At 41.9% G+C, this 213,293-nt stretch overlaps 1 protein-coding gene across 6 annotated transcripts; it reads left to right on the top strand.

The window, feature by feature from the left end:
- The first annotated feature begins 14,271 nt into the window (after positions 1-14,271).
- Positions 14,272-174,823, top strand: Srbd1 (S1 RNA binding domain 1). Of its 6 annotated transcripts, XM_011246728.1 has the most exons (22): positions 14,272-14,367; positions 17,049-17,128; positions 20,239-20,419; positions 22,953-23,324; positions 29,208-29,374; positions 31,655-31,772; positions 33,239-33,377; positions 38,742-38,838; positions 39,439-39,574; positions 44,192-44,295; positions 50,154-50,261; positions 56,488-56,645; positions 60,193-60,283; positions 60,869-60,976; positions 101,721-101,812; positions 108,320-108,402; positions 155,535-155,641; positions 157,881-158,057; positions 159,015-159,167; positions 161,941-161,982; positions 170,979-171,163; positions 174,005-174,823. In XM_011246728.1, the coding sequence occupies exons 2-22, from the start codon at positions 17,049-17,051 to the stop codon at positions 174,292-174,294; spliced, it is 2,988 nt and encodes a 995-aa protein (XP_011245030.1). In that variant the 5' UTR covers positions 14,272-14,367; the 3' UTR covers positions 174,295-174,823. The 6 variants fall into 6 exon arrangements, 5 of the variants coding, with proteins under 5 accessions (XP_011245030.1, XP_017173217.1, XP_011245032.1 ...); NM_030133.3 differs by lacking the exon at positions 161,941-161,982 and having other exon boundaries at positions 14,313-14,367; XR_385394.3 differs by lacking the exons at positions 155,535-155,641; positions 157,881-158,057; positions 159,015-159,167; positions 161,941-161,982.
- The last annotated feature ends 38,470 nt before the right edge of the window (positions 174,824-213,293 follow it).

Genomic DNA, 213,293 nt, shown 5'->3' with positions numbered 1-213,293 from the left:
CTGAGCCCCCCTCTTTCCCCTCCCACTAGTTCCTTAGCCTGCTCAGTCGCTGTGCTGCCCACTCCTTCCTCAGACCGCCCATTGTGCTCACGGGACTGCCTTCCATTCTTCATATCCTGGGCGCTGGGTTGTTGACTCTACCTGACCAAACTGTCCCTCCCCGGAACTCTTTCTTCCTGGTTTCCATGACATCTGAGCTCTCCCTGTTTTTCTCCTTCCCAACCTCTCCATGGCTTCTCCTCTTCCGTTTCTTTTGTTTTTCTCCTTTGGCCTTTCTCTTAACTGCATCCTTATTCAGCAGGCATAATGCTGAACGCTGCGATGCTGGAGCACAAGACCATAAGGTACTGTGAGTTTGAAGGAAGAAGGGACGGACAGCATGCCCTGGCCTCTGGTGACAAGGAAAGGCCCTCGGTTAAAGTGGAGGTAGAAAACGAACCTGGACAAGAGGCTGGAAGAGTTTCTGGTGGACAGATTTCACACGAACCTCATGAGACTTGAAAATGAGTGTTAACTCAGCGTGGTAAAACTACAAAGGGGCTTATGAGAGATCTTATGAGAGATGATAAACAGAGTATGGGTGGCATGAAATAGGAAAGCTGGCAGGGTAACTACAGGGAGAAGGGAATTAGGAAAGCGACAGATACACAAGCAGAGTGTAGTGAATGCCACAGGGATAGGAAGGTGCCGTGACAGACCTATTGCTGCGCGTTTTAATAAAAAAAGTCAGTTTTTTCTTTTAAAATTTTTGTTACATTTATTTAATATATGTTGGAGTCAGACGATAGCACTCAGTAGCCAGTTCTTTTCTTCTTCCATGTGGGTCTCTAACTGTTGGGGTCAGGATCCAGGACAAGTGTCTTTACCTACTGCTCATCCTGAAAAGTAGGTTAATTTAAGGGGGGGATGGGTAATCCAATGAGCTGGCTAGGTGTTTGTTTGTTTGTTTTTGATTCGAGTTAGAACCATCAAGGAAGAGTAGAATGACCAGTAAGGGAACGCAGCTGTTGAGAATACCTAGTGGTTCTGTGGAGAGCTAGCAGCACCCATGTCTAGATGAATGAGCCTCATAGACTTGTAAACGCTTGAGGCTTCTCTCTGACCAGGTTTGCCTCCGTTATCTAAGCAGCTATCCGCCCTGTACTCAGTACCTGCCTGGGATCTGTGCCTCTGAGAACATCTTGCTGTCCTATGGGCGAGAACTGATGCAGTATTGGCTTTGAACTTTCCACTGCATCCCGGCCTGTGCGCGCTGAAATTGAAGAAAGTGAACTGCACATCTGGATTCCTCTCTCCACCTCTGGATGGTGTGGGCCAGCCCCCTTGTAGGCCTGCTACTACAGTAGACTGAATCCCTACTCATGAGAAAACCTCTTCCCTAAGGGAGCTGCTTTGTCCAGACATTTGGTCCCAGCAAAGTAACTAATATAGAGTTAACTCCCCATTCATAAGGGATTATCCAGGTGAGAGAAACTTGGTTCAATACTGCTATGTAGAAGTGGTACCTAGGAGGGTGGTCAGAATTAAATAAAACATCAGCATGGATCCCCCTATTGAATGGTGGTATGTTAAACATTTTTCTTTCCTCTTTTACTTGAGTATGTGCATGTAGATATGTGCAAAAAGTTAAGGCTAACGTCGGGTACTTTTTTCCTACCTCAATATATTTTGTCTTTAGAAGAGACCAGAGGACACGGGGACTCACATTCACTCACACACACACACACACACACACACACACACACACACACACACGCTCGCAGGTTTTCTGTCTCTTGTCTGGTGAGGTCCCGTATCCCCTCAAACCTTGACTCAGCCAACAAGAAGGCAATGCTTCCACAGCCTGTGATGTTCTGTGATGCCACACCACTGGCCAGCAAGCTCCCTGAATCAGGGACTGTGTGCCACTTTCCTTGGTATATCACTGGGGTCTTCAGCACACAGTAGGCTCCCATAAACACTGGATAAGACGAAAGGATGAAAAGAAAGTGTCCTCAGTGTGTGCTTGGTCGATGTCGCCCACAGGGACTCCTCAGCACTGTCACCTAGTTAATCCAATGACTGGCTTGAAGTGTCTGTCCCTCCAGCACATATCCAGTTTGGATGCTCAGGGACTATGCTCTGGGGATCCTGAGTAAAACTACACGTCTCTTCATGGGCTTCAGTATAGTCAAGCGTAGACTGTACAGAATGACAACAGTGTGGAATTATGGGTAGGAACAGTACATGGCACAAGTAATTCCCAGGAAATGCCCTCCCTAGGGAACATTTTGTTCTTAATCCCTTTGTCACCAGCTGACAGCAGCCTCTTCCCCTGGGATGACTCATGGAACACAAAGGGATTTTCCTTGGGCCCAGAATCACAATAAGAAGAGCCACACGCCCAGGTCTGGGTGAGCCCACACTCCGCGTGTCCCCGCAAGAACACTGAAGGCTGCAGGGGAAAAAGTCAAGGAACCTGTATAATAGTGGGGATTAAAACAAGGGAACTGTCATGGCTTGCTAACTGTCCTGTGTCACTGAGGCTAAACACCCATACACACAGAGCAAAGGAGTGAAAGGTGTAATTAAAATAGTATATCAAATTGATCGGTTTTAAAATATTGGACAAGCCTTGTCTTCACAGAACTAAACTCTACAACTCCACTTGGTAAAAAGATATTATTAATTTTTATATATTTCTGTATCTAATTTACCACTATTTTATGGATTTTTTTTGCATCAATATTTTTCCATCAACGCTCCTGAATGGTTATGGGTATAGTTTTGCTGATTGGTCAGTGCTTTACCTACTGTGGTTTTCAAACGTAAGCATTTAGTGGTTGAAAGGTTTGGCGGGCGGCTGCTTTAGTTATATGTTTCATTTGGTTCTAATATATTTTTAAAATATCCCTTGACATATTTTCTCTGATCAATGGATGATTTACAAATGAGAGAGAGAGAGAGGCAGACAGACAGATAGACAGACAGAGACAGAGACAGATAGGGACAGAGAGACAGAGAGAGAGAGAGATCCAAGTTTGGAGGGAGAGAGTCCCAGATATATTTCTGTTATTGATCAGTATGGTAATATAATATATTTTATATATTTTAAATATAAGTTGAGGATTACTTTATAATCCAGGATAGAGTTTGGTTTGTTAATGGTTCCAAGGACACTTGAAAACACTGCAGACTGAGCTGGTAGAATGGCTCAGTTGGTAAGGGTGCCTGTGCCAGACCTGATGGCCAGAATTTGATCCTGGGAACCAACATGGTGGAAGGGGAGGACTGACCCCATATGAGGGAAGAGGAGATCTGACCCCACATGAGGGGAGGGGAGGACTAACCCTAAATGAGAGAAGGGGAGGACTGACCGCACATGAGGGAAGGGGAGGACTGGCTCGCACATGAGGGAAGGGGAGGACTGACCCTACATGAGGGAAGGGGAGGACTGACCCTACATGAGGGAAGGGGAGGACTGACTGCACATGGTGGAAGGGGAAGACTGGCCCCACATGGTGGAAGGGGAGGACTGACTCCCACAGTTTTATATTATTTCAGGTATTCTGTCAGAGCGACGGGAAGTTTGTGGATACAATGCCGGGACCCTCACTGTGAGCTTTTGGGTCTCCATCAGAAGAAGACCACATGCGGCAGACTGATGCTGTCTGATGAATCTGCTCAGGCAACTCGTGCAGCTGGAAAATCTGCGAAAGGCAGGAAGGAATCTGGGGACAAAAAAATTAATGCCTGTTGCACAAGCATCATGCACTAGATTCCCACGTTAAATAAAGAAGAAAAATCTCACTTGAACCCATAAGGACGTCCTAGAATGGTGGTTCTCAGCCTGTGGGGTGCAACCCCTTGAGGCAGAATAAACGTTTCACAAGACTCACATATCAGATATTCCACATAACCGATATTTACATTACAATTTATAACAACAGAAAAATTATAGCTATAAAGTAACAACAAAATAATTTCATGGTCACTGCAACATAAGGAACTGTTTTAAAAGGCCATAGCATTAAGAGGGTTGAGAACAACTGTCCTAGAACAAGTAGTAATAGAATACGTGTGAACAAAGGCCAAGGGGGGGACATCACACCCATAATCACACAGTTGGAGAGCAATGGAAGCAGGGTTGAGGTCATCTCTTTGACTCAATGGACAGGTTTTCTACATTAGGAGTTGCTACCTTCTGTAGGAATCCAGAAAAGTCTTTAGAACAGTGTCAAAGAATGGATGAGAAACATTGGTTTATGCTTCGGCTGCTCTTTGCCTGTGGACAGTAGATGCACATCAGAAGCCCTGGATTGCGACAGCCAGTCTCAGAGGGATGATGTGGGTCAGGACAGTCGAGGAAGCGATGCCCCTCTGAGGGTCTCAGAGCCACCCTTCATGGGGCTCACTGACAGCTTTTGCTGCTTGGTCCCTCTGGGACTACTGGTCACTCCTAAGAAAGAGGGAATTAACCTTTCTAAAGGGTGGGGCTTGTTACTGCCCAGGTTTGGTGACTGGCATGGGTATGAGCCAAAGCTACCTAGGCAAAGGGTCTTGCTTTTGACTCTGTCTAGCCTACATGCCCTAGGCCCCAGCCCACACTCTCTGGTCCACAAAACAAGAGGATCCTAGGAAAGCCATATCCATTCTGTTTATACTGGGCCAGGAAGTCTTAGGTGTACATTAAGTGGGAAGAAAGCCAGAGTCCCCCTCCCTCCAGCCCTTCCAAAAAAAACCTTTCAAAGAGCAGCAGATTAGCTTTTTATTTATTTTTATTTTTTATTTTATTTTATTTTTAAGATTTATTTATGAGTACACTGTCACTTTCTTCAAACACCCAAGGAGAGGACATCAGAGCCCATTACAGATGGTTGTGAACCATCATGGGGCTGCGGGGAATTGAATTCAGGACCTCTGGAAGAGCAGTTAGTACCACTTACCCATCTCTCCAGCCCAGCAGAGAGAATATCACAGGACCATAGTGTTTAAATCCCCCAAGTTTCCTGAGAATCATCACCCATTTCTCTTATATCCCACAGTTTGGGGAAATGGTGCTTTTTCCTAACCAACTCCTATCTTCTTCAGGCAGTAATTGTCCTTTACCTAGAAAGGAAACTATCCAACTATCCAATTTTCGGATCAAGCAAACTGGTACTTGTTCCTTGAGTTAATGAACAAGGTTGAGAAGAGGAAATGAAAAGGCTCGGATTGGGAAAGGGTTCCGAGTCTGCCTGTGAAGGCCGGCTCCCTCTTCGGCTCCCTCTTCAGCACTTCGCTTGCTCTGATTAGCTTGGAGGCTAATCAAGGCTCCTCTGGTTGCCCCCCACACTCATGTGCTCACCTACAGCTCAAGTTCATGATGCTGTTTCTCTTAGAACAGGGATAGGAGCCAAGTTCCAAGTCCCTGTCTGAGCAGTCACCAGCTGTGTGAGCTGAGTGAACCACTTAAGGTCTCCGAGTGCCAGTGTTTTCATCCAACCAGAGAGCAAACCTTCATTGCCACCTACTTACACGGCAGCGCCCAGCCACAGAGGCTGCTGAAGGCACTGAGGACTCTAAAGACCGGTGCAGACGTAAACAACAGCTCTGTGAAAAAAAAGTCATCCCTCCAAGATGACACAGCTGTCATCCCATTGTCCAGAACTCAACACTGGGCAGAGATCCTAAATGTCAGTTGTTTGTAGTTTAATGTAGAGAGATCGTTAGTTACATTTCAAGTGAAAGCTCATCTGTCATCTACTCCGAAATGCAGGTAAAGTGTCCTAAAACTTCATTCCAAACAGGTGGAAAAAAAAATCCCTTCATATATCCTGAAGGAGCCTTTCACTCCCCCACGGGCTTCTTCTCGCCCCCACCCTCAACCCCCAGTGACCCTGCCGAGCGCCACGAAGTTTCTTTCAGGGCTCATCTGTGAATTCTCCCTCAGGATGCCCCTTTCACGGGGGTCAGTTATGACTGCTAGACAATGACTCTGAAATGAGGCTCTGAATATTCTTCCTCTAGCATTTGCCTGCTAGGTCACACAGCAGGTCTGCCCTTCAGAGTCTACAAGTCTCTTGTACACAAACTGGAACCCTCATCCCAGACAAGACACCTCAAGTGCACACCTCACCATCTTTATTACCTTTCTATTGCTGTGATAAGATATCATGGTCCCAGAACAGTAGCTGAGAGCTTGGATCTTTTTCCATAAGCACCAGGCAGAGAGGGCCAACTGGAAATGGTGAGAGTTTTTGAAACCTCAAAGCTGGGCCCCCAGAGACACACTTCCTCCAACAAGGCCACGCCTCCTAATCCTTCCCAAACAGTTCTGCCACCAGAAACCATTCTCATTCAAACCAGCACAACCAAACAACAGGGTTTCCAATTCCAGTGCCCACCTGATGATCTTTGGGACACATTGAAGTTTGTTAAGGTCCCTTCAAGTGTCTGTGTGTTAGTCTTCTGTTGCTGTGAAATAAATTCCTCAAACCTATGGGGCTTAAACCTGTCAGCGTATATCATATAGTTCCCAAACTCAGAAACCCAGGAATGGCTTAACTGGGTGGCTCTGCTCTGTGTCATAAATCTGGTGAGGTCCCAAAAGTTAGTGGATGGTGCCTAACCCCAATTCATCACTTTCATCAAAATAGCATTGCCAACACCAACAAACCCAGAACCTTCCAGATTCAACTTGACTTGTCAGATTAGCATCAAATGTAATTGGTAGAAAACTACTTAAGAACCAACGTATAGGTGGGTGTGGTAGCCGATATCCATAACCCCAATGCTCATGACTATGACGGGAGAGTTACCATGAGTTTGAGGCCATCCTGGGCTACATAGTAAGTTCCTAGTTAGCCTGAGCTACAGAATGAAGTCCCATCTCAAAACAAAACAACAATAACAACAAACAAACAAACAAAAAGATAAATGTTCCTTATTTTAATTAAATCAATTTATTTATTTTAAAGACAGGGTTTCGCTGTGTAGCCCCGGCTGTCCTGGAACTCATTCTGTCGACCAGGCTGGCCTAGAACTCAGAGATATATACCTACACCTGCCTCCCAAGGGCTAGAATTAAAGGCATGTGGCACCACTGTCTGGTGCAAGCTCCTCATTTTAAAGAGGGGAGAGGGAGGAGATGGAGGGGGAGAGGGGACGTGGTGGGGGAAAAAAGGAGGGGGAGAAAGGGAGGGGGAGGGAGAAGGAGGGGGAGGGGGAGAACAGCCTAAGGTAAGTAAGTGTTGTCCGCAATGGACCCTTGTCATAGCTTGTTCTCCTCTGCTGCTAAGAGAGAAGATGAAGGCATGGGCAGTGAGCACTCATCCCTGCAGCCCTCTGACACCTGCCCCCACCTAGTGGTGACAACATTTTCTGGCAAACCTCTTCTGATTCTTCTTTAAATTTATTTTTGTTTTATGTGTTTGAGTGTTTTGCATATATCACACGCGTGCCTGGTACCCAAAGAAGCCAGATGAGAGTGTCAGGTTCCTTGGAACTGGGGTTACAGATGGTTGTGAGCTGCCCTGTGGGTGCTGGGAGTCAAACCTGGGTCCTCTGGAAGAGCAGCAAGTGCTCATAACTGCTGAACCATCTCTCTAGTCCCTGTTCTGATTCTTCTAATCACACATTTTTTAATTAGAAAAAAAAAAGCAGTGATGTCCAGTGGTCTTCAGCCTTCCTAATGCTGCGACCCTTTAATACATTCCTCAGGTTGTGATAACCCCAACCATAAAATTATTTTTATTGCCACTTTGTAACTGTAATTTTGCTACTGCTATGAATTGTAATGTAAATCTCTGTGTTTTTCAGTGGTCTTAGCCCCGTAAAAGGGTTGTTCAACCCCAAAGGCGTCATGACCCACAGGTTGAGAAATGCTGTAAACCTTGTGTATGGGATTTGTCTGTGTTTTGTATAAGCTACACGGATGAAAATATTTCCCTCTTTTCTTCTTCCTGATTCCATGAACAAAATTTCCAACTGTGATTTCTATCACTCCAGGCATTTGCTTTAGAGCTATGGTCAACTGTGATTTCTATCACCCCAGGCATTTGCTTTAGAGCTGTGGTTTGTATCTGTTTAGACTCTGAATCAGAATCACCTATAAACTGTGTAGCTATTATTTTGGTCTTTTTTTTTTTTCCCTGTCAAACTTGAGTCCGTCTTCCTGATCTTAGATTCTTCCATTTGCAGATCTTTATCCTTAAAGGAAAGAAAAGCTAACTAAGGATTATTGTGCTTTTACCCCCACGTGCAGTTGCATCTACTGTCTTTACCAAAAGGCTTCCTATTTCAGCCTTCACTCCCGCCCTTTAACCTTGACTGACTACACAGGCATCCTATCCCAGCCTTTGCTCCCTCCCTTTAACTTTGACTGATTACACAGGCATCCTATCCCAGCCTTTATTCCCGCCCTTTAACTTTAACTGATTACACAGGCATCCTATCCCAGCCTTTGCTCCCTCCCTTTAACTTTGACTGATTAAACAGGCATCCTATCCCAGCCTTTACTCCCGCCCTTTAACTTTGACTGATTACACAGGCTTCCTATCCCAGCCTTTGCTCCCTCCCTTTAACTTTGACTACCCTCGTGCTCTGCTGGGAATAGTCCTCAACTAGAAAAGGATAAAATGTCTTCAGCAATAATATGGAACATGCTCAAAATATATTGTTGACACAAGTATGGTCTGGAACCACAATATTGGAAGAAAAGAATATACAGCATATTTCATTAATTACAGTATGCACATATTTTCACAATCTTTATGTTTCTGATATCAGAAGTATTGTATAATATACAGCACCTCATAATTTATTTGGTAGGGCTTTAAAAGAGAAATTTCCTTTGTGGAAATATGGTCATGGTACATACTGCAGTAAATGGAATTGTGGGCTTAATAGATATGTACTGCTGGAAACTATACATAGCATTTTCTCTGGAAAGAATCTCAAGGACAAAGATAGATCGGAGACTACAAGTACGTATAAGAATATAGATAAGGAACTCCAGAGCCGACAGAATTTCTATTGCACGTTCTTTTATATCTTGCACTTCAAATTAAGCTAGCCATACTAATAAATACAACATTTTAATAATAGACTCTAATTTATAAAGGACAACTGGACACAAGTCTTTGGACCCCACTGCTTTGCTAAGATTTGTTCAGGTTTCCACTCATTCTTTTTCGAGACAGGGTTTCTCTGTGCAGCCCTGGCTGTCCTGGAACTCACTTTGTAGACCAGGCTGGCCTCGAACTCAGAAATCCGCCTGCCTCTGCCTCCCGAGTGCTGCGATTAAAGGCGTGCGCCACCACGCCCAGCTTGTTTCCACTCATTCTTAATGAAGGCCAGTCAACACAGGAAGGCTAGGACTGTGCCAACATGTATAATGTCCTTCATCCAAAGTCCAGTATGGCAGCTGGTCAGAGACTAACTCCAACTGACCTCATCCTCCCCCAAACACCACTGTGGTAGTTTGAATATACTCAGCTTAAGGGAAGTGGCACTATTAGGAGGTGTGGCCTTGTTGGATAAGATGGTCTTGCTGGAGGGAGTGAGTTGATGTGTGGGCAGGCTTGGAGGCTCCTATGCTCAGGCTCCGCCCACTATGGAAAAGACCCTCCTCCTGGGTGCCTGCAGATAACAGTCTCCTACTGGCTGCCTTAAGTCAAGATGTAGAACTTTTGGCTCCTCCTGCACCATGTCTGCCTGGATGCTACCATGCTTCCCTCCATGATGATAATGGACTGAACCTCTGAAATTGTAAGCCAGGCCCAGTTAAGTGTTTTCCTTTAGCGTGGTCATCGTGTCTCTTCACAGCAGTGAAACCCTAAGACAACCAGTCTCCTGAGAATGCTAACCAGATCCTTTCTCAGTACAGTTGAGCTCGACAACTTTGTCCCACTGCCTTCTTTACCCTGAAGTTGTGCCACAAGGCAAGGAATAGTAATCCGTTGTTCTGCTTCGATTAGATTCCTGTTTCCAGAAGAGCCCTTAAGCATCATCCAGGGAGAGGGTGTGAGGAAGAACACAACCCCGAACTGGTGTCAACTTGCTAGCATGTCACGCTATCATGATTGCTCAAACGTGATGAGGTGACCACAGGCAGTGACCAGAAGACTCAGCCATGTCACTGAGACACCACTGCTGATCCATGCCTGTTGATGGTATTTATACAAGCAAATAGCCATCCCCAAAGCCATTTTGAAGGTTATGTGCACACATAGGTCGTATTAAAGTGGGAAAAAGTTAATCTCAGTAAACCTGAGAAGTAAGTATAGTTGAGGTCGGGCCTCAAGCAGTAAAACCAGTGACTACAGGGGAGGGGAGGGATTCACAAGGCCATGGTTTTCCAATTCAATAGAGATGGAATCCAAGTCAATGGTGGTTGGGTGTGAGTGAGGGTAGCATCCAGGGCAATTTGCATCAATTCCTGTTGGCTTTTTTGGTTCACTCTTATTAGCTGGCCAGGGCAAACTAAATCGAACTTTAAGGCTCAAGAGTAACACGAACAACCTCTTTGGTTTATTCAGCTGCAGTATAGACAAAATTTCTAGACTTGGAACAGGCCTAATTTCACATAAAGTTACTCTTTAACTTGATTGGTAATTTAGGACTGGGAATGTGATGTTGGTCACACATGCATGATGGGGCCTTAGGTTCAGTCCTTAGCACTGAAAATGAAACAAGAGGTTGCTATCTTAACATGTAACAAGTCCCAGGTTCCTATAGCTAGCTTCAACATTAAAGCATAGGAATTTGTCCCAATCTACAGAAAATGGAGCTTTCTGTAGGGGGATGGTCTGGTGTTCTTTGTATTCAAATGCTAAATTCTGTACCCCAAGATCTGACTGCTTCGAGTCAAGCAAATCTTCATGCATACCAGCTTTTGTTGTGTTAAGCGTATTTAATAAAGATGCCTGCAGCCTGGATGGGCAGAAGAGAGGGGCCAGAGCAAAGGTTCCATGAAAGGAAGAGGAGAGGAGGAGAAAAAAGAAGTTGCCATGGGGTAGGCGATCGATGGTGAGTGCATGGCCTGTTGGAGCAGGAGTGGCCCATGCAGAAGCTGCCAAGTGATATCTCAGGATCACTGACAGGGAAGTAGGGAAAATAGCACAGAGGGTTGAGATCTGCCCAGCTCTAATGCTTGAAGGTTTATTATAAATACAAAGGTTTTTGTGTCTTTTATTTGGGAACTATATGTTCTAAGTAGTATGTTAACCACAGAGCAATATTAACCACAACAGTTTTCTTGTTTAAATACTAGACTATAAATACTGCTCCTACCTTTGCTTGCTCTTTCATTTCAATCTGTACAGTATATCACTTGAAGCAGTCTTCCATTATTATGATTTATAGTGGTCTTGTCTCTCCAGAGAAACAGAGCCGATATGATTGACACACAGAGAAGCTATGATATGACTGATACATAGGCAGGTAGATAGGCAGGCAGGGCCTATCTATCATAGGCATTGGTTCACACAATTATGGAGGCTGTCCTGCACCAGTCCATCTACAATCTAGACAACTGGGGAAGCTGAAAGCGTGGCTCACTCTAAATACAAAGGCCCCAGCATTTAACCTGAGAAACTGGAGAACAAGAGGTTCTAAGCCCCAGAATTCCAAGGGTAGATTCTCCGGAGTCCAGCATCTGAGGGCAGGATAAAAGGGCTGTTCCAGCTACAGAGCTCAGAGTATCCCCTTCCCTTCACCTTTTTGTTCTGTTCAGGCCCTCAAACAACTGGACAACACTCAGCCACATCATATGGAGATCCCCCTTCGTCTAATACGTTCAAATGTCAGTGTCCTTGGGACAGGCACAGATCGATAAAGCCTTTCCATCCGGTGGGTGACGGTTAACTCAGTCAGGTTGATAATCTAAAACCAATCATCATTCTAAGTGATTGACACTAAGGACAAAGTTGTTGGCTTACATTTTTAAAAGAATAGTAGGTTTTAAAAGAGGCCCTGTCTTCTGCGTGTCAGGAGCTTCACACATGACATGAACTGCAACCCAGAATTGGAGGGCACACCTGTGATCCAGACCTTGAGGCTGGAAGACACAAGTTTCTGACCTGGATCTTGGCATGGAGATCTTGAGGCATAGTGGCCATGAAAAGCTTAGGCCCAGGCAAGGTAGTACACGTCTTTAATCCTAGGAGACTAAGACAAGGAGAGCTCTGAGTTCAAGGTCAGCCTGGGACAGAGGAGAGCTCTGAGTTCAAGGTCAGCCTGGGACAGAGCAGGTTCCAGATCCAGGTATGGTGGCACACACCGTCATCTGGGCTACACTTTCTGCTGGAGGTGTAGAAGGACATTGGAAGAAGGAAAACCTCTTTGACTACTTGAGTACTTGTCAGCACAGCTGCTGGAATCTACTTCTACCGAAGACGAGCTCAAACAACTAGCCGTGTGGTGCTGAGCAACCACTAGATTCTTGGACTTCCCATCCATAGTGGCCCATTGTGGTTTAGTTGGACTACAGACTGCAAGTCATCACAATAAAATTCCTTAATATATAGAGGCATTCTATAAGTTCTGTCCCTCTAGCGAACCCTGAATAACACAGATCTTTTTGTGTGTATGTATGGGTGGACATATGTGTAGGTCAGAGGACAACTTTAAGAAGTTGGTTTTCTCTTCCCACCATGTGGAGTCTAGCATTCAGACTTAGTGACAAGCGCTTTGACTCACAGAGCTGTCTTGTTGGCCAATTCGTGGGCTCTGATCTGTGAAATTATGTCAGAGGGAATCTTATATAGCCCAGGTTGGCCTCCAACTCACTATTTAGATAAGGATGTACCTCTATCCCCCAAGCTGGGATTATAGGATCTGTTCTGCTTGATAGATGAAATTCTAATCTAGACTCACAAGTCTTGTTTCTCTAGTTTAAAACCTTATTCTTATGTTGTTTCTGTGAGTTTCGTGGGGCTGATAAAAATGATAGCAAGGAAAGAGATAAGTAATTTTTAATTTCCTCTGGGAACTGATTTAGAGATGTAAATGGAAAGAATTTCTGGAGAATGATTTATAGATTTAAAAACTGGAATGATTGGGGGAAGGGGGAAGGTAGGATTCAGGTTATCACAGCGGGTTTAAGATTTGACTTTTCCAAACTCAGAAAGCAGCATGGGAGTTTTCTGCGGTTTGGGGTATCCAATTTGATTTTCTATTCACTATGAGCTGACTGTGCAACAGCTTAGGCATTTGATGTGACCAAAAGAGACAAAACAAAAAGTAAACAAAAACCTGTCTCCTTGTGGACAAGGGTTATTTAAGCCTAATTTAATCAAAAGGTAGAGGCTATTTTTGGGTCAGAAGACAACTTTCTGGGAGTTGGTTCTCTTTACACGGGCTCCCGGGGTCCAACCTGGTTTATCATCTTGACAAGTATGAGTGCTTTATCAGCTCTGAACAAGGAAAACCCAGCACTGCATGTAAAGGAAACTGTGCCTAGGCTCGTTTACCAGGATTGTGCTCACTGCACTTTTCGGGACTCTGAATATGAGATGGGGCAAGGTTTCTGATTCTCCGGGAGAGCTGCATTTTCTCGAGTTAATGACCCAGTGACTATTATTTTCAGTGTTCTGGGTATCTTAACAGTTGGAGATGGGACCCAGGGAAACCCGGTTCAAAGGCAAAAAGCAATTTGCATAAATCTTCTTGGAAGTATCTAAGAGGCCTCGGCTTCCAAATGGATCTGCTTGGCAGTCTATCAAACTGCCTGAGACTGGAGGAAGAGGCTGATGACTCTAGCTAATGTCTCTCGTTAAGTAAGGTTCCCATGGGATGAATAAGGACTTAGCCAAGGCGGAAAACTTCAGACACTTTCACAGCGTGGTAGGGTGGAGGGAGAAAGAAAAAGAAAAGGGACGAGCTAGGTTTTGTGGCCTAAAAATACAACGCAGCGGGGGCAACGTGGCGAACTCAGACTGAGCTGGGCTACAGAGTAAGTCTTTTTCAAAAAACAAAACAACAAAAAACAATCCAAAACACAAAATGAAAGGATGGGTGAAAAGGGTGTAAAGTAGTCCAAGAGAGGTCTGTCAGAAAAGTGGAAATATAGAGGCGGACGCATATTTGCCAAATCTCTGCCCCTCCCCTAGGGTAGCGACAAACACAAATTCCCTGTGGACCAGAGGAGCAGTCTCTCTCCTCGCCGCCCCGCCCCCGCCCCCGCCCCCGCCCCCGCCCCCGCCCCGCCCCCGCCCCGCCCCCGCCCCTGGACCGCACCGGCTCAAGCCCCGCCTCGCCCTGGCCCCTGTCCTACCCCGCCCCGCCCCGCCCCGGTAGTGTGGCTCCAGTAAAGTAAGGCGGGACTTCCGGCGTTTGAAAAACTTCCGGCGGGAACCGGAAGATTCCTCAGCAGAACTCTCTTCTCCAGATTCGCCAAGCCCGAAGGTGAGCTTTGTGTCCACCGTAGCGGCAATGCTTCCGGGCCGGCCGTTTTCGCTTTTCGGCCGCGGTATTTATGAGTGCTCGTGTGGGAAAGAATTTTTTTTAAATGAAGATTTTCTGTCTTTTAGCACCAGCGGTCTGTCACACAGTCTACACTGTACATTCTCAGCACTGTCACCATAGCGCGTCCTCTGAACCGGCTGGTAGCGCGCATGGCAGGCGTGAGAAAGCCAGGGCCACTTTGTTTGTTTGTTTGTTTGTTTGTTTTCACCCCGAAGAATCGGAGCTGAGGGAGGAATCGCTGTCAGTCGTGGCGCGCCGGGATCACGCGCCTTCCTCAGAGGTGCCCTGGGCACAGAGGAGGCGACCGAGCCATGGAGGGAAAGGATGACTGAGAACTCTGAGCAACTTTCCTCAGTCTTCCTTCCCACGTGGCAGCTTGACGTTCTCCTGTGCCCAGGGAGGCGCAGGGCGGCGCAGGACGAGCCTTGGTACCCGTGGCTCTCAGTTGTAGGACTTTGCCTCACACCTCTATCGTTGGAGCAAACCGTTCCATCCCATGGAGTCTCAAGATTCTCATTCATAAAAACACAGCAGGGTTCTCTCGTAGCGAAGGCTAGCTGCTGTCCTCCTGCTAGATGGCTTGTTGTTCTTTGTTTTGTTTTATCTCTTGAGGGTCTGTGGACATGTGAAGCATCTTTTTTAAAATCCCCTCAGGGAAACATTTAGATGCCTTAAGAGTTGTCTCTTTTTTTCTCCAAGAACAGTGGCTCTCCACTGTGGGTTGAACAATAATCCTTTCACTGGGGTCGAATATCAGATACCCTACATATCAGATATTTACGATTCACAGCAGTAGCAAAATTACAGTTATGAAGCAGCAGCGAAAATAATTATGTGGTTGGGGTCATCACAACGTGAGGAATTGTTTTAAAGAGACTCAGCATTAGGAAGGTTGAGAACTACTACCCTAGAAGTTTAAATGCTGTTTCCCCCTTTTAAATATTGGTGCGCACCAGTATTTTTGTGGGTTGGGTGCATCTTAACATGTGGGCTAGGTCACCTAGAAAGATCCTTTTGTGACAGAGTATACCCAACCCCAGATCCCTCAACCTTGGTCCTAAAAATTTTAGCACTCACTTTTCTTGTCCACGTGTCCTTTCTTTTCATTCATTTTTTGTTCTGTTTGTCTGTCTGTCCTTTCTTCCTTCCTAACTTTAAAAAAAAATGGAGACTGAAGGATAAATTGACTTGATCTCAAATGCTTGGGACTTACTTAATAACATGTTAATGTTTTCACTGTGGGTTTTGAGTCATGGCTAGGGACAGTTGCATGTTCTACTCTTGTTCAATGCACTGAAGACAACCCGCCTTTGCTTTCTGTAGAACTTTCCAACTGGCTTTTTTGTAGTTTAAATCTTTCTTAGAACATGGGTTTGCTCCCAAGGAAGGCCTGTGGTTAAATCACTTCAGAGGAGCAGCTAGTTGTCTCTCTTCCGTTTACAGAGTGAAGGCAAGTTTTCCCCTGACCTGGTTTGAATTAGCACTGTGTCAAACACCAACTTCTTATTTATTTACTTAATTATCTATACATAGGATCTTACTATGTAGACCGACCTGGCTGGAACTCTTAGAGATCCTCCTGCCTCTGCCTCCCTAATGCTAGGGTTAAAGAAAGGTGTGCCACATTTCCTATTCAGCCCTTTTTTTTTACATTTTATTTTTATAATGGCAAACTGTTCATATGAAGTCATATTTTCCTGTTCTCATAACCTGTCCTGTCCTGTCTGCTGCTAAGAGACTGTTCTGCTGGCCTTTTGTTTCCTTCTCCACACAGTCTCCCTCAGTTTTGCACTCACAGGACAGAGATACTGGGACATCAGGCTCCTCTTTGTGACAACTGCTTAAGTATTTCTGTGAAGTATTACCTCCTTTTATAAGTGTGTTAGAGCCAAGGTTTACAATATTCCTCTGGTCCAGAGACTTGTTCTGAACATGCTAGTCTAATGCATTTTTTATTGTTTTGACATTCTCTAGGTAATAAATGTTATCAGTTTAGTAGACTTACTTTTTTGTTATATTATGTGATTCCTCTTGTCATTTGTCTTATATTTTTTAACTGCTGAGCCTTTGACTATGGTAAATATTTTTAGTGGCATAGTGGCTAATCATTGATATTGCGAGAGGATGTCTGCTTTGCTTTAGGAGTATAGATTATTCCTAAGTCACTAAGTTGATTGGCATTTGATTGACTCCTAACTTTGTGAAGACACTTTAATGTTATGAAAAGATGTGGAAGAGAGAAAATTTCTTATATTTGAGAAATAGTACAACAGATATCTTTATAATCTGTTGACTGGCAGGATCACTATAAAATAATACTTGCAGAATACTCCATCCTTTAATTCTAAAGCAGACTTATTGCCCTGGAAGGGCTTGTCTTTTTCAAGAGATGGTCTCAGCGTCATAAGGTATTTGCACATTGGAAGGCCACTGGGTTCTCTTCTGACCAGCAGGTTATATCCTGTGGGGAGCCAGTGTTTGGGCTTGTGAATGAGCCATATATTTTTCTCCCCTCTATGGCATTTCTGACAGCAGAGCTTTGGAGTATTAGTTTTAAATGGACGAAATGATAAACCTACTCATGTCATGCGGACTCTGATTTGTGTTCCGTTTTTCCCCAGATGCCCTCATTGCGCAAAAGAGTGAAAATACAGGCCGAGAATGCAGAACCCAAAGATGAATGCTCTTTCTTCTCTGAGTTGTAAGCATATTAGTGTAATATGTTGTTGGGGGAATGGTGACTATTTTAAGAGTAATGTGGTCTGTCCCGTAGACACTTAAGTCATTTGGGTCGAAGACATGTGTGTTCTTGTCCTTGCTCTATGTAACAACTCTCTGTTATAATTGTGCCATGATCCAAGAGAGAGAAAGCAGCTATCAGGTTATGTAATGTTTACCCTGTACAGGTGAAAGAGGGCAAGCTGTTGTTTACACTGCTTTGGAGCAGAGCTCTTTCTTTTTTATGATATTTTTCATGTGCATTGGTGTTTTGTCTGAATATCTGTGTAAGTGTGTTGGATCCTGAGGAACTTGAGTTACAGATGGTTGTGAGCTGTCATGTGGGTGCTGGGAATTGAACCCAGGTCCCGGAAGAGCAGCTAGTGTTCTTAACTGCTGAGCTATCTCTACAGCCCCTAGTTGTAGCTCCTAACCCATTTAGCATTGCTACTGTGTATAGGGTCACCTTTTGTTTTGGGAGCTGCCTGATGCTTTATAGGACATTTAGTGGCATCTGTGGCCTCTACTAAATGTGGCAACAGTTCTTGATATGACAACCAAAAATGTCTTTAGATAATGCCAAATGTCTCAGAGGCTCAAAATCATCCTCTGCTATAGAATACCATATTACATATGCCTCTGACATTTACTGAGAAAACAAGTGATTAATGTTAGGCCATAATAGTAATATAAGATAAAATGAAAGCAGGTCAGGGGTTAGGGAGCATACTGTATGGCCGTGGTAGAGGGGCATTTTGGAAAGAACAGTCATGGTGTTCTTTGGATATACCAAGAGATCCATTTGAGATTTGCTAGTTGCTGTAGTTTGGATAGTTGTCCCGAAAAGATTATTACTAGGGTAGTTATTTGGAGGTGGTGGGATGTTACAGAGTTGGGGGCTAGTCTAAAGCTCTTAGGTCACTGCAGGCAAGCTCTTCCAAGAGAATTGTAGCGCCTTGGCCTGTCTTCTCTTTGTTCCTGCCTCAAGATGTGAATGTGTTTCAGTATAGATTCCTGCCTTTGCCACCTTCTTACTGTCTTCATCAGAGGCTCAAGCCAATGGGGCTACCTGATTTTGGAACTGAACCTCTAAGATAAATAAGCCATTTAATAAGTTAAATTATGTCAGTTTATGTCAGTGTAGTGACACAAAGCTCACAAATAAGAACTTAGATTAGGTTACAAATAAGAAAGCAGCAAACACACAGACCCTGAGGCAGCAGTGAATTGTGTCTGGGGAGTAGCAAGAACAGCATGGCCAGATTGTGACAGGAAATAAGACTGTAATTGGTGGGATCTTAGACTCTATGAGGAAGCGTTAGGACTTCATTAGAAGTGAGTTGGGAAGCCACTGGAGTGCTGTGGACAGCGACCTGATCTGACCTGATCTGGCTTATATTTGTAAAGCATCTTTATGGGTTCTTGGTGTGTAACAGACTCAAGTGTGAGGGTGAAGCAGGGAGGTTGGTGTAGGGGTGAGAACGGTGAGAACTAGTCCCGTTTGGATAGACTCTTGAAGGTAGAATGGAAAGGACGTGGTGGTTACGGGCTTTCTGTAGACCAGAGGAATAGACAGGAGCATTAGAACCAAGAGGTCTGTTTTGTTGTTGGCAAGTTGGTGGTGATTGCTAGACATCTAGCTGAACACAGATCTGCAAGGGGAAAGAACATCTGCAGATGTAAAATTGAGACTTAGAGGATAAGGCATAAACTAGAGAGTCCTGAGGACTAAGACTCTGGAGATGTCAACATTTCGAGGTTGGGGAGAGAGGAGAGGGTCAAAAGGACTGAAGAGAGGCATAAGGAAGGTGTGCTTTGTAGGACGATTGCCAGGCACTCCTGCGCTCTTCTGGGAAGGGGGGGATGAGTGTTGATAGCTGCCTTGAGCCACTTCCTGTGTGACAAGTGATTTTGACAAAAATCCTTGTTCAATTGATAAAGGAGGAGACCCTAAGTTTCTCTGTCTTCCCCTTGCCTTTTCCTTTTTCCTCCTCCCCTTCTTTCTTCCTTCTTCCTTCTTCCTCTTTTTCTTTCCCTCTTCTCCCCTTTCCTTTATTCTCTTTCTTCCCCCTTCCTCCTCTGTGCATGTGCTTATGTGTGCGTGCGTGCATGCTTGTCCGTATGTAGAGTAGGGGTAAACATAGTCAGAACTTGTAATCCTCCTGCCCTCAGACTCCCAAGTACTCCATGGAATATCCGGTAGAACACAGGTTTTAGGTTATGGTTCCCTTTGGATCCACTGTTTTAGTGATTTTTGATTGATTTTGTTTTGCTTAGTCTCAGGCTGCTTACGAGCTCTGAGAAGAACTTTTTGATGGTGTCAGTGGTTTGTCCCGCCATCATTATGTTTTCCTGGAACATAATTTAGCTGAGAAGTCATCCAGTCTGGTTCTTGCCTGTCAGCAGAACTGAGAGCTCAGACAGCTTCACTGACTCAGCTCAGGTCCTTTTCCCACGTACTGACCTCCTTAGGGGAGAGAAAGAGAGACCCAGATGGCCTGGAGGGCTGCGCTTCCTCTGCTCTTGAAGTAAGTTCGCTTCTTGGTCAGAAAGGCAGTGTAGGTTTTCAGTCTATTCTGGTGCATAGGTCTATGTGAAAGGAAAAGGAGGTCAATAAAATAGTTGAGGGTCTTGGTGCTGGCTTGGTTTTTATGCAGTGTGGGGTGTTTAAAAAACTCTTTCTCAGTCCTTTCATTGGTTTGAATAACTTAGTACATTTGAAATGGATTTGGTTGGCATTTAGGAACGTAAATGCTTTTTACTGTTAAGATCGAAAGGCTCACAGTGGTGTGACGTGACCCAGTAAGTTACTTAAGATGATGATGGATTTTCTGTGTTCTGACAGTATGTATTATGCTCGTCAGGTCAGAGAAGGAGAGTAGACCTGTGAAGAGTGTGTTGTAGGAAGAAGGTACTTCTCTGGGTTCCCGATCACCTGTTCAATTCTTAGCACTAATTGTTTATATTCTGTGGTCATATCACTCCTTTTTATATTGCACATTTCCAGCTATCATTTATGAAGCATGTTTTTGTTTTTACCTTTGTCGTCTGGTTTCATTTCTCCTGGAAGTTCTTCTGTCGATCCACTTCTAGGTCATCTGGCTCTGAAGAAGATAACAAGGAAGACAGCATTTGGGAACCTCAGAAGAAAGTTCCCAGAAATCGTAGACAGCCTGCTTCCAAGGGATCCAAACGGAAGCAGGGGCCCAGGGCGAAGAAGAGCTCCCAACAGGTGGATGACGAATCAAAAGATGTGGCTGTTAAGGAGGAGTTGGTAGGTGGTGTTGCTCTCTAGATGTGGGGAACACCCAGTGTTTTTCACATGGGAGGGACGGTTTCTTTCTCCTTACACTGAGTGGGACAGAACATGTAAATGACACAAACTTCAGGGCACTGGTATCTCTGGTCACAGTCTCAGGAATACTTGACTACTGCAGCAACTGTTTCTTCAGCCACTTCTGTTCTCTTCTCTAAGGAGGTGGGCTAAGTGTGGAAGTGGTGGTTTGGATGGTGGTGTCAGCAAATATCTGAGTGTATTGTTATCCAAGCAGCACACTCAGTATTTCCCCCTGAAGATCTCACGGGATGGGTACGGCCACTGGGAGTGCTGTAGTTAACATCCTGATTTTAGAGATAGGAAAGCTGAGGCAGGGAGTGTTAAGTGACTCTCCTGGAACACAGATAGTGAGTGGTGGGACTGGGCTTCTAAGTCAGCAGTTCAAAAGCCATTATACCTCTCGGGGTACTTTTATGCTTGCCAGAGTGATGTGTCTACACAGAGTGCTGGTTTAATAATGAATCCTTAGAAACAAGCACCACTTGAAGCTTGGAGCAGCACTTTTCTTCTTGGAGGGGCAGCACTTTTCTTCTTGGAGGCTGAAGTAGGAAATTAAATAGTTAGAAACTTGCTTGATGAGTATGGGCTGAGAATAGGAATTAGACAGATCAATGTGGGCTTATTGATTGCCTCCTGTGGTCTTGGCTATGGTCATCACAGTGACACTTGCAGGTTGTAATGGTGTGGAGTAAGATAGTCTGCAGCAGTCATCTCCCAGCAGGCTCTCTGGTTCCTGCGGCTGAAACATTCAGAGTCTATTTGTTGATTTTTCCTTTGCCTTATTATAGGTAGAAGAAGGCTGATCATGCTTGGTCTTTTGTGCATTCCTTTTCTTTCTCTTAGACAGCTTCCTTTAAGATGGACACATTCTTTAGTTATGCCAGTTCATTTGATTAGGTTGTGAATTGTAGACCTTGCCATTGTATCTTCCTGTCTCTGCTTGGATCCATCATGTTTTGAACAGGTGTACTGCTCAGAGGGTGTTACTGTGTGTTTCATGTACACACGTGGCAGCTGGCATTGGGCTAGAAGAGTCCTTACTGTGGCTCTCAGTGTTCATCCTCAGTCATTCTGGAGAAATCCCTGAGAGAAGTTTAATTTTGACTGAGACATTGTTGGGAGCTGTGTTTGTGCCGCCTGTGTCACTTGAGGGATGGACAAGCCAGCCTGTGACTGCAAACTTCTCAAGGGCAGCTCTTTGCATTGTTGCCACTATCTTGAATGCCAAGATGACCATCAGGTAAAGTGACATTGACAGAGCAGAGATTGCTTCCTGGGTACCTGTGTCGGCTCCTGAGCAGCTTCCTCTCAAAGAAAAGGATGCCATGGTGCCATACACCTGTTATCCTAGCACTTGGGAAGCTGAGGCAGGAGAATTGCTCTGAGTTCAAAGTTAGTCTGGGCTCCACAGTGAGTTCTAGGAAGCTAGGGCTATAGCATGAGACCCTATCTCAAAAAGCGGAACAAAAGAAAGCCTCATGCATTTGGCTGCTGTTGCTCTGTGTCCAGTCCTCTGCCTCCTGTCTGAGCAGGGAGGAGTATAGTCTTCTGAATTTCACAAGCATGTAGATGCGTTTCTTCTCCCTCTGATTGGTTGGTGTGGTTTTTATTATATTTGTTTACCAATTTCTGAGTTTATTTATATTTTTAAGTCAGGTCTCATGTAGCACAGGCTGGCTGTGTAACTGAGGGTAAGCTTGGCTTTCCAGCCCACTCGCCTCCACCTTCCAGGTTCTGGGATTACAGGCGTGAGTTACCATGCCTGGTCTTCATGAGGCGTGGGATCAGACCAGGATTTTGCATCTGCTCCGGCAAGCACACTCTCTGGCTTGTGCTGCATCTCCAGCGGTGGCTGCAGCTTACTCTTGGTTTTCTGGCACATGTAGATACATCATTTACTTTGTTTTGTGAAATTAAACTTTATTTATAAGTTGTCCACATGCAGTTGTAAGAAACACCAGGAGGGACTCTAGGTACTCTTTATCTAGTTTTCTCCAGTGGTAAGATTGGAGTGTCTCATGTAAGTATAATGACCAGGATATTACCATTGGTAAAATCCTCTGTTCACTTAGAGTGCTCTGGCTTTCCATGTGTTATGTGTGTGTTTGTATTTAGCACTGTGCAGTTTTATTACCCGTGTGGGTTTGTGTAACCTTCACAAGGACCTCTTACATTGCCCTGGCACATCTACATCATCATGCTCCTTTACCCACTCATCTCCGACCCCCCGACCCCCCTCCCCCGGCCCGACCCTCCCCCCCCCCCAAGCTCCCTGTGTGCCTTGGATGGTTATGTAAATGTGCTCCTATAGTGTGTAACTTTGGGATGGGGCTGTCTCAACTTAACGTGGTTCCTTTGAGATTCATTTAAGTTGTTGCATGTGTTGATAATTTGTTCTTTTTCACTTCAGAGCAGCATACCAGGGCTTCTAATTTTGAAATTCTCATGCTTTCTCTTTGTGGCTTTATAGAACAGCCCGGTGGCTATTGTTGATGCAGATTTGGAAGAGAAAAGCCACAAGTTGCAGACGACAAAGACTCTTAAAACTGCAGCAAAAAAGCAAAAAAAACCAGTTCCGAGGGCCAAAAAAAGGTTGAAAGTTGATGAGGAAACCAGCCAGGCCAGCCCCTTGGAGGGTGGAGGCAGTAATGTGGAGACCCCCTCAACAAGCGCCTGTGGAAATGTGTGCAAGAAGGAGGAGAGCGAGGACAGCTTCACGTTTGGGCAGTCCCCGGTAAAGAGGATCAGGACTGAGTCATGTCCTCAGGGGAGGCCGGCCAGGGTTCCCGACGGTGTCAGCGACATTAAAGAGGAGGTAGAAATGAACTGGGACGTAGTACAGGTGAGTACAGCCTCGTGTCACCTGTGTGCTTTGAGTCCTGGAGTGTCGAGTTCACTGTGCTCACCAGGGGGCGTGCTGGCAGTTTGGAATTTTCCGTTTGCCAGTGATTTCTGGAATCAAGCTTTGACATCTGTTTCTTTTCTTGGCTATACTATTTGTAGTTTGGCTTATCATCATCAGCTCTTTTCTGCTGGTGTGAGCTGTCCCATCAGTTAAGAAAGGTGGTTGTTTCTGTATATCACAGTGTAGATATTTCACACCAACAGATGGGGCCCTTAAAGGCTCACTGCTACATTTTAATTTTGAGTGCGGATTGTTTTCTCCATACATGATTAGGTCATTGGCTATTCGTGCATCAAGTATATTAGGAATAAGACCCAGGAATGTTTCGAAGACAAATTCTTTAAGAATTATAACTTGATCTCTCCCAGCTTTCCATTCCTGTCCCTCTGCCTACCCACCTTTATAGCTGCATGGGGTGTGACAGAGGAGACTAGCAGGCTGGAGACTAGCAGGCTGGAGACTAGCAGGCTGGCCATGAGCATCGAGCCTTAACTTCGTGTGCTCCAACACATTCTGGGCCATTTCAGGCTACACCCGGGTGACTTTCTGACCTACCTGTCCTCTCCTTTGCTATAAATTGCTGCTGTAGAGCCCAGGACTTCTGGGGGTTCTAAGACTGGGACTCTGTGATATCTTTGTTGTTCAGAGGGCCTTGTTTTAGGCCGTGCTGCTTTTTCTGTTACCTAGAGCTTGTCACCAGTAGTTTTTGAGTTGTTATGTTTCTTCTCTTTGGCACGCTAAAGAATCTAGAATGCTGTCTTATAGCGCTCTCTTGTTTGTTTTTTATTTTGTTTTTTTTTTTTAAGCAGAGAGTCATTGAGAAACAGTTTAAATTGTAGTGAGAGTTCTAGAATTTTGGTTTCTTTAAAAAACATAGAGCTACCAGGTGTGGGGATGTAGGGCTGCTTCCTACTCTCTGCAACAGCTGACTGATTTGCCTCATGCTCTAGCCAAGGCGTGATTTTTGCTAGCTGTAGATAGTTTCTGCAATCATGTGACATTTGGAATTCTGGGAACTTTTCAGAGAGTATATAAATGATAGAGCCCTGATAAGTGAAGTTGGGGTCGGTTGGTCTAGGGTGGTTGGTTGTGATTTGTTAGTAGCCATGCTCAAAGAAGAAACAAAAGGAAAGAAAATAGATACAGGGATCTCTTTCTCTCTCTCTCCCTCTCTCCCTCTCTCTCTGCCCCTCTGTACTTCTTTCTCTCTCATCACTAGTGATAGGAGGTGAGAAAAAGGATGATAAAAAGAACCCACACGGTTCAAAGACCAGTCACAGTAAACAGCTATCTGTCTTCCTTTGCTTCATTCCTTCAGGTCTAGGAGGCGCTGCTTTCACAGATCAGGCAGGCCACAGACCGCCCACACTCTTCAGATTCTCTTTAACCTTCACCCTTGGCTCAGAGCTCCAGGGTGGGCATGCGTCAGCTCCCTTGCCTTGCCCTTTATTAGTGCTGCGACACTAAGGTGGCTCCACCTCTGGCTGCTGGCTGTATACAGGAGGAATAGAGGAGTTTCAAAGTTTGAAACCCTCTGAGCTTCCAGACATCATCCGTTTTTCATAGTGCAGGGCTGCCTTCTCTGGGCATTTTGCTTTATGCTTTGTCCCCTACTCTTTGTCATGGACAAAAAGAGGAATATAGCCCAACCCTAGAATTTTTCTCCAGATTACAAGGGATACAAGGGAAAAAAAAACCTTTCTTTTTAAAAATAATGTTACATTTGTTTAGTAGAGTGTGTGTGTGTGTGTGTGTGTGTGTGTGTGTGTGTGTATGAGGGCAGGGGGAGGGGAGTTCTGTGAGAGTCGTGTGAGTCAGCTACCTAAAACAGTGTCCTTCAGGGTTGAGCTTTTGATGAGATCATGTGTCTTTAAGGTAGTATGGCAAGAGACAGCTGTGAAGAATGTAAAGTTATGAATCTTGGTGAAGACTGGGCTCAGAGTTGTTTGTTTACAGGTCTGTAAATGCTGAAAGGTAATAATCTTTGCCGTTTATTTATGAACTAGGCTCCAGATCACACGTTAGTATTTATATTTATTATTATGGCACATTTGAAGAAGTAACTGGGTAATATAAAAAATTAGTTATAGTCAGCAAAGTAGACAGAAGCATTCTTGTTTTCATAATAGGAGCATAATAGGATCCTATAGGCTGGCTCCTTCCCATGGCCCTGCTAGCCCCTGCCTTGGTCTTCTGGTCTTCTGTTGAGGTTAGCTTTTCAGGGGTCTCATCATCTGTGTGAAGAGGGCAAACTGCAACTGCATAGCCTATGCTTGTTTACACTTTACCATGAACATAGTTTGTGTGTAATTCCTGACCAGCAGCTGAGGATGCTCTTCAGCGGAAGCAATGTATCCATTTTCATCTGTCTCCCAGACTGTGAATTTATGGTTGCTATGGGAAGTTTGTCTTGGTTAAAGCCCCTGATGTCCCACGTAAGTTTGTTAGTAAAAACTGAAAAGCAAGCAGCACAGTCAGTTGGGATTAAACCGTGCTGAAGTTGTGATTGCTGTGATATGGTTTCTTATTTTAAGGGTGAGCCTGGGCAGGTGCAGTGGCTTTGTGGGTCTAAGTAACCTTTCCTAAATTAGGGAGAAAAGCAAGCAGAGCCTTTTTGTTAGCTCTTCCCCTTTGTTTCGAGAGACAGTAAGAGACGACGTAGGTGAAACAGCTAAGCCCAGGAAGGCAGAAGTCGGAACGAAGTGGAAAGGGAGCCAGTGTCTGAGCTGGCAGCCTCACTGCCGCTCTGCACTAAGTGTAGATGTAGCCTGTTTGCTCTGGGAGACATGAACTAGATTAAAATGTTTTTAATTTATTTTTTAGTTATTATAACCTAGTTGGTAGAGTTGTTAGAGGCTTTAAGCCATCAGCAAACTTTGATGTGTTACAGATATATGTGCAATTGCCCAGGATGTTCAGAAGTGTAACTAGACAGCTTCTGGGCTGTGAACAACAGCATCCCCTTCATACCTCTTTCAGTCCTCCCTTTCCTCTTCTCTCACCTCTTTTCTGATTTCTGGCAGTGTATATTGTCCCCACTTATGTCTTTACATAAGCATTTTACGTGACATAGTGACATAATCAATTCTTTGGGCCAGGTGGTAGACAGAGTCAGCAACTTTTCAGAAAGGAGCTGCTTAGGTGGCTGGCTTGGGGTTGATTCTGACAGAACAGAAAATTCTCTTCAATTTATTAGCGAGTCATTGAACTTGAGGTTAGCTCTTTTAAAAGTGCAGATGTTGCTGGGTGATTAAAGCGGCAGTGGATTTGCTGATGCCCAGATGTTTTCTTTCTCACTGAGCAGAGGGGAGTTTCCCCTCTAAGAGATCACTGGGACACTGGGGACAAGAAGGCGTCTTTCTGGATGTTTCTAACAGCTAGAGGGCAGTGTGCAGACACTCTGTCCTGCCTGTGTTCAGGAGAGAGGAGACAGTTTAAGTACTTTGTACTTTTGCCTGATAAATCTTTTGCTTTGCTTAGAAATTGCATTTTTGAAGAGGTAATACGGCTAGTGGGACTTGGGGCAGTGTACTTCTTGAGCTCAAGTGTTCGTGTGTAGAAAATGAGAATATTAGTTTCTATCTCACATAATTTTTTTTAAAAGATTTATTTATTTATTATATGTAAGTACACTGTAGCTGTCTTCAGACACACCAGAAGAGGGCGTCAGATCTTGTTACGGATGGTTGTGAGCCACCATGTGGTTGCTGGGACTTGAACACTGGACCTTTGGAAGAGCAGTCGGGTACTCTTACCCACTGAGCCATCTCACCAGCCCTATCTCACATAATTTAAATGAGTCAATGCTAAATCATAAATCACAAAGCAGTAGTTCTCTACAAAGTAAAAGTCAACATTAAAATTGTTATGGCATTTCTCCCTAGGGCCCCTCCCTCCCTCTCTGTGCAGTTCTTTCTTTCTTTCCCTTAGTAAATGCATGTCTGCTTTACTGAAGTCAATGAATTCCCTTAAGTAAAGGGAACACTGTAGAGTAAAGACTGAGTCTCCCGCTCTGCCTTTCCATGTTCTCTAGGGTTGCTCGCTGCTGTTCTGCTGGGTTTGCCCCGTTTCTCTAAGACAGGATAGGCAGGTGTTAGATGTTAGGTGGGGCCTGATAGAGTGCATTCTCATCAGGGCTGTAGCTGCTGCTTATGCTGCTGCTCTGAGGATGTAGACTGAACTGCTGGTGTAACCCACAGAGCTCATGCACTCTCGAGGTGCAGCGTGTACCAGTTGATGCAGCAGCAGCACTGGAGCAGCGGGAGGTCAGATTTTGACTGACTTCTTTCCCAGTTAGCTTTCTGGAAAGAGAGTTGGTATTTATTTATTGATTGATTATCTGTGCTGCCGAGACTTACACCCAGGGCCTTGTGTATACTCAGCAGACACTTTACCTCTGAGCTGCTCCTCATCCCTGGGACCTGTAAAACATGTCCTGATTATCACTGCGCTAGCATGACCTAAGCTTCAGAGAGTACGTGAGGAAGTCCAGATTAGCAAGGAAAGATGCATAGACTGGGGCAGTATGCCTAGGGGTTTGGGTTTTGTTTCTTTGTTTGTTTTTTGTTTTTTTCAAGACAGGGTTTCTTTATGTAGCCCTGGCTGTCCTGGAACTCACTCTTGTAGACCAGGCTGGCCTCGAACTCAGAAATCCGCCTGCCTCTGCCTCCCAAGTGCTGGATTTAAAGGTGTGCGCCATCACGCCTGGCTTGCCTAGGGTTTTGGAAAAAGACATAGAAAGAAAGGAAAAGTTATGCTTTCAGAACTGGAAAAATGCTTAGCAGGGAAGGTCTGCAAGTTAGTCCATCAGGGTCGGGGCTTTCAAGAGGGGTAAGTATGTTGTCTTACTAAGGAGATCATTATTCCTCCATCTCTTCCCATGTTTTCAGGTGTTCCAGCTTTCCTAGGGATTTGGGGGGCAGATTCCTGCCAGATGATTGACAGGGCCAGTTGAGTTAGCTTCCCTCAGAAGAAGAACAGTAACAGAAGTATGGTCTAATCTTTGGAGCAGATGAAAATATCCTATCTCCCAGGGCCAGAGGTATTCTGTTCTTTTAGCCAGGAGGCCTAAGGAGGGAAAGTTGTATGCCAGGTAAATGGAAGGTGGCTCCAATACCAGCCCTCAATTGCTTCCAATACTGCTAACTTTTATTTATGACTAACAGAGTTTGGATTCCAGGTGTCATGGCATATTAGCGATGGTTTTGACCAATTAAATTACATGATCTAGTATACATTTTGAAAGGAATATTCATAGTGCTCCTTATGGAAATAGGAATAGATGAGATTGGAGCATCTGCAAGGAGGATAGCTAAAGGCCTCAGTGGTGTAGGCTAGAACGAGGCTTGCTGTGGGGATGGGAGAATGGAAGAGAGTAAAGACATATTTTGTAATTGGAGTAGATCAGACTTGAGAATTGGAGGTGGATGGCTTTTTTAGTTTGAGTTACTATTTGAATAGGTAATGCATGAGGAGAGTGGAGGATGAGTTTGACAGGAACCTCACTTTACAAATGCAGGGTTGAGATAACCATTAGTTGTCTGGGAGACTGTCCTAAATAATTGTCTGTGGGTCTGGTGGTAATGTGGAGAAGAGCCAAGCCTGGAGAGAGTTTAGCCATTTACTGCATCTGTTGTTTTGAAACAATTCTATCTGATATTTTGGCCCAATTTTCTTAATCAGTTGATGATGATAATTTTCGATAGGATATTATTTCATAGCCCAGGCTGGCTTCAGACTCATGGTAGTCCTCCTGTTTCAGCCTTCAAAGTGTTGGGATTATAGGCATCAGTATTTTGAATCATGTATCTTTCTTTGCAGGTTTTATCTGAGAGAACTAATATTGAACCTTGGGTTTGTGCCAACATCATACGCCTCTTTAATGATGACAACACAATCCCCTTCATTGTACGCTATCGAAAAGAGCTCATTAATAACCTTGATGCTGATTTCTTAAGAGAAGTTCGTCAAACCCTAGATGAGCTACGGTAAGAAACCTGAGCGGGGATGGATGTCATGTAGGAAACAAGCTGTGGGCTCTTGACATGAAACAAAGACACGAATGAGTGGCTGTTTGCATAGTTCTGGTGCTTTGTGTCTTTTCATTGCTGTCATCTGAGTGCCGTCCTCTTCTGCCAGAGAGAGTCAGGTCTGTCTGCTATATTAGGGTATGGCCTCCTTCTGCTACATGCTTAACTTGACCATGTATCTATAGGTCTTGACCATCTTTTTTTTTTTTTTTTTTTCATTGAAATAGTTAGATATAATGGCAGAATCAGGACTGCCAACAGTAAACTAAAAATGTTGGTCTAAGTCTTCCACAGCTTGCATAAGCTTGTATAACATTGTCCTCTTGCTGCTCAATAGTCCCCAGATGGAGAGTTCATGCCAGTATAGATAGTCTTCAACATACAGTGGAGTGACTTAGTTTTGCACCTTCATGATAGTCAAGTCCACAAGCATTTAAACTCTACTTTGAATATTTTGAGGTTTTGTTTTGGTTTTTGTTTGTTTTTTGTTATTTTGAGACAGGGTTTCTCTGTGTAGCCCTGGCTGTCCTGGAACTCACTTTGTAGACCAGGCTGGCCTCGAACTCAGAAATCTGCCTGCCTCTGCCTCCCGAGTGCTGGGATTAAAGGTGTGTGCCACCACTGCCCTGTGAATATTTTTGAGTTTTATTTTTTGAATATTTTGAGTTTTTATTTTATTATGAGTTTGAGTTTTATGGGCAAGCAGGATGCTATACGACTCTTATACTGCTCCTGGTCAGCCATGTGATCATGAAGGAAATGATACCATACTGTACTCTCGGTGATTTTAGCTTGGTTTCTTCTCTTATTGCTGTGATAAATGATCCAACAAAAGCAACTTAAGGGAGAAAGAACTTACTTTGCTTTCAATTCCAGGTTATTGCCCATTATTGTAGGGAAATCAAAGCAGCAGAGACTTGAAGTAGAGAGCCTTGGATTAATGTATACATACTCCTCCTTAATACATGTATGAATGTATACATAATCCTCCTTCATGTTACCTGTATCAGTGCCATTGCTGGGCAGATTTTGTAAATAAGAACAGGTGATGAGATAAGATGGCACGGATGACACAGACAGCAGGATTGCACACTCATAAGGAAAAATAATTGTTGAAAGCTAGAACTGCTGTGCCCGCCTGCCCCTCCTCTTGCCCAGCTGTGCACTGACTCATCTGCATTGATTCCTAGAATCATGTGTTCTCTATGGAACCCTAGATCTTTGTCAAGAGAGAATAGTATTCAGAAGCCAGTCCCGTGTGCTGAGTGGGCTTATCCTGAGCCGCCTTGCTGCAGAGTCAGTGAGTGCAGTAGAGGTCAGATGCTTCCTGGTGGGCAATCTTGGATATCAGTGCTCAGGATGGAAGGTAAAAGATGAGCTGGGTGCCTTGGGCTAGAGAGTAAGAGGGACAAGTCAAAAGCTCTCACCACTTAGTTTGAAAGGGTTACTTCTGGCCAAGCCCGTGATAATTTGGGCATTAAAATATGTCACAGTGGTGGATTATAACCACTAAGCAAAAATAAGAAACCAAAGTCTATGGTGATAGGAGTAAATCAGTGCATACGTCGGAAGCTTATTGAGGAATGAGCATCTTAAAGGCTCCCTCCACAAAACACGCGCTAGTTACAAGGGAGGAAGTGCTGATGTCAGAAACCAGTGTCACTTCCTCAAGTGGTGATACTGTTCTCTCAGTAACAGGCTGCCCCGGAATCATTTGCCTCTCAGTGAGGTGCAGTAAGAAGAGCAGTGTCACTAGCTTGAGATCCCCACCAGTAGGCCCCAGGTTTAACTGTAAGGAAACATTTCCTGGGAGGCCAGACTTGAAGACATGACAAAGTAACTGGTAGGAAGCCTTTCAAAGTACTGAGACTTTGAAAATCTAGGAACACCTGGAGCATTGCTTCAGCCAGAGAGACTGCATCTGACAGCTACCCATCTTCTGGAGAGAATCCACAGAGGTTGTTGCCAGCACTGTTAATCAGGTCTGTGAGGGAGAAGACAGTGATAGATCAGCGTTAACTACTTGATCCTGATGGCTTTATTGTAGTTTATAGATTATTCTTTCTTGGAAATCCATACTAATGTTTTTGGGGTGAATTTACTGTCAAATGAGTCAAAAATAAAACAGTTTAGAGTTCCCTTTTCTTTTCCCTGCAATGTTTTTGTAAGTGTGAGCTAGCCTTGAGAAGAAATGTTGGACATAGAGACTGTATATATTATGTAAGTTTTTAATTTCAGGGATGTTGCCAAGAAGGTTCATAGTAGAATCCAGAAAATTAAGAAGGAGGGGAAAATGTCGGAGTGCTTGCTGCAAGCCTTGTTGAACTGTAAAACGTTCGAGGAACTAGAGCATGTGGTAAGGAACTGCATCTCTCAGTGGGATGCCTGAGTGCTTATGATTTGCGGTCTCTTTTTATCACTGAGGAAGACTAAGATGGAAAAAGCTAAGCCACTAGCCACTGTTAATTAATTCCCTGGTGATTTTATCTTTTAATCAATACATATTTCCTGGATGCCTTTTTGTGTGTGCTAGGAACTTGGGTTTGCACATATGGGCATTGTAGTCAATAGTCCTTGCCCCCTAGGAATTTCCAGTTAAGGAAGGAAGAAGAGTAGATTATTCAAGTGTGAAGTGCAGGGGAGATGGCAGAACTGGAGACCTACACATGAATGTCTTCAGCCTGTAACTAAAACAGTTGGCACTCTGGTTATTTGTTGGTTTGACGTCTTTGTACTCCACCAGCAATAGGTAGAAAACATGTCTGTATTGAGTAGGTGCATACTTTTAAAATTACCCTCCCCTAAATAATATAACCTAAGAAGCGTTCACATGCCACTTCCATTGTCTTTATTGTAAGTGATCTAGAGATGATTTGTTTATAGGAAGCAGTGCATGGGTTGTATGGAAGCACCAGTCTATTTTCTATAAGGGACTTGGTATTCACAGAAGCCAGCAGCCCCTTATGGATTCTTTGATAGGCTTATGTTAGAAGCTATGAGACTGGGAGAATTCACTTTAGGAGGGGATTATGGACTAGCAGGTCAGTATGACCACTGGGAAACAGCAACTTTTGAAATAAAAGTCAGAATCTGGAGTACATGTTGAAAAAAATCATCAGAGAACTCTGAGGAGACTCTGGAGCTGACATAAGTGGATCAGGAGGAAGGAGGTTGTGACTGAGGTGATGAATAGCAGTTGTAGCAGGGGGTTTGGGCAAGATCCGGACTGAAAATCATTATCATTAGGGAAGTGCTGTGGACCTTCAACATAATACTTCAGCAGGCTATGTGGGAAGAGAAGCCAGCAGGCCAGCAGGTGGAAGAGTTGAGGAGGGAGGGGGGGAGGAAGAGGGAGAGGGAGAAGGAAAGAGAAGAGGAGTAGGAAGAGCAAGAGGGAGAAGGAGAAGGAGAGAGAAGAAGAAGAAGAAGAAGAAGAAAAAGAAGAAGAAGAAGAAGAAGAAGAAGAAGAAGAAGAAGAAGAAGAAGAAGAAGAAGAAGAAGAAGAAGAAGAAGAGAAGTATTGTATGAAACAACTTTGACTTTAACGGGGGCTTGCTTGTTTGAGGACCTTGGAGTTGAGATGATGAGTTTTAGAGATGAGTAAATGCCAGTGGAGAATGAACTGAGCACATAGAAAATGGTGAAGATAAAGCCGTAACACAAAGCACCCCTGTAGTCTGATAGAGTTCATCTCTGAGGGGACAGGACAATCCAGAGAAAGATGCTTATGGTATTTTCAGTATGTCCTAGTCCTGTGTCCCTGTTTTGATTTTGACTTTGCAAAACAGACTCCTGTGATATATTCTCTGCCTTTTTTCCTAGTCTGCTCCATATAAAATGGGGAGCAAGGGCACGAAAGCCCAGAGAGCAAAACAGTTGGGGCTAGAAGGAGCAGCGTGGACCCTGCTGGAGAACCCGGGGCAGCTCAACCTGCTGTCTTACATCAAGCCTGATGTTAAAGGTACTGGCTTCCAGAAGAGGGCAGCCTGCTGCTGCTCTGCTTTTAGATGCACATGCCTCCACTCATTACCTACACTCAGCCTGTCTTCACCAGTGGTTGTACAAATGTCTGTCAACAGCAGATGAAGAACAGATGACTCGAACAAACAGGTCCTGGCCAATCTCCTGCTTCCGGTGACTTCCCCAATCTCTGCTGTTTCTCTTTCTTCATTTACACATGTCTCTTAAGACCTGTGTTCACAACATGTACTTCCCAGTTCCTACTTGGGCTTTCTTAATGCCATCTTCAGTAAATAGAAGGTCTCAGGGTGTTTTTATTAACTTATTAATCTTTTAAGATAATTGATGTTTTTACTTTTAAATGAAATCCCTCTATACCCCAAGGTTATAAAAATTCTTCTATTATCTTTCAAAGCTTTTATTTTATTTCTGCCTTTTAAAAACCCTATAACTTAGATTTTCTCTTCAAAAAGAATCTCAATACTTCTGGCATACACAAAGAACAAATTGGCTTCTGCTCTTAACACTTTTTCCTATGTAATAAGGGGGCTTTTTCTAAAATTTGCTCCCAAATGTATTCTGTCCTTTGTGTGAGAGAGAATGAGACAGGGCACAGGAGAAAGGTTTAAAAGATTATTATTCTCTGGAGCCTTACTCTTTAGCCTGGACTTGAACTTGCAGTTTTCTTGCCTCATCTTTAAGCTTATTTCTCAAAAAACCATTGATTCTTTTATGTTTTAGTAACTGTATATATTAATATAGACATTGTCTAGATATACAAGCATTATTTAATGAATTTTAATGAATTTAATGAAGTTTAATGAATTTTGTAGTCAGACAACATTGACCTGAAGTCAAATTAATATGACTGTCATTTCACACAGCTGCCTTTTCTTCTTTGGTGGTAAGAGCACCTGTGTTACTCTCTTAACAAATCCCAGTATGCTGTGTAACGGGCTGTAGTCCTCATCTGCACATTAGATGCCCTGGCTTTGTAGCCCATCCAGCTATAGGTCAGCTCCAACTTAAACCCGTGTTTCTCCATCCCTGTTGGATTTTTTTGACTTTCTGTTGATTCTGCAAACTGGGAGATGTACTTATCAACAGCGGTCAGTCTGTGATAACAAAATCCATGCTGTGTATTTAACTATGGAGAAATATGGTGCACTAGACATATTCTAGCCAGTTGAATTTGTGTTTTTAAAAAATGAGTATTCATATCTGTAAACTGCAAACTATCTGTTCACAGACATACATTTTAATATGTTTGGGAAAGGACAGTAATGTAAAGAGTTATTTGAAGTTAGAGATGGATTGAAATGAATACAATCCATATTTGCTTAGTTTTTAATACTTATTTATAGTTATATGTTCAGTGATTTAGAGCATTTAAGTTTTTATTTTGATTGTTATACTATGGTCTATTCAGTTGCAGCCTTACAAAGTTCATTTATCTTCTTTCTTGGCAGTGTTCTGGGGACTGGACCCAGAGTCCTTCCTGTGCATGCATTTCCTTCAGCAGATCTGTATTGCTTTTGCAGAAAGCATTTCATATTTTAATGACAGATGAGCCTTAGTAGCCTTGAGATTCACTGCTGGGGCTGGGGACTGTGTGTGTCTGCTGTGGAGACTAGCTGCAGGGAGGTGTGCTGCCTGTTGTTCCTTATGGCTGAGTCTTTGGCTTCCATTTCCTGTCTTCTTTGGTACAGTGGTCTCCTTGGTTCCTAGGTATACTACATTCCTCCTACACAGGTCTCGATGCTTGTATCTCCTAAAAAGGTCTTTCCTCTGACAAGCTCATCCAGATACCCTGTGATTATATCTACCCCATGTCCCCTCACTCCTCTGACAGGCTTATCCATATATCCTGTGATTATATCTACCCCATGTCCCCTCACTCCTCTGGGAACCCTCAACATGGCTCTCCTAAAACCCACTGTCTTAGTCAGGGTTTCTATTCCTGCACAAACATTATGACCAAGAAGCAAGTTGGGGAGGAAAGGGTTTATTCAGCTTACACTTCCATGCTGCTGTTCATCACCAAAGGAAGTCAGGACTGGAACTCAAGCAGGTCAGGAAGCAGGAGCCATGGAGGGATGTTCCTTACTAGCTTTCCTCCTCTGGCTTGCTCAGCCTGCTCTCTTATAGAATCCAAGACAGCCAGCCCAGAGATGGTCCCACCCACAAGGGGCCTTTTCCCCTTGATCACTAATTGAGAAAATGCCTTACAGTTGTATCTCATGGAGGAATTTCCTCAACTGAAGCTCCTTTCTCTGTGGTAACTACAGCTGTGTCAAGTTGACACAAAACTAGCCAGTACACCCACCATCATTCCTCATGTCTCCTTTGGGTGTTGTTTTTTGTTATTATTTTTGTTTTGTGTGTGTGTGTCTCACTGTGTCCATTACTGCTGCCTGCTGGAATACTGACTGGCCTTCTTGTCTTGAGCTTGTGTGGGTAACTACAGTTGCAGGGAATTCATGAGTGCAGTGGCCATGACTTGTCCCCCACACAGCATTTCACAGAACTCCTCTTTGACTTCTCTCTCTCTCATGCTCTTTCCACACCTTTCTCTGTTCTCTGAAGTCTGTGGATAGATAATGCAGGGCCTACTCACTCTCAGCACTTGTATTAGCTATGCGTCTCTACGAGCTTTAGCCCACTGCAAAAGATACTTCTCTAGAGGGCCATGGTTGAAAGCAGCACTGGTCTACGGTGTAAACATAAATCCTGACCATCCCCCTTCTGATGGTCACATGTGGTGACACAGGATACATGGTGGTTGACAGCAGGCTTTGACACTTCAGGTCATGTGACTAACACAGACCCAGCAGGTTTTTATGGTTCCTACAGACACAGCAGGACTTAGTCTGGACTTCACTCACTTGTTGATTCTCATCACAAATACAGAGAATTATGGTGAATTCCAGTTAACTGTGTACTGTGTGTCAGGACTTTTCTGAACAAAAGCAACTTCTAGGAGAAAGAGTTTATTTTAGCATACAGTTCCAGAGGCGTGGGAGTCCATCCTGACAGAGAGGTGTGGCAGGAGCAGGCATGGCCTCAGCAGCAGCCAGCCCTAAGTGTGAAGCACAGAGCAGACTGACTGTAGGGTGAGGCTTTGAACTCCCAGCACTTGTCCCAGTGGGTGGCCTTTCAGCAAGGCACTCACTGGGCACCAAGCATTCAAATGCCTGAGCCTATGGGGGGCATTTCTCTTCTGACTACCACATGCTGCTTTTAAAACTTTGAGATGTTTCTTCTTTCTCATTTCCCTTCACTTTTTGTGCTTTACACATACACGTGATCACTTTGAATTCTATTACTGTGGGAGTTTTCTAAAGAAGTATTTTCATCATTCCCATCATTCTTCCTAGAAATATTTTAGAAACCAGACACATATATATATATTTTTCTTCAGTAGAAGACATTTCTTGCTCACTACACACTAAGAATTTGACCGGAATGAAAACCTATTCTGTACCAGGGATGGGCTTTGCCTGGGGCCTGGGCATCCCCGTACTGAGGAGGGAGGGCCTGAGGGCTCTGTGCTGTGAGGAGGCCTACGTCCCGAGAGAGTATAAAGAGACATTGGAGTGTCAGTGTCCCTCGACAGGCACAGCTGTTACTGCAGAGCATTTCCAGCTCTGTCACTATGGAGATCTTATTATCGGCTTCTCTGCTTTGGTTTTCCTTCTCTCTTGATTTTACAGAAGTACTTACTTTGCAGGCTGTAGTAAGCCTGAAAGAGCAACTAGGAGTGGAGCTTTTTCAGACATGTGGACATCTTCTGGTTGTTCTGGCTAGAGCACGCAGCCATGCACTATGAGAAAAGGCTACCCAAGTGACTGGTCATTTCTTCCTCCTGCTGAGACCCACTACCACAAGGAGAGGCAACTCAGGCAGTGACTCTCCCAAGCAGAGGTTTTAAAAAGCTTTGTCACAATCATCTGTGATGCTCCTGTCATCAAAGCATCTGCATTTTGACCAAGGGCAGCCCTTAGACGAGTGTAATTTTAATTATAAACATTCACTGAGTGTATAAGACTTTCAAATGGTGTTCTCCAGTGTGCTGAGGGTTTCCAAAGTCCCTTTGTTGTAGCAAACTTGTACTTTTTGTTCACCGCTTTCAGTAATGGTTTTCATTGTAAGCCACTTTTACTACTGAGTTCTGAGCCTGCTGTTGTAATGTCTCCTGCGATGATGCTCTGAGGTGCTTGGGGCGCCAGGTGTTAGTGCAGAGTGAATAGTTTTCTTAGCTCGTGACCCATCTAGTAGCTCATGGATACATACTGTAGATATTTTAAATCTTTAACATATGCAGGTTTCTATTTGTAAAAGTAGTTTGTCACTGAAAGTTTTCTCAGAGAAATTCTTTTAAAATGTAAATAGAATTTCTATTGATTTCAATCCCTATTTCTTTAAAATAGAGTACTGTTTCAGTAGTTACCAGAAGTTATTATAACACACCAAGTATTTATAGCTTTATTTATTATGCCCAAAGAAGTCTGTTGCACTGTTCTCGCTGGTTTTGTACCTTTTACTCATGGAAACTGTGTTCATGTAAAGATATACATATGACACTCAGAGATTCTGTAGTTAAAGCCTTGATGTAAATCAGCAAAAGCAGAATGCAGATAGAACACTGCAGATGAGAGAAATGAAAGAGCACCAGGCAGGTGCGCTCTGTGAGCGCATGAGACGATAGATACCACGGCCGTGCTGGGGCAGAGTCAGGGCTGCAAACTGCCAGTGGGGAGTGCTTTACATTTTACAGATTTATATAAAGAGGATAGAAAAAGCTTTCTATTTCATGTACCGTCTGTAGATGGTTTCATCAAGATGAATGTCTAGTGTTACCTTTGAGATTTTATGGGTCACTGAGAACGTGGTAATGTCTCATGCTCAAATAGCAATATTAATGAAATCACTTGAAAGGGCAAAATTTTATGTTCCATAAAATTACATATCTTGGGAAATGATTGATTCAGACTTGGTTCTTACAGCATTTAATCTTTGTAACCACATCTGGGAGATAAAGATTACTCCATATTTATGGGAAACTGAGACAGGGAAGGCAAATAACCTGTTCTAGGTCCCAGGATTGTTAAGTGGTGGGGCCAAGAGTTGACCAGATGAGCCCAAAGCTGCATTTCACCATTTCCTGGCCTGTTAGGAAAGGGCAGCAGCATTGCTTCTGGACATCATTTCTATGGACATGGAAGCAAGTCACTCCCATGATGCCTTTCTCTCCTAAGTCTGTTAATGTAAGAATTTATGAACTGGAATTTAGTTTAATATGTTTAATTATAGGCCTTACAGTCAATCTCACATCTGCTTCTGGTCCCCCTCTACCCTTCTAAAGGCCTTTCTGAGCTCAACGATATCGAAACAGGAGTACAACATATTTTAGCAGACATGATTGCTAAAGACAAAGATACGCTTGACTTTATTCGGGGCTTGTAAGTAACTTTTCTTTTAGCTTTCTTCTTTGTGGGACTTATGCTATTAAGTGTTGTTAGTGCTAAACCAGTGTTTATTTAAAATTTGGTTTTCAGGCTTTTTTTTTTTTTTGTAGTACAATTCTTTGATCAAACAACTGAACCCTAATATTTAAAATAGTTAAAGATGTTTTAGTTGGATTCTAAGCAGGGTGCCTGGAGCTCTGCCTTCTTGACCTGCTTAGAGAAGGGTGACCGGATGATTGGTCTGATTACCATCTATCATTTCAGCCTCCTGTGAGGGTAGATACTACCTGATCTCAGCTGTTTTGGATGGTTTATGTTGATATATAAATTGATCTTCAGAGTATACGCTAGTATGGTTGCTTGTTTTGAGACAGGATTTCTCTGTGTAGTCCTAGAAGCCCTGGAACGTACCGTGTAGATCATGCTGTCCCAAACTCAAAAGTTTCCCTGTGCTGAGATTAAAGGTGATGGGCATCATTAGCCAAATTTGGTAATAGCTTAAGTTATTTTTATCCTTTTTATATAAATTTGTAAAATGTAAAGCACTCGTAAATAAATGCTTGTTTCTTTTTTAATATTTGTGTATTTGACCAGGTGTAAACATAGATACATTTGTATCCAGTCATCTCTTGCAAAAGTATCCTCAAAAAAAGTAAATGAGAAGGAAGTTGATAAGTTTCAGCTTTACCAGAATTTCTCCTGCAACATAAGGACCATCCACCATCACCAGGTAAGAAGGCCCTGCATGCTGACAGTGACAGTGGTGACACTTTAGTAAGAACCTAAGCCAGTTGACTAGTCTGTATAAAATTTGTAAAATGTTGTCATAGTTCCCTGATTTCCCAAATGGAGAACTGAAGTCCCAGAAGAGTTACTGACACTTAAAAATTTAACAGAGCTGACAGTGTGATAGCCCACATGACTTGCTTTTGGCTGATGACATGTTAGACCCTGCTTCCATTGCGCTTAGGTGTGAACACAGACCGTTCCCAAGACAACAGTAGTCCATTTTAGAGTAGAGTAGGTATGGTCTCATTTGGTTTTATGAACCATAGCCATTGTATGTCAGCCTTCTAATTTCCTCTTTCAGGTTATCTACCTAAGTATATATTTACGTCTTTTACTAAATGTTTTCATAGGCTGTGCACTGTGCAGCATGAGATTTAACTAGCCCAGAAGCAGGAGAGGTGTTACAAATGACTGTCACAAAGCTCTGGCTTTCTGTTTGCAAAGTAGTTGTCATAACCAGTTTTCATTATTTCTTTACATGGCTATGAGCCATGGGTTAGTGTCTTTTATTCCAGCCTTAACAACACTAATATTTCATGTGAAGCAGGTCTGATAGAAACAGGCTCCCATAGATTTTATTCTGCTTCAGAGTCATAACTCATTTTCTTTTAAAAACTTCTTTTGTAGTAAAATGTTCACAGTACAAAATGTACATTGTTTACCACATGCATGATATATAGTGATTCACAGTTGTGCACCTGCTATCCCCAAAATATCCCAAAATATGAATACTGTTTTTTTTTCTCTTTTTTTTTATTTTTGTTGTTTTTGTTTGTTGCTCTTTTTTTTTTTTTCTTTTTTGTCTTTGGGTTCTCCTTCTCTTCCCTTCCCTTTTCTTTTTCTTCTTCTTTTTCTTTTTCTTTTTCTTTTCTTTTCTTTCTTTCTTCCTTTTTTTTTTTTTTTTTTGAGGAAATTTGATGCCAGTCAAATTCTGTGTTCTATGAATGCTAATGATGTCCCGTGTTGTTTCATTTATTCTTTCTATTGGTTTTATGGTTCTTTTGGGTAGTTTGGCAAGGTAGTGGTTTGGATTAGGAGACAGCAAGTGTTCTCCCAACATGAAAGTCCTCACTAATCATTTTAAAATGTATTTTTCTCTATCTACATTTTACAGCTGTGAAGAGAGCCTAATGAAACTTGTTAGAATTCTTTACCTTTTGTGTAATAATTACTAAAATGCAACTTTAAAAAAATATGGTTACATAAACATGAAACTTACCCACTTCTCATTGTAATATGACATGAAGAGTCTTCATTCATTCCACAAATACCTCTTGAGTATTTATGATGTGTTCGGTTTGATGTATTGAGATGACATAGCCACTGCCCTTGAAGATTTGAAATAATTCACTATTTTTTAAAAGACTTTAAATTTTTATTTTTATGTGTATAAATGTTTTGTTGGTGTGAAGGTTTGTATATGCTTGGCCCAGGGAGTGGCACTGTTGGAAGGTGTAGCCTTGTTGGAGTAGGTGTGGCCTTGTTGGAGTAGGTGTGGCTTTAAGACCCTCATCCTAGCTGCCTGAAGGCCCATAGTCTCATAGCAGCCTTCAAATGAAGATGTAGAGCTCTCAGCTCCCTCCTGTACCAAGCCTGCCATGCTCTCACCTTGATGATAATGGACTGAACCTCTGAACCTGTAAGCCAGCCCCAATTAAATGTTGTCCTTTATAAGACTTGCCTTGGTCATGGTGTCTGATCACAGCAGCAAAACCCTAACTAAGACAGTCTGCACATATGTATATGCACCACTTGCCTTGCCTGGTGCCCACAGAGGCCAGAGGAAGGCACAAGATTCTTTGCAACTAGAGTTTGATGGTTATGAGCCTCCATGTCGGTGCTGGGACCCAAACTCTGGTCTTCTGTAAGAGCTATAAGTGATTTCTAGGCCCCTCCCCTACCACATTTCCTTATTATGTCTAAAGTTGCTTATGGTAATTCTTTGTGCACTAGATTTGTCATAGGTGATGAAATAGATAATTTCAGTAAATTTTAAAAGTTTAGGCACAAGGGAGCTGTATTTACCTAGTTATACACTACAAATATAAGATACTAAAACAGTAATTTGTAATACTATCCGCAGTTGAGGGTTGAGGGTGTAGTTCTGGTAAGGGGTTGTAGTGAGTATAGGAGGCCCTCGCTTTCAGTCCTCAGTAACACACACACACACACAGAGGGTATAAAATTAGATGACAAGATCATTTCTGCAAAATGAATTTTAGTAAATTTATATAGTCAATGGAACATTTTTTAGATATACTGTGTATGTGTCTATGTCTGTCTGTCTGTCTGTCTGTCTGTATTTCTCTCTGTGAGAGAGAGAGAGAGAGAGAGAGAGAGAGAGAGAGAGAGAGAGAAAGAGAGAGAGAGAGAGAATTTAAATAGTATTTTATGTTACACATGTCATATCTGAGTACTTGAATTTAAGAAAAATGGAGTGATTGGATTTAAACTTGTGATTGATCCAGGCTTCTCAAGCCTGACAAAATAGAGTGGTTTAGAATGTTTCTTTGAAAATTACTCCTGTGTTTTAAGAGCTTTTTAGGTTTGTGTGTGCCAGAGGGGTACTGCTGGGTAGCAGATAGCTTTCTAGCCATCAAGCAAACACATGAGAATGCATGGACACATTCCCTAAAACCCACTGATACACTGGATTATGTCAATTGACTAAAAGAGCTCATGATCACCTCATCTAGTGTGTGGTAGTGTGTAGGATTATGGGTCTTCCACCTGCCTCAGCTAGAGCTGGCTCAGGGGTTCTCGGGCCTTCAACAAGGCTGGGGCTGTCTGGTTCTCAGGCTCTTGGGTGACCAAGAGCCACTGGAAGCTGAGCTGAGAATGAAGTTGGGGCCCACAGGCTGAATCTAGCCTGGGGCTGGGAGGAAAATGGAAGGAGCCTCAGCTAGTCCCGTGGGGGAGTCCTTGGCTTGTCAGTGGTAGTGGGCTTGAGCTTGGCTTGGTTATGGTTGGGAGCACAGAGAGGCCTTCTAAGGGAGACTAGATGGCATAGACAAAGGCCTTCTCTGTGGCTTCCCATGGTGGATCCAGATGAAAGGAGGCAGTCCATGGTTTTAAGGCATTTATTGTCATGGTGGAAAGTGAATCAGTAAAATCATACCCCACTTCTCAGGGTGAGTCTGAAATTAAATACATTTTATAGGCATAAATGCCTGGGAAGGAAAGCTTATTGACTAAGCCTTCCAGGCCTCTAGGTACCTTATTAAAATGGAGATCTGTCTTGAGCCTACCTGACCACAGGTCACATCCTCTACATGTGGAGGGGCTTGGGGTGTTGCCCTTAGATAAATCTATTGGGGGTGTGGCTAGTGACAGGGGCTGGTGCCTGGAAACAGGCAAAGCATCTACCATCCCTTCAGGGTCTTCTGGTCTTTGAACCTTAGCTCAACTGGGGACCAATCTACCTTTCATGGTCCCACAGTAGTGAACTCTGCTTTTCGTCTTCTATGTAACTGTGTGAGCATATGAACCTCAGTAGATAGATGGACTTTGTGACAAGAGGCTCTGGGGAAGCACCGCTGGTCACTGTTGTCTGCCAGGTTCTCTGATCCACCTCCCCTTGGCTTTGTTCTTTTGCAGATTAGTCCTTAGTGAGGTCCTGACTCTACCCCTCAGCCTTTGCACCCTTTCAGAAGACCTCACTTGCACCCTTGTTCTTGTCTGTTGGCCCACTGATCCACTTCCTATGCTGTTTTCAGTCTTTTTTCCTTGCTGTTACTCTCTGTAGTAATATTATCTACTGTATCCTACTACATAGCTCTAGCTTCAGTTTTTGCCTCAAGCTCTGATTTCTCGTGTATGAAAGAAGTACCTTCAGCTCTGAGTTGTTGAGTGTTTTGTTCAGGAAGGGCTGCTAGTGTTATAAGATGTTTCTGAGTCTAGTGAGGTGATCATGAGCTCTTTTAGTCAATTGACATAGTTCAGTGTATCAATGGATTTTAGAGAGTGTGTGCATGCATTCTCGTGTGTTTGCTTGATGATGGCAGTAGACTCCCTTGGAGCTAGAGTCAGAGGCAGCTGTGAGCTGCCTGACATGGGTGTTGGGAACCCAACTCTAGACCTAAAAGAGTAGCAAATGCTCTTAACCCCTGAGCCGTCTCTCTAGCTTCTCATCTTAGTTTTTAAAAATAAGGCCTCTCACAGAACATGAAGCTGATGGATTTGGCTAGGCTGGCTGACCAGTAAGCTCTAGGATGCTGCCAGTCTTTGCTGCCCTGGTGCTGTCATTACAGGCACAAGCCTCCATCCCCTGCCTCTATGTAGGTGTGGGGGGTCCTAACTTAGGTTCTCACGCTCCTGTGGTACTGTGGTAAACACTTTTCTAACTGACCATTTCCCCAGCCCCGTTAGAATTTTCTTTGTGAGAAAGACGTGTAACTTGAAGAAAGTATAAACAAATTGTTTTTAATACATTCCTTTGTAAATAATAAAACAATCCTGTTCTTGGCTAGAGAGGTGCTTGATTTGTTTCATAAATATGAACTCCTTAAGTTTATCATTGCTTTATTGACTATCGGTCTTTGTCATATGTTTCTGTCAGATTCTGGCCATTAACCGAGGAGAGAATTTGAAGATCCTGACCGTCAAAGTCAACATTTCTGATGGAGTAAAGAACGAATTCTGTCGATGGTGTATACAGAACAGGTCTGCTTATTGGCTGTCCATAAAATTTGCTTTCTAAAATACCAACTAATGTATAAGATATATTATGTTAAAAAGCCAGTGACAATATTATTTTCTTTTTACATTAGAAACTTAAGTATGGGGTAGAGAAATTGCGCAGTCATTGATGGCACTTGTCTGAGTTTGATCCCTAGTAGGAGATTACCAACTCCCAAAAGTTACATTTTACTGTCTAATAAGTTAATATTTAAAAAAATTAGTATGCTTCAGACATAGACTTAAATAGAAAATGTCTGTGAAGGGGATAAGAGATTATTAATGATGACTGTCTGTGAGGAGAGGGCATTTACTTCAGTGTAGTCATGTGCTTTATAAACTGGCTATTGACAAATCATGTATATGGTTGTGGTTTTATGATTATTATGGATTTGAAAAATCCTTTTGCTTTTTAAGCACAAAGCTAAAGGAGCAGGAAGAGAGAAGGTAACTGCAAGAAAAGAAAAAGAACTCCCGAGAGAGTTCACAGTTGAATGGTGACGTAGAAGTTTAAGCAAACCCTAGTGGGCTTTTCAGGAAGTCTGAAAGCCTGGACCCCAGCTCCAAAAGGCTTTATGCTTTCTGTATAATTATTATTTTTATTTTTAACTAATATTTTATTTGATGATAATTTTATAGAATTTATTTTGATTATATCCACCCATTATTATCTTCCTTTAGTTTCCCCTAGTGTTCCCTACTCCATTTCCTTCCCAATTCCATTACTTCCTTTTTCTGTTATTGTTATTAGTAACCCTCTGAGCCAAATTTGTGCTTCTTATATGAACATGGGTGTGGGACCATTCACTGGTGTATGGACAGCCTACCAGCGACATCCTTAAAGGAGAGTGACTACCTCCCCCTTACAACATCAACCTCCAGTAGCTTCGCCAAGGTTGGGGACCATCCTCCTTTCATGCTAGGGTTGTGGCTGGCTAGATTCTGTGCAGTGATCACAGCGATGAGAGCTGATGTGCATCAACCATGGCATGTCTAGAAGTCAGCATCTCCCAGTTCCCCGGCTCCCAGCTTTACTCCTCTCTGCCCGCTTTGCTGCGATCTTCCCTGATCCTTGAGTGGGGGTGAGAAGTCAACAGAGTTGATTCACCTGTAGCTGAGCGCTCGTAGCCACTGCAACAAAGTTTTTCTGACAAAAGTTAGGAGCAACACCTGAGTGAAAGGCAGTTTAGAAGGCAGTTTAACATCATAGCTGTTTAATGTAACAGTATTAGGCTCTTCTCCGAAGTTTGTGGCCACCTTAGTCTTAGATTTTTGATGCAGACATGAAAGATTTTGCTGTGTTGTGTTTTCCTTTTTATTTGGTGCTAGAAATCTTTTTATTTACCGTTTTGATTTCTTGTATTTTGATTTCAGCTATTCAGTAATATGTTGTTTAGTCTTTAGGAGTCTGTATCCTTTCTGCAGTTTCTATTGCTGTTGATAGGTAACTTGATTTGATTGTGGTCAGGTGGAATACGGTTACTTCGGTTTTCCTGTGTTAGAGAATTGGCTTTGCTCTGCTTAGCAGGGCCAGTTTTGGATCATATCTACTGCAGTAGAGAGTTATTTAGACAGAATCAAGTATGGAGGCAAGAGATGATGGTAGTTTAGACTCAGGAGCTAATGGTGGGAAGTTGTAAGTACAATTGAACACTCTGCAGGGGCAGAATTTAGACAATATCTGATTAAATGACTGATAGATTGGCTGGGCCAAAGAGTTGACACATTTGTATGACTTGAACAAGCTAGAAGATGACACTCTTTACTGTCACAAAATAAAAATGTTGCATACTATATAATTATGGTATGAATGGGTTAACTGAAATCTTGTTATTAAGTTAATTACACTAGCAAGGATTGACTGTGTATTAAAAGTGATATGTAGGTCTAGCCCAGCAGTGGAACAGTCCCTCAGTTGGACATGTGTTTCTTGTTCACAAAGATAGGGATGAAGAGGACCCTGAGCTTGTCAGACACTGTGAGAGTCCAGTAATCCAAGTTTCTGTGTTCTTTAAATAAGAACATGTGTGAGGGAATGCTTTTAGCGCATCCAACTCATGACTTGGATTGTTTGGCAGCAGGTCCATTTTGAATTTGCAGTGTTGTGGAGTTGAATTCTAGTGTCTGAACTGTATTGCTGTTTTTCATATAGAAACAAGTTTAAGGGAAACTGTCTCCTGTAGCCAGTTGTGTAAGTGTAGAGCCATGAAGGCTAGCTGAAGAGAGCTTGCCATTGTCTTACCTAGGAGAAGTAAGAAAAACATATTTCTTTGCCAGAGTGAAGGCTATTTCTCTATACAATGGCTCAACAAAGAATTTTCTTGTCAAAAATATGCAGTTTGGGGCATGGGTCTTTTCAGTTATTGCCAGTCTTTCCTGCCTCGACCTTACAGTATTAAAAGTTTGTTTGTCTGTTTAAGATTTTATTTATTTATTATATGTAAGTACACTGTAGTTGTCTTCAGATGCACCAGAAGAGGGCATCAGATCTCATTATAGATGGTTGTGAGCCACCATGTGGTTGCTGGGATTTGAACTCAGGACCTCTGGAAGAACAGTCAGTGCTCTTAACTGCTGAGCCATCTCTCCAGTCCCCAGTATTTGAAGTTTTATGATTCCTGTTTTCATTATATACTTTATTGAATGAATCTCTTATAGGGAGTATTTTGTGTTGTGAAATTTGGGGTTAGTGAAGACATAAAGGTTTTTCAGAGGTATGTACCTGTTGTGTCACAAGAAGTTACATTGAAATGCATCCTATAATCAAGCATATTGCATTGTCTAAGGATGCCATAAGGGATATGACTGAGTTCCCCGAGCGATTTCAGAACCTTACTTTGCTAAGTGCTGTAACTAGGTCCCAGGAAGACAGTAAAGGGGCAGAATTGTTGCAGAAGGAGTTAAAAGGAGTTTGTACAGTGCTTGGAATATGCATAGCTGTTCTCTGCAGGACTGAGCCTGGTGAGCTGAGCACGTGTAAACAATGTGATGCGTATCTATAATATAAACACACCCACAGTTTCTTCACAGGGAGAAGAGCACAGTGCTCTAAGCTACCGGAGCATCTTATGGCTTAAAAGTTACGCCAGGGGGTGCAGTTTTAAGAGGACAGATAATAATTTCTAGCTTTTTTGAAAACAGTGGTGAAACTTTGGAGCTTAAAGGGAAACCATTCTAGTAGACATCAGACATTGGATGTATACTTTAAAAAGACACCACTCCATTAGACTTTTTGTGTCTAAGCACTGTTTTCCTGGCTTATGGTTGTCTTATGACCAGAACTATGTTCTTCCAATCAGCCAGCCTCCATTGTGTGACATATGAGACCCTTCATGAGCTGGGCACTGCCATATTTTTAGTCTTGTCTTTCTGAATTGATGTTGCCACTTGGATGCCCCAGCATTATGAACCTGTGTGTATATAGCTAAAGCAGCTGCGTGGCTCAGATCTTGCTGCTAGCTCGTACACTGCACTGCTCTCATCCATGCTTTGGGTGGTTTATGTGTTCATCTTTTTAGATTTCAGGGGTTTTGGGTTTTGGTTTTGGTTTATATTGAACATGTGTTTATTTTATTTTGAGACAGGATCCCATGTAGTCCAGGGGCCTCACTGTAACTGAGACTGCCCTTGAGCTAATCTTCTTGCCTCAAAGCTCACTTGTGTTGAGATAGCAAGTCTATACCACCAGGCCTCGATAAAACATTTGTCTCCTTGAAAGCAGTATGCTGCACTTGGTATCACAGTGACCAAAACATTCAGCAGGAACAACTGAAGAGAGGAGTGGCTTATTGTCAATCCATCAGGACAGAACCATTTCATATGATGGCCAGGGAGCAGTAGCTAGTCTCATAGCCTCAGACAAGGATGTGGTGAGAGTAGGCAAGGAGCATGGGAAGGTGCAAAGGTCCTGAGTCTACCACGTGACCCCTTTCTCCAGCCAGGCCCCATTTCCCAAAGGTCCCACACCCTGCAAAGTAGTGTGCAAAGTGGGGAAGCAAAAGTGCTTGATGTCTAAGTGTATTGGGAGCCTTCTAGGTTTAATAACATGGGACTTGCGTGTCTGATTCTAGCCCACTTCCTTCTCACCTCTCCTGAAGGGAGGACTGTAGGGAGTGAAGGAGAGTTGGGTGGAAAGAAGGATGTTGCATATGTCTTGTTTGAACTGGAAACCAAACCTATCTATTGCTGACCTAACACCCTTCGGGAGGGATTCGGTTATTTGCCTTTATGTGATCTTTAATGTGTGTCTGCTGAGGTTCATGTGCATCCTAGGTTGTGGAGAGGCGCTCATCTCAGGAGCATCAGCTTTATTAAAAACCGTCCATGCTTTGTTAATGGAAGAAGGCTTTGAAAGGCAAGGGCACACATGCTGGGTGTGAATGGAAACCTGGAGCCTCTGGGCTGGGGCTGTTCCTGATAGCTCATCTTGTCTTTTTTCTTTTTCCTTTCCCCCCTCCCCTCCCCTCCCCTCCCCTCCCCTCCTCTCCTCTCCCCTTCCCTCCTCTCCCCTCCCCTATCTTCTCCAGTATCTAGCTGGTTCTGTTCAGCTTGCTTACATGCTGCTGGGCAGGCAGTGTGGCCCAGGCAGGAGGTCAGTTTCCAAAACGGCGCCAAGACGCTGGAGATGCTCTTCCTTGCTTGTAGAATGGGTTAACTTTGGTTTTATGGCTTAAAGCTAAAGTAACTAAGACTTTTTGAAAGTATTTCAGCAGGATCTGCTGCAGTTTTGTTTTACCTTGTTTATTTTTAAATCTTGTCAAACATTTGGATAGCACTCTCCACTGTCCCTCTCATCTGAGGGTATATGGGGTGGGGGCGAAGAGGTACATAACATAACATAAGCCCCACTGTTGGTGACATGAACATCCTGACCAATGCTTCTCAGCATAACTGTAAAAGGGGAGTGTGTGAGGGTAAAGTTAGGAGCTCCAACGTGGCTGAGAACAGAGGGAGAACATAACTGAAGTACATTGGGTTTTTGTCATGTAAGATTTAAGTCAAAGTTTACTACCAAGAAAAGGAGATGCTAGAAACAGGATTTGACAGGTTCTCCTCTATACAGTCTCTGTTGACGCTTCATAGACAGACGAGATAAGGAGATGGGAAAAGCTGTCACAGACATAGGACACTGTAGACTGGGGTCCAGGAACAACAAAAATTAATGTTTCACAGTCTTAGAGGTATGGAAGTAGAAGATCAAGGAGCACACAGTTAAGTCCTGCATGTCACTCTGTCATGCCACAGAGAGTATAGGGAGACAGCAGGCTCTACTGTATGACTTTCTCTAGTGTGGATGCTCTCCAAAGCCCTTCTATAGATGCCTCACTCTAGCTAGAGCCTGGGGCTTGCACATGTGGACTTGGGGAAGGCGGTGCTGTTAAGGATGTTTTGCTATCTTTGGGATGTCTTAGATGTTTAGCCTTTACTAGTAACACTGTGGTGAGGACAGTCACAGCAAATGTAGTTTGTGTACTGAATTCTAGGTCCTGTAGTGAGTGTGAGGCGGGGAGAGGGGGAGAGGGAAAGGGAGGGAGAGGGAGGGAGAAATGGAGAGAGAGAGGGAGGGAGGGAGAAGGAGGGAAGGAGAGAGAGAGGAAGGGGGAGAGAGACAGAGACCCTGTTTCAAAAAATCAAAACAAAAACCCATAAACAAAATGACAATCTCCTCCTCAAAATCTCCCCTCCACATGTCACATAATCCCTTTCAGACACCAAGCCTCAGGACAGCCCCTCCTTCCAGATAATGTTATAAAGGCTCTACCTGCTCTTCAGCTCCCCTCTTCCAGATGTCCTTTCCTGCTCTCTGTCCCTTCAGTGTTGTCCTGAGTTTTTCCTTCTTGTAGGTGGAGGCCACGTGGCTTTGCACGGCCAGAGTTGATGAAGATCTTACATAATTCACTGGATGACTCCTTTAAGCGCCTCATTGTTCCTCTCCTCTGTAGAGAGTTCAGGTATGGATCTTGTTTAATTTTGTGTGCTGTTTAGCATTATGTACGGTCTTCAAAGAGTACGGAGTAAATGCTTGTTAATTTGAACCAAGCCAAAGAAGTTGACCTTCAAACCAGGTCTTCAGTATGAGCCTTGGTTTTAATCTGTAGATTTAGTCTCACGCATAGGTCAGTATTCTTCTTAATTGTGATACACCTTAGTCCTGAATGCTTAGTGTTTACACCGCTTCCACTTCTACATTGTTGATGTTTCAGTTTGACAATCAAGCCAAACATGATTTTATTGATTAGAGATCTGACTTGGAAAAACAAACTGAGAAGTTAATGGAGAGGTTACTTGGAAGCATTTTCTGGAGGTAATAGAGCCAAAGAAAGCATAGGGAGCTTGGAGAGTAAGGAACAGGGTGATCTTAGTGCTCTGAGGAGAGAGAGCAGTTATGTGTGTTCTTCTCCCAGGGGGAATTTCTGGATGAGCAACAGCAAGCACAGATGAGGAGGTGATTGCAAGAACCATACCAGCAGGCTCCAAGGAGTTCTGTGAGGTGCAGACATGCTTAGGCAAAGAGAATGAAAGAGTCACACAGCAGCAGACTCTCTCTCTCTCTGTTCTCTACTGTTGTCTTGGTTGTTAAGTTGCAGCGACCAGCATGGTGTCACATAGTCGGTCCTTCGTGTGTACGGTGGGCTAGCACATGCTCATCCTCACTCTTCCAGGTTGCCTGAGAGTGGTGCGGCTGCACCCATCTGGTCAGCTCGCTAGGACTTCTAGCTGACTGGGACTTTTCTATTCCTGCCTTGTACCTTTGACCTTTGAGTTCCAAGTAGGAGTGAACATTATAAAGATGAGGTGCTTCATTGCTCCATTTCTGCTGTTCCATGCCACACTGTCTGGTTTCATCCTTTGTGGCCTAGATGGCCCCTACAGATACTGTTCTGTTTGGAAATCTGTGTCGCCCGTGTGATCTGATGTCTCTTGGTTTCTGTGCTGTGGCATAAACTTGAGGGCTTTGTTCTTTCATTTGTTCATTTACTTGTGTGTGTGTGCAGGTATCTGTGTATGTGTCTCTGTGTGTGAGTGTATATACATGTACATACATGGTGCAGGTGCTTGTGTGCAGAGGCAGGAAGAGGGCAGTAGGTGCCCTCTATCCTCTGTACCTGCGTCTTGTGTCTGAGCTAGGCTGGATGCCAGCAAGTCTTACACTTGTCTACGCCCTGCATGGAGCTGGGGTGACAGGCATTATCAGGATACTCATCTTGTTATGTGGGTGCTAGGATCCAAACTTTAGTTGCCATGATTATGCAACTAACATGATTAGCAAGTGAACTCTTGGGGCTTATTCATTCTGTTTTGAAGGGGAAAATAATCTTATGTAAAATTTCAATGTGGTACTTCTTTTTCTTTCCTTGATTTCTTCATGTTGCATTCAGCATCCAGTGGTATTTTGATATTTTGTTTTATAGCATGTGGAATGATTTCATTGCTACTAAGCTGTGTGGTGTGAGATTCTGTAGGACACAGTCCTTTTTTCATTTGCATTGTGGGTAAGCAAGAACATGTTCTTTTTTAAAATTGTCCAAGGTAAAACAGCATAGCTCATTTCTGTTCATAGTCTGCAGGCATTGCCCAGAGCTGGGGTTCCTTAGAAATGCTTATCTGAGCGGTAGTGAAGAGGGCAGTCAAAGATTGCTTTACCAGTATTTTGAAGAAAAATATTTTGTTTCTTTATTTCTGAAGAAATTTATCATAAGGATAGAAAAAATTGATTTCTAGTGTTTTTGTTTGTTCGCTTTGTTTTTATTGATACTTCGAATCTGGGCTCAGCTATAGTCACAGGAGCCTGCCGTCAGCGGACATTTTCCATGGGTGCTGAGGCTCTGAGCTCAGTCGCTCCTTTACCTGGTGAGCCATCTCACTGCCCCAAGTGACCTTTTAAAGTCCCATTGCATCATTTCACAGTAGTCTACTTAAAACCGTTCCTGTGAGTCTTGAGGCTATTTAGAAGAGCTTGATGACTAGGTGGATGGGCTTCATCTGTCTCCTCAGTGTCCGTGTCATTTCTTTTTCTCTTAGCCTATGAAATCACTTTCTTTTTCTCTGGACACTGTGAGCCTTCTGTATTAGTAAGGGTTCTCTAGAGTCACAGAACTTATGGGTAGTCTCTATATAGAAAGGGAGTTTGTTAATGACTTACAGTCTATAGTCCAACTCCCCAAAAATGGTCAGCAGCAGCGGTGAATGAAAGTCCAACAAGGATCTAGTAATTGCTCAGGCCCAAAGGCAAGCAGATGAAGAAGAGGGAACCTTCCTTCTTCCAATGTCCTTATGTAGGTCTCCAGCAGAAGGTGTGGCCCAGATTAAAGGTGTGTGCCACCATGTCTGGATCTGGGACTTGCTTTGTCCCAGTTGACCTTGAACTCAGAGATCTCCTTGCCTAAATCTCCTGGGATTCATAGCCACTATGCCTCAAGATCTCCATGCTGAGATCCAGGCCAGAAAGTTGTATCTCCCTGCCTCAAGTTCTGGATCACGGGTGAGCCTTCCAATTCTGAATTGTAGTTCATTCCAGATATAGTCAAGTTGACAACCAGGAATAGCCACTACAATCCGCCCCTTGTCAACTTGATATAAATAATACCTTATGTCCACATGAAACAATAACAAAGTCATGAATATGCCTGACATGATATAAATGTTCTTCATACAATCGCATATGCATTTGTAAATTTACAATGGGGCAATGTCCCTTAGGAACATTCTTTTAGTATCTCAACTTAAATACCAATTGATGTTAAAAAGAAATTGGAAGAAAGACAAATGTGTTCTTAACAAAATAAGACAGAAACATTCATATTACTTTATAATCTTCATTTCTGCAACTGGTCACATGGCCTTAGCTGGTATTTATAAATACCTTCCTCTACTACCCATTCTGTATTTCCTCCACCCTCTGGAAACACCTCAGCAGGTCTTGGCTCTTCTCTTGGAGGAGTGTTGCATAGCTTCATTCCTGATGGGTCTGTGTCCTTTGTCAGCCTGCTTTGATTAGGCTGTTGTAGTTTCCCATTGACTTTAATCACAGGACTAAGAGACGTCCTAAGGGATCTCCTGCACTCCACACATCATCCTTCCTTACCTCCATTGTGAAGAGGTAATCCAATTTCTCCATGGTAATCTGGATCTATCACCCCTCCTAACGCTTTGATTCCTTTTCTTGGCCTGTTGGTTTAAGTGTATTAGAAGCCCAAAATGACTGGGGGAAGTCTGAGCTTCCAGTTCAATGGAATTTTGTTGTGGCTCCTGGTAGGAGCACTTCCCCCTCTGGAACCAGCAAAAATTTCCCTAGAGGGTCACTAGGAGTGATAGTGAGTGGAACTATTCCCTTCTCCACCCCTTGATTCCTGGACCCATGGATCCTGGCTATGGGAGAAACTGTACCATATATCGGACGTTGATTCAAAGCATATACTGCCTTCTGAAGAACTCTGCCCCAGCCCTCTACACTGCTGCCACCTAATTGGCACTGTAACTGCATCTTCAAAAGGCCATTCCATCTTTCTATCAGACCAGCTGCTTCAGGATGATGGGGAACATCATAATACCCATGGATTCCATGATAGTGGGCCCACTGTTGCACTTTTCTGGTTGTTAAATGAGTTTCTTATCACAATACTGTGAAACAATACTGTGTGGACTACCATGACGATAGATAAGGCATCCTGTGAGTCCATGGATGGTGGTTTTGGCAGAAGCGTTATGTGCAGGAAAGGCAAATCCATAACCAGAATAAATATCTACTCTAGTAAGAACAAAACGCTGTCCTTTCCATGGAGGAAGTGGTCCATTGTAGTCGACCTGCCACCAGGTTGCTGGCTGGCCACCTTGAGAAATGGTGACATATCTGGGGCTCAGTGTTGGTCTCTGTTGTTGGCAGATCTGGCATTCAGCAGCAGCTGTATCCAGGTCAGCCATGGTGAGTGGAAGTTCATGTTGCTGAGCCCAAGCATAACCTCCATCTCGGCCACCGTGGCCACTTTGTTCATGTGCCCATTGACCAATGACAGGGATGGCTGGGGGAAAGAGGCTGACTATCCACAGAACGGGTCATCTTATCCACTTGATTTTTGAACTCCTCCTCAGCTGAAGTCACCTTCTGGTGAGCATTTACATGGGACACAAATATCTTAACATCCTTTGCCCATTTGGAGAGATCTGTTCACATACTTCTTTCCCAGATGTCTTTCTTCCTTCAAGAGGGAAAAATATCAGGGCACAGTCACAATCAAAATAACAATCAAACTCTAACCGTTTAATGTCTGGGATCCACTCAATGATCTTCTGGGCTCCTCCAAGGGTTTGGGTCACTTCTCTAGCTCTGCCCTTTGTAGCACACACCTTGTCTTCTAGGCTCCAGCTGCCTGTACTCTGTGCTGCTGCTGTTCTTGGTGGTTATCTAATGGTATTGGCATCTCTAAAACACTGCTGTCTTATGCTACAACTAGGCTTCACCAATAGCCTCTCATAGGCTTTCTTCATGGTGCCAAACCTCAACTTCTTTGCATGAATCCTTTAGTCCTGGACCATCAATTGTACCTGAGGCTGCACCTTCACTAATGGCCTTCCATGGCCTTTCACAGTGCCCAGCCTCAGTTGCTCTTCATGACCCCTTCATGCCTTTAAAACCAGTACCACCTGGGTGGCTCTTATACATTACCAAGTATAGCTGCAACATGAGGTACAACCTTGGCTATCTCTGGAGCACCCTACTACTGGTACCAACTTCTGAATTAGTCAGGGTTCTCTAGAGTCACAGAACATATGGGTAGGTAGTCGCTATATAGTGTGAGAGTTTGTTGATGACTTACAGTCTGTAGTTCAAGTCCCCAATAGCAGCAACTATGAATGGAAGTCCAACTATGAACAGAATGGAAGGATCTAGTAGTTGCTTAGTCCCACAAGGCAAGCAGGCAAAGAAGAGGGAATCTTCCTTCTTCCAATGTCCTTATGTAGGTCTCCAGCAGAAGGTGTGGCCCAGATTAAAGGTATGTGCCACCACTCCTGGGACACCTATGCCACTCTCCTTATGTGCAGTGTCTCATCCAGGTTATCTGTCTAATGTCCCCACCTCTGTTGTATGTCCATTACATTTCCTGTCTCATTCACCTGAGCCACTCCTTGTGTAGGTTCCTCCTGAGTTAGCCCTTGTCATTGCTATAGTCTGCTCTGTCTGTCATTCTGTACCTTCCATCATGGTGGTCTTCTGGGAAGGGTGTGGTCTTTCAGTTTTGTGTCTCTTAAAACAATCTTGATAAGTCTACCAACCAATGACTTCACAATAAATGAAGTTCAAAATAAAGGTTTAAAAACACTTGTAATGATATTACAAGTAACTTGTTTTGGAGAAGTCAGAGAATTGCAATGAAATGTTAGAGAAGATGAATAGACAGTAGCATGTGCATCTTCACACGTATCTAGTTAACCCTTCCCAGACATAAAACATATTTTGAATTACTTTGTTTTAAGTTTTCTTATGGCCAATGGCATTTGTTTCTTATTTGGTCTAATAGGAAAGAAATACTTCTTATGACATAATTCTTTTGAATTTCAAGAGATGATACATTTCTTCAAGGTTCCAGCTATCTTTAAGCTCATTATTGACTTATATTTTTATTCTACAAGGTTTTAAAAGTACACTCATAACAGTGTCTGGATAAAACAGAGACATGGTTATATGAGGCCTGATTCTGTACCAACTCTTAGGAACTATGGCGTTGCCAAATGACAGGGGGTAGGGGATGTGGAGTGGAACGCAGACAAAGACATTGAGATTACTGAACTAAATAACACTGGAAGAGGCTGCTGTGCTGCCATGCCTTGTCATTCTTGTTTGTGGTTTATATTTGTAATCATCTGCTAGGCTTTAATTTGACTTGCAAATCTTCAAGGCTCTTTCTCGTGATTGTACATATTTAACTTAAAATTTGTATCTGATGGAGCAGTTGTAGAAGACAGGTATGAAGATGTAGACAGTTTGCTTTGGAATTGTTTGTGGTGTTATATTTCTGTGGTGAGCAGAAGTAGACCCAGTGTGACTCAGGGTCAGGATGTTTCATCCCTGAAGATTGACTACACAAAATACCTTCTGTTCTTTTTTCTGAGAAGAGAATTTGGATGAATGAAAATCTTAAGTACTTTTTGTGTTGTCCCCCTTCCCCTCTATTTCTAAAGAGCCAAACTGACATCAGATGCAGAGAAGCAATCAGTAATGATGTTTGGACAGAACCTCCGCCAGCTCCTTTTAACAAGTCCTGTGCCAGGCCGCACCCTGATGGGAGTAGATCCTGGCTACAAACATGGATGCAAACTAGCCATCATTTCTCCTACTAGTAAGTTCTTCAACTTTTCATATGAGAGCTTTTTGGTTGATCCTAAATTCCACTTCATAGATATTGTTGTTTAGAAATTGTTTTCTCACGGGGCTGTGGGGATGAGAGGGCTTCCTGTATGTCTGGTCAGAACTCTCATCATGTCTCTGATCCCCTCTCTCCATTAGCTAGTGTTAGTGTCAGGCTGAACTCCTGGTCTCCTCTTTCCTTCTCTTCTGTTTTTCTCCTCTCTCCTCTCCCTCTCCCGCTCCCCTTCGCTTCCTTTCTTTCTTGACACAGTTTCTTGTAGTCAGGCTACCTTTGGTGCTCTTGGTGGCTGAGAACCCTGAACTCAGGATTTCTTCTGTCTCTCCTGAAATTTGGCTCTGTAGGCCTGTGTTAGCGCATCTGTGTACGTAGTGCCTAGCTCTTCAAGCCCAGGCAAGTATTCTCCAGTTGCGCTCTATAGAACCCCTGGTGCTGAGACTTGAACTCATAGCTCTTATCAACTTCAACTCTTTATGGTGCATTCTGATTTTATATACATTTTAAGTATCAGATATTTTGTAGCTGTGAATATTCAGTTAGTGTAGTTTTCCTGTCCCATGTAGTTAGCCTTCCTGTGACTCCTTTCCATACTTCTGTGTTCTCAGTTGAGAAATCTTCATGTCTGAAAAGTTCCATGCTACTACTTTTTTCTTCGTTTTTGAGACAGGGTCTCTCTGTGTAGCCCCAGCTACCCTGGAACTGACTCTGTAGACCAGGCTGGCCTGAACTCACAGAGATCCGCTACCTCTGCCTCCCGAGGGCTGTGAGTTAGTTGACAAAATGTTGTCTCAGTTTTTATCTGAAAAAGCTGCTCTTGTGTTCATTTTTGAAGATTATTTTCATGGGTAGATTGGTTAATTGGTAGTTACTTAAAGATATTGTCCCATTGGTTTTAGTTTTATTGTTTTGGCTGATAACTTTTTTTTTCTTCCTCTGTAATTCGTCTAGAGACTTATAGGTGTTCCTTCTGGTGCCAAATTTTCTGTTTGTTTCAAAGTTTTTATGTGATATGTTTAACACTGTGAATGTGTCGGCATGAATTCCATTTCAGAAGGCCATTATGTTAATATATTTCTCATTCTCCTTTCTTCTTTTTCAGTGTTTTACTTTATTTTCTACTGATTAGTAATTCTCCAGTCTTCTCTAAGCTGTTATTAAATCTGTCTGTTTGAGTCTCTTTATGTAATTTTTTATGGTTTGATATGTAGTTATACATGATAATGCTCTTTGATATGTAGTTATACATGATAATGCTCTGGTAAGCATCTTCACTTTATTTTGTCATCTTTGCTATCTCTTTGCTTTGCTTCTCTGAGGACATCTGTTTTCTGTCCCTTGGCTGGGTTTTCATCTCTGGAGTGCTGTCTCCCCACTCACGCTGTCCTGCGCTGGCCTGTGCTGCCCTCCTTCGTATTGACTCAGGGTTGGTACATGTGCTGTTGAATCCAGACTATGTTTTCTCTTCCATCTGAAATCAATTCTTGCCATTTCATTCATGTGGTTTTATGATTCTGATGTATATTAACCTCATAGGTTATATAATATTCTTTTTTTTTAAAAAAATCTCATTTTCATATATCGTGTTCTGTTTTGTGGGTATATTATGGTAGACTTTTACTTTCTGCCATAAGGAAAAAAAAATGTGTCTACAGTTTGCCCATCATCCTTTTGTTTTGCTTAGGTTATGTTTCTAGTATTTGAGAAGGTGAGTTGGGTCGGGACAGGCTTCTCACTGTGTAAAGCTTACTTTGTCTTATGTTTGGTGGTTATTAGAGATGTCAGCTGGAGCTGGCCGATGGTTTTTGGCGTTGGCTGTCTGCTGCCTTCTCCTGTGTGACCTGGGTCCTTTGCTTCCTCTGTCCTTGCCTTGCTCACTTAGACCTGATTCTTGCTCTTTCTTTGCACTCTTACAGTTTGTCTTCTTTTGCTTCAGGAGTCCCTGAGGGTCAGTTTTTCAGTCCAGAAGGTCACTGGGCAGCCTGTAGCCTGGTGGGCTCCAGTGTTAGCTCCTCAGATTGACTCTTGTGCTCCCCGGTATGGGAACTCTTCCCTTGGGCCATCAGCTCTGCCCTGCCCCTCAGATGCTTCCTACAGAAGTCTTTGTGCTGTGCTGTGCCCTTCCCAGCCGCTTGGTATTTGCTTTTGGAGGACTTTTTGTTACCTTTGTCACAGGTACAGCGCGGTTTTTGCTTTTTGTTTTCCTAGTTGTCATTTATGCTATTAATGTTTCCCACATGGGAAGGATCAGCAGTAGCAGGATTTTTCCTGTACCCACTGAGACGCTTGTCCCTTCCTGTGTCCCTTACTGTGCCACTGTGATGATTATAGTATTTGGATTTTCCTTACTGTTTTATTTCTTTAAACAAGGCTTTACTCTGTAGCCTAGGCTACCCTTAAGCTCACTATCCTACTGTAGCTTTCTGAATGTTGGGATTCTGTGCCCTGCTACGAGTTTTGTTTAGAGAATGTCTGATTGCATATATTTTAAAGGTAACTTCAACTTGACCTTGGTACCTTCTTCTGTACATGCTGGTATGTTGTATCCCTAGTTATGTAGCTTCTTTATTTCTAGTATATTTGTATTTTCCTTTCCTTAATACTACTGAAAGCATTTTTTCTTATAAATAGTTTATTTGAAACTTAATTGATCCTTTCTGTTGTAGTTTTTCCTCCTCTTTTTTTTCCTTAGTTAGTTTTGAAGGGCTGCTGGCAGAGAACTTGAGGCAGTCTCCCCAGAGTGTCTGCTCAGTCCTGGATCACATCACTTATTTCTTACCCCTTTCTTTCTGGAGGTTATCCCGTGACTCTTACTAATTTCCTATCATCTTTACATATTTCATTCATTTCTCTTCATTGAGGGATCACCCTGAAACTTCTATTTCAGTTAGAAAATTTATTTAAAAATAAAGTACTTTATGTAAAATATAATGCCAAGATAGAAAAAGCCTGAAGTTCTTAAATATATAGCTCAAAGAAATAGAATAAACAAATTCATATATCAGCAACTGAAAAGAACTAGAATATCATGGCCGAGCCAGGTCTATTCAGCAGGTAGCCAGGCAGTGTGAGCTGTGGCTGCTGCCCATGATGAGGCTGGCTTTCTGAAAGCCTTTTCTCCTGAAGGCGCCACAGCATAATGTCCACCTAGTAATGGTCTCGTGTTGGAAAGTGGAGCTCTTTTACTTTGAATCCTTAGGAAGAGCCTGATCTAGTGACTGTGCATGCATCAGACTTTAGTATCCTATTTTACATTTAGCTCGTGTGCGTGTATGCATGTACACTTGTTCATGGAGGGCAGAGGAGAGCTTGAGGAGGTCATTTGTATTCTACTGTGTGGGTGTCAGGTGTCAGGACCCACCTGAGGGTGGCAGGTGTGGGACAAGCACAGTGACTTCCTGAGGCAGCTCACAGACCCTGAGCTTGCATTTTAAAAGATAAGCCAGTTACATTTTCTGTTGCAACTTGTTTAATGGAAACAGTAGTGAGTTCTGGTCTGCAAATGTCTTTTCCGCCCTTTAAGGTCAGATCCTTCACACGGATGTGGTTTACTTGCACTGTGGACAAGGCTTCCGAGAGGCCGAGAAGATCAAGAGGCTTTTGCTGCATTTCAAGTAAGAAAATCAGTAGCCTGTTGAGTAGTTAGTGGCTCGGCTAATCACAGGTGCTTTGGAAGCTCCTAATTTGGAGTGTGGGATTATGGGAAACACCCGGGGAGAAAGAAAGCCCCTGTGCACAGTGCTGGGGGAATGCTGGGAACGTACACGGAGACTGTGGTGGGATACTTTTCCTCTCTCCGCCTCCTGTCAAGTGGAGGAGATGCTGTGGTACTGGGAGATCCTTCCTACCCCCTCCCCTCCCTTCCATTCTCTCCTGAAGAAGGGATATTGCAGTCGTTATTTAGTTGTGTTTATTATAGTTTGGAATAAGCCCGAGGTTACTCCTTTATTTTGACTCTTTGTAGATGAGAAGAAAGCTGCCTGACTGTCCTTAAGATGACAGTAAACTGTTGCTCTGTGCTCTCCCCTCTCCCTTACCAAATGCAGAGTGCTGTGTAGTCTAGAGCAGAGGAGAGGTTGTGTGGATACAGACGAGAGGAAGAGCTGTGTCTAGCACTTGTGCATTCTGTGTGCTTTCTCTGGTTGACTTCAGAGTGTGCCCGAGACTCATCCAGGTTCTCATTCTGTTTTCCCTTGAAGCTGCAGAACAGTGGTGATCGGAAATGGAACTGCCTGCCGGGAAACTGAAGCCTACTTTGCTGACCTGATAATGAAAAATTACTTTGCACCACTGGATGTCGTTTACTGGTAAGGACAGAAGGAAGACTTGTTTCTTGAAGTGTATAGGAGTTTCTCAGGCTCCTTTTGGGATGAGTTTTCCTTTCCTTTTTGAAAATATATGTCTTGTGTGCCTCCCTAACTGCCTCTGGCTATTAACAATAATGTTGCAGATTGAACCTGAGAATTATTTAAAAAATTGCTGTTGGAAGTGATGGTATATACCTGTAATCCTCGCACTGGGGAGGTGGTTGCAGGAGAATATCTACAAGTTGAGGGCAGCATGAGCTTACACAGTAAGACCCTGCCTCAAAAATATAAAAATAAAAGTAGTTAAAACATTTTGAGTTTGATCTAAATGTGCTCATGGAGAGCATGTCTTCAATGAGCTTTAGGTATTATATAATATAAGGAAAAATGAACCATGATGGTATAAAAATCTGGAATTATTAAACTTGATGGAATAAAAATGACTGGTCTCTAAACAGCTATACTTAAGATAAGTCCTGTAAAAGCCATTTCGTGTTTGTAGTATTTGAGCTGTGAGTTACTAGAAGTGAGAAGGCACATGGATTTGTAGTTTTGTGTTCCAGAGACACTGTAGAAATGTACAGTTCCATTGTACTGTAGAGTGGCTGTGCCTGACATACAGTAGTGTGTCGTTCACTGTTCATTTTCCATTCCCTCTTGAGAATATCAGGAAACTGTTGTGTACAGGTTGTAGTCTATCCCTGTAGCTGAGCAGCCGTTCAGGCTCTTGTTCTAATGCAACTGTCACAGCGCATTAGCCCCGTATGCTTGTCTGTTTGCTCAGAGCTATTTGCTAGCACTTTACCATGGACTTGTGAAGTCTCTAAGTGTTGCAGAGATCTAATCAGAACTTACAGTGACTGCACTAGGAAAATCAGTCTTTGATTTCGTTTGCTGTCACTGGTCAGTTTAATGTGGGACCTTCCATTTGTCTCCATGCTTTCTCTGTCTGTCATTCTATGTGCTTTCTCTTATGTATTTTCAGAATCTTGCCAATCTGCTTTTAAATCTTTTCAAACCGTCCTAGTGAAGCCTCTAGTACATTCCTCGTCCGTCTGGAGTGCTTTTTATCACGATTTGCTGCTTAAGTTAGGATGCTCTGTGACTTACAGCACACCTTCCACTTATATCACAGCCATTCACCTTCTTTCTAGTGTCTCTACTCCTACCCTTGAAACACTTTGTAATCTCAGAAACTTCTCCATACTCTGGGGGAAAAAACCATCCAGGCTTTCAAATCATAACTATAAAGGAGAGAAAATTTTAAGCTGGATCCAAGAGGCAGAGTTTAACTGGGATTTAGTCAGTCACTTACATTTAAAGTTGAAAGTGCAACTGAAAATGTAAGAGTTACATGTGCTCTTTTAGGAGTTACATCTGCTGAGCCATCTGTTCGGCCTCTCCACTTTATCTTTTGAGTCCAAGTCTCACCTAAACTTGGAGCTAGACACTGGATAGATTAGCTCGCTAGCAACTCACTGGGGTTTTCCTGTTTCCATCCAACCTTGCACAGGGTTGCTGCCTTTGCAGCTGTGTATGGCTTTTACATTAATGCTAGGAGTCTGCACACAGAGCCCCATGTTCAGCAACAAGTACCTTATCTACTGTAGCCTGCTATGAATTCATTCATACTTATTAACATTAAGCATTAAACTGGTTTTGATCACATAAATCTTTTCAGCTATTGACTAGACTTACAGTAGGTTGAAATACCTCTTTTATAAAATGCTTGGAACCAGACATATTTAATATTTTAGATTTTTTTTTAATTTGTGATACTTCCATATATATAAAAACATGTGGCTAGGACTTGAACTCAAACATGAGTCTTTTTTATGTTCTACATAAACCTTATACACAAAGCCCAAAGGTAATTAGGCAATATTTATAATGTGCTTATGCTTTGACCAGGACCTATCACATAAAACCATATATGGAACTTTTTACTTGTGTCATGTCAGCATTAAAAATTTTTAGATTTTGAGCATTTAGGTTTTTATAGAGTTAATATTTTCTCAAGATAGATGTTGATTTTATCAATAAAATTATGATATGATAGTGTTGTCTAATTGAATTATGAAAATAGATATTTTATATGAAATATTTAATATTTGGTATCTTATATTTTAAACTCCAATTGACAAGCTTTAGAATAAAGATTGCTCTAAATCACTTTGTCGTGTATGTTTTGGAGCATCATAGATACATGAAGTCACTCCAAACGTGGTGTCTAGAAATGTAGAACAGTTTGGTTTGTTCTGTGGCTTCATTTGTTTATGTTTCTGTGCTGAAAACTTTCCTATACACATGGATGTTAGCAGGCAGATCTCAAAAGAAATAAGAAAACTTTTCAGTGAGCACTTTTATTAGGAGGAATGGGAATGTATTGAGAAGTACAGTGTGCAGTGCAAGGGAGGAAAGGGGGGTGCTGTGGGTGTGGGTGTGTCTGGGGGTGTGGTTCCAACATTACATGTAGCCTCGGTTACTGAGGGACAGAAGCGACTAGATCATGCTAGGAGAAAAGCCCGGTGGTAGACATCTGGGAAACGGACAGTGATGCTCATTCTTCTTTCATTCCAGTGTGTTAGCAACTTTTAATAGGAAGAACACATAATTTAAGGAATCATAAGGCTTTTTTGCTTGAGGTAAGTTTATGTACCTTCTTCCAGAGATTAACAATTATAGGGAATTGGATGGGCCTTGAAAGGTCAACTCCCTTGTGGAATAAATAGATCTTTACTTTAAGTTGAAAACATGAAGCTTCTTTTCAAAACTGAAAGTAAAGTTCATGTTACTGAAGTGGAAACTTAAAGGCTCTTTGCAAAGTCGATTGGTTGGTGTTTTATTAGGGCAAACAAGTGAAGGAACATGTTTTAGCTCAAGTGGACACACAGGAAAGGCTAAGGCAGACTCATGAAGGGAGGTTTAGCTGAAGCAGACACAGGTGAAAGGATGTGAAGGATTCTTTACTAACAACATATGCCTTGGTTTGCCTTACACTGCGTAGTTGGGCTTCATTTGTCGGGACTCCATAGAAACACACCAAAAAACTTGTGGTGATGTGCTGCAGTTTCTTTCTGCTTCTGTGGATTGGTAGAGCGATGTCTGCTGAGATAGACACATGCTGAGGCAAGACCTGTGGAGGACACGTGATGATTGGAGAGAGTATAAACAGGGCTCGATGAACAGTGATGGAGGCTGAACTTAGCTTGCTTATGGACCAAGCTTGCTGGTCTTGTCTTCACTGATCTTTGCTTCTCTGAGAGAGGCACAGCTTTTATACCAGTAGGGAAAACTTAAAGATAAATTTGCATGGATTTTATATATGGCATGTGATTTAGTGGTAAATTACACATGGAGAAGTAAAAGCAAAGGTTGTATAGAGGGGCAAGAAGTACAGACTCCAGGTACACAGAGATGCTGTCTCTGTGATCTTAAGCCACTCACATTGAAGGAAGGTGTGTGTATATTAATTTATCTGTGACTTTTAGATTTCTGTTCTCACTATTCTTACATGAGTTCTCTAGAGCTGTGTTTTTCATAACATAGAGTTCAGTCCATTGGTAAAAGTTCAAAAACATTTTAATTGAGAAGAACAGAAAATGGAGCCCAGACATCATGTCCTGACTGCTGGATTATATATGTGCAGACATGATCTCCTGACTGCTGGATTATATATGTGCTGGGTTGTAGTGTGTGCTGGGGTATATATGTGCTGGGTTGTAGTTTGTGCTGGGTTGTAGTGTGTGCTAGGGTATATATGTGCTGGGTTGTAGTGTATGGTAGGTTGTAGTGTGTGCTAGGTTGTAGTGTGTGCTGGGTTGTAGTGTGTGCTGGGTTGTAGTGTGTGCTGGGTTGTAGCGTGCCGTGCCTTTGCTCTTCTCAGTGGCAGGGTCATTCAGGTTTGAGGATCATTGCTACAGGAAACCTAGCAACCTTTTAAAAGCTTATAAAGCTTGGGAATTGCTGAGAGAAAAATTGGCTGAGCAGGTGAGCAGGTTTTAGAAATAGAATTGGGGCTACTTTGTAAGATGACAAAAGAGCCTCGTTTTGAAAGAAAATAGGAAAATAATGCAAATAGCACAAGATATGTGACCCAGACACTGAGGCTGCACCTGGACAACCAAAACCACAATTCTTTCCAAACTTTTCTGAAATTTTTAAATTAAGATAGAATTTTCTCAGCAAGATTCTTTGTGTCATAAAAACCTTTCTAAATATTTTGGTTATTAACTCATGTCAGGGTTTTTATTGAAATTTCACTGTAAGAAAAAGAGGCTTCTAGTAGGCCAACTGAGATGAACTCCTAAAAGTAGACTTTTATTCAAAAGAGAATATAAAAGTACTGTTGTAGAAAACCAAAACTGTTTGGGTGACTGGTTCTTCAAACAAGTCTTAGATCCATTACCATGGGTCAGGTCATTGCATTAAGGGGTGTATTTAGAATGCTGTAATTTGTGTGTGTGTGTGTGTGTGTGTGTGTGTGTGTGTGTGTGTGTGTAAGAGTTTGAATTTCCTCTGCTTAAACTAAGATTGGAACAAATTTTCTTTTACACTCAAACATTTTCTTCTGACATCTGCTAGTGTTTAGTATCTGATTTAGGTCTTATGTAGGTAATCATGATGTTTTATATGCAAATATTCCATCATGTTCTGAAGAGAGTACATTGATTTCCAGGGCTTTGCCATTAGGAAAAAGAAGTTAAAACTAAAAGTGAAAGCCAATTTATATGTACTGACTGCAGACCTCCTGCAAGCGTGACTTTTACAAAGACATAAAAAAAAGCTGAAAAAGTATAAGTAACCAAAGATGTTTGTTAAGAGGGGAAAAATAGTTGAAAATAGTTCTTGGAGACTAAAGCTGAAGGTTAAGATGCATTACCCTTTCTTCTCTGAGTGCTAACATAACATAGAAGGCTTTTAATAATTTCCTCAGAGGAAAGAGGTAAGTGGATCCCACTGCTTCTAGATAGATTCTCATTGCCTTTGGTGAATGGCCAGACAAGGGAGAATTGCTCACCTCTCCTTCAGGTCTGGGAGAAAAAAAATGATTTTCAGGCTAAAGCTAGGAATGGGTGTCGCAGAAGAAGACAGGAATGTAATTGAAATGGGAGCTCTCTGAGATAAGGGTACTAGTTTTTACTTTATCATCCTGTGCAGATGAAGCATCTCCTGATGCTGTGGGTGCACTTATGATGACATCAGCAAAGCACAGTGTAGTTGCTGAGGAGTGCTGGGAACTAGAGACAGATGGTTGCTCATGGCCTGTTCCAAAGAAGAAATAAAGTTCTGAAAGTAGCTGTTGGGTGTGTTCTTGTCAGGCAAAATGGTTGTAACCTCTGGAAGTCAGTGTGCACCTAGAAATTAAACACTAGACTAGTGAACACTTGATCTCAGCCACACCCCTTCATAGTCTTTCTAGACCCTGTGAGTGAACCAGAGGTGTGGCTATGTGACTTCCTGAGGAATGTTGATTAATGTCTGCTGCAAGGGCCTCAGTGCCTTCCTTACACACACACATGCACACACACACGCACGCACGCACACACAGGACTGGTTACTATAGTCAGATTTGGAGGTGTGCTTTTCAAATCTGTGGACACTAGAATCTGCTATGAAGGCCTTGGTTTAGCTACAGTCTTGTCCCGTGAGCTGTCATTTGGATGAGTGACTCCTGTGGTGTGAGACAGGGCTCCATTAGATTCTGAAGGGATGATTTCTGAGGTCTCCTTGATTTCTGATTGTGGGCGATTCTTTTAAATAACACGAGCCATCTGAACCTTTTCCTTTAGTTGAAAGAAATTTACTTTCTAACAAATTACGAAACTTCACTGTACAGCCCAGATGTATTTAGCTGTGTAAAACCCACAGTGTTTTGAAGTCAGCACTGTTTTATGTGAGGCAATGTGGTCACTCTTATTTCTTTCTCGTTAATGTAGCTCCTTCCCCTCTTTCTCCGTAATTACGAAGGACATCCTATGATGTCATTTTGTATCTTCGGCTGGGCTCAAACTTGTGATCCTCTTGCCTTAGCCTTCCTAATTCTGAGACCACAGGCATGTGGTACTGTGGCTGGCATGAATTACTCTTAGAAATCGGGATGGCCTCAGTTGTTTTATGAGTCTCAGCGTGGTCATTGTAAGTCAGGACAAGGTGAAGTGATGAGGTGTTTCCATTCTGCATGCTCTGTAGTTGCAGGCTGGGAAGATGTAAGGCCCTGTAGAACTTTGTTTCCTTTGACCTCTCAGTATCCTCTCCTTTCCAACACTTGGCCTTAAGCACTGGGATCTTCTTAATAAGGCCTCTTGCTGGAATATTTGTGCTATTCAGTTAATCTAAAAGTAAATTCATGTTCCTTTTGTTAAAAGGCCAGAATGCTTTTAAACATATGTAGTTAAATAGACTGTTTCAGCTAAATAGAGTGCGAAAGGGGCATAAGGAATACATAATAAGGGGAGAGGTTTTTTCAAAATAATGTTTAGATTTGAATTTAGTTTGACAGGTTTTGATCAAAATAAAATGTGTTTTACCAATCTTGTAACCCATGTGCTTTTGTGTCTCCAAGTCCAATTTAAATATCTGTAGGAGTTGCCCCAACCCACCCTTAACTACATCCCTTCTTGTAGATCTCTGTTTATTGACTTAGATTTGAACTGGCCTAGAGCCCAGAGATGGTCACTTTGCATCTTAAGGTTTTTGGTTACAAATCTACTTTTGTTGCCAGTCCCAATACAGATTCTTGATTGTTTTTGTTAGTTTTATTGTACGTTCTTGCCAAAGACACAGTGTAGTATAACTAAAGCAGATGTTCTCTTAGACAAGTGCACATGCTGGAACAGAATGTAGATGTCAATTAAACAGCAGACTGTTGAGCATTACCTTAGTAAGTGATGGACTTTGGAGTTTTGTTCTGATAATCTTTAGGTTATGGAAGAAATAGTGCCTATTTTGAACAGTTATTAATATATTTTTCTCTGTAGTTTCAATTTGGGCATCTACAATTTTATATTCTTGTAAACTGACAGTTTACTGTGATTTTAAAATAGTAAAGAATTCATCCATCTCATGTTTATATCTGCTTCTTAAAGCATCTATATCAGATAAGCACTACTTCTGACCTGGAGATGTTAGTAGAGAGCAGTAGTTTTAAAGACTAATGCTTGTGAATAGATGAGTGGACTTACTATCTTTCCAGTGACACTCACTATTCTTGTTAGTGCTGGGAGCCATACTATGGGAGATGGAGAGCCTGCCTTTCAGGACTTTCAGTAGCTATCCCTTAGGGTCCAATGCCATCTGTGCTAGACTCTGTGTTGGGGGGACACAGGCATGCAGAGCACCTGGACAGATAACATTAAGTCGCTTTAGCCCTGTTGGTTCGTGGTTCCCATGTGAATTCATGTGAGGGTGAGTGGTAAGTCATAGGGACCATTTGTACTGTGAGATGTGCTCGGAGCCCCTTCTCCTTCATGGTTTGTTGTTGTTGTTGTTCCCCTGTGCTTTCCGTTTTCCGTAAGTTTTGGCCAGCACTTTGAAAAAGAAGTGTTCTGCTGGTTAGTCAGGAACATATCAATTATTTCTTACAGCTCCTGTCTGGGTCACAGAGTGTCACTAGATTCTTTGCTTTGCAATTTGTGTTAGCAGAATTCAGAAATGTAACAATTCTTTGCTACAATCCTTTTCATTTGCTTCTGTGAGACTTGTAGATTCAGGGACCAGAAACTCAGAGTTGAAAATAAGAGCTCTTAAATCCACCTTATTTGTGTTTTTTGGCATGCTATAGTTTTTTTTTTTTTTTAATTCTAATGTGTTTTATGTGGCTAAATCTTTGTATTAGGAACTCCTAACTTAGTGAAATACCACTTTCAAGTTCCCCCACATCCGCACATTTCTAAGGTTACACCCAACTTAATTCCCATTGCTTTTCTTCTGCTTCATAGCACTTGCATATTGAAGGAACCCTAACATTTGGGTTCATATTATGATAATGAGGTTTCCAGGACGTGGAGGATTAGAGGTGTCGCAGGTCTCCTTGCAGAAGAAAGTTCAGAAGCACTTGCAAAGCTTGCCTGATTGGCGGGTTGAGATGCTTTTATTTATTCACTACTCATGCAGCATTAATCCGCATTTCATCAGGTACCTACAGTGCTGTAATTCTAGACATGACCTTGGATCTTGATTTACTTCAGCTCTGTTTTCTTTATTAATGTGCCATGAAAGAGGTACATGAAAGATAGCCAACATCAAAGCTCCTTTTAAAGTAAAATGGTTGATAGGAATTCCCTGGTATTTAACATTGTCTGTCAAATGTTTCAGCTGGTTTGCATCCTTTTACAAGCTATTGCTTGCTGCACTAAAAGAAATTTAAAGCAGTTGTCTCAAGTGTTCATGGGGTGAGGTGGGGGTGGGGTAGTAGGGATGGTGGTGGCGATGGTAGTGATGAGGACTGAGTCAGAGAGGAGAGAGGATAAACGAGAGGTACGAGCATGCTCTTCCAGCTTGCTTCTCCTGCTCTCATTTTATGTTTCCTGCTGTGCCGAGGGCTTTGAGATCAGAGTGCTGCGGTCATTCAGTGGAGCAAGCATGTACCTTGGTTATCAGAAGGTTGAAGAGTGGCCAAAAAACCCCTCAGACTTCTGTGACAGACTAAGAAAAAGGCGATGCTAGTATCTTTTCCAGAGATTGTCTAAACAATTGAGCTCACAGCCCGTTTATAATTGAATACTTCATGGGAAACAGAGTCTGAAGAAAGTGGGATCCAGAGAAGGCTGGCCATGTGTTGCTGTGGACTATACTTCTGTAGATATATCGTTTAGAAGCTGAGAACTCTTTGTGGACAAATGTCTGAGAGTAGAACTTCTTGTAGCTAAGTTTTGAACTTTTGTTTTTGTTTTACAAATAGTGATTGCTTTTTTCCCTACCTAAGAGGAAACACATCAAAGCTGTGTACTTTGAAGGCTCTCACCAGTTTCCCAGGATTTATACCCATCATCTTTACTGTCAACTTTCCTCGTCCAAATAGTGGAAAATAGAGATAATGGCCTGCTTTAGAAACTGATATTTATTTGCCTTCAGACTTATATTTTGAACATACCCACATAACATTGACTTGTAAAAGTCTTTTACAATCTATTACAGTAAGAGCTCTTATTAACAGTATGTGTTAACATATATTTGCATTTAAGTAAAATACTGTAAAGTGGTTATGTATGATATGCTATATACATTTAAAAGATTTATTTATTTTATGTGTTGTGTGAGTTTATATGGACCATGCATGCAGGTGGCCAAGAAGGTCAGAAGAGGGCATCAGCTCCCAAGGAAGTGGGCTTGCTTACTAGGATTTGTGGGCTTACTGGAGATGATACTGGGACCTGAGTAAGCCCTCTGAAAGAATAGTAAGCTTTCTTAACTGCAAAGCCATTTCTCCAACTTCCAAATTACTATATTTTTATATTCTATAATTTTCTGTGTACTTATCTGATTATTTTTATTCATATGTGATGGGAAAATAAATTTCAACTGAGGCCTAGTCTTAGAAGTTTATTGGACTAAAGACTTAGCTTGTAGAATATAGGATACTCACACTTGAGTGACATGCAGCAGTTTAGTAATAGCCTTTCTCAGAAAAGCATATTATTTTGACACTCTGTAGTGATCAACACAAACCGAACTGCCAAGATCTCTTTTTGGGGATTATGAAGGGGGATAGCCTAGTCAGTGTGAGGGTGAGCATATGTGCAGTTTATTTGGGGTCAAACTCTGTGATGAAGAAAGAGAGATGGGAGAAGTACATCTGACTCACTTGCCAATAAAAGCAATGTAGAATTTGTTGCCATCATTGCCATATTCCATATGTGGCTCTTTGTTTACATGTCCCAGTCTTATCTTTTCTGGGATAAGAACAGTGAAGGCTGTAGAGATGTCTCTGTCTGATTCCATTGCCTTACTATGCAGGCTGCCCTCAAGCATGATTAGATTGCTTTAGCCTTCAGAGTGTTGCACTATTAATATGTGACATCATGCCTCACAGGAGGTTTCTGGCTTATTATAGTCACTGACAGCGAATCAGTGCACCTTAGAAAGCACTTTTTTCTTTTTGTTGCTATTTATTTAAAATTCTGGAGTTTTGTGTATTCTACCTTATTGGGGATCAACATAGTTAAAGCACATAAATTCATCCCAGTATTATGTATGTTGTTATTCAAACATTCCAACTGCAGGCTATTCTGATTGACCAGCGTTATTATAATCAAGGATCAGGAAGTGTTGTTTATTGGCTGCTTGGTAATAAGCAATTTGAACTTGCAGATGAGCCACCAGCTTGGCAGTTATCACTATCAAAAGACTGACTCATAGATCATTGGCGTCGTAGTCATTTTTCTCCACACTGTTATCATATAGCTGACAGAAGAGAATTTAAGGGAGGGAGGGTTATTTTAACTCTTGGTCTGAGGAACGAGGGTCCATCATGGCAGTTGGGAGGCACGGAGGTTGGCGTGTTGGTAACGCAGAGTCTGCTGTCGGGTGGAGGGAGACGGGTGCTCATGCTCACCTGGCCTTTGACTTTTCCCCATTGTATTCAGTTCCAATTCCTTTTCTGCTGCTGCCCACGTTCATGTGGTGCCTGTCCTCAGTGACGCCTTCACAGGCGTGTGCGGCGATGACGCACAATCCTGGCAAGTGCACAACTAAGCCTGCTCGTCGTTCAGTTGCCTTGATTACCTAAAATTATGACGGTTCTTTGAAGCATTTTTAACAGTGATTGGCATGAATCTGACTATGAAGGACCATAAAAACGTTGATAGACCTCCCTCTTAATGCATTACAGGTTTAAATTAGGCAGTTCTAATTTTTTGAAATCACATTGCTGCTGCTCATTAAAATTGCTGTTTTCCACTTGGTATGTTAAGTCACTTTCAGGAATGTTATTTGAGGTGTATCTGACTTAGAATTCAGATGTTGGTTCTGCCAAATCTTGGGTGTTCTGTAAATTGCAAAGAGGCTTTTAGAATTCTTCAGTAAGGAGAATACTTAGGGCATGTTCCATCCCTGTTTGAAGCATAGCTTCTAAGTGGAGCGTTCAGACTCCCCTTTCTTCAGGGTCCTGGATGGCTTTTCAATTGGAATTCACTAGTTATACAAGAGAAAGAATGACTGGTGTCTTGATCTCTTCTCCTTTGGGGGTTCTACACCTTTCAAGCCTTTTGAGACCTTCTTACATATAATTCTCAGTAGGTGCTGCTGCTTTCAGATGTTTTACAGGTCAGTGGGAAAAGCAATGATTAATATCTGAGCCAAAACTAAGTGTTTAAGATTTATAAGAATTTAACTGAGTACAGAAAGACTCTACATGTATTACATCTTTCTTACAGATCTCTCTCTCTCTCTCTCTCTCTCACACACACACACACACACACACACACACACACACACTCACACACATATTCTGTGCTGATGATTCCTTTTTGCAAATAGAACTCTGTTGCATGTAATACTCTGGGACTTGCTTTTTCCTCATGCAGATTATTCTAGGGACCCTTAACTCAACTTTTCAGATCAAGGACTGACATTTTTCTCATTCCTGAATCTAGACAGGGAGACCCAAGCAGAAGATAGAGACAGCAAACCTGGGAATGTCTAAGGGATGCTTCTGAAGTGACTCAGATCTTAGATCTTGCAGGTTTGATCTGCCTTTACTCATCTTCATCCATGTTACTGCCTCCCTGCTTTCTCTCTGTTTACCTTTCCTTAGTGAGAACTGGCAGGTTTGTGCGTGGTGGGAAATGTACAATGTAACTGTCTTCTTGATTTCCATATCATGCTAGAAGTTTGTCACTTTTGGCATGTCAGAAGTGAAGTGTTTCCTTGGAATTCCTGCACATAGTTGAATGTGCGGGATGCCCTGCAGGGTCACCAGTGTTTCACCCTTGCTAGTGTATTCAGGAGTCTTCTGGGGAGAGTAGATAACTGCCTTCCTTCTCCTTTGACTATCAAACTCCATCTACTCATCAGCTAAGCAAACACTTATTGAGAACCTAAATCTGTGCCAGGCTCAGAGGACTCGAAGAGTGAGTAAACCTTGTCCAGTGCCCACTTGACTTTAGTTCTATAGCAGTGCCTCAGTTCTGGCTTATTGGTTCCATGCCCCGAATGCTTACCCTCTTGAGACAGCATGGCTCTGCAGTTCAGGCTGCCTTCCTGCCCTCCTGCATAGCGTGACTTGTTGGTTAGCAGGCTTTGTGTGTGCTCTTGCACTGCTCCCTCACTACTGAAATGATGTGCAGATAAGCATTCCCCTCCTCCACACACGTTGTCTCCTCTGCAGACCTCTTTTCTTCCTAGTCTTCTTCGCTGCGCTGACATTCATTACTCAGTCATCCGGCTCTCTTCTTTGGAGTGGAGACAGTAAGGAGACCTATTTTGTAGGATTTTTCTTTTTGAGTAGGGTGTGATACTCAAATACTTAAAATGAGTAAGATGTGACACCCTCCCCCCCCCCCCAGTACCATATAAACTGGGTGTGCTGGTCTGTGCCTGAGATTCATCACTGAGGAGATGGAAGCAAGAAGACTTGAAGTTCATAGTCGTCTTCTGCTACAGAGCTGATGTCAGCCTGAGCTACTTTGTACTCCTATATTAGAAGGAGTCACAGAAATAACAGGGACCATAGTGTTTAGTGAACCGTGCATCCAGCACTTAGTTTAAGATGAAATATCAGTCCATTGGAAGCTCCTTGGTCTATTTTCCTTCATGTCTCCTATCTCTCCTACAGACCTACCTCTCTCTCTCTCTCTCTCTCTCTCTGTTCTATGCTGATGATTCCTTTGCTATTTTTCATGATAGCTCCTTTTTTCAAATAGAACCCTGTTGCATGTACTATAGGACTTCCATTTTCTTCTTGGAGATACTTTAAAAATTTTAAAATAATGCCCGTGTCTATGGATCACATGGATCTGTGATTTGTTCACATTTGGCGCTGTCTTACATAGTTATACATATCTTTCTATTTTAGGGTTGATGGAGATTTGAGTCACGTTTGATATTGTTTTTTTGAAGGCTGAAATTATTTATTTTTCTAAATAATAGTTTATTGAGATTAAAAACACACACTTTATAGTTCTTTCATTTGAAGTATACAAGTCAATATTTGTAATACATTCACATACAGTGCAGGTGTCACCACTGTCAATTTAGAAAGTGTTTGATTATCCTCAAAAGAGCAAGAGCAAATTGCTCTGTATCCTTTGCTATCATTTCCTCCTGATCCTTCCTCCTCCTCCTCCTCCTCCCCCTGCTCCTCCCCACTCTCAGCAGTTGTTGCTATGGTGTATGTCTGCTAAAACCACACATGTCAAAGCTGTAGTTCCAGTGGATAGGATACTTCAGCAAATAAATGGTGAGAGCTTTAGGAGTTGGGGCCTAGTGGGAGTCTGCAGGCATGCCTTTGAAGGGGACTGTGGGATCCCACACTTCCCTCCTGTTTCCTGACTTAGGAGCTGAGTGCTTTGCTCTAGCTGCAGGCTATGTGAACATGGGATATTTTAATAATGTTTGGTAGTTTTAGAGTATATGTTTTTTACTTCTTATATTAAAGTTACTCTTAAATACTTTGCTATTTTTGATGCTTATAAATGAAATATTTTAAATTTTGTTTTTGGATTTTTTTTGCAAGCACATAGAAATACGATTGGTTTTTATAACTGATTTATCTTGCAGCCTTGCTGAATGTAATGTATATATATATATATATATATATATACATACATACATACATACATACATACACATATATGTATACATACACACACATATGTATGTAAATACTATTCCTTTGGATTTCCTTTTTCTAAAAATTTGAATTTTTTAAATTTTATATATGCATGTAAGTGTATATGTGTTTAGGGTTCATTTGAATGTGTGTGGGCACCACATTGTGTGTTGTTGTGTGGAGGCTGGAGGATGGTACTGAGTGCTATTTTCTTCATCATTGTTGACTTTGTACACTGAAGTTGGCTCTCCCTTGAACTCTAGTCTGCATAAATCTGAATCTTACTCTGTCATTTAATTAATCTTTTAATTTAATTAATTGAGAAGCAGGTGTGTCTGTGTGTTTGTGTGTGTTGACGAGTACTTTACCTACTGAGTTGTCTCACCAGCTAAAACAAGTCGTTTTGCTTTTTTAAAAACTCAAATTAATGTGTATGGTTGAATCAATAGAATTACAAAATTTTCTTTTAAAAACGACTTGCTATTGTACACTATGCATATGTGTTCTAGGTTGGGAATGTATGTGTGAATGCAGGTCCCAAGAAGGCCAGGAGAATAAGGTCCTCTGGAGCTACAGTTCCAGGGGGTCAGAAGCCTAGAACTTGGTGGTGGAAACTGAGCTTGGGTTCTTTGTAAGAGTACTGTATGCTGTTAAATGCCTAGCCATCTCTCCAGAGTTCCCACCAAACACTAGACTTGTTCAATATGTGTAAAGAAATGAGTATGAATGAATTAATCTTGAGAGGTAGGGGACAGTAAAATCATACTTAATCAAATACACCTTTTGTAACCCTACAATGCCAGTGTTGGGACCTTGCAAGCATCGTGAATCAGAAACTATCTCTCTGTGCTTTCCATGGCTTCTGCCGCCTGTCTGCTTTCTGTTCAAGCCTTAGGTGGATAAAGCCAAATCTGCTGTTTCTTCTGGAGAAAATTATAAAATGGTAACTATAGTTTTTTAAAAGCTCACTTTTTCTGTTTGTAACTTGTTGGCTTATTAATGTATGTGAAGTAAGTCACATAGGCACTTGTGTTTAGACCTAATTATTTGACTATAGCCAACTTCTTTATATAGAAAACTGTCAGGGCATTTCTTATGGTCCATGCCTTTCCAAACTTTGTCTTTATAGTCCATCCTCAACACAAAGAGGCTGTTTCCTTGTTTGGTTCCTAAGACAGCCTGGGCATGTTGTAGAAGTGTAAAGTGAAAGATTACTACTTTACGCTTCCCTCTGTTTCTCTGCAAGGGGCTATGGATTACGGAAATGAAAGGCGTGGCCTGAGGCCCTGGACCTCTGCCAACCTCTCTTTTATTCTCTTTCCCAAAGCGAACAACTGACTGCAGCAACTACCTTTCTAGCTCCACATTACTGGATAAAACCACTTTGCCTGTTTGTTTTTTGAGGTATGGTCTCATGTTGGCCTCTAGTTTGCTATGTAGCCGAGGCTATTCTTGAATTCCTGGCCCTCTACCTACCGCCTACCCCCTCCCAGCCGGTGTTGCTGTTACAGGGCACATGTGGCTTCATCATGTTCATTGAATCATTTTTCTTAAGATTATCTCAAACAGCAATGTTCAAGTAAATTGAGGGGTGATAATAGTGATAATTGCTTAGATATTCAGGAAACTCTTTGAAGAGTCAGTGTGGACCGAGCTAATTAACAAAGAGGTACAATAGAGACAAGGTAGAGTTTGCATTCCAAGCCAGCTTTGATAGTTTGCTAGTTTTGTGTCCCTGGGTAAATGATGTAACCGTCAGTTTTCCGAGTTAGGGACGATAACAATACTAAGAGGATTATTCTGGAAGCTAAATAAATTAATCCATTTCAGTAAGTCTGAGACACTATTAATTTAAGGCAGGCTGTATTTATACAACTATTAAAACCCTGCCTATTAAAGTGTCATTGTACTTTCTCATCACCAAGAGCTTTTAGAATCGTCTAGACATAAATTTTTATCATAGATTACTCTTATAATAAAAATGTTAAAATAAGATCAGCCAAATTATTTCTGAAATTCTATATGTATTCAAAGACTCACTTGAGAGTGAAGTTTGCCTTTGAGTCAGCAGGTGATTTCTGACAAATTAATGCAGGGAGGCTGGGATATAGACTTGCCCAAAGCCTGTCGCAGCAGCCCCTCTTTTCTCTGGGGTAGCTTTCATCTCTTCTGAGGGATTGAGCAAGTTTCCTTGCTCTGAGTTACCCTGCTATAACCTACTTGTTATTTAGACTGGCCTCTCACCACAGCATTTCTCAGTGAAAATTTTCATTGAAGAGAAAGTCGAATCTTAGAAAAATTGAAATGAACAAGTATATCACAAAGCAAACACTCAGAAATAGTAGCAGTTAATAAATAAAATAGACGTCAAAACAGCTAACTATTGAAAAGTTAGAGTTACCATAGCAAATCAATGGCTTAATGATGACTGAATGGATTTAATCAAATATTTAAATAATATCCACCATTACTGAATGTTGGTGGGCTAGAGACACTCCTGACTTCTGGGCCCAGCCAACCTTTCTGGAGAGCTCATTGTGTGTGAGCTTGAGCTTTTCTGTGGCTACAGTGTTCGTTACTAGCTTTAACTGCTGGTGTTAGTACTTCAAACTTAGCACTTCTAAATACTCGCTAGCATGTAGAGTTCCACTGATGGGAGGGGCCTTTGGCCATGTGTTCACTGCTGTGTCTCCAGGGATAGAGCAGTGTCTAGCACATGCTAGCTCACTTGAGCATTTAATAACTAAATATATTCTGCATAGCCAGAGCTTGTGGCTACTAGGGTATTTTGGTTTGCATTTATATTTTCAAAATGGCTTTTCCTTCAAAACCACTTTGTAATTTCTATTAGGGTGTATGTATATGTGATATTTATCATTTTAAAAACAATGCTTGTTTTGGTGAAATTCAAATGTTATGCCTATGTACTTTATATACTACGACAATGAGGATATTACTGTTGCTTTTGAGGAAATATGGGCCCCTGCAGGTAGTTTGAAAAATAGATTTAATCCAGCAAGCACTACAGAAATTTAATATGTATCCCAAGATTCAGAAGTAATAATCATTATTATATTGGTGGACAGGATTCTGGATTTGCCTCTGTTCTGCAGGTGTGTTTGTTATATAATTTAATATTAGCAGTTTCCATCATTTCTTCACCATTGTGTTATATATAACATTTTAAGAATCTGTGAGCAGCATTTATTATGCTTATTTTATGGTTACTTTTCCTAATATGGACTCTGGCAGAGAGTTAAGCACATGATTTTGCCAATCAGAATAAAACCTCGTATCCTTAATATTTTTTTGAATAACAGTGTACTATCTTGTATTCCTATTTACATATCTGGAATGTTCATTTTGTACCCTTTTTTAGAACAAATGATTCTCCATTTAGTCTTTTATCCAATTTGTATGTTCAATAATTTATCCTCAAATCCTATTTTTGAAGTGAACCCAATTGGCTTCTAGTACTTTGAAATGAGCTCATGGGAGATGTTTTCATTGGGCTCAAAGGTGAGACTGAATGCTTGGCTAGGAGTCTTTTTTGCGGGATAGAAAAGATGACTGACTGTCCAGTGTTGCTGAAGAGAATCACAGTTATTCCCAAGGACTCCCTTTTGAGTTTGTCTTTGGGAATGGTGGCGTTTGTGAGAAGATCAGTTTATGACCTGCCTCTTTGTGGTTGTGGACGGGATGATAGTGGTGGTGGTGGTGGTGGTGGTGGTGGTGGAGGTAGTGTTTCTTCTTCATGGTCAGCATAACTTTTCTGTGTAGAGATAACTTAGAAATATCACAATATTTACATGAGCTTTCATATCTTTCTTGATTGTTTTTAGCTTTCATATCTTTCTTGTTTTCTTCACAGACTTTACTTGTGTCCCACACTTATCTATTATGTCAGTGGCAAGATACAGGAGGGAAAGCCCTGGCTGTTGATGAGAGGCTGTTATGGTGCAGCATCACTGACTTCTTGGGAGATGGCATCATCTTTAGTGTAAGCACAGACCTCTCAACAATACAGCCCTGAGCTGGGACCTCTCCTCTGTGCCTTGCTAGCGGGCTGACAAGCCTCTTAGTCTTCCCAGGCTTCATTTATCTAGTTAATACAATGGAAATAATAATTCCTGCTTCTCAAGTGTGTGTGCATCATGTCAGATCTTTATGTTGGGTGATATAGCAAATAGCTCAAAGTGGTGGCCTGGAGCACAGGATCCTGAGTCAGGTTGATACTTGTAGATCCTACCTCTGTCAGTAACTGTGTATAACCCTTGTAGCTCCCTGATCTCTGAATGGCTGCACTTTCTTCATTATATAGGCTAATAGTCGTCTTATTGTGAAGATTTTAAAAATTAGCACACATGTATTCTTATTAGTCAATGCATCCTTTAGTTGTGTAGTTGAGTCTAGAAACTCTTAGCACTTTGCAGCAAGGAGGAAATGTAATCGTGCGAGGCGCTACATTTTACATCTACTAGGACGCGAGTCCACACTCACGCCTACTCTATCATGAATTTGTTGTCCTTGAACTACCATTAATATTATAATATATCTTTGTCACATTGCTTAGCGGTATGTTTTCTTATAAGGAAAACAATTCCCTTTGAAGTTAGGAGACTAAAGGTTTGAATAAGGATGTGTGGTGCAGAACGTAGTCTGTCTCAGCTGTTCATCTAAGACTTGGAATGTTTGGTTGAAAATGCTTTGGAATTGCCAGTGCTATAAAACTTGTAAGATGTAAGGAAGTTGTTAGTAACTTTTTAAAGTGGTTTAAATAAACTGTGGAACATTTGGGAAGTCTTTCAGAGACACTGAGATGAAAACATACTTCCTTTGGAAATCTGACTTGGACAGTTCACTGGTTTCCATAATGATGGAGCCAGCAGGGCAGAGACAGTGCCAGCTTCTCCCAAGCCATTTTTCTCCAACATCAGCCTAGAAGAGTGGCCTATTTGTTTTCTTCTTAGCCATGGGTTATTGCAGGAATTGAAGAAAGAGATGTTCCTGCCTCGTTTCACCCAGAAAGTCAGCTGAAGTATCTGTGTTGACATAGTTTCTGAGGGGTGGCTTGCTGTTTGTTTTTTGTTGTTCACTTATGTGGTAAGTGTACTGCCAAACTAATCTTTCCCCTTTCTCACAGACAGAGAGAATCTTTTCTCACCTTTGCTTCTTGTTGTGTGTCATCCCATTTGTTTGTGAGATTCTGTTTGGATTGACTCGCTGTTATGCTGTCCACTGCTTTCCACACATCTCATTTACCCTTCCGCACTGCACACCCTTTCACAGGGCGCACCCTTTCTCTCTTGTTCTCACTACCTCACCGGGTGTAGAGTGTGTTCTTTCTTACCTGGGTATTTTGAGACACATTTCCGAGTGGCCCGTGCTGGCCTCACACACTGGTGATTCTCCTAAGTGCTGGGCTTGCAAGCATCTGCTTCGTGTCCAGTAATCTACTAAGAGTCTTAGACAGTTTGTGTCTTTGGCTATAAATACAAGTTGTTAAGGTTGAAAAAAGAATCAGAAGCTTGCCCTTAGTTGATGATCTTATCGTTTATACTTGACCATTGTTACTGAATGGTAAATCACGTGGTATAACTTATACCGTGATGTGCTTAGAGGCAAATAAAGGTTGATTGTAGTAAATGTTTAATTCAGACTTTAGTGTAGTAGCCAATGTGTGCAGTGCTGTGTATGGAGCACCTCTTCAAAGTCAATTCTCATAGTGACCCCTGGTTGTATTAAAGAATTGGAGGAAGGGACACTGGAGGCCAGCTTCTATCAAAACCCAGCCTGTTTTTCTGTACGCCCTTCGGCCTCTTCCCTCCACATTGATGTGTGGGGCAGTGGTCAGAGAATTTGAGGAGAGTCCATAAGCCTTTTTCCTTTGAGCACAAAAAGAAACAAAAAGAAACTTGTGAATGAGAACAGATGGAATGGAGGCAGAATGCCTTCAGATCTAGTCCAGCTTCTCCTTCTCTGGAAGGGATCTGGGACCTTATGTCCTGAACTCTTTCAAACAGTTTTAAAACTTACTAAGGTTGTAAAATGTAATGCCTCCTCTGAATCTTTCATCTTCTTCAATGTTTTGGAATTCAAAATGAACCTAATTTTCTGTGCTATTTGAATCTGATTATCTCATTAACTGGTCGGGTTTTTGTTTTTTAAAGTGCATTCTGAGTGAGTCTTCCAGAGTAATTGTTACCTTAGTACATGACAAGTTTATGTGTCATGTCTTATCTTACGACAACTTTTGAGCCTGTGATCTTAGTCAGTGTCATGAAATAGTCACGGAGAATTACCTGTGGACTGATACTCCATTACATGGTAAAGAAAGCAGGGAAGAAATGCGATGTCTGCCCAGCTATCCGCTATGCTGTCCTGTGGCCATGCTCTGTTGGAACAGAGGCTGAGTGTTACCGATAGTGCGTGACCTGCAGGAAGGCATATGAAAGGGAAGCGGGACTGCTGCGTCCCTGAGAGGAACTGTGGTGTGCTTCCTGAGCCTGGCTGTGTGCTCGCCGCCCCTCAGCGTGGGGCTTGCACTGCTTCTCACTTCTCCCAACAGAAGCTACATTTAGCTTAAGATGTAAGCTCTCTTTCTTTCCCCCAGCAGAACATGAAGGACTCGTGTTTCCATGATTAGCATAAATATGATATAGGAATAAGGAAAGGTATTGTTCACTTACATAAATTCTGAATAGATATAACTAAAGTTAAAACCTTATAAAAGGAGAGGCAAGCATTTGCTCCCCCAGTGATTCCTTTGCATTGTAAAGATTTTACTTTATATTCAGATAGCTGGTTAGCTCCCATATTGCACATATGATGCATGGAGAAGGAAATTTGTGTTATGAAAATACTTAGGAGAAGTAGATTTTCCTGAATCTACACACACATAAAAGGGAAGCTTCGTCTTTGAGTCCGAAGTCCCAGTTGTCCACAGAAATAACAAAGAACTCAGTACATATTGGCGTAAAAATCCCTGAATTTAGTGTGTCAGAAACAAGTTGTTCTTTAAATTTTTTCATTTGTTATCAAATAAGTAAAATGTCTATGTTGGTGAGATTCTCCTTTATAGACGCAGGTTGGCTTGTCATGGCAGAGATGGCAGTTATCCTTCCTTCTCACACTGTACTGAACATTTCTGCAGATAGAATTGGTTCAGTGGGAAGACTAAATACATACAGATCATGCAAATGAAGGTATACAAAAAAAGTATGTTTTGTGGGTGGAAAACTGGAGAAATGGGGTAAATCCCATTAAAATGTTTTCTTTAGATAGTGGTCAGGTTAGAAAATCTCTCTGGAAGCCATGTTCTAACCAAGAGAACCTTTGTCAAAGCTGTGGGACTTCAGGCTGCCCTGCTAGAGAGGGATGCATCTAGAGGCAGTGTACCTCAGGCTCTTTGTTGGGCAAGGGAAAACAGGAAACAGCCATGCTGGGCGTCTCAAAGAGTCCTTGTGTGGGTATTTAAACATGGAAGGAGATTGGCATTGAAGTCTGTGGTCACGACAAACGTTTGTAATTGAAGGTGGCTGTTGAAAATAGTTCTTTACATAACTGAGTTCTCAAAGTCTCCACAAGGTAAGTAGATTGAATGGGGAATGGCCTGTTTGTCATCGCTGAGCCACAGAACTGGGAAATCTGCTACCTGGAAAGAGACCTTAAAAGACATCAGGAGAGAAAAGTGTTTGATAACAAGTCAAGGGGCTGTTTGTGAAAAAATGTGGAAGGGATGTATGCCCAGGGATGTATGCCCTTGGATTTTTGCTATTAACCCCATCCCTTGCAACAGTAAGAGCCTCTTTAATTATGTGGCATCACCCATCAGATGTTTTTTGCCAAATCATTAGTTAGATATCACTTGAGCATGCTTCATATAAAGTCTTATTCTGAGAGTCTTACGCTTTTGTCTAATGCTTGTCTTTCTAGCCTTAGAAACAATGATTTAGAATTTTGGAGGGGAAGATTGTAAATAGTCATAGGTTTTTTTTTCTAGTACTCGTGTGGATAAATTATAAATGCACTGTATATAAAAGCTCCCTCTACCTTGTGAGTTAGTTGACCTCCAGGGAGTGTGTATCCAGTCTGCACAGTATCCTGCAAACGAGTGGGCACTTCAGCTCTGTAGTCTGAGTGCTGGGCAGCTTTTGTAAAACAGGACGAGGAGGGAGTGCTTTTCTTAGAGGAACCTGTGTGTTCATCCAAGGCAGCAGAGGACATTGAGTGACTTGTGGGGATTTTATTTTCTCAGAGCCCCTTCCCTAACTTGAAATTTAAATTGTTTATTGTGCTTAGGGATAGGTGCACGGACCTTGTCAGAAGAGTGAATGAGACTTCATTTGACTTGGGTTTGCTAGTTCACAGTACTCAGCATATTTGGATCTCTAGCCTTGGCTTCTGACAGTGCTGTAATCCTAGGAAGCCATTCACCATGAAAACACTTGTGTTTCTCCTTTCTTTTTGTATTTGTTCATTTGAAAAGCCTTTCAGTGGGAATTGCAGCCTGCGTGTGATTATAGCTATCAGTAGCACTTAAACTAACTGCTGAGATGAAACTTTCCTTTTTGGACCCTGCTAATTTCACACACTAAGAGAAATGCACACCCTCCCTTCAGAAGCCATCTTTGCTAATTGGTAGCTGCTCTTTGGATTGAGCTTAGATTCCTTAGGGACAACATTTGATAGAATAATTTTTGACATTTTAATTTGACAAGAAACAATTCAGGGAAGGAATTTAGACACGTGCCTGAAATGGAAGCTTCTCTAGTGGTGACTGTGAACTTGGTGTGGGAACTGCCTTTTGAAAGTCGCTGCAAGCCATTCCATAGGCGAGTCACAGCTGCTTGGCTGCTTTTGTGTAGGTGCTGCGCTCAGAGCTTTACATTACTGGACATTTTTCTATTGATATTAGACTATGGGTGGAATAGACAATGCCATAAATTCTTTGTAATAAGAGCTTTGAGAAGGACAGTAAGTTGATGTGTGCAGCATATAAGATGTATGTCCTGGTTTCCATGTGTTACAGTGTATGTTTTTAAAGCTTTTTGTAGGGCAAGGTTGGAGTCCAGTGCCCCACGTGAACTGGTACTCTGTCCAGGAGGCAGCTTGGCCGATGGGCTTCTTAGAATAGTATTTTAAACATCCCTCCTCTTGAAAATGGTAACAGATTATTTGTGTGTGTTTCTATGGAAAACAGTAAAGTTAAACCTTGAAGCAACCACAGAGTATAAACATTAGACACACATTTTTCTGTTTTTGCAAATTCCTAATATGTGACATTTTGTTTCTTATCTAGTAGATGTGATTAGAAGTGAATACTCTCAAACCCCACGATGACTGCGATTTACTCTGTGTGCAGTAAACACCCAGAGTATTTATTTCCTTTCCAAAATGTTCTCTAGGAGTGAGACTGGCAGATGACAGGGAGACTGGCCAGTGTTGACCGACCCTGGTTTTCACTAGAAAACATTATTAGTTTTTATTTTAATATATCATGGTTAATTTCTTAAGATATATTCATTTTTATTTTATGTATATGGATGATTGCTTGCTTGCCTATCTGCGTACCACATACATTCAGTGCCCATAGAAGCCAGAAGGGGACCTCGGATCCTCTGAACTAGAGTTACAGAGGGGGTGCTGCCAGGTGGTTGCTGGAAATTGAACCTGAGACCTCTAGAAGAGCAGCCAGTGCTCTTAACCCTTGAGTCATCTCTCCAGCCAAGGTTAAAATTTTTAGTGAATTCTTATTTCCTCTCTCCCTCCCTTTCCCTCTCATTCTCCTCCCTCCCTTCCTCCTTTCCTTCTTAGTATCTGCCCTCCTTTTCTTTCTCTTTGGGGGAAGGGCTAACATATTTGGTTGACTTTGTGGCATGTCTGACTATTGATTGCCTTACTTTTCCATGGAGACTTGGGATATAAATAACTTTAAAAAGTCACTTTTAAGTTACATTTTACAATCCATTGTTTAAAATTGTTCATAAAAGCTGGGCATAGTGGCTCATGCCTTTAATCCCAGCACTTAGGAGGCAGAGGCAGGCGGATTTCTGAGTTCGAGGCCAACCTGGTCTACAAAGTGAGTTCCAGGACAGCCAGGGCTACACAGGGAAACCCTGTCTTGAAAAACCAAAAACCAAAAACCAAAAACCAAAAAAAAAAAAGTTCATAAAAATGCCACTATTTAAATTTTCTTTAAGGAAAAAAGTCAACATTAACATAGGGTATAGTGGACTTGGGTTTATATTCTTTTTTTTTTTTTTTAATCTTGCAAATAAAAACTGTTGGACTATGACTATAATAAGTATTTTAATATTATCTTAAAAGATGTAGTATTACTTAAATTTCTAAAAAACTTGAAATAAGCACAAAAAAAATTTTGGGAACTTATGGTTTTACCATGTCATGTTTTTGGAACATCAAGTTGTATAAAATTTACTTTGGGATGGAGACTCATGCTCAAATCAGATTTAGGGGAAACAAAATAACCTCACAAGTTCTTCCCACTGTCGTGCTGCTGGACAGGGGCTCAGGAAGTCTGCAGTTTACATTCCTAAGGATCAGATTATAGTGCCAGTTTTACACATCACAGTAAGTGCATGCTAGTAACAGCTGGACTGTCCCTCCCTCACCTTTGGAAACTTGCCTTAACTTCAGAAATGTGTATTATTTTAATATTGGTTCTTAATTTCAAAAATATGTACCTTTGTTAATCATATATATATATATTTATATACATGATTATATATATATTTTAACTGTTTGGAGCAGGAGACTCAGAAAAGACAGGTAAATATATGATTGGACAGCAATGTGTTTGCTGCTATTGTTGGTCATGGCCCTCCTTGCATTACTCTCTTGCCACTTAATGATTTTATCTTAGCATTGAGAATTATAGATAAAATTTATTTGTTGAAAATTAGGACCAAGTAAATAAGGTTTTAAAATTGCTAGGAAATGCCAAGAAAATATTGGAAAATGCCGATAGCTTGGAAGGAGAATGGACTATTTGTCATTTTTGTCTCGGAGAATGTTTAGTGACTTTAATAAACATAGCATTCTGAGCTTGGCTTGACAAGGAGTTTGCTGTAGTGCCATTAGCCCAGTGGTAATGCAGTACCCTAGTCTGTCTGCTTTTTAAAGTAAACTGAGAAACTGATGGCTGTTACTATGACCCTGCATCAGCACTGATGTGTGTAACTGTGACCCTGCATCAGCACTGATGTGTGTAACTGTGACCCTGTATCAGCACTGATATGTGTCACTGTGACCCTGCATCAGCACTGTTGACTGTCACTGTGATCATGCATCATCACTGTTGACTGTCACTGTGATCTTGCATCAGCACTGTTGACTGTCACTGTGACCCTGCATCAGCACTGTTGACTGTCACTGTGACCCTGCATCAGCACTGTTGACTGTCACTGTGACCCTGCATTTTAATGTGTAAAATAGAAAAATGTAATTCTGGGAAGTCTGGAATCCATTAAGTGAGCAGAGGGTATAGGAAAAACGATAGCAGACATGGTAATATAAACCTGCAAAATACATGCTAAAATTAAATTAATTTAGAAAAAGTATTTTTATTCTGTTTATTTAGGTTCAATTCTATTTAATAATTTGATTTTTGAACTATAGAAAATGTGAGCATTTTTAATATTTATATGAATATAAATAGCTGGTGTTTTTATTTGTTTCATGGTATTTTATTTTAGTCGTGTGTGAATGTTTCTGCTTTGTGTACATGCAGAGGCATGTGCCTTTGCATGCATGTGTGGAAGGCAGAGGAAGGTGCAGACTGGTCTCCTCTGTCTACCTTACTCCCTGAGACAAGGCCTCACTGAGCTTGGAGCCCCCTTTTCCTTTCCCCCAGCAACCCTCCTTTTATCCTATCCAGTGCCACTCTTGCTGGCACATATGGCCATGTCTGGCATTTTAGCGTATGAATGCTGGGGATTTGAACCAGGATCTTTATTGTTTGCATAGCAAGTGCTTGTACCCACTGAGCCTTCTCACCAGCTCTGGTGCCATTTATTTTAATTTGCTTAGAATAAGACCTAAAAGTATGAGGGTAAGAGATACTTGTGTAATTGCCCAGTATTGAAGAACCATGTTTCCCAGCTGTTTCCACAGCAAGACTAGACAACGGAAGCTTTACTGAGTTGTGTCTGTGGAAAATAGGTACAAATGTATGGCAAATGCATGAAGATCAGAGATACAGTCATAGAAGTGAAAGCGGGGAAGATAGAAACACTCCATGAGAGAATTAGAACACCGTCTCTACCGTAATGCTTTGAAAGGCCATTTCACTGGGACTGCTTACATGAACAGTATCCTTAACCTCATCCAACTAGAGCCCCTACTGTTTGTGCTTCGTCCTGTAAGGTGCATCAGGTGGATTTGAGCTCCTGGTATTTGTAGATCATGGTTGGGTATAGAACCCTAAGTTGCACTGAGTTTACTGTTTTCATGAGCAGGACATTAACCATGTCCTGCTGCGCTGAGTGGATTCTCATCTGTTTAGTTTCTTATAGATTTGACCTGGTGAGTTGGTGGTGCTTGCTCCTTCCTGAGCAAATGATCTATTTGTTCCCAGTGCCTTCAGCTTTTGATAATCTCCTGGCACCGCCAGTGTCTGAAATCCCATCAGAGGGGAAACAGAGGGAGCATCTTGCCAGATTTGTTTCAGGAAGACCGTGGAGGAGGGTGGCCGAGAGAGCGGCCCTGGGTGGATATGTCCAGAGGCAGGACTTTTTTTTTTTTTTTTTTAATCTTTGTTTTACTGCTTGATTTCGGATGATATTGGTCTGATTCCGTTTTAGTGTCATTCTGTTTCAAAAATGAGGCTGTTTATGGTACAGACTTGCTCCAAGGCTGTGAATATGAAATAGTTATTAGTTTGAATAGGTCTTGCTATATTCTCAGAAAGCTGTATATAGTCATGTGTCAAGGATGCCACAGCCGCTATGGTTGGTATAATTTTGCTCTGTGACCCTCAGGAAATGACAGTTACTCACTGACACACTTCTCACATGTCCCTTTGTCAAGGGACACTAGTTGCATTTTGCAAATGTAAGAGATTTGTATTATTTACTTTAGAATAGCAGAAGATGACACTGAAAAAGTAGTATCCACTAGTAGACTAAAGAATTCTCCAACTGTGTTCCTGCCTGCCTGAGGGATCCATGGAGCCCGGTTGTTACATAGACAGGCTATACATATGCTGTTGCATTCAGCCATTTCCCCTTCGGTAAGGGTCTCGAGTTGAATGTTTCTCTCGGCATCTAAGTCTTGTACTGAGAGTGGTATCTGGCACTGGGCTGGTTTAACTGAGTCTGAGGTTTCCAGGCAGTGTCTGTGGCTCAGCTATGACCACATGCTGCAGCTGCCTTTTCTGCCCTCCAGGTCCACGTGTGACATTAAGGCATTCTGGCACTTGCCATTTGGACCTGTACTTGCTGGAAAATGTCAGGACTTCTAGATAGGATGAAGACAGATCTAGCTGATCCTCCTCTCTATCCCTGAAGGAGGCCGAGGACATTGTGGGTAAATTGATGAGTGGCACACTTCCCTTAGTTCTGAGAGATTGTACACAAAATCTGTGTCCAAAGCTTTGTTGTGTTTAAGAGTTCTTATTTTCCCTCGAACCTCCTTGGTATGACAATAAAGATGCTGTTTGGATAAGCAAGTGTTTTAATAATCACTTCTGAGTTTCATTAGATAAGAGTTCAGACAAGAGTTCCCTTCATTGCTCCTCCCTTATGTTTATGAAAAACCTCAGTGGAGACTGCAGCTTTTGGAGCTGGGCTACTGCTGTGACAGATCACCATCCCATGTGTACCTGGTGGCTTTCACATCTTCACCCAGGAGTTAGAGCTCCTATTCCAGGTCTTTGTTCTTCCTCTGCTGTTTTCCCTTTACTATTTGGGGTTTTAAGACCCAGGAGTTAGTTGTTAAGCTAAGGCAAAACAAGTGATAACTTAGTTAAGTTTGCTTCTCAAAGTTACTGATGTTTAGTGGGGTGAAGAATGGAACTGAACTCTGGCATATAAGTGAAAATTTAGAAGACTATTTTGCTGCTGCTGCTGCTGCTATTGCTTTGTTTATTCTTACCTTGCAAATTAAGGACTGAATTATAATTGGCTCTATGCAATTTAGTAAACTATTGCCTAAGTTACATTCACCTTGAATCTCAAGTCTGACTTAACCACGGTCTGACTCAAAGTGATTTGGGAAAGGTGCTTCCATAACTTTAGTCTTTCAATTGAAAAAAAAAAAAAAGTTGACAAGCAGATACTGTAAACACTGGATTATCCAGATCCAGAGACTGATGAGACTGCACTAATGGGAGGTCATTGCCCTGTGGCTTCTCTTTGGAAAGCTGCCTCTCAGTGGCTTTCAGTGGCATAGTGGAAATGAAGAGTGAAATTGGTCAACAGGCCTGTTCATTGTAGGATGACTTACAAAGATGAAGGGAAATAGTCCTTAACAACTAGAAAGCAAGGAAGACAAACATGTTAGCAAGAGCCATCAAATAGAACATACATGTTTGAAATTATGTTACAGTGAAAGCCTTGTAATAAAACCTTTACTAATAAAAACCTTGCTTTTTTCTAGGTCAAATTGAATTATATAAATTATATAAAGAAATCTTTTCTTTTAAACGTGCCTTTCTTTATCTCTTAATTGGATCCTTCCTAGTGTAACAGCTTGTACAGAATCCAGAATGTGTGTCTCATGTAGTAGCTACATTCATGGAATTGTGTCTTCACTTTGGGATTTGCATTTTTGGTTATAAATAAATTATTGGAGAGTAAACATTATTTTGGGTTTCACCTTGGAAACTATCCACTCCTACCTGAATCAAATACATCTTGGAGCAGTTTCTACATTTGAAGTTAGGCTCTAGCCTGAGTTGTTCTTATTTCCTTCTAACTTAAGGTCCTGCAGACTTTCAGCAAGGGGCTGTTTTGGCATGCAGATTAGTTTTAAAAGGCCTCAAAGTGAAGAAAGTCAGTATAATTAAACAACAACAACAATAACACACACACACACACATATACACACACACTGATATTAACCAGACGTACCCTTCAAATAATCTTTATAATCTTCATATGGTGTGTTGCCTTTTTTCCTATTAATCTGCAGAGTTGATAGCTATACATCTTAATTAAGCATAGTGTCTGTCAGTCCTATGGCTGACCAGTGATTGGGTTAGGAATCAATATTTTTCATTGTCAACACTGTCTCCAAAATCTGAAGTTGTAGCTGAAGGTGAGTACATTATGTATTAAGTTAAAACCAGTTGCAGGTTTTATTCTTTCTTTTTTCCTACAAAGGTCTGTTTACGATGATAACTACAATAATATTATCAGTTGTAAATGGGGCACACCCAAGGAAAGGGGGATTCAGCTAAACAATTGACTTTATCCCATCGGCCTGTGTGCATGTCTTAGAGGCATTTTCTTAATTGCTAATTGATGTAGGACGTGGGCAGTTCCATCCTTAGGCAGATGGGCTTGGACTGTGTAAGAGAGATCGCTGAACAAGCCAGAGGCAGGAAGCCTATAAGCAGTGTTCTTCCTTGGTTTCTTGAAGCTCCTACCTCCAAGTTCTTCCCTTAGCTTCCCTCAATGATGGGCTAGAGTCCGTGAGTTAACATAAACCCTTTCCTCCTTACATTGCTTTTGGTTATGTTTATCACAGCAACAGAAAGCAAACTAGGATGAATAGGCTTTGCTAAGACAAAATAGGCAGTATGCTGTGAATAATGTGCCCACATGGTATGTGAATGCCATGTGCTACAGCAGAACGTGAGCATTCACATTTTTCAAGCAGTCTGTTTTTTGTTTTTTTGTTTGTTTGTTTGCATTTTGAAGCTTTAGAACATTGCTTCTCAAAGTATAGTCCCAGACTTCACCATACTTAAAAACTTTTATATTTCAAGACTCTGAAGAGAATGAAAAGGCAAACTACAAACTGTGTATCTGCTAAAGGATTTGTATTTAGAATAAAGAACATTTAAAACTGATTAATTAGGAGGTAAGCCAGTTCAAAATGAAGAACAAATTTTCCTAGCAGTCCTGGAAAGGAGCCTGAGTCCTCATCCTCACACAGGTACTCTGCCACTGAGCTGTAGCCCAGCTCTGTTTACATTTGATGTTGAGACAGGGCCTCACTAAGTGACCCAGGTTTGCCTTGAACACACTGTGTAAACCTAGCCTTTCAGAACATGTGCTCCTCCTGCCTCGTCCTCGCAAGTAATTGGATTACAGGTTTGTACTACCAAGTTGTGCTAAAGATTTCATTTTACTGGAGAAGGAGGAAAAGGAGGAGGAGGAGGAGGAAGCAGCAGCAGTAGTTGTTGCTGCTGCTGTTATTGTAGCCAATATAGTAGCTTTGGTTTAAAAAACAAACAAACAAGTATTACCAAGGGTATGAGTCAGTCATACATTGTACCTAAATGATTTCTTGAAAAATTATTTAAAAATTACAGCCCAACATTCCTACTCCTGAGAAATACATTCAAGGTGAGAAGTGTATGGCTTGCGTGCACAGGAGTGTGAAAGTGTTGTGGCAGTAGTTAGTATCCATGAACCAAAAAGCAGAACTAGTTAGTCCCAGAAATTTTAAGATGTGGTATATTTCTTTTTTGTTTGTTTGTTTGTTTTTCTCAATTTAAAGATTTATTTATTTATTATTATATGTAAGCACACTGTAGATATCTTTAGACAGTTCAGAAGAGGGAGTCAGATCTCATTACAGATGGTTGTGAGCCACCATGTGGTTGCTGGGATTTGAACTCAGGACCTTTGGAAGAGCAGTCAGTGCTCTTAACTGCTGAGCCATCTCACCAGCCCCAAGATTTGGTATATTTCTAACTATGAAATATTCAGCAATAAGAGGAGACAGTAGAACATGCACATTGAATAAGATGGGCATAAAAGGCCAAGCACTGCATGCTTGCATTGTTAATATGAAGTGTACAGAAATGTAAGCGTGTAGAGAAGGCACATTGCCAGGCACCAGGATTGAGAATGCGAACTGAACCCACATGGAGTTACAGAGGACCTGTCTGAGGTAGGAGCATCGGAACTTGGATTTCAGTATGACTGTACATTTACTACAAGGTACTGAGGATGGCTAAGTTTGTGAAATGTAGATTACAGTTCAATGTGATGGCTTAAGTGGTAAACACCTCTAGTACTCTGGTATTTGAACACTTGGTCCCCAGTTGGTTACTTAGGTGTGGCCTTTCTGGAGGAAGTGTATCAGTAAGGGTGGGCTTTGAGGCTTCAAGCCTAAGCACCATTCCAGGTGAACTCTCTCCTTTCTGCTGGCCTAAAATCTGAGTCCTCAACTTCCTCTTCCTACCAGCATGCCTTCATTTGGCCTATAACCTTCTGAAACATAAAGCCAAGTAACCATTTTCTTGTAGAAGTTGCCTTGGTTGTTGTATTTTATCAGAGCAATAGGAAACTAGCACGCCTAATAAAACCTCCAAACCAAAACTGTGTTCCCAAGACCAGCAGCACCAGCTCTGCCAAGGCACTCGTCAGCAGTGCAAATGCTCAGTTTCAGTAGAGCAGCAACTCTGAGGGGGAGTTTCCAGCCATTTGTGTTTAGCCATGCCTTCTTGCTGATTCTGATGCAGGCTGAATTGTGAGAATTGCTGCTATAGAATACAGAGAGTTCATTGGAGATGTACTGAGAGTATTATCTCGTTTTTGTACATTCAATCTACACTGTTCCTGTAATTGCAAGAAAGGTTTAAATTAAGGGTTGTTCTAGTAGAGTTAAAGGAAATTACAGGGCAATGTGAGTAAAAATAAACTTCTTTCATGTTCTTGATGTGTTCCCCTAAGAAGCTTTATGATTGTAATGTTTGTGTGCCACATGTTAGTAAATTCCTGTGCTCTTTTAGGCTTGCCTTCATTAACGAATATAGCATAAACAGGTTCATTTGCCATAACAATGGTGGAAGTTTAGATCCTTGAAAGGAATTATTTCTCCTAAATATTTACATGGTGTAATGTAGTAGAAGTGTGCAGTGATCCTGCAGACATGAAGATGTGGCTATTGATAAAGAATAAGTGGAGCAGCTGTCTGGACTGAGCTACACTGCACAGGCTATGCGATAAGCGACACAGAGAGTCTTGCCCTAGGGCACAGCTTATACACGGCATATGCTTTTGGGATGCTTTTCAGCATTGGCTGGATACCCAGAAGGAGTTCTGATGGCAGGGGCTGTTTCACAAGGGCCCGGTGATCCAACCTGGTTGCTCTTTGAAGTGATAGGTTGAATTTGTACCTAGAGGGGAAGTTGACGTGTTACCCCTCTGAGAGGATGCTTATGTTCCTTTTGTGGGGAAATGCAAGTGTTGGATGGGAAAGAATAAGAGGGATGGGAGCCAGAGCATGGAAATGATAACTTCAGCTCACTTGTCTGTGGAATGGAATCAGGGTTGTGAACAGTAGAAGTTAAGAAAGGATTAATTAAAGAGTGTGGTGCAAGCCGGGCGTGGTGGCGCACGTCTTTAATTCCAGCACTCCGGGACAGAGGTAGGTGGATTTCTGAGTTTGAGGCCAGCCTGGTCTACAAAGTGAGTTCCAGGACAGCCAGGGCTACACAGAGAAACCCTGTCACGGAAAAAAAAAAAAAAAAAAAAAAAAAAAAAAAAAAGTGTGATGCAAACTTTATTGCTGTAGATGAAAGAGCTGAGCTTTTGTTGCAAACTCTCTTCCTCTGTATCTAACCTTCTCTCTCTTGCAGTACGTCCCTACTTGGTGTGTTCTTTGTTTTTCAGACATGGTCAGCTATAGGCCAGGCTGGCCTCATTCTCACTCTTGATTCCCTGCTCAGCCTGCCCAGTGCTGAGACTGCTGGACTAACCACCTATACTCTCTCCTTGTCTTCTAAATTAAATTTCCCCCTCAGTCGCCCTCTCTGACTTTGTGACTCGCTCTCAATCATTTGTTTAGTGGTTTGCTTTTACTGTTTAAGCTCGAGCTCATACTACTCAGCAGTAAGTTATCGAGCTCTTAGTGGGGTGTCAGAATACCATGTTCTCTCTGTCTAAGATTCTGAGTTTTTGAAGTCTGGCTATACAATAAAGAAAATTTGGAATAAGTTTCATTGAGAATGATTTTAGCATGCTTATTACTAGACAGATTTTCCTTCATGCGGTGATGGTAAACTGTCAGGTTGAATCGTCTAGAGTCACCTAGGAGATGTGCCTCTGGGCACCTCTGTGAAGGGTTATCTTAATGAGGTTGATGTGTGAAGACGTGGTTCCCTGGGCTTGCGTCCTGGACTACATGGAAGCTAGCCCAGCATTTCTATTCCCCCTTTCTGCCTCCAGACCGTTGATGCAATGCAGCAGACTGCTTCTATTGCTGCCAGGACTTAACCCTTCATGAGGGCCAGTATTCCCCAAATGAGAACCACAGCAAGCTCTTTAGTTGCTTTTGACTGGGTGGGTGTTGTATCATAGCAACAAACAAATTCAACAAGGTATATTTAAAGGTTTAAACAAGTAAAATGAATGAAGCAGACTTCTCAATTCAAATCCATGTCTCTGTAAATTAAAATCAAATTGGAATAAGAAAATGCAGCTAATATTTTATCATGAGCAGGTACAAATTGAGTACATAAGAAGTTTCTGTTTTAGAGTTAACTGTTAATCAAGGGGATCATTAAACTTTCCGTTGTTGGGAGGCGGGGGAACTTGGGAGTAGGATGACGTGTTTTCAGGTCCATGCATTTCAGAGTACTGGTGACAAACGTTCAGATGATAGACTTGAAGCCCCCGCAAGCTCAGGGCGTCCTGCGTCATGTACCACGTTTCTGTCTCATGTCAGTGATGACTCTGGAGCTGAGCTGCTTCTCCTGTCCTGCATTTAGCAGGGCCTTTGCCTCACCGTATGGCTGGCTCTGTGGCGTCCTTAGTGGAGCCATGTGCTTTTTATAGTAATTTTAAGTTGGTCTCATACATAGGTGGAGTGGGGATGAAAAATTTTTCAAAATGAAAGAGGATAAAGGTGTGGGAAAAGAATTGCTGTACTTCTTGTGGAAGGCACACAGAAGGAAAGGTAGGGCTTTCTGTCTTTGCCCCTCCCATTGCAGTTGTTTATACCTCAGAGGACGTTTTTACTCATGGTATCAGTCTTTGAATCCAGTAGAGTTGTCAGAATACCTCTACTGGTATCAAAATAGAGGTATTTTGATAGCAGTCGAGGTCCGTATGCTGTTTTAACACATTGAGACATCAGGTGACATAGCCTGTGATACTCTGAGGCAGGTTCTTTGCTTAAATGCAGGCTTTTTTGTTGTTGTTTGATTCTTTTTAAAAATATAGATTTTATTTTTATTCATGTGTGTTGGTGTCATGTCTAGCTCCAGGTGCCCTGGAACTGTTGGGTACTGGGAACTTCACTCCATTCTCTGGATGAGTAGCAGGTGCTCCTGCCTGCTTCACCCAGTCTCCAGTTCTTCAAAGACAGAGCCTCAGGTAGCGTAGACATGGCTCCAGTTTATAATATTGACAAGGCAAACATTGAACTCCTGTGCCTTTGCCCCCACTGCCCATTGGGAAGACAGGCATGAGGAGAGTGCCAGTTTGTTTGCTTTGTTTTTTTGTTTTTACTATATTTTGTTTGTTAATAGCATGAGAAAATTTGTTGCTAGTGCTATTAGGAACCTCAGACTCCAAGTTCAAGTTCTGCTTGACACTTGTTGATTTGGATCTGCCCCTTTAAGGCGTCTTTTGTGCTTATAAAGTGTTCTTTTCATCTACAGTGCTGTGAAATTGTGGGAAAATTAGCCAGGGGAACTTGGTTCTGTTGAAATTGCTCTCTAGGCAACTGATAGGATATCCATGTGGGAGTGCGTGGAGGTCTCCCGCATGTCCACTCTAAGCCTCCCAGGCTTGTAGTGGATCCTCTGCGTGGTAACTGCACCATTGCTGATGGTGTTCTCAGGAAAATAAATGGTCATTGTTTGGAATAGTGCTGGGACTTTCCCCAACTGCTGACTGAGGAGTTGTTCCCAGCCTGCCTGCCTGCCTGCCACCAGATGGTGCTAGAGCTACACACGTAAAGGCAAATGCAGCTGCAATGCAGAGGCAATGTGCGCTCTCTCTCTCTCTCTCTCTCTCTCTCTCTCTCTCTCTCTCTCTCCTTCCCTCCCCCTCCCTTCCTCCCTCCCCCCAGCTCTGTCCCTCCTTCCATTCCCCCCCCCTCTTTCCTTCTTTCTTCCTTCCTTCCTTCCTTTCCTTGCTGACCTTCCTGGCATGCTTTGAAATGGGTTCACACCAGTTGAGCCAGTTGACCACGGACAATATATTAGTGATGGAAACTTAGGGCCATGCAACTTGTCTTTCCTGTAAAAGTTGTCTTGATGCATTGGCCTGTGTGTAAAACTGACAGTGTGAGGTTTCTGCATCCTTTTAAGTAGCCACAAAAACACCATGTTTACAGTAATCTAAAGGTGATGTTCAGAGGACATTACCAACAAAATATGCCTGCCCAGATTTTAAGTCAAAATAGAATAATTTATAACTGGGTACATTTCAAAATATTAACTATTGTTTAATAGTAGAGTACCTTATCAGTTAGCAATTATACTTAAATTTGAAGTGTTTTTTAAATTACAAATAAATATGACTTGGGTATTGCAGAAAATAAAAGGAATACTTTTTGTTTAAGTTACTCACATATTATATGAAACAATTATCTTTGTTTACACATTTATTTTGAAGGTAAACTTATTATGGTCATACAGTTTTGTTAGTTTTTTCTCTTAATTTATCTTGAATATTTTACATGAAATCAAAATCTCTTAGGATGATAATTTTGATTCACAAGCTGGTTTTCCATTCATTGACTCTTTAATGATAGGCATTTGGATTTCCAATTACTTTTGGTCCCTTCTTAACCAAAATTTATTTCTCTGTGTTGTTTTATATTTATTTCATATTAACGCTAAAAATATATTTCTAGATCGGGAAGAAAGGGTAGCTTTTGTAACTTTTGCTCGAATTTTTATTTTACCACCAAGCTTTGTAGTTAAATACAAAGATCATCAACAGATCACTTCTGTTTTTGTTACTGGTTGGTTTCTCGTTTGGTTCTTGAGTCAGGGTCTCTCTATAGCCTGGACTGACTTGTGATCTTGCTACCTCTCAGCCCCCGCCCCCAACGCTGGAGGTGGAGGCGTAACTGCCACGCCCAGCTTGGTAACCCTCCTATTCAGAAGGATTGAGAATGCTCTGAAATGGTAAACTCTACTAAATACAGATTTAAGAGAGCTTGGTTGTATTCCTTAACATCCAATCCTTGAGACTCTTCTGTTTGTGGAATTTGAATTTTAGGTTTATTACCTGTTCTTGAGATATAAGCCAATATTCATTCATACTTCATAACAGACTAACTCACGGGCAGAGCAGGGAGTTGCTGTGTGTGTTGTTAGTTTCTCTTAAAGGATAATAATACAGTAAACAGAATAGAATAAGATGAAATAAAAACTGACCCGCTGAAGTTAGACCAGACAAACAGCTGGAAAAGAGTCCAGGAGAAGGCACAAGAATCAAAGACTTCATGTTTCCTAATACTGAGATGAGAGGACAGTTTCTCTATGAATGTTTCCAGCCTGAAAAGTTGCAAGAACTATGTTTAAAAAGTTATTTTGAAGACTTGAGTGGAATGTAGCTTTTTAGGGTAGCAGAGGTGTAATACATATATTTTAGGAAGGCAAAAGGAAGGAATTACATTCTTAGGAAGAATTAGAAGCACACCAGTCTGTGTTAATGGAAGAATTCTGCCCTTGCAGTTGCTTTTTGATTTTTTTGGTTTTGCTTCTTTTTGTTTTTAAATCTCAGTCACTATATTTTTATTTAAGCAAATTATTTCTTAATTAAATTCTCCCATCAACATAAGGAAGGAAGTAATTTATTTTAAAATTAGAGGAAACAGCAAAGCTATTTTCGTATTTGGAGAATGGATAGAGAAGACGCTTTATGGCCTTTCAAGTGAATGTGGGAACTGTTTGTACTTTCCAGAAAAACCAACAAACAAGGCAGACCTAGGTTTTCTTATGCAGAGAATCTCACTGTTTCATCTTTTGTAAAAAAGAAAGCAGAAGGCACCCTGTTCTCCTAGTTTCCCAGTCACTATGACAAGTACTTACAAAACTAGCCGAAAAGGCTTTATCAACATACAGTCTGTCCGTGTGAGAGCTGAGAGATTTCACTTCTGTAATCGAAGTATCTCTTTAAAAAAAAAATCAGTTATTTATTTATGATGTATTTTATATAAGCAACATTATTGGGTTTTATTTGAGGATTAAAAATAGCATTTTTATTGAGAGAGTTTTGGGGATTATTTTTTAGTGAGTTGAAAATAATTGTTTCTATATTGTAGGTATTTGACTTTTTAGGTTATGAGGGTGTAGCTTATTTTTTTGTTTTTGTTTTTGTTTTTGTTTTGTTTTGTTTTTGTTTTTGTTTTACTTAAAGAGTTACAGACAACCCCAAAATCGTGTTTAGGTAAAATGTTTCTAAAATTACCTATTTATTTCTTGAGACTCAATATACTAGCACGTAGATATGAGGAAGTGGAACTCCACGTCAGCTTCTGTAATCAGCCTTTTACAAGTGCAGTATGTCAGACATCTCCATTTAGGTGTTGTCTTAGCTGTATAGTTTAGAAGGAGCGTCTTTATTCTCTGAGCGTCTCAAAACATTAGTTCATTTACAACTTTATCACTTACAACTTTATCACTTACAACTTTATCACTTAAAATGGCCCCAAATAATAAGTTCTGATTACTCCTGTTGGCTTTATGTTCAGATAAACACAGTAATCAGATTGTTATATTAAGGTTAGAATACTGGAGAGAAACTTGCTTTTTAAATATAATGCTCTGTACATCTTTGCAGATGCTGCTTTCACAAAGCTCGACGTTGTTTTCTTCATATCCCTGGATTTTACAGGCCATCAGCATAGTTCCCTGCCGTTGGCTGGGAGACTGCCACTAAACAGAAAGTGCCTGATTAATCTGACATGGGTCCTGCTGAGTGGCTTCCCTTGAACTTGGAACAGGAATAGGGCTGTAGAGGGACGTCCTCAGTAAGTTCCCTTGGTAAAAATTGTCACCCTCTGATTTATTTTGAGTTTAGATACATACATGTCTTAGGCCATATATGTTTTATATCTGAATAATCTTCCTTTAGATCATTTAGCTTTCTGACCCATGATTAGTACTCAACTGTTTATTGGGTCCACATTGCTCAGTAAATATGGTATATAAAATTTACTACATTTTATATTGATTTAATTGTGTTAATCTAAAATCTTTGGGTGCAATGTGTCACATCTGTTTTGTATTCCTCAGTTTAAAAGAAGTGGCAGTATGGAATTTGGAGGAATATTTATTATCTGAGTATTTTTCTTTGCAAAAGTTTCCCCTTAGTTTGTTGAGAAGGATAACCTTCAAGAGAAAGTGAATCATTTGGCAAATTCTCAGGTCTCCAACAACTAAAGGCCAGTTAATTAAAATTTTACCTTACCATTTAAATTCACTTTATTTAAATAGTTGGAAGTATAATATAAATAGTTTGGAAAATTCTGGAAATAATATAAAGTACATTTGTGTAAAGTTTTTTAAATATTCTTTTCTTTTAATAATGGGTCCAAGCTACATTTCGTCGATAGTTAAAATTTTTTAGAAAGGCCTTTATTAGCCTGAGTGTTGGCTTGTGTTGAAATGGTTCTTTCCATAACTGGTAACTGAATAGTCTTCTCCTGTGGTAGTTTCATAACCCCTTTGGAGATTACCAGTTAACCCATTTCCCTAGGGATAAGTGTGCGTAAACATAGCATTTCACGTGTAGTTTCAAGTAAACCTGCGTCTTGCTGCCCAGTTATTCAGAAGCCAGTTAGAAAACTGTGTGGAAACTGATGTCCTTCCTAGTCTGTGACATCAGCTTCTCTTCCTGTGCCACACTAAGACTCTTCAATGCATGACATTACATTTTTATTTTATTTATTATTATTGCGAGACCATGTAGGCACGTGTGCTTTGCACACTAGTGGCGGTCAGAGGACATTTTTCAGAAGCCAGTTCTCTCTTCTGCTGTCCTCTGTGAGTTCTGGGGATTGAGCTCAGGTCGGTTGTCAAGCTTGGTGGCAAATGCTTTAATCTGTTGACCCATTTCATCGGCCTGTGTTTTCTACACCTTGTTTTATTTAATGTTACATTTTATCTTTGGTCATTATATAGTAGAAGATAAGGATAATCTGGGTCTTATGTTGGAAGGAAAAGCACAATTCCTTCTAGTTTAAACTTGGTCTCACATTAAGGAGTTTTATTCGAACTTAAACATGCTTTAGGTTCTAAAGAAAACAAACTCACTTTTTCTTGGGGTCCTAGGTGAAGACACAGGGAGGGAGAGAGGTATGAGTTCTTTGGGAATCCTTGTTAGAACAGTGGATCTTAGGAGAGATGCTGTACAGAACTGAGTTGTCATGTTGATGAAAGCTGTGCAGCTCATTAGCAGCTGCTCTGCTGTGGTTGTCCAGCTCATGCTTGGGGACCAGGCAGATTGGGATACAGCCCAGCCCAGTTGTTCATCAGCTGTAACCTTGAACACACTGTCTGCCCATAAATAGGACCTAACTTGCTAATGAGCATCTTTCTGTGGAGGACGTGTTTTCTGCTTCAGTGCTCCTACTACTTGTCTTCAGACTCTAGAGCAATAGTCTCAACCTTCCTAGAGCTGGGACCCTTTAATACAGTTATTTCCTCACGTTGTGCTGACCCCAAGCATAAAATTAATTTCATTACTACTTGGTAACTGTTGTTTTGCTGCTGTTATGAGTCATAGTGTAAATGTCTGCCATGTAGGATATCTGATAGGCAGCCCCTGTGAAAGGATCATTTGGCCTCCAAAGGGGTTGTGACCCACAGGTTGAGAACCGCTTCTCTAGCGTAACCTCACACATTAGTGACTTGCAGTTGTCGCATTTCAGTAAAGAGTTTTCCATTTGATGATTAGCAAAGGGAAGTATGTTAAGGGTTATCTAAGTGTGTCTTAGATGGTGGGAAAGGAGTTTGAGAAGCCCAGAATGAGAGAGGTTGCTAAAAGAGGAATAAAAATTAAACACTGACATGATTCTCTTTGAATCTTCACACTTGGATGGTCATGTGGCAGAGCTGAAGGCCTCCCAGTTGCATCAAAATATATAATGTGCCTTTGCTTTTATGTCATAATTTCAAATGTTTGAGTAGGCACATGCTTGTCCACCACTGTGCAAATGGTATCTGCAAGATGTCTTCACTGTGGTTTGTAAAGCCCTGGGTGCCCCGAGGAAGGGAAGAGGGAGCTTTATGTGGTGTTTGATGAGTAAATGACGAAGGACTTCTGTAGTACCTGCCTGAAGGGAGAGCTTCCAGTACTGACGCTCCTGACAGCATTGGTGGGCCGGTAGTCTCTCTGACCTTTCCTTCCCATGTATGTTGTTACATATGCGACACACATATGACCAGGTAATAGTAGAGTAGTGTTTATGGTAATGGTTCTTGCCTCCTGTCCACATGTGCACTAACTACCACACCAAGGACTGTTGACTAGGATGGAATTATAAAGGTCAGTCAGGAATGCCCACTAAGCACAAGAGAGTGAATATATTCTGGCAACTTTGAAGTTGGCATTAGGGGAAGGTATTCATTGTGTTCATTTAGAAATGCTCTTGTTGGTGAGTGAGTGAGTCCTGGATGTGAGCCTTTGCATCTGCTATCCAGAAAAGCACAACTTATCCAGGTAAGCACAACTCAGCGCTACTGCCTGTGGTGGGCGGTCCATGCTGCTGCTGCTGTCCAGCTCGTCGTGTACTGCCTAGTTTATCATGTGTTCCCTTTGACCAGGTGGAGAGTCTAGAAAATAATCTTCCCACTTTCTATCTTCTCAGCATCGTCAGTGAAGCAGGGGCCTCCATCTACAGTGTCAGCCCCGAAGCGAACAAGGAGATGCCAGGACTGGACCCTAACTTGAGAAGTGCAGGTGAGAAGCTGTTACCATCACACAGCATAGAACTGAAACATTTTAGATCTGTAACTGTGACAAACTAAATATCTTACATATCCAAGAAAGTGTAAAAGCTTTGCCACATGAACAAGACCTGATGCATTTGCAAGTTTTAGACTAAGCTAAAACTGGAATTATGAAAAATTTGAGCAACAGTACTTTTCTGTTTTTAAATACCTTGAAATACTGTAGAAATAGTAAAAATTAAACACAAAGTCGTATTAAATAATGAGGAGAATAAAATGATTACAAAGTAGTTATTATAGCATTTTCTCGGCAGTAGGTAACATGAGCATAAATGCAGTGCCAGTGTGTGAGCGTACATAGACTTTGGTTTGTTGCTAAATGTTTGGCAACTGAACATTCTTTCGTGGCCTCTGATTGAGGCGTCATGGTAATGCATTGCTTTAAAAACCATGCCTTTCTTTTATTTGTACTTGGTTGCTTTGATGTCTAGGATGTGGAATAGCTAAAATTTTGTAATAGAAAATTAAAATACTTTCAGAAATCTAGGGAAAGCAATTGGAATAAATAAAAATTTATATCTGACATATTAGTTTTTATGCAATGGGGAATATTTATGTCACTTTCTTAGGAATTAAAGTCTCAATTTTTGTACTTAAATATTTTCACTGACTTTTAGAATTTTTAGCTCTATAACTGGGACTATAATTTTTAAAAAGTTTTTGCATTGATCTAAAGCATAAAAAAGTTTAATACAAAAGACCCGGTTGCATCTTTTCAGTTGATTGTTGAAATGAGACACTTCGTTGGCTAAATTATCTTCTGAAACTGAAACCTTGCTTCTTCTTCGATGGATTCCCCTATCACACCAGCTCAGCTTCTTTCCCAAACTCCTAGCTAGTGCTTGCCTTGAAACAGTGGGAGTGTTGACCATGGGAGGAGTGGGAAGTCAGCAGAGGGAACCTATGAACTAGCCTTTCCTACCCAGAGTGCTGGAGACACTGCAGGCCGTCAGCACAGCTGCCCCAGGGACATTACACTAACTAAGGCTTAAAGAGGCCATACATTTTGTGAGTGTACTTGTAATATTTGTGTCTAGACTGTCTGAATAAATGATAAGTTTTATTTATTTTTAAAAAAGTAAAAGGATTGCCGAATTTGGCTTTCTCTTGTAATGGAGTGTTGGGAAGAATATTTTTGCCATAATTTTTGGGAGGCAACAGTTTTCCCGCTGCTAATGAAACTCCTGGCCCATGAAGATGAACAGTGTCATAGAGTCATAGGTAGAAACAGATTACAGTGTCCAGCACTGCCCTATGAAGGAAGAATGTTAGAAAAAGATAAACTTCTGCCCAGTTCTCTTGCTTTGATTTCAGAATATTAACTGGCAGTGTCTTCAGTCTATGTAGTGACAAATACTCCTTCCCTCAGCCCGCGCCTGTGCAGAAGTGGTAGTGTTTAATTGATTCTGAGTCAGAGCATGTTACCAAGCCTCTCAAGTCTTCAAAGTCTGTCCTTAAGGAAAATAGTCAAAGAAGCTTGGTCTCCAGTGTGGCTCCTTGGGCCCACTTCCCTTTCCAAGTCTTATTTTTTGTCTAACATTTTGCTGTTTCCTAGTAATTGATGCCCAGGATGATTTCATACTTTATTTCAAACCTCAGCACCTAGGTATGGATTTTATCTTTAAACCCTTTTTTTATACTTTAGATGTGGTTTCTCCCTGGATTAAAGTGTTAGAAGTTTGGCAAGGTATGGCAATGTTGATAAATGATTGAACCTTACAGAACTGGGGCCTAGGCCTGGGTGTTTGGACCGTAAAACCTTCAGTAAACACTAGTCTTCTGAAGTGAGTTACTTCCCATAAGAGTTTTTTTGTTCTAAAAGGAGGCCACACATGTGCTTTGCCTGTTTTGCATGTCATGGTTGGTTTTTTGTTTGTTTGTTTTTGTTTTGTTTTGTGTTTTCCTTTCTTCCACATTATAATCCATTCCCTCCCTACCAGAAGTCAAATAGATAGAGGCCAATCAATCTTAGACTGTCTAACTCTACAACTGAGAACTGAATTTAAATGAGCTTCCTTTTAAAATTAATGACCCACTGTCATGTATTTTGCTAGAGCAACTGAAAACAGACTAATATAAATCCTGTATTAATTGGCTATGTTATAATATAACAGAATCATAACTTTTAGAAGCATATCTAAAATGACCTTCAAAAGGACGTCCTTATCAGCTTATTGAAAGCAGTTGTTGTTCTACCGTATGCTAGTGTCTCCTCTAGTAAATACATTACATAGGAGAAGCATTAACATTGAACTGATAGAACTTATAGATTTCTGAGTTAACATAGTAGAGTGAATATTGCCTTCATTCTTTCTCTTATTTCTAAAATTTTGTTTAAAAAAATGGGAGAAACATGAGTGAATAGAAACTAGGACAAAAAGAAAAATGAGAAGAGAATACAGCAGCATGTTTTGAATCCTGAAGCTAGACAGATGAGTAGTAAGTCAGCCAGCCAGCCAGCCAGTCCAGGTTGAATCTTAAGATAGCACAGATATGGCCAGCAGCACTTGTCACCGTAGCCAAAGGCTGGAAACAATCCAAATGTCCAGCAGCATTAGCTTTTCTAAGTAATGGAAGAAAATACGTTTCAGACACTAGGATATTATTCAGCCATAAAAAGGCAGAAATACTAAAACATGCACACCATGAATGAAACTTGAAAACATCAAGTTGTGTATAAGGAGCCAGTCATAAAAGATGACGTTCTGTGTAATTGCGTCAGTAGGAAGGCTGTAGAATAGGCAGATCTGTAGCAAGAAGCAGCTAGGTGTGCTTGTCAGGGACTAGGGAGAGGTGGCCATAGAGTGACTGATCAGTGCGTTCAGGATTTCCTTCCTCTTGATGTGATGAATTGAACATTTGAGAACTCGGTAAGGCAGCCACATGGTGTGAGTAGAGTAAGTTGCACTGAGTTTGTGTTTTATGTAAAATGCCTAGAGTAGTAAATGTCACTTCAACCAGATGGCAGCAGCAGGCATCTGCTTTCATACAGTGTTTCTGTCTTTGTGTGAGATTGGAGGTTTTCGCTGAGTAGGTTATCTGGAAAGCCCCTACGCTAATGGATATAGCCAAATATTAGAGTGGGGATCCCTGCTAGGGAGGAGTCTGCAGAGATGTCAGTGCTGCTCAGAGCCTTAGAGGAGAGCTGAGCTTTCATGCAGATTCTTCACCCTGACTGACACCTCAGGACAGGAGCCTGAACAAGGTCCCAAGCCTTGGCCTTTGAGTAGCTAGAGGGTAATCATAGGTCCCTCCTGTGAGAAAGCCCTGCATTATTAAAGACCTTGTCAGAACACAGCGGGATAAAGAAGCTGCTTGGAGGAAATAGAAATGATACAGATGAGAAAAATGAACAGTCCAATTTCTCGGAATAATAAAAACATTTCCATCGTTTGAGGGGTAAGCGCTGCAACACAGATCCATTACCTCATCTTAGGCAAGGTCTCAGCACCTTGAAACTTAGGTTCCTTCTGCTGCAGCCTCCCAAGCAGCTCCAGAACTAACTTGGGGACGAAGAAACATCTATGAATTTTAACAAACTCATCTTGGTTGAGTAGCTACCACCATCATCACAGTTAAGCTGTAGAAACAGTTTATCAGGTCTCTGCAATTGTCAGATTCTTGTTCAAAATAGCAGTTATTTATCAGAAGGTCAAGATTACAATCCACTTGCTCTGAGTATTCAAATTATGACATAGAGAAGATTAATTTCCTGTGTTCCCTCTATGCTAGTTAGGTTTCTATTGCTGTGATAAAGCACCATGGTCCTCCTTGGGGAGGGAAGGCTTTATGTGGCTCACAGGTTACAGTCCATCATCAAGAAAAAGCCAAGGCAGGAACCTAGAGGCAGGAGCTGATGCAAAGGCCATAGAGGCATGCTGCTTACTGGCTTGCCTCATTACTGCTTAATGACTTAGAAACCAGGACCACCTAGCTGGGCACCATTGCCAGTGAACTGGGCCTTCTCACATCCAGAAATATTTGCCTTAAAGTTTTGCTTACAGTCCACTCTGGTGGAGGTGTTGTTTTAACAAAAAATCTGGCAACATGAGATGAGTGTTAGATTTAAAAAGAAATACTTGTCTTAGATAGTGGTTTATTGCTCTGAAGAGACATCATGACCACAGCAACTTTTATAAAAGGAATCATTTAATTGGGGCTGGCTTATGTTTCAGAGGTATAATTCATTATCATCATGGCTGAAAGCATTTGTAGGCACAGATAGTGCTGGAGAGGTAGTTACAAGTTCTACATCCGGATCAGCAGGCAGCAGGAAGAGAGAGGCACTAGGCCTGGCTTGGGCCTCTGAAAATCCCAAAGCTCACCCCTAGTGACACACTTCCTCCAACAAGGCCACACCTCCCAATAGTGCCTCTCTCTATGAATGTATGGGTACAGTTTTCATTCAAACCATTTCAGCACTTTTATTTAATATTGTTAAATAATAAGACAAAGTTTAAAGACTACTGCTTACTGGAGTTTTGGGGGCAATAATTTGGCTTGCTCTGTAAATTTTAAGATTCTAACTATTTCTTAGAAATGAAAGTCCCAAAGCTTGGGGCCTGTTTTATCCTTAGGACATAGGAAGAAATGTTCCTCTCAAGGCTGCTGAGGGTTTTGATGAAGCCATCCTTTTTAGGACCGAGTGCTCCATTGTCTCTCATTTTCTGCATATTGTCCAATTATGGGTCTCTGTTGGTGCCCATGTACTGCAAAAAGAAGCTTCTCTGATCTATGAGTATAGGAGTATGTCATTACGAGTCATTTTATTGCTTTGATCTTTTAGCAGAATAACATAGTGGGGTTTCCCCCAGGGCCCATGACCTATCTAGTCTCAGATTCTTGGCCATTTCAGCAATTTCAAGTATGGGATCAATGTCATGGAGTAGGCTTTAAAGTCAAAGATAAAGTGGTTAGTTACTCTCATTATACTTATGCCACCATGACACTTATATTACAATTATACGATGTCACCGCTACATTTATGCCACCACACTTATGCCACCGTGACACAATGTCATTACCATACTTATGTTACCATTACACAATGTCACCATTACACTTATGCCACCATTGACATGATGTCACCATCACACTATACCACCAGACTTATGCCAGCATCACATAATATCACCAGCATACTTATGCCACCATGACATAATGTCATCATCATACTTATGCCACCATGACACAATGCCACCATCACACTTATGTACCATTACAGGATGCTGCCATTACACTATCTTACAGTCTTTGAGGTTGCAGGGCTTTTGGCTGAGAGATATTATTACCTTTCTCGTCTAGTAGCATGCAAGGTGTCTTCCAGTGCCATGAGCAATAGTCAGTAGGGGACAAGCTTCGAGTTACACATAACTAGAATGTCTCCACATTAGATGACATACATAAGTGCAGTTTTCAGCAATAGGACCTTACTATCAAGTTGTGGAGGGTAACCAATAGCCTTGGCAATCGCCTGTGATGTATGGAGTTTTCATGGGACCCCTTTGGCCAATAATTCAACAAGATATAACTCATTTCTGACACTGGATGTTATACTTGGTGGCATGTCTTGTGAGACATTGTCTCCCCTATTACTTGGCTACCCCATTTATACTCCTTTCTTATATGTATGTATTTTAGGAAGCTTCTACAGTAGTAAGTTTCCATACTTCCAAGTTTTTTGATCCTAAATTGTAATGGGGAGGAAAGGTTGTGATCAGAGCCAGTAGGTAGATTCCAGAGTATCCTCTACAGTTATGTCTAAGCCTCCCAAGTGCATTCTCTTACCAGCATAACCTGGTTGCCTATAATACACTAACATCTACTCATGATTACCGTGTTCTAGTTTTATTAAGAATATTAGATGTCATATTGATGATAGCAATGCAAGATCATTTGAAACAAATCTTTCTATACTCTTTAAAGCTTCAGGCACTCCACTTATGCCTTATTTAAAGAATGAACAGATAATTTTATGAGTTTAGGAGCAAGATGTTTTATTTATTTCTCTGAATCAATTGTCTTTCCATGTATTTCTTAATAATGCCCAGGAGTCTTAGTCAGGTGTGGTGGCTCATGTCTGCTAACTCAGCACTCAGGAGGCTGAGGCAGGGGAATTATCATGGCCACATAGTAAGTTCCAGGCCAGCCGAGGCCACAGAGGGAGACCTTGTCTCAAAAACAATAATTGATGCCTAGCATATAAATATATACATACACACTTGTATGTACATGTATATATATATATGCTCACATAATTAAGTCTGAAATCTTGCATTCATTCCTTTTTGCATGGAGAAAAAGAACTTTGAAACTTAATTAAATTGTAGTGTCTTTGGAGGTGGGCACTAGAGGGCTAGGATTAAGAGTTTGTATCATGAGGAACTAGCCTAAGCAATCATGTGAGTACCACTTTTCACATTAAATCGTACTTGTTTTCTGATTCTGTTTTTTTCAGTTTCCATAGCAAGGCGTGTTCAAGATCCATTAGCTGAGCTAGTGAAATTTGACCCGAAGCACATTGGAGTTGGAATGTATCAGGTAAAGCAATGTGGATCGTTTAATTTTGAAACCCATCAATACAAAGAGTATGCTAAGCCTGACTTTGTACTTAGCCATTACTGGATGTAGATTTCCATTTTCAAAGCCTATACAGTTTCAAGCTGTCAGGGAAAGAGAGATTTCTTCTTGCTTTTTCTTGTCTTAATTATTTTGATTAAGTTTTTAAGTTGGCTATAGTCAGATTTAAAGACTTTGGAAACATTAGTCCAGGTGGAATGGTGCGTAAACATTAGGTTCAACTGGGTACTTGATTTGGAGACCTGGTCTTTTTCAACTCTATTACAAAACATGGAAGGAGTGTGGACCATTGGGCATGTGACTCTTTGTTTAAACCAGAATGAACTCAGTTGTTACTGACCTCCCAGGAACCTCTCTGGTTTTTACTGTGACCTTTTTTCTATATTCACTTCTATTTGGTCATTATTAGTTTTGGATTTTACCAAGAGCAGTTTAAAGTCTTGTAGTTGCTGATGTACTGCCACCCTCATTATGGCTTTTGTTGGTACTGTATTTCCAATTCTTGAGGTTGTATGCATGCACTGAACGACTGAGGATAGCAGTGAACCTTGGCAAAGAGAGGTACATAAAGAATGTGGGATATGGAATCCTGAAGGTTGTGTCAAAAGAAGTCTCCTTTTTGTAGTAATTCTTGGCTAATCTGTGCATGTGATATTCACTTGAACTCCTAGCTACTCATGAGGCTGAAGCAAGATGATTTCATGAGTTCATAAGTTTGAACCCAGCCTGGCCAATATGCAAGACTTTGTCCCTACCTCCCAAGTTGTCCTTGTTGTTGCTATTGTTGTTGTACAGTTTGGTTTTTGATAGAGGGTCTTACTGTAGTCTAGGCTCCCTGGAAAGCATTATGTAGTCCAGGATGGCCTCAAATTCATGGAAATCCTCCTGTCTCAGTCTCTTCATGTTGGAAATATAGCCAACCCTGGCAGGAAAGTGCTTTTTAGATCTAAAGTACAGTATTTTCCACTCAGATTTTCATGGGGCTGAGTGGTGCTGTGTTATCCTTTTTTCTAAAAGAGTATTAAGTCATGGCGTCTGTATTACCAGAAATGGGAGAAATTCCAGAAATCATTCCGCTCTACCCCATCATTTGACAGCAAAACAAAACCAAAATACTGTGCCCTAGAAGCACACAGTGGCAGAGTTTGGACTGATGTGTCACATGCATTGATACCCAACTGAGACTATTAGCATTTTATGCTGGCTGGTGGTAGAACTAGCTATCGTCTAGTCTATTTGGACTTCGAGATGTCTTTAAGATTGCTGATATACACTGCTGTATGTCTATAGAAGGTTAATAAGGAGAAAAGGTGTGAAGTTTTTTGTTTTGCCTTGTTTTGTTTTGGTTGGTTGGTTGTTTTGTGGGTGACATCACCTACCAGACTAGAGTACAGAGGAATGAAGGAAGAAAGGCAAGCTTCTCCCTGCTTCCTGGCCACCATGAGGTAGGCCACATTGCTCCACCATTCTCTCCTGTCAAGTAATAAAATTTCTGGAACCTTGGGCCAAATGAATCTTTCTTCTCTGAAATAGTTTTGCTGAGGTGTTTTGTCGCAGTGATAAAAATCTGACCAAACAAGATGAAAGAAAGGAAGGAAGAGTAGAAGCAGCGTGGAAAAGGACCATGTAGCACAGCTCCACATGCAAGGCACTTGTTAACACAAAAGTGTGAAGCCAGCTGATAGGGTAGGGAAATTACTTGCCATAAATTCATATGTATTGTGTAACAATTATGTATTTTACTATTAAGAACTTTGATTTTTTTTCCTTGTTGGTTTATATATATTTATATGTTGGTTTATTTAGAACATTTATATACAATATATAAAGAGCCTGTCTCCATAGCATGGCACCATTAATAATGCAGGGTTTTGTGCCCTATACACTTGCAAGCGACCATAGTCCAGGCCCTGGGATGACTGAGTAAGGATGCAGTGCTTCCATGGGCACTGAGCCAAACCCTGTCTCAGAAACAAGCAAACAAACAAACAAACAAAAGCAGATTCCTAAGGAAGGTCTGTTAACATGAGAAGTTATTTTTGAAATGATCTATTTAAATTACACAAAGTTGTTAATACAGAAGTAAACTGAATTTCAAAGTGTAGCCGTGAATTTCTGTTAAAGAAGACAGTGACAGGCAGAACATGATGAGAAAGTTTTACTTTCTTTGATCTTCAATTTTCTATATTGAATATATATTCTGAAATTTTATTATAAATTACATATTTATTTATTTGTTTATATCCCAGCCTATGGGCCATTTAATATTATCTTCATACAATAGAACAATAGTGGGACTGACTTTCTTTTTAGTTGGGGTCCCTTTGTGACTTTGATTTAAGTTTCATTTAAGTTTCATCCTGACTTAAAACAAGAGAAAAGCCAGATAAACATTGTTGATTGAGAAAATGAGAGGTGTTTAAAGAAATTGTGTTAAAGGTGTTAATGAAGTCGTAGAAACTACAGTATAACTTCAATGGAAACTCAAATGCCATTGGGTTAACAGCAGCTAAAATCCTTTTGACAGTGTTCCAGTTCTTGTCTGAGAAAATGAGGAGAGCTGATTTTAAAAACACATGCCTGTTGTTATTTCTGGAGAACGAGGCAGCCAGTGTGGTCGACTGACAACATATCCCTGATCGACCCCTAAAGATGTTGCTGCAAAGTGGCTTGGTGTTGCTCCCAAACAAACAGTCTGAGGTGAAAAAAAGCAGGATGACGCAGGGCCTGGGTTGGGTGCTGTGGGATGTGAGGCTGAAGGCTTCACTTGGCCTTGTGGTGCCCTGAGTTTAGGGGATGGGTGTACTGGTTCTTATGTCTTATGGTTCTTATATCACGTAGAAAAAACTCAGACACCCTCTTTTCTCATTTTGTGCCTCTGTTAGATCATTTGCTGATATTACAGAGTGAGGAGGCAGAACCCTTAGTGGACTGTGTACCCAGACCGTCCTTACTCCTCAATGCTGGGGATAGCAGGAGTCACTGTAAAGGGAACCTGGCAGGCAGCAGTTTGCATTTTCTCCTCTCCTCCTCCATGGAATAAATCCTGCATAAAAAAATAAAGTAAATCAGAACCAAACAGAGGTGAAAGTTCTTCCTGTCAAAGTACTGGGTGGGCAGAACCCTCTGCAACCTGCAAGGGTACAGGAATGGCTAGGTCATAAAGGCGAGCCTGCTTATCTTTTTGTTTATTGCTTAGATGGATCTTTTAAAACACAACACATTTGAGCTGCTGAGTAAGGAGTCAGTATAGAGTGAGACTTCTGAGCTGCCCATAGTTATCTGGGTGACTTGCTTAGGTCACTACTATCATCGTTAGCTTCTTCACTAAGGCAAATGTGAGACAGAGAACTTTCCAAATGAGGGGTTAGCCACTGCGCTGACTGGCTTTTGTCTGCTTGACACAAATCTAGAGCTATCTCGGAAGAGGAACTTCAACTGAGAAAATGCCTCAATCAGACTGGACTGTAGACAAGTTGGTGTTGGAAGGCCCAGCTTACTGAAGCAGGGCCACCATTGGGCAGGTGGTCCTGGGTTCTATAAGAAAGCAGACACAGTAAGCCATGAGGGAAGCCAATAAACAGCATTCCTCCATGGTCTCTGCCTTAGTTCCTTCCTCCAGGTACCTGCCTTGCTTCCCTAATAATGGACTGTAACTTCTAAGCCACATAAACGCTCCCATTCCCCAGTTGCGTTTGGTTATGGCCTTTGTCACAGCACCAGAAACCTAACCAACTGGGTAAATTTCCTGCCAAAATGATTCTGCAGTCTCATCCCTCAACTGAGCAGGACACAGACTGTATTGAATCTCTGCTTTCAGAGTTTCCAAAGAGCCTGGAATTCAGAGGTTTCTTCATCTATGACTTAACTGAATGTATACAAGTAATTGACCATGACAAACACTGTAAACTAAACTCAGATGTTAGTACTTGTTAATTATTACTCAAATTATCAGTTTTAAATGTATCACCTGAATAGTTTTCTTACACCTGATTATATTGAGCTTTCTACACTGAAATAGTAACTTCACTTTTTGTCTGACAACGGATGCATGCCCCATACCCTGGTGTAAATTGTTGGTGTTATTTGAAGAGCCTTTTATAAGTAATGCATTGAGTTAATAGTGACATATCTAACTTCTCTGTTATTTTCCCTTGCATGTCATTAGCTTCAGTAGTGAAACAAAAATTTTATGTCATTTTTTACTTTATATCTTCTGATTTTTATATATTAACACTAAAATCTATTATGAGATATAGAACTTTAAGATATTTTCAGTGTTTAAAAATGAACATTAACATGTTAACATGAGCACTGAAAAACTTACACATTACAGTAAAAGGTGACCATAAAGGGAAAGATTACACTACGTTTGAATCTAAAATGTTCTCTGGGTCAGACCGCAATTAGGTCACATACAGGGAGAACACTGGTGATCCTGCATATTCCTCATAGGGGTGTAGATCAGCACAGCCTCTTAGAGAGCAGTTAGAAACCAGTAAAGTTGGAGGTAGAGACGCCAACCCAGCAATTTTTTTGCTACAAGTGCAGAGCCTAGAAAAATCACCTCATATTGATCCAAAGTGACAGGGACAAGAAGTTTCTGGAGACACTGTTTCTAGCAGTGAAGATATACAGATGTGTGTCCCTTGTCTGGAAAACAGGAAGAAAAATTAGTGTAATATTCTTATATTGTTCACTGTTGTGTGCACTGAGAGCTACCTTACAGGAGGTAATAGAGAAGGGGGAGAGAGAGGTGGAGTGTGTGCACAGGCGCATATAGCTGGCAGAAAGCTAGACTGTAACAAACAGCACGGCCACTTTTGTCTATACATGTATAAAGATATAAAAACAAACTTGGGTGCCTGAGATAATGGCTGCTTTAAGTGAAGCGAGGACAGGGCGAAGTGGGAATCTGAACAGCTGTCTCTTTTTGAGCTGTATTCCAAAACATTTGTTAAATATTTTATACTTTTAAAAATATGCAGGAAGTTGGGTCCAATGCTAAACATGCCCTAACTTGGGAACATTGTCTTTCAGTTGGTTTTTAATTTCTCATACGTTTTGTGTCTAAATGTGTGAGAGTAGAGGATTTTTTCTAAAATCAGAAAAAAGTAAACAAGAAAAAATTACTCTTTTAGGTTATGGTTGTTTTCAAAATGCTAAGCGGGGTATTTTTCTTTGAGACCTAATGTTGTACAGAGTAGTCTTTAGGGCTTGCTTTGATAATACCTTGAGGAAATGTTCACCTCATAAACACAGTCTTCTGTAAATTTTATGACTAAATATCATTTCTTTTGCTTCCTTGGAAACTGTAGAGATTGTGCCCAGACAGACTGTTGGAGTCTAATGTTCATTACAGGACTGCGAAGGCATCTTCAGACTGGCTGGCATCTGTGTCTGACTACTCATCCTGCAGTGTCGCTCTCTCTGACTCCAGAGTGCTCTGAATTAGAAATGTTAAGGTTGAGCAAGAAAGCTTTAAAAAGAAAAATAATCTGGTTTAGACCACACTCCTCAGAGATTTTATTTCGCTTGGTCTGGGTTGGGCCTCACATGGCAACAGAGCTTTTGTGACGTATCTGGGCCATGTGGGATCCCAGAAGTTGCTCAGTATTGACATAGAACGGGTTTAAAGTGCACATTCTTGTATCTTTTCAAGGCCCATAGAATAAGAAATTTGGGGGAAGAGCTTTCCAGCCTGTTTTGTCAGCCCAGGTTTAATAGTCCTGGTCTCTAATGCTTCTCATCTTGAATATGCTATATAGCCCCGTGGAGGTTCTCAAAGTGCACTCTCTACTTCAGTTGGCCTGTGGTGGTCAGTAAGATTCTGTTTCTAGAAAGCACCCAGATTATAGCAAGACATCCTGCTTCAACCCTCCCAGGGCCCACCAAGCATCACTGAATCGGATTAGGATTTTCATAAGACTTCTAGTGTCTGAAATGTCTATTATGGTGTCTGTAATGTAGCAGATATTCAGGGAATCCTGTCAGGGAAGTCAAGCATTTGAGGAAGCAAACATTATTATTATATGAAAATCACAAAGAGAAAGTGGATCAATAACTTAGGATATACCTTTCATATTTCATGTTCAAAATGGAAAGAGGGAGGGGTTTACAGGAAGAAATTCTGGTGTAGTGTTGTTGAAAGGGAGACCAGTTGTACAGAAGCAAGGCTTTTTGATGGTTTTTACCGTAATGAACCCATATGTGAAGGGACAGATACTGTTAACCTGATTTAAAAACATTACACCATGTGTGTATGTATGTATGTATGTATGTATGTGTGTGTATGTGCCTGTATACCTCATTAATATGTACATTTTATGTGTTGGCAAATGCATTTTCAAACTGTAAGATTAATACAGAGGAAAAGCCAATCATGACAGTAACAAGAGTGACCTGACTACATCGACAGAAGGAAATGAGCGGTGGATCTGGGATTCGCTGAATGAGAAGGGAACATGGAGAGACAGTCACAGATCTTAAAGAAGCTCGGAACTAGAATATTTTCAAGTATGAATTGGAGAAGGGAAAAGTTGGAGATTGTAGAGGAGCAAGCTGAGCATGTGAAGGGATATTGTGAGCCAGGAAGTGGACATGAAGATTTGAGATGCTCGTGGGTGTGACTGATAAGAGGGATTTAGCCCAGGCTTGTACACATGCTAGGAAAATATTCCAACATTGAGCTGTATCCACAGCCATTTACACACATACACACACACACACACACACACACACAGAGAGAGAGAGAGAGAGAGAGAGAGAGAGAGATCCTCTTGTATTACTCTAGTCTTAACATTTTGATTCCTAGAATTTTTATTTTTTATGTTCAATTTACAAATTAGTTCAGCTCTGGCTGCAGAAGTGCTTAAACCATTTTCCATGTGAATGTTTACTGCCACAGGGGTGTTGGGGGTAGATTCGGGTGTGGGTATGGAGGTGCCTCAGCTATAGCATTTCATCCTGAGCATTGACACTCATTCCGTTGAATACTTGCAATAAACTCCTAAGATGACATGCTCTAGTATTTCATAAATAGCCTCCCCACCTTAGTCCTCATGCCTCATGTCAGTAACTTATATTGGGTATATACTTTTTTTTCCAGAGTCTTACTGTTAAGACCTTAGTAATCTGAAGACGTTTTGTGTTGTTTACGTATTTTGACTCATTCACACACTGCATGCTCTGGAACACTGATGCAGTTTCTGATTTTGAGCTTTATTGTTTTTTTTTTTTTTTTTTTTTTCCCCTACTAGAGACTACAAGCCTTTGGATTTAGTTCATAGTAGAGTCTAGCCACGTGAAAGCTTTGTTTACATGTTCTAAATGTGATTTGTCCCAAAGCTGAGGTAGTGATGTGCTGACTATAGCTGCATTCTTGTGGCTCCTTGTCAGAACAATGCTTTATGTCCAGTACATGGAGGCAATACTAATTAACCCTTTAAGAAAGTAACTCTTTCTCTACTAAATCTACTGTTTATCCAGTAATCTGAGGTCGTACACATCTTCAGAAGATTCTCTGTAACATTGTTTTCCTAGAGTGATTTCCAGTTAAAACCAGCAGTTGAAAATTGTGGGTGTAAAACAGACCCTGAATGTGTGAGGTCCTGAGTGAACCCATGCTGTTGACATGAACAGTGTCAAGGTCTCTCACCTCAGACCCATAGGACAATGGAAGGAGACACAGAGAGAAGTGGCAAAATATTCCCTTCTGGTCCATGTGTGGATGTTGCTAGTGTGTGCAGGAAATGTCCACCACAGCTTCCCACCCCTACCAGATGTTTACAGATTGAAGACTTCTTCCCAACAGGACTGTCCCCACCAAGACTAGACAAACCTGTTTCCTTGATCTAGTTGTGTGCTGTAACCTGCCTCCCGGTTTGTCTGTATGTGACAGTCGTTGCTCATCTATATCCAGTAATCTCATCTCTTTATATGTGTGTGTGTGTGTGTGTGTGTGTGTGTGTGTGTGTGTGTGAATAATAAACATGCTAAGCTTCAAGATGTGAGGCTTCTCCATCTATCTATTTATTTATTTATTTATTTATTCCCAGCTTTTTGTTTCTGTCTGTCTGTCTATCTGTCTGTCTTTTCTTCATTTCCTTCATTGCTCCCAACTGGGACAAATCCTGGGAGGCCCAGTAAGGGATCTGTGGAAAAGTTAGAGAAGGTGTGGTTTTCCCTGTTGTTAGCCACTGAGAGTCTGCCTGAGACAGGAAAGAGCTGGCTCCTCTGTTTTCTTTTGTTTTAAAGAATGACTGAGGAAGAAAGGGTTGCTGCTGTTGGTTGGCAGAACCACAGTCCACACACCTCTCTTACTTCCCTCTTCCTCTAAACTGTGTATGTGTCTCCATGGCATGATGTTTACCAGGACAGGGGGGAGGAGTGCTGCTGTAGTGTCGGAAATCAGCAAATCTATTTCTATTAACTTTTACCTAATACATTTTTATCAGAAATTCCTTCGTTTCAGTGGCATTCATTAGAATAGGGCCTTTCCTTTAGAGCAAAACTATCAAAAGAAGTTTGTCTGCCCTCCTAATTGATCTTTGGTATAAGCCCTAAGAAAGTTTTTAATATGCTAGACCTCATATTGGCTGAATATGGACAAATATTATATGGACTAAGGTGCTTTAAGATTACTCTAAAAATGTTCAGTTTGAGTATTTATATAGATATTCTGTTTTGCTGAGTTTGGAGATATACTTATGTCTGAAATTACTGGCACAACATGGAGAATCTTGGAAGCAGTTTTTAACTTTGGAAAAAAATCTCTCTGCACTATAATAATATTCGCATTGGAGAAAAGGAGTTGAGAGGCTCTTGTGTAGTGGTGTACATGCCTCACATGTGGAATATCCTGAATTCAGTTCCCAGCACCATGAAGGGATAGTTGAAAACCCTAGTACTATAAGATTATAACTTTGTGCTAGTAAATTAGTGACTGAGAAAAGAAAGAAAATGTGTAAATATTAAAAGGGCCATTTTGTACTGGGCATTTAAAACTGTATATTTCTAATTTATGGTATCTAGTACATTGAGAAATACTGAACATAGCTTTATTTATAAGTAGAGTGCCATTCATTGGTCATCGTCTTTAGAAGAACCCTGGTAATTAGAGTGCTCATGAAATTCCGTTTTACATCCATGGAAAGGAACTATCAGTAGCACAGTGGCGGCTCACGGTGATCCATGCTCCTGGGGGAAGGACTTGGGCAGAGGGGCTGCTGAGCCACGAACCCTGTGTCTGCAAAGCGACTCTAATGAAATGTGGTACAGGAGAGCTAGCCATGCTGAGTTGCAGTGTGAGCGCATCCTCACAGGAGCAGGCAACACTACCAAATCTGTCTCTTGCTGTGGACAGTTGCTTTGCAGTATCTTTCTGGTACTCCTAGAATACCAGAATCCAAATGAGAAGAAAAAAATTAAATCAAGACCAGAAGACTGTCCAAGTTTATGAAAGTTTTCTTTTCCTCTCTACTGTCCTCAGCATTTAATACCATTACCTAGCAAAAAAGTTCATTTGCTAGGAATTGTACAGAGTGGTCTCTGAGTCCATAGGAGGAGAAGCACCTGTTGCCTGACATTTTGAACAACTGATTTTAGAAAACATCTTTATTTGGGGGTGAGACTGCTACTTGGTTGACATCTTAGGGTACCAGGATAAGATTTTTTTTTAAATAAGATCAGGTATCTAAGTTGTTTGTTGTACAGTTTTACTTTTACAAGTGTATGCTTTCAAATGTGTAATTGAAAGAGAAGTCTCTTCTGATGTGCCCAGGTTTCATTATTTATTTGGAGTGGATGGGCCCAGAGTATGAGTACAGTCAGATTTTGTTGGAGGGGCAACGACTTTCTGAGACATGATGTACACGTGAGTGTTTCTAAGTCTCAGAGGTGTGATTATGTCATAGCAGCATAACCTCTGGGCTTGCTTTATTACCTTTATTAAAACAAATCTGTATGGGGTGCTATGTATGTCTCGGTGATGAAGGAAATGAGGTGGTTAATTTATTATGTGAACAGCACTTTCAACTAACCGCAGCATGATTCACTGAGAGTGGCATAGAAAACCCCAGCTCTGCGGAGTTGCTCCGCTGCTGTTTGATTTGTGGACCTTAACTTTCAACACCAGAGCATGAAGTTTATCTACAAAACAGTTCTCTCCTTTTTTTCCTCTAATATTTTTGTCTAAATTTAAACTTGAAATTTTCCTTTATTTTATTGTGGGCACTTACTGAGTCAAAACGGAACAGTCCTTGCCAATGACCTCAAGGGGAAGTAGGCCGAGAATCTATGTGTGAGGCCATTAGGAAAGCGAGTAGCATATCGTGACAGTTTCCAAACCTCTGGGGTCCCTCAGAAGACCTTCATGGCTTCAATACGTAAAGATAACTGTGTAGAATCAGACTGGAGTTAGGGGCAAGTCCAGCATCTGAGGTCTCCTCCTCCTGTTCCGTGTCCTCACACTAATACTACTATGGAAAAGTCTCCTGCAAGAGGCTCCCCCCCACCCCCCGGGTGTTTATTTGTGGCTGGAGGGTGGTTGTGGGAGGAGCTGTGAGCGCCACACCACACAGAGGTGTGTGGACGACAGTGAGGTAGGAGAGGAGCTGGGAGTCTAACGAGCTCACAGTGCATATAAAGCTCCTGTTGTATACTCATAAACAGCCACTGAATGGCCGGCCAAGAAGGTTGTTTTCCTTGGAGCTGAGCCATGTCCAGCATCATCTGTGATGTGAACCTGACTAGAAGGTGAGTGAAAATAGGTCATCTTCCCAGGGTGATTTTTGAAAGACTCTTTCTTTTCATTTTCTAGATTTGCCCGGTACCACTCATTTATAGACCAAAAGAAAAAAGAAAAAAAGCCAAGCTAGAAATCAGCCAGGCATTGTACTAACAAGCTAATGAGGCATTTACTATCTGAGACAGCACCAGTTTCTGTAACGTAAGGCTAGCAGAGAGTGTGGACGGCAAGGGTGCTGGCATCTGGGGTGGGTGCTGCCCAGGCATCACAGCCAGGCTGCCCTGTAACAGTGTGCCTGCACATGTCAGCCTGCTTCAGCTACAGCTGCAGCAGAAACTTCATCTCATAAGAAGTTGGGGAGTAGCCAAACTTTGAGCCATAATGATTGGGTCTCTCCAGCTCCCATGTCTTCTCGCTAGGAGAAGAAAATCATTTTGGACCAATAGGCTTTGGAGAAGACACTTTTGGGCAGTAGGTAACCTAGTAAAAGTGGGCTTCTCAACAGTTTTTGCTACAGTTTAGAAGGCTGAGATTTAACATTTATTTTTGGGAGTTGTTTTTAAAAGTCTAATAGTTTTACTCCTCTCAGTACCACAACTCAGTGCAGATCATCACAGCCACTGCCAAAGCCTGGGTCCTGGAGAAGGGCCGGCCCTGGGGTACCTTGCAAAGCACTCTTCTGCGCTGGTTTCTGATGGCTCCAAGTAACTCCTGAGGCATTTGTTCCCGAGTCCCTCCTTCCAGGCCTCCTTACCCATCCTTTATGTGGTTTGAAATATATCCAGGCATCCTTTGACAAGTGAGCCGATCATTATTTGTAGCATAAAATTTGCAAAGATGAGAGTTAACACAAATTTAGGCAGCTTTTTGAATTTCTCAATGTACAAATGTATGGATCTGTACAAAGGTTAGCAGCATTACCTGCACCCAGGACCAGTAATGGCAGCATGACACAGGGAGTCCCCTGAGTCTGCTGTCTGAGCACAGCCTAAAGTAAATGTCACCTTACAGTTGAGAGTGATACAGGAAGAAGAACACTTTATGGGAAATTTATTTATCATTAAGCTTGTAAGAGATTCTTGGGTAGGTATTGTATCCGGGGCACAAAACCATGTTCATTGACCTATGTCAATCTTTGCAGTTGAATAGCTGTACTTCTGGGTGTGTTTAATCAGTTTGCCTGAGGGCTAGTAGTCTGACATAGACAGAGTCTCTCTTAAACTTAAATTGTGTAAACATTCTCAGGGCACCATCATGGTTTCAGTGTGGTTCAGTGGAGAGAATGTAGCCTCGGGCACCGTGGCTTTACCTTTACCGCCTCCCCTTGGTGAAATCATTTTACTTGTTCATGCTTTGTTGGGAAATAAGGATACCCACATGCTTTCTAGAAGACTGTTAAAAAGAGAAAGAAAATAGACATGACCGTGCCTCAAGGTTAAGGCATGAATGTGCTTTTGTTGCTTAGGAGACGTTAAATAAATTCCGTGTACTTTAGAATTCTTTGGCCTTTTTGTTGTTGTTGTTAAAGTCCATTTTACTCTAAATATTTATTCATATGTTAAGCTTATCAGGTATTCATAGACTCATTCAATGTCAAGCTTGCTCAGGTCATACTGGCACACATAAACATGTTCGTTCCTGTCTGCCAAAAGGGAGGAGGACAGAAGCAGCTGTGGGCAAAATTTACGAACAAAGAATCAGAGTGGCAGCCTCGCTATGACCGTAGTCCAGGAATGAGGAAATGAGGCCTGTGCTGCCTCTCACTTGTACGGGGAGAGGAGAGTTAGGCGTTTGGAGCCGAATCAGAGCATGCATGTGAGACTTCTGTTAGTGATTATCCAAGTCTACAGTGCTTCACATGTTATCTGATTCACGTGTGCATCTGATTCTTCTGTTGTGGTTGTCCCGTGTTTAAGTTGACTCACTGTTCTGGAGGTGGGGTTAGAAGAGAGTAGAGCGCTTAAAGACAAACACAGCAGATAAAGCAGAAACAATCTCCGCGGTTCTGGGCCTCACGATCTGATTGTGCGGTGGCAACAAAAAGCAGCTGTTTGTTGACAGCTGCCTTTCCTCTCACAATCAAGCTGTTTCTAATCATGGAATTACCAGCTCTTTTGTGTTGGAGACTTGTTGGAGATTTATAGTCGGTATCATAATGTTTGCCGAACGTCATCGTTTAGATAAAATTAGTGATTCTCCTGTAGTCATCCTACTGAAATATGCATGTGGATTGTAATAAAAGAAAGATGCCTGAAGAAACTTCCGAGGTACATTCTGAACTGAAGGGCGTGCAGCGGTGGCTTTTCATGCATGTTTCCCCCTTGGTGCAATGCTCACCTTCTTGGGGACCCGTTACTGAAAGGCATTCTGTTTTTGGCTTCCTTACACGAATGTAGTCTACACATGTGCAGACACTAGAAAAGCTTGTTCTGATCCCAAAGGCCATCGTTGCTGGCCTGCTGGCCTCTTGACATTCTTCCCTAGAACACTGTTGGTGTTCACGCCACTGATGCTGAAGCCAGGGATGAAGCCAGGAAATGAAGCTAAATCAAAGTTCTGCTTCTGCAGTGATGCTTCAGCCTCCAGGGTAGCTCTACCAGCTGGAAAGGACCTGAGTGTGCCTCTTGCTGTCCATGTTCCCAGGCCTTTGTGTGAATCCTCCTCACTCTGCACTGCCATTAGAAACGAGGAAGCTCTGTGCTCTAGGAAGCAGAGCGGGTAAAGGTGAGCTGCTGCTGCTCCACTTAATCCTACTGAAGAATAAAAGAAAGGTTTTCTCTAGACTAGACGTGCTTCTCAGAGGCTGCCTTGGGAAATACCCCTGTCACTGCAGTGTGACCACTCTGCTTTTATTTTCTAAGTGTGTCTTTGATTGCTTTGTTGCTCGCTTTGAAATTTGAAATTTCAACAGTTAAAAATAATTGACATAGTATTCTCCCTCTGGTCATCAAGGTGTATTATAGAAATTAAAAAGTATTCGCAGTCTAAAAATGTATTTTAAAAAGAGACAGTGAATAGCAACTTTCCTTGTGAGAGACTGAGCAGGAAAAGGAATGTATTAGCTTAAAATGTGTGGAGAATCAATTTTTGAAATAAATATTTTATAGTATATATTTTCATTATGCTTATACTGTATCTTTCATATGTCTTTTCTAAAAGTCTAAGTTGTAAAAATATTTTGCTCTATTTTAAAAGTATCTATCAAAATCCTTCCTCTTGTCTAGCCAAATGAGCCCAGTTGTTAACGGGCACTAGGCCCTCAGTGATGCCACCGGGCCTCAATGATGGTTGATACTTGGGGTCATTATCATCAGAGTCTGACTCATTCTGATTTGATTACACCACAAAAATGTCATATCTTTTAGCCGATCTTAAACTGTTTTAATTACATTTAACATGGGCATTTAGTCCTTATCTTAAACCTTAGCTGTAAACCACTGTGTTGGGATCCAAACCAAGAGACTAAGCACCATGGTTGCAGCAGTGAGAGGTGGGAGTGTGAGGTGGTCTCCGCCCGCAGCTGTGCCGATGGCAGGACTCCCTTGGACTGCTGCTTTAGTAGCGCTCAGGTGCAGTTCAGGCAAATGAGTCACAGATGAGCCAGTTACAGTACTTTACTGCTTGAGTGTCAGGGGAAAAAATTTAGTTGTAGTTTTGAGAACTTCATCCCCAAATCATTTAATGCTGTATTTCATTTCAGCTGTTCCAAGTTTATGAGGATAAAAATCAATCAGTTATATATAAAAAATGTGCAAATCCTGACTCTTATGACCTGTGTAGGGGAGTAGTAGGGCACTGGGAGAAGTCACAGGATATTATTACACCTTTTTATTTCATTTTCCATATTGTTTGGTAATGCCTTCTCAAAAACTGTGCTAAAAAATCCATTATTATCAGACCATTAAGAAATACTGGGTTGTTATGCTTTGATTAACATCCATGGCTTTTATTTTTGAATCAGATTCATAAATATATACATTTTCTCTGTCAGTCATTGTCTAAAATTTCAATTTGCCCTGCTTTCCATTACATACCATGAATTATATGAAATTAATTTAATCACTACTACAAACAGAAATTGAATGTGCCCTAATCCAGAGTTACGTTGTTTGCTTTTACAACTGTAAGTCATAAGTAATTAATTTTCCTTGGAAAATTAATTCACTTACCATTCCCAGTAGCATCATGTGTTGACACAGGGTTCTAGGTAGTTTAATATTTTTCTTCAGCATGTTGGCCTCAACTTTAGAAGACCTTAAATGAAAACAAATTAAAATTTAATCAACTGAATATAATTTGGGCTTATTTAAAAATTGGGCTTATTTAAAATAAGTGTTGTTGTTGATGTCATCCAGGTGGTGATTTGAAAATTATATTCAAGCTTTCCAGAATCTCCACTAGTATATTAACACCTCTAAAACAATCTATCTTTGAAAAGCTGTTTACATGACAGTAATCATTAGTATGCTCTGGATAAACATTTTCCAGGACAGCACTAGACAGTGCAGTATTTGGGAATGTTTTGCCATCTTTTGCTGAGTGTGCAAATCTAGAGATGTACATGCTCAGCGCTTTGGCGGCTAAAGTAGCTGGCTGTCATACCTGTTTATCACAGAGGTTGCTTTCAAGATCTCTCTACCTCCAGCTTCACCGAGTAGGAAGATCTCTGGCAAACTCTTTTTTTTTTTTAAGTACTTCTTTTTAAAATAATTTATCTACTTGTATTTTATATGCATTGGTGTTTTGCCTGCTTGTATGTCTGTGTGAGGGTATCAGATCCCTTGGAACAGGCGTTACAGGCAGTTGTGAGCCGCCTCGTGGTTGCTGGGAATCAAACCCTGGTCCTCTGAAAGAGCAGCCAGTGCACTCAACCACTGAGCCATCTACAGACTGCAAGCTCTTCTTAAAACCTGGGCGGTGCCTCGTAAACACGCGGGAAGTTGTTCCCATGTTGATTGTGCTCCTCCGGTCCTCTCAGCCTCCTGTTTAATTCCTTTCCCTCTTCTCCCAGAAAGGCCAGCATGGAAACTGAACTGAGTAACCGTCTTCCAGCTAAAGGGATTAAGTTGCACACACTGCCGCGTACATTCTGAGAACTCAGAAAACACGAGCAAACCAAATTTAGCTTCCCTTTGCATTTGCCAGAGGTTATTTAGTAAGGTGACTTTTTTCCTGGTTCATGGAACTCTATAAAACATACAGTGTTTATAACTCTGTTTATATTTGTTTAAGTCACTAAGGTGAGCTCCGGTGATGCAGGCAGGGTTACTTTTCAACAAGTGGGAGCTTATTTTATAAATGTGCCTTTGTGGCCGTAGCTTTAGAGAGTCATGTGGTAGCAGTGATGTGCTCTTTATGTCTTTTGGAAAGAAAATCCACTGTTTAATTCCAACCTAGAAATAGCGTGAGAGTCCAGAATCACTGCTGTTGGTTTTCCTTTCTGTCGGTGTTCAGTCCAGCTCTTTGCCCTGTGCCCTGGAGGTGCAGAGAGTCCAGGGAGATGGTTTGCTTGCTACTCTCTCTGTAGGGAAGCAACAAGGACGTCCTCATCCCAGTGACTCGGTTTCTGTCTTCTAATTAGTAGTACGGCTTTCTTCTTTACATCCACAGACAAGATGAAGACTCCTGTAACATAGGAGTAGTGTCAAGTCATAGGCACGTTTGTGCTGTGACCCAGGTACACATGGCTGCATGGTCACATTGTTAAGGGACCTTTCACATAGAACTGAAGTGGGCATTGAAGGCAGTGAAGACTCGAAGCTGTACATCGTGCACTTTTTATACTGTTTCTACAGCACCTTTATTCTCAACTGAGCCGAACAGGCTTGCTTTGTCTTCTTTTGAAGTGGGAAAGTATCAGTAAGCATTTTTACTTTGAGGATAACCTCAGAAAGTTACATTCAAATGAGAGGTGTTTGACTTGTCGGTCTCTTTGCTTTTTGGGTGAAATGGTTATATTTTAGAACCATGTTAGTTTTATCGTGAACTAAGGCACATACGGGGTTTATGTGTATAAACAGGTCTCGAGAGTGTGGAAATAAGAGGTGATGAATTTGAGCTACAGATGTTTACCTAAAGCTGGCAAATAAGTTTGTTTAAAAATTATTCATTCAAGAAAGGAAATTTCCGTACTTATTCTTAGGTGAGAATAGAAGAACTAAGACTTTGTAGTAGAAACATAGTTTTAAAAAATTATATAATGTTAAGATGACACAAATTTTGTGACTTGGCAAATAGTACTTGTAATGTTTGTGACACTCAACAGACCAGTGACTGTCATGCAAATGCCTTTGTGCAGAATTTGGCTTTGGTCAATTATACCTTTTTTTTTTTTTTTCCGGCCCAGAAGCAGAGTGTAAATAATTATACTCACTCTTAAATTGCTCCCTGAAGTATGGTAAAAGTGAGATTTGCAGACTCTTAATACTTGTTAGAGAAGAATATTGATGTTGTATAAATTGTAACTGTTCAGTGGACTCCTTCCAAATGACATGGAGTGGAAAAGTTAATTTTTACTTAAAGAAACTGCACAACTATTCATTTGCTTTCATGCCATGCTGTTTTTTTTTTTCAAAGACTGAATTTGAATATATTTTTACTTCTCTCAAAAATAATAATTAAATTAAGGCGATAGATAGGACAATAAAATGGCAGTTTGCCAGCACTAAGATTAAGAGACTCTCTAGTCCTGCATCATGGGAGTCATGCTCCCATGGTATCCTGTATAACCTGGATTCTATGCAGATACAATGGAGTAAATCCTGTGATACGTCGACTTTTACTAAGATGCTGAAATCAAACCACAAACAACGCAGACAGGACTGCACTGAAATGCCCAGCTTTTTTTGCTTGCCAAGGCAACCCACCGACCTGTGGTGTAGACCCAGCTCATCTAGATATGCTTTGCTGTCTGTGCAACATCATTTGCGCTTGGTATCATCTTCCATCCAATGTATTAAAACATCTCCAAGAAACTGCATATTTGTGTAAGAAGGGGGGCAGTTTAAAAACTGCCCTCTGATGACTCTGAAGCAAACTAGAGATTTGTTCATTGCATGGGTGAGATGCCACATTTGCTCCCCTAAAGCTGCGTAGCAGAAGAGAGGACCATAACCCTTAGATTCTGCCGTCTCTGCGTTAAACCAGAACTTTTTTTCCTCCATCTATATTAGAAGAGCAAGTTTTGAGTTCTGATTTTTTTTTTTCTCACAAATCAAAATTTCAAAGTAGAATTTCTTCGCAAACTTTACCACTCACATTGAGTTTGTAAATTTTAGGATAAAAGAACACTAGTTAAGAAACTATTTTAAAAATAAAACTAAAAACTTGGATCCTTGTGAACTCTACAGAGCTCTCAAGTGTGATGGTGTCGCCTTTCACCCTCTGCTCGTGTCAGCAGACTAAAGGTGAATCTGTGCGTGGATTCATCTTCTGTGGTAACTACAGAAATGCACTGCTTGCTAATAATGACATTGAGTTTACTTTAACGCCATTGTAGGCTCTGTGTGCTGTAATACAGAAAATAATGAGTAATATGAAATGAAGTAGATTATTCTCTCTAGTAAGGGTGCTTAACTCTGGTGGGGCCACCAAGGAGTTTGGTCATGATTGACAAGCATCTAGTGGAGTCTTTTCTTTTTCTTCCTCTTTCCCCCCCTGTAGCAATGTTGAAGTCAGTCAAAGAATATATACAAAGCTGAGCGAATACCAGTTTCCCCAGTACAGGGGCTATTTTTTCAGGAAGTCTAACTCAAACCAGATGTTTTGCCTAGACCTAGAGTTTGTTGCTGCCAAGTATCTCATCAGAGGTCAGAGTTCTGGGCTCTGGGCCCTGCTAGAATTCTTTCACAAATTGCTATTTGGTGAGGTTTTAATCCTAATGGAAAGAATAATGTGCTTGTAAAATCTGCAGTTATTACAAACACAGTATACATATTGTGAACTTCAAATGACTACATATTTTATTCCCATAAACAGGGACTGCAGATGGATGCCTACTGTGATAGCTTTAGACACTCTGACTAAAGCCTAGTATACAGTTTATGCCACGTTAGCCATTTTCATTTGTATTACCCAGTAAAAGCAATGCCTGTGTTTGGGTGACACTGGGAACGAACTCACACTCTCTACCAGGACCAGTTTTCTTTTTCTTAAAAACAATCTTTGCAACCTCATACAGCTGTTTGAATACACAGGAAGGTCTGTGGAGATGACAGCAGGAAGTGAAAAGTTCCTCGGGTGACACCATCGTGTCAGAATGCAAGTGTCCATGTTCAGAAACATGTCTGTTGGCATCACGTGCATTTGCTCAGATCTCTTTGGAATGGTGGGTGTAATTGAGACTCATTGGGAAAGAAGGAAGATTAGTGATATTTACCAATAGTGTATACTTAATACTGTAAGTATTATTACATGCTGATTTAGGGGCTCTGTTGTTGTACAAGTCCAAGAATAATTCTGAAGTACCTACAATGTGTAAAACCCAAGAATCCTGATTTGGCCAATTGATAAGTTTGTTTGTTAGACTGGACCTACTAAAATTAAATCACTGTTGTAAGTGTGGCCAGTTTGTGTGTGTGTGTGTTGACAATACAGTAGAATATCATATTTGTGGAAAAGAAAATTAAGCTTAAAAAAATTAAGGACAAATTCTAATGTCTCTGAATTATGCCATTTCATTACAAAGCATTTTGGTTCCAACAGTTTATAGTATTTATTTGGAGATGGGATTCTAATTTTCTTTTTGTTTTTAAATGGCACCAGTATAAGGTGTACTAAATATATAAATACAGTGCAAAAAGGTTCTGTAAGTCTTGGAAAGAAATAAAAGCAGTTAACTCCAGGACTCATAATTCTAATAGGACCTAATAGGATGTATACAGGAGGGCAGTGCTTTCTAACTACCAGTCTTGTTTCATGTCTATAAAAGAAAATTAGCATTGATGCCTGCTCTGCTGCACAGACTGGCCATTCAGTTGGCGTTGGGAGGGGTCACCAGCTCTATGAACTGGCTGTCCTAATTGCTGCCAGCAAGTGAGAAAAAAATATTGAAGTATGATACAAAGAGATTTTGTTTGGGAAAATCTGTAATGTATCAATTTATTTAAAATAAAAGGATCTTTCTGGCTTCTCTTCCCCTTCCTACTGTGTACTGACAGCATCTCCCTTCCTCCTTTTCTCCCTCCCTCCCTCCCTCCCTGCATCTCCTGTCTTCCATATGTGTGTGTGTGTGTGTGTGTGTGTGTGTATTTGTGTGTGTGTTTGTGTATGTGTGTGCACTGTGCTATAGATCAAACCAAGGTCTTGAACTAACAAGACATAGACTCTACCACTAGGCTCCCTTTCATATCCTAAATGGTGTTTTCTGGTCATTCTTTTACTCTTTGATGCCTCTGAGCGTGCATGGTCGGCCGCTCTCGCACCTAGCTGTGGCCCATTCAGAACCTTTCAGTCTCGCTGTAGCTAAGCTTCCCTACAGAAGGTCTTTCTTGAAGACAGGTTTAGTATTGCTTTCTAATGTTTTTATTGTCTTTGATATTTCTGAGCAGGAAAATGGTGTGTTTTTATGATCATACGCCTCAGTTTGTAGGTTTTCCTCCTAGACGTCCAAGGAGATACCATTATCAATTTCTGTAAACAAGTAGAAAATAAATGTCAAAACTTAAGCCTCCAATCCATCCTATGTGGCACAATCATTCAAGTATAATTTAAAACACAGTCTGAGACTATGATCACGTAATGAGAAACAAACAATTCCATATTAATGAGAACCCATTTGCCAATAATTCTGTCATTTGTAACTTGAATCAGTCATCACCCCTGCAAATAACCCTCTCAAGACATTATTTGCAATTTTGTCCTCTGCTTTCTGTCCTTGATGTTGTGAAAATGGCCGTCTACTGTTACAGGAATGAAAAGAGATCCCATTCAAACATCTTTTGTGTTTCCACTTTCAGTGAAAAATGTTTTTCAAACCTGCAGCTGGTTATTTCTGCAGGAGTTCCCACTTATGCTCAGATTTGATTGACATTTTGAAATGGCAGGTTTTCATGAAAAGCTGTTAACTTGTAGAATTCAGTTATGGTACCAAGACAGACTGACTTTGTTCTGTGGCTGGGACCTGTCCAAACTAAATAGACCCCTGCATCTGACTTTAATAGTGCACTCGGCCACGATAGGGCACTTTGCCTTTTACTTCCCTCCAAGACTGATGCCTCTTATGTGTTCAAAATGAACGTGATGGATAGTCATGCCAACAGCCTTCTGTTCTGCAGTTGCTTTAATTGGCTTATAGAGTCATCTTCTTCCCCTCTTAAATATCTAATGGACCAAGACAGACCTTCATTTTTAAATGGAATAATAATTAAGAAGAGCTTCTTAATTTGCAACTAATGTTATACAGCACAAAAAATTTAAAAATAGTGCAGGTTTTTTTTTTTCCAGTATAGAGGATCTAAAATTTTTGGAAAGCCATTCCTTATGGAAAAGTATGTTACATATGGCTATACAGATCTGTTTGATATATTATTCTGTGCAAATATAGTTAATATTATTCATCTGCTCATTCAACCAGTGGACAATTTCAAGGACAGCGTACTAGGTAGCCAAGTACATGTACAGTGTACTTTTAAATTAAGTGTCTTATTTTATATAACTGCAGGCCCATAAGGCTGTTAGCTCCTAAGGTGTTCTCCCTGTTTAAGTGCCTCACTGTTTTTTACCTTTGATCCTATGTAGCAACATTCTCATGAGTTTAATATGAAAATGTGACTGTTGTGCTTTCCTCTGCTATTCTTTGGAAAATGTAAGTAAAAATGTGTTTCCCTCCCAGCTACTTGGGTGCTGCTTATCTTAAATATTTTTTGGGGGTGGTTTGGTTTTCCTATCAAGACAGTACTAGGAAAGGTTATCACTGTCAGTCCTGATATCTTTTAGTTTGTTTCATTGTTGTTTTAAATAAAATTTTGCATTATTGCCCATGCTAGCCTTAAACGTGAGACACCCCTTCTATATGGACTTCTACATGTTGACTTTAAGCACATACCTCACTGCCTGGCTTCTGATTGCCTTTGGAAGCTTGAATTTATTTCATTGAAATAGCTAATTCCAGAAATCTTAGTTCATTTTAAGAAAAAGAGCTTATATACATACAAGAATATGAGCAAGGGCTGCACAGCCCATCTCTAAGACTGCTGGTCAGAGATATAGTGTTTTAGTGCTTTTTATCTTTTTTTCTTATAGTTTAGGTTCAAGGTTGAAGTTCATTGAGAATACATGAGTTCTTAGCTCTTTTATCCACAGGAATAGGTTGGAAAACCCTACATGATTCTTTAGATCATGCATGGTAGCAGACCCTATATGTGAATATATGTGTCCCTTATGTTTTTTGTACTGTACTGTACACACCCATGTTTTAAAAATTAAATTCTAAATTGAGCACAGTGAGAGATTAGTGATAATGGTTATGCAGACCAGTTATACAATGTAAAGTATGTGAGTAGGGTCTCTCTCTAAATCCCTTATTTCACATTTGTTTTTACCCTAAAGGAAATACTTTGGCATGTAAGTTTCTAGTATCAGTGCTCCTGTACATTGTTCCTATACATTACTCCTATATATTGGAGCCATTGCTAAGTAGAGTGTGGGTTACTCAAATGCAGGCACTGGGGTGCCAAGACAAGTGATCTGAAGTAAGCTAGCTACTGAGTGATCCATCACACAGGTGGTGAATACAACGCAGATGTACTGGACAAAGGCATCCATGTCCAGGAACAGGCAGAACAGAGCAGAACTTGAAACTGAAGTTTTGGGTTTGTTTTTGTTTGTTTGTTTTGTTTTTGTTTTCTGAAATTTCCCATTTAACCTTAGAGCCACGGTTAACCACCAGAACTGACACTGTGGAAAGCAAAACCACAGATAGGCATACCCTTGTACTGAACAAAAATGACAATTCTAATAGCCTTGGATTTTAGTGTTCTACCCAAGTTTTGCTCCCCAACAATTTATGTAGTTGAAATAAAATTATCCATTACCAGTCGTAGTAATATAGAGGATTTCAGACCATCAGAGAAGGCTTATTAATAAAAGTAATGCATTTTGAAGTTACAGTCTCTCTGCCATTTCTAATCCCAGAGAGCTACTGTGTTACAAAATATCTGAAACTCAACAAACCAAGAGTTGAAGGTAAGTCTACTTGGATTTGATCTTGTGCTTGCTTACACATGTATAGTAAGCATGTAGTCTAATACCCTACATCAGAGCACTTGCTCCTCCAGCACTCAGGAGGCCTGGCTAAGTGAGTCTGGGAGTTGGAGTCTGGCCAGGGCTACACAGAGAAACCCTGTCTCAAAAAGCCAAAAACAAAACAAAAAAGTTGTTACTGTTCTTGTTTATATACTGCAAACAAAATGATGGCCAAGGTCCCTGGTGTTGCTCTTTATAACGTCATTAACCATAACCAGTGTCCCACTGCTTACTTTTTAGCTGATGGTTACTGTGTTGAGATACAGAGAAGAAGCAGTGGTGTCTGCCATAGACCTGATAAACACCGTTAACTCTGCCCTAGGGGCAGTGCTCTTCCTCCTTATGTAGTCAGGCGTGCTCAGGTCCACTGTTCTGTGTACTTAGTCATAACCTCAACCCTTTGATGGACTGCCACCACAGCTCTGTGCTGAATCCCCATCATCACAGACCCATAGTCAGTTTCCCTTTCGGTAAAAGAAGCTTCTCTGTGAAACAAAAATCTTAGGAAGGCTAAGTCACCATCTCAGAAATGTAACCATTTTAAAAGTAATTGTTTACAACTCATGGGGAAAGGGTGGGAAAAGCCACTGAAGTAATCTCTGCTATAGACTGTATAGAGAGTTTAATACAAGCTTGTATGCCACTCATAGGAAGAGGGGAAACACACCTACCTATGCTGGTGGAGAGTTCTGGGAGGTGTGTAAATGTTTGGCATGTTGAAAAATACTTTACCCTTGAATGATAGTTTCGCTAGATACAGACATTCAGATTGAGAATAATGTTTCCGTAAAGGTTTTCCTGCATGCAGTCTACTATCTACAGTGTCGGATCCATGGTGATTTGGTTTTCATTTCCCTTGAAGAATTATCCATATTTTGAACCTCTGAAGTTTGTTGTTGCTTGTCGTGACTTGCATGGGAGTGGCCCCGAAAAGCTCAATTGTTTGGATTCTTGGTCCACAGTTGGTGCTCTGTTGGATGTGTCTCGGGGAGAGGGGATGGGCTTTGAGGTTTCTAAAGCCTGTGCCATTCCCAATTAATGTGCCCACTGCCTCCCCATATGCTTTTGGATAGAGAAGTGAGCTCTCACTACTGCTCCAGTGCCATGCCTCCTGCCGTGCTCCCTGCCATAATGGTCATGGACTCACCCTGTGGAGCCTTGTCTTCTAGAAGCTGCCTCAATCATGGTGTCTTTTCACAGTAAAAACTGACTAAGACCAAAGCTGGTGCCTGCCCAGGGTATGTGACAGCCCTGACCATACTGGCTTTTTTTTGAGTAATGTGGAAGACTTGGGGGCTTTGAATTAAGAAAGCAGTTGAGTGGTTTAAGTAGGAACTTGGAAGACAGTAATACTGAGAGCATTGTAGACTATTGAAGCCTGGCTCAGGTTTCAGAAAGGAACAATGTTAGGTACTGGCCTAGAGACCATTCTTGATGTTTTGGCAAAGAATGTAGATGGCTTTTTGTCCTTCTTATATGAATCTGCCTGAACCCAAATTGAAGAGTTTTGGACTAATTTTGCTGGCAGAGGAGATTTCAAGATAGCCTAAAATTGACTATGTTGCGTGGTTATTAGTGAACACTCTTACGTAGGTCTATAATAAAAATGAGCAAATGGGGCAGAAAGAAATGCAAAATATGTGGTCTGAGGAGAAAATGAACATTTGGGAATTTAATGTTTAAGCCAATGCTTGTGCTGAAACACCCACCCCCATTAAAAAGGAAGGAGGGGAAGGGGAAGGGGAAGGGGAAGGGGAAGGGAAAGGAAAGGAAAGGAAAGGAAAGGAAAGGAAAGGAAAGGAAAGGAAAGGAAAGGAAAGGAAAGGAAAGGAAAGGAGTCCAAATGCAAGTAAAAGTGAGTGGTAATCTTGCTGTAAGACCTCATCCAGCTAATTCCACAGTCTATGAAAAGAAAAGAGCTAAAGAATTATCTGTTCCTAAAAAGCATCAGTAAAGGTCCTACTAACTGAGGAGCCACTGGCATTCAATCGCTGTGGGGAGACAGAACTGGGTTTCTTTAAAAACAATCACACCCGACCTCACAGTAGGCCCCACTCCCTGTAGTAGTTTGGCAACACAAATTAGACTTGAGATATATATGAGAAAATGAGAACTCAAAATTATAGTGGTGAGGATAAATCTAGAAGTGTTGGAAGGTGAGATGAATATGATCAAAATACATTATATGAAATTCCCAAAGAATTAATAAAAAAAATTTTTAAGGATCCAGTTATCCAAAGCAGACAAGAACTCTGTTTTATTTAGCAGTACCCACTTTCTTAGTAGGGTCTACTTTGCCAGGATCTCCTGAGGGGAAAGTGTCTACCTGCCACACTGAGAAGGACTTCTTCTGGGGGCTTTGTATATAGGTCCTCCTTAGTGAAGAAACTGTGTGTGTGTTGTGGGGGAGGGGAGGTGAAATAAATACTTTACATGCCTCTTGGGGTAAGCCTTGTGAGTGTCATGGTTGAGCTGTGTCCCTGACAAGTTCATGCTTTATTTGAAAAGAGAATCTTTGAGATATAGCTTGCTAGATAAGGCCATGATAGATTAATGTGAACCTTCATCCAGTGACCAATGTCCTTATGAGAACAAAGACCTCTGGCACACAGGCAGAGAATACCATGTGCAGGAGACAGGGACTAGAATCCTGTATAGAAGACAGAGGCTAGAATTGTCCCTGTGAGGATTATCATGGTCCTCGGGATAATCTATTATGATAGTTTCCACATGGCACAAATGCCAGCCCAGGCATCAGTTGTTGGCCTGTTAATTTTTGCTGTCTTGGAAGGAAACTGCTGTGTAGCCTGACTTTGAATAAATGCCCCTGACTTGTCCATTATGGTCTCTGACACATCCTAAGTCAGAGCTCTGGAAAGGCTCTACCTGCCTTGGAAAGCTCCCTCCTCAATTGTATTCTCTCTGCAGTGTCCTCCTCAAGGGGCTTAGTGCTGAGGCACTGAAGCAGACAGGTCCCAAGCTGCTGACACCTGGTGGCAGATCCACTGTGGAGTATTTGTCAAGGAAAAACAAAACCAGGATCTTTTTTGTTCTCCTTCATGCTTTCTTAAACTTCACTGGGAGAAAAGTCTAGAACTTACATCTTTAAATTTAGTCCTTATTGAAATGGAAAAAGGTTTTATGGGTGAGCTTCCTCAGTGGTTGAGAATTTGGTCTGATGCTTAATAACAGACATCATTAAAAGCAAGTATGGCTCGGGCGTGGTCACTGATAGCACGTGGCTTTTTTCATGGTGTCCCTGCATGTTTTTTTTTTTTTTCATGTGTTTCTAACTTGGGTTTTGTGGCTTAACTAGTACTAACTCTTTCTCTGGTTTATCTTTATCCTGTGAGGTATTGCCTCTGTAATCTCACATTGTAGACAGGAACTTGCCATACTGTGACCTCCTAACCCATGCAATAAATCCTCTGAAATTAATTCTATTTCATTCTGATCTGTGCCCATGTGACTCTTCTCAAGACTCCATTATTAGATTCTGACAGCCTTTTAAATTTGTAAGTGCCACAAATATGTCACTAGAGACTAATGGATAAAAAGAGAATTCCTTGCTGGAGAGGATATGGGTAGAATATTTCAAGTGGCAGATCTGCATCAATAATGTTAATGTTTATGGAGTGTTGAAAACCGTGGCAGTCTTATGCCAGAATCATGTTCAGCTGCGTACAAGAAGTTTTGACCACAGAAGCTAAGACATTTATTACTACAAATGTTTGTCAAGTTCTTTGCAACTATTTGGAAGACAGTTGTCATTCTTCAGAGCCTGAACCATTAATGACAGCGATAAATTGTTACCAGCAATAAAAGTGTTGTCCGTTGTGCCCAAGATGACTTTTCTCTGCCTCAAATTCTTAAAATGGAGTCAATTAATTTAGTTGTGTGGTTTTACTTTTTTTTTCTTTGTCCTCTGGGAATATTTTCTTTTAATTTATTATGGTATGTGTGTGTGTGTGCGCGCACGTGTGTACATATGTACATGTGTGTGGACACAGACACACACTCGGAGGTCAACGCACAATTGCAGAAGTTGATCTTCTCTTTCCACTTTGTGGGTCTCAGGGACACAAACCCAGTGGGTTTGTGACATGTGCCTCTGCAAGCCATCTTCCCAGCACCCTAGCAATATTTTTAAGAACATTTGCATCATTCTTTCTATTGACTTCTGGCCTTGCTTCCTATGTCAGAAGTTTGTGTTCCCTGCACAGTGAGCAGCCACAGAGCAAGAACCTTGCCTTGTTTTTCACTGGCCCCAAGAACTGCTTCTGGTTTGGGAGACTGGGAAGTATGTTCAGAGGAAATTTGAGAAAACATAAAGGAAATTACCCTGAATATGATGTCAGGTAGCATGTTGATATTGTTATTTTTAGCTAAGAGGATAAAGAGCTTTTCAAAATTATCATATTTTTTATCCTCATATTGGCATTGCCTTTGATATTTTTTCTTGAAAACTAGTAGCAAACAGAAAACTAATTAAAAACTAAGCCATCATAAAGTGTCTCTGAGAACTGAAAAGAAGAAGGGAAAGGAAGGGAAAGAGAGAACAAAGAAAGCCATGATTAAAGAACTGAGCACCTCCTCACGGCATTGCAACTAAACCGGTGTCCACATTGTGTGAGCAAGCATCTCTTTCCAAGGCTGTGGGAAGGGGCTGCCTGAGCAGTAATAGCATTGTGACTTCACTGGGAAACTTCACATTACATACAAAGCAGTTGCTTTAGTAAAATGGCACATTTCTTAAATGTACTACAACAAAGCCACTTAACCCACTACAGTGAAGGGTAAAGAAGAAAAGTTAGTTCTTGGGAAGTACTTAAGGGGAACGAGATAGGAGTGTTCTCTCCACGGTACAACTGATGACCTTGCCAGGAAATTACATTTCACTTAATATTTCTACTAGCCTTCATTTAATTTTTCTAACTTTAAGAGGGTGGGAACTGTTCAGAGGCTAAGGCTAGAAGCTCACAAACTAGAGGCCAGCCTGGGCTACAGACTGGAAAAGAAGGAGAAGATTGGGCTGTGGCTCCATGACAGTGCTAAAGGCGGAACAAGCTAGCGTGGCTCTGCATCCCAACTGCTTCAGTTAAGATGGTGACTCCACTTCTGTAAAGTTGTAGATGTTAAGATGCTAGTATTGAGAAAGACATCTAAGGCCTGGTTAGCCTATCCTCTTTATCTAAAGAAATTGAAGTCTCAACAGCTAGTTAGTGTTTCAGTTATTGGCAGAACACTGTTCTCTTCCCCTCTGTCCTCTGAATCTGCTGTATGGCAGCAGTTTCTAGATGTTTTATTTCATGGCCTAGTAGCATTTTCTAAAAGTCTATTGTGGTCACTAGTTTCCAGGGTATTTGTCAGTGATTGCCGACTCCTTGTATTGACTCCCTGGTCTCATCTTTTCCCCCATTGTAACAGTCTTTCTGCCCACGGCTTGATAGGGGAAGTGGTGCTGTGTCTCTGACACCCCATTATTCAAGGTAATCTCAACTTAATTAACAACTGCTTTCATCTGTCCTTGTGGCCCACACTGGGAAGGAAACTCCCATGCCATGTGCAGCCATATGCAGTGGCCTGGATGGGGAGGTCTGGAGCCTCTGGTGGTAGCAGTAGCCTCTGAGGAGTTTGGCACTTATGTGAGCGACCTTGCAAGGAACCTTTGACCTGACCGTACCTCCAGCCTGTCTCTTCACAGAAAGCTCATAGGAGACCCTCCTGAGAGGCTCTGCCAAGCTGTTCAGAAACTGAGGATGTAAGTGCTTGTTGCCCGTGGCCAGGCTTTAGGGTAATTTGTTACACAGCAGTAGATAACTAAGGCAGTTGGATAGTGAAGATCTGATGCATTTCTAAAGTTTTCCCTTGTTGGAGCTGAGAAAAAGAAAAAGGACTGTCTTAGCATCAAAATAGCAGGGATGTCATAATTACATAGTAAATGACAGTTACTTAAAGGAAAATTATCTTGTTGAGAAACTTGTCACACTGCTCCTTCTTGTGTTTTGCTATGGAGCACCGACAACTTTATCATTACCTGGCATTCACTTCCTGCTGAGTTTCAGTTGATGACTTTCAACTTTGCCCTGTTTTATACTCAGTTATATTCTAGATAAAAGAAAAAAAATGTTGTTTTTTGAATTGTGCCTCAAGAAACACTAAACCTAGGAAACCAAGTAGTATGGCATAATTTCTTCTTTGTGGCAGAAGATACAGTCCATATTTGGATTTTGTTTTGCCTTCTTTTTGAAAGAGTCTCACTGTGTGGCCCTGACTGTCCTAAAACTTGATTTATAGACCATGCTGACTCTTAAACTCACAGAGATCTGCCTGTTTCTATCGTCTAAGTGCTGGGATTAAAGACATGCGCCAACATGATCCCTTTCTAGGTTTTAAAATGTAGTTGTTTAAAAATAAATTTGGGAATCTCATCAAGACATGTAACTACTCAGAAGGAAAAAACACCAACAAACAAAAAACAGTTGGTGAGATACGTTTCTCCTTTCTCCCTGGGTCTGCTGTGGGCATCCGCACATGTTCACGTTCATGTACAGTTGTGTGCAGTAACCTACCAGTGTAATGGAAATGTCCCAAAGTAGTCATTTCCATGGATGAGGAAGTACATCTGTCACTCATAGCTGAGTTGCTTAGATGGCTAATCATAATTATTTTCTGTGTGTCAGATAAAATAGTACAGTTGGTCCTTCTTAGTGACAGAAGGATAGAAAAATTAGGGGGAAAGAAACAGGAGGAAGGAAATTACAGTTTTATGGTAGTTCAAACTTGCACCCTGTCACGGCAAGTCACCATGCCGTTTTCTGAGAAATCAATTATCTTCCTTTTTCTCCTAAAATTGCACACAGCTACCACTTAGGTAAGATTTGTAATACAGGAATTTAAAGGTTTATCTGTTCTCTTAGAACAGTTTTAGTCATAGCAAGTCTTACAAATGAGTGGGAACCATATTATAAACAAGAAAAGGTATGCTTATTATTTTTAAAAATGTGCCCTTAAAAATCAAGAGATAGGTAAAGTCGGTGGGTTTTTAACTTACGCAAAAAAGCTGGGGTTTCTAACTCTTTTATAGGAAGATCATATTTAAATGCTAGGGCTCCAGAGACAGAGCCATTGTGTTCTGCTGCATTGCCTATAGGAACTTAGGCTGTTGCTTCAGTTTCTTCTTCTATAACATGGAAAAATAATGTTTCTTATACCAAGGCAGTGTGGGGATGGGTTCAGACAATATTCCAAGATTGTATGCTTCCCCTAGCACCCAACATTATTTTTTCTAGATTATTACTTTGAAATGGATAAGATGTAGGTGAAGTCTGGCAGCCTGTATGGGTTCCCTGTAGCATTTTTTGCATTCTGCTCCTTGTGTGAATAACTAGTAAGCAAATTGATGGGTCCTATGGCAATCCAGCCCTGTCACAACCACATAGAGCACCTGCTGGTACAGCTTAAGCGCCTGCTCTGCTGGATGCCACTGGAGATTGTTCTTCACAAATAGTAGAACATTACCTCCTGTCTCCCACAGATGGAATTTTCAGCATCATTTGTATATAGCAACTGTAGAAAACGTGGCAGTAAGGTTTTGGTGACTTTCTTGCTTAAAGAATGTACATTTCCACGTTGTCCCTTGGTTCTTATGGACCCTTATCCTGTTCTCCTGCACCTTCCCCCAAGACTTTCCTGCTTAGTCTGTTCATCCCATCTGAAGAGTAGGAGGTCCATCCCTTCAGTTCTATAGATCTCTGGAACCCTAACCTCCACACCTGCTACCTATGGTCTACAAGTTAGAAATCTAATAGGCATCCCAGACTTACGGGTAAAAAAGAAGGCTCAGCCTCCTTCTCCCCTCTCCAGCTGAACACATTCACTCAGTTTGTAAAGCTGCAAACCTCATTGAAGCGTCTCTGTCTTAAAACCCTGAGACTAGCTCTTCCTGGAGGCCACCCACAACTCCTTGCCACCTGGGTGACTACATCCATATTAGATAATTGTCTTTACCCCATAATGTAACTTCCTCTTGGGAATGACAGCCATATGCTACTCTGCAAACCACAGGTCTCTTTCACAATCAAGAGGGCAGGATTACAGGCTGTATCACTCAAAGTCACCTTAGGAGTTTCAGTTTCCTTAGTGGTGGCCTGAGACTACTTGGGGCTTGTTGGTTGGTTTTCCTTTTTGCAGAGCTGAGATTGAATTCAGGTACATGAAAGCAAGGTGAGCTCTTTCTCCAAGTGGCAGCCACAGTCTGTGTGGCTTTTAGACTGGATGAAGCTCACTACTGCTTCCCAGTGGAATGGACTGTGGTCATCTTTTTTGGATTTTCCATTCAGAACAGCACACATTCGGACAGTACTGTTTTTGTGATGCATACAGTAGTGCCTCCATTATTAGAGTGTCTCTGTGGTTCCCTTTGCCTTTTGTTTCTTCTCAGTGTCAAGAAAACAAATAAAACTCAAAGTAAACTAGAAGCAAAGTGTAAAGTGCTATAAACTTTTCTCTTAGCACTGCTTTCATTGTGTCTCATAAGTTTGGGTATAATGTGTCAACATTTTCATTAAATTCCAGGAAGTCTTTAATTTCTTTCTTCATTTCTTCCCTCACCAAGTTATCATTGAGTAAAGAGTTCTTCAGTTTCCACGTGTTTGTGGGCTTTCTGTAGTTTTTGCTGTTATTGAAGACCAGCCTTAGGCCATGATGATCTGATAGGATGCATGGTATTATTTCAGTCTTCTTGAATCTGTTGAGGATTGTTTTGTGACCAATTATACAGTCAGTTTTGGAGAAGGTACCATGAGGTGCTGAGAAGAAGGTGTGTTCTTTTGTTTTAGGGTGAAATGTTCTGGAGATATCTGTTAAATCCATTTGATTCATAAACTCTCTTAGTTTCACTGTGTCTCTGTTTAGTTTGTTTCAATGACCTGTCCATTGGTGAGAGTGGGGTGTTGAAATCTCCAACTGCTATTGTGAGGGGTTCAATATGTGTTTTGAGTTTTAATAAAGTTTCTTTTATGAATTTGGATGCTCTTGCATTTGGGGCATAAATGTTAAGAATTGAGACTTTCTCTTGGTGGAGTTTCCCTTTGATGAATATGAAGTGCCCTTCTTCATCACGCTTGATAACTTTTGGTTGAAAGTCTATTTTATTGGACATTAGGATAGCAACTCCTGCTTGTTTCTTGGGACCATTTGCTTGGAAGACCTTTTTCCATCCTTTTACACTGAGATAATGTCTGTCTTTGTTGTTGAGGTGTGTTTCTTATATGCTGCAAAAGGCTGAATCTTGTTTGTGTATCTAGCCTGTTAGCTTATGTCTTTTTATAGGTGAGTCTATTACTATTGAGAGATATTAAAGAGAGGTGACTGTTGGTTCCTGGTATGTTTGTTTTTGTAGGTAGCTTTATGTGCTTGTGGCTCTCTACTTTTGACTTTGCTGTGAGATGCAGAATATCTTGTCCTTTCTTTGGTGCAGGTATCTTCCTTGTGTTGAGTTTTCCTTCCAGGATCCTGTAGGCTGGGTTGGTAGATAGATACTATTTGAATTTGGTTTTGTCCTAGAATATTCTGGTTTCTCCATCTATGTTCATTGAGAGTTTTGCTGGGTATAGTAACCTGGGCTGGAATTTGTGTTATCTCTCTTTTTTTAAAAAATATTTTTATTAGGTATTTTCCTCATTTACATTTCCAATGCTATCCCAAAAGTCCCCCATACCCTCCCCCCCACTCCCCTACCAACCCACTCCCACTTTTTGGCCCTGGCATTCCCTTGTACTGGGGCATATAAAGTTTGCAAGTCCAATGGGCCTCTCTTTCCAATGATGGCTGACTAGGCCATCTTTTGATACATATGCACCTAGAGTCAAGAGCTCTGGGGTACTGGTTAGTTCATAATGTTGTTCCACCTATAGGGTTGCAGATCCCTTTAGCTCCTTGGGTACTTTCTCTAGCTCCTCCATTGGGGGCCCTGTGATCCATCCAGTAGCTGACTGTGAGCATCCACTTCTGTGTTTGCTAGGCCCCGGCATAGTCTCACAAGAGAGAGCTATATCTGGGTCCTTTCAGCAAAATCTTGCAAGTGTATGCAATGGTGTCAGCGTTTGGAAGCTGATTATGGGATGGATCCCCAGATATGGCAGTCTCTAGATGGTCCATCCTTTCGTCACAGCTCCAAACTTTGTCTCTGTAACTCCTTCCATGGGTGTTTTGTTCCCAATTCTAAGAAGGGGCAAAGTGTCCACACTTTGGTCTTCGTTCTTCTTGAGTTTCATGTGTTTAGCAAATTGTATCTTATATCTTGGGTATTCTAATTTTCTGGGCTAATATCCACTTATCAGTGAGTACATATTGTGTGAGTTCCTTTGTGATTGGGTTACCTCACTCAGGATGATGCCCTCCAGGTCCATCCATTTGCCTAGGAATTTCATAAATTCATTCTTTTTAATAGCTGAGTAGTACTCCATTGTGTAAATGTCCCACATTTTCTGTATCCATTCCTCTGTTGAGGGGCATCTGGGTTCTTTCCAGCTTCTGGCTATTATAAATAAGGCTGCTATGAACATAGTGGAGCATGTGTCCTTCTTACCAGTAATTTGTGTTCTCTTAGAGTCTGCATGACCTCTGACCAGGCCCTTCTGGCTTTAATAGTCTCTGTTGAGAAATCTGGTATAATTCTGATAGGTCTACTTTTTTATGTTCCCTTGCAGCTTTTAATATTCTTTTTCTTTTCTTTTCTTTTCTTTTCTTTTCTTTTTCCCTCTGTGCATTTAGTGTTTTGATGATTATGTGACAAGAAGATTTTCTTTTCTGGTCCCATTTACTTGGTGTTCTATAGGCTTCTTGTACCTTTATGGCCATCTCTTTCTTTGGGTTGGGGAAGTTTTCTTCTATGATTTTGTTGAAGACATTTTCAGGTCCTTTGAGCTGAGAATCTTCATTCTCCTCTATTCTGATTATCCTTAGATTTGTTCTTTTCATTGTGTCCTGAATTTCCTGGATGCTTTGGTTTAGGACTTTTTTATGTTTTGAATTTTCTTTGACAGTTGTGTCAATCTCTTCTACCGTATCTTCTACACCAGAGATTCTCTCTTCTGTCTCATGTATTCTGTTGGTAATACTTACATCTGTGATTTCTGACCTCTTTCCTAGGTTTCTATTTCCAGGTTTGCCTCCATTTGTGTTTTCTTTATTGTTTCTACTTCCACTTTTTGGTCTTGGATTGCTTTATTCAATTCCTTCACCTGTTTACCTGTGTTTTCCTGTATTTCTTTCAGTGAATTATTGATATCCTTAAAGGACTCTATTATCTTCATGAGATAGTATTTTAGGACATTTTCCTGATTTTCAGGTGTGTTGCGGTGGTGGGAGAACTGGGTGGGTTCTGATGATGCCCACATATTTTCGCTTCTGTTGCTTATGCTCTCTTGTGCCTGCCTTTCACCATCTGGATACCCCTGGTGTTTGTTGTGACTGTATGGAGTCTGCCTCTTTGTCTCTGGGTTACAGGTCTCCTGGTAGGCTTGTGGCCCTGACTGTATCAGACCACCTATGGGGCATTCCAACTGGGGGCTCTTCACAAGGGCAGAGAAGATGCTGATCTTTGTCCTGGCTGCAGTGGATCTCCTGGGAGGCCTTCAGACTGTTGGGTCTTCAGTGAAGCAGTCAAGCTGTTGTCCAACTGCGCTGTAGAGCAGAGGATCCTCAACTGCTCTGAGTGCAGTGTGTCCAACTGCTCTGAGTGCAGTGTGTCCAACTGCTCTGAATGCAGTGTGTCCAACTGCTCTGAGTGCAGTGGGGTCCTCAAATTCTCAACTGCTCTGAATGCAGTGGGTCCTCTAGGTTGTATTGGGATATGGAGTCTACACAGGAGCAGACCAACTAGGAGGTCTGCCCCAGCAATAAGGACCCGGCAGAAGTGGTAATATTTCTTTGTACTTTGGTTCAAGATCCTCCAGTTCCTTTTGTGTCTTGAGTTGTATGAAATTAGTGGAGTTCACAATGCCAGGTGCTAGGTATTACTGAGTTTTTAGAAAAGAGGCACGAGTATTTGCAGTGCAGAGCATCAGAGATTGTTCTCGCTCAGGTCGGAATTAGCAGGAACTCTTTAACCTGGAACTGTACCCAGAAACCATTCTTCTGCAGACTTGCTATACAAGGGCCTGGGGTCAGTCTTAATACACTATGTTAGAGCAGCTTAGATTTTAGTGTAAAACTTCTGAGTTTGCTGCTAACTGTACCTGCTAGAAGGGTTTTCTCTCTAATATGCATTTGGGGCCGTGTCTCCTCATATCAGCAGGGTGTTCATGCACCAGCACCTCTTCTTACTTGAGGGCAACTCTTTTTTTTCTTAATTTAATCCTCAGCTTTTGCAGGAAGAATCAAAAGGCTGAGCTGCAAGAACTTTGGCCCTGATTAACCCTCTTTTCTCTAGTGTATTGAGTACCTGCCATATCCTGGCAGTCAGGCATTAGGAAGCAGAGATGCTGAGAATAGTCCAAGTGGCACATAAGTCCAGAAAAACATCCTCCGCGTATCTAGTATTCAGTGAAGGGCACATGAAGATGGCAGGATTCAGCACTCAGTGTGTGCCAGACACACGAGGAAATGAAATGAAGTTTCTTACTTTTTACATTCATTACACAGATGAAAGCAGGAAATGAGAGGGCAGCATTTCAGAGCCCATTGTTCACTCCTAGCAATGCAGGAAGCTAGGGCTGCAGAATTCCTGAAGCCCACATGAAGCTCCTGGGCTCTTTGCTGCCATGATGGCTTGAAAAGCAGGATACACAAGTCAAACCTTGTTGCCTGTTGTTCTGCTGTGACTCTGTGGACGTGTGCTGCTGTGGATCCAGTGCTAGCAATGGCAGCCTTCGCTTTTACTGGGGAAAGTAAGCTGTCTCTAATAATAATGTGCAGAAGCCAGTTGGTAGCCAGAGATTTATGTAGCCACGTGTGTATGGGATGTGCATTTGGGGAGAAAATACACATCTTTAGAACTTAGAGGTATCATCAGAGAACCTTGTTTCTTTTTTAAAAACAACAAAAACCTTGCATTGGTTCTTTGCTCTTCATCTCTGCTACCTTAGGAGACAGTTATGACGAGGAGTGTCTGTGCCCTTGGACTTCCTCTCCCCGTCCCGTGGTCTCAGATCAGATTTTCTACATTCTTCATTTCTAGTTTATTAGAAGGGAATTTTCTCTGTTGTAGCTAAATCTTTTTTGCTCTTTTTTTTTTTCCCTGAAGTCTGCTTTTATGATTGGGTCATAAATCACTAAAACTAAAGATTTATAGTAGAAATGTCAACTCCTTTGTATTATATAAGGTCAAACTATGCCACTAATTAGTGTGCATTTGTCCATGCTTATGTCATGAGCCAAGAGTATGTTTTAGCTGTGTGGCCACACATGAGGCGTGGCCCAGCTCGGATGTGTTAATGTTCTTTTTGCTATGATTGAGTGGATCTTGGTTTAGAGAAGTCTGTGGGCAAGGCAGGCATTTAGGAGTTATGGGCCTTTACTGAGCCAAAACTGCCCATCTTCTCTCCACTATATCATCCTGTATCCACTAGGGGACATAAGAGTACCTGCTGTGGGACAGAGTGAAAGTCAGTTCAGATGTGAACACTGAACAGTTACGTCAATATGAAAGACTCAGTTCTCATTTCATGATTCACAAGGAAGCTATACATTCTGTTTAAGTCTCTGTTATCACGAGGGATTTATAAGGCAAGATCAGCATCTTAAAGGAATGGGACCAAACAAGCAGCTTCTAGCAGGTTTTGCTATTGACCTGTGCTCCTTTCTTCGGAGTCTGGGAAGGTGGGATGAGAATGCTTCTATCTTTCAAGATAATAAGTTTAAAAGCAAGGCTACTAAGTGTCCGGAGAGGTCCTCTACTGTCAGTCCAATGGACAAACTCCAGAGTACTGTATTTTACACCCAGTCACCTGCCTCAGAGCCATGAAGCCCACGATCGAGAGCATAGTTGAGTATCAGTGTTCCCATCTAAACCGTGAGCTGAGGGAATCAGATATCTTAGCTAATGGTTTGGAAGCTTAGACTGGAGTTTTATTTTATATGTTCTGTGTGTGCTGTGCGAAGGAGAATGGAAGCTAGAGGTCAACAGCAGGCATCGTACTTATTGGGACAGGATCTCATTGTAGCAGCGCTCATCAGTCTGGCTAGGCTAGCTGGCCAATGACATCTGGGGATCTGCCTGCACTGGCCGGTGTTGGGATCAGAATTCAGGTCTCCCTGCTTGCCCAGCAGGCAGTTAATTACTGACCCATCTCCTCAGCTCTTTTCAGCTAACCTAAAATTATAATCTATGTGTCAAAAATACAAAGACTTTAAGTGGTAAAAGACAAATTTGCTTTGATTGAAGTGTTTATGTCATTGGACTATAGCTGGCACATTTATGGCGCTGCCCTGAGGTCTCCAGCTGTACTCCTCACCTCCTGCCCTCCCTCTGCCTGCTGCTCCTCTGGTCGTCCTTTGCTGCCTTTATTTGGACAGAAAAGTCAAAAAGTTTCTGGCTTTCAACTTTCATTTGTATTGGTTTTCACCTGCACTCCTCTGCATTTTTTTCTGAGTTGTTAGGCTAGGGATTGTAATATATATTCTTACCTTTTCACTAATATGCAGTGGTCAGGTTACCCCAGTCCCTGTGTATGTGTCACATATATAATATATATCTCCAAATACCATGTTATCATTTTTTGCTTTAAGTGCTCCTTTATCTTTAAGTTAAATTAGAATACGTACAAACTCATAATTATATACATGTCCACTCATTTCTCATCTGTTGTCAATTTTCTTTAGTCAGAAATTCCATTTAGCATTATTTTTGTAGGACAGGTCTGCTGCCACTCAGTTCTCATCTATCTGAAAGTGCCTTTATTTTTTTTTCCTTTATCTTTGAGAGAGAGATTTGAAGTTGACAAGGTTTTGTGTTTCTTTTTCCTTACACTGAACATTGAAGATGTCCTTGTCCTGTTTGTTTCTGATAGCCAATACTCATGCTGCCCTTGGCCCTTCGATTATGGTGCCCCCTTTCTCACTGCCCTGCTCTCACATTTCCCCTTTGCTCAGCTCTTCAGCACCTCACAGCATTCCTATGTATAGTTTTCTAGTCTTTCTGGAGTTCAGCGTGCTGCTTGAATTTTTACAATGTTTTTCAAAAGAACTGGAAGGTTTCCCTGTCCATAGCTCACATTTTTACTTTATCTACTCTCTGCTCTAAGGTCTTGCACATTTACCCTGTTTGGTTTCTGCCCTGCAGTCACTTCTGTCACTGAGGCTCTGCTGTCCCCACTCTGTCCCTCCTTTTCATCTTATCTCTCATGTTGGATGATGTCCATGAGTCTCTTTGTGTTCTCTGATACATTTCTCCTGCAATCCACCATTAAACTTAATAACTTTGGTCCATTAATTTTATTTTACTTCAGATACATTTTTATAACCATATGGTTGATATAGCCTCTAATTCTCTTCTTTTTCTGTTTGCTTGTTTGTTTACTTACTTGTTTGTTTATCATATTTGCCTCTTAGTAGCTTAAAGCTTTCTTAAAAGTCCTCACCTGTTCTCTCTGCCATCCTACATAATGTTCTGTTGGACAACTGTTGACCTCTGTTATAGACCACATTGGCTCTTTTTTTTTTTTTTAATACCGACCCATTTTATTTTACATGGGACATAATGCAGATTTTGTTTCTTCCTCAGAGTACTCAATTTATTTTGTCAATAAGGTAATTTACCAACAGATCAGATTGAATATGATAGGGATTTTGAGAGGTTTTAAATTTGCAGCAAAACTAAGCAGAAACTAGAAAGCTCTCATGTATTTTCTTCCTGCACAGAAGAGCAGGATCTCAAACTGCTAGCATCCTGCATCATAGTAGTATAGTTATTGCAGTCGATGAACCCATTATCACCAAAGTGCAGACCTGAGAGTTTTTCTTCTGTAGATTTTGACATTGGTGTAATGGCATATATCTAGGCTTCTAGATCTTGTGGAATAGTTTCAGCATCCTGAGAAGTTATCTGAGTCATGCCTGTTCATTCTACCTTCACCTCAGTCAGCCATAAGCGTTCTTCATTTTTTTATATGGGGCAGCCTTTCCCAGAACACAGTAGGAAGCCTTTGAGATTCACACCTTGTACTTCACAGTGTACGTTGCTCATGCTTTTCCATGATCTGCCAGGGCTCTTCTTGTCTGGGTATATTGCCATTTACAATTCTGTCTACTAAAGGCATCTTGGTGCTCCTGAGTTTGGGTAATTATGATGAAAGTGAAAGTTTCTGTGTTGACATAAGTTTTCAGTTCATTTGGATAAGGACCAAGGAAGACCTTTGTGTTTAGACCTGGTTAATGCTTTAGTATGGATCCCCCAAATGACAGAGTCTAAAGCACCCTGCACATGCTTCTTTGCCATCTGTGTATCTTTTGCCTGTTTAAAGTAATTATTCCTGAATCTTAAGGGTTTCTTAGGCTTTTTTGTTATTAGGTTCTAACTAATCCATTTTCTCACAGTGTGACCTGTCTTTTCATTTCCTGATGGTGTCCTTTTCAGAACAGAAGATTTGAAAGGTATTGAAATCAGCTGATCAGTTTATTCCCTTAGTAAGCCAGGCCACTTAGCTCTCTCCCCAGTGACTGGTGAAGAGTTGGTGGTTCCAGATTTCACATTTAGGTCCATACTCACTTTGAATTGGTTCTGTGTTTACATTCATTGTTTGTTTGTTTTCTTTTTCATTAATTAATTGTGTATTTATTTTATATCCTGATCAAAGCTCCCCTCCCTCCTCTTCTTCCAGTCCCACCCTTACAAATCTGTACTCCCATTACCCCTTTCCCACCTCCTTAGAGAAGGGGTAGACCCTCCCTTGGGTACCACCCCACCCTGGGACATCTAGCCTCAGCAGGACTAAGATAGATAGATAGATTCATTGTTAACATTTTTCTGTGTCTAGCTGCTTTAGCAACACTTTGTTGAAAAGATGCTTTTTGCTTTACTGCATTGCCTTTATTTCTTTGTTAAAGATCAGTTGATTACATTTATGGGAGACTGTCGCTGGGCTTGTCTGTTCCCTTACTCTGTTGTTTGCTTGCTTGTTTCCCCCCAGTGTCTCACTGCTTACTGAGGTTTTATAGCAAATGGGGTCTTGACAGTTCACACAATTGCTTGTGTCCATCAGTATTCCATTGGCCATTCTGAGTTTTTCCTTCTCTGTATAAATTTTAGTATCCCAAAAATAATGTGCTACAATTTGACTAGTATTGGTTTGAATTTATAGATCAAGATGAGAAGAACTGACATCTTTTCAATATTGGGTTGTTCTATCCATGAATGTGGAATAACTTCAACTCATTGAATTCTTCTGTATATTTTGCCAAAGTTTTGTGCTTCTCTCTCTCTCTCTCTCTCTCTCTCTCTCTCTCTCTCTCTCTCTCTCTCTCTCTCTCACACACACACACACAGGGAAGGAGAAAAGATGGGAGAGGGAGAGAGACTATTTATATTTCCAACTTAAATTCTTTATTTCTGGACTGCTAAAGTAAATAATAATGTCTTTTTAATTCCAAGTTTCATTCATTCATTGGTTATAGAAGTGTGATTGAAGTTTATATTAATATGTCTATCTGTACCTTGCTTCTTTCCTGTGATTTCAACAAGGACAATTTATTGTTTTCCTTTTCAATATATACACTATCTTTTTTCCCTGTCTTCCTGGGTCTTAGAGGATGATGTTGAGAAAGGACATCCTGGATTTATTGTCATGTTAGTAATAAACCTAGTTGCTTAACCTAATGATGTTAGGTGTAGGAATTTTTTAATAAATGTTTTCAATAAAGTTGAGTCAGTCAGCTTGTTCAGTGTTCCCTTTCTACAATAATGCTGATTTTACCATGAATAAGTGTTCAGTTTTCAAATGTTCTATGCATTCATTTATAGAATTTTGTGGTTTTGCTTGTTGAAATGGTAGGTAGAATCCATTGATTGATTGTTGAGTGTGGAGCTAAGGTTATCTATCTCAAATAAATCATAGTTGGTTTTGGCATAAATTTTGAGTTTAATTTGTTCATGTTAAGGATTTTTGCATCTCTGTTCATAAGAGGTATGGGTTTAATGTTTGTTAGAAGTAACTATCCTGTGGATCCATGTGAGAAAAGATTGTTTTTAAAGTTAGGGACATTAACTCTTACTCTAGGGCTAGGATAGCCTACTCTGTCTTTTCTGGGATCTCAACAAAACATCTGGGGCAGGGGAGGGAGATGGGTCCACACACGCACACACATACACACACACACACACACACCCATGATTGGTAAGGATACAGCATCTTGTGTTTCCAGGCTCTGTGGCCCCCACGTCCCAGGTAGCTGTTTCTTCTGTGTTCTTATAGACTCTTGTCCTAGAGGTCTGGTGTTGTGTTCATCCTGAGTCCCACTATCTCTTAAACAAACTTCTGGAGCTTTGTTCTTCAAATAGTGTGTTCTTAAAACTCCAGATATGTCAGTACTCTTAGACTACAGGGATGCCGGTTAAGCTCAGTAAGACTGCTGTGCTGCCCCAAATCTAGAAACTGTCCTCACACAGCAAGTCGAAGCTTTACCCTATGTGGAGTTTCCTCCTCAGGCTCCTCATCTCCGATAATAGTTCTTCATTGCCTGCTTTCTAGTACCAGTTGTCAAATATTAAGGTGTAGATATGACAAGATTCCTTGAAGCCAGACACAGAAAAGTTGCTGGAGATTTGTGAGCTGTGCAGAGATTCCCAAAGGTACATTGTATCCTGGAAACAGGAGTCTGGTCATGCAGAGTGAAGGAATCTCACCGAACATCTGTGGATACTCACTTGATGCCCTGAAAGGTTAGGCGTTTAAAATTAATCAATTTGTCTTGTGCAGAACAAATAAGTTGTAGTCCCAAGGATTTTTCTGTCAAATTGGCTTGAATAATTGATTCCCACTAAATAGTAAAAACTCATGCAAACTGGATGCTTACTGCCATGTTAGCAGTCACCAGCATCCCACCATCTGCTTCACTGGGGGGATTTACAGAGACTTCTTCCTGTGTTGTTTTCCTCTCCTAACCTCTGGCCATATTTCAGTCTGTTTCCAGATCTGAAAATCCCTCTGGTGCTGAAAGACTAGTGCCCTTTGCTGTCTTAATCCCAGGGCCCCATGAGCACAGTGAGCTGTTCTCTGCACGGTTTGCTCATTTAAAGCCTAGAACTCCTCTGTGCCATTTAGTATGTATGTTTAAGGAATGTGCGTAGGAAGAACTCTTGGATTTTTGCAAAATCGTTTGTCTTGTTGCATGTGAGAATTATCTGTGCCCGGGCAGAGCTAGAGCCAGGCTTTCTGTCCTGTCTTTCCTGGGACTTCATAAGGACCTTTGTGTGCTGTTGTTTTCTCAAGTGCTTCCCCGGCTCCTGTCACTTCCTTCACCCATGGGTCATTCCCACACTCCCCAGAGGACTCACACTGCCCCGTGTCAATCACAGCAAAGGACATGCAAGGTGAGGAAAGCAGAGGAAACCGGCCTGGCTGACAGTTGGATGGGCGTTCCTGTAAAGTGCCGTGTCTCACTGCTTTGTTTTGCATGGCGGCTTCTGGTTGTATTTTATGTTTGGTTCGTCTTTAAGGGCCAGGAAAGGACCTGAGCGATGATTAAATAAATAAATAAATAAATACTCCAAAAGAATGCCGGTCTGAGAGCCACACTTGAAGTTTAGTGTGGGATATGTAAAGTGAAGTGCTGTAAAGTGAAGGGCTTTTGAAAAAATAATTGTGAGATGATTTTGGTGCTTCAGGACAGAATAACACAAGCACTTTGATGAGCAGTCTCCTGAAGTTTGTGGTAAATAATAAAAATGTGGATTCTGACCTCAAAAAAGCTGACTGGCATAAATGACTATAATTCTCTTTTTAAAATCTCATAAATTTTATGTAAAAGTATAATGGCCCTTGAATTTGAAGAAGTCTGTTTATACAATTCACATACCCCCCCCTCCAAATGCAGAGTTGGGTAACTCCTTTTTAAAAATAGAATGGTCCACATTTTCTGGCACAGGTCCTTGGGGATTATTAGTAGTCAGCGCTAGGCCAGTAGTCACTTCTTGGGCCAGTGACTTCAGGTATTGCCATGTGTCATGTCTCGGCTTTCAGCAAGTCTCAGAGAAGCTCTGAGACATTGCAGGTGCATCACTTCTAGCCTTGTCAGCACCCGGCTCCATGTGCAGTGTCTGGTAGAGAGTAGGGGTGGACACCTTTGCTTCCACCAGTGACATGGGCACAGTATGGGACTTTTAGTCTCTTCCCCAGATAGACAAGAGACCATTTACTCCTTCCTGAGCAGAAAGGTAGAGGAAGTCATTAGCAAAGGCCATGATGATAGTGGACAGCAGTGCTCACGTGACTTATTAAGGAAGGGCTTCTGAGGGAACACAAGCTCAGGGATGCTATGGACATTTTTAAACACAGTATTCTAGTAAAATAGCTCGTCTACTCTGGTTTTCATTTGACTGGTTGGCTGATTTTTAGTTTCATAATACATCATTGTGTGGCTGTTTTACCATGTGCTTGTCTGAGCCCCCTCTGAATGGACATGGGAACAACATACTCAGCCTTACATTTGTGTTGCTGTTTCCTTGGAATATTCTTATTGTGAAGATATTATGAGAAATAGATGCATGCTGTAGACTGTTGTGAGAATTCAATTAGATGATGTTATAAAGACTTAAATAATGCCTGACTGGGAAAAAAAGTTACAAAAAAAGTATTTGTTGGTATGCTTCTTCTTTTCATCACCTCTGTCTTCTTTGTTAGACTTTGAGCCCCTAGATAAGGCATTTGGTTGGAAAACCTTAGTGGTCTCAGCTCAAAAGTTGTTAGAACCATAAGGAAAACTATTATTATTTGTTAAGCAGTGAGGAAACCTCATTACCAGAAGCTCAAAGGAGGGGAGAACACAGTAAAGTAGCTCACATCATAGCAATCAGCAATCAGGAAGCAACAAGAGATGGGAAGGCGGTGTCTAGAGCCGGTTCACCCTGGAGCTCCCATCTCTCCTTGTATACATACACCATCCTCAGTGAGTCAACTGCTCTTATGGTCCTGCTGTCACATGGTGCAAAGCTCCTTGTGGTCTCTATTGAGCAATAGTGGCATCTCATTATAAATCCCTGACAGATTTACCCTCATGTTTCATTTAGCATCATTAAATAAATGTTTGGCTGAAACTATTGCTTTGACCCATAGGAAGAGGTGTCACCTTACCCATAACACACATATTTAAGCATGTGTATATGTCATTCTTTACAATAGAATCTATTTTTTTTTAATTGTCCTGAAAACAGTCTACTAGCCTTTACCACCTGTTGTGGTTTGTATATAAAGTACATAGCAAAAGGCACCTGTGCCGAAGGCTTTGTCCTCCATCAGGGGAAGTTCTGTAAATGAGGACATAGGACCTAGTGAGCTGCAGTAGGTTGTGAACACAGGCATGTGTCTTGTCCTGGGTGCCTTCCCATCTCTCGTTGCTTCCTGATTGCTGATTGCTATGATGTGAGCTACTTTACTGTGTTCTCCCCAGCACACTGAAAATCATGAACTGAAACAAATCCTCCTTTAAGCTATTTAACACCATGGTGATGGAAAAGTGACTAGCACACCAATGGAAGATTAAGCATGGTTTTATGTATGTTTAGAAACCAAACACACAAATATTAGAATAGATTTAATGTAGGTAGCTGTCAGTGAACTGTTTCCAGTCCCCAGGATGAGAGGACAATGCTGTCAGACCGTGTGACATGTTCATGCTTCTTCCTTTGCTTCTCATAGTTTTAGATTGGTGGCTTTAGTTTTTAAAATGTGTTAATCGTGCATCAGTGTTTTGCCTGTATGTATGTCTGTATGAGGGTGTCAGATCCTCTGGAACTGGAATTATAGACAATTGTGAGCTGCCATCTGGGTGATGTGAATTGGACCTGAGTCCTTTGGAAGAGCAGACAGGACTCTTAACCACTAAGCCATCTCCCCAGTACTGCTTATTGTATTTTTAATTGAGTCAAGGCCAAAAATACCACTCACACTTATTGGATCTGATATAATAACATTAACAATAATTTATGTACATAAGAGTCATTACTGTATCCCATTCTTGGTAGAAACATATAGAATAGTTGGATTTGGGATCGGTAGAAACCATCTTGGAAGCTGCCTAGCAAAAGTATGTAAAGATGAGGCAACTATGTTTAATTTATGATCCCAAGTTGAATTCTGAATTGGTAAGGCAATTCTGTACAAAATAATTAGGATACTTCAGAAAACTTCAGTATGGCCTATGTATTCGATAATTTTGTTTGTATCAATAAAGTTCTTGCTTTTAATAGTTGTATTATGCGTGTATGTGGCACTGTTCTTACTATTTGGAAAACACATTGAAGTGTCTGATGGAAGACTATAAAGAAGTTCTTTTTCCTTCTATGAGCGTTTCCTTGTGAGGTGAACATTCACTCATCCCAGATGGGGTGCCAGTAACAGATTGAAGTAATGATTCCATCTCACTTGGGTACAGTGAACCATTGAATTTGCTCAATCAGGCTCATTTACAGGAACTTAACTTGCTGCCCAAAGATCTGCATTCTGAAAGCTTCCACCTAAATGTAAGTGACAGCTTCTTTATGGCTGCATCCATGGAACTACCACTAAACTCCCACATATATGTTCCACCGGAGACCACTGGGAGCTGGAGGGGAGCCCAGGAAGGAGTGGCTAAAATGCTAATGGCATTCTTCTCTGAAGATACTGTTCTACAATAATTCTTTTTTCTGAATTTGAAATTAAAAGTTTAGAAATTTCAAGGATTATTTTCAATTTTAAAATATGTATATCTAGTTCTTGAGTTCATTCATACTGTTTGTCAACATATAACATATACATATATCTTATAACGTATGTATTCATAAGTATAAGATATATATTGTTTTTTAAAAGGTTAGAAAACACCTTAATTTTATTTTATTCCTATATCAGTACCACAGTTATGGGGAAATATACCTCATGTATTGAAAAGGACAGAGCTATAACAGATAAAGACTCAGAAATGTACATCTCATTGACACTACATTACATTAATCAATAGCTATACCTTTTGCAAAGTGGCTATCATTGCTGAGAACAAGAAGGGTTCCTGGTTGAGCTGCTGTACCTTTTCCTGTTGGATTTGGATTGTCAGTGTTGTGTTGTGCCTGTGTTCACAGGGGGCTGTTTTCCTGTTATGTCTCTGTCTGCCTTTCATGTTACGTTAATACTGGCCTTCCAGGAGAAAGTGAGAAGCAATCTCTCCTGTAATTGGAAATTTTGAGACGGACTGACAGTAATTATTCTTGGAAATGTTTAGTCATGTTCACCAATGAAGCATCTGGACCCAAGGTCTTTCTAATTATAAGATCTAGAGTTTGAATCTTTTGATAGAACTGTTTTCTGTTTCTTCTTGGATCAGTCAGTTCCTAGGGATTTTGTTAATTTTTTTATTCCTTTGTAGTTTAACTTATATTGACTAACAGTACACATTGTTTATTGTATAAGTATCTGATTAAGTTTTATGCAGTTATATTTAAACCACACAGAATAAACCCTCCATAAAAACTGCCTTGTTTTGTGCATCTTATCAAAAATGCACTGTGGGTGATGGGGCTCTGAGTCCTCTCGGGCCACGTCTTTACCATTATTTGGTGTTTGCTATCAGGTTGGAATATTCCAAGTGTTTTTATTGGCTTTTCAATTTTGAAGATTTAAAGCTGTCATGTATAAGAACATCATTACTAAAAATACACCTTCAGTCTATTATGGGTTTTTTCCCATTTCCTTTTGTGTGTGGTATGTGAATGTGTATACATGCTTTAGAATATATGGAAGCAGATTCCTTCATTTCAGCTCAGTTATATCTGTTAACAGTGTGCTTAAGAGGAGTAAAGGAATTTCCCATGGTGCATATTAGTCAGCTACCAGTAAATATGAGCAGGAATAAACAGTCTACAAATGGCATCTCCTTTATTTTAATTGCTACTGCATCTTTGTCTTTTCAGCATGATGTATCCCAGACATTACTCAAGGCAACACTGGACAGTGTTGTAGAAGAATGTGTCAGCTTTGTGGGAGTGGATATTAACATTTGTTCTGAGGTTTTGTTAAGGTGAGACAAGAGTTTAACTTGCTAGCTAAGAGAAGGGGACATGTGTATAACATTGTCAAGTATAGACAGTCTATAGGCTTATGTTCTCTGTAGAATGACCAGAGAAGAAGGTGTCATTTAAGGAAAGAATGGGAAGAGTTCAACTGTTATTTTCAGTGATGCACACACAAATGAAGGCCTCATGGTAACCATTGATTGCACCAGTGCTGCTGACAGAATTTAAATAAGGCCAGCATGGGATAGTGCTGTTGTCCCAAGCTGGAGAGTAGATATTCTTCACTAGCCCAGTCTCTTGCACACATTTCTCAAAGCTGATGGTAACCCAAAGTAGGGAGGGTTCAAGATCTGTCATTGGCCAGGCGTGGTGGTGCACGCCTTTAATCCCAGCACTTGAGAGGCAGAGGCAGGTGTATTTCTGAGTTCGAGACCAGCCTGGTCTACAGAGTGAGTTCCAGGACAACCAGGACTATACAGAGAAACACTGTCTCAAAACACAAAAAACAAAACAAAAAAAAAGATCTGTCATTGGGTTTTCCATGATCCACAAGTCACCTGTGATCTACATGTCAACACAGACTGGCTGTTCTCCTGCTGATTATAGAAGAGCTCTTCTCTTCTCTTCTCTTCTCTTCTCTTCTCTTTTCATTTCTCTCCTTTTCTTTTCTTTGTTTTGATTCACCTTGTGCTCTGGATATACAGGTCTGCTGGTGTGTCATATTAAGTTTCCGGATCTAGACCCTTCTCACCAAAACTGTGAGAGTGGAAAAATACCCTCTGTATTCTAAGATAGCACTTTCCTACCAAGCCATGAAAGCCATAATTCCATGCTTGAAACTACACAGTGGAATTAGAGTTCTCTGCACTAATAATCTTTTCATTGAAAGCAAGCAAACTCCTTATTGATGCAGTTTTCATGCCTTTGTGCCAACCTTGCCATTTATACAGAAGTCTGAAGTGGAAACTTAAGGGTTCTTTAGAAAGTTGTGTTGGATGGTGTTGTCCTGAAGTGGGCACAGGTGAAAGGCTAAGGCAGACTCGTAAAGGAGTGTTTAGCTGAAGCAGGCACAGGAGAAAGAATGTTCTGCTAAAGCAAGCACATGAAAGAACACATGCTGAAGGATTCTTCACTAAGGTCATACATGTATTGGTCCATCTTACATTGTGTAGTATGTGTAGTTGAGCTCCATTTGTTGGGACTCTATAGAGAGAAACACACACACACACACACACACACACACACACACACACACACACAAACTTCCAGTGGTGTGCTGCAGTTTCTTGCCGCTTCCAGTTTCCAAGGAATTGGGTTGATTGGCAGAGTTATGTCAGCTGAGAGAAACACACATGCTGAGGACACATAATGTTTGGAGGGAGTTTGTCCTGACTCAGTGGACATTGGCTGAAGCTGAGGTTGGCTTGCTTATAGAGCTAGCTATGCAACAGTTGTGGGTCTTGCATCTTCACTGATCTTCGCTTTGCTGAGAGAGGCACGACTGAGAACTTATCCTGCTGACTCATGTCAAGACCGAGGCCTGGCTGTCTCTGCTAGGCAGTGCTACCACAGCTGATTCGTGTTTGCTATCCAGATTCTACAGAACTGGACTGCTGGTATATCCGTGAAGTGTTTGGGAGTGGATTGAGCTGCCGCTGCTAACCACTGAACTCAACTGCCAATTTCCAGACAGCACAGACTAGAGTTGTTGCTCCAAAGAACCTTTCTAAGCAGGCCCACTTTCACTGTATCCATTCTTTCCTGCTACCTCTGTTAGGTGGTAGGCTGAGTTAAAGCATTAAAGAACCATCATTAAACGTAGCATTAGGAAAAAAAAATAAACTTACAGAAGTCCCTTTCTATACTTCAGCTTTGTCTATCAGTGGACCCAGCAGACAGTTCTGATAACTGTGCGATACTACACAAAGCCCTTTTCTGCGACAGAGATGGGTGCAGCCTTCCCTGAGTGGGGGGTGCAAAGCTTATGAGCTGTGTGGGGAGCAGATAGAATTCTGTCGCTGCATCAGTTCCTCCAGTATCACAAGCAGCAGCTGGCGCATCAGTGCTTTTCATTGTGCCTCCTTCCTGTCCTTTCTCTTTTTAATATTAATTTGGACATGTTTTAAAGTGCAGTTGCAGGTGATTTTAAGATCCAAGTGATTTGTGCCATTATCTTTTTAGGTGCAAGCTTTTGTTTCTTTCTACTTTTATTTCTATTATTTTAATTTACCATTTATTTCCTAGGCATATTGCAGGACTCAATGCCAATAGAGCCAAAAATATTATTGAGTGGCGAGAGAAAAATGGCCCTTTCATTAACCGAGAACAGTTGAAGAAGGTGAAAGGGCTTGGTCCAAAATCCTTCCAGCAGTGTGCTGGCTTCGTCAGGATCAACCAGGATTACATCCGGACATTCTGCAGGTGACTGTAAAAGCTACACCTCTGGTGGTACTGCCAGCTTTCTCCCCTGCTGTTGTTATCCCTCCTGCCGAAAGCTCTAGATGCCATCATTCATTCCTTCACCCCATGGGGGTTGTGTAATATTGAAATAATTATAAAAATCCCAGTGTCGGCGTGTGCCACACTGCCCTTCCCAATTTTCTGTGTTCCCAAATGAAAGACACACACACACACAGTCTTTATATTTTGATGTGTCTAATACAGCTCATTTCCTGGCTACTGCCTAACCTCCATGCAGTTAATCCACCTCCCACCAAAGTCCCGAGTTATTACTTACTAAATCACTCTACCTTGGCTGCCCTGGACCCAGTTGTGCGCCTTCATGAGCTGCACTCTCCTGACTCCTTCATATGATGGCTGTCCTTTCTGTCCTGCACCTTCTCAGGCGAGGCATCACTCCTTCTCCTCCTCCTCCTCCTCCTCCTCCTCCTCCTCCTCCTCCTCTGGTCATGTCGAATGAATCTCCTTCTCCTCCCTTTTCTCTGTTCCTTGACTCAGAATCATGAAAGTCCCACCTCTGTCTGCCCTGCCCAGCCATTGGCTGTTGGCATCTTTATTTACCCATCAGAACCAACTGGGGGCAGGGTTCCTTTGTCATATGTGAGGACTTGCAGACTCTCATGCAAACAATTTTGGGGGACTCATATTAACATAAGAATACAAGCAACATTAGGCCAAACCCTCTACAGGGTTAAGCATGTCTGCACCAGGCTAGGAGTATAGCAGTCAGTCATCGAGATTCACAGTGTAATGCTTGCATAGGACAATAAGCCAACAAGTAAAGAGGTTTCAAGCAGTAAATACTTGCTGTCAAAATTAAGAGCCTGTGTAATATTTTAATTACAGATGGGCTATAATTTCATGTTTTCATTAACTTATTGTCTTTGAATGTGTTTTATCATGGTTTTACTGCATTAGTCAACACACTGACTCTTCAGGCCAGAGCCAGGAAACTGCCATGGTCACAAATGAGAAGCTGGGCAAAAAGAAGAACAAAGCAGATGCCACCCTCATACCAAACCCACTGGACCAGACTTGCATCCATCCGGAATCCTATGACATAGCAGTCAGGTGAGCCAGAGGCCAGGTCCAGAATGCTCCATGTGCCCAGTGAGTTCAGTACAGCACATGTCCTTTATATGGGTATAACAAGGCTGTGCTTAACATGACAGTAGTTTTTAGAAATTCCACATTGCTGAGTGAGGAGGGAAACCACAATTCCTAGAGCTGTGTCAAGCCAGTAAGACCTGGTTCTAGGAGAGAAATGTGTGGAGTGGAAATTTTGTGGCACTCTGTCTGTCTTGGAAATTAGCATAACTCAGTTGAATAGCAACTGGTATAACTTGGGCTCTCTGAAAGACAAACTCCTTTTTGAAAGTATAAACAGCCAACATGCCAAGAAATTCTGAGAATTTCTATAACCTGTTGGGTTATAGAGTCTAATGTTCTTTTAGTGAGAACACATTAACAGAGAATGATACCGAGATAATTTTCAGTAAAAGAGAAGTTTAATGAAAGGTATTCAAAGAAAAAACTTTTAAAAATACTTATTATTTTTATTTGGTTATGTGTACATGTGGGGAGTGGGGCAAAGGTCGATACTAGACTAATTAATGTAGATCAACAAGAGACAGACAGGGTAACCCCTTGTTGGGATTTTCCTAATGAGTCCTCTTGTAGACACCAATATCAAATTATTAATATCAGGCATCTCAGGTCAGCAGTGGAGAAACTAATCTACAAAACAATTAACCAACTCCACTCTGAAGATAGACATTAATAACCCAGATATCAAACTCAGAGTAGATTCAGTAGATAAACAAACAAACCAAGAAGGAACAAGAATATTATTTTGCCAAACTTCTATAGATGATCAGAGGCCCAAAGAAAAAGTATTTATAAATAGTATTGATATTGAAGACGTGGTAGACACTGGAACAGACGTAACAAAAATCTCTCCAAACTCTTGTCATCAAGATTGACCTCTTCAATATAATTTCTAGGGCTTTTTTATCCCAGATAAAACAAAGTGTAGCATGGCTTAAGTGTATAGCGTCAGAAAGTCACAGAGGAAATAGAAGGCCATATGTGGCTAATATAGCCATGCATTAATGGGGAAGAGATCTATTGCAACAACTAGAATCATGAATTTGCATTCCTCCATTATCGGGGACAAAGTGTAAAATGAGAGATGTTCCTGGTGACAGTATCAAAAACTGTTATCAAGAGCAGTCATGGACTGCCCAAGGTGCCCATAAGCAGGACTCAGCAGAGGCTGACTCTCCAGCTTTCTATGGAGGAAACACTGCTGGCAGAACACCAATGGCCCTACCACTATGGTAGTTATCTAACAAGCCTTTTTGGGTAGAACAATGGCCATGACAAAAGAAAAATTGCAGTTACTAGAACAGCTTGTCCAAGAGCAACTCGAGGCTTAACACATAGAAAAGCCCACCAGCCCTTGGAATTCTCCAATATTTGCTATTTTTTTTTTTTTAAATCTGGCAAAGGAGGATGTTAACAGATCTGAGAGCAATCAATAAGATCATTCAGCCAATTGGCTCTTTACAGTCTGGAATCCCATGGTCTGTCACAGTGATTGGTTTAGAAGATTGCTTTTTCCCAATCCTTTTGTATGAGAACAATAGAGAAAGGTTTGCTTTCTCAGTGCCTGCTTATACTAATAGTAGTCCATTAAAGGGTATCATTGAATAGTGCTTCCACAAGGAATGTTAAATAGTCCTACCTTATGTCAATAGTTTGTATAGTAGCCATTACAAATAATATGTAAACAGTTCCTTCAGTCCATAATTTACCATTATATGTATGATGTATTACTGACCAATTCAGATGACGATTCCTTAGGAAAAAATGTTTGAAGAGAATTTTGGCTTTGTTGGTGATTACAAATTACTCCTGAAAACAATACAAAGTGAAAATTCTATTAATTATATAGGATATAAGATAGGACTGCAAAAGATCTAGCCACAAAAGGTACAAATGAGAGACCAGTTAAAAACTTTTGTTTTGTTTTGTTTTGTTTTGTTTTTTGAGACTGGGTTTCTCTGTGTAGCCCTGGCTGTCCTGGAACTCACTCTGTAGACCAGGCTGGCCTCAAACTCAGAAATCCGCCTGCCTCTGCCTCCCAAGTGCTGGGATTAAAGGCGTGCGCTACCACTGCCCATGTACTCTTTAAGCTTTCACCTTTCTTATTCTAATCTTCTCTCCCCTGCTTTCTACAATAAAGTTCTAAAACCATAAAAAAAAAAAAAGAACTCTTAATGGTTTTCAAAAATTATTGGGGATATTAATTGGCTAAGGCCCACAATTTGATTAACTACTCAAAGTCTAAGTAATTTATTTTAAACCTTTCTAGGGTGATAAGTGCTTAACTAGTCCAAGAAAATTATAAGCTGAGGCTGAGAAAGAATTGACTCTGCTAGAAAAGAAACAACAAGATGCACATGTAGGTTGTTTGGACCCAAAGATGACATGTATTTTAGTTATTTTGCCTTCTACTCATCCTCCCACAGGAATTCTTATGCAGAAAGATTATATCTTAGATGGATAATTTTAGCATACAGAGTAAAAAATCAAAGATCTATGTAGAAAAAGTTTCTGAATTGATTCTGAAAGGAAAAAATGGTGCTTCATCAATTAGCAGGAGTAGACCCAACAGAAATTGCAGTACCTTTCACTAATGCTGACATTTCCTCATGTGCAGAAAATGAACATTGGCAAAGAACTTGTAGTGATTGGGGGGGAGGGGTGATTGACAACCAATGCCCCCAAAACAAGTGACTTCAATTTATAAAAAGAACTAATTGAATTCTCTCTCATATAGTAAAAGAGACACTAATTTCTGGAGCCTCTACATTCTATACTGGTGCGTATAAATCAGGAAAGGTGGGTTATAAAGGGGGGGGGGGTGTAAAGAGGTGCAGAACCCTTTTGTTTCAATTCAGAAATTAGAGCTGTGTGCCATTCTTACAGTAGCATTGGATTTTTCTGAATATCTAATGCCATTTGCCACCATTACTTGGGGCTACCAGAAGGAACTGGACTTAATATTTAGTGAAGCTCTTAGCTGGGTTTGAGCCTGTGAAAAGGCTACTGTTGTCTACTGTTAGGAATAGAGTGTACGGGTCAGGGGAAGAAGCAGGGAGATTAGTCAGACTGACTGCAGCAGCCCAGTCAAGAATGATGCTGACACTCAGCAACAGCAACGCTGCTGAGCCAGGTGCACGTGTTAGATATTCAGAAAAATCTGAGAGTGTTTTACACTCCCGATTTGATAGGCTTCTTGAGAATGTAGGTCACCTCTATACGTGCTTTGGTTCTACACACCCTACCACAGTGCCAAGTGATAAATAAAATCATCACCAACCAAATTCATATGCTAAATACTGAAACCAGTAAAAACAATAGTTGGGGCTGAAGAGATGGCCCCATAAGCCCTGTACACATCAAGACACACACTCATACACATAGATAGAAAGCAAATAAAAAAATATTGAACTGATCTTAGAGATCATGTTGCATAAAAATAAAGAAAAGTAGGATTAGACTTAAATTTTGGCATTAAATGCCTTATATTGGTGTGACTGTGATTTCTCTACTTTATCTTACATATTCACAATAGACTTGGATGGCCAAAAAAGGCACTGTAATAGGAGTTAAAGTTGGGGTCCTCTACAATTGTTCTTAAGCCCATCGCATAAATAATGCATCTGAAAAGTTGTCATCAGATTTGTTAGGCTGGTAGCAGTTAAAAGTTAGTTATTGCAGGCTGTAAGCTGCAGTTGGCCAGAGACTATGAGACTCTGGCTTACAGCTGTATCTATAGCACCCAACAAATACTGAACCTGCCATTGAAAGGAATACATGACAGACGTGAGAATGAAGAGAAGGATGTAGAACACCTAGGAAAGCATGTGGAATGAACTGACAGCGCAGGCAGCAGGCAGCTTAGCTTTGCTTCCAGCACTCTGCTGTAGTCTAAACTGGCTGAGATCCGTGTGCAAGCATGTCTCTGTGAACAAACCGGGCCTTTCTTTCCTGGCATGCTTGCCTCACCTAAGTCCATCCTTGAGAATCCCAAGGATTCAAGGACCACAGAGCATCCTGTGTCCAGTGACCTCTCAGACATTACAGAGTAGACCAGCAAAAGGCCATAGGCATTTCTTCCTGCACTTATTGTTATGGAGAAATCCTTCCATATCTACATGTGAGTGGTTGTGTTGTGTGTGATACTGTAGCCATAAATAAAATTGCAGGTAGATTTTGAATAGAAGTGGGCCCAACAAGAGTATGTCGAGTTCCCAGCCCTTCCATGCCTACTTTCTCTTTGTTCTACCATTTTGGTTGGTCTAGCAGCAGGCCACTACCTTATTTCTCCTGCTTGAGTTAGGGGAGGAGGGAGCTCTGGGCTGCAGGCTCTGCCAAGCCCTCTGGATCACATGGGACCTGGCACTCAGCCACAGTCTGCTGTGTTAAGAATTCAATGCACTGCTGGTAGTCACTGCTGTGCTCTCAGTGCGAGCTGAAAAATGCCAGGAAACTTCATGTCAAAACTCACTCAGCACTTGTTTTGATAAAGTATATGCTATTTCCATTTGGACTGTTGGGCAGCATTTTTTAAGACTGGTTTCCAGAAATTGAGGCCTAGCAGGAGTAAGGTATGTAGTGTCATTATCGTGTGCCAGGTGAGCAGATTTCAAAGAGTAGTTCCTACCAGCTTAGTGCTGGATATTAGAGCTATGGGATTTACCTTGTTACTGCAGATCTTACAAACAACGCAGCAAAGTGGTTTTTGAGAACATCAGCAACTGAATTTAAAATTCGGTCTAGGACAAGAGTAATCATATAAGCTTGACATGCTGCTTCCTCAAGTGGGGAGGAACTTTTGTTAAAAAACAAATGTTGACTTGATTTATTGAGAAGTTGTATTGGAGTTTTTAAGACCTAAAGTAGAACAAATCCACTTGATGCACACAGTGGGTGGAAGACCCTGACTGGCTCCCCTGGGCCAGCAGTAGGACAGCTGGAGAAATTCTTTGGAGGTCCTGCCTTATATGAAGGCGAATGGCAAGCCTCCAGTACTGACTGGGAGAGGCTCTGTGCTGCCAGGACCTCTCTTTCAGTAGAAGCTTCATGACCTTACACTAGGTTGTGCCCAGCTAGGAACGGAGCTTCTAACTGAAAAGCAGCTGTAGTGCAGGGAGTTTACGTTACTTTTTGTGAAAAAAGCAAGCAGGTGGTAAAGTGGTGGTGGGGGCGGGGGGGGGGGGGTGTCACAGTTTGGGTATCCAGAACCAAGTAAATGCTGGATGTGCATAAAGGGCAACCTGTGATCCCAGCCTTGGAAAAATGGAAGCAGTGGGTCCCCAGAGAAAGCAGGCTGGGAAGATTGGTCAATAATAAATAATCTAAAATTTCTCATTGTAGTTTCCAGGAAATTGTACTTAGCATGTCAAAAGTGAAAGAGAATTTGCCTGCTCAAGAACTGGATGGTCAGGCCCTGACACACCGAGAAACACCATACACACTGTTCCAATATGGAGAGCCCTGGAAAGTTGAAGGGCCTTCAGACTGCCTGGCTGTTGGACCTGGAGATGGTTTTGAATTTCCTGACCTTAGTTTTCTTGTCTGTTAAATGACTTAAATATTAGCAGTGATCTGATGGACCTGGGAAGTTAATGCATGGCTTGTACTCAGCTCTGGAGATACAGCAATGACTGTAAAGATCACTTATTGTTACTGTCATCAAGAAGGTGCCGTCAGCTAAGCTGTAGACAGAAAAGCATGGGAAGTCACAATAGCTTCTTTGAGGTGGTGGTGGCAGTAGGGTGCTTTTCTTCTCTGTGATCTGGATATAATTTGCACAGTTACCACTGTTAATTCATATTAATACCAGTTCCTGGGACTGAGGAGAAGGCCAGTTTATCTGCATTCTGCCATAGAACTACTTTTCTGCCTGCTCCTCCCAGTGGAAGAGAACAAAGAGGGAGCTGCCTGCCAGCCATGGAATTGTGTGGCTTTAGCATCTTCTGTCACACAAGCATTCAGGTGTCCTTCTTGTCCACTCTTGCTCAGTCTTGAGCCCAACATTCAGGGAGGTATTGATTCCATCTCCCGTTAACTGTCTTTCCTGCTCCCAGTCCAGCTGTGGGTTTGAGTCTCTGTCCTCTGATTCTGTGCCATCCATCACAAGTGAGCTACTACAACCTTCTTCCCCATGTTAACGGAGTGTCCCTAGCCCATTCAGCGGGCAGCCAAAAATGGTGGATGTTGATGGTGAAATGGTGGGTGTTAGTAAGCCCCTACTAGTTTTTGGAAAGGAACATTATTGACAGTTGGCCTTGTGGTATGAAATCTGTCTCTGAGGAGTTTTTCCCTGTCACTTGGGTTGGTTCGGAGTAGCACAAGAGTGGCTTGCTTCAGCCTTTTTTTCTGTCAGCCGCCTGTGTGCTTCTGAATGCTATTGCTTTATTTACCCTCCTCTTTCAAATAGTCACAGGCACTAATCCACATTATAGCTTTACAGGCAGTAAATTAAATTATATTAATTCTAAACACAGTGTTTTTGAACTATATAGAGGCTGCAGCCTTTGAAACCACTAACTTAATTTTGTCCAACCCTTACTCAGTAACTCAAAAAGAGCCAAAGTTTCTTTCTTTCAAATTTGGTTTAAAAAATAATAATAAATTGCTCCCAGACAGTAGTTCTGGGTGCCAAATTTTATCTGCAGTCTCAATCTTGTGTCTACACTGAAGCTCCTCTAAAGTCAGAGGCAAGGCATGGGTGATATGTGAGGGGTTGTAACTCTTACTTTAGTCCAACTGTGTGACTTACCCACTGGTCACTTCCTCCCTCAGGGGTTGAGTCTCTTGTGTGCAAAGCTACATCTATAAGAAGGTTCTTGGGAGACTGAAATGCACGATTTATGGAGCACATTGAAGGTGTGTGTGCATCTGAACATTAACCCTACCTCTGAGAGGCCAGGCGGAACTCAAACAGTCCCAGCTGGCCTGGTCTCCATCCAGTCACATGGTTTTCAAATAAAGCTAAGATGCTCTTCCAATGTAATTTGAATTGATCTCAGCATTTTGTCACATTCTTTTGATTTTAGCAAGTCTTCATCATTTGACGTAGGGCATGTGTATTTGAGAACACCTAAGCTCACTAGAAAGGAGGTGATCAAGTGGAATGCTTTCATCCTGCCCTGCCCCCACCATTGTGCTCTCTTGGATGTGGGAGAGTGAGGCCATTTCTTTAAAACTGTGAGAAAATGGACCTCCTTATGGCACCAGTAAATTTGTGAGGCCGTTCCTAAGACAAGAGGAGTCTAGACATTTTCACTTCAATGGCAACATTGCAGTATGGGTGTGTGTGTGATTGTGCACACGCATGCATATGTTGCTTTTCAATTAGAATTAAACTCTGATACGTATACAGTATGAGACTCACAACAAGATCTTCCGGAATAAGTTACCATTTTTTATTGCTGCACCAGTCTTCCAAGCTTTGGTTAAATTGTGTGAGCGCCATCTTCAACAGTCTCTAACCGTATGATCTCCCTAATGCTTCACCATTTGGAAGGCATGTAAAGACATTTAACTGGCACTTGTTTTTAGGTAAAGTTAATTCCCTATACTGCAATCCTAAGGAATGTCAAGATTTTCTGAAACAGCTGCCTGAGGCCAGGGTCTACTGCAGTTACTATGACAGGTGGCAGGTCTCTGCTTTTGAGTGTTGTCTGACCAGTCCTTAGATAGAAGGAAGCGTGTGCTAAGTCTGCCGAAGATGAAAGCAGATGGCAGCTTGGTGCTCAAAAGGAGCCTGTAGTCCTCCATCGTGGCAGCTTTCTCTTGGTTCTCGGTGACTCTCTGCTACTCACTAATGCAGGAGACTTCTGAAAACATTCCAGGCGGTGCCACAAAAGGACTCTAAAGATACCCCAGCTGGCCCACATAGTTCATACCATTTAAAACTGGACTCTGAGGGCCGAATGGAAGAGCCTCAGAGAAAGCCCCATTGTATTTTCAGGATATTTACTTGTGCTATGTCTTTAAAGTCTAGTCAGCTGTATATTCTTCTGGAACATTCTCCTTCTTTCTGTTGGTGATTCAGTGCTAAGAAAAGCCACTTAAATAGCGTTTTCCTGAGCATTCTGTTAACGTCTGCAGGGCCTTCTTTAAGTGCATTTTACCTGCATTTATACTTGTTTGTGGGCTTCATACCAGCCCAGATTTTTAAGATTCTGGCCCAGCTCTGTGTCTTGGTTTACCCAGGAGAAATTTGAAAAGTGTTTAATAATGATGACAGTGCTGTTCCCATGACTGTGACCTGATGTGATCCCAAGACAGCTGAGATTGTCACGTAGTTACCTGGTCTACCAGGCCAGACTGAACTCCTTGTGTGCAGCACACTTGTATGTACCAGCTGAGGCAGAGGGCCAAGGGGGCTGTCTTTTACCACAGGGACTTCAAGTTCTTTCTCTCTTTTTCTCTATGATAGATTTGAAACTATATACTTTCTGGAGATTTTAGACTAAGTACCAAACTATTGCTGGACTTGGAATCATTTCAGTGCCCCCCATTTCACACACAACTCCATTTAAAAACCAAATCTCCCTAAATCATTGAATTTCTCCATATATTAACAGTTGTGACCTGCCCTCTTTGTTTCCTTTCATTTCCAAAATAGCTGTGCTCTTGTATTTAATTTTTTACTTGTTGACGAAATCTCTATAGAATGAACGGATAGAGTGTGACAGCTATGGCAGTCTCTGAGGACAGTGGTCTTTGCGGTGGTAACATGGCTCTCTCCATGGGCTATACACCATTTGTGCTCTTTGTAAAGTGATGGTGTTATATCACCTAGGTTCTGAGCTCTGCAGGGTGTCATGTTGCTCTATGAAACAAACCCCTCAGCTTCTAAATCCCTGTGCTGGAAATGATTACATAAATCTGAATGGCCATTTCCAGGGTCTTACGAATCTGGAGAATTCCTTACTCTTTGGGGGAAGAGTTTTACAAAGACTTTTTCTTTGTGGAGAAGGACCTGGCCTTTGTAGCAAGCTTCTGTTGAAACCGTCCGCAGTGTCAGCTTGGGTAGCTTTGCATTGAAAAGTAAGCATGATGTGTGCTACTCTGTGCTCTAACTCCGTGCAGATGTGTGCTAAGAGAACATGATGTGCTCATTTGTTGCATTTATGCTACTTTCTTACTTTAAGTAAGATGGATGAAATTACATATTAAATAAAAACAGCAGCTCCAACAGCAGCCCTTAGCAAATGGAAAAGACCTTCCAGAGACAGTAGAGATGGCTTTAATAACTCATTGACTCGAGAGAACTGTCTATTTAAAAGCTTGTGCATAATAACTTCTTTGTGGGATTTTCTTGGTGCTAACTGTCTAATATTCAGAAGTGATCTGCCATTAAATTGTGTTGGCACAGTATTGCCCAACACATCGGTCTTCTGTCTTGGCCAAATATAACAGTAATTTTCTATATGCACTCAGTGACATAGTACATGATACGAAACTCCATGGAGCAGCGGTAGTGCATGGCCTGGGCAGCCTGATAGTCCTGCATTTTAAAGTTCCTGTTAGAAGTGAGTGAAACCTACAGCTAGCCCAGCATGCTGTGTGTTTGTCATTATGTGTTTATTCTGGGCTGCAAGCTCCTTACATGTGCACTTTCCCGTGGCACTTTGGAGCTAGGAAGTTCTTTGTGTTGGGCACACTTCTCACTGCCAGAGAGAACTTTAGACTGTAGAGGAGACGTTCCCTGTGCTACTGCCAAAGCCAGGTCTGATGAGTGGCTCCAGCATGAAGCATCTCGTCCCATCCTGGGCTGCCGAGTATGTCTGAGACCCACCCCAGGGCTGGCTCTGCTTCTTCCCAGTTTCTCCCCCTTCTGTTGGCTTTTTCTGTGACCTGGTTAACTTTAAGAAAGTTTTCAAAATGCAAAAACTACTTTGTTCCAAAATAGGGTTGTTTAAAAATAGGGTTGATCAATAGAAAGCATTAGCTGGAGGCCAACATGGCACTTCCTTATTGATCTCAGCAGCTGCTGCCCACAGGCAGGCTTCTGTGAGGGTGAAAGGATATATGAACTGCACTCCCAGGACAAACAGAAAGCAGACTTCCTTTTTATATGGAAGAGATTCTGCAGTACACAGCTATCCACTGGACGGAGTACAGGGGCCCCAGTGAAGGAGCTAAAGAAAGGACCCAAGGAGTTGAAGGGGTTTACAGCTCCATAGGAGGAACAACAATATGCACCAACCAGTACCCTCAGAGCTTTCAGGGACTAAACCACCAAGCAAAGAATACACATGGTAGACTCATGGCTCACAGCAGCAGAGGATGGCCTAGTCGGTCATCAATGAGAGGAGAGGCCCTTGGTCCAATGAAGGCTCTCTCTATGCCCAGTGTAGGGGAAATCCAGGGCCAGGAAGTGGGAGTGGATGGGTTGGTGAGCAGGGGGAAGGGAGGGGAGGGGGAGGGGGGCTTTGGAAGGAGACCAGGAAAGGGGATAACATTTCAAATGTAAATAAAGAAAATATCTAATAAAATAAAAAATGGAAAAACAAAAAGAAAAAAAGTGTAAAGTGGAAAAAAAATATGACTCTGGAAATGTAGAAGGCTTGCACATTTGAATCCAAGAGATTCCCTAGTTAAATGTGAGGTGAAAGGCCTTTCTCACCAGGCTTGAGGTTATCAGCCCTGGATGTCACTGAAGAGGGCTGCTCTGCCTGAGCATGGTGCCCAGAAAGATTAGGAGTGGCCCGCAGTCCGTCCTGCACCGTGCAGTTCCTGCCACGGGGGCTGTAGGCAGAGACACACTCCAGCAGCCTCCTTTTCCCTTCCGGTATTGAGAGACATTCTCAGAGGAAAGACTGAGGGCATCAGGATCTGTTTGATTACTGTGTTGACATTTTTAAAGTGCCATTAATCATAGGAAATAGAACTTAATGATGTAGAAAAATACCCAGCCAGAGAATGTCAGGAAAGAGAGCCATGGCCCGGAACTCACATGAAACTGGAGCAAACTCGGTCTTACCCGTAACTTGTTGATTCGTGTTGTCATGGTTTTACCTCATTAACTGGGCAGTGTCTGTGCAAGCCAGGAAGGCAGCAGGCAGGGCGAAGGTGAGGTCCAAGGCAGCATCGCTGCTCAGTGGATGTAGTGGATGGAAGGACATTCAGCTTGCATTGCAGCTTTGGGGGTTTACTTGCATTCTTTTGGGGGGGCATCACTTTTTCTTTCACATCCCTCCCTTTTATACTGTTGTGTTGCTGTGGGGAGCGTGAGCACACCCACCCCTAACCGCCCTCTGTGATTTACTTTCCCGCTGAATACTCCGAGTGTTTTTTAGGTAATTTCACTTGTGTGTGGCTCGATGGCATTTGTGTCACCCTCCCAATCACAGGCCACAGGCGTAGCTATTCATGTACAATGGAAATTGAGCAGTGTCAAAAGCGAGGAGTGCTTGACACATGTCATGTTGGACTCTGGTATCATCAATGGATCATGTTTGTCTATTAATCTAAATTCAAATGTTTTCCTACTGAAAATTTCAGGAAACGTGAGATAATATAGACAGCCTTGTCTAGGAACTACACATGTGACACTGAACTGTCATGACCAGCACACTGTAAAGTGTTCCTTGCCACACTTGGAAAATAGCACAAGAGCCTAAACCCCCCTTCTCCCCTTGCCCACATGCCTTTAGCTAAATCTTAACACAGCACAGAGTATACTGTAGACTCTCAACTGACTGATGTGCAAGTGTCCTGGGATGAGAGAATGTGAAGGTGACCAGAAGGTAAGATCACTGATAAATTGTTGGGCTTTTCTTCCCACTGAAGGTTTTTATCGTTCATTGGGGGGACAATGTGTGAGATTGGAAAGCCTGAAATGCAGCAGAAAATAAACGTGTCTCTCGGGAAAGAAGGCATAGAGGAAACTGCTGAAAGGTTACAGACAACTGTGCACACACTGCAGGTCATCATAGATGGACTGAGCCAGCCCAAAACCTTTGACATCCGAACAGGTGAGTTGTCGCCCTTGTCTCCAGGAAGTTCCCATCGCCATCTTAGGTCCTCTCGACAGGAGAGGGCCACAGGAGAAGGCTGAGAGTCAGCATCCGTCGTCCACAGGAGAGGGCCAAGGGTCAGCGTTCATCCTCCGCACTCACTTAGATTCCTGTCTGGAGCCAAAGCTACAAGTATGGCTTCGGCCTCCTGGTCCATGTTGCTGTGCTGCTGCACCAAGCTGGACACCTCTCATGTGCTGTGCTTCTGTGTGCATGGAGGCATGCTCTCCCTGAGTCTCCTGTAAACGTCTTTGTGTCTGAAGAGCCAGGAGGGAAAGCTTTCCATTCACACCAAAAAGTGAATCTTCTTCCTAAATTACAGCCGTCCAGGTTTCTGGATTCCATTTCACTGAGCACATTGAACAAATAAGATGATATCTCTGTGCTGATTGTCTTTCTAATTTCGAGTGTTCTCAGCTTTCTGTGCAGGGAGAGGGTAAAGGAAGTGTAATAGCCGTGGTTGTTGAGAGCAATGACCCATTGAGACAGAATTGCAGCTGGAGAAAACAAAACACTGAGTAAGACCAGTGCCAAAAGTGGGCATCAAAGCCTGCCTGTTCTCATAGAAAGTTGCTGCTCCTAAATACGGGACTGTGGAGAAGCCTGCTTTTCCCCTTGTGGACTCCAGGGCTGTCTCTTGCAGGGACACTAAGACCAGTGTGTCTCATGAGGGGTGGGATTGGTAATATGCCTATACACTCACTGGATGGTTGACAGGGGCACTTGAGCTATAGGTAGCCTCGACTCTATTTTCCTGTCCATCTTTATTTTTCTATCAAGGTGTCGATTGCTAAATATCTCAGTTACATGAGGGACTCAAAGCAAAGGCAAGCACTCAGTTAGCCCAGCTAGACAGAGCCCCTCCTTGAGGAGCCTCTAGTTGAGCAGCATGCGGATGGGCCTGGGCTCTCCAGAGGGCATTCCAAACAGGCCTCTCCAAGCACACTGTCAACACATTTCCAGGGGAGAGGCAGATGACTTTGGAGGTGGGGGGCAGGGTAGACAGTATTTTGGGTATTTCCATGTTACAGTATTTGTATTACATCTCTTTTCTCCTTTTCTCAAAAGTGTTTCCTGTCTTATGCCTTATTCCTCCCTTTCACTCATCTGGCTTCTGCTCTTTGCTGACATCGTTCCTGTTGTTTAAGCCCTCCTTGCTGGTTAGTTTCCTTAATTCAGAGCACACTGGTGCCGTGGCGTGACTGCTCCCATGGCCCTTGATGTGTAAGTGTACATGGTTCATGGAGGCTTTCTGCTTTCTCCGTGCTCCCAGCTGTCTTGGGGAACCTGCTGAGTGGTTCCTGACTGGTTTTCATGCCAAGCTAAACTGAGCAGCTGATGAGAACCCCATGGGGATTGGCAGCCACTGGATTCTACAAGGCAAGGAGGCGAGAGATTTCTAAGCATGAAACTGCCTTACTGGCCTGGGGACCAGCCTACCTCTGCCCTGGGCCTTAGTTTCACTTCATGTTGTCATGGTCTCAACCTTGTGTGGTTCAAATTACCAGAAGTTCCTGCTTTGGAATTTAGCATCAGGTGAAATCCCAGCGTCCACTCCCAGGTTGGTGTGTTTAATGAGGACAGTGAGGTGTAGGGTTTATGGATTTTTGTCTTGTTTTGCAGAAGTGGAAGGAGCACAGTTTCTAAAAAAGATCGTGGACTTAAGGTGGTTTGACTGGGGAGGGAAAGGAAGAGGTGACCAGTTGTTAATACAAATGTAAAAGATAGCTCCACAAGTAATCAGGGTAAAGCCAACAGCTGTGGGGGAAAAGGAACTGGGTCAGAGGGTTGGAGTGGGGGCAGGGGGATGTCTAAGTAAAGGAGATCCAGCTAGAATGTGTTGTTTGTTATCAGAATCAACACTCAGTGATCCTAGGGAAGGGAGCTGAGCTGGAGGGGTAAATGCAGGCTGTGGGGACTCACAAGCCCCATTTAAACTTCTTGTCTCACTATCTCACACCTGTGTTGTTCTATGTTATCTGGAGCCATAGTGGCACGTAGCCTGCTTTGTGTTCATGTTTTAGGGGCTACTGTCAGTGAATAGAGATATGTAGACTGGGATGGGCCAAGAAAGGGCTGAAAAGAGCCTAAGACGGGGACCTAGGGTCTTCGCCATTGTGTATCTGGCATACAGCAGAGCACCAGCCTGAGGTAATGATAGTAATCGGTCAATCAACTGAACTGGAGGAAGAGGGAGGCTAGCTCTGGCAGACTGGTTGGTGTGCATTCTGAGCCATAGGTAATTGGGAACCTATACCTTCTGGTTGAATAAATGTGTTTGAAATAGAATTGATTCCTGAATACTTACTAAAGTGAAGAGAGAACATTTGACTTGGCTCACATTTATTCAAAAGCTAGTGGAACGTTGACCACCTTGAAACAATTTAAGAATCCAGGCACTGAAAGCCAACTCCCCCTCTTGTGTCTCCAGGGCTCCCCCGTTCTGAGCATTTGTGATTTAGTCTGGTGTAGTCATTGAGCAAAGCTAGACTCTGACTGTCCTTTACAGGGAGGACAGCAAGCCAGCTGTCCAGATCCTCCCAGGCAGTGTTTACAGCCCCACTAGTGAGGCTGAGCTTAGAGAAAAGGAAAGGTTTGGGAAACTTTTCTTGAATTTTCTGTGTTTCTCCCAGAATGTATTTTTTTCTCAAGACAGGCCTGTGTCCTTCGCTTCTTTATCTCTTCCCTCAAAGAGCTTTATTGATCTGAGCATCCATATCAATCAATACAGAGTGAACGTCTGCCCTCTAGGCACAGTGGCTTCTTGACTACACTAGTGTTTCTCTTCTCTCCTCACAGATTTTGATAAGCCTGACTTCAAGAGAAGCATAGTGTGTCTGGAAGACCTGCAGGTTGGGACAGTTCTTACAGGCAAAGTGGAGAATGCTACTCTGTTTGGGGTCTTTGTGGATATAGGAGTGGGGAAGGCGGGGCTGATTCCTATCCGGTTCATAACAGAAGCCAAGCTGTCCAAAACAAAGAGGAGAAGAAGCCTGGGCCTGGGCCCCGGAGAGAAAGTGGAGGTGAAAGTCCTCAATGTCGACATTCCCCGATCTCGGATTTCGCTCGACCTCCTCCGGGTGTTGTGAGTGCCCCACCGAAGGCCAAACACCAATGTGTTCCCTCACTTCTACAGCCTGACAAGGACGAGCCAGAGCTCATGGAACCTAGAGAGCGGGGGGGGGGGGGCTCCTGGGTAGAAGTGTTCATCACACTATCCTGACTCCCACGGAAAGCAACAGGAGACCTCGCATGGTGTCCTACAGCAGCAGTTTCTGTCTTTGTAATTCCTTGTTGACCACATACAGCAGGCAGCTTCACGTCCTCCCGCTAACATCTGCTGCCTTAGACCTGGGTGGGATGTCTTGCTTATTTGAAATGTGTAGTGTTGATTGACACATTAAGACTAGCAGTCTTTAATCCTGCCACTTTATTGAGGTGTTATTAGCACTTTTGTTCATAATTCATAATTTTGTAATAATCTTTATTTTCCCTTAGCAAACCAAGTAAAAATAAACTAGTAAAAGATTATCATGTTTTATGACCATCAACGGAATCATTTTAATGTGTTCCTCAGAACGTATGTATTGACTTCTACAATAAATGACTGGCTGGTGACTTTGGTGTGCTGTTCATTGAGTGAATGCTAGAAGCCACACTGGATTAAAGATGTGATTTGTGGAACTGTGCCTTGGGGAAGAGGGGAGATTGTGGACATTTCCAGAATGACTTTAATTAACGTAGACGTAATTTATCACAGAGGCCACATTCTTTCTTAGCCATCATCTAAGAAGATAGCGACCCTGACTCTATTCTTGTTTGGTGGGAAAGGTAAGAGTTGCGTGACAGCTCAGGGTCAGAGGAGGTGAGCAGAGCCCGCACTGATTACTCAGTGAAGTGCTCAGGGCCCGGACAGTCTCCATGAGTGATGTGTGGAGGGCGGATACAAAAGTGTGCTCAGCCCTATTTCTTTGTCTTGGGCAATTCCTTAATTTATAAGTAAGCAGCCATTACCCTTGAAGACTTAAGTGCTGCTGCTGCTTGGCCTCAGGATGCCCAATTGGGGATCATATAATCACCCAGTGGGAGTTATAAGGAAGTAGTGTACTCGTGGTACACACCAGTTCCACCTGGTGGCTTCCTATTCTCAAAACACTTGGCCCATCTAACTAGTGGACATAGGTGTCTTGAAGCCCTGTTTGCCTGTTTCATTCCTGCAAGTCTTTTCTGCTTTTTACTGGTCTTTGTCTGACAATGAGTGCTAATGTGTTCTCAGTTGGTCTTTCTACTCATTCTTGCCAACGCTGTCTGGTTCATATTGTGCAGATGAATGCTAAGTGATGTCCTTGGGTGCTCCCAGGAGTGCTCCTCCTCCTGGGCACTTTGGATGAAGGAGCCTGAATAGCTCTATGCCCTTGACAGCTAAGGAGCAGGAGGAGAACCAGGTCAGTGTGCCCTTTGCCCTTTTTATCTAACATGATAGAAACTCTGAATAGTCCAACCTGGGAAAAAAGGGCCACATATCTGTCATCGCTGCATCCCTTGCTGATGTGGGTTTTAGAGTTGGAGCTGGGTCGGAGGCAGTGACATTCTGTAGAGTTTGGCTGTCGAGAAGAGGGGGAAATAGCATAATAGCTAGACAGTGAAATGTAACCTAGAGTTCCTATGTGTTTCTAGAGAAAAGAGATAACCTCTAACAATGAAGAGAAATTTGATACAAAGGATGGGAAAGTTACTGAATGATATCCTCAATTGAATAGATTCAGCTGGAATCCAGTTCACAGTGGGGACTTTACCGTAGGGATGCAGTGACAACTGGATTGTCACTTGTACCCATTGGAAGAGGAGAACTCAGCTTTCTCCCGTCCAGTGACACTGAGTACACCAGTGTGATGGTTTGTATATTCTTGGACCAGGGAGCGGCACCATCTGAAAGTGTGGCCTTTTTGGAATAGGTGTGACCTGGTTGGAATGGGTGTGTCACTGTGGGTGTGGGTATAAGATCCTCACCCTAGTTGCCTGGAAGTCAGTCTTCCACTAGCAGCCTTTGGATGAAGATGTAGAACTCTCAGCTCTGCCTGCGCCATGCCTGGATACTGCCATGCTCCTACCTTGATGATAATGGACTGAACCTCTGAACCTGTAAGCCAGCCCCAATTAAACGTTGTTTTTTATAAGACTTGCCTTGGTCATGGTGTCTGTTCACAACAGTAAAACCCTAACTAAGACAACCAGCCACTCTGGGACAGGCCTCCTGTTCAGGAGGAGTTGACCAACATAAAGTGAACAATGGGCTCCACAGGAGTTTTTGTTATTGTTTTGGTTTTGTGTGTGAGCTTGTATTTGGTAACAGTTTGATACTTGGGGGGGGGGGTGACAATGGCTTTATTTTGTTTTCTTCGTTGGGGGGCAGTTGTATTGAGTTTTTGTTTGATTTTTGAGAAAGAACTTAAAGTTGGGTAGATGAAGAGGAGAAGAATATGATCAAATATATTTAAATTTTAAAAATTAAAATAATGTTTATAAAAGATAAGAATACAAAAGTTCATCCGCATTAGTAGAAGAGGAGACAGTATATAAGCACAGAGGTAAGAGCTCATATGAGAACTTACAGAAGGTCTTTGGATGTCTTCTGGTTTCCTTATTAAAATAGGGAAGAAAGGATCAGGGGGTTGAGAAGAAAAAGACAAAAAATGGGGTAAGATAGACTGAAAGCTAGGCCTGTGCTCAGACACGGAGGAAGGGCAGCCAGCCCGTGCTCAGAGGAGGGACGGTCAGCCCGTGCTCAGACAGAGGAGGGACAGTCAGCCCATGCTCAGACATGGAGGAAGGCATCATAGTCAGATTTACCAGCCAGATCAGCTATGGGGCTGCAGGGTCAGGTCAGGAGAAGAGAGACCTGCTTGGATTTGGAAGTATGCCCAACAAGTACACCCTAGAGAAAAGGGCAGAAACATAAAGGCTTGTGGATAAAGAAACTACTAACTGAAATGTAGACTTGGTAAAAAGAGAAGTGGGAACCCAAGGGAAAGAAGGGGTTGGTGGGAGGAGCAGGAGAAACTGCAGGCTAAAGGATTGCAGGTAGAGCCGAGGAACTTTGAAGTGTGGATAAAGGGCATAAAGGTTAGAGATAAGATCAACTGAGGTGCATAACCTTCACAGCCTGGAGTGCCTCAGATATGGTAATGATGGGGTAAGAGAGATGATGACATAGCACATAAATAGAAGATGAGACGGTGACCACTAGCAGTCAGCAACTGAGAATTTGAAAGCGTCTGTAGATAAAGAGCTTGTCTTTGTGGTTGCAAAGGAACACTGCTCTGAAATACAGTGACAGACCACTGGAGGCTGGAGAGGTTGTCTAGTGGTTAGGAACTCTTGCTGATCCTCCAGAGGACCCAAGTTCAGTTCCCAGCACCCTGTAAATTCAGTGCCAAGGGCTCCAGCACCCTCTTCTGGCCTATATGAGCACATGGGACATTCACCCACACAAATATAGATACACACAAATAGAAATTTAAAATCTGAGAAAAAGCATGGTAGAAGGGGCTCAAAAGTCAAGATTCTGGCTATATTTGCAAGTAAGTAAAGATGGTCCCGAGGCTCCTGTCGTAAGTAACTGGGAGCGTAGAATTGGCGTCTACTGAGATGGAGAACCATGAGAGGGGCAGTGAGGAGTGTATGTAGAACAGGTGACATTCTAGATGTTCAGTAGAGTATATCCAAGGGGACATGCTAGGTTAGGTAGTGACTTGGTTTCTTTCCCCGTTGCTGTGATAAAAATACTCCAATAAAAGCGACTTAAGGGAGAAAGGGCTTATTGGGCTCACATCCAGGTTGTAGCCCATCATGACATGGCCAAGAAGTCATAATGTTGGGATAGAGAGATCTGGTCACATAACACCCACATAACAGAACTGGTCTCCAGTCAGGAGAGAGTGATCAGTGCATGCTAGCGTCACTCCCTGTCATCCATATTGTCTAGGATTCAGAGCCCAGGGAAGGATGCTGCCAACAGTGGCAAGGTCCCACATCCTCTGTCGACAGAAGAGCCTCAGCTAGACAGTCTCACCGAGACTCTCTTCCAAGCTAATTGTAGATTGGTTCCAGTGAACAATTAAAACTGACCATCACAGAAGGAACAGTTAACTATTTTAGACTGAAGACCAGGAGAGAACTCTGGAAAAGCCAGTCATGAGTCCAGAAGAGACCACTAGTGAAATAGGTGAGCATAAGGAAAAAAAAGAGGGAAAGAAACCATGGCAGACAGTCTTAAACCCTAGTCTCTCCAGAGACTGAAATGTATTTCTTGCTGAGCGAGAGTTAACTGAAGGGAACAGGAGTAGCTAATGGAGATGGTCTTGCCGGGTGGTACTGGCAGAATGGAGATGGTCTTGCCGGGTGGTACTGGCAGAATGGAGATGGTCTTGCAGGGTGGTACAGGCAGAATTCACCCACCAAGCCGCTTCTAAGAAAGTTAGAAGAGTGAGTAGGTCGGGCATCAGTGCCACCACCTAGATTATCTTGTTCTCTCTCTCTCTCTCTCTCTCTCTCTCTCTCTCTCTCTCTCTCTCTCTCTCTCTCTCTCTCTCTCTCTCTCTCTCTCTGTGTGTGTGTGTGTGGAGTGCTGGCTGTGCTAGCTGCAGTGCAGTGGTGATCTCAGTGTGCAGTGCTGGGTTTAGCCTGGCCTTGGGGATCCAGAGTAGCCCTGCACTGCCTCTTATGGACTGCACACCATGTAAGGAAAAAGAAAAGTCATTTATTTAAACTGGGGATAAAGGCCATTCCCTACTGCATGTCACTGTTCCCAGATGTATCCTTTTCATGAAGAAAATTGCCTCACATACAGTAGGTGTTCAATAAAAGTCAATGAATGAATGAACATCTAATAAAACTATAAAATCAATTAGTCAATTGATTCCCATTTATTATAATAAACTGTAAAGTGGCAACTATTCAACAAAGTATAAAAGATGAAAAATTATAAACTTTACTACTGAATATTAAAAAAAAAAAAGAGCAACTACTTTAAGGTTTCCTGGGTTCCTGATACTAAAGCAGTGCACTGTAGGAAGACCAGCTCTGGACTAAAGAGACAGCTCAGCGATTAAGAACACCAGCTGCTCTGTAAGAGGGCCAGGGCTCTGATTCTTGAACCCAAATAGTGACATACAACCTTTAATAACTAGTTTCAGAGGTCTGATGTTTTCTGGGCATAAATAGTACACAGGTATTCATGCAGACAGAGCTCCCATACATATAAAGAAATATTTTTTTTTAATTACAAACACCAGTTCTTCAAAAAATAGCACTGGTACAAAAGCAGGCTATGTAGATGCATTTGCCAAAATTTCAAATAGCTTATTTCTGTTTGTTATTTGTTTAGTTTCTCTAAAGATTGTATGAAAAGCAAAATAGTTCTTTAAAGGAATAATAATGCTGGAAGTTTGGAGGGAAATATCTAATATTAAAGTATATTGTAAAGCTGCTTTCATTTAAACCGTGTGTGGGGCTGGACAAACAGGACCAAATAAATCAACTTACTATTAATGAAATCTGTGTACGTTAACAAGCAGTATTTTGAATTGGGACAAAATCATATTGTCATATAACATGAAAAATAAATTAGAGATGGCTATATCTTAATAAAATTACTCTTAAAGGTTACAAGCAAATAGAGAAGGGCTTGGAGTCATTTTTGAATAGTTATTTAGAAAACAAGAAAAGAACATGAGAAAGCATGGATCTATGGATCTCTGAATGTAAAAATTCTAATCAGAAAGGCATTACCCAGGCAGTTGTGCTGGGGCCCTGTGCCAGATGCCAGGAGCCATGGATGAAGAAGAAACCACTGGAGTTTGTCTCCCGCACTGTGGGCCTGGAACTTAAGCATCATTCAAAGATGCATCAGGTTCAATGCCATGGGAGTTCCTGAAGAATATTGGTATCATCTCATCCTGCTGGAAAGCCACGAGACTTTAGAAAGCTTAGGTTTGGATTAATGGAGTACTCAGGTCAGAGCGGGAAGGTCTGTATTTCTAACTCTGACCCCAAAGTTAACACTTGTGTTAAAACCAGAAATGGCAAAAAGGGACAGGATAGGGAAAACAGAAGTAAAGTTAGTCTCTTCACTTTGGCTTCCTGCCTAAAGTCAGTCGTAATTATTAGTTGGGTTTTACTAACAGATCGGAGAACTCCTGAATGACGGGGCTCCTTGCCAACACCGTCTGTTCCACAGGAAGAAAGATGATATTTCTTCTCACTCGTCTTACGGGGCGAGGATGGTTCACACAGGCTGGGTTTCTTATTTAGGTGAGAGGGTGCACAGACTCTGCTCCTAACTGCACTCTTAGACTCTATGACTACCTCTTAGAAGCTAAGAATCACCTCCCAGGAAAGATACACTTCTCTTGCCCTGAAGATCATCCTACCCACCCCTCGAATATCTTAGACAAATTCTCATAGTAAAGTAAGGGAAGTATTTATCTTAAATGGCACAGAGCTGCGCCAGCGAGCTTCCCACAACAGAATGGTAATCCACAGGCCTGGGATACTGTGTGAACAAGGACAATCTAAAGCTGAAAGGACAATGGTAGCTAAGAGATGGGGGGCAGAATGCGTATGGGATGGCCTTGTGTCATCGGAGAACCAACATTTGAGAAGCCTGTTTAATCCAAGCAGTTAGGCAGAGAACAGTTTTGGGATCATTGCAGTATCTTACAAAGCATCCACGTAATACGAGTGAGCCTGATGCTTGCTAAACACTGTCACTATGAAGAAAACTCTCCACCCATACAGCAAGGAGGGAAAGCAGGCTGAGTTTGGATGGCTCTGTGACCCAGTGGCTGTCTCCCAGGTTCAGTTCCCTCAGGAATGAGGAATGTGGCACCAGAGAAAAAAGTGTTCTCAGATCCTTTGCTTCAAACTGCCAACGGATCCATGAAACAGAATACAAAATGCCCATTGGGCCAAATTTGTGTAGTTTGGTCCTTCAGTAACTCAAACGACTGGATTCTTAGGTGGCCTGTCATTTTATCTGACACATACCTGAAGTTCTTGGGGGCCATTTTATCATAATTTTATGACCTTTTTTCCTGACTAAAAAAGACACACACAGTGCTATAAAATGTACAAATATACATATTGTTTTGTTTTTTTTTTTTTCGAGACAGGGTTTCTCTGTGTATCCCTGGCTATCCTGGAACTCACTCTGTAGACCAGGCTGGCCTCGAACTCAGAAATCTGCCTGCTTTTACCTCCCAAATGCTGGAATTAAAGGTGTGCGCCACCACTTCCCGGCAAAATGTATAAATATTGAGATTAAAACATCCACAGTGTAGACTTCTAGTAAATTAACTACTATTTTGCTAAACTAGGGTTATTTCTACTGACTGGCCTGCTTTTTCTCTATAAAATGTATAGTATGAATGATATTTTCATATCAACAGCTACATATCTGTCTTATCATGGGCCCTGGCTGGAGTCTAAGATGTCCCTGGCAGAACAGTTTTTCTCCTAAATAGTGCCACTGATTTAGAAGGCTGTGGGGCCCATGTGGCAGAACAGGTACTTTAGAAAAGAACTTTTGAAGGTTATACCTGTCCCTGGTTCCGGTCTTGTGTTGTCTACTTCCTGGTAGCCATAATGTGGTCCTTAAGGTGGTAGGCTAGAACCTGAATCCTGAGCTAAAACTAAAAACAAACAAACAAACAAACCCCTTCCCTCTTCTCTCCCTGAACTGTTCCATCAGGAGTTCCATGAGGGCAGCGAGGAAAGCGCCGTCTATGGACACAGTTGCTGGGCACCGCTCGTGGTCCCAAAGGCATCCTTCTGCTGAGGATGAACATATTGAGATGTCCAGGGCTAAGGCTAGGGTCGCTTTGTGACATCTCTATCTCAGCTCTGTGTCCGCCACTGTGTGCTGATGAAGGGTAAAGATGTGAGATAGGATGTGTTGCTTACTGGGGTTGGGACATTTAAAAAGGGAGTTGTACCTGGAAGACATCTTTCAGGAGTAAAAGTGACTGTGCCCCTGTGTGACTCACTCATCTTGTTCCTGTGACTAAATCCCTGACAAAAAGCTTAAGAGAGCAAGGATATATTTCAGAGTCAGACTTTAAAAGTGGGTCCAGTCTTTCATGGCTGCAAGGCAGGAACACGAGGCAGCTCATCACGTGTCTGAGAGCAATGCATGCTAGTGCCCAGCTTTCTGTCTCTATCCTTTCTGGAAGCTCAGCCCATGAGATAGGACTGCCCGTGTCCAGACTGGCTATCCCCTGCTCAGTTACACATCTCTGAAGACACAGTCAGAGAAACAGGCAGGAGTGTGTCTTTGAGGTGATCCCAAGTCCAGTCCAGATGACAAGAAGGATCACCTATCATTTGTCCAGTTATGGTGCCTTCTTAGAGTCCCTTTTAGACTGGGACAACCACATTCATTTCCAACCTGTCCATCAGGCCCTAGGAACCACCTTACCCTAGATGAGATCTTCTCTGAAAAATTTCACTGACCTCCTAGGCTGAATAAATTCAGCTCGCCATTATAGGCCTTCCTCATGCCACAAACTTAGCCCACACTTCCTATCCATTCGTATGACTCAACAGCATTTAGTTAATGTCTCCCTCTGCCTCCCCCTTGGGGTTGTGACCTTGGATGTCTACCACTATTGATGCTAATGCAGACATCTTGTCCCTCTTAGCCATTCCTCCTCTGGCTTTGACCTGTGTTCTCCGTCTTCTCAATTGGCTTCTTCCAGGTGTGTTGCCCTCGGGCTTTCTTTTAGCTCATTTTCTGCAGAAAATGGAGCACAGAGAAATCTCATATGCTCAGGTTGTTTTGAGGGCTACAATGTTAGGGCAGGAAAAGGAAGAGAAGACTGAAGAGCTTAGGAAATGGAGAAAACCAATCTAAAGAGCTGCTAGCTAAGCTGCTCACAGCCACATAAGAGAAACCGGCCAGTGCTTGCCTGGTTACGTACTCACTGGCTCCCCGTATATCCCCAAGCTTTACTTCTTGGTCTCTGTTGTCAGCAAGTGAGGAGTATGACAGAGACACTTTGGATCCCTATAGCAATGGTTGTGATAGAAGCCATGCTTGGTTCTGGTTCTTGTCCCCTGTCTTCGTGCCCTGCTAAGTGACCACAGTCACACCCAGACACTTCACACTTCTCGTGAAGCGACTGGCCGAGAGAGGAGAGTGCTTGAGGTGATGAGGGCATTCCGCGTGGATCTGAGGAGCCCCATAAATCACCAGGACGAATATTAGAATTGGTCAGGTGGAGAGATGGCTCAGCGGTTAAGAGCACTGGCTGTTCTTCTAGAGGTTCTGAGTTCAAGTCCCAGCAACCACATGGTGGCTCACAACCATCTGTGATGGGATCCGATGCCCTCTTCTGGTGCGTCTGAAGACAGCAACAGTGTATTCACATATGTTAAATAAATAAATAAACAAATAAATCTTTTTTAAAAAATGGTCTCCCCACACACACACTTAGCTTTCCTGTATTGGGGTACCTCACCATGGCAGTTCCCTGATCCCCAATCTGTGCTGTGGCCTTCGACTGCAACCCATTTTACTGGCCCTAGGTTGTCCAGCCCCAGATCCTGCTCATGTTCATTGCTCCCTCGGCCCTTGGCTCCCACCTCGCCCTCTGAGAGCTGCAGGAGCTGATGCACTTCTGTGTGGGGGAATGAGAAAGTCAGAGCAGGAGGGAGATGGCTTTGGCTCAGGGAGAGCTTGGCTCCTGTGTGATTGATACTGGAAGCTGCTGTAGCTGAAAATGGCTGTGAGTCAAGGGCCAAGCAAACTAAAGCTGACAAATGGCCCTTAACCCACATCTCTCAAAGAGGAAAGCGCTCCACGTCCTAGTCCATCCCCAAGATAAAAACATCAAAACCCCTAGGAGAGGCTATGCAAAACTAGACTGTGTATGTCTAATTTGACAAAGGGTTATTTAAAAATAAATTGCTCGAAGCAAAGCACAGAGCAGGAGAGGTCCTTTGGGCTTAGGCCAACCGTTCATTACTGCAGTCTGCTGGGCCCAGCAAATAGGTCCAGGACCAAAGAAAACAATCTGCAGCCACGCTTCACCTCCAGAAACTGTACCCTGTGCTTTCACTTTCAGTTACAATAGACCATCAATCCACCCATTTAAAAGGTGCATACAAGCCAATCTGGGCAGGGTGGCTCAGGCCATTACTCTCATCCCCCGAGAAGCTGAGGCAGGGGAATTTGAGTTTAAAGCCAGCCTGGATTATGCAGCAAGACCCTGCCTCAAAAGAATCCAACAAGAGAGTAACTGAAGGTGCAAGGGACGGCTTTAGTGCATTCGCAGACCCTGCAACTGCTGCTGCACTAAAGTTTCCAGGATTTTCGTCACCCAACAACCTCGCCGCTGTTAGCCGCATTTCCCCTTCTCATCCTCAGCCTTGGGTCCAGGCAGTGACTAATCCACCTGCCACCTCTGGGGCTTTGTCTGTTCTGGCCACATCATACAAAAGGAGTCATAGGGGGTGTGGCCTTTTGTCATTGGTTTGGCATGTTGTCAAGGTTATGTTATCAAGGTCCAAGGTGAACATGGACCAGTACTGTGTTTTACTGCTAAATGTATACCATGCTGACTCTGTCCACGAGCATTGCACTGTTACACCTCATGGGTATTAGTACCTACTCTTTCATAAACCTGCACGTGTATATTTTCACGTAGCTTCCCTTCCAGGTTTGTCTCCTGGTATACACCAATACATATAATTTTAACTCTTTTAATCCTGTTGTGGTGGTGCTATACCCATAACGCCCATGCTCAGAAGACTGAGGCAGGAGGATTACCAAATTAAAAGAAAGCTCAAGCTACGCATCAAACCTTGTCTCAAAAAAAATGTTTAATAACTTGAGCTCAGACAGGTTCCTGGCTAGTTCACGACAGAGTGTCTATGTTTGGAATGAGACAGAGGCCTAAACTGTTCCTTTAGCATGACAGTATCCAGTTGTCTGGTTATCCCAGCACTATGTGTTGAAAAAAAAAAAGACATTTTTTTTTCATATTTGATTTATGACATTGTCAATAATCAGTTGGCCATGGTATGGTATAAACAATTCTAATCCACACACCTTTATGTTTATGCCATCCACTCCTTTTTTAATTAAAACTTTCTATATAATATATTTTGATCCTTTTTTTTCTCCTCTCCCAACTCTTCTAGGTCCTACCCACCCAACCTCATGTTATTCCTCTCTCTCTCTCTCTCTCTCTCTCTCTCTCTCTCTCAAAACGAAAACAGGAAACAAAAACCATAAGAAGTAAAAATATAAATAAACAGGCAAAAGACCAATAAGACAAAATGATGGCAAAAAGAAACAAAGAGTCCCTAAAAATCCCAGAATCCATTTTCTGTTGGCCAACTACTCCTGGGCATGGGGACTGCACTGGACGTGGTTGATGCCCCCAGTAACTCCAGCTGAGAAAGTGAAGTTCAGTAGCGCACTCTCTGAGTGCTGTAGGAAAGAGATGCTCAGTAGCACACTCTCTGAGTGCTGTAGAAAAGAGATGCTCAGTACTATACACTCTGAGTGCTGTAGGAAAGAAATGCTCAGTAGCACACTCCTGAGTGCTGTAGGAAAAAGATGCTCAGTAGTGCACGTTCCCAAATGTTGTATTAGAGCAAATTTTGAATTTGACAAGTATGAGTCCTTTTCCCCCCCAATTCTCAAGAATATCTTGGCTATTTTGGGACCCTAGCATTTTCTTTTTCTTTTTTTTTTTTTTCCATTTTTTATTAGGTATTTAGCTCATTTACATTTCCAATGCTATACCAAAAGTCCCCCATACCCACCCACCCCCACTCCCCTACCCACCCACTCCCCCTTTTTGGCCCTGGCATTCCCTTGTACTGGGGCATATAAAGGGACCCTAGCATTTTCTTATAAGCTAGAGGATAAACTTGTAAATTTCTCCATCAAAATCTGCTGAGGACTTGGTAGGATTCCGTTGTTAGTGTCGACGAACTGCAGACAGTTGTCATGGTAACAATTTTAAGATTTCTAATCGCAAACATGAGATGTCTTTCCATTTTCTTGTTTTTATATTTCTTTCATACCTGTCTTCTTGTTTGTAGAAGATAAGTTTTTCATCTTTGTTACTCTTATTCCAATTTTATTCATTTTAAATGGGTTTGTTTCCTTATATTTATTTCTGTACAGTTACTGCAAGTATATAGAAATATAATTGACTGCTTATTATTTTATTGTGATCTTGATTTTGTATATTACAACCTTGATAAGCTTGTTTATTTTAGCGGGTTCCCTGGTATTTATGTAGAAGACGATGCCTTTGATGACTAGAAATGGTCATGCTCTTCCTTGGGTTGATCTTAGGCGGAGCCAGTTGCTCTCCCTGGAGCCTTAGTACAATTGAGAAAAAAAATTGGCAGTGGCTATTCTTGCCCTGTTTATAATCTTAGAAAATATTAAGGTTTTTTTTCAATATTATGTGTGATATTAGCTGTAAGGGTTTTGTGTGTGTGTGTGTGCACATGTGTATACACATCTTTTTGTAAAGGATGTTGAATTCTGGCAATTCTTTTCCTTCATCTTGAGATTGGTAACAGTTTCTGATCTCTAGTTTTCTAATATGGAATTTACATGGATTGATTTTCAAATGCCAACGGAACCTTGACTCTACTGCTCATGGCATATGTTACTTGTTGACTTGTGCCCTGAAAAGCCTGCATGTTGCAGCTCTGCTCCCAGTACCTCAGGATATGATGGTCTTGGTTACTAATAAGGTCAGTGCCAGTATAATTATTTAAAATAAGGTCCTAGAAGATTAAAGTGGATCTGAATCTAGCACCATTTGTATTATTACTGCATTTTTATAAAAGGGGAGGATTTTTCCCACAGACACCCAGGAAGAAAGTCGTATGGATGCTGATGTTCGGTGGGCTTGTAGCATGGAACCATGGTACAAGAGAGTTCTAAAATAGATCTGTAACACATTCATTGCAGACATTTCAGCTTCCAGAACTGATACCCGTTTCTGATATGTCGTGAACGCAATCCTGGGAATCTTATATGATATATGATCCTTTTTATATATTGTTGCTTTTGGCTGGCTTCTAGCTTGCTGGGGACTTTAAAGCTGTATTTGTAACAGATGTTGCCTTGGAGTTTCCTTTGCATGGGAATATCTTTGCTTGAATTTATATATCCTTGGTGTCTCTCCATACCTGCCATCTTCAGCTTACCCCACTAAATCAACTTGGGATGCACAGTGACATGATCTCATTGAGATACAGGGACATCATTACCCCCATGCGACTCAGCCCTCTCTGGTGCCCTTTGTATCACTTTTGTCTTATTGTGCTGTACCAGTATGTGGTATGATGGTTACAACTGTATGCTTTACAAACCCAAGGACACATTGGTGTGGTTATTATTCAGTATCCATCAGGGAAACTAAGAAAATGAATTTAAGTTCTTGTTTGTAGGATTTGTGATATTGACTTTTCCATCGATTACCTGAGATTCCTTTTCTTTGTACCACAAGAAAGAGGATCTATTGAGGTTTCTGGAGGAACAAAAGAAATGAAAGGCATTTCAATGCATGTGGTTCTCTCGGTGAATAGCTCTGCTGAGCAGGGACAGAACATTCTGACGTTAAAATCGGGATGACTGATCTGGCACTGATTCGAAGCCTGAAACAGAGAGCAACACTCATCGGGACTTGCTGATGAGCTGAGCTTGGTCCTGCAAGGGACCAGGAAGAAAAGGGGCCTGCTTTGGCAATTTGAGGAGCCCAGAAGCCCTTTCCTTCTGTGAAGAGCTTGGTGCCTAGCAGGTAAAACCCATCCCAGACCACAGTAATGAGAGCAAATTGACACGCAGTTCCATGTGACTAGCAAAGAAGCGGGGTCTCCCTGCAGCTGTCAAGGATGGGCTTACAGACTACGGATGCAGGGTGCCCTCCCTCTTCCCAGGGCAGATGACCTTTCAGAAACTAAACAAATCAACTCTGTCCTCAGAGGAAGCAGGTTTGACTGCCCCACTCCAGTGGACTCTGTTGCTGCAGGTGACTCCATTCATCACTGACGCCTCCCCAGGAGGTTTGGCCTGTGAATTTTTCTCTGGAGTAATTTTGCAAGATCTGGATTAGACCTGCCACTCTGTGTAATAAAAACAAAAACAAACCAAAAGGACAAAGAGCGTCCACCCTCAAGCATAGTGACAACGGTGGTCCCGGAGACTGCATGCAGCGGTTACTCTGTCAAAGCAAGAGAACCAAGGGCTGAACCAAGCTTGGTGGTTGACTTTCAGCCACAGGATGCTCAGAGAGGCGATGCAGGACAGCAAAGAACAAAACAAAACAAAAAATCAACAACAACAGCATCTAAATGCTTTAAATTCTTTCCGTTAAAAACAAAGTTAAGGTTAAAAAATACAACTTTTAAAAGGAGGAAGAAGGGGAGGGGAAGGAGGAGAGGGAAGGGAGGGGGAGGGGGAAGGGAGGGGGAGGAGGAGGGGGAAGGGAGGGGGATGAGGAGGGGGAAGAGGAAAAGAAGGAGCAAGAGGAGGAGGAGAGGGAGGAGCAGAGGGAGGAGGGGAAAGGAGAAGGGGAGAAAAAGGAGGAGGGAGAAGAGGAGGAAAGGAGGGGGAGGAAGAAGGGAGGAGGAGGAAAAAGAGGAGCAGAAGGAGGGGGGAGGCAGAGGAGAAAAAAATGCCATTTCATGCTGCTGGTTTTATGGGGTGCGAGTGACCCCAGAATTCTCAAACCAAGAATATGGATTGAACTGTGTTCTTGACACCTGCTGAAATCAATGCAATCTAAAAGAATTCACTCAGCTATGTTCAAGGGACTACACCAGACTCATGAGTTTAAAAACAACAAAGCCAAAACAAATAAGCCCTCCCCCCACCCCCACCCACCGAACTAACAGGAAAGACAGAGTCAGTAACCCGACACATACAATGGAGCCTGTGTGCACTAGAGTTACTATACACCAATTATTTGACATGCTAAGACAAAAAAAAAAAAAGGATGAAAATGAAGGATTTCTTTCAATAGGATATATTTTAGTTTTTTGACAATTTCACACATGTTTACAACACATCTCGATCATGTCCAGGCCTGCAGTCCCCTTCTTTACATCATGTTCTCTCCCCTCTTTTCCCATCGAAACCCACTGAGCTCTCAGTGCTGCGTGTGGATGTTGGCTGCTCTTGCTGACTTGATGTGTGCGGGTCACCATAGCTGCTGGGAACTCAGGGTAAGGCAGCGTCTCCAGCATCCTCCCCTCCCCCAGCTCTTAAGTTCTTTCTGCTCCTCTTCCACAGTGTTCCCTGAGCCTTGGAGGGAGGCGGATTGATGCAGATGTCCCATTTAGGGCTCAACATTCAGTAGTCATTTCTTCTCAGCACTTTGTGCTGAGTTATGAGTCTCTGAGTTAACTATGGACCACTGCACAAAGAATCTTTTCTGACCAAAGTTGAGGGCAGCATATATGTACATGCACATGTATGTATATATGTATATAGGAATATATATATATATATATATATGCATACATGTTCAGAAGGCAGTTTGACAACATGTCCATATAACAGGATGACAGTGGTTAAGTTCCTCCCTTGGGTCTGGGACCTCCTGAACCAGGGGCTGTTGGACAGTTTTACAGGAATGAATTCTATCCTATGGAGTTGGTCCTGATCCAGTCCAGAAGTGGTTGTCCCCATAGCCCCTGCGCCACTATTGCATTGATGAGCACAGCAGCAGACTCACTGTTGGCAGACCTACTGCTAGATGATATCGTTCACAGCTTTTCTACACACAAGCCCTCCCTGCTGGTGGTCTGCATAGCACCTGCTGGCATTATGAACGCTATCCAGCAAGGAGGAAGTTTTCCTGTTGCTTCCAGCTTGGTTTCTCTCTCCTAACTACTACCTACTGCAAGAAGCTGCCTCTCCGATGAGGTCTGAGTGACGCCTTGATCTATGGGTACAGTGATATTAGATAGTGATATTTTATCGTCCTGTTCCTTGAGCACAATGATGGTAGTGGCTTTTCCCTAGGGCCCTATATCTAGTCTCAGGTTCTTGGTCACTTTATCAGTCTCCCGTACAGTTTCCATCTGATGGAACAGGCCTTAAAGACAAGCAGAGAGTGGCTGTTTATTCCCATAACCTTGGTGACACTGCCAGACTAGCAGGTCTTACAGGCAGGTTGCTGCTGTGGGTCACAGAATTATAGTTTTGTTCCATTGATGTCTACTTTCCTCCTCTGCTAGTGTGCAGGGGGTCTTCTAGAATGGTGAGTGCTAGTCCAAATTTTTTTTAAAAAAATTTTTACAGGTTTATTTAGAAAGGATTCCCATCTTACTATCATTGTGTCTTTATTTAATAACATAATGACCTACACTTCTAAGGTTAACTTCTAAGAATCCTATATAAATTGCATGATTTTCTTCTATTATATTTCTAGATAAAATGAAGATTTATAAAGATATAAAGATATCTATTATATATATATATATATATATTTAAAGATAACTATTTATAAAGATAACTATTTTATAAACATAACTATTACTCTTGTGTTCCAGTCTCATTCTCTACCATTTGTTGAATTGTCTTGCTTTTTGGTGATGGGAATTTTCAGTTGACTTCCTAAACTATCTCTCACAGTTTAACTCACATTTAAGTGAATTCGCTTTTTCATTTCTCTACTCTAATGATATTGGCTTGTATTTGTCCTCACAAAATTAAATAATTCTGGTAACATGTGCCCTTGTTTGATTTGTGACTTTCATGGGACTCAACATTTCACTGTATAGTTTCTGGCTTTCTATATGAAATATGTATATTTTATGTGATCTCAGATATGTGTCTATCAGTATTTCACTGCTTTTTTTTTTTTTTAACTGAAAGGGTATATTGGGTAACATTAGAAACCCTTTCAACAATGGCAGTCAGCAATGCTCAGACATGTGACTTTCTCCCTACGGATATGTAAGACTTATTCTGACAACAGGTTTAGGTTTAACACTGGACCACTGTTGAGTTCTTCACACGAGTATTGCTTTGCCATGGTACATATTTAGTAAGGCGCCACTGGAATCTACTGGCTGACGTTTAATTTACTAGGTTTGGGGATTAAACTGTTCCACTCTTGAGTTGAGAAGATTTTTGATATTTTTCTTTCTATTCTCTGAAACCATTTAAATAAAATTACAATTCTATGTTCCTTAAAAAGACTCAATTGGATCCACTTGCAAATTTTTCTATAAGTTAATCTGTTTGTACTGTGTTCTTTTTCTGGAGTGAGTTTTGATCAGTTGTATTTCCACAGCTATCTGTCTATTATGAATACACTCAACCCTCTGGCCGTATGATTTTTTTCTCATTTATAAATTCAACCAACCACAGATTCAAAATGTTTTAAATATATTCCATTTGTGTTAAGTATGTTGAGAGTTTTTGTTGTCATAATTTCTAAACGACACATTGTAACAGCTAGATGCATGGCCTTTGCAAGATAAACCCAAAGATTATCTAGTGTAAGAGAGGATGTGTATAAGTTAGATGCAAATGGTGTACCTTTTGTACAAGAGACTTGAGCATCCACACATGTTGGTACCCAAAGAGATCCTGGAGCAAATCCCTCACAGACACAGAGGGACAGACAGCTATGTCATAAAGCTTAGCAAGACATCACCTTACAATGTGATGTTCTCAGAGTTAAGCTGCTTTTCCTCCATATTCATATGTAATGCTGTGTGGAGCATGCCTTCTCTTTTTAACCATTTGATTAGCTTAACTCTATGTGTGCTTTGAGTGTTCCTTAAGAACACTCCCTGTCCTACAGCTTCCCTCGTCTCACTCTGTGATTGCTGCTTTTTAACCTTCCCAAGCCAACATTCTTCCTCGGTTAGGGTTCTGTTCTTTTTCTAACTTACCGAACTTTTAAATATTTTCATCCTTTACTTATTTTTCAATGAATAGAGTTACCTAAAATAGCTGTTTTGTTTTCTTTTGTTTTAAGATTTATTTTTATTTTATGTATATGAGTAATTTTCTAGCATGTATATCAGTGTACCGGTGTATACCTGAGGCTAGACAAGGGTGTAGGGTCCGCTGGACTGGGGTGACAGACAGTTGTGAACCACCATAAGGGTACTGGGTACTGAACTGAGTCCTCTTCAAGAGCAGCAAGTGCTCTTAACTGCTGAGCCATCCTCCCAGCCCGCTAAAAGAAGATGTAAAGGTAGAATTCCCGTTCTTATCCTTGAAGATTTGTATGGTTAAATCATCTACACGTTGTCTTTCTGCTTGAACTAGACTTTGGCTGGAAATAAAAATCCTTTAGTCATAGTTTTCCTGAGGTTTTTGAGGACAGCAAGTTTCTACAAAGCAGACTGTTGCTTTAATGAAGTTTAAAGCCAACCTTATTCCTTGCCCTTCCCCCAGAGCAGTTTGGTTTTCCATCTGAATAATCATATCTTTGAAGTGCAATAACTTTATTAGCGAATGTTCTCGTGCTGATTGATCTTTGTTAGTTCTCTCTGGAAGATGAAGTACTTTTGAAATTTATAGATTCAAGTGTCTTATTTCAGAAGATTTTCTTGGATTATACCTTGAATTGTGGTGTGTGTTTGCGCGCACGTGCTTAATTTTTCTGCTGTCTTAAAAAAATGTAATTCAACTGTGACTCTTCCTTATCAGTCTTTCACATAGATGAATATTTTTCTATAATTCTTCAAAACTCTTGTTTTCTTTTCTCCTTCACTTGCCTCAGACCCTTCATCTCCTTAGCTTCCTTTACCCCTGCCTGTTGTCTGTGTAATTTCCGGTTTTGTGACGTCATCACCCTTCTGCATCTTCTCGGCTTCACTCGGTTCAGCTTTGTCCTCAGGACACCTCTTTTCATTTCTTTCCTTGGTCTTTTTGTCTGTACATTGTACTTGTGACCGTGGTACATCCTCTTCACTCCATCATTTGAATCTATGTAAAGCTATTTGGTCACATTTTTGACCGCTCTCCCACAATATTGGTTTTTTTTTTTTTTCCTGATATTTTCTAGATTTGTTTTCTCATCTGTTCTGCATGTTTCCTCTAATTATTTTGTTTCCTAATTCATTTTTTTTAAAGTTTTATTGAAACACGATTCACATGCAATAGAATTTACCCACTTAAAGTGTACAATTTAAAAATATGTGTGCATGGTATATTTGTGCTTGTGTTTGTGTGTGCATGTGCTAGCCTATGTGGGCATGTGAGTGTATCTAAGTACCAGAGGCTAACAACAGGTGCCTGTCTCAGTCCCTTTCTACCTTGGTTTCTGAGACAGGGACTCTTACTGATCCTGACTGACTCATGGGTCTGGGGTCCTCTTGTCTCTCTGCCCCTGCTTCTGGGTTTGCAGATGCATCTTTCAGCATCTTCATGTAGCTTTTGCATGGATGCTGGGGATCTGACCTCAGGTCTTCATGCTTGAGTAGCAAGCACTTTCCCAACTCAGCATCTCCCAGCCTCACAGCTCCGTAATATTAAATGATAGTTGTGGGGTTGGGAAACAATTCCTGCTTTCCTTTTCAGGGGTTGGTTGGTTGCTTGCTTGCTTAGCTGGTTGCTTAGTTGGTTTTTGTTTGTTTGCTTGTCTTTAACAAAGACTCTGAAGAAGTACGTTTCTGGTGGAAAGGATGTATACAAAGGATGTCAGACCCTAAACACTCTCTAGGCCAACAGGAAGATCTAACTCACAGTGTAGCCTTGTTTGTAAGTTGACTGGGGTGTATCTTAAGTATAAATTCAGACCTTACATCATTTTATTTACAGGAATTAGTAGTTCTCCAGGAATGCTCAATATCCTTACTTTCTTTACTTCTTTAAAGGCTTCTTTGTAAGAGCTTTCTATCTACGTGATTTTACAAGGCAGAAAGGATTATTTAGCCAGAATGGAGATTATACTCTTTCTTGCTTTTCAAAGAACTTTTGCTTCTCAAGGTAAGTCACTAACTTGGAAATTTTTCCATGGTGGATCACCTGAGAGAGACCCAAAGTCATGAGCGCCCAGTCTAGGTTGCAGTATGGCACAGGGTTATAGGCATCTCTTCCTTCAGATGTAGTTTGTATTCTTCTTGCTTTTGGTGGATTTTAGAAGGCACAAGAGATTGAAGCTAGCCTTAGTTCTGCATCTTAGACTGAAGACCTGCTATCTTTAGTTTAGTTAAGTTAGTTTAGTTTAGTTCTCTTCACTAGTTCTCATGTCTTATTCAGTTAAGCCTCTGGTTCTTGCCTGTCAAGTTCAAATTACTCGCTCCTACATTTAAATGCACACAGAAGTATCATTTTGCATAGTAAGCAAATGAATTTATCTACAGTTCTTTTGCCTGTCTGCTCCAGAGTTACCTCACACCATCTGGTACTGTTTTGTCATTTCTACAACAGTGACATTTGTGGCAACTATGTCCTCTGTGATTTTTTTTTTCCCCTTCAGTTTTAAAAACTGGAAAACTAGCATTTGGTTAAATTATTGTAGACTGTGAAAATATTATGAACTGTGACTTCAAATACCGTTACTGGGAACTTAATGAAAATGGATGAAAGAAACAAAGTCCTATGTCACTTACTGTTGACGTAGAACTTTCCAGACACCCCTGTATCTTTTCTATACCCTGAGAAAACTAATAGATCTGAGTTGGCCATCTTTCTTATATGTTGTCCTCTGCTTCAGGCTTGTAATCACCTTTTTCTCTTGGTGCTTACATTTTATACATTCTTTCTAGCACATAACACACACACTTACCACACTATCAAAGCATTCATTCCTCTATCGCAGTAACTCTTGACAAACTCTACTCTTTCCTTTGGAAGACAGACTCTTTGTGGGCCAGGTGAGGTGAGTTATCCTCAAAGCCTACTGCAGATCTACTATCCTGTGTGTGCATACCTTTTCAAGTCACACTCACAGGAAAGGACGGCTGTTCCTTGAAACTGGAGGGTTTATTCTTACATTTTGTTGTTGTTGTCGTTGATTAACCAGAACACATCCCTAAAGACTTCTTGAAAGAAATACATTGGCTATGGATACTTTGAGATGTAAACGTCTGAAACTCTCATTACACTACCTTCTCTCTTGACTGCTTAGCTGAACATAGACTTTTGGAATGGAAGCAAATGTTCCTGAAAACTTTGAAAGCTTTGCTCTTCTTACTATATGTAGGGCACAGTTCACCACTGACATAACACAGTGCTACTGTTGGTGTGTTCCACTGGCTTTGATGTGCCCTGATTGTAGAATAATCAACTCTTGAGAAGTCACACCTTCAGAAAGAGCAATTTGGTAAACTTAATGGTGTATCCACACATAAATGCATCTTTTCCCCAATTTGCTTCACTTTGGATACCAATGACCGGTTAGTGAACCTCTTTTTCCTCGTATGCTTTGTCAGTTTTTAATTCTAATGACTTTTTAATGTCACCTTTGATTTTCAGCCTTAGATTCTTTTTGTCATTGTTGATTCTAGTGCTTTGTTACTTGCTTATTTTCCTGATAATTCTAAGATCTGTGTTATCCATAAGTCTGTCCTGCAGTTTGCTGTATTCTTCGGGTTGTGTCATTTGGTCCTATCTCTTTGCATGTCTAGTAATTTCTTGATTTTTAAAGACACATAACAGAAGGATGGGAAGTCGCTGGGAAGAAGTCCAGAGAAAATGGGAGGAGGTCCTAGGGAGTAATGAGGACTGACTATGGTCAAGGTGCATGCATGAAATTATCAAGGAATACATCTTCAAATGTAGGTTGGAACCATGGCCAGCTGTCCACTGGCCATTCTCACCCTGTTACAGTGTTTCACTTCAGGTGGTAATTGTAGCCTCCCCTCCCCCAGCCTTAATGGTTCCACTGTTTACACCTGGATGGAGCTTGCTGGCTCAATCGTTCTGCCCCGCCCACTGCTGAAACCTGCCGCTTTGCTATTCGGAGCCATACACGTGGTCACCCTACTATTGGACTCCAAGATTAATTGGCGGGAATCGGGCCCCTCCCCCTTCCTTTATAACGGAGTGCTGGAATAGTAAAAATTGAACCTTGAGCAGAGACCTTTGTCTTGGTTCCTTCCTTCTCTCGCGCAGCCCAGCCCCTCTTCTCGTCCAGGTTTCCAAAATGCCTTTCCAGGCTAGAACCCAGGCTGTGATCTGCTGGCCGGACACAACAGTAATAAACTCTATCTACACTGTAATCAACTCTACTTTCTACACTAGGTGGGGACAAACCGAAAGACTGCATTGTGACCATTAGCTGAACACTTAGATACTGATTCCTTACAAGTATAAGCTTAGTCCTGTAGCTCATTCCAGAAGAAATGGGTGGCATGAACTGTGCTGTGTCTGCTAAAGAGATTGGACTTACACCTTACAAGGTCTCATGCAAAGAAAGTTTAGGTCCCACTGGTGAAGTCCAGCAGGCATGGAAGAAAAACTGCTAATTCCTCAGAATTACTTCTATCACAGCAGCGAGGGAAATATTTCCCAGGTCACTCCCCAGAGCCAGCATGACCTTGAAAAAAAGGCCAGAAAAACATTTGAATCAATACATGAGCACTGAACATTGTAGGCTCTTGTTATATTTGTTGGGAATGGTGGCTCACTCCTGCAATGTAAGTACTTGGGAGGCTGCAGCAGAGTTGTGAGTTCTAGGCCAGCCTGCTTTACATAGAGAACCCATACAACCCTCAAAACCTTAAAATAATAAATAAGTTAAAACTCTTAAAATGCTATCTCAGAGGTATTTAAGATATGTAGAAATAAAATTGATGATAGCAGCAAAAAAAGAAAGAAAAATATAAAGAGTACTGAAAATTCTCTATAATCTGTACATTAATAAAAAAAAGGAATTTCTGTCAGGTTGTAGCAAATCAAGATGCTGAAATCTCAGAGTAACCATGAAAAGACTAGTAAATGAAGTAGAGTTAAACTAACCAAAAAGAAAATGCAAGGTAAATGTATTCAATTAATTTTCTTATAAAATGAAAGGAGAGAGAGAGTCCGAAAGTACACTTTGGATGGGGCAAACAGAAAGTAATAGTGGCTGACTTTTAAGCCCTAAAACGTCAACAATTACTTTAAATAGTCTTTGATTAGAAGGCAGAGATTATTCAAATTGAATTAAACAAACAAAGCAGAAGCTGTGGACGCCCCAGGAGACAGGAATCACAGAGAACCCATCACCCCAGGCTAAGAGCTGTGGGTGACGTTCAAGGTCTCCACGTACAAGCAAGAGAAAGGCATAGGTTGAGGGCAGAGCTCCTAAGCCTGAACTTCGTTGGGAGCTGAAAGTAAATGGGCTAAAGAAGGAGGCACACCCCTGAGTCTACTCCCATGTGTGGCTAAGAATGAGTAAGAACTGGCTAACCAAATGTTCCTCCCACGTGACTGTCAGCTGTGTCCATCAGTGAGTAAGAAGTGAGAGAGTGGACAGAGGACACGGCTTCACTGCCCACCAGCTGCCAGTAGTATGGGTGACTCCTTTGCTGGGTATGTTTTGGGTTACAGGGAGAATACTAATCTATATTTCCTTCGTTTTTTTTTTAAATGTGTCCTTTTTTTCTCTTTACAAACCAGTAGCTAAAGACACAATACAATTTAACTCTCAACTGTACTATTAACATTTTTCTACCATTTTCTTAGATCTAGATGACAGATCAGCCGACTACAATCCAAGAGCCACCTTAACTGCAGACGTTTTAACTCTGTTCAAGTCTAAATATTACCATGCACCAAACATGGTGTACACACCTTTAATCCCAGCATGCTGGAGGCAGAGGCAGGTGGATCTTTGTGAGTTTTGGGTCAGTGTATAGTGAGTTCCAGGTTATCCGGGGCAATATAGGGACAGCCTCTCTCAAAAAAATTTAAATTAAATACCATAATGCTTTGATATATGAAAATATGCACACGAGCTCTTTATTTTAGGAGGTGCCTGGGTCACCCCAGTTCTGTGTCACTTGAGCTGTTTCCTTTCTTCTTCTGTGACATCTTATCCCAGCGTAGCATCTCTGCATTTAAAGAAGCTATAGTTCTCCCGATGGTATTTCTCTCCAACAAAATCCCCATGTAAATTAAAATACAATTGTTTATCATTCCCAATATCTATAAGCCTCCTATGTATTTTTCTTTTGAATCAGTTACTGCAATTATTAGCAATGTACAATTATGCTAAGTAAATGTTATAAATTTTGATAATGATTATATATAAAAAAGAAAAGTTGGCTAGAAGACTATCACTGGGGCTGGAGAGATGGCTCAGCAGTTAAAAGCACCGACTGCTCTTCCAGAGGTTCTGAGTTCAATTCCCAGCAAACACATGATGGCTCACAACCATCTGTAATGGGATCTGATGCCCTCTTCTGCTGTGTCTGTAGACAGCTACAGTGTACTCACATAAATAAAGTAAAATAAATAAATCTTTTAAAAAATTATCAGTGGTATTGGGTGAAGCTCTTTCCAATCACATCTCATAGCCACAGCTGAATATGATTTTTCACACTGATGCAGACTTAGAACAATTCTATTCCTCTTTTATTGATGTAAGAGCTGGGGGCCGTTTTAATGCCATAGGCATCCCTTTGCCCAAATCAAACAGCGGATTCTATCTATGACTGGTGACTAGATCAGGTTCTCCCTCCACTTTGTCAAAAATCCTGAAGTAGAATCCACCCAACTGGCAGAAAAGGATTGCTTCCCGAGCCTTAGCACCAGCCAGTCATTCCAGTTTCTGGTGGCTCTGCTCTTCTTCGAAACCTTTTCAAGACTTATCAAATTTCTATGAGTTGTTCTTGTTCTTGTCAGGAGGACCTCATTCTTACTATTCCTCAGAGTTCAAGAAAGAATGACCTACTGTTATGAATGACGTAGAATCAGGCTGGATTTGCTAGAATAGCCTGCAATGTCTCACGAAGATGCAAAGACAGGCGGGGGTGGGGGAGGGGGGGCGGTCCTGAACCTTAACAAGATCAGTTGGTAATTCACTTAATGGTTTGAAAGGAGAGTGTTTACAATTATGCCTCTGGCGTTATTAGAAAAGCATGCCTACGTGGAGATGGAGGAGTTGCCCTGGTTAAGTAGAACTGGCTGGCTATGGCACGCCTGGGGTGTCGTGTTGTGGTATGCTTAGGAGACGTTTTATTCTGGGGCTACACGAGGAAGCTGTTCTGTCTTTCAGAATGCATTTGAAACTCCTCTGTGGAAAGCCTGGGGCCATCATGAAGCAGACGACTCACAAACTATTATTAATCATTTCTGTGTGCATTATCTGCAGTGGAATCAGGAGCATATTCCTACTATTAACATCCACATCTATTAAATGCACAGAGAAAAAGAATAATTTTGTGGTGTGGAATTCATATATTTGTATATATACCCAAATAAAAATGAGCTTATGGTGTCCCATAACCTACTGGCAAAAGATGATGAAAATATTCTATTAGTTTGAATAAATGTTTAAGAAAAATTAACTGCTCACACACACACACAGACACACACACACGTGTGTGTGTTATTTCCTATCTATCTATCTATCTATCTATCTATCTATCTATCTATCTATCTATCTGTGTATGTATGTATATGTGTATATATTTCCTATCTCCAGAGACAACATTAACAGGCTACAAGCACTGGGAAATTAGCAAGATTTTTTTTTTCATTTCCTCCCCAAGACCATATGATATACACCTGTAAGGATGAAGGAATGGACGGATGGAAGGGTCTCCAAGTACCATCATGAAGATTTGTACAGATGGAGAGACAGCAACACGTAGACCAAGGCATCACCTTAGCACTCAAAATTCTCAGGCTGGTGGAGACAGTACAGACCGTGTACTGAAACTATTCCCTGGATGCTCTCTCAAGAGTCTTCCTAGGGGTGATGCGTCCTTTGTCAACAGCTCAGGTTTAGAAGAGGAGAGAGTCACAGACAGAAATCTACTCTTTCCTGCCACCCCTCTCTACAGTGAGTTCAGAATACTCCAACTCAGGCAGAATTCTCAACTTCAAATGCCTTGCTTCCTCTTTCGTCTGTTTTTCAGAGTTCAACCTTTTGACAAAGATGTTACAAAAGAGATTTGGTAAAAGAAAATGATGACATCAGACCAAAACAAAGTCAAACAAACAAAAAGCCTAACAACAATGACAACAGATAAACAAACAAACAAGCAAAGCCCAGTTATATCACAGATAACACAGACCCTCCTCTTCCTCCTCTGCCTTAGTTTTCTCCTCAGCCGGAACTGCAATGATGGAAGCGTGGGACTTCCTGCTGGCCCAGCGCCAGCTGCTGGACCAGGTCCGCCAGCTCCTGAGTAGCAGACAAAGCCCCCAAATCTGGAAGTGACCGGAGGCTTTGGAAACGAGACAGGCCAGAGAGGTTCACCATTTATACCAGCTGCTTTGAGGAGAGCTGAGATCTCATCCTTCGTGCTGACTGTTACGGACAGGGGCAGAGCAGATGCAGTGCACAGAGCCCAAGGCCTCGGGGGCAGGGGTGGCACTGACAAATGCCAAGCTGGTCACCAGATGAAGTGAGGGCCTCTCTCCAAAGAGGCCTTAGCTTCCCACGAGGACCTGAGCACCTTGGCCACAGGTGAAGAAAGCCAATCTTACCATGAGCGTGTACTGGACAAGGCATGAAAATGATGTGGGCTGTGGTCCTCTTTCCTTAAAGGAGACTTTGCCGACATCAGGAACAGTAAGCCACTGTGAAAGCAGAGATGGGAAAATAACCCACAGGCCGTCTCAATATCAGATGTGTTTCGGGTCGGATCAGTTTTTGGAAAGGGCACATATGAAAACTGAGAGCATAGAAGTCACTGCTCTGAAACCCCTCCCCGCTGCACATCCCTTAGAAAGCCGTTGCCCGAGCAGAGCCTATGCACGCAGACTCAGTAAAGAATGCGAACAGAGCAAAGCAGGAGAGAAAAAGCAAAACGAAGCAGCAACAAATCACCAAGCAGCAAAGCCCTGAGGGAGAAACGATGGCTAAAAGAGATATTAACTAGAATGTTCAAAGAAGGCATCAGGAGTCATGTACAGAACAAATATTTAAAGATAGAGTTCACGAGAAATTTCCTAAAAGGAGAGAGCTCCATGAGGAACGAACACTGGGAAATACTGAGCCAGCACGGCCCCCTTGGACATTGGTACTCATATAAACGCTGAACTCCACGTTTCTGGGAGAAGTAGGCAGGTAAATCGCGGGGCTTGTCAGACATACTTACAGTGATGAAAAGATGTTAGAACATACATAACTTCTGCAGAAAGTATGACCTGAGACTTCTGTTACTGTTAAACTATGTTCTTAAAGTAACAACCAGTTAACCAACACACTGTGTTGAACATGCCAGACACACCTGAGGATGGCTGTGTCACTGAGCCTGAACCATTGATGAGCAAGAGACACATTTTAATCACCTAAGAAAACACGGGGGAACTCCAGCAAGATGACCTTTTTAAATAAATCAAATCAAATCAAATATGTATATAAAAAGTTCCTGCCCAGAAATAGGCTATCTCTGGCTCCAGGAGGCCTTCCTCAGGCCTCTTTATATTCATTGCACAGCCCTTAGAACTAATTTCCAAGTAAATGTGTTAGCTGTGTGTGTACTTATGTAAAAGTCCTGTGTTAACATTGTGTCTCATCCATTCATGTTGCTGCATGCAACGGCAAACATACAGAGCATTTAATCACATATCAGAATTTACCCACTCTACTGCTGACAGTAACGGGGCGCTCTGCTATGCTATGCTATGCCATGCCATGCCATGCCATGCCATGCTATGCTATGAGAGACTTTCCTATCAACATTCTTGCATTTAACTTCTTGTTGGAAATACATCAGCTTTCTAGTTGGAAGAAATTATTCAAGGTGAAGCTATGATGCATCAAGTTAATGTTTACCAGAATATTAGCCTTGTAATATAAAATATAAGTTCATTGATTTAACAACAACAATAACCCAGCATGAACACAAAAAGAAAATGGGGGAGAAGAAATAGATCAGCTGAAATTAGTATATAGTACCTAACATTTACAAATTAAGGAATTTACAATAAAATATTTACATGACAATACTTACCTTAATTTTTAAACTTTATAATACTCAAATACTAATATTTTTCTATTTAGAAGCTAGATTACTTATATAAGGGGAGTTTATATATCCACAGTTTGGTTTTCTTTTTTTTTTTATTATTTAAAGAAAAATGAAACATTAGAATTTTGTTTGAACACATGGAAATAAAGGTCAACAGACTGTTAGAGTAGATGCCAAAATAATTGGAAGTAAATTATCTCGGACAGTTGAGGTAGAATGCCTATGGGTATATGTCTCTTAGCGTTATCCAGCTTTTCCCCAGGACAACTAAACTACTTGATTTGTTTGATATTATTTTAGTAGAATTAAAAGTTTGCCTTTATTTTGGTTTTTCATGATTGCAGCTAGCCATAAGTTGGTTCCGTAAAGGTGATTGTGAGTTATGCATCTCACCAACCCCCAACTCAATGTTGCTTTAGCCAAATCCTAAAGTGCCCTCAGCCACCTAACTGAGGGGAGGGAGTCAAGAGAGGACAGCTGAGTCCCTGATGTCACACATGAGAGTCACACTGCCAGTGTGAGCCCGAATCTTGAGCAGAAAGACCACTCTGCTCCAGGGAGCAAAGGAAAAGAAAGAAAGTCAACTTTTAAAAAGGCTGGAGATCAGCCTGCCACGTGGGACAGTTAAATTCCATTGTCTACAGTAGTGCAAGGTTCATTCTTACCAAACCTCAGGCCGCTCGAATGGCTCTTTTCTCCGTTCTTCCAAGGAGGTAACTACTATGTCACATTCCAAATGCAGAGGACAGAAGCAGACCCAAGAAGACATTGGTTGTCACTTCAAAGCATGCAGAGTTTATATGAAAACATTTCCAAGGGAGAGTTCGAAGTTTAAAATTATATACTATACAGTGAGAAAAGATAGGAAAGATAGAAAATTAATTACCCCTTTTAAGCTAAAAAGCTATGGGTGGCACTACTTACACATACAGAGAGCCAGGCTAGCTGGTGGACCAGATCTCCACATGCTGATGTAGGAAACAAGAAAGATCTCTGTCTCTGAGAGTTGAGTTCTCATGAGAGAGATATAAGCCGATGAGGCTAGCTGCGGCCTTTATTTTTTCATTTTTTTATTTTTATTTTTTTGCCTTGGGCCCTTTTTCCACCTCCTGGACTCAAAGATGTAGATGGAGCCTCACTAATTTGTCAGTTTGGAGATAGGTTTCATATGTACACCACAGGAATGGAATCAGTAGAACTATAACTCCAAGGGAATTTCCACTTGGTTCTGACTCTGCATGGCCCCTGCCCACCAGCCTCGCCTGCGATTGCGTTTCAAGCCTTCCCCGTGCATTTACAAATAAAATCAGGCTGCTCTGGGTGTGCTTGTGCGGCGACGCCTGGAGCCTCCACGCTTGGGCCAGAGATTGATACGGTGTGTGCATGCCTGGGCCAATACAGCCCTTTTGATCTATTTCAGCCTCCTGCGTCGAGTGATTGATTAAGTTAGGGTCTCTTTCAGGAATTTTCTCCTCTCATGCCTCTTCACCGGCTCGAAGCGAGCCTGCCAAACGTTGTTCTCCTTTTATGCTTTGGATTGTTCTAGTCCACACGGATAAGTGCAGACTGTTTCTAATCTGCAGGCTGCACCCAGCTGTCGGTGCTGCCGGTTACCTGGGGATCGCCCTGGGTTTCGCTTTGGTCCTCATCTTCCTATCACTCCATCAGTTACATGCAGGGTTTGATCCTGACGGTCAGGGAGCAGCGTTGCCTCAGAACTTTCTCCTTATTCTCGTTTTGGATTGATAATCACAGGGGACTTGAAGGTGATACCGTTTGTTCTAAGACAAGCCACCACATGTGGGTGCAGTGTAAGTGGACTCAGGCCACCTTCTTTAGGGACTTCAGTGCAATGGGATCTGTAGACACAGAGATGCGACGTGTTTCCAGGCTGCTCAGCTTCCTATCGGGCAGGCCTGCTTGCCATTTCTCCCTCCAGGCTTAATGTTTACCTGTGATGTTTGTGTCCGACCTGGGTCAGTAATACGAATGACCTGAACAAACACATCCAAACTCCACTTCAGAGTCTTCCCTGTGCCTTCCCAACCTAACCTTACCCAAAGTGACCTAGCTTTGTGAACAAAACCCATCACCAAGAAAGACCATGCTCAAAGCCTTTTCGACATGTGTGTGTGTGTGTGTGTGTGTGTGTGTATGTGTGTGTGTTTGCGTGTATGTGTGTATGTGTGTGTGTGTATGTGTGTATGTGTGTGTGTGTGTGTGTGTGTGTGTGTGTGTGTGTGTGTGCTATTCACACAATTTCTGGGACTTCGTATATAGATTAAGCCTTTCCCTCAGGGTCCCGGGACTGTTGGTGAAGTCCAGTTTAGATGTTCAGCCCTGTCTCAGCCTTGCTGAAAGAAACTGGAGCCGAGGCAAAACCAGTGCTGGATCAGAGCTTTCAGAGGAGGGAAGGGACTGTCTTGGTCACTGTTCTATTTTTGTTGTTGTTGTTGTTGTTGTTGTTGTTGTTTTTGAGACAGGGTTTCTCTGTGTAGCCCTGGCTATCCTGGAACTCACTTTGTAGACCAGGCTGGCCTTGAACTCAGGAATCTGCCTGCCTCTGCCTCCCGAATGCTGGGATTAAAGGCGTGCGTGCGCCACCACTGCCCGGCTGGTCACTGTTCTATTGCTGTGAAAAGACACCATGATCATAGCAACCCTGGTAAAGAAAAACATTTCATTGGAGCCCTACTTACGGTTTTACAGGTCTAGTCCGTGGTCACCACGGCAGAAGTAGACAGGCAGGCATGGCACTGGAGCAGTAGCTGAGAGCTTTGCATCTGGATACTGAGGGTGAGAGAGAGAGAAAGACAGACAGAGTGGGGGGTTGCTGGCCTGGGATTGTGAAACCTCAAAGCCCATCCCTAGTGACACATCCCCTAATCTTTCTTTCTTTCTTTCTTTCTTGGATATTTATTTATATTTCAAATGTTATCCCCTTTCCTGGCTTCCCCTCTGCCAACCCCCTATCCTATCCCCCTCCCCCTGCTTCTATGAGGGTGCTCACCCACCCACCCACTCCCACCTCACCACCCTGGCTTTCCCCTACACTGGGGCATTGAGCCTTCATAGGATCAAGGGCCTCCCTTCTCATTAATGCCAGTTAAGGCCATCCTCTGCTGCATATGCAGCTGGAGCCATGGGTCCCTCCATGTATATCATTTGTATGGTGGTGTAGTCCCTGGGAGCACTGGGGGGTCTGGTTAGTTGGTATTGTTGTTCTTCCTATGGTATTTTAAACCCCTTTAGCTCCTTCAGTCCTTTCCCCAACTTCTCTATTGGAGACCCTATGCTCAGTTCAATGGTTGGCTGCGAGCATCTGCCTCTGGATATGTCAGGCTCTGGCAGAGCCTCTCAGGAGACAGCTGTATCAGGCTCCTGTCAGCAAGTACTTCTTGGCATCAGCAATAGTGTCTGGGTTTAGTGTCTTATATGGGATGGATCCCCAGGTGGGGCAGTCTCTGGATGGCCATATTTCCTTTAGACAGGAGCAATCCTGGGTTAAAAATTTGGAGATGAGTGAGTGGGCCCCATCCCTCAACTGGAGGCCTTGCCTAACCTCTGGATATGGTCTCTACCGGTTCTGCCTTCTCTTTGTTGGGTATTTCAGCTAATCTCATCCTTGTTAGGTCCTGGGAGCTTCTTGATTTCCTGATATCTGGGACTTTCTGGTGACTACCCCCAGATCCCCCTCACCCATTGCTACATACCTCTGTTCAAATTCCTGGCCCTCTAACTATCATCCCTGTCTCCTCCCATACATGATCCTGCCCCTTTTTCCCTCCCCCTCCTTTGTTCCTCTTAAGTTCCTACCACCCTCTACTGCCTGTGAGTATTTTGTTCCCCCTTCTAAGAAGGATTGAAGCATCCATACTTTGGTCTTCTTTCTTCTTGAGCTTCATGTGGTCTGTGAGTTGTATCATGGGTATTCCAAGCTTTTTGCTGTTGCTGGTGGGATTGCAAGCCGGTAAAAAACACTCTGAAATCTGTCTGGTGGTTCCTCAGAAAACTGGATATAATATTACCTGAGGTTCCAGCTATACCACTCCTGGGCATATACCCAAAAGATGCTCCAACATATAGCAAGAATACCTGCTCCACTGTGTTCATATCAGCCTTATTTATAGCAGCCAGAAGCTGGAAAGAACCCAGATGTCCTTCAACAGAGGAATGGATACAGAAAATGTGGTACATTTAAACAATGGAGTACTACTCAGCTATTAAAAACAATGACTTCATGAAATTCACAGGCAAATGAATGGAACTAGAAAATATCATCCTGAATGAGGTAACCCAGTCACAAAAGAACACAGATGGTGTACACTCACTGATAAGTGGATATTAGGCCTCCTAATCTTTCTAATCTTTCCCAAGTAGTTCCACTCTCTGGTGACTAAGCATTCAAATATATGAGCCTATGGGAGCCACTGACCTTCAAATCACCATAAATTCAAGGCCATCCAAGGTTCTTATGGCGAGATCATGTCTCAAAAGCAAAACAAAATCTTTTGCAGAAAGATAACCAGGAAGTCAGGTCTAGCATCCTTGCTCCACAGCACACTCTTCTAGTTCTGCTAGACCTGAGTTTTGCTCTGTTGTGGGAGCTAGAAGTTCTCTTTATGGTCTAGGATATGAATCTCTGTGCTTCTATTTTGCCAAACCACTGTTTTACACACACACACACACACACACACACACACACACACACACACACAGTTTTTTTAAAATTCTCCATGAAAGTTATTGTGTCTGTGATAATGAGAACAATATTGTATTTCCTTGCCACCTGTCCACTTATCCATTCACATTGCGACCTATCCACTTATCCATTTGCACACCAATTCACTCACTTTGCAGGCATTCCTTGGACAGGCCTGGTGATAGAATCATCCCAGAACTTGAGAGGTGGACGTAGGGGGATCACCACACATTCAAGGCCAGCTTGCTTGGTCTACGTAGCAAGTTCCAGGCCACCCAAGGCTCTCATAGCAAGATCATGTCTCAAAAGTGAAACAAAACAACCCTAAGAAAGTTATCCCTTTGTATGTCTCAGGTACCAGACAGAATGCAGGCCTGGGGACATAAAAGCCAGTGGCATACATGAGCATCTAGACAAGCATAGTACAGAGCACCAAGAAATTCTCAATACATGTGAAAGGGACAGTCCATGGGGACAGTGATAGCTACCAATCACAAATGATACAAGGCTTGGGGGAGGAGAAGGTGACAGGACTGACGTTGGGAACAACAGAAGGAATGCAGTTGGAAGCCATTCCGAGGCTGGGCTTGCTGGGCTTTATAGACAGGTAGGTTGTCACTCATGAAGGAAGAAGAAAAGCAACAGAGGGGATGGAGGGGCAAGATCAATGGGGAATCTTGCTCTTCCAGGACTGATGAACCAGTTTAGGGAAAGAGTGTGCACATGTGGGGAGGAGGGCACTGTAAAGTCCTGGGAACTAATTAGGATCTGGAGGGTGGGACTTAGCCAGTCACGACTTCCCAAAGAGGATCTAGGTCACAAAGAGAAGAAACTGACTTCCTTCACATTGGCATGGAAACCAGCTGAATACCTGAAGGACCGGGGAGGAATAATAGACACTGGAAAGATGCTCTGCCATGCTGGAGCCACGAATCTGTTACCTGGGAAGGGGACTGCTGTAAACTCCATATGCCTGCAGCCTGACCTAAAGAAAGTGTTCGTGGAGCATCACCCAGGTACCAGGCAGAATGCAGTGACAATGGCACACTCGTGTATCTCTCATGTGGATCTGTGCAAGCACTGTTCACAGTACTAGGAGATTCTCAACACACATGAAAGGAACAATCTCTGTGGGCAGTGATACCTACCTGCCACCAATGATGCAGATGGGGGGACGTGGGAGGAGGTGACAAGGCATGATGGGAACATCAGAGGGGGTGCAGTTGGAAGCCCCCAGTTCCTCCAAAGGAACAGATGGGGCAGAGCTGCAGGAGATACAGGCTTTGACCCTGTACCCAATAGGCCTTCACCACCACAGGTGTCCAAAGTACAGGATGAAAGATGCTGCCCAAAGCTAGTCCTGGGCACCCAACAGAGCAGGGACCTAGACTGAGAGGACCTTGCCTTCAAGTAGCTAATCAATCCACGCTGTTGCCCCCGGGACCCTGCTGCACGCATGCCTTAGTGTTTCCTACTTAGCAAGAGCAAACTCCCTGTGGAAAACAAACGTTCAGTTTACCAAACAGGGAAGGCAAACAGTAGATAATGAGAAAACTAAACACAAACAAACAGGATGGGAGCCATCTTTGTCTTATTATGTTTTGTCTTCCAAAGAAAGCATCCCTTTTTTTTTGTATATTTTGTATATTTTGACTGATTGCTGGCAAGATAGAGAGACGTAAATATTTCTGGAAATGGATGTGGTATAAACATATCATTAGCCAGGCTGCAACTCTGTGTGTGTGTGTGTGTGTGTGTGTGTGTGTGTGTGTGTGTGTGTGTGTGTGATAGTGAGTGTGGTTTGAAGACATGTTTATGGTGCTTTCAGTCAACAAACTCGACTCTCCATTCTCTGATCAAGAGTCTTTAGTGATTGGCACTCAGGCCTGGGGATGCGAGTCAGGAAATGTTTCAGAGGCTGGAAGAACATTCCAGATTTTCAGCATTAATTAAGTTAGAAACTCGCTATCTACATACCCTCTGACCACTTTTCTTTTCTTTTTTTTACATGTAGGAAGCACAATTAGCCGTCCCCCACAAAGCTAATGTGACTTTAGGAATTGCAGCTGTTGTCCAGCTCATCATCTTAATGACGGTGCCGTTGGGGGGAAGACGAGTTTCTGACCTCAGACTCCACTACAGTCCAGGTCCAGCAAAGACATGTAAATGGGCCACTGCTGCTTTTCTTTTTTTCTTTCCTTTAAAAAATAAAAAATAAAAAAGTCAGACCTTGTCCCACAGAGGCCAGACTCCGGCGTAGGAGGACCGAGCGTAAAGACATTAGCAGCTGAGCTGAGCTGTGATGGGAGTGTTTTCACGTCTGGGATATATTGCTTTGTCTAACAAGGCGCCCCAGCAGGCTTCCAATTGTGGTGTCTCCAGACCCTCCCAGCTGCGCAGGCTGATTGACAGGCTGTGGGCAGATGCGGTGCCAAACTCCAATAAAGAGAGGGCCTTGGGAAAATATAAGGCGATTATTGATGGGCAGCAATCCACTAATCAGACAATTTCAAAATTAATCCCATATTCCCTTACTGTATTAGCTTTCTTTCTTGTTTGTATTTATATAGCAAATTCATGACTTCAGTGAAAATTCTTCCCTCCAGCCCAATTATGTCTCTCCGAGGGCATTAAATTAAAAACAAGAGATATTGAAAGTGGCTTGCAATTAGTTCCCTAGTTAAGGGTTCTGTACATACTTAGCAACAGTGGGGTCTGTAACAGGATGTGCAATAACAAAAGCAAACACTCCGATTTTATCCTCTTCTTGACAGGGTAAGGGGTTGGGGACGGAAACACGCTGACATTACCGAGGGCCAGAGATAATGGGTTAAATAATTGTGATTTGATTTTGGAGCTGATTATATTTGCATAAAATGCCTTGATAGGCTGCAATCTTTTCCAGAGAGTCTGCCCTCCTCCTGGCCGTGGTCCATCTGGGTGGCCTCCTCGGACTTTCCAGTGCTTCATTGGGTGTGGTATTTTTACAATAAGAACACACATAGCTAACCCAGCCAGTTTCTATTACAAAGTTTCATATGCAGGATCATGTCCAAGTTGTGCTAGGAGCTCTTTAAATACATGGTGAAATTTTACATTTTTTTCCAGTTGCTTATTATAAAGTCAGTCTCTCACCCAACAGCATCCACTCCTGCCACCATCTCCTGCCTCTGTATTTGTTTGGTTTGGGGAGACTCAAGACAGGTGGCATCTTCCTTTTGACACTGAAAAAATAAAATCCCTTCCATGGAACAGCTCCTGAATCTGTCACTTTCCCATCTAACTGAGGGAAAGAAGAGACCGTTGCAGTGTGGAGGAGGTGCGAACACCCAAACACCCAGGGCCTTGCACAGAGACTGTGCCTGAGCCCTGCTTCTGCTTCAAACTTGGCAATGCTGCCCTTGCATGTTGCAGTCTGCCTCCACCCCAGGCTTTGGTGAGAGGGACTGAGGCAGCTCTCGCCCAACTTTGAGTACCATTTGATACCCTTCTGATGTCAGCCTTGGCTGCTGGTCTGAAAACACAGAGCGGTCGTGGCAGTCCTAACCAGGAGTGACTCTGGGAATCAACCATGAAACTCCTTTCTAGAAACAGTCTTAGTAGCTCGGAATACCAGGGTCAGTTGGACACAGTGTCAGGAAGACCAAACGGTCAAGGAAAAGAGGAGATATAGAGATGTGGAGACAGCAAAGAGGACTGTAGGTGTTTCAGTGACTGGTTACTAGGCCTTGAAGCACACGGAGGGGAAAGCTGCTTCCCTCAAAGTAGCAAGAGACAAGGAGAAAGTCAAATGCAAACTGTACTCTCAAAGAGCATGTTCTCAGGCAGTTTTTCCAACCTTGCTTCCCCTTTTAGCATCCCCAGCGCTGAATAGCCCATATACCTATCCAGATTGTGAACGAATCCACTCAGGAGTCAGGAGCCTTCATGATCTGATCACCTCTCAGAGCCCTACCCCTGGCAGTGTCTCCCCTGGTGCTCAAGGTTGTTTGGCCAAGAGTGTTTCATCTCATCCATAACACCTGCGGCAGTCTTCATCCTTGAACTCTTTCCTGGTTCCTAGGCCTGTTAGATGGAGATGTCACATCCTGTCACTACACTTGGTTTTCTTCCAGAACCATCTCTGTCGCAGGCAGCTTATACCGTCATGGCTCCTTTACACACCCTCCCCTTGGCTTCCTCCGTTCTCCTTTTCTCTCAGTCCACATCCCAACACCCAGTAGAGAGATCTCCCTTCGCTCCTCTCAGCTTTATGTCTTGCCTTAATTTGTTCTTGATTCAGCAGGCTGGGCTCCTCCAGCACCTCATTCTTCATCTTTATGTGGAAGAGCTGCAGACGTTCACGAGAAGCCTTCTCCCAAGTAGGGCAGATAGACAGGTCAAAGGCAGGAGACAGAGGTAAACAAACAGGGACTTCCCATCCCAGAGGATTTGCCGTCATTAATGTCAGGGTCAGCAGCAGGTGAACTCCTTGGTAGGGTGAAATAAAATCAGGAGACCCATTTCTCAGAATCTCTGTGTATGACACTCTATGTCTCTAGACTATGGGACACATCTCTGAAGGCCCACGGTCAGGAAAGCTATGCCTATGGACAAAGCTAAGGCCTGAAATCAGAGGCAAATCGGGACTCTGGAAGTGGCTCCTGGCTGTAATGACTTGAAGCTCCACTGGTCAGATTAAATGTGAGTAGAGGGAAACTAAAAGACGCTGGAGTTTGAAGGCTGGAGTGTCAATTCAACCTTTTCCACTCAGCTGAGGTATCCTGGCTGTGGTGTGTCATATTTCTAATCCGTTCCTACCCCTGCAGACTAGTGGCAGCAACAGATGCCTCTGCGGCTGTCTCAAGGATCAAATGAGAAGGCGATTTGCAAATGTGTAAAGTATTAGGAGTTTCATACTGCACAGGCTTCGTCTCAAGACAGCAAGGTGATGAAGGGGCCTTTGGGCCACGCATGCTCTCATGGGTATAGCAGGAGTGAAGGCTGGGTTTGGGTCCCTGGGAGGATAATGCATTCTCTTTGAAACTGAGTGCAAACTCGCTGCTTTAGGGATGTATGCCACGGACTTTGAGTCTAATTACTTCGAATCTCAATGCTGATTCAGAACAGTTTTAACTCCCCAACTAGAAGTTCCACGTCTGAAGCTCAGCTGACAGAGCGCCTCCTCAGCATGCTCAAAGCCTGGGTTCAATTCCCAGCACATAAGCTGCACACGGCGCCGCTGCGTGCTTGCTGTCTCAGCACGAGACATGGAGGGGAGAGGCTCTGAAGTTCAAGGCCACCCTCAGCTACGTGGTCCGCACTGATCTTAGATCCCATCTCAGAAGAAGAAGAAAGATAAAAGAAACCTTGTGTCCACTGGTGTGATCCAAGACTCTAGGGAAGGAGGCTCGCGACCATGACGCCATTTTCTTTCTCTGTGAATGTGTCTCTTTGGAACATTTCATATCAGTGGAACCACAAACTACGGTAGTGGTCACCAGTCTACGGCATTTTTGCTGTTCCGGTCAGCACGTGCAGGAACTGCTGGCTGTAGAGCGTTGAGATGGTTAATGGTTTTCGTCTTGAGACAGGAGCTTGCTGGATAGCCCGGCTGATCTTAACTTCACAGTCCTCTGCCTTGTTCTGGACTCACTAGGCTTTCTCACAGTGGCTGTGCCATTGAGCACACCCAACAGCTCCATTGAATAGGTGCTACCATACCTATTCAGTGCCCGAGGCTTCCAATTTCCCAATGGTCATGCCAACACTGCTGTTTCTGTTTTCTTTAACATAGTTGGTTTAGTGGATATGAAGTAGATTCTAATTGTAATTTTGATTTTCTTTTCCCAAATGAGGGAATCAAATATTTCCTTTCCTTTCCTCCCCTCCCCTTCCCTTCCCTCCCCTCCTCTCCCCTCTCCTCCCCTCCTCTCCTCCCTTCCCTCCCTCCCTTCCTTCCTTCCTTCCTTCCTTCCTTCCTTCCTTCCTTCCTTCCTGCCTCCATTTCTTCCTTAAAACAAACTCTCACCATGTAACCCAGACTGGCTTTGAACAATCTGGATTCTCTAGTCAGCCTATTGAGTACAAGGATTATAGGTGTGTGCTATCACACCTATTTAAAATCAATATATTCTTTTTGTATGCCATCTGGGGAGCAAATCCAGGACCTTGACTATTTAATCTTAACGGAACTGAGCTGTCTGGGGACTATTCTCAAAGCAGCCCAGAGGCCTCTATAGAAACAGAAGGCCTGAGTTTATTAGC

Source organism: Mus musculus, chromosome 17, assembly GCF_000001635.26.
Source record: "Mus musculus strain C57BL/6J chromosome 17, GRCm38.p6 C57BL/6J".
Taxonomy (NCBI): domain Eukaryota; kingdom Metazoa; phylum Chordata; class Mammalia; order Rodentia; family Muridae; genus Mus; species Mus musculus.
This window is presented reverse-complemented; position numbering and strand designations above follow the sequence as displayed.

Excerpts from the sequence above, each read along its gene's own strand:
- Srbd1 (XM_011246728.1), top strand. The coding sequence starts at position 17,049 with ATGCCCTCATTGCGCAAAAGAGTGAAAATACAGGCCGAGAATGCAGAA. Across the intron at positions 31,773-33,238 it reads TCGAGGAACTAGAGCATGTG|TCTGCTCCATATAAAATGGG; the intron begins GTAAGGAACTGC and ends CTTTTTTCCTAG. Across the intron at positions 33,378-38,741 it reads CATCAAGCCTGATGTTAAAG|GCCTTTCTGAGCTCAACGAT; the intron begins GTACTGGCTTCC and ends ACCCTTCTAAAG.